This window comes from Bacillus rossius (genome assembly GCF_032445375.1).
Source record: "Bacillus rossius redtenbacheri isolate Brsri chromosome 4 unlocalized genomic scaffold, Brsri_v3 Brsri_v3_scf4_2, whole genome shotgun sequence".
In the NCBI taxonomy this organism is placed as follows: Eukaryota; Metazoa; Arthropoda; class Insecta; order Phasmatodea; family Bacillidae; genus Bacillus; species Bacillus rossius.
This window is the reverse complement of record NW_026962011.1, coordinates 37,001,268-37,289,625: the sequence shown is the minus strand read 5'-3', so window position 1 is coordinate 37,289,625 and position 288,358 is coordinate 37,001,268. Positions and strand designations below refer to the sequence as shown.

At 38.8% G+C, this 288,358-nt stretch overlaps 8 protein-coding genes across 13 annotated transcripts; 3 read left to right on the top strand and 5 right to left on the bottom strand.

Moving 5' to 3' along the window:
* Positions 1–62,294: 62,294 nt before the first annotated feature.
* LOC134542386 (protein NLRC3-like) lies at positions 62,295–81,855 on the bottom strand. 2 transcript variants are annotated; one of them, XM_063386580.1, is made up of 7 exons: positions 81,593–81,855; positions 80,415–80,547; positions 73,267–73,401; positions 69,799–70,020; positions 67,734–67,963; positions 64,715–64,880; positions 62,295–62,725 (listed from the first exon to the last, which is right to left on the bottom strand). In XM_063386580.1, the coding sequence occupies exons 1-7, from the start codon at positions 81,694–81,696 to the stop codon at positions 62,441–62,443; spliced, it is 1,275 nt and encodes a 424-aa protein (XP_063242650.1). In that variant the 5' UTR covers positions 81,697–81,855; the 3' UTR covers positions 62,295–62,440. The 2 variants fall into 2 exon arrangements, with proteins under 2 accessions (XP_063242650.1, XP_063242649.1); XM_063386579.1 differs by having other exon boundaries at positions 64,715–64,949; positions 81,593–81,821.
* Positions 81,856–86,783: 4,928 nt separating this feature from the next.
* On the bottom strand, positions 86,784–103,013 carry LOC134542273 (serine/threonine-protein kinase Pink1, mitochondrial). Its single transcript, XM_063386394.1, has 9 exons — positions 102,374–103,013; positions 101,159–101,312; positions 98,149–98,365; positions 96,944–97,123; positions 95,941–96,063; positions 93,762–93,936; positions 93,052–93,297; positions 89,014–89,112; positions 86,784–87,790 (listed from the first exon to the last, which is right to left on the bottom strand). Exons 1-9 carry the CDS (start codon positions 102,797–102,799, stop codon positions 87,608–87,610), a joined length of 1,803 nt encoding a protein of 600 aa, XP_063242464.1. The 5' UTR covers positions 102,800–103,013; the 3' UTR covers positions 86,784–87,607.
* Positions 103,014–104,119: 1,106 nt separating this feature from the next.
* LOC134542272 (ubiquitin-conjugating enzyme E2 J2-like) lies at positions 104,120–111,762 on the top strand. Its single transcript, XM_063386393.1, has 5 exons — positions 104,120–104,329; positions 106,257–106,403; positions 107,431–107,556; positions 108,695–108,932; positions 111,216–111,762. The coding sequence occupies exons 2-5, from the start codon at positions 106,270–106,272 to the stop codon at positions 111,438–111,440; spliced, it is 723 nt and encodes a 240-aa protein (XP_063242463.1). The 5' UTR covers positions 104,120–104,329; positions 106,257–106,269; the 3' UTR covers positions 111,441–111,762.
* A 3,822-nt stretch (positions 111,763–115,584) lies between these two features.
* On the bottom strand, positions 115,585–125,405 carry LOC134541929 (uncharacterized). The gene is made up of 3 exons (XM_063385681.1): positions 125,356–125,405; positions 121,796–121,918; positions 115,585–117,444 (listed from the first exon to the last, which is right to left on the bottom strand). Exons 1-3 carry the CDS (start codon positions 125,383–125,385, stop codon positions 117,307–117,309), a joined length of 291 nt encoding a protein of 96 aa, XP_063241751.1. The 5' UTR covers positions 125,386–125,405; the 3' UTR covers positions 115,585–117,306.
* Positions 125,406–148,558: 23,153 nt separating this feature from the next.
* Positions 148,559–164,994, top strand: LOC134541873 (synaptobrevin homolog YKT6). 3 transcript variants are annotated; one of them, XM_063385576.1, is made up of 6 exons: positions 148,681–148,858; positions 154,474–154,500; positions 154,782–154,993; positions 156,965–157,065; positions 163,144–163,314; positions 163,922–164,994. In XM_063385576.1, exons 3-6 carry the CDS (start codon positions 154,804–154,806, stop codon positions 164,057–164,059), a joined length of 600 nt encoding a protein of 199 aa, XP_063241646.1. In that variant the 5' UTR covers positions 148,681–148,858; positions 154,474–154,500; positions 154,782–154,803; the 3' UTR covers positions 164,060–164,994. The 3 variants fall into 3 exon arrangements, with proteins under 3 accessions (XP_063241647.1, XP_063241646.1, XP_063241644.1); XM_063385577.1 differs by lacking the exons at positions 148,681–148,858; positions 154,474–154,500 and adding an exon at positions 148,559–148,622; XM_063385574.1 differs by lacking the exon at positions 154,474–154,500 and having other exon boundaries at positions 148,683–148,858.
* A 2,866-nt stretch (positions 164,995–167,860) lies between these two features.
* Positions 167,861–192,864, bottom strand: LOC134541877 (protein shuttle craft). 2 transcript variants are annotated; one of them, XM_063385581.1, is made up of 15 exons: positions 192,674–192,864; positions 191,521–192,532; positions 188,565–188,738; positions 187,144–187,375; positions 186,253–186,413; positions 184,885–185,178; positions 183,494–183,657; positions 181,899–182,052; positions 180,678–180,877; positions 179,637–179,867; positions 178,581–178,765; positions 177,127–177,325; positions 173,957–174,109; positions 173,492–173,595; positions 167,861–168,550 (listed from the first exon to the last, which is right to left on the bottom strand). In XM_063385581.1, the coding sequence occupies exons 2-15, from the start codon at positions 192,506–192,508 to the stop codon at positions 168,487–168,489; spliced, it is 3,303 nt and encodes a 1,100-aa protein (XP_063241651.1). In that variant the 5' UTR covers positions 192,509–192,532; positions 192,674–192,864; the 3' UTR covers positions 167,861–168,486. The 2 variants fall into 2 exon arrangements, with proteins under 2 accessions (XP_063241651.1, XP_063241650.1); XM_063385580.1 differs by having other exon boundaries at positions 192,683–192,864.
* A 5,900-nt stretch (positions 192,865–198,764) lies between these two features.
* On the top strand, positions 198,765–225,798 carry LOC134541765 (male-specific lethal 1 homolog). 2 transcript variants are annotated; one of them, XM_063385428.1, is made up of 6 exons: positions 198,765–199,257; positions 201,361–201,808; positions 206,550–206,668; positions 209,497–209,621; positions 213,075–213,293; positions 214,913–225,798. In XM_063385428.1, exons 1-6 carry the CDS (start codon positions 198,901–198,903, stop codon positions 214,998–215,000), a joined length of 1,356 nt encoding a protein of 451 aa, XP_063241498.1. In that variant the 5' UTR covers positions 198,765–198,900; the 3' UTR covers positions 215,001–225,798. The 2 variants fall into 2 exon arrangements, with proteins under 2 accessions (XP_063241498.1, XP_063241497.1); XM_063385427.1 differs by having other exon boundaries at positions 209,482–209,621.
* A 611-nt stretch (positions 225,799–226,409) lies between these two features.
* LOC134541766 (tubulin polymerization-promoting protein homolog) lies at positions 226,410–240,523 on the bottom strand. The gene is made up of 4 exons (XM_063385429.1): positions 240,438–240,523; positions 237,968–238,173; positions 228,559–228,685; positions 226,410–226,742 (listed from the first exon to the last, which is right to left on the bottom strand). The coding sequence occupies exons 2-4, from the start codon at positions 238,156–238,158 to the stop codon at positions 226,569–226,571; spliced, it is 492 nt and encodes a 163-aa protein (XP_063241499.1). The 5' UTR covers positions 238,159–238,173; positions 240,438–240,523; the 3' UTR covers positions 226,410–226,568.
* Positions 240,524–288,358: the final 47,835 nt, after the last annotated feature.

Genomic DNA, 288,358 nt, shown 5'->3' with positions numbered 1-288,358 from the left:
AATGAAGGGAAAAAAACCTATTGGGAATGCCTATTTACATTATTTAGAACTCAAAAGTATAGTTTTTAAAAATTTTGTCTGTTTGCCTGTTTTTTCTTCAATCAATCGAAAACTACTAGAAGGATTTTGATGAACTTTTTTATTTGAAATGTATTTAGCTAACTTAAAAACTAGACTATTAAAGTTACAGAACTCTACACCTAAGGGGGCGACAAAGAGGTTATCATGGTTTTAAGATAATTAACTATATCTCTCAAACTAATCAAGTTAAAGAAAAGATATACGCTACCAATAATAAACCTACAAAACTATCCAACCAAAAAATTTAAATTTTGCAAAAAAAAAAAAACAACCCTTTAGGGGTGAAAAAGGGGAAATTATGTTTTAAAAAATTCTGTTAAAACCATTGATAATTATATCTCCGAATTTAATTAAGCGTTATAAATGATATTGGGTACCAATAATAAACATACGAGAAATATAAACCTATATTTTTATATTTTGCGAAATTCAACTCCTAATGGATGAAAAATGGGTAAGTATGTCTCTTAGAATAATTATACACATGTAGAAATATTATGAAGGGTGGGAAATGATTTTGGGTACCAATAAAAATAATACTAAAACTACCAACCACAATTTTTATATATTTTTGAAATTTATTCCCTAAGGGGTGGAAAAAAGGGGTAAGTATGTTTTAAAGAATAATTATATCTCCGAATTTATTTGAGCGTTAAAATAATATTGGGTACAATAATAAACATACGAAAACTAACAATAACAACTTTTATATTTCCGAAATTCTAACCCTAAGGGGTGAAAAACTGGTAAGTAAATTTTAAAATTAATAATTATATCCACGCATTAATGGTACTAAATTATATTGGCTACCAATATAATTTAAATTTTTCGAAATGCAACACCTAAGGCGTGAACAAGATAAATAAGGTTTTAAGATTATTAATTATATCCCCCAATAAAATTAAGCACGATAAATTTTTTTTGATACCAATAAACACAAGAAAACTATCAACCACAACTTTACTGTTTGGTGTAATTCAACTCCTAAGGGGTGAAAAGGGGTAAATATGGTCTGAAGATAATTAATTATAATTTCCTAAGCTAACCAAGCATAGCGAAAGATACAAAGGACCAATAATAAACACATTAAATCCACCAATCACAATTTTACCATTTTGCGAAATGAAACCTCTGTGGGGTGGAAACGGGTAGTAGGCTATGGTTTGATGGTAAATTTGTATACTGCAATAGACAGATAAATAGAACATATCGATATTTACAGGCCGATAGTTAATAGGTATCGATAAAATTCAAACAATGTATCGAAAGATCGATAAATCGATGCGCTGACAAGTTTAGCCATCCCTGGGTGAGGACGGAATGAACTCGGCGCGGACTCTCCCGGCTGGACAAAGGAAGCCTTCTTTTCACAGACGAGAGAGCCACACCAGAAGTTCCCCGAAGTTCACGCTCGCTTCCCCCCCCCCCCCCTTCCTACCGTTCTATCATTGTATAAACCGGCGTGCCATTAAATTTTGCGGTCGATTAGGATAGGTTAGCTACATTATAAATACTTTAAAACATTGTGGATGGTTGGTTATATTAGGTAAGTATAGCTACATTAAAAATAGTGTAAAATCATTTTTTTATGGTTGCTTAGCAAATAATCTTTTTAAAATGTAGCTATCCAGGGCTAGGAAAATCGTTTACATGATTTCGCAGTATCTTTCATGCAGCTATCCTAACCAAATCAACCGTCCACAATGTTTTAAAGTATCTATAATGTAGCTAACCTAACCTTTTACAATGAACAAAAAAAAAACAACCGAAGATGCACGATCGGGCGTTTGGCTCTCTCGTCTGTGAAAAGAAGACTTCTCGCTGGACCAGGGTTTGGGAGGGGGGAGGGGGTGGAAACACATGAGGGAGGGGGAGGGGGGGTGGGGAGGAAGGTGAGCGGCTATCGAGCAGAGGCGACGAAGGGTTTGTGCGGCGGATGCGACCCAGAGTTATGTTTCCTGTGCGCATCTCGCCGGATGTCGGCATCCCTGGTTGTCTTGGCTCACCACCTCTGGCTGGGGCCGTGCGGGGTGCACACTGTAAATTATTATTATTATTTTCTAATGAAAAAAAAAATATTCACGTGAAATTACAGATATTTGTAAATTCGTACATTTACACGAAAACAACTGTATCACTACTAAATATAGTGTTCGCAGTAATACTGGGTTCGGATTCTTACCCGGGCATTCATGATTTGTGTTGTCTCAGCACCTCCAGTAGGTAAAGTTATCTGCAAAACCGTTCTCTGAACAGCTTTCCAGTATTTAGAACGGTAAAACTAAATAATGTCAAATTGTTGAATAGGCGATTATCTTTTTCCGTGGTTTAAAATAATTATGCTCGAATGAAACATCAATTAAAGTATTAAACTATGCGCCAATTTTTCGTAAAAAATACTTAGTAGGTATTTATTATCTCATGTGTGGTACAAAGTTACAATATCTTTCTTGTAGTGTTACTATTTCTTGGCAATTGGTTTCCAAAGGAATCTTTTGTAAAAAGTACATAAAATTTGCGTCTGTGTAGTAGAAGTTTACACATTCCTCGAGCCATGGGCGCAGATCCTGATTTCGCCCGGGAGGGGGGGGGGGAGGAGAAGCACCCCTCCCCCTGGAACTAAACACCCCCTCGCTGTGAAGGCAATCGTAACTGTGAAACAGATATGATGATGATAATAGCAATAATAACGACATAACTATTTTCAAATCTTTTTTAAAAATATTATAATATTTTCCGCTTATTGCATAGTCCGCCTAGTGAGATGACGAATTGTGTTGGTTACTTCCACGAGCAAAACACTCGGCCGCAAATTCGTGTCATGCTTGTACTACAAAAAAAAAATATAGTTTGTGACCGCCACAAAATTATGTTTTTTCAATATAACGTTACAAACGTGAGCGGTAAGAGCGCGACAAGCGCCAAGTACCCGCGCGCCTGGCGGCTGTTTATTGCGTGCATATAATAGACCAAGAACATGGGCAGTATACAACATACAAGCACCCTACATATCCGTGGCTTGTGTCGGTTAAATCCACGCGCAAAACTTTCGCGCTCCACAACCCCCTCCCATTCCCATCCCCCCACCTCTTCCACCATCCAGTTAATTTCCGCGGGCCCCCTTCCGAATCTTACAGATTTGCGCCCCTGGTTGCAGCACAAAACCAGCAAGCCTACAGAGGCTCTACATGGTACCAGATTTCGATGTGGTCATTTACGTCACGGGAAAAGAGGTACAGGAGGTGGGGTAAACGTCTTGGATACTTTTTATTTCTTACCAGAAATACGAAACTTGACGTGGAATAAATTCCTGATGATACTGTTAGTTTATTTCAGCCTGAGGGAACACGGGGAATTCTGAAGTGCCGACTGTTTGAGGAGCGGAAGTCTCCTCTGGGCACAGACGCCCACTTGAGACGGTCTTGCGCGCGATGAGGCCTCACCTGGGGTCCAACCAGGTGCGCCGGGGGCGTGGCCTCGGCGTGTGATTGGCTCGGCGGGGCAGGCCGTGGGCGGGGCTCAGGACAGTGACCAACTCGGCACCTGGGTCTCCACTGCTGGTACCATCTTACTAATCTAGTAGGCTTTCCGTAAGTGAAGAAAACAACTGTAGGAGCGAAAATATTATTTCTTCTTCTTTCTTTTTTTAACGACGTTAGCCAAAGCAGCTACATATTTCACTGTTTCAGAAGATATTATAAATTTCGCAAGTTCTGAAAAAATAAAACTTTATCTACTTAGAAATTTGTGAAAGTGTAAATAAGTATAATATTAAATAAATCACATTTTAATTAATAACTATTTAAATACCATAAAGGTATTATTTTAAATACCTACTTAAATTTTACACTGTTGATCAATAAACGCGCCAAGTTTAAGAAATACAATTGTGACTTTTTTTCTTTTAATATTTGTTGTTAGTTTAGTAGATTTATATTTTGAATTTATTCATAAGAGTGTAGCAATATCGCAAAAAGTCTAAATAGTGTAAAACATTATATAAAATTACAATCTAGTAGTACTTTTCCTCAGATATTCTACTTTTTCCTTGCTTATGTTGGTACGAAGTGTTTTTGCATGTTGGAGACCCCGCTCCACCTGTCTGGTCGGAGCTGTGATGTTTAGCTTTCGTGCTTATCAGAACATTTTTGAAAACCGGCTTGATTAAACATCCCTGCCTAAAAAAAATATATATATCCCTTTTCACGCGCAGTGTTAGACATTTCCTTTTTCTCGTCACTACTCTTAATTAAGAGATTTTAATGTGTATTTATTCCATCGATCTCTTGAATTTATTGTTGTGTCATAAACCGCATCACCAGATATTTACTATAAATTATTTTCTAGCTGTAAACGACTGCGTCATCGATCAAAATTAATTATGAACATTTCTATTTAGTAGATGAACCGCTGGGAAAATTTGATACAGAAACATTAAATGTGAGAACTTTGAGGTGATAAATATGCAGGAAAAGCCTTGAAATAACAGTAATGACAAGAAAATGAAGGGGGAAAAAATGGCGTATGAGACCAAGTTTTGAAACATTTCGGCAGCGTGGAGGGCTTTGCACCCGGCGTTTAGCACTGGGGCTGTACTTAAGTGTACTAGTAGGTGAGTTGGAGTGTAGGACATTTGTACCTACACCCTTGGTAAGTGACGTCTCTTCGACAGCGAGGTACCGGATAGGCGAGAACCCACCACCACACAGAAAAGAGATGTTGGAGGCTTAAGCCACGGGGTGGTTCCTTAAGCTTAAAACGTGGTTTGTTGTCTCTCAATTTTCGGTCAAAGGGGAAAGAAAAAAAAAACGCGTTATTGAAATTCTTTAGCAGCGTTCCTATTAAAGGCACGAACAAGACTTTATTCTAAGATGGACGTACATAAAGTTTACCTACTTTCTAAAAGTGTTATAAGTAGAGTACCGGAAATTTCGCGGATTCCTCTGGCCTCAGGATAGAATTCAAAGTTATAAGTGTGCTCGACCCATGTTTACTTTCCCATCATTGGTTGATTTCTTAGCGAGAACATTTTTATCCTTGTTATTTGGCACTACCTGATTCGCTTACTTCTCTCCTAGCTGGACATCGTTGGCTCACGGTCGTAGAGGGGCGTGTCCAGATAACTGCGGTCCAATCATGAACACAGTGCGACAGTGTGAAGGTTTGCATTCTAGCTTGCGACTAAATGAATGCGCGAAAATTCCGTTTGCTCTAGTTATAAGAACACAAAAATTCGAATGAAAAAAAAAAAGAGTTAAATAATTTTCGTTCGCCGGAAATTTCAGAGTGGGTATAGCATGTATGTCTGTGGTTATTTCTTCTAAACTGTGTCCACAACGCACAGACTTGACCGTGAAGTAGGTACGTAACGCCAACCAGAGGACAAGGGTCGGTCACCTCGCGCCGGCCGAGTGACGCTAATGGCCCCAGCGCGCTCGGCCGCCGGGCTGCCCTTGGAGCGCCGCGGGCCGCTGTCCAAGGGCAATATTGACCGTGGCGAGACTCCGCCCCAGCCCAGCCGCCACGAGGCCGGCGCTCAGCGGTGCAGGGGGTTGTGAGGTGCCCCTCCAAACATGACGAATATAACAACAATACACACGGCATCCTTACTAAACATCATATTTATTTTAATATTGTGCTAATGAAAATAACGTCTTATATACATGAAATAACAATAAAACTACATTAAAATATATTAAGTGCATATGTGCTATTTACCGATAATTTTAACAGCAAGAAATTAGGTGACCACTAAAGACGAATATAATACAAAAATTATAACGGTAACTAACTACAAGAAAGCAAATCTGCTAAACAGGGCCGGTGCAAGGTAAATTGGCGCCCTAGGCGAAAAACCTTAATGCCCCCCCCCCCCCCGGACACCCCAAAAAAATTTTCCTTGCCTCAAAATACATCACGTAAGCCTAAGATTTTGTCAACAATCAAATGTGTAAGCAGGCTTGTGTTTTTTTTTACTTATTTACTTATTACAAATCATAAACAGGTCACCGTGGACTTTAAATAATTACTTATATCAATATAACCATTCCAAACTGTTACAAAAATCCATTTTCATCTAGTTTCAATAATCGTTAAACATGTTATATCAGCTGTTATGTGTCGTGCTGCGCCGCCCCCAGCTACTTGGCGCCCTAGGCGGTTGCCTAGTTCGCCTATATGGACGCGCCGGCCCTGCTGCTAAAATAAACATTCGGACATACAGTCATATATACACGAATAAAACAATAATACCAACTTTTTTTTAAAATAAAATTGTTGCGTTTGGTTTTCACTGCCCGCGCCGTAATCTTGAATTGTGATGATGTAGGCTATTGAAAGTTAGCCCCTGAACGTGACTCTACCGGCAGAACAGCGAGGCATCTCTGGTAGTCAAAAACATTGCCATCTTGGAGACATATTTAGCAAGTTGCATTTAGGCTCCAATAAGACTATTTGAGGTCACTTGTATTATTATTATTAAAGTATTTTAACTTTTTTCTCTTTAGTATTGTAATAAAAATTGTTTCACTGTCATTATAATGATAGGTCAAATAATTTGTTTTTCATTATAAAATAACTTTCGGTTAACTTCGACATTTCTTTGTTCATTGTTTGGGTTTGCGGAGTGCTCCCGGTAATCACGCGCTGCTGTACTTGTCTTCAAGAACACACAAGTGCTCGTTTGTAAAAAAATTCAATAAACTTTTCGTATGTTTCTCACAACACTGGTCAGTGTTTCGCTTTAAACTCTTGTTATCCTCTTTGGGGGGCAACAAAAATATAAACTGAAAAGATATAAGCATATTTAAAAAATAAAAACAAATATTTTCGAAAGGGCATAAATACAAAATTCAAAAAATCATCAAAAGAACCCAGTGACGCAATCTTAGATCTCTAAAAATGGAAACATTTCCACCGTTTGTCGTTTACAGCTAAACTTTCTGCGATATAAACATTTTAAAGTAATTAGGTACAAGCCTAAGGCGCCCATTAAAAAATAATGTAATTTTTTTTATCTTATACGAGTATCTATGGAGTAGGCTAATATTTGTGCTTCATGATACGCTAGGTGTACATAGGTATCTATTTGGCGTTACAGAGTCAGCGAGTCAGTGATGAGCGTAGCAATATTAGGGATTGTGTTAGGGTGGTTTTTCACGCAATGTGTTGGTAGTGTGTTGTGCATCGCTGCACTCTCTCCCACACACCTAGGATTGTTTTTCCCGCAAGACTCATTAGTAGAGACCTGCAAAATTCGCGGTTTCGATGGCCTTCAGGATAGACTGCACATACCCCTGTACACTCGGGCAAATAAAGCAAGTTCATTGGCTGCCGATTTGTAAGTCGTCTCAGCTGGTTTGTCTGTGATTCGATCCTTCTTTGGTTGAGGGTTTATAACTGGTTGAGATTCGTCCAGATGAACAGTAAGCCAATAGCAGAATTATCTAAGAGGTATATGTGTTTGAATTCTAGCCTATCACCGAATGAATCCGCGAATTTTGCAGGTCTCTACTAATTAGTAGAGGCAGGCATTTTTCGCGAATAAATATGAACGCCTATTAGACTGCAACAAGGTATACCCGCACCAGCGGTTTCTTCCTTGTGATTGGCGGCCGTCTGCAAGAGAAGTCGTTGCCTTTTTTTTTGACTGAGCCACTCAACACGCGTTTTCTTTCGCACTGAATTACTCTGATTGGTGTTGTATCAATCGACATGTACCTGAAAGAAATTCCCCCAATCACGGAATACAGACGGCGCTACGGTGATTTAACTATTTACTAGTCTCGGAATCTTTTCGCGAAATATGCATGGCCCTACTCATTAGTCAGCGTTGCGACCAACCGCAGCACAGGCTGGCCCGGTTAACTCCCCGTTCCTTCACAGTCATTGTAACAAACATGCCGCAGATAAACCTGTCTGTCTGACTCTTAGTGTTCGTTACTTCCCCGCCTGCCCCTTCTCCGCCGGGGGCTCTCATTCCCGATCTGACGTCACTGCTACTGCCTGCGGCCGGGAACTGCAGTACCACATCAGTTCAAGAGAATTTTTGCACATTTCGCACAGGCATGCCTACGTAAATCGCACCTGAAGACCCTATTTGTAAACCACATATCTCCAACATTTTGTATAGTTCTGAAGAAAAAAAAATAGAATTTTGTATAAACTGTTTCCAACGTAATTTCATGGTCTTTCCCTCACGCAACTATAGTTGTTTTTAACACTTGCGAAAAGAGTAGACATTTCCTTGTGTCATTAAAAAAATATATATTTTTCTTTATATATATATAATTAATGTTTTCTTCAGACATGCACCGTAAGAATTAGTCCGCAAAGGTCACCGAGATAAAGTACGGCGTAGTTAGAAATTACCATTGATATAGGGGGTTTTACTCAATAATCCATGGTCTCACTTATACTCTACATTTATCTCAGAATATCCACACAAATAGTTACATAAAATTAAATAAAGTTTGTTTTGATGTTAAAGCCCACTTCTTCAGGGGCCTGGTTGGGAGTGAAACTCAGCTGTCGGAGGCTAGCGCGCATGGGCGAACGGAAGCACCCACTTGCGAAGGGAAGTTATACCAGGGACAGAAATTTTGAAAATATACACTCTAAAAATATTTTTGTACTTTTACAAGGGAAATTCTTGGAAACCCTGTTGCCAAGGATATTTCTTGCAAAACTACAAGGCAGAGCCTTGCAAAATCGCACATGGTACAAAGCTCTGCCTTGTAGTTTTACAAGTAATATCCTTGGCAACAGGGTTTCTAAGGATTTTCCTTGTAAAATATACAAAAATTTCTTTCAGTGTAGCGAATAGGCGTGATTCATCCGTACACAGGTATATTGCTTTCGTAAACATCTTAGGAAATACACAGCCTATAGGCATTAAAAATATAATTTTATAATAGTTAAACTATCCTGTAATACTTTTTATCATCTATAGTCATACAAGAAATGATGGCTACGTAAAATATGCGTGAGAATGCTGGCATGCATAGTAAGATCATCCTTTAAATAACAACTAATGCAAAATATAGGGCAGCACTCATTAGTCTGCAGAGACTTAAGAAAATAATTCTTACAATTATTCGACACCACGTTGAATGAAAGAATGTCGCGATGACACTTTTAGTGTTAAATCTTAAATGTTGAATCAGCTCCAAGCTCAAATAAGATTGAGGTTTTTTTAAGCAAACATACACTTAGTTTCATAATATGTAAGAGTTATAAAATATTTTCAGGTTATTTTTTTTTTAGTAATGCAATATAAATATAATTTCTAACGCGTGTACATAAGTACATACACAATTTTTTTAAGATCTAGGTTAATGTATAAGCAGATTTAGGGTTGTATAGAGATATATTATCTTTGAAAGATTTGTGCAATGGGAGTGCATATTGAACCCATTGTGTTTGTTTCGCCTTTTCGTTTTGTCGTGTTTTTGTCTCGTTTCAACTGTTGTGCTGATTTTTTTTGGGTTCATTATTTTTGTGCTATCATCATTTGTGTTTTTTTTTTTTCGTTCTCTTAGTCCATTTTTCTTTGTTTTTCTTTGTTTGCTGTTATGGAATATTATGTGATGTTTTTATATCCTGTTGACAACAGCAATTTTTTGCCTAATTTGTGTTTTTGTCTTTTGGGTATTTTTTTAGTTTTCTTCTACAGACATGCATGTGCTTAGCAATGGCGTATGTCCAAAAGCTTACATCAAGTCATATAGAGAGATGTATAGAGGGAGATGTATAGAGATGGAGTGAGATAGAGAGATACCTTGCATATGTGTACCTTCTTCAAACAGATTAGAAAAGAAAAAATGAAAGATGCGTGCACCGACTGCGGGGCATCAGCTAGTCGACATGTTACCGCCGAGAGGAATGAGAGGACTGAAGGGCGAGGCGCGTGACGTGAGCCAGAGTCAGAGCTGTGAGCCGGGCCTGCTTCCTGTCCGCCGGCCGGGTCCGGGGTCTCCTCCCGGGGCCCGAGGTGAGCCCCCGGCACCAGCCCCTGTCAGGGCGGCGCGCACACAGGCGGCCAGTGTGCTGCCCCGGGCCCCGCCAGGCAACACAGGGACCGACTGACGTGGTTCCTGGAAGATACTCCCGATCCACCCCTGCATCCTCCTCGTCCCGACGTCATTCTCGCCTTACCACTCCTTCTCTCTCTCTCTCTCATTTCCTCACCATTGCGGCCCTTTAACACCTCTCCTGATTCGCTCTGTCACAACTATTTCAAACATGAAATTCATTTTCCGTAATATACTGAATGTATAAGGTCGCTCAGTAATTTTTTTTTTTTTTTTTTTAATTTTTTGTGAACAATGACTTTTCATTTTCGCCTTATTTTGAACGCAACGTGAGCAATATCTTATAAGTCATAACTAGGTACCGGAAAAATTCGCGGGTTCAATGACCTGCAGGAATAACTCCATAGTTCTACGTACACTCGGTCAAATGTCACCCACTCATTGGCTGCTGTGTTTTGAGACGTTCCAACGTAGCAGCCTGGTGATTCGATACAGCTTTGGCCGGGTGTTTCTAATTGGCCCAGAGTCATCCGGGTGAGTTGTGAGCCATAGCAGAGGCAGCACTGAGGTATAACTATTTGTATTTTAGCCTATCGCGAAATGATTTCGCGAATTTTTCCGGTCTCTAGTCATAACGTATGTCAAAGCTCTGTTTTAAGAAGGGGAAAGGGTGGATGGAGGTGGGTTTTTTTCGAGATATCATGTGGACATTGAGCTCTTTTGAAATGAATTCATGAAACGAAAGGTATGTTAAAAAAGAAATAGCTTGGCCAAGACTAATAACAAATAAGGTATTACGCGAAAAGCTAAATAAACCTCACACAAAAATGACTCTAAACAGACGACGCGCAAAGAGTAAGGAAAATAAAGCGCCTGAAAACTATCACTCGCGCGACTTTTTGCTGAAGATAGCTATTTGTGGCAGGACACAAATACAAGAGAGGTATCGTATTTAAATAACATTATTAGCTCTTAAGCATTACCTATTGATAATAAGAAAATGAAAACAACTAAACATTGCGTGGGAAACCCAGCCTTAATACACAAAAAATAAAATGGGTGCTTTTTCGCATTTTGACTCTGATGGGTCTCATCGTTCCAACTAGATTTTGAACTTTAATTAATTAATTCTTTCGTTTAGTGTGGGTGGGAGGTTGTTTATAAGAGAAATTGTGGCAAAAAGCTTAACTGCACCAGCCCTCTCGAGAACATAGCATGTTTGTTTCGTTGGTTTGATAGGGTTTAGCGACGCACGGTTGTGCGCATAGCCTCAGTCCTCTATGATACTCCGGTATTCTAATAAACACAAATAAGGGTTTAGGTGTTGAATACGCTACACCTGTACCCTAACCGTACTTCTAGTGCACGATAGGACATGGTCGGTCCCTTTTTTTTAGGGAACGGATTATGGTGTCCTATCCGTTGCCGTTATGTTGCCCAAATTCCGCGCATGCGCAAAGCTCACTTTCTCGTTGATTTCGTTGGGTCGTTACCACAACGCCGAAATACCATAACGCCGAATGTCAAAATTGACCACAACGCCGACAGCTAGAAAACTGCTGTGTACCACAACGCCGAAATAATAACTGAATGGATTTGCGTGTGTTTCTTAAATGTACCTTAACGCCGAAATACCACAATCAAACCTAACCTTACCTAACCTAACCTAACCTAGCCTATCCTAGCCTAGTCTAACCTAACCTAACCTAGTCTAACCTAGTCTAACCTAACCTAACCTTTGTGGCAGTCCTGCAATGACATTTTTCGGCGTTAGTGTATTTCGGCGTTATGGTAATTCGGCGTTGTGGTACACAGCAGTTTTCTAGCTGTCGGCGTTGTGGTCAATTTGGCATTTCGGCGTTGTGGTGCGTCCCCGATTTCGTCCAGTTGGCGGACCCGCGTCTGGCGACTAACTCGTAGGTACGCAGTCATTTTTGTGATCATCGGGGGGACGTGCGAAGCGTGTTGGTGGTGTCAAATGAAACTCATTGATAGCAAAAATATCCTGGAACAAGAATAATCACAACTTTAAAATACTTGAGAATATTAAATTTAAAAAAAAAAACGTTCTATTTTTGTGCGATGGTGTTGCTATCTCAATTATATATCAGCCTGTATTAATTACCTACATAGCTACCATAGCCATGACACGCGATACACACGCAAACCGCAATGCTATCTATCCCAGTGCACTCATCCAAATGTCTGTCGGGATCTTTTGCAACCGTGAGTAGCAGGCTCTGGTATAAATTAGACCAAGCGACAAGGCAAACAAAAAAATCTAGCTTCCTTTAAGTACAGGCTGAAAAAAAAATCTTTGTAACAACTGCTTACCATGACCACTTCGCCGCTACCCTACTGCTTGAATCTGTGTGTGAATGTGCGAGCGACTGGTTTTAATGTAGTAGCACCTATTATTTTTTATACTATTTGCTGTATGTTTAATCACTTTCCTTTTTATGAATGTCTATGCTTAATTTTTAATTACTTTAAATTAGTTATGGTTGAATCTTTTGTAATAGTTAATATTTGAACATTAAGTTAAAATTTTAATTTGTTCTCTAAATATTTAGTCAACATCTGCTTATATCATGCTTAATTTTTAATATTCCACTATTTGATGTAACTGTAGAAAAGTGGTTAAGTGTAAGAAAAGGCGTACCGTCTTAACTTCGCCACCAATAAAGACGATTAATTAATTAATTAATTAATATCTTTGCCGTAACAGCTGTTGTATCGATGGTTGCGAGATATCCGCTAGAATGCGTTGGAACCAGTTTCTAGCCTCGCGCAGGGCACCGTTTATTAAAACCGTTGCCGATCTGTTCCCTTTCTGGGATTCGGTTCGGGACACGTTCTGATGGAGTACGGCCGCCCGCGAATACCACAGTCCTCCAGAAATTATTCATTCATTCATTCATTCATTCATTCATTCATTCATTCAGGACCCACTTTGCCAGCCAGCAGCTGGCTAGAGCGCCTAGCCGAGGGACACGAACACGACACTTCACCTGAACACAGAGCCAGCGCGCGAGAAGAACAGGCGGAATATTCCGTAGCCCAAGACAATCTACATGAAAAAATAAATAAATAAAGACTCACGTAAAAAAACAAACAAAAAAAACAAGTTCGTCACAGCTATCGCGGTTGAAAATATCAGCTTTGAATATATATACTGTATAGAAGTCGCCAGCCCAGGTTAAAATTTCTAATACGGTTTTGAGGTAGTTGGTTAATTCACCGCCGCAATCGCCACCATCTCTAGGGCATCGACTTGTGGTGGTCCCTAGCGGACAAGTCTCGAACTCTTCAAACACCCCTTCCCCCTCCCGTTGAACGACGTTGAGCTGCAGTGAATGATGGATGAGGGGAGCGGGGAATGACAGCGGGCGACAGCGCTGCGCTCTAACGTGTAAATAACAACTAAGAAGATACAGGGCGTTACGGCAGCGCACTGCAGCGGTGAAGTTCCCAAGCTGCTCATCATAAGCTTCTGAAAAACGTAGAGTAAATCCTATCCACTCGCGACTTCTATACAGTATATATATTCAAAGATATCAGCAAAAGAACCCATTCACAACGAAATAAATGTACCTACTTTAATATAAACGAATTATAATGATTAAATGCATGATTTGTAAAGAAATAAATCAAAGGAAAGGACTGAAATTTGTGGTAATGTTTCCTAACTGTGCATTTTAATGTGAAATAATAACCAAAATAATCTGAAACGATACAAATGGAAATGAAATAAATCCCGTTAGGGATATTAAACCAGCATTTTGGCTTACGTTTTTTTGGAAAATAACATTTCGGTACTTGGGCATAGAGTAAAAAATAAATAAACCGCAACAAAAATCTATAAAAAATTTTTTTTATCAAGGCAGTGCCGACCCGAGCGTCTCTGAGCACCGGGACTCCGGCGGGGGTCGAACCCAGGGGGGGGGGGGGGGCGACAGCTGGGACGCGGTGTCGGCTGACGGGTAAAAATAGTCGCGCGCAGACACGGCCGTGACGCGGGGGCAGGTGCCCGTCGCACGTCGCCAGAGGGCGCGCCGCTCCCACAGGAGGGCCGGGTGTCATTGACTTGATGTAGGCTTTTGGACGACATACCCCAATTGCTATGCTCATGTATGTCTGTAGAAGAAAACTACAAAAAAAACAAATGACAAAAAACACAAATTAAGCAAAAAAATTGCTGCTGTCAGGCAGTGGCGTAGCCAGGATATGTGTATGGGGGGGTGTTAAGAAGCATGGCCCCCCGCCCCCCGTATTAGAGCGGGGGGTCCGGGGGTCCTCCCCCGGGAAAATTAGGATTTTAAGGTGTAAAATAGTGATATTTTAGCAGTTTTCGGTACTTAAATTTAAATATTGTAATGGTAAAAATTTTATTAATTTTAATATTAAATTTGTTTGAGTGATGAATAAGAAATTAATTAAAGATTTGGTGCTAAGGGGGGGAGGGGGGGGGTTTGAACCCCCAAAACCACCCCCTGGCTACGCCCCTGCTGTCAGGATATAAACACCACAAAATACTCCACAATAGGAATATGGTCAACAAACAAAGAAAATCAAAGAAAAATTAACTAACAAAACGAAAAAAAAGAAGAAAAAGAAAAGAAAAACCCACAAATTATCATTCCTCGGACCAACCCCAGGGCCGGACACACCGCGTTCATTAGCAGTGCATGTTCACGTCTCATTGTGTTCCGTACAGTGGCCATGGCCCCCGCAAGGGAGGGGCCTTTTCCTTCTGTATCAACGAATACGGGGGCGACTTCCCAATATCTATACACCCGCTTCGCAATTGCAAAGTCTTTCCTCTCTAATTTTTTCTCCTAGGGAGTAGGCGAGGCCAAACTTCCAAGGCTTTCACTAGCGAATAAATCGCGCTCTTAGAAACAACTCGCATGGTACATACATGGCGAGTGGATTTCATATATATGATCGGTGCCCATGTATCATAGAGGGCCTGGAGGGGGCCTAGGCCCAGACCTGTTCAATGTTTAACCATTGCATTTTTTTAAAAACCAGAAAATCATTTTGAATATCTTATAAATAAAGCTTGGTTTTGACTTATAAAATAGTAACCATAATTATACCCTGTATTTTCAGGTTAAATAACATTCTAAAAAGAGTGTAGGTAAGAAATAACCATGCAATTATAATGTAGCGCGTGAATGTAAAATTAGGTTCAGGTGGGGGGGGGGGGGGGTCGTCTCCGATCCTGGGTCCAGGGCCCGTAATCGAATGTGGGTTGGGGGGGGGGGGGGCGCGCTATGACAGTGGCTAGTAAACAAAATATGTGTCTTGTGATGAAGTAACGGGAAATATGTATTTAAAAAAAAAAAATTACCACGAAAATAAAACGCTTAAAATTATAAGATAAATTATTATTGAACAATATATATGTATGAATATAATTAATATTTTTGAGTATTTCTGTGGCTTTTGGATACCGGATGCTACCAACTGTAGTCTACTTGCATGCAAACACGATACGATAGCTGATATATACCAATTGTTATCAATTCCATCGTCATCTCTACCTTTGTTACGTTAAAATGCTTATTTTTTAACAGCTTATTCGATGATAGTTGAGTGCAGGAAAAGGCTTATTAATAGGGACACCTGTATTTCGCGATTTCATTTCATGTCAAGGTATTTCACAAAACACTGTAGCTTTTTCTAAGAGTCATGGCAAATTGTGAGGGTGCAGCAGTACGGTGACCACATTCTCATTGGCCCCGTCAAGAGCGGGACGACAACTCTCACCGACCTCAGCCAATAACCACAGGAGAAAAGCTACAGTATTTTGTGAAATACCTTGACACGAAATGTATTCGCGAAATACAGGTGTCTCTACTTATTAACTTACCTTCGCCGCCTACGAAGACGCGAAATAAATAGATCAACTGTTGCGTATTCGTCTGTCAGTACTGAACTAAGTTTTTTTTTTTTTATTGTGGTGTGGTGTGAAGGTTGATCGTGTTTCGCCCGCCAATCACGCGCAAGGACACGCGCGGTGTTGCCACAGCAGGCGCCAACAGCCTCGCGGTGTGCCAAGGTATTAATTCTGGTCACGGGACGCGGCCCACCCAGGCGGCCGCCGGTCGAAGGCTGTCGTAAACTGAGGCCGGCGCGATCGCGTTGTAAAAAGGTTCCTACGGATCCGCACGAGCCGTTTTGCGGGCGGTTTTTTTTTCCCGAAAAACCCTCCCCTACAACCCCCCACAATCCACCCGCCGCACCAAGACTGCCCTTTTATGACTAGCGCGGGGTCGTCCGGGGTGGTTTCCGCCACCCGCCGCCACCCTTTGGACTAGCCGCCCTTCTGATCGCAGGGTGTATACTTCACGTGTGTTGGTGAGGCGGGATGATGAGTGTGATTCTCGCTGGTGCCTCTCAACGCTAGTCTCTGGACTGGCGCGCGGTCTTCCCGACTGTAGCCCCGGGCCTATAGCTCAAACACCGGGGGTCTACAAAACACCTTCCACACTCCACTGTTACAGGAAAGCCAAAAAGTCAACGTCGCCCTTCCCTGTTGCGTGGGTGTAGGATCCAGTTACCATCAACAAGTAATAAGGTGGCATGGGAGACTATGGGGCGCAACATCTAACAAAAAAAAACGTGTTTAATAAAAATAACATTTACTTAAAAAAATATCACTTGCATACCTAATTTGCGTAAATACCTTGAGCACCTTTTCCGTTACGAGCTCTATCAATGAACAAGTATATCACCATCCTCATACTCCTATACATGCAACTAATAATAATATTATAATACATTTAAAAAATATATATAAAAAAAATAACAGTCCACTAATGAGTTCATCTGACTATGGTAACTTTACCGCAGCGCGCTACTTGATTATACTTATGGTACCATTTATTATCTTTCATCTGTCCCGCGAAAAAGTTTTTATTATTATCATCTTGAAGTTAATGAATAGTAAATGAAAGTTAATCAAAGACGTCAGTTTCTTCGCCGTGACTGAGTGCACACGAGTATCGTAGTACTAGGTCCGATTCAACTCTCAATATGCCTCGTAGCCGGGGAAACTCTCATGGTGGCGAATAATGCAGTTGTTTGCCTTACTTTGTGTTGCGCTGTGCTGTCATGCCGCTACCTCGGCGCTCGCCCGGGCCCGGGAACTCGCCGACGCTGCTCGCGTCGCGTGATGCCTCTCGCCATACTTCCACTAGCCCTGAAGACGATACTTGCTCGGCCGCAAATCTGCAAGGCCTAGCCGCTACTTCCCGAAGTGCCCACTTCGGCGTCCAGACCAGCACTGTCCCCAGTCGCGCAAGCCGCACACTGCTCGTCGGCTCCTCACTCGGCAATCCTCGACTCCACCGAAAAACCCCGAAGGTGTCAAGTCACACTGGTGCCAACTTCACAAACTGTCAGTACGTTAAATTACGTCCAGACCGCACCAACACGGGAAAGTTCGAAATAAAAAAAAATATATTACCTGCTACTAAAAATAAATAAATCTAAATTAATTAATCATAACAAATAAATACCGTTATAAAAACATAGGTAACCGGGTGACGCCGTTACCATCCCAGTGGTAACACGACGTGCATAGGGCAACTGTGAGATTTGGGCGGCCGGGGACTTGAAGATACAGGTATAATGCAAGTCCCGGAATTGTCATCCCTAAATTTTTATTTTTCCATCTCCACCCTTATAAAACAGAGTTTAAGAACGAAGTGCGGACACAGAACTACTCATCCGCCCTCAAGAGTATTCTTGAATGCTTTTCGTGAACAGACTCCACCCTGGAATATCTGGAGCAGTTATCAAATAGCGTGTTTTTTTTTCCTTCTTCTGAAGTTCTGCTCACAGTGTATGTGCCCGGGTAGGCGGAGCTTTAGCGCGACACCTCTACACACGATCGCGAAAGATTGACATGTGATACAAGATTGGGAAGATGTAATATTCGCGCCACAGGGTTGATTTGTAATAAGTTTTCTTTTGAAAAGAATGGAAACTTCACGCTATTTCAAAAATCAAAATTCAGGAAATTTCGCATTCAGTGAAGACATTGCAGTTTCGCAACCTAGCTCTGGTTTCGCAACACTATTGTTATTTTAAAAATAATTTATTCACGTACAAGAGGCGGATATTTGGAATTATACGCGCATGCAAAGTCTAAAATGACGTGAAATGCCATTTCTCTAAAGTCTAAAGACTTAAAAAACGAAAGAAGTAAATATTCGTATGAGTTTATTTTTTTATAGCATGAATTAACACCAATAATTTTGTGACTACGTGCTCTTTTTTATTCTGTATATTTTTCTTTCTCTGCAGCAATAATTTTCAAAGTCCATGTCTGAATAATTTATCTTTTTATTTGAGCCACGGCCGTTTATCTAAGCCAACTTCTATAAAAAGGACACACAGTGCTGTATATCACAACTTCCCAGAGAGAGAGCCAGAAGAAAAAAAACACACTTATCACGACTTTTTCCAGGCAGGAAACTTGTTTTGTAAACTCGAAGATAAATTCTCGTGAAATTAGCTGCTAATTCCTTATGTTAATTTATGGGTGGCTCCTTCTGCCAAAAGGCTGGGAGAGATGCAAGCGTCCAGCCGGCTTCATTAACATTCCAGCCGCGTCCCACCTCAGCGTGATGAACCACCTCCCCCTCCCAACCCCCTCCTAGATGGCGCCTGCACTACAAGGCGTCGCGTCGCCGCGATTCGGAACGGCGCGTCGCGGCGTCCGGAAATAAATGCGGACGCTCCCCGCTCGAGCAGACGCGCTCCGGCTCGTTGGCAGCCACTCGGGGCGCGCCAAGAGCCGCCGAGGCAACACCAGAGTGGCTGGCTCGGCCGAGCGTCGGAAGGCAACAACACGCCACTTTGGAGTCGAGTGCCCAGCTGTTGCTCCCTTCCCCCTTCACCCCCCGCGCGCGCGGTTCATTCACAAGTGCCTTCAGCGCGAGTCAGCTCTTTCTTTAAACATTCTGCGAACCACTGTGCAACAGTGGTACACTTCACAGGTCTTCCAGTATTGTTCCGAGTGGGCAAACAGACGCCTATTCTGTTTATTAACTACTATTTACACCATTAATTAAATTACAAAACTTAAAATGTCCGACCACAGCCCCAAAGCAAAAAAAAATCGAAGGTGAAACACGATACATACACGGGGAGAAACTGTTTCAAACGATAATTTCTAATCAAACATCAAAAATTAAAAAAAAAAGTGGAAGGCCTTTTTTAAAACTAGATGTAGTCGATTAATTAAAGCGCCGCAGCCTTTAGGCGGCATCTAGGCCGACCTCGACGACGGACGAAGAACCAATAGCATACGTCCTTTGGCCAGAGACGATTACCCCCGAGGTAGATGCTGGCTCAAGCGACCTCCAATGCTGTGTCCTGGTGAGGAAAACTCTCTCTGTCTCCTCTCCCCTGCCCCCCGCTCACAGGCGCACTACACGGGTTAGGTGGTCTGGAAGGCGGAGGCGAAGGGCAGTAAAAAGGAAGCCGGCGATGAGACTTTGTTCCCGTAAACATTCACACAGCCCGGGCTGGCGATAAACACTCCCCAGGATGCCGGGCTCCCGGTGCTCGATCCTGAGGGAGTGTCTCCGCCTCAGGCGCGCAGAGCGCTCAGCTGAGCCGCCTGCCCGCTCAGCTGAGCCGCCTGCCCGCTCAGCTGAGCCGCCTGCCCGCTCAGCTGAGCCGCAGAACAACCTGCACGTCCCCCCCCCCTCCCTCACGCTACCAGCGTGGTGTCTGTCTGTTTGTTTGTTTATCGTCTTCATTGGTGGCGAAGTTAAGGCGGTGCGGCCTTTTCTTACACTTGACCACTTTTCTGCAATTACATCAAATAGTGGAATATTAAAAATTAAGCATGATATAAGCAGATGTTGACTAAATATTAAGAAAACAAAATTAAAATTTTTAACTTAATGTTCAAATATTAACTATTACAAAAGATTCAACCGTAACTAATTTAAAGTAATTAAAAATTAAGCATGGACATACTTAAAAAGGAAAATAATTAAACATACAGCAAAAAGTATCAAAACCGGAAAAAAAAAAAAAAAAAAAAAAAAGGTGCTACAACATTAAAACCAGTTGCTCGCACATTCACACACAGATTCAAGCAGTAGGGTAGTGGCGAAGTGGTCATGGTAAGCAGTTGTTACAAAGATGTTTTTTTCAGCCTGTAGTCTACTTAAAGGAAGCTGCGGTAGGCATTTAAGAATACGCTTAGGGCGGGTTTCCGTATTTACTTTCTGAGCTGTATTTTTGCAGTGAAGCTGTTTTGGGCGGTACGAGAGCAACATGTCAAGGCCGAACTTTAAATGCAACGTTTTCGTTGAACATTGTTGTGAAACTTTCCTGTCGCGAAAAGGACAGAGAATAGGTACTTGGCAAAATAAATTATAAAGAGAGCCCTATGCTATATAAGTTGCTGGGCTCGTTTTCGTTCTCTTTTGTGCGATGATTCGTCCTCCACCCGAAAAAAAAACCGAGAGAGTTGAATGAACGAAAGAATAAGACAGAGAGTGTGCGCGTACGTTTGTTTTGTTTCAGAAAATATATATAGGTATTCTATACAGTAAGCTGTGAGTGCCTTGAATTTTATATTTGCTACCAGCGCGCTCCACCTCACTAACACAAACACGCTTCTGACTAGAATCCTGGCACGGCCATCCTGATGCACTTGTGGAAACTGCGCGCTGGTTCCTCATTATAAGGACATAGCAGTTCCTCCCCCAGTTTCCACGCGTGATGTTGGCGAAGTGAGGGCGTGTCCCTGGTTGGCGACCAGACTGCACTCAAAGAAAAAATATAGCAAACACTGCTTCGGGCAGTGCTGAAACACTTTTTTGAAATTTCAGTCAATTTACGGCCACGTTACGAAGTATTTAACTAAGATAAACGCAAAGTTCTGTCACCAGCTGGCCTCTACGTTCAAGACCAGGGCTGACAACCGTGCACACGCTCGCCAGAGAGGGCCAAATATAATTTTATATCAAAATAATTACCAACTTAACAAAATAAACCCTAACTAAAGCGAGAAAGTTACCGATTCGCGCCACGTTCGCGTGAAACGGTACCAGTTCTTAATAATTTAAAATTACTTAATATTCGTCGAAACTACTACGTATTTCGACTTCCAAGTTGTATGTTTCGTCCTTATCAAAGGTAAACACACACTTGAACTAAAGAAGTAACAAGAATATTTTTTAGGGTCCATGTCAAAAGTAAGTGAAATCACTGTCCGTAAATTTGCGAAGATCGCAGTAATAATTACGAATTTCCCTGGATAATTTTTAACTAGCGTTCTTAGAAAATTGAAGATGAAAAATTTTAACAGTGTACGTTCACGCAAAGAGATGCATAAATTAACCTTCTTTTTTGCTATCGAAATGTTGATGAAACGAATCCGTACCGTCAGAGACGAAATATTTTGGAATTAAGAATCGCGACTCTACAGTTCAACCAAAAATAGCTCACAATTTTCTAAAAGTTTATTTGCAAAAGCGTGTGCAAACATTTCTCTTCTCGTCGCGCCCACACGGGACACCGCCACTCGCGAACCTACTGACCGACATCACAAGAACCGAGGCCCGCCAATCAGACGATGGTCCAGTAAATAAATAACTGAAATGCTTTCAAGTCATGAAAACTGTAAAAGATTATACATGAATTGAAGCTATTTGTCGCTTGATGTTTTTCAGCTTTTTTTTAAAAAAATCGCTAATTTTTTTTAAAAACTTTTTAATGCATAGGTTACAAAAAGCTGGCGCCTTTTTTTTTTTTTTTTAGCTGCATTCCAAGAAAAATGTGTGCTAAAAATGAAATTGTAGTAGGTAGGCCTATCAATTTCACGAGCAATTACGTTGAAGATGTAGAACAAAAATTTTTATATATTTTTATATTGGTACTGATATATTAATTTAGTTTTTATTTGAATGTATTTGTGACAATTTTTGGTATTGATAGGCTATAATACTTATCAGGTTTATTTGGATGTATTTACCTAGTTAGTAAATATTTATGTGGTTAAGTACCTATGTGTAAGACAAGGCGGTACGTCATAACTTCGCCACTTAAAATAAGGCAATAAATAAATAAATAATTAATACGCTAGAGACTAATACCGGACAGCTCCAAGATTTTGCGTGAAAACTGGCAGTCAGTATGCTCGGTATGAACACTGTAGATGTTTAATACATATGGTACCAACGCTATGAAACGAAAATAACTTTCTTATCTCTCATAAAAACTTATTTAAAATGTATATAGATTTATGGAAAAAAGGGGGGGGGGAATTATGCCTCCATTGCTTCAAATTTCTTAAAAAGAAATTAATAGTTTGACACAAAAAAACAAAATATATAATTTAACGATTCATTTATAAAAATATTTTTTTTAGTCACACTTTTTGCCACTAGGTAATTTTTCAGACTATGTATTGTCTGTGCTGTTAGTATAGATCTGTACGGTGTTGTGGGTTTGCTCTCGCCGGTCACATAGAGGTGAAGATGCGTCTAGTGAGAGTTCACAGGTGGACCTTGTAGCCACCCTCCCCGGTTCCAAATCAGGCTCGACTGCTACTAACTATAGCGCACTACTGGGTATCTGAGCAATCTTAAATATATTATTTGCCATATATCTGCAATAAGATTTGTAGAACAGCCGTGTGTTAAAACACTTTAGCATTGTCCGTGTATCGTGGTTGGCTGGGTTTATTTAAACACATGTCTACTATCAGCACACCAATCACAGCCGTCCAGTGCGGAAGATAACGCGTACTGAATGTCCAGGCCAAACAGGGCAATGGCTTCTCTTACAGACGGCCGCCATTTACTAGATAACTATCTCTAGCGCCGGAGTACCTTTTGGCAGTCCAATGAGCGAACGGATTATTTCGCGAACAACATCCACCTGCATCTCAATCGATAAGTCGAGAAATAATGAAGTCACTTGTCCCAACAAAATGATGCTAAGTGCAGAAGCTGCATCCCGGATTAAGTTTTGAGAAATACTTCGACCAAATGTGGACAGAGATGGTTTACAGATATTGATTCCAAGTATTCAGGCCGCTGCTAATCAGATTAGGCGTGTAGTAATAATGTAGGAACGGGCGCTACCTGAATCGCGTCCCACCCCCAGGCAGGCGCGCGGGCTGGCTGCAGTCCCGGTAACACTAAGCAACTCTAAATTAAGCATAGTCATATAGTCATACACCTGGAATGTCTTTAACGGTTAACAGTTACTTATTGCCAATATAAGATTATGAGATGGTAACACATTAATACCAGCCGCACTCAAAACGTTTACACACAGAGTCATACAGCAGGTAAGACACAGAGTGATCATGCTGAGTAGGTGTTCCAGAGATGCTGATAGGTAGCTAGGTTATCAGACTGCCTCGACGCCTGGTCCAGTTCCTTCCAGAGCTGCTGCTTGTGGCTGATAAACACGTGAACGAATGTAGGGGGAAGGCTAGCATAGAGTTGCTTGTGGCTCGTGCTTCGTGGCTATGGTAACTGTGTGGGTAATTTAAACTGAGTGATGCCGGCTGCAGTGGATTATAAGTAAGAATCAGTGTGTGCACATTACGTCTTTGTGAGAGTTAGAACCATTTAAAATGTTTATATTGATTGTGGTGGATGGCCTCGTGATTTAAGTTCAAAAATAGATGTCACACAGCGATTTTGTTCAACTGTAAATATTGGAATGAGGCAGCCCCCAGCAGCTTATAGCTGCAGGTACTCGTCAGTTGACGGTGTACGTGCTGGGCAGTGTCGGTGCGCGCCGTCCCAAAGAGACGGCTTATCGGGCCGGCAGCCGGCTCATCCATCACGGCCCGTGGCCTGGGGTCACGCAGATACGCTCCCAGCTGACCGCCCGCCTCCCCCCTTCCGCCTTCACAGCCCGCGTGACCTCGTCTGGGCCCTCCCGGGATACAGGGGCCGGTCGACCAGTCACGGCTCACGCCATGTTGGTCTCAACAGTTCCTACGCCATAACGACTTTGTATTGGAAGTTTGCCTTCGTTAAGGCGGAGATCTAACGTTAAGCTATCATCAAAATGTAAGCATATTGTTACGAGTGGGAAAACAGGCTCGAAAAGCATTGCCCGATTGATTATTTACAGTTTTATTATTTAACTATTATCTGTACTATTAATTAAGTTTCAACACTTAAAATGTATGTCCACAAATTAATCACTCTTTCATTATTTCCCCCACTGGAGCTCTGCTCGACAGTGGCTCTCTCTACTGCTCGTATGTTACCTCGCACCTCTGTCCCGACACACTGCCTCGCACTGCTCACTGTCCACCGCACACAGCACAGTTCCTATGCACCAGTCTCCACACACGAGGCCCGTCGCTCGTCGCCCACTATCGCTCACCAAGGGGTCACTCTCCCTTCTCACTTCTCTGCCTTGGAGGCTGGCGTCGCTGATTTTAAACCCCTCAGCCCCCCTTATGGAGTGGTCTCGCACCCCTTTGAAGTGTCACGTAATCAGGATTTACTTAAAACCCGAAATTTCAATAATGATGGCGTCCTAGTTACGCCACTCCACGCAGGCGGAGCTCTGGAAACGTGCCGAACACCTCAGGACCGCAAGGAGTTCCCCCGTCTCAATGAGACAGCACTGGGGGAGAGGGTACCAAAGGGAAGGGTGGTGCGAGGTTTTGTTGCTAATCGAATTAGGCGTCTAGCGGTAATGGACCGCGCCCCATCCGCAGACAAGCGTGCGGGCTAGCTGGCGAGCTTCGCGTCACAGTCTCGTAAATATATTAACAATATTATTACGTGTAAAACCTTTTAAAGGACATATACAATTGCTGTATTTCACTGTATATAATCGAAAATAACAAGAATGGATGAGAAAAATGAATACACAAACACACAAAAAGTCCCAATCAGCCGATGTAATATGTTATTTAAATCAATAGACAGCACAGAGGATCCCGGGGAATTAATTAGTGGAAAAGAAATCACAGCACAGACGAACAGTGAGCTAACAACGGACAGACAATTGTCAAAAGAACAGAAAATACAAACAAACAACAACCTTGCACAACACAGACACATGCAGACGAACCCATCATTCTGGACACCAGAACGACGTCACAGACGTACACATATACATCTTGGACGACACAACGACGACACGACAACACAGGCGAACACAGAAGGCTTCCTTAGACAAAACAGCTGCGACGTTTCGGGAAGCGACATCTGCTCCCGTCGTCAGGCACAGACAGACAAGCGCGCAAGTCTTACAATTATCATCACTTGCACGACTCTTTACACCCATGAGTGAATATCTGTTGAAAATGTCCGTGGCATAACAACAAATGAAAGGGAGCTATGGAGTAAATTTTTTATAAATAGCCCTTAAAAAAGTAATGATGAAAAAAAAAACTAGAAAAAAAATAACGTTTCGTCACAATCAGAACCGATAAAATGTGATTGGGGTGAGGATGGAGCACCGAAGTAATGAATTGGCAGGGGAAACGGGAGTGCCCCGGGAAAACCCGTTCGCTTACAGCAACGTCCGTTTACCACTTGCGAAAAAACCTCGATTTGACTTGCCAACGCACACATTTCATTAAATTGCATTTTCTCGCAATAGAAAAAGTTACTGATTAGCCACAATAAAATATATTGTTCGGAAACTTACCATACATACTAAAGCATAGACGCTAAATTAAATTATTTGGTAAAGTTATTTCCCAGAATCAATTATAGGCCTATATCATGCGTTTTTTAAGGAAATCTGTTTTTTTTTTAATTCATATTAAATTTACCCTATCTGTAAGGTAATTTCCCATAAAATGCGTAGATTGGTAACTCCAAATACTTTTTATTTTATTTTAGCGACATTACCAAAAAAAAAAAAAATTCTGGAGAAAAGTGTAAGATGCCATTTTGGCGGGATTAGAGAACTGTTTATATTTATAAATAATAATATTGTGGCAGAAATTGTCAAAACATTATTAAAACGATCAGGTGTAATTTCTGCTTTAAAAAATTAATTAATGCTATTACTTATACATCACTAGCAAAAATTGTAGCTAAATAAAAAATGTGGTTAGAATGGTTATCTAAACATTTTATATAACCCTTATTAATTTATATTTTGAAAAACTCTGTTCACAAATTCCAGGTCAGGTGTCACGGTATAATTGTTTGGTAGTTAATATAGTTACTTACTAACACTGCCTACAGATGTCGGATACATCGCAAAATTTCATTGGCTGAAATTAACAGTAGATAATAATTGAATTGTGAACCGACCAGTGGCGTAGCCAGGATTTGTGTATGGGGGGTTGTTAAGAAGCATGCCCCCCACCCCCCACGCAGTATTAAAGCGGGGAGGGGGGGGGGGAGGTTCCGGTGGTCCTCCACCGGGAAAATTTGGATTCTAAAGTGTAAAATAGTGCTATTTTAGCAGATTTCGGTTCTTAAATTTAAATATTGTAATGGTAAATTTTTTTATTAATTTTAATATGAAATTTGTTTGAGTGATGAATAAGAAATTAATTAAAGATTAGGTGCTAAGGGGGGGGGGGGGGTTGAACCCCTGCCTACGCCCCTGGAACCGACTCGGCACAGGTGCTCGTGGCCTGCTATGCACTAGCTTTGAATATATATACTGTATAGAAGTCGCGAGCGGATAGGATTTACTCTACGTTTTACAGGAGCGTGTGATGAGCAGCTTGGGAACTTCACCGCTGCAGTGCGCTGCCGTAACGCCCTGCATCGTCTTAGGTTGTTATTTACACGTTAGAGCGCAGCACTGTCGCCCGCTGTCATTCCCCGCACCCCCCCCCACCTATCATTCACTGCAGCTCAAGGTCGTTCAGCGGGAGGGGGAAGGGGTGTCTGAAGAGTTCGACACTTGTCCGCTAGGGACCACCACAAGTCGATGGCCCTAGAGACGGTGGCGATCGCGGCGGTGAATTAACCAACTACCTCAAAACCGTATTAGAAAAATTTTTAACCTGGGCTGGCGACTTCTATACAGTATACATATATTCAAAGGCGCTAGTGAGCGACGGCTTACCTGCGCGTGGTCGCTAGACGTGGCCGCCGCCGCTCCAGTCGCCCTCCATCCGCCACACGCTGAAGGCGTAGCTGAGCCGCTCGTGCGCCATGTAGTGGCAGGACGAGGCGACGGCGAGGCGCGACCCGGGGCTGGCCGGGTCCGAGGGGTGGCTCCCCGACCCTGCGCCGTCACACACACACACACACGTCACGTGACATCACCGGGCGGCCGCGATCACGGCAAGCCTACAACTCACGTAGTTTCGGTTCCCTGCAACAATTTACGAACATTCCCGAAGTTTTTGCGTTTTGGTACTAACGCCACTTCAGCCGCTAAATCAGAAGTTTCCAATGAAAACAAGCATGTTGTGACTGACCTAACCTAACCTAACCTTTCGATTTTTTTTTATTTCAATTTTCGAGAGAAATCCGAAGTTTGCGCGAACGTGGTAGGGAACCGAAACTACGTGGGTTGTAGGCTTCCCCCACAATCACACCTTCAGCTCCCGCTCACCAGGTGACCCCAAGTCGCGGCAACCACAATCACACCGATTAATAGAGACCTGCAATATTCGCGGATTCATTGACCTCTAGGATGGACTCCACGGTCCTTTAAATACTCGCGGAAATGACACCTGTTCATTGGCTACAGACGCGTGAGGCGTCTCAACTAGGCTGTCCGTAATTAGGCACTTTCTGCTTGGTTTAGTTTTTCCCATTGGCCCACAGTTCCCCGGATAAAATGTGGGTGAATCGCAGAAGCGGTACGAAGGTATAGTTGTTTATATGCTAGCCTATCGCGAAATGAATCCGCGAATTTTGCATGTCTCTACCAATTACATAACAGGTGGCCGGCTGGCCACGCACGGAGCTGCGACCACCTTCAGGTGGCCGCGACACGTACACGCTTTCAGGTCGCCGCGACACGTGCACACTTTCAAGTCACCGCGACCTGGCCGCCCGGTGTGTCCGAGCTGCTAACACACACCATAGTGGGCACTGAAATCTTTTAGTTTGAGAAAATGTACAATTTTACAAAGATATACTGTAATTACCATAAGTTGAGACTTAAAACTATTTTTTTTTTAAATTTTAATATCAGGTGAAACGTGAGTGCTACACACTTATATTTAATTTTATTTGTGTATTTGCGTTGGTGAGGCGCGGTATGATAAGAGTGACGCTCGCTGGTGCTTATAGCGCGATATCGCCTCTAAGCGCAAGATTCTGAACTGGCGCGCAGTCTTCTCGTCGTGCATATCACAGCCATGATATTTTAACGTTGACCGTAACATTATATAGCAGAGAAATGAAGCTTTCAAGAATCTATACAGGTGGTTTTATGCATAAAAAAACTAATCTGAAAACACGCCTATTAACCATTTTAACACTTCTAAAGACACTGTTTAAAAAATTAATCCGGAATCAAAACTACTTATCGGCCCTCAACGAATTCTTAAATGCTTTTCGTGAACATACCCCACCCGGATATGTTGAGCAGTTTTCAACGCGATGTTTTTCTTGAAGCTCTGCACACCGTAAGTGCGTGTCCAGGTAAAAAAAATCAACATAGCGTGTGAACCCTAGCCTTAGACGTATTCTCCTCGTGTAAGGATGGCGGTGAGCGTGTGTGATAGTTCCGCTTCTGCAGCTGTGTCTGTTCTGTGCCGCGGCGGGGCACTGCGGCCGTGGTTGAGTGTTCGTGCTGGTTTTCGTCAGGCGAGAGAGCTGTCGAGTGTTGAGTGTCGAGTGCGGGGGTCAAGCCTTTTTTTAAGGGAAGTTTACTACCCCTTCCACTTTCCACATTTCCCCCCCCACCCCTGAATATTTCTAATATCTAGAGACCCGGAAATTTCGCGGATTCCTCTGGCCTCAGGATAGAATTCAAAGTTATAGGTGTGCTCGACCAATGTTTACTTTCCCATTGGTTGATTTCATAGCGAGAACATTTTTATCCTTGTTATTTGGCACTACCTGATTCGCTTACTTCTCTCCTAGCTGGACATCGTTAGCTCACGGTCGTAGAGGGGCGTGTCCAGATAAATGCGGTCCAATCATCAACACAGTGCGACAGTGTGGAGGTTTGCATTCTAGCTTGCGACTAAATGAATCCGCGAAATTTCCGGGTCTCTACTAATATCAATGCCACAGTTTTATGACTTGACAGGGCGAGCCTTCAGCCACTTGTTCAAGTCAACATCTTTGGTTGTGGCCTAGTTCTTGTTTCTTCGTGATTATTTTGCGAGTAGCGTAAACAATGACACATCTTTATAGCCACAGAAATTTGCGATGTGAAGATTAGTTTTTTTCAGACACGAATTATACCATTAACGACATTTGTGCAATAATCCTAAATTTAGGTAGCAAATTTTTATCCCTGGCATTTCGAAAGGTATAGTGGTTTCTAAAAATTTAAAAATACAAATACCTGTGTGAGCGAACCACGGTGCAGTTCAGTCAGAAGAAAGTGGCTTCTCTTTACCTATCGCCATTTCTATGAAAGAAAAAAAGTATCTCGACTGAAACTAATCAGGATCGCAGGGTCACGCGGCCATTGTCTAAAGTTGCTTGGCTTCCGGGTTGTAGCCGCCTCGAAAACTACAATTTCACAGACGTTTAGGTCGATATTGCAGTCACCATTGTCAGGGTAGCAGTTACTTATTAGCGATACATAGGGACCGGAAAAATTTGTGGGTTCAATGACCTGCAGGACGAACTCCATAGTTTTAAATACACTCGGTCAAATGCCACCCACCCATTGGCTGCTGTCTTGTGAGACGTTCCAACGTAGCAGCCTGTGATTCGATAAAGCTTTTGTTGGGTGTTTCTCATTGGCCCAGAGTCATCCAGGTGAGTTGTGAGCCAATGGCAGAGGCAGCACTGAGGTATATCTATTTGTATTTTAGCCTATCGCGAAATGAATTCGCGAATTTTTCCGGTCTCTAGCGATACAGGATGAGTTCCCTGACATAACACGTATAACTGTGACTGTTCCTTGTTTTGTTTTCTTCCAGCACTTGAAAATTGTTCTCAACCGCTGAAGTTGATAGTCGTGGCGGTAAGTCGCGAGTCAAAGGCCTCCTGCGCAGTTAGCGTGCGTGACCGCGGCGGCGTGGAGGCGCCGGCATAACTTAGAAACACACAACATAGAATTGTGTACGTTGTGCATGTCCTAAGTTACGTGATTCTAACTTGCAATAGTTCTAAGTTACGTGGTTCGGCCTGTGATTGTTTCTAAGTTACGTGTTTATAAGTTGCAACGTTTCTAAGTTGCGAGTTTCGGCGTGGCGTTTTTCTAAGTTAAGATAGTTCTAAGTTATGACGTTTATAAGTTATGGTTCGGTGTTGTGTTTCTACATTACGTGTTCCTAAATTATGACAGTTCTAATTTTTGCGTTTATAAGTTGAGATAGTTAAATGTTATGATCTTCAAAGTTACGTCGTTTCTAATTTGTGTGTTTTTCAGTTATGATTAGAGACCGGAAAAATTCGCGAGTTCAATGACCTCCAGGATAGACTCCACCATCCTCTACACACTCTGGCAAATGCCAACTGTTCATTGGCTGTTGACTTGCGAGCCGTCTCGACTGGGCGGCCTGTGATTCGACACTTCTATGAGTGAGGGTCTCTAATTGGCACTCAGCCCTCCAGATTAACAGTGAACCAATGACAGAAGCAGCATTAAGGTATGATCATTTGAATAATTGTAGCATGTCACGAAATGAATCCGCGAATTTTTCAGGTCTCTAGTTATGCTCGTGCTAACTTTGGGAAGTACCTACTAAGTTACAGGCATTATTATTCGATGTAATTGTCGGCAAGATAGTTCTAAGTTGTGACGTTTATAAGTTATGGTTCGGTGTCGTGTTTCTACGTTACGTGTTCCTAAATTATGACGGTTATAATTTTTGCGTTTCTAAGTTGAGATAGTTAAATGTTATGATCTTCAAAGTTACGTCGTTAATAATTTTGTTTTTCTAAATTACATGTTCCTAAATTATGACAGTTCTAACGTGTGCGATTCTAAGTTGTGATTATAGTTACATGTTATGAACTTCAAAGTTACGTCGTTTCTGATTTGTGTGTTTCTCAGTTATGATCGTGCTAACTTTGGGAAGTACTAAGTTACAGGCATTATTATTCGATGTAGTTGTCGGCAGTGTGTTGGTGCCGCAGCCGATTGCGGCCACCTGCCACACCCGGGGACAGATGCGCGCCGACAGGAAGCAGCGCGGCGGGGGACCGTGGCTCGTCAGTCACGCGGGACAGCTTCCCCAGACCTCGCGCGACGCGGAGGACCCCGCCGGCAGCGCAGCGCCGACCCTGACACGCGTCACACGGCTCAGACTTGTTGCTCGATCAGGCAATACCGCCGCAGGGTGAGCTGCAACTGTACTGCCATCACAGCCATTGCGGGCCTCGAGGTCCGGGCATCGAACCGCGGGCCCGCGTAGGAGTTCCAGGCCGCGGATTGCCCGCCCAACTGCCTCTAGTTCGGCGGAGTCGCTCGGCCTCCGGGTCGTAGCCGCGTCCGAGGCGGGAGTTGTCACCGACGAGACGTTTCGGTCGACCAGTCATCAGGCAGCACTTGCCCCACTTGAGGCTTCTTGCAAGTTATCCTGCCTTTTGATGCTCCCACCTCAGTAGGTTAACTGTTCCCTGATGATAGCTAGAGACCGGAAAAATTTGCGAATTCATTTCGCGATAGGCTAAAATACAAATAGTTATACCTCAGTGCCGCCTCTGCTATTGGCTCACAACTCACCTGGATGACTCTGGGCCAATGAGAAACACCCGACCAACGCTTTATCGAATCACCAGGCTGCTACGATGGGACTTCTCACAAGACAGTAGCCAATGAGTGGTTGGCATTTGACCGTGTGTACGTAGAACTATGGAGTTCATCCTGCAGGTCATAGAACCCGCGAATTTTTCCGGTCCCTAATGATAGCGACTGCCACGTCGACCGAAACGTCGGTGATATCTTCGCCCTTGACCCGGCTATACAACCCAGAAGCCAAGCAACTCCAGGCAATGGCCGTTAAAGCCTGCGATCTTTATTAATTTCTTTATGGTATTTAGTAGTTTATAACACCTGTTTTTTCACTTTTTAACTTATCTAATAAGTTAATTTTAGTACTGTCATAAGTACATGCAAAGTAAAATCCGTGCAGAAGGTCAAATGGTATGGTGTAAGAAAGCTGAAAGCCACTACTAACTTCTTGATAAATATGTAAATAAACTCACGCAAGTAGCCTACTGGAATTTTCATGTATTTTATAAAAATTAGTTAACAGCTTTGGGTACTTATGCAGTCTACAGTTGACACTTTAAAATATATTGTGGTGAGAACAATTTTTTTTAGTGGACATTAAAATGTATTATCAATCAAAAATTTGTCCATGTGCTATACAACGATTGTGACCTTAAATACGGGCAGGCATTTTTTCGCGAAATATTTTTGATGTTAGTTAGACTGAAACATGATATGCCAGCTCGAGTGGTTTCTGCATTGTGATTGGCGGCCGCCTCCAAGAGAACGAACGGGCCGGCCATTCAGGACACGCGCTTGCTTCCGAACTGAATTCTTGTGATTGATATGCTGACAGTGGTCATTCACCTGAAAGAAACTCGACCAATCACGAAACACAGACGTTGCTACAGTGTTTTAACTCTCAGCTAATCTCGAAATCTTTTTTGCATGGCCCCAACTATAAATTAGAAAATAAGTTTTTTTTTAAATTTATTATCTTGACGCAGATATGATGACCTGATTGTTTCACTGGTCAGGTCATTCGCCTCCCACCACGGCAATCACGAGTGGGAAACGTGGCAGACGTTTTCGTAATCCGGGGGTTTCCCGTATCCTCCTCCAACCGCTTCTAAAAGACCTCGATGACGACGAGATGGTAGAGCCAAGTGTGTCGTTACCACAACGCCGAAATACCACAACGCCGAACGTACAATAACGCCGAATACCATAATGCCGAATGTCAAAATTGACCACAACGCCGACAGCTAGAAAACTGCTGTGTACCACAACGCCGAATTACCACAACGCTGAATAATGATTTTGCGGGGAAGGGGGGCCACAGGAGCAAACTGAAAAACAACTGAATGAATTTGTGTGCTAACCTTACCTAACGTAACCTTTGTGGCAGTCCTGCAATGACATTTTTCGGCGTTAATGTATTTCGGCGTTGTGGTACACAGCAGTTTTCTAGCTGTCGGCGTTGTGGTCAATTTTGACATTCGGCGTTATGGTATTCGGCGTTATTGTACGTTCGGCGTTGTGGTATTTCGGCGTTGTGGTGCGTCCCCGAGCCAAGTTCACTCATCCGTCATCTCTGGTCGTCGAAGGCCTGGAAGTCTCTAAGCCGCGGCCTCGCCCTCGCGTCGCTGGAGGGGGGGGGGAGAAAAGGGGGAGGAAAGCTTCTGACCTCGTAACCAGCCAGCCGTCTTCGTCGACCCTCTCTCGCGAACGCCTCTCCGCGGGAGGCAAGACTGGTCGCAGCCCTGAATCCGGGTGTCTCCTAGCTGGCTTTTGTTTCCCACACGCCAAGAGGAGGGTCCCCTCCAGACCCTCTGCCACCATCCCTCCCCCCTGCGCATATCACACCCTCCAGTTGTCCCCCCACGGAGTCAGCTGTCCAGATGAACTCCCTATTCCTTACGGCGTTCTTCATCCCCGTGTAGCTACTTCCAAGCAGCTCTGAGAAAATCGCATTTGTTTAGCTAAATCTATACTTCAACAGTGCATAACATACATGATCATCAAACAAACATATTTTCCATTTTTGGTTCAAACCAATATACCAAACATAAAAATTTCAACGTGTTTTTGTTTTTTATTTTTAGATAAAGTTCGAAGGATTATCTAAACACATAAAAAGGCAAAAATAGTAAAGTGACAACAATTGGGTCCATAATGTTGGACACGAAATCCTAAAGCTACAGCAAACCCAATAATAACCTACCCCATCTTAAAAATTTATAAATACCTAAAAAAAAAAAAAAAAGTTTCGCCGGATGATTTGCAGAATTAAGATAATTTTCATAGCAATTCATTTTAGGAAAAATACTAAATTCATTGACTTGTTGGCCAAATTACTTAAATATGATCTTACTGCACAACTGACACGTTAAGCCAAGTAAACTTTTCTGCCACGTGGCGTTTAGACCAAATGGTCATTAGAACTATTAAGCCAAGTGTGACGTTTTGTTAAAGCAACTCTAGGTTAAGTGATAGACCCATATGCTAAGCAATTTTCTATGTTGAAAACATACAACATAAAAGTTAAGTTTTAATCAAATTATTCTGAGGTAAAATTGTTTAACTATTTTTTTTCCCATCGGTTATTACCACAACAGGGAAAAGTTAGATTCTGTTTCCGCCTAGGTTTTATTATAATCCACTAATCGGTCAATCGACTTTTAAGCGAAGAAGAGGGGTTGTGGGAAAGGAAGGGGGATAGAAAATTGCCCAGAATTTATAGCAGTTTTTGAGCTGCAGGTGTAATTTCCTCATTGTTTCTAGCCAGCTGGCTTTTACAAGCGATAACACGACAAAGATCGACATATTTATTTCCTAAATCTATTAATTGAAAAGAATTTATTTAGTTTTAGAATGGGCTGGAAGGGTCAACTAAGTGAGAAATCAATGTGTTATTGCGTACGCAAAATTATAATAAAAATTACGTCCTGCGATTGTAGAGCCTGAAATTCTCTAGAAAATAATCATAGATTGTAGGATTGCCTACTCAATGAATATACCTAATTATTCATAATCACACCGTACATACATTTTACCATTGGATTTTGTATTTTATTTGGCATTCGAAACACATTCCAGCGTATAGAACGTCTGAAATTTGACTAAAAAAATTATAGCTTAAGTATAAGTAAGCAGAAAAGAGTACTTAGTAGGCTAATATGTCTAAAAGTTTATTAGAAGTGTAATGATTGAATTGGTCATAACAAGTGCCCGGGAGAAATTTATAACAAGTAATTCTATTACTGGTACCAATTATCTAGCCTAAGCTAACTAAACAAATTTTACAATTTAGTTATTTTTTTGATGTGTAACATCTTAAGTCTCGGTATAAGGCATTTGGTAAGAGTAATTTTGCGAATGGAACAGAAGTCTCATGGAACGGATAAAGTTGCAACCACTGTGCTTGCATCTGTGGCGGAAAGCGGGAACTAAAGTTCAAAAAACCAAATAAAAACTTTGTAGTATTAACTGTTTAGTGAATTTTAATAAGATGGACAGTATTTTAATCAAATTCCTTGTCGAAATGCAGGTCAAAAGCCGAGGTAAAGTATTTTTTTTTTCAAGTCATTTTTCGCTTTTGTCGGAGCCGTTTCATTTAAATAGCTAAAGATTTCGCTCTGCAAATAGAATGATTTGATAGTCAACGTTGCTGCTCCAGCAACGATTTCTAGCGGCGGGTGCGGAAACTGATTCCCGTCAAGAAATATAGTTGAAAACACAGTTTGTATGTATAGGCATTATTTTAAAGAATACTACGCTAAATTTTGGTTATATATATTTTTTCTAAGTGTATTTCCAATATGAGAACACATGAATTTATTTTTTATCAAGGTTAGATTTTACACATCTTTGGTGATTACTGAAAAACTCGCTCACATTATTATTTTTTACTTGAAAGCTATCAATATATAAAGTAATGTAATCATTACATTCTGGTAAGAAGTTTCGCAATACCTGTGCTTGATGTGCAAGTCTCTCATGCCATATTTTTTCAACATAATGTAGCCTAAATGAGAAACTCCCACATACACATATCTAGCTAAGGTATTTTTTATGTGGGTTACATGTTTTGTTCCATGAGTGGAGTGTTTCATCTCGTGTACATCTAACTTGGCATTTTCACACCTAAAATCGGGGAAAAAATTTGTTCGGCAATTATGACAGCAAAGAGTAGGGAAAGGAACAGTAAAATGGCGCTATGGCAATAATTATTCATTTCGTTTTCGTACTGATATTATGAATTTCTTAAATAAGCTACTCTACTGATCAAAATACGACAGTATTATAAAAATTGTATTTCTAATCCATCACTTGCGAATCTCACGTGTCATGAATGCCCCATTTATAAAGAAATAAAATCACGGAATGAAAACTTTGGAAGTCCTTTGTGCTCATCAGTTAAAATACTAAATATTTAAAGTCACGTGTTTCAAGGTATCATATGATTAATTCCAGCAAACGCAGCTAGTTTGCAAAATAAAAATATTACCTAAATGTTTCGAAGTTCCTATCTGTATAGCTTCATGGTCTATACAATTGAAAAATATTTGTTATCTTTGATTTAAAATATTCTGTCCCGAAAAGGTATTAACTTTTTAAAACGTAAATTATGGTATATGAAAAATTTAATGCAAATTATTTGTACGGGCATTTCATATATTTAACTTGTAAAAATAAACAATTACATCTTGTTATAGCCGACAATGTTTTCAAAAATTATTAGATTTGCGAAATAATTGCAATGATAAGAACTTGAAAATATAACTATATATTATATTTCAATACCAATGAGCTGTACTTGAATCACTTGAAAAATGTCGACAGAACTAGTAACAAACAAGGGGAGGTCGGCTACTTATCCATCACTGATTCCGTACGGATCCACGGTAACTTATAGCCTATGTCTAGAATGTTTTATTCCTAAACGCTTGGCCATCTGGGCTCCTACTTGCGTCACATTCATTTTAATCATGCCCTTTTCGTCGTGGTTCTCAGAACGTTGCGCAGTTTGTAAATGCCGCGTGATTCCCAGGCTACGAGGAAGTTACTGTGAATCAGGACGAAATCGGTGATGATTAGACGACCTCCCCTTGTGTAAGTCCTTTTACAATTTTGCAGTCCTTTATTTTTAAGTAAAAATCATTGTTTTCAAGTTTTATTATCCACATCATTTATTATCTAACCTATTGCAATTTTTTTTCCGCGCTTGATAGTTTGGGTTGTACTTGTTTAAATAGCCTACTAATCATTACAATTTATTTGGTTGATTCAACTTTTGCCATTCCTTGACTTGACTTTATCGTCAGTTATTTTTAAAAGGCGCTCGGTATCTTGATTAGGAATCATCTAAGAGGAAATGTGGAGTTTCACTTAAAGTAGAGATAAAACATTGGGTAGCCTATATGACAGCTTTCTTTAATTTCGTGCTTCTTCGAACGCCATTTTATATTAGATTACGGTAAAAAATAATAACAACATGCATGAAGACATACGTAAAATATGTTTCTACTCGGGCTTATATTTTACAGTCATATACACCGTTAATTTATTTATTTTTAATAATATACTAAGCGGTAGGCCTACTAAATTCAAGCCATCATGAAAATCTTCATAAAAAATGTATAGGGTATCTACATTAGTATTAAATAGCGAACCTTCGATTTCACAGTTCATTTTACCAGAAGGCTATAGTGTTAACAAGCTATAGGCCAACGAGGGTGACTTCAGATGAGATACTTAAGTGGTTACATTAAACTAAGAAGAATGATTCAACAAGTGAATCTGCACTGCAAAGCTGTTGGTCGTATTTATATAAATATATGATGGTAGGGATTAATAGTCAAATAATGCGCCAAGTGGTGGTGTATCCCAGGGGCGCAACAACTAAATTTCCAAAAGGGGGGCAATATACCTTTTTATAAAGAATCATTGATCCCCCCTATTGAAGCGGGGGGTGGAAAAGGTGGAAAATGGTGCTATTTAAGCAGTTTTATTATCTAAAAATTGATTACACAGCACTTTCTTTGCCTCCGTTTGTCCCCACTTCAAGGTTTCAGAGGGAAGGGGGGCAAAATACCCATGGCCCCCCCCCTGTTGTTGCGCCCCTGGTGTATCCACAGATGTAAGATGATCGCTGACCCATCGCGCTGTAATGGGAGTTCCAGTAGCGGCCCTAAGACTTAGCGGGCCCCGCGGGCTTTTTACTTTTATGAAGGTCCTCCCCTGAAAAATTTGAAAAAATTTACTATTTCAATCAACATTTTTTTACCCAACCCGGAACTTCATTCTCGACGATGGTTTTGCTGATTCCTCTAAGGATATTTTGATAATTATTTCCTGATTAATTGTATTATCGGGTCAGTTTTATGAATGCTTACGATAATATATCGCGTCATTTATACGTGTCAATAAATAATGTCCATATGTTTTACAGCATACTGGACAAGTGTGGCGGGGCTACCTCGGCCTGCTCACACCCGGAGACACACTCGCTGCAGCAGACCTACCCGAGTCGGCGCCGTCGAGCTCCTCGGAGCTGCACTGCAGCACCTGGTACAGGAAGTCGATGTAGCGCGTGGCCAGCTTCAGCGTCTGTATCTTGGACAGCTTGTCCGAGGGCAGCGTGGGGATGATCTTGCGCAGCGACGCGAACGCCTCGTTCAGGCTCTGCGTGCGCTGGCGCTCGCGCACGTTGGCCATGACGCGCTGCGTCTGCAGCTCCTCGAAGGACTGCGAGCGCCGCCGCACCTTGTGCGCGCCGCCGCCGGAGGGGGCGCGCGAGCAGCGGCCTCCGTGCTTGCGCTTGCGCGGCGGCGGCGGCGCCTGGCCGGGGGCGGCGGCGGGGGCGGTGGGCGGCCCGTACCCCGGGTACTGCGGGTGGTAGCCCAGGTACTGCGAGCGGCTGCTCAGGTCGACGAGCGAGGCGGCGGTCTCGGGCAGCTGGTAGGCGGGGCCCGGGAACTCGCGCGCTGAGGGCGAGCACGGCTGCCTCAGCGCCAGCTGGTGGTGGCCGTCGTAGCCCCCCCCGGCCAGGTCGCAGTGCGCCGACGAGGAGGGTCCCATCAGCAGCGAGGGCAGCGGGCGCACGGAGATCTTGGACGCCGGCGACGGCTGCTCCAGGTCCGAGTCCGTCTTCAGGTGCATGGCTGGCGGTCAGCGAGGCACCGCGGCGGCACCCATACCTCACTCCCGAGCGGCCGCGAGTCTGCGAAGCCTCGCCGGAGTCTTCCCGCGCCTCCAGCGTGCCCGGGCGAGTGACGTTACCGCGCTCCCATTGGCCGCCCGCTCCCCGATACTGGCCCCCAGCGGCGCGAGGGGGCGGTCCTCCGCGGCGCGCATGCGCCATCTTCTCCTCCCCCTCCACCGGCGGGTGTTCCCGCCGACAAAGGCCGTCATTTATCTTCACTAGGCGGGCCGCCCCAGGGGCAGGGGAGGCGTCCCGCGGATCGGATATCGCTCCGATAAGTCGGAAACAGTTTCCCGCCTTGTGCAGTCCCGACCAACAGGACCACCAGTCGATCATGCGAGTTTCGCCGCGCTTTCGGATAGTGGCAGTGTGACGTCTGCAAGACTGTCGTCGCACCTTTCATTAGTTCCAGTATTGAATTAACAACATTTTTTATTACTAACTTCCTTGGCAGTCACTTAAAAAATATTTTCACGATGTGGACATTGGGATGAAAATGTATGGCCGTGGACTTGGTTCAGAGTGAGGAGCCGGCCGCCATTTTTTATTTTACATTACGACGGCCATATTGGATGACCTTCAACATTTGCCAAAACGCTAAAATTGACTCAAAATTCCCAAAAGGTTCCAGTTAGTAAGAAATATTTTTCAACAACAAATCGAAATTGATCAATAAAAGATGCTGAAGAAAAAAAAAAAGGATATATACCTATATCTACTTATCTCAATTCCGATTACAGTTTAAATATAATTTATTAAATATTAAAGAGTAGTTGAAATTGCATTTGCAAATTTTACTGCAAAGTAAGATAATTAAAACATTTATAGGCTTATTTATATATAAATACACATAATACTGTATGTGTTAAAAACGATCTTCCTGATTGAAAACTACTTAGTTTTTCAGAAACAATTTTTTTATGAATAAAATGCATGTGCCTATAAATATTTTTTTCGTCATAAACGTCTAAAATACTACATAACAGAGGTATTGGTCAGTAGTGTCTGACTAAAATTAAACTGTCAATAATACTTCAAGAAAATATATACCGTTAATTGGTTCAACACACAGCATCGGTATACAACTCACTGACTGATACACACTTATGTAATTCAAATTAGTATTGTAAAAAACCAAAATTTATTTTAATGCTTTAAATGTTTGTTTGAGCTTTATTTATAACATGTTGGAATGATAATGCTACAGTTACTAAAAAATAAAACGCTACAAAACTACAAAAAAATATTTTTGCAAAACTCTGTTCCCCCGGAGAAACCCCCGGAATGGCCACCGCATGGGGAGCCCAAGAAAAGAAACGGGCTCCCCATTTGGAAGCCACCTGGAAGGTTTTTTTCTGTTCCACCCACCGTTTCTTTGGTAGCCTGACTTGTTACAAGGGATTGTATTCCTACCAGAGAAAATGCCACCATTTTGTCTGGGCAATCCGCCTTGGAGGAGCCGGGGCGCGAACCCGGGTCCTACAAGTCACAAGGCAGGCGCTCTACCCCAGAACCAGAGTGGTAGAGCGTAAACTTGCAGTCTTCTTAACAATGACATGATGTTATTCCACGAGTTTACTGTAGTTTCGTGTGTTATTAACACGAGCAGTACGTGCAGTAACATCTAACCTCGGTAACGAACAAATTTATGTGTTCTTATGTTGTTCGTTCAGCATGAATTATGTAATATCATAACAGTGAAATATAATTTGTATAACTAGTCTGGCAATTTTTTAGTTGATTTTCTGCAAACAAACTTACAGTCCCACTGTAAAATAATTTATTAGAACTATAGACTAGAACTGTAAATAAATATGTAAAGAGCTTGTCGATGGTAAAGTTATTTTGAAATAAATGTTAGGTACGTATTAAAAGAGTGTGTTTAGCTGAAATATGTGAGCGAATACAAGGATAAAGTTATTGTACTTATAACATTTTATTTATTTGGTTTTAAAGCCACAAAAAAGTTTATCTTGTTATATCACGTTTGGCTTTTTTTTTTGTTTTACCGTGCTTAATATGCACAGCTGATACTGGAAAGCTATTCAAAAGACTGTATGCAAATAGGCATTTCCAAAATCTTAAATTAAATACTAAATCAATGATAGTGTTGGAGATGTCAAATTAAAAAATACTACATTTCATACTGACATCGCCGGAATTTTAGGTAATGATAGTACTGACCTTAAATCGATCAGTTTCTGAAGACTAAGAATTTATATGACACTAGTTTTGTTAGATTTGGTTACTTATTTAGAAATATTCACATTATTTGAATACAACTATATTTTATTGGAACTTACAGTACTCCTGAGTACAGTATTCATGGTAATAGCTTACATCAGGGTTAAGCAGGAGCATAAATGTTTTATTTCATACAATGAAAACCTCAAAAACTTAATTAAATCAACGGGAATATTAAACATGAAATTCTTTGAGTACACAACTCCAGACAGTTTTTAGTTAATATTTGTGCACATCGCAGTGACATCGCTATTAATTATTTGTAATTTTAATTGTAACAAAAATTGGATTTAGTGATTTTATTTTGTATGTGTAATATTTCTACGTGTAATAGTATTAAACATGTATTACATATGTTTTAACTGTTACAGTAGGTATCAAAAGTTCATTTAATGGTTGTGTATGTTTATTTTCGTCCAAAAAATATTTTGTACAAAAAAAATCCTACAAGAGATTTCACTTTTCTTATAATTTTGTTGTTTTAAATTATTATATTCGAACCTTTCCTTCAGTTCAACAACTTAAGTAGATATATTAATTAAATTCTCTATACATACTACACTTGATATTTTGAGATTATTACAAAATAACATATTTTTTTAAGTACATTATTTATCCAAACGTACGGGTTTAAATTCCAAATAAATGCTTTAATTGTTTTAATGGTTCTTGAAATAAGGGAGATTGATTATGCAATTTTATACTTCAATTGATGTGTACATTCGGCAATTTTTTTTTTAAACCATGGAAAAGATAATCGATCAAATATTCAAAAATTTTGCTTTCTTTTGTTTTACCGTGCTTAATATGCGCAGTTAATACTGGAAAGCTATCCAAACAAGAGTGTACAAATAACTTTTAAATATTGGAGGTACTGGGCCAACACAAAACATAAATGGTAACACTATTTTGTAGTGATACAGTTATTTTCATGTAAATGTACAAATTAACAAATATCTAAGTTTATATGAATATTTCTGTTCAATTTACGGTGCACAACGGTAAACAGAATAACGCACAGGTGAACCCAAGGATGTTACAAAACAGCGATGACAGCACAGATGAACACCGTAAGCCACAGTTGAGCGACAAAACAGATATTTTGAAAACCACAACGATGGTAGCACAGAATAACACAGTATGTTTTCCCCAAGACAACAGTTGCGACGTTTCGGGAGAGAGATCTATTACCTTATTAAGGCACAAACAGACTGAGGTTTCTCATGACATAAAGTTTAATGAGTAATAGTGTATGTCCGAAACTACATCCTGATTTAATTTACCTATTATTTAAAGTGTTGTTTGTCGGTTGAAATTTTATTCAATGAACTACACTGTTTTTGAAATTCACTTAGATACTGACTTTCTTTAAAAAGATTTTAATTTTGATTTGTTTTATGTGTATATTTGTTTACACTTCTATTAACAAGGCACATGTATAAGTGCAGAGAAGCTTACTCGAAAGAGGAACCTGTTTCTATAACAATAAGTGTCAAGAACGTAATAAAAAATAGGGGCGGGGGGTAGGTTGGCCAGATTTGTTTAGACAAGAAATATTTATTCTACAAAAATTACAATGGCAGGAGTGTCAAAAGCACTTAACGGATCGTCAAATAGCCTAAAAATGTATTTTCAAGCATTATCTTTGTAAAAGAGTTTCCGGAGGAGTGACTGGCTTCTGTCCTTCCACAAATACTGTTTACACCCATGGTAAATGTGTAAACAAAATCACATGTAGTTACACGCACTACAAGACGATATACTCAAAAGACGTGAATTAAAATTTTCGTGAATGTAATTTTTGATAGTTGTACTTATAATATTAGATGTCAATGCCTACATGGGGTACTATAGGCTGAAACTATGTATTTGTAATGTTATGCAATGATCGTACACTCACGCCTGTAGCATGAGGCATCACTACAATGTAATCTGAAGATGAGAAAATATACATTATCGAAGTTTATGGACCGAGTCGTAAGACACTAGATTAGTATCCCAGAGAACACTGGTTCAAATCCCGGCTGGCCATTGTCATATCGTTTTGACGTGAAGCGTCTTAAAAATCACAGCGAAACATATGGGTAATAGAACAGACGAAAAGGTCTGTATCATCTTTCTGTAACATTTTCCTAACTACATAGACTTCGGCCTGAGACGTATTTAAGAGTCTTTCCTACCTAGATCTCCCAAATAGGTACACTTAGTTTTAATTTAGGTGAGGAAAAAAATTCTTTTCAGTGTAGATCACGACTCAGATGTGATAGCGCGATGATTCGTGTGTTTGTGTATAGAGAACCGACAACACTGGGCAATGCAGATTGTACGTTCACCAAAAAACATTAATTTTGATATTATGCCTTCGGTATCTCATTTATCATATCACAGGCCAATGTTAAACATTTTCGTCGAATATTAATTGAAATGAAAAGTAAGCTACCATTTAGTGTCTGTTTTTAATTAAAATATTTAGTACGTAGACAATGTCTCGTTTTTATTATTTTAATTTTAAACTATTACTTACACTAAAAGCGACTCGCTGACATAAAAGTTTCACGTGAAACCAACGGCCGTGACTCTCGATACAGCCCCACCGTTTTTTTCTAGAAAATTGGTAGGATGATCCTTACTGTAGGTCGTGGCTAATTCCTTTCATATTGTCGCTCTACTGTGGCGTTGTGTTTTGTCGTCTGCATTGGCCTCCCTATTAATATGTTTACGGACGAGCAAACATTTCAGAATAAGAAGAAAAGTAATATCGGAAATAGGCTATTACCCTGGTAAACATAAATAAAAATGATTTAAAGGATTTCATAAATTAATATTCTGAAATGATTTAGTTGTCATTGACGCAGTTAAAATATAGGTCTAATGTCACAACTACTTAATCAATAAAACTTAAACAGAAAACATGAATCGCTCTCACTATTCCGTGTTCACATTTGTGATTGTTTTGATCTATTCTTAATGGCAATTTTTTTTCTGTACATCTATATGTTAAAATATTTTTCTGATGGTTTTCACAGCACATGCTAAAAACATAATGCTGGAATCACAATACCCTGTAACAGCCCCGAGATGAAAAAAAAAAAACCACCACAGCCATTAAGAAGTAAGGTCGTAGTGAAGTCAGCCCACGAAAAGTGAACCCCAACAGCCCATCAGAAACATAATGTGGGTATTTTTAAAGATGTAGTAACGTAAACTATTTTTTGTGAAATAATTCATGCTTAAGTTTAGTTTATCGTTCTTTTGATAGACATGACGTAAAATAAACTCATTTGAATTGCCACCTCAGTGCTATAGATGACTATACACCTTATGGTGATAATCTGTCGTGGAATTTCAAACATATGATATAAATCATGCAATATTTTACTTACTTAACCTTCGGTTGTCAAGTAATTGTGATTTTCGGTCACTAGATTGTATTTCATTTCAACTAGTGACATGGAGTTAAAACATCAATAGAATCACAAGACTTTGTATGCTACTTATTCATACAAATTATTTATAAGATAATAGACATAATTTAATCATGTCGTTAGAGTATTAGGACTGTATGGTCGCGTTTTAACTTATGATAGTTTTACATTATGACACTTTTCAGTCGCCCCCCGGCGGAATTCTTCCAGTATGGCAGTCTTCCAGTATGGCAGTCTTCCAGTATGGTAGTCCTCCAGTATGGTAGTCTTCCAGTATGGCAGTCTTCCAGTATGGTAGTCTTCCAGTATGGCAGACTTCCGTCGACCCCCGTCAAAACAGGAGGAAATTTTCCATAATGGAAAACTACCATATTTTTATTTTTACAGATCGTAGTTATAAGTATACAGTGCTTCTTCCTATGACCCATTTTTGGAAAAATTTGTTTCTATTAGTGCGCGATCTGTTGAGTTAATTTATGACTGGAACTACAGAAAGTCATCGTCAGAAGCGCTATCTGTAACTTTTTATGTTAACCTAAGAAACAACTAGGGGGTTAACAGCGCTACCTTGCGATGTATTCTTCACACTTCTTCGAGAGAAAAACAGCTGTACTCTTTCCATGAAGTGTATAGGAAAATATGGCAGAATTCCACCTCGTCCTTTGAAATTATGGCAGTTTTCAGTTATAGTTATTTTCAGCCTTTTTCGATGAGGCCAGGCGGAATACTGTCATTATAGTAGTTTTCCAGTGTGGTAGTCTTCCATCGCTCCCTATAAACTTGGTGTAACATGCACGAATGGGCGTTCTGCGACGGAAGGAAATACGGGAACGCGCTCCATTTTCCGGTTCCCCGAAACTTAAACTAAAAATAAATATCCGGCCTGCGCACCCAGCACCGCACTAAACGAACATGTCTCCGTCCGCAGTCCAAAATAATAGTGCAGTGCACTCAGGGCCGGATTTAGGGGAGGGCAACCGGGGCAAAAGCCCCGGGGCCTCCACAAACGGAGACTTCGGAAAAAAAAAAATCTTTCAAATTCCGACAAGTAAACACTAGTAAACATATTTTCCTTTGATATTCTTTTTTCGCTGTTTTACCTTTACCTACAGTACTTTGTACATACAAGATTATATTATTGTTAAATATTAACAGAAATATTCATTAACACTAATATTTAATTTCATATAATTCTTGTCTCTGATTATATTCATGTATGTTTTTAAATACTAAGAGAATCTACTTGATTTCACAATAAATTATTTATTGGAAAACTCGACTGAAAAAAATTGTTAATTTTATTTGTAAAATAATTTGGGGCCAGGGGGCTTCCGCTCCTTTGTTGCCCCGAGACCTCCAAACCTCTAAATCCGGCCCTGAGTGCACTTGTCGAATGACAGCTGACAAGTCACTGTCGTTAGAGTCCGCGCGAAACAAATAATTCACTTGAGCGTGATTGTGATGGATATAATCCTCTCTCATTAGAGCAATTATTTTTCCTTCGTTGTTAATACTTCATCGAGTACGGCATAGTTAAGACCTCACATTACGAAAATAAGCATAAACCTGTGTATGCATGTTATGCAAATTAATAATAAAGCATAATAAGACTTTTGCACATTTCTGCGGATCATAGTATTTAGCACTGAAGATAATAACGAGAGTTTAAGATGAATTAAAACAATAATTTTATACATAGCCTATATATATTTTTAATCGCAATAAATACCTATCGTTTCAATTAGCCAATGTACCTGTACCTACCCGTGAAAGTGTTCGTTGCAAGTAGCCAAGGTGTAATTGAATTGATGATGATGAATTATCTTTGTTCAGTTCTGAGCACGTTGACCACAGGAAGGTTGTAGTGATGAAGCTGACTTTACGCCTTCCAGTCCTGAACCCTAGGAGGAGAGTCATCGCGGGTGAAGAAACTTTGTCCAAGGGTCGTCGAGAGAAACCTTACCCGGGGGGCGAATTGGCCTAGCCCCATCCCCATTACTTCACGTGCTACTTTTCAAATAACACAGCTTGAAAAAAAAATCTAAAAACTCGTAAATTTTGTGTGGTCACAATATTGTAAATGTGATCTGCACGTGTCGCATAACTTGGATATTTTTCTTTGAATTATATTAACAACAGAATCGTAATTTTCGTACTACTATCAAGGTCAACCCAAGGTGCAACTGGGAGTCCTCACTCGACCCGATGGACGGATCCCAATGAGAGTGCTGTCAGGACTTAGAAACACACAAGATTTAATGTTCTAAATTGTGTATTTCGGCGTTGTATTTTTCTGAGTTACGTATTTCTAATCTGGCAGTTATAAGTTGCGATCGTTTTAAGATATGACATTCCTAAATCACGTGTTTCGGCGTTGTTAGTTTCTAAGTTATGACAGTTCTAATGGAGGTGTTTCTAAGTTGTTATCGTTCTAACTTGTTGACAGTTCTAAGTTATGTGGTTTTTTGACGTGACAACGTTTAATAAATCGATGAACACCGGCTGCACGCACGAAAAAGTGTCCCGTTACGCTCATTGTACGCTTGCGCCTCATCTATCTCTCTTCCACTTGATTGGCCTATGCGTCCGAGGAGAAGAAAGAAAGCGGCAGCACACAACTTACATACATCTACACGTGAACTGTTTCGTCGACTGTTTATAAAGTGAAGTGAAAAGTTAATGTGGTTTTCATTGCTTATTACAACAAAAATTTCGGCAATAAAGGTTAATTATTCTTGCATTTTAAAAATCTGATTCCAAGTATTTATTCTTTTACTATTAAAAAATGATTCAATTTTATTCATATAGGTATGCAATCATTTCATCAATGTTTTGTTATGACGTTGTCACGTTAAACTATCGTCCGTAAACCGACTTTACAGACAACCAATTTTTTTTTTCAAGAATGATATGTTATAACTGTTGTAAGTTGTAAGGGGATCCCGACTGCCAGTCCTCCCGCACAGCACAGCGGCCGAGCTGACGTCAGCCACTCCAGGAGGACATAGCGCTCGCTCGCCCACGGAGCTGACGTGGGTTCCGAACCCAGGGGCACACGGCCCGGAGGGTTCTCGCCTCGCTGCCCCTCCTAGACTCTGTTCTACCGGGGTGCTGTCATAACTTAGAAACACACAACTTAGAAACACATAACTTAGAATTTTATAAATTATGACAGTTCTAAGTTATGACGTTTCTAAGTTGTGTGTTTCTGCGTTGCGTGTTTCTAAGTTATGACAGTTCTAAGTTCTGTGTTTCTAAGTTGTGATAGTTCTAAGTTGTGACTTTCTACTTTATGACGTTTCAAAGTTGTGTGGTTCTGCGTTGCGTGTTTTTAAGTTACGTGTTTCTAAGTTATGACAGTTCTAAGTTGTGATAGTTCTAAGTTGTGACTTTCTACGTTATGACGTTTCTAAGTTGTGCGTTCTGCGATGCGTGTTTCTAAGTTACGTGTTTATAAGTTATGACAGTTCTAAGTTGTGTGTTTCTAACTTGTGATAGTTCTAAGTTGTGAATTTCTACGTTATGAAGTTTCTAAGTTGTGTGGTTCTGCGTCGTGTGTTTCTAAGTTATGTGTTTCTAAGTTACTTGGATTTTTCCATTTTTTTCTAAGTTATGACAGTTCTAAGTTGTGACTTTCTAAGTTATGTGTGGTTCCCTGTTCTACCTACTGTCTCCTTGCAGCTATGCACTGCTACCGTGCTGACGCAGCCGACTGTCGACGACACAACGGGGCGACAGTGACGTCAGCGCCACGGAGTTCGCGGGCTCGACAGACCTTCGCGAGCACACAAGGAATTTCATTTCTTATCCCCCACGCGTGGCGGGCGCGTCGTTACTGAAATGCGTGTCAGAATCTCGTTTTCGAATTATGGTTAGTGCATTGGTAACAGTACCTATCATTTGCTTATGTTTGAAGGTTCCTTTAACTAAATTTATCCGTGAAATTTTTGAAATTTGTTCACGCACAGGGGAAGCCTACTTTTCACAGACGAGAGAGCCAAACACCCGATCGTGCATCTTCGGTGTTTTTTTTGGTTCATTATAAATAATATTAAAAAATGTCCGTGAATGTTTATTTCGGACAACTCATGATAACTAATGGTCAATTAGGTTAGGTTAGCTACATTATAAATACTTTAAAACATTGTGGACGGTTGATTTGGTTAGGATAGCTACATTAAAGATACTGTGATATCATGTAAACGGTTTCCTAGCGCTGGATAGCTACATATTACAAAATTATTTGCTAAGCAACCATAAAATTATTTTACAGTATTTTTAATGTAGCTATACTTACCTAATATAACCAACCATCCACAGTGTTTTAAAGTATTTATAATGTAGCTAACCTACTGAATAATTCATACTTTTGCTAATTTTAAGAATGACATTTTATAAGTTAAACCCGCGCATTTGGAGAATAAATGCCCGCGAATTTTTTTTCACCCAAATAAATACACCTGTTGTGGTACGGAAAAAAAAAAAAGCGAGCATGAACTTCGGGGAACTTCGGGTGTGGCTCTCTCGTCTGTGAAATGAAGTCTTCCCACGCACAGTGATTTTTTTTTTTCCCTAATGTACTTTGAACTTGATTAAAACATGTCGAACTAAAAAACATTTCACATGTAATAGTTTTCTTTCGTTCGTCGTTCGGTTGTAAAACCTCATGTTCACATCGACGCGATATCTGAATGTCGCGTCGCACCCCCGCGGTTCGCGCTATTTTGATTCTAACATAAACCCCAAGATATCTATATTAGTAAACGAGAGCGTCTGTCTGGCTGTAGTTCGAGTAGCGTGAAGATTGGCGAGGCTTGAAACCGCGAGATTTTGGTACACGGATCCTTTAGATGGGGGTCCGTTTGCACCTTGAATTTTTTTTTCTTTCTCAAAATTCGTATTAGTTTTTTTTTAAGATTCTTTACCGTGGGAACGGTCGTTGAATTGTTGATGCCCCTTTCACTTTCGGATCATAATTCAGTCTTTCTGCACCGGTGACCATTATCTGTGCCATCATACTGACATGGTGTTGGAAACGGCTGAAACATATAATGGTAGCTTTGGTCTAAGCATATTTCTCCTGGGTTATCTTAGTTGTAACGTGTTTTTTTTTGTTCATAAATAAAATTATAAAATTTTTATTTGTTTTTTATTTATTTTTTATTCGAGGCGCGCCAGCAGGGAGAGAAATGTAGAAGGAGCAGTGCGAGAGTGTTTTGCCTGAAGACTGCCGTAGCGAAGCGCGGGCACATCAGCTTGTTTTATTATATAAAAAAACGATAAAAGCAATGATGGCGGCCGTGACTGTCGACAGTGCTGGGACGCGGGTGTGTCGCCTCCAGCTAGCTCGCCGACCCCTCGCGCGGGGAAGCAGATGTCTCCAGCAGGACTGGGAGGGTTGGGGGGGGGGGGGGCAGCGCCCAGGGCCGGAGATGCGCTCCTGCGCTCCGCTGCTAGTCGCCTGTCTCCTGTCTCCTGTCTCCTGTCTCACTGTCTCCAGACTCCCCGGCCGCGCCGAGCACACGAGGAGACAACTACCGTGCCTCAGAGACCCAGCCGCCATTCATGGCCGTGCAGATGAAGAAGGTTCTCTTTGTATTATTCACTTCTTCAACTCTTGCCGGCCACCTTTCCGAACGCAGCTTAAAAGTGTCATTTTACATTACATATGTATTGCCTTAGTTTTCAGTATACCTGTTCACAATATCGGGTTTATCCGGGAGGTTTCTTCAATATTAAGTGATCAAGTTTTATTTCCCAAATCATAGATAACATTGTACCTTTTCTGTCTTCAAATTCTTCAAAAAGAAATGAAATTTAACTCATAAACTCATGTTTTTTTATTCTGTTCCCCAATTGTATCCATATTGTGGTTCCGTTTCATTTCCGCTTGAAAATTCGAGAAAACGTATGATTTTATCATAGTCTTCTTATTTGCACGCCATATCACGTTATCGCTTTTTTTTATGCTTCTACTGTTAATTCAAATACTGCTTTACCTACATGTGTCCCAAAGAAATGAGCTTTTATCAACATTACAAACACTTTCTCTCAACGCTGCAACACCGTAGATAGGACACGTCCAAAATCAACTTAAAGGCCCACACAGCAATTACCTACACATCTACCATAGTCACGAAACACTGTCCACAAGCAACTCTATGCTAGAATTCCCCAAATGTTTATCAGGACGTGTTGCAGCCACAAGTAGCAGTTCTGGAAGGAATTGTACAATTGTACCAGGCGTCGAGGCAGTCTGATAACCTAGCAACCTTTCAGCATCTCTGGAACACCTACTCAGCATGATCACTGTGTGTGAGAATGTGTGTGTGAATGTCTGAGTGTATGGTATTAATGTACTATTGTCTCATATTACTCATATTATATTGGTAACAACATAATTTTAACCATTTATTATATTCCAGGTGTATTCCTACGTAGTAAAAAAACTGTGTAAATTTACAAAGTGTATTACTGTCTTTGGTGATCTCGCGCTCCTGACACAGGTTCAAGGTTGTGGTGTCGTGGTGTCAATCGCCATCTTGGATTCTGTCGTCACGGCAGCCATCTTAGACGATCTTGACCATGAACTTTGACCGGTTGGCTATTAGTAGGGTGATTGGGGGGAGGGGAGGGAGTCTACTGGTAGTATCCATGGAGGAAGGATCTATTGCCATTTTTTCCCTCACCGAGTTTGAACCGAGGACTCTAAGGTCCATGATGTAGGAGCGTTTTTATAACAAAATTTTATTAAAACTGTAATTCAATATTTTTGTCGAATTTTTGGGATAGTAATTTCTGATTTTCAATATGGTGGACCTAATTTCATAATTAAAAATGGCGTAATCCAAGATGACGGAAATTTATAGAAAACAAAATGGTGGAATGTTCTGGAAAACAAAGTGGTGAAATATTCCAGAATCCAATATTGCATAAAATTTTATAATACAAGATTTCGGAATCCCAAATGGCCACCGGGTAAAAGGTCAACCAAAATGGCGGTTGGGTCAAAGTCAAACATTATGACGTCATAATCCAATATGATCCCATTCATATACAACTTTTAACACATCATTTTAGCAACTGACAACAAACTGGGACAAAGTATTTTAGTAGCTCGACGCTTACAACAATGAAATAAATCGCTGGTCGAGCTGTCAAATCAGGAAGTCCGGGTTAAACTCCCACCGGGAATAAATAAGTCGTAAGCGAACAAACGTGACTGACGTTGCCGTGCAGCGACGGGTTTTCTCGGGTTGCTACTATTTCCCCCATCCGTTCATTCCGTCAATGCTCCGTCGGCTTATAGTCTCCGTCCATCGTCTCTAAAGACCTCCGTACAGACGAGATGTTAAGGGGGCTTGGCCTCGCCAGCTTGCAATATAGCTTCTAGCTAAATGTGTTGTGTTTTTTATAGCATAGGACTTAACATGGCACTGGCATTCATAAATTAATGTAGGTTTTATGAGTTGTAGTCACCCGCGTGAATTAATAATTTATTTCCTCTCGACGCTTACAGACTAGAGCTTGTCAGTAAATGTGTGGTTGTAACACGGTAAAGAAGGTCTGGGACAAATAGCTCAAAATCACAATTATAGCATAAATATGCAAAATCCAAGATGGTGGGGTCCAATCCCACTTAAGTAATAATAATTTATTTCCCATTTTTTTACACTTTGTTAACAATATTCACTTAATTAACCAGGAAATTTAGCACTCACGAAAGCAAGCTTGTATGTGAGTGCATCTAGTCACTTCAAATTACATGCGGTATTTTGGCGATTGTAAACTTGTAAATGTATAATAACTGAGAAATAAATATATAAAAAATAACATTAGAAACTTTACATTAGTTATATAAAGATGAAAGTTAAAAGAGCAATTTATTAAAATTCAATATTATGTATAAACAAAATACGTATAAATTATATAATTGTCACATGAATAAATGAAAATATAATTAAATAAAAATTAGTATTTAAGTAAAGTACAGGTACAAAGTTATAAGAATATATAAAACTTACTTAAATACTAAAGCCATCTCTTCATCACGTCCTTTTATTTCATCCCATTCCCTTATAAATGATTCGTGTTCTACACAGCATCCACGATGGGCGCACTGCTGGGGAAACGTTAATGCTACATCCGGCGGTTAGGCAGGCGTTCCGTAACCGAACCAAGAGAAGCGACGTGATCACTTACATCTCGCCGTGTATCAGCGCGCATGCGAGTCGCTTGCTGACATCAGGCGCAAACGTTTGGCGGGAACGATGAAAGTTGATATATTATATTGAACTGTAGATTTAATAATCGCAAGTGTGTTTTAGTTGATACGGAATGAACTGTTATGTGACTTGAGATAATCGTATCAACAACCCATAAAATAAATCAATAATTTGGTACTATAGCTAGGTTTATTTCTCAGTATGTTGGAGCCACATAGTTAATAATACCTGACTATAACCCTTCAAGCGAGGAAAAAATGTAAAATGATTTTAAAAACAAATCACAAGTATCTCTTTACGACGGTAATTGGTTTGAAATGACAAAAATAATTTTCACGTTAAAAAAGGGAAAAATGGATATCGCTTTAAAGAATCTCTGAAGCGCTGTAATATATATTTTTTATTTATATTTATATTTTAACAATTCAGTTGCAATCGTGTTGAAAATGCAATACACTAGAACTCCTGCACCGCGGTTAAGTCGATGTGGAAGTGCAAGTACACTATTAGGTGACCTACGAGATAATGCAAGATCGCCACGCAGTAACTATAGATACATAGTGAGTGTCCTCCATTTTGTTAACAAAGAAAACTCTAACAGAGAGCGTACCGAGCTTCAAAATCTAAGAGGAGCTGATGACCGGAGGATTTTGGATTGTATATATTGTTACGAACGTGAGCAAGGCCGCGACACGCGCAGGTGCAGAGCTGGCTGGGCTGACATCACATGCCGCTGCAACATGAGATGTGCCGCGCGCACCTGGGTCGCCGCTTCCCCTCCCTCCAGCCCTCCGCTCACCGCGCGGCGCTGATGGATAGACAACTGACACCTGACAGCTGCGGAGTTACGCGAGCCGCCGACACGTGTTTCGAGAGATTTCTGCCGTCGGGTGACGCGACAGGCCCCAGCCGCGCTCGTGCATTCTAGAAATGGCGTCTGTGATATATAAGACGAGGACGCCGGAGTCGTTCAGTCGGGAGTTCTCCCGCGGCGGAGTTTCCGGGGTGATAGTGCCGCGGGTGTGGCAGAGTGGCGAAGTCCTTGGACGAAGATTCCAGGGCGAAGAGTTCAGTTCCGGGCGATAGTGTCGCGGGCGCGGCGGAGTCCCGAGCGAAGTTCCGAGCGAGGCGTCGAGCGGATCCTCGGCGAAGGCAAGTGCGTCGGCGGCGGCGGAGTGCGGCGACGGAGTCCCGCGGCGGAGATCCACGAGGGGTGCTGCGGCGAGAGTTGCGCCAGAGGTGCGGCGCAGCGAGGTGTGTGGATTGTAAAAAACGAGTGACTGGGGAAGCAACATTTTTTAAAAGTGTAATTGATTATTTGGCATTTTAGAAGATTATTTGTAAGTGACATAAGTAGTGGCAATAAATAAAACTGTGTAGTGATAAAAACTTTAATTGGGCTATCCTTTTACGAGCCCGGTAAATCGTAACAATAATATCACCCATTTAAATTGGGGAGTCCAATTTTTTAAAAAATAAAATGCCCTTATGGAATTTTCTGATGTCTTGAAAAAACAAGGTAATGCGATGTGTGTAATCATTTAACGAATTTTCACGATTTTATTTGGTCCTTACCTTCTTTTACAAACTTCATATTTACTAAAACGATGGCATTAACTTAATTTTGGGGGGTTCAATAATAGGGTTACGACGGTTCTAAGTTACGACATTCGAAGTTATGATGTTTCTAAGTCATATATGTTTTTGGCGTTGTGTGTTTCTGAGTTACTCATTTCTAAGCTACGTGTTTCTGAGTTATGACCGTTCTAAGCAGGGGCGCAACAACTAAATTTCCAAAAGGGGGGGGGGGGGCAATATACTTTTTTTTTATAAAGAATCATCGATCCCCCCTATTGAAGCGGGGGGTCCAAAATTTGTATTTCAAGGTGGAAAATGGTGCTATTTAAGCAGTTTTATAATCTAAAAATTGATTACACAGCACTTTCTTTGCCCCCGTTTTCCCCCACTTCAAGGTTTCAGAAGGGGGGGGGGGCAAAATACCCTTGCCCCCCTTGTTGTTGCGCCCCTGGTTCTAAGCTGTGTGGGTATCCCGACGGCGCGCACGTACACGGAACACGCCCGGGGGAAACCCGCCCCGGGGTGGTGGTGAAGGGGGCGCGGGGAGGGGGACCCCCAGGGGCGAGGCGGGCCGCGTGCCGGACGGCTTTACCGCGGGCTTTACCGCGGGCTTTACCAGCCGCGACACCGTTACCAGCGCGTGCCCTGTCGCTCCTGGGGCGGCCTCCGGCCTGGCGAGGTCAGCGACCCCCGACCCCCGACCGGGCTTTCCTTCTCTTCACCGGGCTCAAGCCCATTTAGTAGTTAGTTTCCAACAAGTCTAGTCACATATATACATAATAAGTAGAGACCTGCAAAATTCGCGGATTCATTTCGTGATATTCTACAATTCAAGCGCTGCTTCTGCAATTGGTTCACTGTTAATCTGGAGGACTGAGGGCCAATTAGAGACCCTCACTCATAGAAGTGTCGAATCACAGGCCACCCAGTCGAGACGACTCACAAGTCAGCAGCCAATGAACAGGTGGCATTTGCCCGAGTGTGTAGAGTGTAGTAGAGTCTATCCTGGAGGTAATTGAATCCGCGAATTTTGCAGGTCTCTAATAATAAGATCAATTTATAATTCCATAAAATTTACAATAGCCAAGTAAATAATTTTTAATTTATTATTTATTGCACCACACTAATTTCTATCCTATGCTAGGCTCAAGAGAAAGCCCTTAAAGGAATGAAAAAACAGCAAAATATGTTCGCTAATTATACTTTCATAAAATTTGTAACATAAATACAAATGGTGCAAGAAAAAAAATTATTAGGTATAATATGCGTGAGTTTTCTCTTGTTAAATACACTTTTTATATCGCAGTTACGTACGCATTTGCGGCTAAAACAAGGTTTATTCTTAACATGAAAAAATTTCACAAACACCTGCGATATGTAAGGAATTTTTAAAATGTAATTTTCAGGACCCTAAAACGCCCGAATATCTCAACCGCGCCCTTAAGGCCCCCGCCTTCCCGGGCACACACCCGGTGCGCAGAGCTTCAGGGAAAACAACGCGATTTCAAAACTGCTCAAGATATCCGTGTGAGGTCTGTTTACGAAAAGCATTTAAGAATTCGCTGAGGGCCGATAAGTAATTTGTTTTTTTTCGGATTTGGTTTTTAAACTGTGTTTTTAAATAAGTTAAAATGGTTAAAAGGCGTGTTTTCAGAGTAATTTTTAAGCGTAAAACAACCGGTATAGATGATTGAAAACACCTAAGGGACTTGCATTACACCTTATAATGTTACGGTCACTGATCAAATTTCACAGTTGTCCTATGCACGACGACAAGACTTTTAGAGGCGATTTCTCGCTGGAAGCACCATTGAGCGTCGCTCTTATCCGCCTTACTCACTAATACAGACACTCCCCTGACGAGGCGGGCGCTTTAAAGTTTGTTCATCTATTTAAATAGTTAAATATTGTAGGATAGAAAACTTAGCATATTGTTTTTGTGATTTATAAATTTAGAACAACTTCCAATTTTATAACAGCATAAAGAAATGCGGGACGAGATTATTTTGGTTTAGTTGGCTCGCCACCGTGAGTCGCTGCGATCGTTGGCGAGTTTATAATTATGCGTCAGGCCAGACGCAATTATAATGGTTCTCGCTTTGGGGAAATCTGTTATTTGTTTTAAATCGTCTTTAAATGCTTGTGCTCTAAATTATCTTCTCACGGTTTTAGTTCTGATTTTATTTTATTATTCTGCTGGTAGTTTTGCCACATTTTCAATTTTTGGATTAAGAAATTATTATATTCGTAGGATATCGTGGTCAAGAATCGCATTTGTTGATGGCTGAGAGGGGCTACTTACAAACGAGGCAGCCATCACAGCGCGTCCAGCTGCGTCAACCAATCACAAAGAGTTGTTGCTCTTGACGTCTGATTGACCACGAGATCATTAGACACGGACGCAAGATGGATTGACCGAAATGTCACCCATGATGTCAGTCCGACGTTCTAACATTAGGCAATTATTTTTTTATAAGTTGCGTAAATACCCTTCTTTTAATTGTATATTTAGTTGTTTTATTATGCCCCACGTTATGGTGCCAGTTATGCAATTTATAAAAAATTTTAAATTAATATTGCAATCTCATTGGCTGCAACTGGTTACGTTTCCGCGGACCATGGCAGCAGCGGACGCGACAGTGCACTGTTTCTGGAGAGACGCGCGCGCCGGTTGCTGTAACTGCCGCATCTGCCGCCAGGGGCGCCACAGGCGAGAAGACGGATGCCTCGTCCCGCGCATTCGCCACACGTGTTCGCGGAAAAGCGGGGCGATTTGTGGGGTCTGGTCCCTCATGTTCCAGAGAGAGGGGGGGGGGGGGGCTGCAATCCGTGGCTGCCACGACACCGCCCACTTCCTGTCCCCTCCCCGCGGGGCCCGGCGAGCTAATTAAAACGACGTTAATGACTTGACCCCGTGAACAGTGTCGGCCTCATTAGGCGCGCCCCAGTGTTCGGCTGTCTGTCACCGAGGCCCCCCGGCCCTCAGCCAACCACTCCTCTTTCTTCCCGTCTCTCTCTTGTCTCAGGGATAGTCCTCGAGAGGGGTGAGGAGGGGGAACACTGTGAAGCGCGCTGATTCCTGACGTCTTCGATTTGCAAGCTCTTGTCCCCCAACATCTGCACGCACGCGAGAGTATGCTAGCGAGCGGGGAAATTTCTTTATAACACAAAACTTTTTAAAATTATTTACCATCGAAAAAAAAAAAAAAAAAAGATTCTTTCAGGTAGTTTCACGTGAGTGAGCGTGTTCATTATCCGGTATTCGCCCGATTAGACCAAATGACGTGTGTCCCGATTACGTGCAAAAAAAAAGCGTTCGTGAAATTTCGCAGATGAAAAAAAGCTAGAAGCGAAGCTTTACAGATTAGATACGAATGAACAAGTACGCGAGTGCGTGAACATGCGAGTGTGCTGTGATGGGAAGCCTAAGATGTACATCAAGTTCTGTCCCTGCCCGAACACGCCCGAATATTCACCTTCGGCCAACCTCGGGTTTATTTATATATATTTATATTTCTCTGTTTATTTTAATGTAGCTATTCTAACCTAACTAACCGTCCAATGTGTTTTAAAGTGTTTTAATGTAGCTAACCTAACCGACCACTTTTAATATTTGAATTCATTTTTCCTGCGCAAAAATAAAACAAATCCCGAGGTTGGCCGAAGGTGAATATTCGGGCGTGTTCGGGCAGGGACAGAACTTGATGTACATCTTAGGCTTCTCGTGCTGTGATACACGAACGTGCCATCGATCACCCCACTCCTAATCATCGCACTTTCCATAGCTCCTTGAGCTTTACACTTTTACCTTCGTTGCGCCGCCGTGATGACGTCATCGCCCCCAACTCATCCCACCTGCTGTAAGTAAGATTCACTTCAGTGAATAAGGATTTAAAGTAATCATTCGAAAATAACCGTTATACAAGCTCATACTGCTGAGGTTCGCCGCTCTCCGTGGCTGAAAGTGTTCCTCCTCCACTGCCAAGCCTCCCACATCATTATGTGGGCCCTGTTGGTAGAAGACATTATGCCGCCCCCCCCCCCCCATTTTTTTCCTAACAGAGATAAAAAAAATGTTTTTTCCCTTTATGTACATTGTTTTAGTTACATATATATATTTTTTTAACCTTTTCACAATTTTTTTTTTTTAAACACGCATTAAAACTAGTTTTAAGTCAGTGTTTCGATTGTCAACGTAAATTTATTTTGAATAATGGCAAATAAATGAGTGTAAGTGTGCTGCACTGTCAACATGGTGAAACGTCAATATTGGTGGTGGTTTTGTTACTCACAGTTGTAGATTCAGACACGTTCTGTACGCACAGCAGCATATTCCGAATAATATTACTCTGGTGTAATATTTCATCGGTAACCAAATTTAGGCCTTACTGTTTAATTGTTTTCTATGATTAGAGACCGGAAAAATTCGCGATTTCAATTACCTATAGGACGGACTCCATGTTTCTCTATGCACTCGGGCGAATTGCATCTGCTCATTGGCTACTGACTCGCAGCACCTGTTTAACTGAGATGCTCGTGATTCGCTACTTCTTTTGTTTACATTTTTTTTTCACTGGACCAAAGTTCTTCAGATATACTGCGGGCCCAATCAAAGAAGCAGCAAAAATTGCAAACTTTTTGGATTCTAGCCTATCGTGAAATGAATGCGTGAATTTTTCAGGTCTCTACGATTTATTTAAAAATTGTCTACTTTTTTTTTGTTTTATGTTTTTTTTTTCTCTTCGCAGGCCCCTCTAGACCCACGGGCCCCGTTGCCACAGCAACGGTAGCACCGGCCACGTGGGGGCCGCCCTGCACCGCTGCAACCTTGTGGCAGCGTGTAGCTTCAGCAGCCGCGGGGCGACGTAAACACCGGCTTCCAGGAAGAACCCGCTCGACGGCGGGCGGTAAATCATCGGCGCCTCCGAGCGCCGCGCCGTCGTGAACGTCTGTCTCCCCGGCGGACGGTTTACGACTCCCGCTGCCGACGGCGGGGGCTGCATTTGAACGGCGCCCGTTGTCCCAGGTGTGGAGCGACACGACACCCCGGGCACGCCTTGGGCCGGCGGCCAGTTTCTGGCACGCGGCAAGTGCTGCGTGGTTCAGGCCCGGCGCGTCCATATAGGCGAACCAGGCAACCGCCTAGGGTGCCAAGTAGCTGGGGGCGGCGCAGCACGACACATAACAGATCATATCATATGTTTAACCATTATTGAAACTAGATGAAAATGGATTTTTGTAACAGTTTGGAATGTTTATATTGGAATAAGTAATTATTTAAAGTCCACGGTGACCTGTTTATGATTTGTAATAAGTAAAAAAGTAAAAAAAAAAAAAAAACACAAGCCTGCTTAAATTTGATTGTTGACAAAATATTAGGCTTACGTGATGTATTTTGAGGCAAGTAAATTTTTTTTTGGGGTGTCCGGCGGGGGTAGGGGGGCATTAAGGTTTTTCGCCTAGGGCGCCAATTTACCTTGCACCGGCCCTGGCGTGGTTCTGTTCCTTCCTGGGACAGACACTGTTTTTATCTACTGTAAAATATTCCTCAGTACTTGTGTTACCGAAATAACCTCATTTTCATTGCCTCCTGATGCACTTACACAGCAAAATATCCAGTAATAGAAGAGACCTGTAAAATTCGCGATTTCTAATCCCTGAAGGATGGACTCCACGATCCTCTATATGCACTCGTGCAAATCACATCTATCTGCTCATCGGTTGTACCGACTCGTAACATCTGTTGACTGGAAAAGATCGTGATTCGCTAATTCTTCTGTTAAAGTTTTTTTTTTTATTGCGCCCAGAGTCCTTCAGATAAACTGTGGCCCAAATCGCTGAAGCAAAATAATGTCAAAAGTATTTGGACTCTTATCCTATCGCGAAATGAATCCGCGAATTTTACAGGTCTCTAGTAATAAGTATTGTGTTTGGAACTTGTGCCGTTTTTAATGCAAAACCGTTTATTAATGTAAGGCATGGAAGTTCCAACAGTATAATATTATTATTTTTTATTTAAAATCCATTTTTAGTGCAAAATTCACGCTAAGAAAATTTACATTCGGCGATTTGACCATGATAAAACATTGAGTTTTTGTCATTTGAGTTTTTTTTTTGCAAAAATTCTGATTTGTTTTACGTTCCTAGTTGATTTTAGGTGCTAAATTGTGTGTGTGTTAAATTGCATTCCGGTTTTGTATGATGCATTGACGTGTTTTTGCGGTGTTATTTCGGTGTTATCGAAATCCGCCATATAACCTTGTCCCTGGCAATAAGGCATGCCCGCTACAGCGATTGTTGTATTGTAATTGGCGGCCGTCTGTTTGTCCGAGTCATTTAAGGCGCGTTTCCTTCCGCGCTGGATGACTGTGATTGGTGTGCTGACAGTAGACATGTATCTGAAATAAACCCGGCCTTCCATGAAACAGATAATTATACAAAGTTTTAACACACAGAGCTGGTCTGGAAATATTTTCGCGCAAAATAAATTACTCTTCTGATAGCTTGTAATGCCTCAAATTATTTTGACAGGAAGAAATTTTTTTTTTTACATTGGTGACCCCCGACCCCCGCATGGTTGAAACTTTCTGCCCCTGACCATCTCTTCTTCCTGGACCATCCTTCTTTTCTCGTATTGAACCTGCCTGCTTAATGCTTGCACTATTTTACCCTGCATGAATGAGCCCAGGGTTTTCCTGTGTCTGTGCAGGTTTTACCGGGGCCCAATTCAACAAGTTATAGTCAAGAGTTGAAGATAGGGGAGCTACTCATTGCATCAATTCCTGCCTTGGTAGCTAACCCCCGAACAAAGTACACTATGGATGCTACAATTCCTGTATGGCTGAAACCCAGCGTTATTAGGCGTAATGGCTTCGACCTGACGTGCACTTAGAGTCTTCCCTAAACCAGGCCCCTCCTAAAAAATAATACACTTAGTTTTAGCTACGTTAGGAAAACAAAGTGATGGGCCTTTCCCGCAGTTATTGCAAATACTCAGTATGTTAATTCACAAGATACAACACCTGGAACTTCAAACTGCACAGGAGTTGACGCATTTAGAGAATTATAATGTGTATTTTAACATCCCAAAAGCCTTGTTGTTGAAGGAATTTTTTTTGAAATCTCAAAATCTAATTTTTTATAATTGTTTTTATTTTCAAATTACTCCACTACTCCGGCCTGAAAACATTCCTTTATGGCCATGAAGGCGGCGTCCGGCGGGCCTCCCAGTTGCAAGATGGCGATAGGCACACCGACACGGAACTTGCGCTGGTAAGAATCACCAATTAAACAGTCCAAATTTCCTTTCTTAATTTATTTTAGTTTCAGGTGCGGGGTCCAAATTTTGGCACCAAGGAATAGGGAAGGGAATTGGGCGTAAATCAGGACGTTGAAGAGGAGGGGGGAAAGGGGAGGCCACCCTGGAATTAAGAACCCCCTCACAGGCGGGAGACCATCATGCGCTTTAAAAAAATCGTAACTGCGAAACGGAAATGATAAAAGTATTTCAAGGCGCACATCCGCCGCGCTGGTAATCTCAAAAAATTTCCTTCCCTGCGCGTCGATGTTAGGGAGTAGAGTTGAAAAACCCGTTTGGGTCCAAGCTACCCTCGAGAACAGGCGGCCGGTACCCAATACTGAACCTTCGCAACGCCCGATCGACTGTCCATTAACCTCTGTTGTGTTTTCAAACATTCAACACTTTGTACACACTTGACACGTTACATATATATTTTCCAGATTTGAAACAAAGATCTTATATAAATGTGGGTATGTATATGAAATGTCTGTACATCGGGAGGACGACTGCTTCCAGTCGAAGAGAGGTTGACAAAGAAGCGCACGGATGCGGGGCTAGGCGCGACTGATGCACGGCGACAGCGGCGGGGTGTCTCCCAGGGAGGCGGGTCCTAGCCGCGCTGGCAGCAGCCCCTGCTCCTCCAGGTACACCACCCGGGTGGGCACCGCCTCCTTCAGCGCCGCCGCCGGGTCGCCCCGCGGGTCCGACACGCAGTAGTAGAGGACGCACGAGCGATCCACGTGGTTGTAGGCCGCCTGATCCACGCCGTCCACGCTGTAGATCCGCACGTCCAGGAAGTCCTGGTGCAGCACCTTGGAGCGCAGCATCCTCTTCATCACCTGCAAAAACCCATACCTGCTCTCCCAGCACTCCCAGCACTCCTTCACTCTTCACCAGGTCCATCAAGGAAGTCCTGCTGCAGCACCTTGGAGCGGAGCATCCTCTTCATCACCTGTAACACCCATACCTGCTCTCCTAGCACTCCCAGCACTCCTTCACTCTTCACCAGGTCCATCAAGGAAGTCCTGCTGCAGCACCTTGGAGCGGAGCATCCTCTTCATCACCTGCAACACCCATACCTGCTCTCCCAGCACTCCCAGCACTCCTTCACTCTTCACCAGGTCCATCAAGGAAGTCCTGCTGCAGCACCTTGGAGCGGAACATCCTCTTCATCACCTGCAACACCCATACCTGCTCTCCCAGCACTCCCAGCTCTCCTTCACTCTTCACCAGGTCCATCAAGGAAGTCCTGCTGCAGCACCTTGGAGCGCAGCATCCTCTTGATCACCTGCAACACCCATACCTGCCTCCCAGCACTCCCAGCACTCCTGCACTCATCACCAGGACCATCAAGGAAGTCCTGCTGCAGCACCTTGGAGCGCAGCATCCTCTTCATCACCTGCAACACCCTTCCCTGCTCTCCCAGCACTCCCAGCACTCCTTCACTCTTCACCAGGTCCATCAAGGAAGTCCTGCTGCAGCACCTTGGAGCGGAGCATCCTCTTCATCACCTGTAACACCCATACCTGCTCTCCCAGCACTCCCAGCACTCCTGCTCTCATCACCAGGACCATCAAGGAAGTCCTGCTGCAGCATCTTGGAGCACAGCATCCTCTTCATCACCTGCGACACCCTTCCCTGCTCTCCCAGCACTCCCAGCACTCCTGCTCTCCCAGCACTCCTGCACTCATCGCCAGTACCATCAAGCAGGGTTTCCTTTTCTCCGGTAACATGCGCACAAGTAGTTTTATTTTCGCAGCTCTTTTAAAGTAAAAGCATTTAAAGTGTTGGTTCTAGTCATTGTTTTCATTTGTTGAACTTTTTTGTAAGATTTATGTTCCATTAAAGCCTATAGATAATATTTTGAATATGCAGCACAACATAGAGTTTTCTAATGCTAGTGTTAAATTTTCTGAAAATCTTAAAGTGATGGTGTAAATGATGTATCAAAATATAATAACATAGAAAAAAAACCACACACATATCGATCAGGTAAGGGGTCCGGGCACCAAGAGTGTTTTAAGTTGTGCTTCAAAGTTTTTTTTTATCCTTGGGTTTACGCTGATAGGACTAAGATTACTAGTTCATAGCTATCCATCCCAGTAACATAATCTCCACAAAGTTTGTGCGTAAATTAACGGAATTCATATCAGTGTAAACACAATTTTTGAACTTTATCATGCTTTACAAGCAACACAGTCATACAGCTTTAAGCCACAAATTTCCTTTCGTTCTTCTTCATTTTTCTGCACAGATTACAGTCTATGATTTAAAAAAAAATATTTGTGGAGTATTAAAAGTTGTACAGTTAATAATGGAAAAGGGGTCTTGATGAAATTATAATTATTTGCCCCCGGGAGGCTAAGTTTCTATCGACGGCCCTGATAGGTGGTTGTATATTCGAAACCGCTCCCTCCCCTCCTCCGGAAGCTTGTTCAGTGTGCCACCACTACGTCTCATGGTAGCACGGGCTACGCCAAGATGTCACGGTGCCACACTGAGAAAAAGGTTTGTTTGAATCAAACAAATATTTGTTCATATATGGCGAAACAAATATTTTCTTGGTGGAACAAAATATTTTGTTAGCTTAACCAAACTCGGTAAGAAACAAAAATTATTTGTTACACCTAACCAAATATACATTTGAGTTGACAACATCATTTTGTTGGGTCGACAGAATCTTTCCTACTACAGTACTTATATTTGTTTGAATTAACAAAATATATTTATTTCGCCACATTCAAACACATGTTTTGTTGAGGCAAACAAGCCTTTCACTCAGTGCAGGCAACTCGCACTCGGACGCAGAGACGCAGAAGGGCGCCCACCTTGAGGGAGACGTGCGTGATGGAGTTGCCCCAGAGGTAGAGCGCGCGGCTGTAGAAGGCCTTCTTGAGCGTGTGCAGGATGCTGAGGACTCCGTCGTCCGTCAGCCTGTTGTGCGCCAGGTCCAGCAGCCACAGCTTGGAGTAGGGCACGCCGTGGCTCAGGTTCCTGCGGACCAGGGGCCCGTCGGGGCCCGTCGAGGCCCGTCGAGGCCCGCCGAGTCTCTCGCCGAGGGAACTACACGTGACTTAGAACTGTCATAACTAGAGACCCGGAAATTTCGCGGATTCATCTAGTCGCAAGCTAGAATGCAAACCTTCACACTCTCACACTGTGTTCATGATTGGCACGCAGTTATCTGGACACGCCCCTCTACGACCGTAAGCCGACGATGTCCAGCTAGGAGAGAAGTAAGCGAATCAGGTAGTGCCAAATAACAAGGATAAAAAAGTTCTCGCTAAGAAATCAACCAATGGGAAAGTAAACATGGGTCGAGCACACCTATAACTTTGAATTCTATCCTGAGGCCAGAAGAATCAGCGAAATTTCCGGGTCTCTAGTCATAACTTAGAAACCTCGAAAATAAATCCACGTAACTTAGAACTGTCATCAGTTAGAACGTTCTGAACTTAGAAACACACAACGAAGAATAACACATCTTAGAAACGTCGTAACGTAGAAAGTCATAACTTCGAACTGTCACAACTTATAAACACATAACTTAGAACTGCCATAACTTAGTAACACGTAACTTAGAATCACACAACGCCGAACTACATAACTTAGAACTGTCATAGCTTAGATATACACAACTTAGAACAGGCATGACTTAAAAGATTCTATCTTCTGTGTTTCTAAGTTGCGATAGCACCCCAGTCACCAACACACCACAGATAATTTTTATAAGTTACGACTGTTCTACGTTACGTGGTCCAATTCTTGTTGGATTACAAATTTACATATTTCTAAGTTACGGCAGTTCCAGGTAGATTCTAAGTTACGACGTTTCTAACGTATGATCGTTCTAACTCACGACAGTTCTGAGATATGTTGCTTTTTTTATCTCTCGAGAATTCTAAGTTAGGGCTGCTCTATGACCGCTCGTCAAGAGGCGTTGCGCAGTGAGCGGCGACACAGCTTACACAGGTCTCTGGGTGGCTGATGAACGGTTGTAACCCCAATAGAATTCGCAAACCGGTTTGGATCATGGTGCGACCACATTTTCTGTCACACTATTGCGTTTCGGAGCTCTGAACAAAGATCACTGCCAACTTCAACATGAACCGATAGTCCTGGGCCGTTCGCGACTTAAAAAAAATCTCGCATCGACATTGCGCGAACGGACATGTTAGGAGGAATTTTTACGAACTTCGTGCAAGTGATTATTTCAATAAAGCGTAAATATCACAGAATTATTTGCAAAATTTCATACCACATATAACACATTTATGAAAAATGCTTTTTTTTTTATTTATTACGACCACTTGCCTAACGAAATACTCCGTGAACCAACCGCATTAATGTCTTTCAAATGCTCGGTATTTTAGTTTAATACTCTAATACAGTCTTTTATCTTATATAAATTACTTTCCATACTAAATTGAGTTATTTTTGCAAGAAAGAAAAACTAATAATATTTCAGACTGCTTCGCTTTGTAATAACTTTCAAAACCCGTTTGTGAATTCAGTCAATTTTTAGACATTAATGGCCAGTCTACAAAATTGCAGTGTCCTAAGTTGACTATAAATTATAACATAACGTATTAAAGGATAGTTGTACTATTATGAAGCGATATGTTTTAATACCTATGCGCTGTGTAAATTCTGCGATGTTCACGGAAGTCGGTAATATATGCGGTAGAATCACGCGGGACCACCGGCAGATGGGGGCGACTGAATTGTTGCCCCTTGGATGGGCAGCCCTTCATGATTTTTCTGGCAATGGTTTGTTTGTACAGTGACTGGAAGGGCAGTCAATACAATTTCTGAAAACATGTTTCTTTAAGGGTTTAAATAATCCTGAAAACTTTCACCTTGGAAGGGCAGCCCATCAGGATTTTTCTGACAGTGGCGTTTTGAAAGGTTGTCTTAATTGTTGCACCTTGGAAGAGCAGCCCATCAGGATTTTTCTGACAGTGGTGTTTTTGAAAGCTTGTCTGAATTGTTGCCCCTTGGAAGGGCAGCCCATCAGGATTTTTCTGACAGTGGTGTTTTCGAAAAGTAGTCAGAATTGTTGCCCCTTGGAAGGGCAGCCCATCAGGATTTTTCTGACAGTGGTGTTTTTGAAAAGTTGTCAGAATTGTTGCCCCTTGGAAGGGCAGCCCATCAGGATTTTTCTGACAGTGGTGTTTTTGAAAGCTTGTCTGAATTGTTGCCCCTTGGAAGGGCAGCCCATCAGGATTTTTCTGACAGTGGTGTATTTGAAAGGTTGTCTGAATTGTTGCCCCTTGGAAGGGCAACCCATCAGAATTTTTCTGACAGTGGTGTTTTTGAAAGTTGTCTGAATTGTTGCCCCTTGGAAGGGCAGCCCATAAGGATTTTTTCTGACAGTGGTGTTTTTTGAAAGGTTGTCTGAATTGTTGCACCTTGGATGGGCAGCCCATCAGGATTTTTCTGACAGTGGTTAGTTTAGGTTAGGTTAGGTTAGGTTAGGTTAGATTAAGTTAGGTTAGGTAACTTTACAAAGTTAGGTTAGGTCACTTTGTAAAGTTAGGTTAGGTTAGTTCACTTTGTAAAGTTAGGTTAGGTTAGGTAACTTTACAAAGTTAGGTTAGGTCACTTTGTAAAGTTAGGTTAGGTTAGATAACTTTACAAAGTTAGGTTAGGTCACTTTGTAAAGTTAGGTTAGGTTAGGTCACTTTGTAAAGTGACCTAACCTAACCTAATCTAACCTAACATAAACTAAACTAACCACTGTCAGAAAAATCCTGAAGGGCTGACCATGCGAGGGGCAACAGTCCAGCTCCCCCCGGCAGATGGCAGCACCGTCGGGACGCGGCGGGTGGAGGGGGGGGGGTGCACCTGGCGCCGGCGTCAGACACGCGGTTGTGGGCGAGCAAGAGGCCCCGCAGCGGCGGCCCGCGGCGCAGCACGGAGGCCAGGTGCTCGGCTCCGTCGTCGGCCACCAGGTTGCAGCACAGGTCCAGCAGCAGCAGCGAGCCGTTGCGCGCCAGCCCCGCCGCCAGCAGCTGCACGTCGTGGCAGCCCAGGCGGCACTTCTGCACGTGCAGCTCGCGCAGGCTGGTGTTCACCTGCCGCACCCGCCAGGGCCGGCGTGTCCGTATAGGCTTTTAATATATATATATACTGTATAGAAGTCGCCAGCCCAGGTTAAAATTTCTAATACGGTTTTGAGGTAGTTGGTTAATTCACCGCCGCAATCGCCACCATCTCTAGGGCATCGACTTGTGGTGGTCCCTAGCGGACAAGTGTCGAACTCTTCAAACACCCCTTCCCCACCCTCCCGTTGAACGACCTTGAGCTGCAGTGAATGATAGGTGGGGGGGTGCGGGGAATGACAGCGGGCGACAGTGCTGCACTCTAACATGTAAATAACAACTAAGACGATACAGGGCGTTACGGCAGCGCACTGCAGCGGTGAAGTTCCCAAGCTGCTCATCATACGCTCCTGAAAAACGTAGAGTAAATCCTATCCACTCGCGACTTCTATACAGTATATATATTCAAAAATATAGGCGAACTAGGCAGCCGCCTAGGGCGCTAAGTGGCTGGGGGCGGCGTTTAACGATCATTGAAACTAGATGAAAATGGATTTTTGTAACCGTTTGGAATGTTTATATTGGTATAAGTAATTATTTAAAGTCCACGGTGACCTGTTTATGATTTGTAATAAGTAAAAAAAGTAAAAAAAAAAAACAACACAAGCCTGCTTACATTTGATTGTTGACCAGATCTTAGGCTTACGTGATGTATTTTGAGGCAAGGAAAATTTTATTGGGGTGTCCGGGGAGGGGGGGGGGAGGGGGATTAAGGTTTTTCGCCTAGGGCGCCAAATTTACCTTGCACCGGCCCTGCGCACCACGGACACTCGTGCTCCTTCCCTCAGTCAGTACTTCAGGTAGGCATGTTTGCGAAAGAAGGACAGGAGTACCTATCAATAGAGACCTGTAAATTTCGCGATTTCAAATCCCTAAAGTATAGACTCCATGATCCTCTATGCACTCGTGCAAATTACATCTGCTGGTTTGGTTACCGACTCGTGACACCTGTTGACTGGAATGATCGTGTTTCGCTAATTCTTCTGTTAAAGATTTTTTCATTGCGCCCAGAGTCCTTCAGATAAACTGTGGCCCAAATCACTGAAGCAAGATAATGTCGAAAGTATTTGGGCTCTATCCTATCGCGAAATGAATCCGCGAATTTAAACAGGTCTCTACCTATCAGGTGTCTAAATACCACTCTATCCTCACTTTGAAAAAAAAAATTTCTCCTTCAATTTTACTAACAACGCTGGTTTCAAATTTACGGACGCTGAGATCACGATCACTTTCGGTGTCCAAGAAACCAGAAACATTATTCTTGGTATGGCTTGTCTTCTTTTGTCCATTTATCAGTTTATCTTCGCTCGGACCGAAACATTCAACTCGGAGATCAAAAATACGGCGTAGTAAGTTAAGGAGAAGTTTCCCTTTACTCATTGGCGTAGCTGTGTTCATAAAGTTGGGTAGGGGACAAATAATGATTTTGATGTCATGTAAACCCATTCCCCTCTTACCAAGACGGGGGGAAAAATTTTGATTTTAAAAGTGCAAAAATAGCGCTTTTTTAAGCATTTTTTTTGTATCCGACCATCGGATACATCGATGTTAAAATTATTATTATTATTTCCTTAAGATAGAAATTTTATGAGTGAAGAAATTACAAAATAAAGTTAGGCAGAAAAATAATATTATAAAATAAAAAAAAATATCACTGGTCTAGAAAGTTAGGGGGGGGGGGGAGTCCCCTCCACCCAAAAAGGTTCAGGGGGACACGTTTACCCTGTCGCCTCCTCACCGGGTTCCTACGCCCCTGCGGCTTTACTTGAGTTTTGGTTGTCGGGTGGAAGGTCCGCGGGGCGGATCACCTGCAGCGCGCTGGCCAGCGAGTCGGCGAACTGGCGGGAGTCGAACACGTGGCCCGCGGGGCCCAGGGGCGCGCTGAGGTCCAGCAACCCCAGGCTGCAGTCCCCGCGGTGCAGGACGCTCGCCAGCAGCTCCAGGCTGCCCAGGGACTGGTCTGTCTCCGCCACGTCCAGGTGTTCCAGCGCCGGGCACTGCGTCGCCAGCCGCGCCAGGCCGCGCCCTCCCTGTCCGCCCATCGACAACAACCTCGAGCAACTCCAGCTAACGGTAGTCGGTGTCCATGGAAAACGGTCCAGGAGAGCGCACGTGGAATTTAATTTCCAGTTGGGAGGATAGTCACTGTAAAAAAAAAATTGTTATTTTTTGACCTGACAACGGTCTAATAAATCGTGAACGCCGGCTGCACGCACGAATAAGTGTCCCGTTACGCACGTTGTCCCGTTACGCTGTGTCCCGTTACGCTCATTGTACGCTATCGCCGCATCTATCTCTCTCTCTTCCACTCGATTGGAACAACCATCGATTTGACTTTTTCGAGGCAAATTAAACTTGGAAAAACTCCCTTAACATAATAACACAGATTGGAAGAAGTTAAATAGCAAACATGTATGAAAGTTATAGTTTAAAATAATCTCTTCGTTAAAGTAATAAACATATTTGAATTAATGAGTGCAAATAAAAGTAAATTTATCAATTAAATTGTAGATTTCATTTCACTCCTTCTTTGTATTCATACAAAATAGTGATAATTCAATAAAAATGATTCAAATTTTAGTCATAAAAGTATGCAATCATTTCATCAATGTTTTGTTCTGACGTTGTCACGTTAAACTATCGTCCGTAAACCGACTTTACATACAACCAATTTTTTTACAAGGAAAATCTTTGGACACTCAGTTGCCGACAATATTATTTGTTAAACTGCAAGGCAGAGCTTTCTGAAATTGCCAATGGTACAAAGCTCTACAAGTGGTAACGTTGGCAACTGTGTTTTCAAGGACTATCCTCGTAAAAGTACAAAAAAAAATTTTTTTACAGTCTATCTTCCTATCACCCCCCCACCCCCCTGAAAACTACGCATGAACCCAAAAACATTTTATCAGCAATGCGAGGGATTCTGGAATCCCGGCCAGGGTGTCTCTGTGACACTAGGTCAAGTTCAGTGTGCAAGTCATCCGTATTTGCTTATGGCATACAAGCGGGACCTTTATCAAGTCCAATCAAGTGAATATTTTAAATACTGGGTACATTTGGCTAGGTTTAGAAATATGAAACACTGTATGTGAAATTTACCACACAAATAACTTTTTTTGTTGTTTTTTTTATGTTTTAACACTTCTTACATCAATTATAGGAGAGACACCTTAGATTCATGGAAAATATTTTTTTTCTGTTCCTGATTAAGTATGACGCATTTCCAAGCAGTTTCTTGGAGTGTGCCCTAACAATAAGTTACATCACATAAGTATTTACAGTTACTTAAGTTAAATTTTTAATTCACAAAACCAGTGGAGAGAATTGAACTTGAAATGTTCTGTCCATAAAATAAATTTTACTTTTTTTTTATTTACCGGGTTGATAGTAATACAATGAGGTTTGGAGGATTGCGTGGGTAAAATTTAGTTTCTGCCCGGTCCTTATTGAAATGGAGATGGGTCTTACCCCCCCCCCCATCCCCAAATAACACTCCGCAACTAGAGAGATAACCAAGTAATCAAATGAAGGCCACACCCGACTTTTGAAATCGATTAAATATAATTGCAAAATAGTTTTTTTTTTTTTTAATTATACTGGCAATTTAACTTCTATTGACATGACTATACAAAGACAAGAGTGCGTTACCTAACAAGGTATTGAGTATAGCGCTCTGGCACCTAAGCAGATTACCGAGTCACTGTTTTGCACTATAAATAATATATCATATTTTAAGAAACCTAATTACATAGACAACCTCACGTGAGACTCACTCAATAGTGTCACAGGGAAAATTCATTCAGACACTACCAAGTTCAGGCTATGCATTTCCCGAATTATCTAGCGATGACAATATTCTGTGGTTAGCATTGTGGTAAAATAAAAATATACATTATTTTAATAATAGGTTGAATACTTAAAAAAAACTATTCTGGGGCAGCCACAAAACATATTTTCAGGATGGCTGCAACCCCTTCAGCGGTATGGCATAACCGCCGCGACAGCAAGGCGTTCAGTGGCACCTACCAGTTTCTTCAAACCCCCTCAACACCCCCCCCCCCCACCACCCCAATTCGTGCCTGAGTCCACCACTGTACTTGGAACGATCGCCACAGCAGTTCTACATAAAAGATAAAAAATTTAAAAAAAATCCTACAGGGTAGTTGCTTCTATCTTCATATAAAAGCAAATACTAATTTTCATCCTGCCTCAATTATACATTATTTACTTAAATATTTACACAGTAAAATTAGTTATCAGTTTAAGAACAGCGAATTCCTCAGTTTCCTGATATAATTTTATTATTCATTAAAATTGCCATTATATTATATAATTATTTAAATATGTTTTATATCTTGGATTTTTCGTTGCTTAACACCTGTAGAATATAGTTGTTTTTTTAAATTTCGTGGCATTTTTTTTTTTAAAAAATTAAATTTTGAGAACAGTTAGATTTTTACTTCGTTATAATTAGAGACCAGAAAAAATTCGCAAATTCATTCGGCGATAGGCTATAATTCAAATACATATACCTCTTAGATGATTTTTCTATTGGCTTACTGTTCATCTGTACGAATCTCAACCAGTTACAAACCCCTCAGCCAAAGAAGGATCGAATCACAGACAAACCAGATGAGAAGACTTACAAGTCGGCAGCCAATGAAACTTGCGTTATTTACCCGAGTGTACAGGGGAATGTGCAGTCTATCCTGAAGGCCATCGAAACCACGAATTTTTTCCGGCCCCTAGTTATAATTGCTCCGAAGCAGGTACGTCGGAACAGGGGGGGGGGGAAGCAGGGGCGAGTCACCCCCGTGCTGTTATGCATGGGGGGGGGGGGCGAGAGTAGCATTTCGCCCCCCTCCTTTTCCCAGAATAAATGTTTGGTCCTAGTAGTATTTTTCTCAACCAGTAGTTACAAACGTTTCATTGGTGATCACATTGATTAGAAAATCAAATTTATGATTGTCAATATACTGTAAAATGATTGCAAATTCCTATATGGCATTTTATTTAAATTGTACTACATCGACTGTCAGAGTAGTATTTAATACATACTATGTCATCAAATTCTTGGAATGGTATATTTAATATTTTGGTTCGGAAACTCATTAAATAGCACAATTTTGCATCTGAAGTTCCAAATTGGACTGAGGTAAGCGTGATACATCTTTTCGCTTCCCCCCCCCCCCCACCACCCCAACTCACGAAAACGTTCCTACGTCCCTGCTCCGAAGTTTAGCCTGTGTCTGGAGTGGCCGAGGAATGACTGTCACCTCCGGTCCTATCTGGTTGCCGTTGACCCGCAAGGACTGGAGGGGCATGTCGGCGCCCAGCTCCGCCAGCCTGAGCACTCCGCGACACGTGATCTTGTTGCACATCACGTTCAGGCTGCTCACGTGCCGGTGTTCCTGAAGCACGGGAAACAACCGTCCAGCACAGACTGCAGACAGGGGCCTAGCCAGGGGGGGTGTTTTTGGTGTCCAAACACCCCCCCCCCCCAAATATATATATATTAATATACAGGGGTGCAGCGACTAAATTTCCAAAAAGGGGGGGGGGGAATATACCTTTTTATAAAGAATCATCGATCCCCCCTATTGAAGCGGGGGGGGTCCGGGGGTCCTCCCCCGGGAAAATTTGTATTTCAAGGTGGAAAATGGTGCTATTTAAGCAGTTTTATTATCTAAAAATTGATTACACAGCACTTTATTTGCCCCCGTTTGCCCCCACTTCAAGGTTTCAGAGGGGGGGGGGTAAAATACCCTTGCCCCCCCCTGTTGTTGCGCCCCTGTATATATATATATATATATATATATATATATATATATATATAGGCTATATATATATATGAACTTATGACAAAATTTGCACTTGTCTAGCTGTTGCAAATGCACTTAGATGAAACTAAGAAAGAAACCTTTGAGCCGATAACCCTTAATATTCAGCAATGATTTTTCAACAGTGTCTCGTTAAAAATATCATAAAGTCGGGACACATTTTGGTTATTTAAATCCAATATTTTAATTACGAAAGTGCTTAAATAGCACCAAATTGCACATTAAAATCAAAAATTTTCCGGGGGAAGAGCCACCCGGACCCCCCCTCCCTAGTACGGCGGCAGGGTGTAAGTAAACACCCCCCCCCCCCCTCGAAAAGAAATCCTGGCTACGCCGCTGCTGCAGAGCGCAGTCGGTTCACACGGTTAGAAGCAGCTTGGCTTCTGGGTTGTTAACCGTGTCCTTGGCAAATAATCCACCGGCGTTTCGGTCGGTATTGCAGTTACCTACTAGGTAACTGCTTCCCTGATGATGGCGACTGCAAATAATTCGCTGACGTTTCGGTCGACATTGCAGTTACCTACTAGGTAACTGCTCCCTGATGATGGCGACTGCAATGCCGACCGAAACGTCGGTGAATTATTTGCCAAGGACACGGTTATCAAACCCAGAAAGCCAAGCTACATACTTCAGACAATGGCCGTGAAAGTCTGCGAACATCAACTGTTAGTTTCAGCCAACGAAATTCCTCGATGTATCCGACGTACATATGATATGTCGGTGGTGTCAGTAAATAATTATTATACGAACTAGCAAATTATCATACCACGACATCTGAAATGTAATTTTTTGTGAACACAGTTTTTCAACATGTAAGTTTTTAGTTTACCATTTTACACACGAAACAGCTCGTGGCAGCTTCAGGATATTGCTGATATAGGCCTATTGCACCACTGTCACACATTTTTGTAAATAATTCCAATACTTTTAACTAAAAAAAAAATCACACTGAATATTAGATTTCGTTCGAAACAAAACTATGTAAGGTTGAAATTTGTAATGTTGTAAAAAGTACCTCGAGAATCGACACACAGTGTCCCGTCTGAGGCAGGGTCTGCATGGATGGAATGGGGCTGACGCTCACAGGAGCCGGCTGCCCTAGACGAGGGAGAATGCATGATGGGAGGTGAGATGGGGTATGAATTGGTGGGGGAAACCGGAGTACCCCGAGGAACACCACCCCCTCTCCCCCCCCCCCCAGGTAGGCCAAGGCATCGTCCACCACATTTCCCACTTGCTATTTTTGCGAGTTCGACTTCACCGGGAATCGAACCCCGTTCGCCTCGGGGGAGGGGATGGTGAATGTTATATACACTCGACCATCGCGCCTCTTACTGTTGTCAAAAATAATATTGATTAATTTTAAATATAGTGTAAGTAGTACACCGATTTTATAACTCTCGTTTTAGTGTGTTCGGAGATGAAATCGAACTTATCTCTTCTTATTTTGTTTTCATTTTCTGAAATTTTTTTTAATATATAATTTTTTAATAAGTTTAAAATAAGAATCAAGTAATAAACAAAACAATTTTAATGAAAAAAGGCGTAAGGTGTTTGATATTAGTTGCATTAAATTTTCCATCACTATTGACTATTCTTTAGAACAGTCATTATGAAAATGACGCTTTTACCCACGCTTTTATTTTATTAAAAATAATTGATTGGTTTATTACTTGATTTTTAAAAAAATTCTTATACAGCGTAGTATATCATTCTATCGCTTTGGAACAAATTACTTAAAATTAAAGATTTTTTATTTTTTAGTTAATAAAACAATGAAAGCGTGTTTTTTTTTAGTTTTTAAAATACAACTTTATTTTATGAGTTCATATTAAATTAATTTTTTTATTTTATAAATTCCTCGAAATGCACCACAAAATCAATTTTCAATGTCACGAAAATTTGGGTGGTAATTGGGGCCAGTCTTTCAAAAATAAACTCTGCTGAAATTTAAGTATTTTTTATTACTAAATTAAAAATATATATATTACTATGCGTAGCATATTATTCTGCTTCTTTAAAACTGTCAGATCAAATTGAAATTCAGTTTTTCGTGCCTTACCGCACTTATAAACGAATTATGACACATACATAAAAAATAGGTACCATATAAGCATATAGAATAACAACAACACAATAACATTAAAACAAGACATACACTGATACATATCAATAACTTTACGCAAAACACGAAACAACACAGCATACAGATAAATAAAAATTGATAAAGTTCATATTATATAATTGGTTACTTTAGTTTTCAAAAAAACTAAAATGGAGTACACAAAATAAATAAGTAGATTATAAAATTTTAAATAACTTTTTGCTTAAGTATTTTACCAAATAATTGTTTCCAGATTACAAATTTTATAGTTACTAATGGTTTTAAAAGTGTCACTAATTCTATAATTGCAAAATGAAATTCTTAATCCAAACCGAGATATTATGTCTGAAGCATAAAAAATGGTAATAAAACGCATATAATAAAATGTGTATAACTAATTGAGTGATTGAACGTCTAGTAAATAAAACATGCAAATTAAATTTATATACGAATGTAGCATTTTTAAAAGGAATTTAAAATCCTGAAATTTTAAAATATAAATTTAAGAATTTTTTTATACTTTCAATTCTATTACAATCAAAATAAGTTATTTAATTCCAAATTACGACACAATATTCTACTTCCTAGCTAATCAAATTGAAGAACTTAGTATACAATCAGGTATTGATGCAGAGAAAGTTATAAATTTAATAAGACTAAACTCTTCAAGTGCAACTAATAGTATCTATTATCTACAAGTTAGTGAAAAATAAAAACTTGGCATCCAATATAACACGAAGGTATTAAAAGTGGACACCGCGTTTAATGTCATTTCTTACTATGTGATATTTGTAACTCATTTAATTAGTTACTTTTACTTAATGTTATATAATAAATGCTATCGTAATTCAGAGACGTTTGTTAACTTGAAAACCAGATCTGGACAGCTGAAATATCTTGCTGAATAGTTTCACAAACAAATTTACTTTTTTTTATCAGCATCTTTTCTTGATCAATTCTTATTACAGTTGGAATATCATTAAATAAATATTAAAGAAGAGTTGAGATAAACTACTACTTTGCGGAACACCTAATTCCATGAAATTGCATTTGCAAATTTGACTGCAAAGCGTATATTTGTAAGATAATTAAAACAAATATATACCACGCATTGCTTGACGAGGCCTAAAATTGATAATTTTTTAATAATGAGATGGGGTTGGAAAGTATCAAAGGCTTTGCTCATGTTGAAATAAATAATTTTATTTATATCTGGATGTTATACAGGCGCGCGCGCACACACACACATACAATATACACACATGCATAATACTGTATGTGTTAAAGACAATCTTCCTGATTGAAAACTACGTGGTTTTTTTTCAGAAATAATATTTTTAGGAATAAAATTCATGTGCCTATAAATACGTCAAAAACGTCTAAAATAACAAAGGTATTGGTAAATGTGTGTGACTAAAACTTAACTGCCAATAATACCGATAAATGGTTGAACACACAGCATCGGTATACAACTCACTGACTGATAGGTACACACTTAATTACAATATTTTTGTACAAAAACAAAATATTTTAATACTTTAAATGTTTGTTTGAGCCTTGTTTATAACATGTTGAAATTATAACTCTACAGTTACTAAAAACTAAAACGCTACAAAACTACAAAAAAATATTTTTGCAAAACTCCGTTCCCCCGGAGAAACCCCCGGAATGGCCACCGCATGGGGAGCCCAAGAAAAGAAACGGGCTCCCCATTTGGAAGCCACCTGGAAGGTTTTTTTCTGTTCCACCCACCGTTTCTTTGGTAGCCTGACTTGTTACAAGGGATTGTATTCCTACCAGAGAAAATGCCACCATTTTCTCTGGGCAATCCGCCTTGGAGGAGCCGGGGCGCGAACCCGGGTCCTACAAGTCACAAGGCAGGCGCTCTACCCCAGAGCCAGAGTGGTAGAGCGGATACTTGCAGTCTTCTTAACACTGAAATTATATTCCACGAGTTTACTGTAGTTTCGTGTGTCATTAACACGAGCAGTACGTGCAGTAACATCTAACCTCGGTAACGAACAAATTTATGTGTTCTTATGTTGTTCGTTCAGCATGAATTCTGTAATTTCATAACAGTGAAATATAATTTGTATAACTAATTTGGCAATGTCTTAGTTGATTTTCTGCAAACAAACTTACAGTCTCGCTGTACAATAATTAATTAGAACTATAGACTAGTAAATAAATATGTAAAGAGCTTGCCGATGGTAAAGTCATTTTGAAATAAATGTTAGGTATTAAAAGAGTGTGTTTAGTTGAAATATGTGTGTGCTAACAAGCATGAAGTTATTGTATAACATTTTATTTATTTGGTTTTAAAGCCACAGAAAAGTTAACCTTGTTATTTCACTTTTGGCTCTTTTTGTGTTTTTTTTACCGTGCTTAATATGCGCAGCTAATACTGGAAAGCTATTCAAACAACTGTTTGCAAATAGGCATTTTAAAAATCTTAAATTAAGTACAAAATCAATGTTAGTGTTGGATATGTCAAATTAAAAAAAATACATTTCATACTGACATCACCGGAATTTTAGGTAATGATAGTACTGACCTTAAATCGATCAGTTTTTGAAGACTAAGAATTTATATGACACTAGTTTTGTGAGATTTGCTTACTTATTTAGAAATATTCACATTATTTGAATACAACTACGTATATTTTATTGGAAGTTGCAGTACTCCTGAGTACAGAAAACTTGGTAATAGCTTACCTCAGAAATTTGATTAAATTATCGGGATTATTAAACATGAACTTCTTTGAGTTCACAAATACATAAAGCTTTTATTTAATATTTGTGTGCATTGCCGTGATAGGGCTTTTTTTATTTGTAATTTATTTGTAACAAAAATTTGAATTCGGTGTTTTTATTTTGTATGTGTAATATTTCTACGTGTAAAAGCATAAAACATGTATTATGTTTTAACTGTTACAGTATCAAAAGTTCTATTAATGATTGTGTATGTTTATTTTCGCCCAAAAAAAAATTTGTACAATAAAATATCCTACAGGAGATTTCACTTTTCTTATAATTTTTTTGTTTTAAATTATTATGTTCGAACCTTTCCTTAGTTCAACAACTTAAGTAGATATAATAATTAAATTTTCTATACATACTACACTTGATATTTTGAGATTATTACGAAATAATATATAATTTTATTTTAAATACATTATTTTTGCAAACGTACGGGTTTCAAATACCAAATAATTACTTTAATTTTTATTTTTTTATGGTTCTTGCAATTGGGAATATTGATTATAAATATAAAATTTAGGACATACATCATTGCTGATTATAATGTGTCATAAAAAAAACCTCAATAACAGACAAGAAAGATAAATGTGCAAACATACAGAAAACAAGGGAAACTCAGGGAACATAAAAACATAGACAGAAAATTACGTTGAAAGAATTGGTAAAAAAAAAAAAAAAAAAAAGGACGGACACAGTGGGCTAACAACGATGAAAAAATACTTTGGACAACTCACAGAATTGATTCTTTGCATTCAAGATGACTATGAGTAGGAGCGTGCATTTTTTTTCGCGAAAAGATTTCGAGACTATTTGAAATTCAAAACACTGTGGGTGGCTTTGTGAGACGGCCGCCAATCGGAAGGAAGAAACAGCTGCCGTGGGCAGAGTGCCTGCCCCTGGCTCTAAGTGAAGACAGATTATTCCGACCTTACGGCCGGCATTCTCACGTTCCCTTCCCACATAATAGGGTAGGGTGCGAGTAGCGTTCCAGTTCGCTTTTTTTTTATAACATTGCAGAGCTTTAAGAAAAACAGAACACTGTTAGGGATCGCTCTCTTTTGTTGATCGGGAGGGTATTAGGGCTTCGGCAATGACCAGCGGCTGGGGCCACCGACTCAGCATAGTTCACCGCCTCAGCCCGTTTACCGCACTCGGCCGACCAGACGGTTGGCTGTGTCCTGAGACCTGGCGCCGTCCCCGACCTCCCACATCTAAGTGAAGACCGCCTGGTCTTTGAATATATATACTGTATAGAAGTCGCGAGTGGATAGGATTTACTCTAAGTTTTTCAGGAGCGTATGATAACAAGCTTGGGAACTTCACCGCTGCAGGGCGCTGTCATAACGCCCTGTATCGTCTTAGGTTTTTATTTACACGTTAGAGCGCAGCACTGTCGCTCGCTGTCATTCCCCAGCACCCCCCACCCAACATTCAAAGCAGCTCAAGGTCGTTCAACGGGAGTTTGTGCGTCACAAAACTGTAGGGATGAGAGGTGGGGTAGAGGGTGGGTGGAGGACAACGCATGTTTGAGGGAGGTTGGGGAAGAGGTGTTGAAGAGTTGGACACTTGTCCGCTAGGGACCACCACAAGTCGATGCCCTAGAGATGGTGGCGATTGCGGCGGTGAATTAACCAACTACCTCAAACCATATTAGAAATTTTAACCTGGGCTGGCGACTTCTATACAGTATATATATTCAAAGGCCTGGTGGAGGCTCGCACCGCGAGGAAGAGCGCGATGGCGCCCAGGCCGTCGTCAGAGAGGCGGTTGTAGGCGAGGCTGAGGCCGCGGTAGTCGCGGCGGCGCCGCAGGAAGTCCAGCACCCAGGGCAGGTCGTCGTCAGCCACGCGCCGGCTGCAACCAGGGTGGCCACATTCGTACCAACTTAGGCGAGAAAACAAGCACTAGATTAAAAAAAAAAAAAGTACTAAATTATAATTTGTTACGGTTTTAACAATTTAGGAAGTTATTATGATATCACAATGCTCTAACTTAAATATCACACCACACACACACACACACACACACACACATAAATTCCATAGTTTTTAAAAATAATTACGCTTAATAATAAAACATATTGGAGTTACTGTAATATTATTATATTAAAGAAAAAAGTACTATATCTGAGCGTAAATGTACTAGGCCACTAAAAAAACTTATAAAAGTACTAGATCTAGTACTAAAGTACTATCTGTGGACACCCTGGCTGCAACAGGCGGCCCTCACTGTGACTAACGAACGCTCTTATTTTCTTTGAACGGTGCGGCGTTCGTCGCCAACCTGACAGCATTAATACCGTTAACTTTTCGAAAGAAAATGTTGGCTACATTTATTTATTTATTTTTCGTTATTAGTATTTCGTTGCTGGGAATGTTCACCAAAAATGTTTCTGATCATCTATTCTCCGTTACGGAACAACCAAAACACTATGCATAGCCGCCAAGTACGAGTGTTGAAAATCCTAACTTCAGTTTCAATAATACTAAAAAAAGGGCTCATATTTCAACAGTGTCAAAAAAATTTCCGAAGTATAACATTATGCAATACGTTTTTTTATGTTGGCATTTTTCAACCGCACAGTTTGTTTTTAGTGACCATTTTCCGCCTATTCGCCATTTTCTTTCAACTCACGTTATGTAGGTAGCATTCGGGCTCTATCTGAATGTTTTGAAGTTAAAATAACTGACAAACTAATAAACAAAATCAAAACTTAAAGTGATGTCTGGTTTTCCACTGATGTCATCACAATTGTATAGGGGTTAAGGAGGTCCATATAAAACTAGTAAGGGTTGTCTTACGTCGTATATTAGAGAAGAAACTAATTTTCCAATATTAATAGGACCTTATATCACAAACAAATAAAAATTAAATAACAACTAATTTTTTTTTTACTTACCCATACTTACGATATAAAATATTTCCATGCAGAACTAATGTTTTGCTGTCATTCTTCAAGACAATTGACTGCTTTAAAAAGAATGAATCACTCAAGTCCATCATATGACCAAATAGGAACTTCAATATTACTTTCCACGTTTAAACTTCACTTTATATCGTATAAATTTACTTGGTTTTGCAAGACGAGGTGTTGTTATTAGGTCTACTACTCATAGGGCCTAACCAATAAATAATTCTCACATTAAAAAAAAGGAAAGATATGTGTATTTCTGACAATGCGATTCATTATTAGAAACCTGTAAATTAGTTCGTTTCCAATGTGTTTTAATGGCACAAATTAAAAAAAAATTTGTTAATTTTCTGTTGTAACATTTAATTATTCTTTGTCACGCGTGTTTCATATCTGTCTAGTTCTATGGCCGCTGTGTACCTATATGTATGTATGTATATATATATATATATATATATATATATATATATATATGAAGGAAGAATAATAAACCCACACTTGTTCTATTAGAAGATTTATTTTAAAAATAGACACATGGCCATTGCTAATCAGCAGTAGCATGCGCGTGAAGGCATGAGATATAGGCGAGACGATAGACGAAGTAGGTAATCGGGAAATGAACACGAATCAGAGGGGTTAATATATTTTTACCTTGTATATCCAAAAGTTACGAATTGTCAGGAGCACGGCCGAATAGTACGGTATCTGTCCGCTTAGTAAAACTCGCGGTGACTAGCGAACTACTGGCGCTAGTAGTAGCTTAGTCCTTCCTGACTTTTCATAGGGTATTATAATGCAGTGGCGTAGCCAGGATTAGTGTATGGGGGGTGTTAAGAAGCATGGCCCCCCCCCCCCACCCATATTAAAGCGGGGGGTCCGGGTATCCTCCCCCGGGAAAATTTGGATTTTAAGGCGTAAAATAGTGCTATTTTGCAGTTTTCAGTACTTAAATTTAAATATTGTAATGGTAAAATTTTTATTAATTTTAATATGAAATTTGTTTGAGTGATGAATAATAAATTAATTAAAGATTTGGTGCTAAAGGAGGGGGGGGGGTTGATCCCCTAACCCCCCTCCCCCCTCCTGGCTACGCCCCTGGTATAATGAGAATTTCGTATATATTTAAACCTTATTCGTAATTCTGTCACGTTTTTAAAACGTCATTTACAGTTTATGATTTTCCTTTTATTTAGGAGCGGGAAATATTTATCTTTAAACTGCTGTGGTTCGTAGCCTACCGTAATCTTGAAAGTCCGTTATTATGCAAATATTCATGAGCTGTGCTGTGTGTCATGTGACATTTTTTGTACAGAAATTCATGAAGACAACTAATGAAAAGCTATATAATAAGTATAAAGTACACGAATGAAAGGGATACAGCCGTGTGTAACCAACCTCCTTTCGTGTTATGTGCTCCTAATAGTGTTGCCGCTACATTTCGAGCAGGCCGCGTTCTATGCGACTTCCATTGGTTTTCTTTCTTCAAATACATTGATTGATTGGACGGGACCTTTAATGAAGCCGTACTTATTTGAATTGTAAAAACACCCAGTTATTTTAGGGGAAGCCTACAACTCACGTAGTTTCGGTTCCCTACCACGTTCGTGCAACTTCGGATTTCTCTCAAAAATTGAAATTAAAAAAAATCGAAGGGTTAGAGGTTAGGTTAGTCACAACATGCTTGTTTTCATTGGAAACTTCTGATTAAGCGGCTGAAGTGGCGTTAATACCAAAACGCAAAACTTCGGAAATCTTCAGAAATTCTTGCAGGGAACCGAAACTACGTGAGTAGGCTTCCCTTATTTTAGACGCTTCTTCGCAGTTGGAACGCTCACGGCGCGCGCGACTGCCGCGCCGCTAACTCGCCTACAAGTACCAGGAGAACATCAGCGCCGAGGAGGTATTAGCTTCTCCCACGCGCGCATGCGCACATCGCCCGGGCAGACTCACCCGCGCATGCGCACATCGCCCGGGCAGTCTCACCCGCGCCACCAGACCTTTCTGGCTATCAGGAGAACATGAACATACCTCGCTCCACGTCTTGGACTGCTTTACTGATCGTATCCAGTTTATATCAAACCTTCAAAGCGGTGTAATGCATATCTTCAACAAACAAGAATCTTTTGGTAATTGTACAGTTTCAAATCACTAACACTTTAAACCGCTTACTTTTATGGTAAAATATGTATGAAATAAGCAGGGGTGCCCACAAGGGGGGGGTAACGACGCAGACTGCGTCATTAAAATTTCAGGGGGTCGGGGGGGGGGGGGGGGTGGTTAAAAGACGAGAAAAATGTATATATTATTTACATAATTATAGCTTCTAATGTGAAAATACGTTTCTGGTGCTTTGATAATTGAAAGGGATCTTGTAAATCAAATTGGCAACCCCACACTTTCCTCAACAAAAGCAGTTTGGCATCTGTCGGTTCAGGATGGAAATATTACCTGATGTGACCAAAATTTTTATTATTATTAGAAAATCAGTTTTAATTAATGCAAAATGTGATAAAATATAATACTAAAAAAGTATATTATAAAATAATTGAGTAAATCATTGAGAAAATGGCATAAAAATTCAGTGGGGAGGGCATCATTAGGTTGGGAGGGGGGGGGGTGAGTCATAGTGTTTGGGGGGGGAGGGGGGGTGGGCACCTCTGAAATAAGGAACTGTTAACCAAAAAAAATTATGTAGCAATGCTAAACATATTTAAAAAAAAAAAATCATCTTGAAGCATGAGAAGAAATTGAGAAGAAACAGCTAAACTTATGGCTTATGTTATATTATGGCAATGGGATACCTGCACAAAGATTTTATTGGAACTTGAATGAGTTATTTTGTTTAATTTAAACTATGACTGGAAAATCTTGTACTGAATCAAATAACATTTAAAAATAATAATTTTTTTTTCTTGAAAGATTCTATTTGCTGTTGATACTACAAAATTTAAAATCATTGTTTCTCTAAATTTTATTACAAAAATTACGGTACATTTGCAAATGCTATACAATGAACAGTTAATCACATCTGTATTAATACTACCTATTTTGTAGAAAGTATATGGGTAAAAATAATACTATAAATTTACATGGGAACTTTACAGTTTGACAATATACTATTGTGATATTGGCAATGCTTTTTTAAAGAGTATTTTTAACCAAATTGGGTACTTTTTTTACTCTGTACTGTATGTGCCTTTTGAGTGCACAATCACTAGCTTTGTTTCTTGTTATATAAGAGACTACTTCATAGAGGTGTTTATTGTTAGTATTGTACAATGCCAATCAAAATTATATTTTTTCTGAGGCAATTCATTGTACTGTATAAAAATAAAAAAAATAATTTTTTTATTAAAAAACATACATCCCCCCACCAATAGACTTCAAACTCACAAGCCATGTAACTTTCTCAAACTGTGGTTTCATCCACATTACTACTTACCTACTGCTCATAGGTGAACACTAATTAGTGCTCTGCTGGAGCCAACTTTTTATATGTGGGTGGGGTTGAATCCACATTTTCTGCAAGTGGGAAATGTTGTTGGATGTTGAAGTGGGCCAGGAAGTTCTCTCACACTCACCCATTTATTCTATCCGTGCTCATTCTCGTTATCAACCCTCGTCATCTCTAATAGGCTCCATGTCTACGTAGTTTTTAAATTCATTGATTCATGACACATCCCTCAGATCGTCTAGTTGAGTGCAACACTAAAGCTCAGATACTGGTGTGGTCTTTGAGTCGAATGTGTTTGATTTAATGTAAAAAATGCATCCTAGTTTGAAACCTCAATCACAATTCCAGGAATTTGCTGGATCCACGATCACCTACCTGAACAGCAGCCGACTGAGACATCATCACAGATCCCAGCTCTGATAAGTGAAAATAATAGTGTCCTCTTTCCTAACTTACTCCAATGCAAAAACAGCTGACAAATACTTGCAATACTACTGACAAACTGTGTTCAGAAAAAAAAAAACTTTGTGTGTCTTTTCTTTGTTTTGTGTATATGTAATTCCAGACATTAGCCATTGAAAGAAAAAAAAAACCCACAGAATATCAGTAGTAGTATATGATGATGGGAAGAATGGGCACTATCTCAACACAAGTCTGTAAAATGTACCCTCGCACACTTTCAGTAACATAAGCCCCTTAGTGATTGATAGTTACTGGCCTTTGTAACGTGTCATATAGCAAGTAACTTTAAGATACTTCTCAGTTCAAACATACATATTTGTTCGAGATGACTGGAAACTTAATAGAATAGCGAGCTCCGAATAATTGTATGCCACAGATATGCATAATTAAAATTGAGTCCCTTCTTCTCCAACCTCTGCTCAACATGAGAGACACCATGTGACACAGTAACAGCTTCCTGCTGTATGTATCCACAAAGCAACAGATGCTGAGAAAAGAAGATATATATATATATATAAAACATAAATAATGGTTTAATATTTCAGATAAAATTAGCAGAAGTTGTGTTCATAATATTGAATAAAATAAAAATAAAATAATAACTTGACAGCATTAACGAGCTCTCATGAATAATTAGGGTTTAAATATGTAAATATGAGCCATTTTATTTTGGGAGTACAGCATTTAAAAAATATATATTCCCTTATTTGTGAAATGGACTGCATTGGATTTCATGGTCTTTTGCAGTTAGTGAGAATTTTCTGGATCAATATGTAGAGTAGCAGGTTCAGGAAAATAAGGCAAATAGGAACTGAAATTAAAGGTTGGTTAGTTTCGTTATGTTGAGATAAGTTAGCTGCATAATTCAGAACACAATATTTTATTTTATAATTTAAATATTTGAACAAACATTTTCCATATAGTTATTGTAGCTGCCTTAAGCAACCTTTCTACCAGTATTATTTGTCTAATTTTACAGAATTTGGTACATCTGGAAAACACAAATTTTTAGTGGGATACTATAATTTTTGCTATTCGAATTTGATATTCATATTTAATTCAAACTAAAAATCTTATATTCAAACATGCCTACTTAAAATAGATACGGTATTTATAGACAATGTTAAAATGTAGAGTAGCCTCACATTCAAGGCAATCACATTTATCAATTCTGTGTGCTTTGTATTGTTATATGGGTGTATTTCCATTTCTTAAGTAAATTTTATATTTAAGGCTTACAATAAAAAGAGATATACTCCATTATTTTCTCAAGCTCTTTAATGATTTTTTCAATAACTAACTACAAAATTATTACAGTATCACACTTCATACATTACACATAAGTTATATTTTTTACATTTATATAGACATTGACTCAAAACACAATATTGCACACCATCACTGTTTATAGGTATAGTACAGAGTGACAGATGGCAGAGGTTCAGACTCTTACAAGGCATGCAGCCAATGTCTCTGAAACCCAGAGATAGGCCAATGATATTTGTATTTACATTAAAGAAATTTAAAACCAACTGTGGACAGTGGAAAGAATTTTTGTACCCTTTCACAATCTCTGACTTTTAATCAACAAAATTAACTACTGTAATTGTAACATGCCCCTGCCTTATTAAATAATTTTGAAAAAATGCTGTTTTTTCCACCTCTTTTAATACATACTTTCAAGTCAACATACTGTACTATACACGTTGAGTGATAAAATAAACTAATAATCTAAAGGACAGAAATAAGTAACTATTTTTAATTAAATGAAATCACTCATGATGTTCAAAAAGAATGAAACAAAGTAAAACCACTATCACAAGATGTACCGTGTTTAACTGAATCAAGGTTATGTCCCAAATGCAATTTTGATTTCAAATACGAATTCTCCGATTTAAGTTTTTGTTTCAAAAGATATGGATCTTGTGTGACTGTATGAACTAAACCTCGTCCGAGTGAGACAGACGTGCGTGACAACAACCACTGTGTTTTCGTGGTTCATGGACAATATTTAGAATAATAGAGATGTTTGGTGTCGACCACAGAGGGAAAAGAAGGTCAGGTAAACACGGGGCGTCCCTACGACGCTACAGAGCAAGCAGGTGGATCCACTTGAGGGCCTGCTTGACGCTCCTGAGGCTGACGCGGCTCAGGAAGGTGGCTATGAGCTGGTACTCGGGCAGCGTCCGCCGCCCGCCCCCGCCTCCCGGGGGCAAGCCCCTGCCCTCGCACAGCACCTTCGTCGTCAGGCACAGCAGCCACTGCAGGATCTGCAGCACAATGCCGAGTGTCCAAACATCGTAACATCACTTTGTAACAACCCGCGTACAAAATTAATAAGCATGTTTATGAGCACCAGAGACGTGCTAGTCTTTATTAAAGTATGTAGATGTATCTTATTTGAATTATAAAATGATGTAAAAGCTGGGGTTCACAGCACTGTCCTGCTCATACACACACACTAAGGCAGTAGACAAAAATTGTACATTTTATTTTATTTTTTGGACATACGCCATTGCAGTTTTGCACTGTTTGTCACGGAAAAATCCTGAAATATAAACATGAAGATAAATTCACATAAAACAAGACTGAACCAGCTGATGTCGGACAAATGGAACCAACATTGAAACCAAAAAGTATTACGGATAACACAACAAATACAGCACGGACAAGAAATGTCCAACATATAAATATCACACAGCACAAGAACTCCGTTGAAAGGAACTTAGTCATGGAACAAATAATATAACAACACAGAAAACACAATGGGCTAACGAGACAGATTAAATGCAGGCAGACAACAAACCTGGACAATGCAGCAAACATTTATAAACACAGCGATGAAGATAAACAAATACTCTGGACAACAGAATGAAGATAGCACTGATGAACACATTAGAAATTTTCCATTAAACTACTTGGATTTTTTAAAAGGCAAAAAAAAAAAAACCAGTGATTTTTCTATTACACTGCAAAAGCAACAGAACCACCTTGTTATTATGGGCTTGTACTGATCAGATTACCATTTCCTAATTTGTTAAGAGTTAAAAATGATTTTTATGAAGATCCAGCATCTAAACTGAAGAAGAGCCACTGCCGAGTTGGCACAGCACTACCTGATGAGTGTGGATGCAACTCATTTGTGCCCCGATTACAGAAATATCTCAGCCATCCACAAGATGATATCATGCTTAAAGCATGTAAGAAAAAAAACCATCTCACGAGCACTGAACATCTACGACTTAAAAGATGCAGTATATATATATTTAGTCTTGCCCAACATGCGATAACGATTTGTAATTCCCAACAACAATTTTACTCAGTTAGATTAAAAACAAATACCTAATCATTCTTTAGAGTTACTTTTTTGAAGACAGTGAAAATTTTCTTGGGAAGGCACCCACTGACGACAGCTGACACAGCCTCCTGACAATGCAGTGTTGTTGACAATAATACATACAATAATCCGGGAACATCTCTGAAAACGACTTACCTCATTTGTTGCAGGCATTCTTCCACTCGACCGAAGCCAGGAGCTTGGCCCCCACAGGTGCAACTGAAGGATCGTCGCTGCCATCTCTGCACTCAGGCGCTTAATCACAACCACACTGACATCAGTTAACAGTGAACACGAACACGGCCACACACAATTTATCACATTTCACCCTTAAACTTTCAGCAGGTAAGAACAACTAATTTTCCTGGTCTTTCAACAAAACTGTTAAATTCCTCAAAATTGATGCATATTTCAAATTTTTTGGCAAATAAAAATTTAGCAAACCTCTGGTCAGTAGCAAACATTTTCCTCAGGAAATGACCAACTTGCTGTAAACTCTAAAACCCATAAATTGCACAAATACTCATTAAAGATACATTTTGGGTGATCGCTAAATCATATATTTAATAGGGATGGGGCGACCGAATCCAATATCCGCCGAATCCGCCGAATCCTAGGGATTCGAAGATTCGGGGGGTCTGATATAGGATTCGTCAAAGGATTCGGTTTTTTACTATTTACGGAAAAAAAAATACAGTAAAACTCGCTTATGAGGTCCCGCATGGTAGGTTTTGTCATATAAAGCGTTTAAATTGCCCGAGGTCTCATCATTTACGCCATTAAATGTGTGATATAATGTCCGTTAAAATTTTTTCTGAAACTTCCTGTCTCAAATAATGGCGCACATAAATATGAAGAAAAGACAAATGAACAACAACATACGAAGAAATATGGATTATGTACCATAACTACAGTACAAACCCAATAGTTATTTTAAGATAATTACCATAAAAAGAACAAGATTCTTTGTAGAATACCATAATTACTACAGAAGCATGATAGCTACCATATTTGCACTATAGTTACCGTAACAACCGAGATGTATATTTACAGTGATAGTAATGTATTATTTATTTATGACATATTAAATTAAAGAACATTGTTGAAAAAAAAAAGGATGTTAAACTTTGATATGTACAGTTGGCACATGTTGCTAAGAAATAATGCGATGTGAAAGAGTGCAGTACAACTACGAAAAGTGAAAATGGTACTCGTGGATTTTTAGGTTATGGCAGTCTCTTTCATTTTTCAATATCGGCCGAAAATTAACAAGCGTACTGTATCGGAAGTCTGCAGAAATGCCGATTCAACTAAATATTGGCAAAATCGGCTTCTTCAATACAGCTCTACATTTAATGACATGAGTAAACATATTTCAGACTTCAGGATATTGAAAAAGACTTTAATTTCCATGTAGGTTTATGTGTGTTATGTTTTTTTTTTGCAAGTGTAAATTGAATGAAGTAAAATGCTTTTTTTTTTATTACTTTCAATTGATTAAACTTTAATGACCAGTTACAGATATTTATGTTACTAATTTTGAGGTTAAGCAAATTTACTAAAGCATTCCAGCCAAGCAGGTTGCCAGCGAGAGACGCTTCTCTTTTGCTGGAAACACTATCTCCAATCGTAGAGCTAATTTAACTCCTGAACGTGCAGAAAAAATTATTGTTCTGCGTGATAGATTAAAGAACAGAATTTAATACTCTGTGACAATCTCTCTCAGAATTATTGTGCTGAAAAGTGGAAATGTTGAAACAATGTGAATGTACTTTTCAAACAACATGATTTTTGGTGCTAAGTTTGTTGAAGCTCAGTAAGGACTCCAGAAAAATTGACAAGGATGAAATTTTCCCAAAGATATGTTACATTTACACAAACATATACTTGGTTATATTAGTTGGATGATATCAGTTACTAATGAACCAATGGAAACAGGTAAGATTCAATGGAAAAAAATGTTATTTTTTTCTAGCAGTGCAAAATGTAAACACACACTGTAAATAGTTACCCAAAATTAATAAGCCCACTTCATTGTAATACTTTATTCAAACATTATACTAAGTTTAAGATAAAAATAATTTCCCAAAAGTGTAACTGTACCACAAAAGCTCGAGCTCGGCTCGAAGTAAAATTCTTAGGCTCGCAGACCTCTAGCTTATTTATAGAAAAAATCCTAACCGCTAATCTGTACTAAAACTGAAATTTCTCAAGAAAATTTTTTTGTCTTTATATACACTTAGGCTATACCAGAAATGTACCAAACTACATGTGATAAAGTCAAGGGACTTTTAGTGCAAGCAGAATACATCTCACATTAGATATGTGGACATCATCTGTTAAAAGATTCGGGTTTGGGTTTGAGATTCGGCAATTAAAGTCGAGGATTTGAGTTAGGATTCGGCTTCGAGGAAATCAGGATTCGCCCCATCCCTAATATTTAAGGCTATTAATGCCAAAACTTAAACTTCAAACTGACAAATAATTTTGACCTCTATGACACTATGACATAACATGCTTACTAGTTTTGATTTGTGTTTGTCTGAATTAAACTAGTTCACAAATAATTGCAAAAGTAAGTTCAATCAACTTTATTTGTTAACATATCACTGAAAGGGTAACAGTTTGTCACCCATGACCAACCGGCTAGCAAATGGATTGGCCTAGGAGTAGACATACATGTTTCATGAACACTTGAAGAACTGACTTATACGATAAAAAAATTCTAAGTTTCAAACTGACTTACTGTAGATGATTGGTTGCTGAAATAATGTGTTGTCGGACATAAACTGATATTTTAGTATTTTTATTAATAGGTACTCAAATTAAAATTCAGTCACCATGGCAACCATCTTTCAACCACTAAGTACATGTAGAGTATACAAACTTTTGCACATAACCTCTCACCGAATGTAAAACAAAAATGTTGACTGTTCACAGGTACCGGAGGATGAAGATTAAAATACTGCTAGCAATTATGTCCCATGGTACAAACCGAAGGAATATATCATTCAGAACAAAGGATAAATTCACTGTATTCTTGTTGGCTGTGGTCAAAAAAATTCTATTTGAAAGTACGAAACAATTAAAAAGGTTGATTATACATGGTAACCACCCGGACCACAGCTACAAAATTGACTATTTGATTCACGTAAATCTATTTTTGTGAGCCACAGCACAATATAAAACCTATTGGTACCTTGTTCAGACACAAACGAACGAACGAGGCTACACAACCGTATCTGACCTAAGGAAGTGGCATATGCATGACCTTTTCAACCAATCACAGCACAGCCCTCAAAAAACCATACTACTATACAAATTTTCTACACCTTGCGACAAAGTTTTTATCACAGATTACCACAAAAAAAATCATGAAGTCGTGTGACTTCACTTTTAATCAATCACAAAATTAAATTAAAAATTACCAGCCAATCTTGGCACATGGCAACAGCACTTTGACTAACTTCCCAGAATCAAACTGGTTATTACCTATATTTCTAGCACATTAAGAGGTGATAATTTTCATTTTGACTCATGAAGGTGAAGATCACACAACTAGCAAGATACACACTGTTCAAAATGAGGTGAAATTTTTTATGACATGTGCTGCAACAGCAAAGTACATTTAGACTTTGGCCGCCAAATATTGAGACATGATCAGCGAAACAAACACAGAATCGTGTAGCACTGGAATAACTAAACATGTATCAGTAATTATTTTATATAAATATTAAGAGCTTGAATATGCCTTGCAGCACCTGTCAAAAAAGTCTCATAATATAGTGGACAGAGTGTAAATACATAAATTAAGCAGAGCTTTCAAAATTGTTGATCACAACAAACCAACAACTACTGTGTTTTATCGCATAATGGTCGCGCGCGCGTAATCGTCTCAACCATATTTTAGGCTGTCAAAATTGGGATAAAAAAACTTCTCGTGTAAACGTCGCATGATGTTTTTAGTCCCGCTAGTAGATGCCATGCGCTTTGTGTAGGTATCTTTTCCGTATAAAACGATGTATTTTAAAGTAGAAATCTAATATTTATTCGGTCATTACCACTTAATAAATTAACGGAAAAATATGAAGTTGTTTGACGTGTAAATTTTCTTATAAAGATGTTTTTGAACGTTATTTCCTTTATACGAGAAAACACGGTATACTATAATGCAAAGACTAGTTATTTTGCCACCTGGGAAGGGTTCCTCTTCAACAGGCCCATCACGACGCTCGCAACCAGCGGTGGCACGGAGTCGGGTACTTGCGGAAGCTCGTCTTCCCGGTAGCGGTAGTTGTACAGCTGCGGCTTGCCCGTGTCCCTGCTCGCGTAGAAAGGGTTCATCATGCCGAACATCTCGTACGCAATCGCGCCGGCCGCCCACACGTCCGCTTTGCTGTAGTTGATGCTCTTGAAAGCTCCCGGGGTTGCACATACCACCTGCCACAGGAACCAGTAAGCAGTTTCTTGTGGAGTTCTATGACTGGTGTAGAGAAGAAGGAGTGTATCTCAACGTGGACTATCAGCACATATTATTCACCCCAACTGCTATGTAATTATGTTTTTTAAAATGCATATCCTCTCTTTACACTGCATTAACTTCTAGCCATAAATGATTCCACCCAGGTTACAGAAAGAAACATGTTTGCATGGACATGACATTTTGCCGGTTTATCCAGCTTACTAAAAGACTATGGCAAACCAAATTAGTAGTAAATCTAGCAGTCCAATAATAATCTAAGATTTTCCCTTGCCCAAGGAGAGTGAAAAAAAAAAAAAAAATTCATGCATCGCTAAACTGGTTGCTTAAGTTGTCCATTAACCTTTAAATCTTCTGACAATATGATGTTTAGCACAAATTACTTAATTAAAAGTTTGAGCAAGAGAGCTTGCAAGGCACTGACCTCTGGCGCCATGAGCGCAGTGTTGCCACCGCGGTCCATGTCGGGGGAGTGGTACGGCATCACAAGCCCGTGATCTTTGTTGGCCAGACTGCAGCCGAAGTCAGTGATGGTTAGCAGAGGACACACGTCGTCCCCTTCCGATACATCCAAGAGAATGTTATCACTCTTGAGATCTCTGCGCACAACAGAAGAAATCATCACGTTTGAGATCACAGATCCAATATTTAATAACCACTGACCCATATACATATTAATATACATTTCAGAATTGAGATTACTATCACACTCATTAATAAACATGAATTATAATAAGATCAGGTAGCACAGTCAGCTAAGTAAAAAACAAAATCAAATAAGAGTATTATTTTCTTTTGTCTAATGCACAAGTAAAGCCAGCCTCATATCTGTACCTAAGGTCATATAATTTTGAGTACATCTCATAACATGATTTTTTTAGGTAATCTATTTAATCAATTCAAATGACCTAATTTCATATATTTTGAACCCTACATGTGAATATAGCATAAATAATAATCATTCCACCTAATAGGTTGTAGGAAAGTCAAATAGACAAGTTTCCTGTTTAAAAACATTCATTTTATAATATTTAATTGTATTGTGTAAAATATTAACCAACTATGCAGTTATTGCCACTGAACAATTCATAAATGTTCTATGAAGCGGCTTGAAATTCTGTGCCCGAAAACAAGATTTAAATCAAACTAGTAAAAATGCAGATCACAGCTCCATCTCAAGTATAACTACAGCACAAATAAAAAAAATTCACATTTTTGATAAAATTTTTTAGTATTTTTATTTTAATGCAAATAAACATTAACTTCAGGTTTCTAAAAATTATGCAAAAAAAATTTATGTATTTTCATTAAATTACAAGTTGTGGTGACAGTATTATTTTAATGCAAACATATTCTACCAGTTTGCTGGAACATGCACCTGCCATCATGAATTTATTTCATGTTACAGCGGAACCTCATTAGTAGAGACAACATTTTATGGTTTTATTTTCAGGCCAACTTAATTTAGAAAACTTGAGATTTCAGTAACATTGTTTTTATTTTTTAATAAATATGTTTATTAAAAAGATAGCACATTACTGAACAAATATGATACTTAAATGTTCCATGATACTAACGTCTCCAAAACAGTGTAATGTTGACTGATACTTTTCGTAAGAAATAAAATAAATCTACTAAGTAATTCTGTGTTGGAAAAATATTTTAAGGTCAACGTAAAAATTAGTAACTAATAACAGTTGCAAATTAAAATAAAATTTCTTATATTTCTTTATTAAATGTGGTATACACATCATGCTAAATAAATTACCTACTTTAATTGAATTTAATATTTAAAAGATTACATATTTGTAATTAAGAGTTAAGATTTGATTGAAAATGCTAATAGGTTTCATGATTCTAATTGCATTACAGGTCTTTGTGGCGTAGTAACTAGAAATTAGGTGTTATATGGTGCGGTGACATGATTTTCGGCGTTACTTTGGTTTTATCGCAACCAACCAACACAAAATTGTCCCTACTCATTAGTCGTCATTTAACCTGGCTTTGAAGTATTTCCTTTGCAATCCCTACAATTTATTTTTCTTCACGTTAAGTAACAATTTAGCGTATAGTGTATTTTAATTGTAGGACAGAACCACAAAAAAGTAGGGGTGGTGGGGTGTTAATCAGGTAAGCGATAGCTTTGAATATATATATTGTATAGAAGTCACGAGTGGATAGGATTTACTCTACGTTTTTCAGGAGCGTATGATGAGCAGCTTGGGAACTTCACCGCTGCAGGGGCGCTGCCGTAACGCCCTGTATCGTCTTAGGTTGTTATTTGCACGTTAGAGCGCAGCACTGTCGCCCGCTGTCATTTGCCCCGCACCCCGCACCCATCGTTCACTACAGCTCAAAATCGTTCAACAGGAGGGGGAAGGGGTCTTTGAAGAGTTCGACACTTGTCCGCTAGGGACCACCACAAGTCGATGCTCTAGAGATGGTGGCGATTGCGGCGGTGAATTAACCAACTACCTCAAACCGTATTAGAAATTTTAACCTGGGCTGGCGACTTCTATACAGTATATATATTCAAAGGCGATAGTGAGAGATCAGCGTCGGGTCCGAGGAGGAGCTCCGGAGTGAGGACGGAGGCGCGGCACCTGTGGGCGACGCCGTGCATGTTGATGTGCAGCACGCCCTCCAGCAGCTGTGCCAGCAACAGCACGGCGGTCCGGGGAGCCGCGCCCTGGTCGTGCAGGTATTGCTTCAGGCTGCAGTCGTACCTGCGACACACCCCACCCGGCAGCTCAGGAGACACTGCGGGCTTCTCCGCGGCTCCCACGCCAGCACGGCCGTGCGTCGGTGGACAGAATCCAACAGGGTGGCCACAAAATCACCATTTAGAATTTCAAGGACCAGAATGGTGTTTTTTGAGGTTCGATTAACTACAGAAAAATTGATGAAAAACCATTAACGTTGTTCACTAGGAGTACGTGCCATGCATGATGATATACGTGTGATGATTCACGTAACCTCCCATGAAATATTTTATGAAAATGATGAACCATACTTCTGTCACTGGCATTAAAAAAAAATCTGTAATACTAGATGCAGCATATTCATTTACCACTGCAGTTTTGTAAGATTTTGCACCGGTAAGTGACTTTAAAGCTTATGTCCCCATACTTGCAACAGGAAATATTTTGTTGCGCAGTTCAAATTTTGCAATGGAACTTTCTGTTTCTACTAGCATTACCCAACTTGAAAATGTTGCACTCTTTACCATATCCAGGGGCGCAACACCAGGAGGGGGGGGGGGGGGGGGGGAGAGGGGTATTTGCCCCCCCCCCCCCCCTGAAACCTTGAAGTGGGGGCAAACGGAGGCAAAGAAAGTGCGATGTAATCAATTTTTAGATAATAAAACTGCTTAAATAGCACCACGTTCCACGTTGAAATACAAATTTTCCCGGGGGAGGACCCCTGGACCCCCCGCTTCAATAGGGGGGATCAATGGTTCTTTATAAAAAGGTATATTGCCCCCCCCCCCCCCCCTTTTGGAAATTTAGTTGTTGCACCCCTGACCATACCTGTGCAAAAAAATCTACTTATGACTTTCTTTTACTTAACCACTACAATTTTTTTTTCTTTCGATTGCAGCGTTACCTCTTCATGACGAGGAACAGGCTCATGTTCCTGCCGAAGCCCTCGGGGTTGATGCGGGCGGGCAGGGCGTGGGGGTACAGGCTCAGGGAGTCCGGGAGGGAGGGCACGCGGTCCGTGAACACGCAGTACATCTTCACAACGTTCGGGTGAGGCGGGAGCGCCACCTTGCTTCCTGCCAACCTGCAACAGCATGGCAGTTCCGTGAAACTAAAAACAACGGACGATCAAGTTAGTTCTCAAGCGTAAATACCAGGTAGTGTTTAGTTTAAAGGAAATTAATTTAATCTAAAATTTGATACAAATGTTCTTAGTTAACATTCACTCCCACACATGATTTTTTAATAAGAATCCATCAAATCCTGAAAAAAATACTACAAAGCTTGCTAAAATGCAACATTTTCAATATTCTTCAGTTGTTCAGTTAACAGTTTTGTAAATTTGGATTCAATTCCTGGTACCAGAAAGTACCCTCACGATGACCATTATCATCCTGTTAAGTAGTGCAATGGGTACATTTTGTCGTAACACACAGCTGAGGCTTTCCACGAGATTCAGTCCACACAGAGCCAGAGGCCAAACATACATACTTGGTTACATATACTCTCTCTCTGCTCCTTGGGGGCTCCCCCAACCCCACTTCCCCTATTTAGGTTACACCCCTTAGTGGGGGCATCACCCAAACTTCCAAATGACTGACTGCTTTTCCCCCCAAACTCCCACTTATTGGGAGCAGGAGCTTTGAAAATGCTATAGGCAAGCCAAGTTTCAAATAATGTAACTTTACATTAAGTGTAAAAAAAATGGTTTTTAAGTTATATTCAATATTAGGTATTAAATAAAACTATATTTAAATACTGTAAATAAACTATCCTTTTCAAAACCTGTTATCCCATTTATAACAATATGAAAAACAAAAGCCCTTGTCTATAGTGGTCCAAGAATGTTAAAGTAATATGGAATACCAAAATGAGTACCCAAACATTTAAACAGCCAATGTATTTAAAAAAAAAAAAAAAAAAAACATATGAAAAGCTTTGAATTTTAAGTCAAGAAAATATAACAGTTGTTCACAAAAAAAAAGTAATTAAAAAGGTTAGCAAAACACAAACAATGGTAAAATTCAAAAAATTGCAACTGATCATAATGGTCTACAACCCAAATCACAAGTTACAGAGAGTGTGTGACCTCGTGCTGCAAGAAGTTACCTGCTCTCCATGCTGCTGAACTCCTCGTCCACAAACTGCACCCGGGCAGGGACAGTCTCCCGGTACATGGCCCGCAGGATCGCTCCCGCATTCGACTCTGCATCGTAGTTGAACATCATCTTGATGGCGAGGGGGTGCTGCGATGGCTCTCCGTGACTTTCCTCCCTCGCTGGGGCTGGCTGTGCCTCCGCGGCTGCTTCCATCGTAGACTCGCTCTCTATGCACGGTATTGTGTTGAGGCTGTTACACAGCTTATAAATTATTTTCAACATTTTGTTGTATGTGCGGTTTACATAATTGCTTGCTAGCTAGTATTTGTGTAAATTAGATGTGATCACATTATCAACTTTATGTCTAAAATTATGTAAGCAAACTGGAGTTAATCCTTAAGCTAATGAGGTCATTGCATAGTAACTTTTATTGTTTTCTAATGCTGTAATATTTGGCAATATATTTTATTGGTGCTCCTTTATTAAAAATTTTTTTTTACTACATGTCTTGTTTTATTTCTACCTTGGTAGAAACTCATGTGCCAACAAGAAACACTCATGTTGTGTGCAGTTGGTCTAGGCAGAAGGGCACACATGTTCCCAATCTCTCGACTACTGATGTCATGATGCATCCAGATTTGGCCAGTACCTGGTCCTTAAAGGCACACCTGGGTAACTGACAGTTCAATGCTATGCTCAGTCGTATTTCTTTTTGAGGTAAATCAAGCGAGTTGAATGTATTGAGCTTGTGGTCTTTTGCTTGTGAGTTGAGGAGAGACAACATCTGAAGATGTGATTCTACTAGAGAAAAAAATTTTATTTCCTAAAATATTCTTAATTTTTATTGTAAGAAGTCATGAAAAATAATCTTTGTGAACAAAAAAATAGAAGTTTTCAAGATAACTACATATAAAATATTCCAGTCTATGGTAAAATTTTATTCTGAATACACATAGCTAACAAAATTATTTTTGTTTTAATAGTTATACATATTATTTTTGAGTAATTTGAAAGTTTATTCACGTGTATATTTGAGTTGAAAAGTATTTGAGTTAGCACTGGTTTTCCTATAGGGCCCATGAAGTCTAAAGGAAGACATGAGAACTGTTTCAATGTTGAAGTCAAGGAAATAAAATAAAAATTTTCCTGACCTTACACATAATTTGAGTTTATCACCACATTCAAGCTATGGTCCTCCCTAGTATGTGATTTCCTATAAAAGGGTTTAATAAACATAAGAAAAAAATAACTGTCTGGCAATTGGCTAGATTTAGTAAATTTAACAGCGAGACTTGCACCCAAGATGAAGCTGAAACAGTGTAGTAAGAGCTCAACTGTAAAATTATATGATCTCATTAGAGAAAGACCAAAAAACAATAGTCCTTCCTCATAGAGCTTTCTACTACAAAACAAATTAGCAATGTTTTCCTGCTAAGGAACCATTGTAAAATACTCAAAAATAGAGTCTAAATTAAAACAATGTTTTGTGGTTGCACAAACACAACAGTCTTCTTACTGTGCCCTGTATTTATATTTACAAAGTATTATTTTTTATTTATAAAAACAAATTAATTTATATAAAAAATACTAATATTCATGAGCATTTCACGCGAATTAATGCAGATTTTCATCTGCAAAGGGTTCATAAGAAAAAACTTTACAGTCAGTTAGAAATGTTGGTATTAGATTATTTAATAAATTACCATCAGCTCTAAAAAATATGGAGCAATATAATTTATTTAAAAAGGAATTATTTCTTTATTTATCAAATAAGACTTTTTATAATATAGATGATTATGAACAGGAGGTAGCTTCGTAACATTTTTTTTTGTGAGTTTTATATATTATGATTATGATGCACTGTCCTATGTGATATAGGTTAGATTGTGTTCTAATGTTGATAATTTTGTTTACTGTAATTATGTATTACTTTTCTTTTATATATAATATTATCTAAATACATAGGTGCTAATTCATGGAAGTGCAGCTGTTATGTTATATTATTTTAATTTTGTAATGATTTTAATACTGTTCTTGTAGCTGTTTATGTGTTTGTATTTATGTTTATTTGTATTTTTTTTGACATATTCTATACCATTATGTATGGTCTATGGAATGCAATAAAAAATCAAATCAAACCAAACCAAACCATAATGAAAGTTTGAGATCCAAATAGCCATTATTACACTTTTAACTGCTCATCAAATGGAATAAAAATATTAATAGGACACATACAAGTGTTGTGAAATTACAGTACATAGAAACCAACAATGTAGTTTCAGCAACATGTATTTTTGTGGTAGGTACGTCTTCACTGCATGAAAGTTACCTGGTTACACCATTTGTGTGTGTGATCAAACAACTGTACAAGCTAATGTTGAGTACAAAATGCAGCTTGAATAATATTCCTCGCAGAAATAAATTCAAGTAATATTGTACAGAAATATTTGTGGTAAAGATAAGTACTGATTAATATCATATTAAATTTTTAAAATTAAGTTTACAACAAAAAAGGGCAAGCTTTAAACTGAGCATAATTACGAGGTTCTTAACTTACATGATAGTAAAGCTACATGATTTTTTTCTTACCAAATTTTAGAATACCAAATATTAAATAAACATAATTATTATTTACATTTTTGATGAAGATAAAAAGTTAAAAACTTCTAAATAAGTTTGTATATAGTTTAGCCACATAAAATGGATATATTTTCTAGAATACTCAATTTAAACAATAATACTAAGCCCACTTACAATCAAAATAGTTTGCTAGTTGGTAGTATAGATGTATGGTAAGGTATTGGTGTGCAGTCCTTGGCAATTTTCTTTTTCTTTTTTCTTTATTTAAACTTACTCAGAATTGTTTCAGGAAATTGGATCACTTATCACTATGTTTGTGATGCTAAAAACTGATTGCCAAAACCAATTAATTATTTTTCTTATTTTAACAATGTTTAATTTTTTTTTAACCAAATACATTGAACATTTAGACTATGGTATGGGTACAGTAGCTTTATCACCTCTCCTTTTGCGAGCAGAATAAACAACAGCATTGCAGCCCTTTGCAATCACTGATCCCCATTCAAAGGCGTTCAATCCAACTGGCACATCCTCGTAGAAAGTTTCATCCTCGGTAGCTGACAGTGTACTCCACTGAATCTTCGCAACAGCTTCCTGCGACAAAATTAGTCTCTAGTCACCGCACAAGCATTAAGATTTATTTAAGTCAGCACTGACCACATACTCCACAAGTCTTCTCACAAGAATAAAACCACAACACCAAAGAGGATGTGTCTTTCTCCCCTCCTGCATGCCAACTCATTGACTCAGGGTGTCGTTAATCCTGCAGTGCCACGACTTCATAAAAAAAAAAAAATCCCGGGGAAGGACCCCCGGACCCCCCGCTTTTTTTTCCAGGGGATGGATATTCCTCAAACAACTAAATCAATTGAAGTCCCCCCCAAAAAATATATCCTTGCAACACCCATGACTGTAGCCAACTATGGAGAATTAAGAATACGTTCATTTTTCCATTTCATATATTGAAGTTTATCCCTGGATCATGCAGCCTTGATTCTATTGGCATGATCCTGTTGGCTTGACCCTGTGGTACATGATACTTGCTGTTTTAGTTCAGTACATCAGAATATCCTGAACACAACAAAAAAAGTTGTCATATTAAAGACTGATTTTCATCTAAGTCGAATAAAAGTTTTTTTCAACCTACAATCCTAATTATTTATTTCACCATTTCTTTCATGTGCAGGATCTTCTGATGTACTGAACTACAACTGCAAGTATCATGTACCACAGGGTGTTCCAATGTAAAGATATAAAAATTTAATTTTTCTTTTACAAAATAGTAGCAATTACGAAACCATCCCTTCTGAGTAAATTTAGGGACGTATGTAATGTGTGAAAATCATGTTTTCTGATTTTTTTTCTTTCTGTTCTAGAAAGTCGCGATGTCCGATAATTACCAAGGTTAAAATGGGATACCTACACAACTTCTTTGTTTATTACATGTAAATAAAAGTGATAAATGTTTGGTAATAATTAATTGTTAGAAACAGGGAGGAGGGGAGGAGGAGATGGGTTAAAACTAAATATTCCACAAGCATTTTGAAATGTTGTGTCAAACAAGTATACTAGATGAAATGATGGATGAATATGACAACTCAGTAAATGTGCACAAGAGAAAACCTTGAAAGGGAAATAAAATACATAATATTTACCCTGATTTCCCAGCATATCCCCTCCAGTTCTTCATCCTTGGTAAGAATACCTGTTCCTGAAGCCAAACTCACACCAACTAAAGCAAAAAAGGGTGCAGAATCGCCAAAAAGAATTCGTTTGGCTGTTCTCTTTCGCAAATCCGCAGTAAGAGAATTGGTAACTCTTCTAAGAACATTATCTACAAAAATTCGTCGTGCATGAAGCTGAAATTGCGAAGCAACAGATTGAACTGTTGACACTCTAGTAGGTGTTGCATATGAACTACGCCCTACTCGCGTTTCCTGGTGAAGAATATTGAGTTTTGGTTTACACAAGACGACTTTGTTATTCGGTAATAATTCATTGAAGTGCTTGAAACCTCGTACGAAAACCTGACCATTTTGTGCCAAACGGCTTACTAACGCACGAATTGACATTTCGAACATTTGTGCTAGAGAGCGTCCGGGGGGACGCACTAAGTAAAGAAACACACCCTATAAAATAGATGTTATTACCTCTACTTTTACACAAATTATGAAAATAAGAAACGAATCACCCTACTACCTTGCCGTGCCCAGCACTAATACTAATACGTTATCTCTGGCTGCTAATACGCAACACGTAAAACAATAGTAACATCGTTGCCAAATTTCAAATTAAAACTCCACAAATTTTCCGATAAGGATCAAGAGCTGACAGTTAGGTTGGCGAAGAGAACAGCTACCAAACAATTTTTACCAAGCACCTGAACGTAAATTGTAGAAACTTTTCTGCCCAGCCCAACTCTTCTTTCAGAGTATCCTTTTAGGTCCTCCCCTCATGATGGGCCTAGGGTTTTCTCTCTGTCTATAGAGGTTTTATCTTTATCCTTTTCCCTTTCCAGCAGTGGTTTGTTCGAGACCCGGGGTGTGTCTAGTGTAGGCAGGCTTTGCTCTGGGAGGGCGCCAGACTAGCTCTTGCAGCTAACCGATGATGTCTTGTGGGTCGTCGGCCCTAGCGTGGCCTACTAGCTTGGAGGCTGAGGTTTTATAAGAAGCCCATTATACATTAAACACTCACGTCACAGGTTAAGCTGAAAAGGGTCTATAAATGATAAAAGCGTTTGAAAAAAAAAAGTGTTTTATTCACACGTGGCTTGGTTTACAGATTTACAGTTTGTGCGGGCAAACTACAATACAATAGTGTTCGCAGGCTTTCACGGCCATTGTCTGAAGTAACTTTTGGGTTGTCGTCGCATCCTTGGTGAATAATTCACCCACGTTTTGGTCGACATTGCAGAAGCCAAGCTACTTCAAATTTTCAAACTACAATACACTTGAAGAAACGAAACAGGGAACACAACTTATTAATAGTTGCACACAATGCTCAGTCTTCGTGTCCATGGCTTCCCGTACCACATTCCTTTCTAACCAGGGGATGATCATGTCTGCATAATTACATGATAATTGCATGAAGCCATTTTTTTTCTTCCTTCAATTAATTGTTGTGCCACATTGGCTGATCACCCAAAACATTGGCTGAAGTGTAGTGTTTTCAGTGTGGAAACAGTTTTAATTGAATTTTTTTTATGAAAGAGAATGTTTTTAATGACGGAGATTTTAATTTGTACTTAGTAACCATCATGAGATGTGTAAAGCACATTATGTTTTGGGTGATTCCAATATGGCGATGGTGAGGTTAAAAAGTGACTTCACTTCCATCACAACTTACAATCTCCTGGAAATTCCTAACACCATATTTATAACACTATCTACTATTTTCCAATCGTGTTTATGATCAGCCAAACTCCCCCCCCCCTTTTTTTTTCTTTCCCATCACAATTTCTAACTCAATGGTGTTTACATTCTCGTCATTATCTGTGGTTGGTTGTCGTAGATCGTAGATGAGTTGAAGGTTGAAAGTGTAAATTTGTAGGTTTTGTTTCATAATATTTTTACTTTGAGTATACGTTGTCAATTATGTTATTGTTTTCTAAGGTAATTATTTGTATTTTAATCTGTTACTTATTCCATGCTTGAAGAATGATTTAATTTTCTTATGTGTTCGTCAACTATGATTATTTAATAATGTGCATTTCAAGGTTTCGTTATATATATCATAGTTTGGTTAAGCTATTGGTATTAATTAAGCTGTGTACTTTAACTGTCGCATGATTTCATGTTCTTAGATTTTAATGTATGACATACCGTACCTGACACGACTATGGATAGATTTTTGCATTTAGTCAATAACTAAGTTGTAAGCAACGTGAAAACAATTTTTATACTTGGACCTATTTACATTGTATATATGTGTTAACAATGATAAGGAGATCTAAATAATGTTGAGGACTAGTTTACTTCGCGATACCAAAATACTGTTAATGATGTCATCAATATGGCGGCGCTGACGTGATTACTACCACCCTGTCATATGGGGGTTTTGGGTGGGGAACATTCACACGCTTGTTTTGCACGAAATACATTAATTTTTGAAACTAACTTTATTATATTTTGTACTACAGCCCTACGTATTCTCATATAGAAATGATACCATTCATATACCTAGTACCTGTGTTATTGTATTCTGTACAATCTCACTAGGTTTTAATATATTTTGCGATACCACATTTATAAGATTAGGTTATTTTTTACTATGGTTTAATTTTCTTGGGTATCTTAAATTATACTTCAGTCATACTTATTCTAGCATAAACACGATACTGGAGATATTTTCCATACCATAATGTAATTTGCAAAGAAACATGTGAATCTTTCCTGTCTGAAACGCCTTGAAAGAATGTATAGATCATAATTACGTAAGCACTGCTGACAAATTATTCAGGAGAAATACTTTATTCATAATTCAGTTTTAAATATACAATATTGTTGTTTATTTCAATGTAAAATTTTGTGCTATTAAGGTCTAAACATTTGACGAAAAACTTTGAAAAACCAGGAATTCAATGCTGACAGGAGAGTGACCATTCTGATATTGTTTGGTAATCTTAATTGTTTACGTCTAAAATTTCTTTTTTTGTTGTTTTTATAATGAAAGGGAGAACTTGTAACTTAGCCTAGATTTAAAAAAAAAGACTGTACTTAAAATGTCAAAAGTTTTCAGGATAAAATTTTATGTCATGTTTTATTGTAAATTATTAAAGTATATATCATGTTGGAGTAGATTTCACAGAATTCTACAAAAGAATTAAGCACATAATTTTTTAAAGAAATGTAAGTTTTATTTGAGTTGTATTTTCCAACTAAGTTTCCAGCCTTAGTGTGCGTCAACGCAGCACTATCATACATCCAGCTTTGCCATATACGGTTTTGATTAGGAGCTGAACAGATGTGAACTGTACGTCTTGAAAACTTCATCTTTGTTTTTTATTTCACACAATTAAGCACCACTCAGTGGCCATTGTGTTCAGGCTAATTGACATGTACAGCAGTGTTTTGTTGCTCACCTGGGTTGTTGAGGGAGCGTGCGTCCCTGAAAGTGTCATTAAACGTATCTGATGGAGACATTCGAAACTAAGAAATAATATTTTGCAGGTGTTTACTTGTAGTATACTTTGATTGTTTGTATTCTCTTGTGTGGGCCTGCTTAACATTTCTTCTTTTTTTTTTTTTTTAAATCCAAATATGTATTAGTTTGGTTGAAGTTTTTTTTTTTAACAATTGCCTTTTAAGCCATGCACACAAACACACATGTTCATGCAGTCAGGTGTGTATAAGTGTTTTTTTTCCCCTACTTTTGTAGATGGTTACTTGGAGTCTTGCAATTTTTTTTTTTGACCTTTCAGTTCTGGTACTCTGTTTTACACGTAGGCTACTTAACACTTGTTTTAACAATAATTTTAAGTATTAAAATACGTATTTGCGTTTGGGTGATGTAACTTTTTTTTCCCCTTCCGATCTGCAGTGATGGAAAGTTGATGAACAGAACCACCATGTCTGGACGTAGAACCAACACGGCCACTGCTCGCCTGAAGCAGGACTACTTGCGCCTGAAGAGAGACCCAGTGCCGTACATCGTCGCGGAGCCCTTGCCGTCCAACATGCTGGAGTGGTGAGTGTGTGTGCGTGCGACTTCAGTCCGAGAGTCCGGCGCCTTTCTTTGGGCTCTCTCCCTCTTTGGTGCTGGCCGTCGTGATCTTCAGGCCTTGCACGTGTGCGTGTGCAAAACCTTAGTTACATGTCTACTGGTGACACAGTTCAACATGGCTGACCGGACATTCGTTGTCATGTTGCCAACATAACATCCCAAACAAGGTTAAACATGTTTCATCATTTAAGTGTTACATTTTTTATTTATCTAAGCTAATAATAAACCTGTTAGAACTAAAAAAAAAATTACTTTGGACAAAATATTGAATAAACGCTATTGGGAATGGCCATTTACATTATTTAGAACTCAAAAATAGAGTTTAAAACTAATTAATGGATTTTAATTTTTTTTTTATATTAGTTAGGTCTTTGGCTAACTTACATTTAGGCTCAATATAATTGTGGAAATTCACTCCTAAGGGGTGAAAAAGGGGCAAATTTGGTTTGAAAGTAATTAATTAAATCTTAAAAACTGATAAAGTTTTAGAATTTTTTTTTTTTTTTTGGTTTCAATAACAAACTACGTACTACAATTTTACTGTATTGTAAATTAAACCGTAAGGGGAATGAATTATTACTATTGTATACATCACTTTGGAATAGTATCTTAATGTACAGTCTTTACTTAATAAATAACTAAATTATTGTAAATTTTATATGTGAATAAATTTTTTATTCTTTATATTTATGATATGGACTTGATTGTGATTCTGAAACATAAGTATGACCCTTTTTCTCACTTAAGCACTGCACTATTATCTACTTGTATAACAATTTTTTAAGAATTCTACATTTATAGTCCTAATTGTTTTGAATTGTACAACATGTGATTTAAGCTGAATAAATGTGGGTTTGTGAAAATGTCACTGATTTAATATTTTATTTTAATGTGGGTGGCATTTGTTTAAATCCTTAATTTAAAAAGTTTTGTTTTGTCAGTTTATGTTTTGTATTGTTCAATGTTTTTCATAATGCTGTTGTTTCCACAGGCATTACGTTGTGATAGGCCCACAAGAGACACCTTATGAAGGGGGCATGTACCATGGCAAGCTTGTTTTCCCTGGGGAGTTTCCTTTCAAGCCTCCAAGTATTTACATGACAACACCAAATGGAAGGTTGGTTCGGTTGTCAGTCTTGCCAATCTCTTGAAGTATTTGTTGAACTGGTGCAAGCTATAATTGTTAGGTACTATGTTGGTGAATGATCTGTGCTTTTTTATTATTATTAAAGTTTGAAATGAATTTAAATACTAAAATATTCTCAAATACAAATATCAACTTCAAGAAGCAAGAGTAGGATTTTTTTATGGCAGTTTAGAAGTCGTGTATACACACACACACACATACACACATACATACACACATCACATGCATTTGTGCAACTGGAATAGATATTTAACATTAATGGTTATAAATACTAATAAAAAAGCTATAAAAGAAGTAGCTTGGCTTCTGGGTTGTAGCCGTGTCCTTGGCAAATAATTAGGTAGGTAACTGCTCCCTGATGATGGCGACTGCTATGTCGACCGAAACGTCGGTGAATTATTCGCCAAGGACACAGCTACAACCCAGAAGCCAAGCTACTTCTTTGATAATGGATGTCAATATTTCTGGTAAATTACTTTAAACTATTTAGCAACAATAATAACATGGTTCTAGTTAAATTTACATCAGTATTCTAACTAATATACTGTAGTTCTTGAATACCACAAATAACTTAAAGATAAGAAAACTGTAATAGTTAGCAGTTAAAACACTACACTAGCTAAGAATTATAACACAGTAGCAGCATCTGTTTTTCGTGATAGTATGAGTTCCTTTCAAGTACATCTACTGTTACGACACCAGTCATGATAATTCAGCACGGAAGCAAATGTGCCCTGAAGTAGCTCGGTCGTGTCAGGCAATGGCTTCTCTTGCATACTGCTGCCAATTGCGAGGAAGAAAACCGTTGACGGCAGTAATACCACATTGTAGTCCTGCGGGTGCTCAGATTATTTCGCTAAAAATGCCTGCATGGCTTCTCTTGCATACTGCTGCCAATTGCGAGGAAGAAAACCGTTGACGGCAGTAATACCACATTGTAGTCCTGCGGGTGCTCAGGTTATTTCGCTAAAAATGCCTGCCCCTATGCACAAGGCTTTAGTTTTCTTCTCAAGAGAGTTGAAGTATGTATGCAGAAGTATTTGACTCCCCTCCCAACAGCCCAGCGATCCATGACCCAGTGAGGGGTGTTGGGGACGGAATGTTGCAGGTTCAAGACCAACACGCGACTGTGCTTGTCCATAAGTGACTTCCACCCGGACACATGGAACCCTGCCTGGAGCGTGTCCACCATCCTCACGGGGCTGCTCAGCTTCATGATCGAGAAGAGCCCCACGTACGGCAGCACCGAGTCCTCGGAGTACGAGAAGCGGCAGCTGGCGGCCCAGAGCTTGCAGTTCAACCTGCGGGACAAAACTTTCTGCGAACTGTTTCCGGATCTTGTTTCGGTGAGCTCTCACCTGCTCGAGCCTCCGGCGTGTGATCTTCAGTTTCACCACAATCTTTTACGCTAATGATGTTAGAAATATTTCAAACAGAGGCAAAAAAAAGTCTCCTTCATGATTACGGATGCCGAAAGCATGAATAGATGTACAGTACATTGTTTTTGTATTCACATAAGGATTGCAAGGCATAAGTAAAATGAGATTGGTACACAGAGAAGCTAGTTTGCCATGTCAGAGGCACTAATCTGACCTGACATTCTTGCCAGTGGAAAGAGAGAATATGATGAAGTGAAGTTTGAAAATATGTGACACAATTCTTGGTCCCATCTCTGTAAGCTCTGGAATGGAACTAGTTACTTGGTAAGAAAAGCGATAGACTAGTAAATATTCAACTTATAGTCGTATCTTTTAGAAATTATTTTGTGTGTGCATTTACCCAAGAATTTGTACAGTCTGTGAAAACTAAAAAAAGGAAAGTTAGTGTTTCACGTCTAATGGTAATGAACAGAGGCGAGACCTACAAGAGTACAGTGGATTCCATACATGTTGGGACAGACTCAGTTCTCAAAACTGTAAGTCGCGGCAAGGTGCTGGGATTGAACCCACGATTCTTGTCATGTGAGCCATTGAATATTCTGAGTGTTGTGAAGTTGTACCAAGTTAAATCTAAGGGCTTGATTCCCACCAAGAACATTGTTTCGCAGTTTGGTTTTTGAGGGTTTTTCCACATAGCTCTACAAATTCCTGGCGCCAAGTTACCAGGACACCTAACTTTTCCTTGCTGGCAACTAACTTTTACCAAAATATAACTGCAGTAAGACACTGTTGTTACGACCCCATTTATTATGACCACCTCTCTATTATGATCCCTTTTTGAGGAACCGTAAAAAAATTTGTGTTGAACAGTCAAAACTGTGAAAGAAATCAGCTGAAAATTTGTTGGAAGCACAGTTTGGCTGCTTTTTTCTAGACGAGCACTGTGCTGAACGTGGGGCAGTAGACACCCCCTACCCCTGTTTGATCCTCTCACAGATAAAGGTTCACTGACGCCAGTATGTCTGTGCACTGGCCAGCACCTGTCAGCCAACCTTGTGATATCGCTCGCTCTTGGACACGCTGCCCTCACTGTTCACTTCTGTTATTACTGGACACCTGAAAATTTTGTGTCAGCGATAAACTCAAAAAAAAAATGTAATGTGTAGGGGTTAGAAGTTCAAATGTGATTTTTTTCTCCATTTTTAATACAAATTCCTGCAAATTATATAGGTACTTTAATTTTCTGAATTATGTTTTTGTGACTTGATTTGTGGAGAAAAAAATTGTGTAGAATAAAACTTGTTAAAATTAATTATGTATGAACAAATTAAAGTCTCTATACTATTATTTTCGTAAATTTAACAGTTTTCAATTTATTGGCAAATCTCCACATGCCCTGCTGTGCGGCTGTTTCATACTTCTTCCGCTGTAATTCCAAGCCTTTCCAACTGCTGTCAGCCATGGGAGCAGTTTAGTTATAAAAAAAAACTACTCTTGCTCTGCCTCTAGACTTCGTTACTTATGCCACTTTTGATTGCCTCCTGAACCATGGGCGTAACAGATGAGACAGGTTTTGGAATGCGTAAGGGAAATGGAGAGAGAGACGACCACATCCATCTGCAACCAAGATCGTGCAAGCGATAACAAAGAAAGCTTTGTCACTCAGCTTGACATTCTTAATTTATCTGACGTGGTATATAGTTATGGCCCATGTCTAATCAATTTTCACTTAATGAAAAATCAGTGTAAAAATTACTTTAGATTTAGAGCTTATTAAAAGATACAGTTGTGCTGCACGTTTTGCCGTGTTTATGCTAATTCTGCTGACAGCAGATGGTTGAGTATGCTTTTCTTGGCTATCTTGTTATTTTTTGGAACATGTATGTTAAAATTAACCTATATATAGTTTTTAAAACTCCTTAATTTCTTGCCATAAATGTCTGAACATAGATTTGGTATGAAAAATGACATATTTTTACGGGAGGTTGATGGATGTTAATCGTTCTTAATTGTTTATTACAAACTTCTTCTTGGCAACAGTGAAAGGTTGTAACAACTGGGTTTTACTGTACAATGGTTACTGATATTGTACCAAGTTGCTATGTAGGAACTGCTTCGTACATACTTTAATGTTGAAATGAAATTAAAAGTAAAGCTGCTCTCAAAAGTATTATTTTTTTATTGCTGACTTAGACTTTTAGATTTTTGTAGAGGCCTGGTTTGCTAATAATGAGTTGAAAACCGGTGCAGGCGATCAAGACTGAGTTAGAGAGGAGGGCGGAAGCAGAGCGTTCGGCACGCAACACATCCCAGTCTGTGTCGTCCAGCGACATGCAGACGCTCTTCAGGAACCAGTTCGGCCACAACGAGCAGTCTCCTCTGCACAGCGCCATCACCAACATCTGCGTGATCATCGGGGTGGCAGCATTCGCCTACACCGTCAAGTACGTCCTGCGGAGCATAGCGACGGATTGAGGCGGTTCCCCCTGGTCGGCGTGGAACACAGACTTTGTGAATCATGCTGTAGTGCAGTATTCTCCAACTTATCATGAAATATTTTTGTTGCATAAAAAGTAATATATTTATACATGTTTTTTGAGTGACTCGTCCAAGGACCATATTTTCTTTGTGGATTATTGATATAATCTTTAGATAAAACTGAATACATTTTTGTACAAGTCACACGTACTAATCATACGATACTTGAGCTTGGCGCTGTTTAATGTATTTTACAATATTCAGATAATCTAAATATACTTGAATATATTGTAGTATAATAAAAGTTGTAAAAATATTCTCATAGTTGTTGGTTATTCATTGAAAGTTCATAAATCACAACCTACAAACCTTCCTTTTGGTAGAGGTTTGCAACAGTTAAATGATGATGAAAAGACTATTGTATAAATAGTTTTTAGAATATGCTTGTTACATTCCAGGTTGGCCCAGCCAGACAACCTGGTCTATAAATGATTCATAATAAGTTGCCTGTTTGCTTGTGGTAGACAAAAGTTGAAAGATTTACTTGATAAATTAAATACTCTGGTAGTCCAAAATATGGAGCACATTTTAACATTTTTTTTAGTTCACCTCATGATAATTTTCTGACTGATTTTTGAAGATAAAAAATATTCGTTCTGAAAAATTCCTTTACTACATTGTAGCGGATACAAACGAGGCCACGCAAATATTTCTGGATCAAAAATTTCTGCAAAAAGGATTTGCGACCACAGTGGGTCTTAGAGCTGATGCTCTTTGTTAAAATATATATATTTTTTTTTTGTTATATGCTTTAAAAGGTTTAGTTGTGGCCCCATCTGAACCAATGCGTGTTAAAATTGTCTGGCCTGAAATCACTTAATTGTTTGTTTGCGAGTTGCTGTGAGACACGACCGGTCTGGGCAGCGTCTAGCAGCAGCTGGGTGGTGAGCGGCTCACCAGAGGCTTCTCTGGTGCAGCTGGGCCTCACGAAGACCCTGGCATGGGCGTGGTGGTATCCTGCGGTTTACGTGCCAGGGCGCCCCTCTTGGCTAGCTTGCTGCTTCACTCTCCCCTATCGCGGTAGGGCTGGAGGCCGGGCGGGGTGGGAGCAAGGAAGAAGGGTTAGACAAGGTAGCCGGTTGGCTGCTGATGCCTGGCGGACCAGGTTCGTAGTGGGAGTGGTGTGCAGTTGGGACGTTTCTGACCAACACCTCGTACTCTACGGAGACAGTTTACCCGGAAGGCCAGTTTTGCGGCTGTAAAAATTAGCATCTTGCTCTAGATGGTATTTTTTTTGATAATTTAGACTTTAAATTTTAATTTTTACTAATTTGCAACTGACATGGAAAGGAAAAAGGGAGGGGAGGGGGGTTGCAGATACAAACTAATCATTGGTCATTTCCCATAAGCTGATTTACCACAGTTATAAAATATGAATTCATTATCTCAAACAGAAAAAAAAAATACTTATTTAAGTTGCAGGGTGAGGTCTTGCAATGTCACAATCTTTTATAGAGCCAAAATAAATTATAAGTACTATATTTTATTTAAGATGAAGACTTTAGTAAAAATAATTCATATATGTACTATCAATATCTATGGTGCGATAAAGTTATTTTCTTCCTTTTGCAAAGGTAAACAATGAAAGTTTTTCAAAATAAAAGCATTAAAACGTAGTTTATCAGGAGGAATATAACAAAAAAATTTGTGAATTTTAGGACTGTTCCGCTTCGTAAAAACGTATGAAACGGGAAATTAATGTTTTTATAAGTGTATGTTCCGGGAAAGTAAACCATTGTAAGTATAGTACTTTCGGCGGGACCAAAATTAATCGGCGTATGTCACGGGAAAATATATGAAACGGGAACGTATCATCGAGGTTCTACTGTACACGTTTTGCCTCATATTAACACCGTTGGATTTGCACAATTTAAAAGTAATGAGGCCAAAAAATTACGGCATGTTTTAAGCTAGCGTGGTCATTGATTTAAAGTATCTAGCATTCTTTGCAACTAATTAAAAATATATATTAAATCATAAAACCATAGCTAGTCACTTTCTTCAGTGCCTATTTATTGAACCCGATTAAGATGGTAGTTTGTTTTATATTGCGCAGAAATATTTCTAACACCCATGTACATTAAGCCAATGTTTATTGTACCCCATCTCGAATATCAGCAGCAGTTCTGGTGAGAAGGTTAAAAAAAATTAGGGTTACTTTAGCTCATGCCTACCAGCATATGATAGTAATGAGTCATGTCATCAGCGATTCATGTGGTGTCCTGAATTTAATAAACAATAGAATTAAAGTCAGAAATTACATTTACAGGTTATATAATTTTCTTTGTTATTAGAAAAAATTACATTTATGCGTATTTAATCATATTAAACATTCAACAGAGCTTCTTTATTAATAACAGAATTATTTTTACATTGGAATTTTATTTTATTATGAGTCAGTTTTTTTTAATGTGTGATGTTATAGATAATAGGATCTTTAAATTTTCACCAAAAAAATTAGGAAATTATTTTTAAAATTACCAAAAAATATTTTTAGTAAAGCATATCAATTATGTCCTCGGTTATACAATTGAGTCAAATTCAAACACTCCTTCCCCCATGATGACTACCAGTGAACTAATACATACATACGTATGTACATACATACATACGTATTACGTACATACATACATATATTCCTACATACCTACATACTTAACGTACTAACCAACGTACTTACATACTACTACTACTTCTACTACTACCTCTACTACTATGCACATCTAGAGTCAGACTGAAGTAATGCGAAAGCGGTTTCCAGTCTGTCCCCCTTCCCCTGGCAGCAAGAGAGAGGTTATTTTTTAGTGGGTAAAAATCCCACACTACCAACATCTTCGTGGGTGTCTTTTTGAAGATTTTTCAACCTCTATAATAAGAAATAAATCAAATACTACTGCTTAGAACAAATATTACTTTAAAACCAATGTGATGTCATGGCAGCCACTTTTTATCTTCCTTATTAGATTCTATTATTGTCAGCTAGTGTGTGCTGTTACCATATTTGTTTATTTTTTACGCGTGTGCAGTATTACAATAGTGTCAATCGTCAGCTGTATCATCCACCGTGTTGTCGGCCATCAAAAGCTGCCATGTTGAAAATCTTTAAAAAAATTACCTATTAATTTATTGACTCAATCGATTCCTATCCTTGGTTCAGTTCTTGTCTAGTTATAAATGGTAACTTTAGCCTATAAATACTAATTTCATGAAATATTGCCACACTTTATATATATTTAATGTTTTATCATAAAAGGCAGTAGTCCTTGGATCAATCATATGTGAGATTATAATAAACTAAACAAACCTTTTACAAATATTATTTATTATGTATGTAAATTCTATTTTACTTACAGAGCACTTGCAGAAGTTAGCAATCCAGTATGCATTTAATTCTGGTATTGGCTTAAACTGACTAATCCTCAGCTACCAGCCGAATCCTTTTCCCCTATTTAGTAGTTTTATTCCAGGCAGAGTTTCTTGATACTGTTTAACTTCGTTGGAACCTTACCTCTTCCTAAATAAATTTTGGCATATGGCCAGAATTTAGGTTCTAAAATTAGGGCTCATCTGTAATTTTGAAAATTGTTTTAATCTAATTCTTCCTGTTTCTTCTATATTTTAAATTCATCAAAAAATTTGATGATTGTCATTTGAGGTAAGTGTACTTGAAGTGAGTGTTTATATCAGACTCGGACAGGCGCAAGATTTGCGTGAAGGAACAAAATGCGCAAGGATGCATGAAACGCAGACATGGACAGAGTTTTTGTGGAGTTGTAAGTGCATCTCCTTTAAAGTGCAACACGTCCTCTTCTCGTATGAATACACCAGTTTATGGCTAGGGAAAACGCTTGGCCTTTGACCAAGGAGGAGGTGGGAAGGATAGTTGGAGTGCAGGAAAGCAGGGAAGACTGGAATAGAATGAAGAATGAGTAATGGTGGAATGACAGAGAAAGATTAAGGCTGACCTGTCTGCCGGATGGAAGCAGATGATGATGATGATGATTACTACTCTTGAAATAACGTTCATCCAAGTCTGAAAATAAGGGATTAAAGGGTAGTGGTTTCAAAAATCAAACTGTTCGTTTTTGCTATGCAAATTTTAATCTCCAATTTCTTGTACATATAGTAAAACTATAAAATTGTAAAAACATTTTTATCACAGCCCTTGGTAAAAGAAAATAGTTTGTGTTTGCTTTTCATATATAATTATTGTTAAATGTCTTGCATAAATATTGTAATTAAGTATATGAGGAAATTTTTTCACAGCCCGTGGGAAAAGAAAGTAGTGCTCATGCATTGCATTACTTAAAAATAATTCCACTTTACATATGTTTATTGTGGTAACTTTTTTTGAAAAATAAGAGTAAAATATTTATAAATAAAATATCATAAAATTTGCAATACAAATATTGATTGTGCTCTTTGGTTAAAGAATCTCTTAAATGATTTGCACATTTTTAGCAGAGGCACATTTGACTGACTGGTTGTATTGCAGGGGCTATCTTACAGAACCCTGAAAGTAAACAACAATTCAAAGAATTTTTACAGTGTCATGAGCTTATAATCATTTTCATGTACCTAATTTTCAATAATGAATGTTATATTGTGTTTTCCCAAAGTATTTTTGATTCAGTTCTCTGCTTATTTAACTTCTATGTTGAGGCAAGTTTGCAACCTTTAATTTCCTGTTGTAGTCGGTCAGGTAAGGCTTTCTAGTTCTATATATAACGTTGTATAGAACAATTGTCACATGATTCAAGGACTGGCAGACCCAGACTCAACAAAGAATTGTAACATGAATATGAAAATGGCAAACCTGGTCATCTTAGAAGTTCAAAGTGGTAAAAGAATATCAGTGCATAATGTCGCAGAATGGAGCGTGTGTACAGTTTAAAAAATTTGCTTGCATTTTAGTGACTAAATTTTTGCATAAATCATATGTTTAGTGGTTTGAATGGTTGTAGATACACTTTTGAAAATTAAGTACAACTAACAAATAAAATTTTGAACTAACATCTGATATGCTTACTATTTGGCTTATGCAATAAACAATAATTTTCAAATAACTATATATTAATATATTATTTTTGAAATGAATATATATTAAGACAAACTATTTTTAAATGAAAAAAAAATATTTAGCTATAGTAAAGCAACTTTTAGACTTCATGCTGAGCACTACTTACTTAATTTACTATACAGAGATAAATATCACCACCACATAAATAAGTATCACTATACATAATTTTACCTTAGTTAAATAGGTACATTCTTTATATATATACTATATATATATTTTAAATTACTTCTATTTTGGTATAAAGCTTTTGATCAAAAATAAGAAACATATATTGGTAAAGATTATCACATGTTAAAACACAGTCTAAATATATTAAACAATTAAATTAAAATAAGACTGAATTTAAAAAAAAAGGCTAATAGCATAAATTAATTTTTTCCTGAAAATATAATCTTTAGGAAATAATTTTGGCAACAGTGTTCAATATTTTTTCTCATTCATAAAATAATTTTTTATAAAGGAGAGAAAATTTATGATAAAATTCTTCTTTGTGAAATACAAGTACTCATAGCACCATTAGTGTTTCCCTGAAGAAATTTAATTGAGATTCCTGAGTGAAATAATGCGCGTGCTGTGCCAGCAGATCAGTAGTGAAGGCACTGGTCGCGAGAGGCCCTGCTGTGGTCTCGCAGCCGAAGTATTGGTGCGCGAACTGTAGAGCAGGGGGAGTGTGTCCTGAAGGTTTCGCGGATGTGACGTCTGCGGGCAGCGCGGAGGGGCCCCCTACCGGCCCTGGATGCCGTAGTTGATGTATCTTTCGCACCAATCCAGCACCTGCTCCTCGTTGCTGCAGCACATCGGAATCACCAGTTTCGACTGTGTCATCTTGGCGCACCGCTGGCACACCACATTGATCTCGTCCTGCAACCAGAAAAAAAAAAACACTATGTTGAATTTGCGCTGTAAGCCAGTGTGCAGTTTACATTGATTAGTACTACTCAGGTACTGGAAATATGTTTAGAAAATGTGATTTGCAATGGCATTGTCAAGTTTGTTATATATTTTTAGTAACATTTTTGTATTTCAAACACTTTTTGGGAGGATAACTTTTATCAGTTAACATTTATTGCAGCTACAGTGCAATATTACACTTAGTATTTTAGTGTTATATTTGTATTAAAGAGATTTTGATAAAATATTTTCAAAAAATGTTCTGGTTCCGGACCCCAGAACCACCTGGTTGGAGACTATCAAATTCAAAGTCCTAAGTAAGGGGGGAGGGGAGGAAGGGGGGCGATTGTTTAAGGGGATCGAGGGACTGCACCGTAGTCATTGGGGTATGGGTTCCCTGATGCCACTGGCGGGCGCCTAGGGGAGCTGGAAAGGGGGGGGGGGGGAGCTCGTCATGTTCGGACCGCGTGCGGGCGCCGGGTCGGGCGAAGTCCGCGCTCGAGTTACCAGACCTCGCGACGAGGCAGTTCTCCGCCCGGCGACACTTGATCCCGCCCCGGGGCCTCGCCCTCTCGCCTCGCCCCCTCGCGCGTCATCCGCCCACGAGGCGGGCCGACAAACACGCCTCGGACACGCCGTCTTGCGTGCGTGCGTCGTTTCCTTGTCGCAACTGTCCTGTTGCTGTAGCTGTCCGTGTACACGGCATTTGGTGGGAGTGATTTCCGAGAACGGTACGGAAGTCAAGGAACGGGGATGTGTTAACAACCACCGTGGTGCCAACTGTGACGGATGACGCGAACAAAAGTTCACAAAGACAAAGGGCAACACTATATAGCATTATCTGTTTAGTGAATTTTAACCAGATGGGCAGTATTTTAATAAAACTCCTTTTCGAAAATCAGGTTCAAATCTGTTTTTTTTTTTATCGGAGTCGTTTACGTTTAGGGTTCAGGCAGAGAATTCTAGCGGCGGCGCAGAAAGTGTGTGTGTGATATACATCAAATAATTTTGGTATTTGAAAACTGAATGTTTTATTTATGTAGTTTATTTATCACGCTTGGCATTATTTTCAATGATTCTACGTTAAATTACGTGTTCGATTTTCGTGTTATAAGTTTATTTGCAACATGAACAACTTGAAAGCACGTGAGTTTGCTTGTTACCGAAATTAGATGATTTCACATCACTCGGCGAGTTCTGAAGGACTAGCTCACGTTTTCTTTATTGTATGACGACTTGTACCCTCCAACCCCTTCCTAACCGTTTTAAACTATATACGCTCTTGCTCATGGATGTGTGTGAGTAAATATGAATATGAATACACACACAGACTCATAGGTGAGCAAGATGTCCCTGTCCATAGGTCAGCGAGTGTCGATTACACAGGACGAGAGAATCTCGTTTATTCTCGTTCAAGAGGCTCCCTCCCCACGAGGTTATATTTTTATTGTTGAATAACGTCGCTCTAAACATTTCGTGATTCAGTTGTTGAGATCTCAACGACCAAGCAAAGCACAAGTAATGGAAAGTAATAATTAGGAAAGTGATGTAGGGACGGCTCGCACACGCCACTGGCTCTACAGTACCTACACGGACAAGCGTTTGTTGTTCGCCAACACGACTCTACATCGGTTCAATTAACCGATGTCCTCCCCCACCGATTCAGCTGTTACCACGTGCACACCAAGCGTACACGAACCTCGTGGACCAAATGTATCCCACAGGGGAATGCACTTCGCCCGTTGATGCAAGTCGTGCTTCTAGCATACGTGGTGCTTTTAAAATAACGTGCACAGAGGTTTTTTTTTTTTTTTAGGTGATTAGTGGCCTACAGCCCATAGGGTAACGTGTCCTTATTCGAAGCGTTCCTTATCATTATTATCAATCAGATCTCTGTATGAAAGTTAACACCCATGCCTCACCCGGGACTCGAACCCAGAACCCCTCGCACCGCAAGCTGGTGTGCATCCGACTGCGCTACGGAGGTCGGCGTGCACAGAGTGAGTAGTAGAAACTCCTGATTCTGGTATCATATACCATGGAAATATGTCAGTAAAAAATGTAAATTTTCGTTCCTTACAAATCTTGAATCTCCGAAAGTCCTCACCGATTGCTTTGAAATTTTGAACACAACGTTGCACTCGAATACGCGCGTGTTTTTATGTACCTATGTGACAGGTAAAAATATATGAATTTTTTTCTTCTCGTCTTCTGTTTTGTAAAGATAAAGATATAAATAGGAAGATACAGACACAGAGATACATATAGATAGAGAGGAAAATAAAGAGATATATAGAAAGATTAAGCGAGGGGTATAAAGAGAGATGAAGAGATAGATAGATAGGGATATAGGTTGAGATATCTGGGACATGCCTTTAAAGAAATACCCAGAAAGTTAATAAAAAAAAAAGTTTCGAAATCTTAATGATATTGATGAACAAAGAATCGGATTATCTTCTGTTTTTACAGCATTTATTTCGCTGTATCAACACCACACAAAAAAATGCACTTGCTTCCTCCAAAATCCATTTTTCAACCAGCGATTGCGAGTGTGGCGGAGTGGCGCGCCACTCTCCCGTGCTGTGGCTCATTTTGAGTGGTGCGGGGTGAACTTGGAGTATTTACATATTCTTCCGTCTCATATACTGTTATTTAACAGTTTCAAACAACTTTTGGCGAAAGAAAGGTTACCACTTGAATTATAGTACTTAATTTAACATACACCACAAAATAAAATTTAAAAAAAATGTTGTCTGTAAAGTCGGTTTACGGACGATAGTTTAACGTGACAACGTCATAACAAAACATTGATGAAATGATTGCATACTTTTATGAACAAAATTGAATAATTTAATTTTTTAGTCAATTGTAGCATAACCAATTATTACTGCACTCGCCGACAGCGTAACGGAACACAGCGTAACGAAACAATGAGCGTAACGGAACTATGAGAGTAACGGAAAAATGTGCGTAACGGGACACTTTTTCGTGCGTGCAGCCGGCGTTCATCGATTTATTAGACGTCACGTCAAAAATGAAATTTGGGCTCCGAAGGACTATCCCTCTCTACCGGAACCGCGCAAGACAAATGTCGTGTAGTCTTCAAAGTAGCGCTGTACTGTGTCTCGTGAAGTACAGGCATCCGCGGCAGATGATAAAAAGGCGACCAGATTCAGTTTATAGAACCGCGGTTACGAAAATGGCGGCACATTGCGACGTCATGTCTCATAGCAAGTGTACTTTGGACTGTATATTTTAAACACTGATATTAAATGAAAACAAGTATCTAGGTTCTTGTATCAACTCGTGTCGCCGGAGATAAAGGTCAGAAAAAAAATATATCAATAATTTCGGTGTAATTTGTAGCTACATGGTATAAGCTTGTGTCTGAATGATGGCTTTAAATTAATGTCATATTTGTTTATTTAAAGTTGACATTTTGGTTATTACTTCAGACTCGTTACTCGACTTATATACTCCATACACACGCGTGTTCAGGAGCATAATGCAGAATTTAATTTCGCAGGGGAAGGAGGGTTAGATAGAACCATTTTGTCCGCTGTTTGCTTTCAAATTTTTTTCAATGGGCGTATTGGATTTTGGTAGTTTTTTTTTTTTTTTTTTTTAAAGGATTTTGGAGGGGAGGGGATATATCAGTCTACCAGACGTTATACCCCATTCCATTCATTCATTCCGTTTCTTTTATCGATAAGAAATAGTTTTGGCATCGCATAATTGATGACTTCGGGTGAAAATAATGGCAACATGCTGAGGAATGTGTACACAATGCAGTTAAATGTTTGGGAAAATCAGCAACAACTGTGGAGTGTAAGTTGATCTGGTCGAGTTCGGACTCGATCTGACATTGCACATGGGCGTCGCAAGGATATATTTTTTTTTGGGGGGACTGCAGTTGATTTAGTTGTTTGAGGAATATCCATCCCCTGGAAAAAAAAAGCGGGGGGTCCGGGGGTCCTCCCCCGGGAAAATTTGGAGTTTGAAGGTGAAAAAAGGTGGTTTTTAGGCGTTTTTCTTTCCTAAATATTCTAATTATAGTTGGTTGCAATATATAATTTATTTTTTATAAAAAATATTTTCAGAGAATAAATTTGTAAAAACGCAGTTAACATATCTGCTGGTGCTATATCCACACAAAATCATTAATTTAAACATCAGGAGAAACTACGAAACTACGAAACTAAATATATAATTGGAGGGGACGAAATTGATGACTTTTATTATTAGGGGGGGGACGTGTCCCCCCCGACTCCCCCTGGTTTGACGCCCATGCATTGCGGGCAGCTTGTCGAAGTGGACTCACGTTCATCTTGCAGTAGTCGATGTCGTCGGGCGGGAACTCTGCCTGGTAGCTGGGCCGACCGCTCGTCTGCTGGGCCAGCAGCAGAAGCAGCAGCATCGCGAGCAGCATGCAGCACTTCTCCACCTGCGACAACCCCCGCGTGATCGCCTTCCGACAGCCACTCCTGCCGACTCCCCGCACTCACACCTCTAGCGCGTTCACGTTAACCGGAGCTCACCATACCTACACGCGACGATATCTATGGTCCGTCTCACGCTCAAGGGGAGGTAGCCTAAGGCTGGGTTCACAATTGAAAAAATAACAGTAACAGTAACAGTAGGTCATGTGCATAGGATATGAACGCCATGTTTCCTAACCTAACGATTCACAATAGCAGAAAGTTGGTCGTGTGCATGGGAGCGAGGTCGTGCGCAAATCTTGAATAATGATAGGAAATTAAATCTTAAATTGTTACCACTACTTGCATTACTCATTAGAAGATTTGGGTTTCTAGGTTAGCAGGTGCAAAAATGGGGAAAAGTTATGAAACAAACTGCAATAATTTTCGAATCAAGTATAGCCCTACGCTTACGTAAACTTCAGTTTTAAAAAATGCAACATTAAATAACTTTCAAATTCGATCTGCCCCTTTAATCCAAAATAATTAATTAAAAAACGTAACAGTCGTATACTTGTTTTCGCGCTACTTATACTGCATTCGCTTGGAATATTTTAAGCTACTTGAAATGAGAATAAAAGTTTTGATGGTCTTAAATTAACGCCTGAAATTTATAATTACATGTTTACAAGTGTAAGCGGCTTATAACAGACTCAAAGATTTGTTTGTTAATATCTGTCTATAATTGACCTTTAAGCAAATATATATTGGTTATCAACCAGAGAGCTTGAATAATGATAGGAATTTTTAATTTTAAATTGTTACCAACTGTTAGTTTCTTTTTAAGATGACTTTCTTCAATTATACTTCAACAATTAACGTAAATAGAACACTTTTAATGGTAATTTTATTAGATTAACTGTGGGTAGGTACATGACCAAATGTTAACATAAACATTTTAGCGTTGTTGAACAGAAATTTGTATTGATTCTTCCATCTTCTTTGAAAGTAAACTTTACTTTGTTATATAAGAAAACCTATTCGTGCAACTATATTTGTGACAATTTTAACTGTACGTGTGATGAAATTCGTGAAATTTTGCGAATTGAATATTAGATACAATGTTCTTTTCTTGTTAGCAGTTGTGATTCCAGATACAGTGTTGGTGATAACTGGAAGATTGTGCATAATAACAACAGAACATATACAATTTCAAACATTTATTGTAAGGTTGTGTTTGATCCAATTGTTAATAAAATTGACTCAACCAGCACAATTTCGTTCGGTTGGAAAAAAAATAAAACTATCTCGTTGTCCCTCTTGGGGGCAACAAAGGACATATGTCATTTTTATTTTTATATTGCCTTTTTTTATCCTGTGAAAAGTTTATTGCATGGTGCGCGTGCATCGTAAAAATTCACTATTATCATTTTTTTTAATAATGCGTCTAAAAAATGTATAGCTTCAAAAACACCACCATTCTTTTTTTCTCGCACCCCTAAAACAATTTTTTGTACTTTTTAACAAAATTAAGCACACATTGCGTTTAAATTAAGGAGGAAATTTTGTATTTCTCGATGAAAATTTGCACGCATAGCATTCAAAAACAAGAAGAGAAATACCGTTAAACAAACAATTTAGGAAAACGTGTAAGGTCACTGCCTACATGAGATTTTGGAAAACAACTCCATCCCCCTTTTTCATCCCTTAAAGCAGAATGTTGGTACAAATAAATAAAATTAAGCAATATTAGTGTTAAAAACAAGAGAAATTTTACTGCTTTATCTGATTTCAAATAGCCAGCCCCTCTTCCTGTCCACACGAGGTTACGAAAACCACCCCGTCCCCCTTGCCCATTTAATCAGAATATTTGTATTTTTTATGAAATTTTGTACACTTGGCGCTAAAAAAAAGAATATGTGCAATTAAAAATAAATTCTTCTATCCCTTTGTTTAATGAGTTTTAGAAAAACCACTCCTCATTCCCCTTACTTACCCTAAAGCAATATTATGGTACTTCTTGAAGAATTTGTGGAAAATCGGCGTTCAAGTTAAGAGAAAAATTATCTGTGTGTTTTCATTAAAATTTATCCTCATAAAATTATCCATATGAGATTTCAAAGACCACCACCTTCTGCCTTTCCCAACTCTTAAAGTACAATATTGGTACAACTTGGTAACATCATGCATCATGCACACTTGACGGCCATAAGAGGAGTAAAATTACTATTTATATCTGATTTTCATAAAAAAAAAAGATTGAATGAATACATTACATTTCCAAAAACTACCTATATACTTTTCCCACTCCTTTATGGAAAATTTTTCATTCCTTGATGAAATTTTCCTCACTTTATGATAAAAAAATAATATTACTGTTAACCCTTCTTCCTGGTTATATGAAATTTAAAAATAACTACCATCACACCCCTTTACTACCCCGTAAAGCAGATTTTTAGTTGTCCTTGATGAAATTTTGAACAGTTCACGTAAAAACGGGGGAATTTATCGTCAACATCCAACTTAAGAAAACGAATTTCACTGATAAAATGAGATTCCAAAAAAATAACCTTTCACTTTATTACACTTTTAAGAAGTATTTTGGCCCTCCTAGAAGAAATTTTGCACATTTGACTTTAAAAAAGAGAAGAATATCACAATCTACATCTGATTTTAACAAAAAAAAATTAATTGAATACATGAGAGTTTGAAACACTACTTTACTTCCACTCCCACCTCCTCCCTTCCACGCTACTCTTTTCTACCACTTAAATCCGAATTTGGGCAACTCGTGATGCAATTTGGCACACTGGACGTTCAAATTACAAAGAAATTTATTATCTACATCCGATTTCGGAAAGAAAAAAAAAATCCCCCTTCATACGCCGCGTCCAAAACTACGTAAAAGTGAGTGATGGATAATGTCGCGACCACGAGATGGTGAAGAAAACGGGGTGCATACCGTCGAAAACAGAGCGAGAATGAGCTACAAAAAATTAAATGAACTGTCGCGGTGGACGAGTCATTACTAGAGACCTGCAAAATTCGCGGTTTCGATGGCCTTCTGGATAGACTGCACATACCCTAGTACACTCGGGCAAATAACGCAAGTTCATTGGCTGCCGACTTGTAAGTCGTCTCAGCTGGTTTGTCTTTGATTCGATCCTTCTTTGGCTGAGGGTTTATAAATGGTTGAGATTCGTCCAGATGAACAATAAGCCAATAGCAGAATCATCTAAGAGGTATATGTGTTTGAATTCTAGCCTATCACCTAATGAATCCGCGAATTTTGCAGGTCTCTAGTCATGAGTTTCCAGCTGAGTGTCTGTGCGGATACGAACGTACTTCATGGGGTAAATGTGACTTTTCCCAGTGGGGCTTGGAGAGATGTCGCGAGCTGTTTTGAAAGGCTTGTTTCTGGTTCCGAGGACTAGACTCCGGGTGCTGGTGAAGCGAGGAGTACCTTGCAGACGGAAGAGCGCGGAGCCTCCATGTCTGTGCGGCTGGCTGGCGTGGCGGGCGACTGGGGCAGTCTCGCGACCCGGCGGGCTTATGTACCAGCGAGTGGTGTTGCGCAAGACGGCGCGTGGCCGGCCCCGTGGTCCCATCGCCTTCAAGACGTCATGAGAACAGAACAAACATCACCAAGAATATTAAAAAAAAAAAAAAAATAGAGTAGTTGAACTTATGCACGCGCGTTAGAAGTGATGCTTACTTGGCGTGATAAAAAAATAAACTTACTTTAAGTTTGCATGCAGATAATCAACAGAAAAAAAATTCAAATTCAAATAAATACATATATAATGTGCTAGCGACCCGCCCCGACTTCGTACGGGTGCAATGCTGATACTAAATATACCACAGAATGTCTTTATATACAACGTTCACAGCTTTTTTTGTCATTAGACAATACAAAAATGTTTTCTTTAGAGGTTATATTTGAAAGAGCGACACATGATTGGCCATGTGAAAAACACTCAACGCTCAAATCTAAGCCCGCAACGTTGAAAGTTTGACCTTTTTAAGGTACTGTAGAACATTATTTTGATCTATCTTGTAGGGTTCAGCCAGCGTTGGCAATGTAAGCGCAAAACATGTGTTTATTTACGACATCACATTAGAAACCTCTAAAATTATCAGTGTTTCTCGCCTATATTATGCATAACTACATAGTATAAAACAAAGTCGCTTCCCGTTATCTGTCTGTCCCTATGTATGCTTAGATTTTTAAAAATACGCAACGGATTTTGATGCGGTTTTTTTAAAATAGATAGAGTGATTCAATTATCAGTATATTATGCATGTATTATACATATACACCTTCCTCTTGAAGCATTCTATCTATTATAAAAATACCGCATCAAAATCCGTTGCGTAGTTTTAAAGATCTAAGCATACATAGGGACAGACAGACAGCGGGAAGTGACTTTGTTTTATACTAGGTATAATGTATATAATAAAAGAGCAAACATCCTGTAGCTAGATTACATCCTCTACGAGAAGAGCCACCGAGAAACTCACGAGGGAAACCCATAGAGGTTGTATTCGAGCTACCGGATGTTTGCTCGCCAAGGAAGTCAGTGCGCCGAGGGAAGGGTGGAGTGAGGGGTATGCAAGAAGCGGGACGAGTGGCCAAATCCGCCACGTTCGTCTCTTGCGCGAAGAACGAAAAAAAAAAATAATCTTCTTGTAGTTGTTATTTGGCAGTTTATTTCGATTCGTCATTGCGATAGGACTTCATCCTAGCCGCGACCTTCAGTCTTACGTCTCGCCGGTCTATAGTTCACCGTCCATTCCGAAGACTTGACAGCGCAGTTCTCCACAATTCCTGTCTCTCCTAGCCCTCACTTGCTGTCTGCGGGTGAGAGACGTGTAGCAAAGTGAGGCATGTATCGATAAAACTATTTTTTCATAGCCATCGGTCAGGTAAAAGACTTAATGAATACGTTAGGCATATTCATAAAGAAATGCTCGTTTGGTAATTAGAATCAGCTAAGGTTTTTATTGACATTTTTGACGTGACAACGTCTAATAAATCGATGAACGCCGGCTGCACACACGAAAAAGTGTCCCGTTACGCACATTGTTCCGTTACGCTGTGTCCCGTTACGCAGTGTCCCGTTACGCAGTGTCCCGTTGCGCTCATTGTACGCTTGCGCCGCATCTATCTCTTTTCCACTCGATTGGCCTACGCGTCCGAGGAGAAGAAAGACAGCGGCAGCACACAACTTACATCTACACGTGAACTGTTTCGTCGACTGTTTATAAAGTGAAGTGAACAGTTAATGTGGTTTTCATTGCTTATTACAACAACAATTTAGGCAATAAAGGTTAATTATTCTTGCATTTTTGAAACCTGATTACTAATATAATTTCAAGTATTTATTCTTTTATTATTAAAATATAAATGATTCAATTTTATTCATAAAAGTATGCAATCATTTCATCAATGTTTTGTCATGATGTTTTCACGTTAAACTATCGTCCGTAAACCGACTTTACAGACAACCAACTTTTTAGTTTACCACATATCTACGTCACTTTTCCACAAAATCTCCATTCAGTTCTAAGCTCATTTCGTGACACTGTACCAGTTTATTTTACCCCTCTGCATGGAAGTTCGCCGCCTGTTGACAACGGCAGTCTTAAGTTCCTCGTCGTTTTCAAACCGTGGTCCACCGGTGCAAGGTCGGGTACATTTGGAGGTTGGTCCGAAAATTCCCAACGGAAATCTTGGATCTCCTTTTTGGCACGGCAGCGGTATGAGGACGTGCGTTGTCGTGAAGGAGGATCACGTGTGTGTGTGTGTGTGTGTGTGTAGGTGTGTGTGTGTGTGTGTGTGTGCGCGCGCGCCGGTGTCCTAGGTTTAGTTGATAGATTGTGATTTACTATAGAATTAGCCAGTTTCCTCCTCTGCAGTGAGTGGAGTAACCACTTTGTGTGAGAGCTTGCGGCTTTTTTTTTATGTAAGAGCCAGTATTTCAAAGATGCAGGCACGTTTCATTATTTAACCAGGAAATAATGCTTTTTGAAAACACAGATTCTTTAAATGCGTATTATACACGTACATGCAACCCGCATAACACAGCGGTCCTGCGGCCAGGACATCTACGGACCACGCCTCCGGCTGTTCCGCCCAGCCAATGACATCTCCGGACAGCCTCCTCCGACGTCTGCAGCGGGATTTATATTGGCCCTGACACGAGCATGTGCCTAAGGCTCGGTCATGTTGGTCATTTCGCATTAGTGGCGTTATTATCACACAAGGGCCACCGAGGCTGCAGCCAGGATTTTGTGAAGGAGGGCAATTAACCAATATATAATTATTTTATGAGACTTTTAGAGCTCAAGCATTTAGCTACACATTGAAATTTATGAAATTATTTTGCTTGAGGAAAGAAAATTGTACATTTATATTTAATTGATTTTTAATATTTTGATACTAATAATCAGCAATGAAGCGAGCGAGCCATGAACTGCATGAAAGACCACCAAATCTTACAATTTTTTTCTTGTATTTAAAAAAGCAAACACCGTTAAAATTAAAATATCTAACATGAAAGTACACAATATTTCCTGATATCATAATTATTATACCTAATTATTATACCTAAAACTTAGAAAAGTATCTATGATTTTCAAAATATCTATGTAGTGTAATTTTTTACAACTCAGCCATATAAAAACAGTCAAAAGAGAATAGTAATCACTTAACTTAAAAATTTACACATTTATTTGCATTGATGTATAATACATGAGACTTGAGAAATATTTTGGGTTTGGTTTGGCAAAAGTGTGTGTGTGTGTGTGTGTATATATATATATATATATATATATATATATATATATATATATATATATTACAGTTTAGTACAGAATTCCAGTCTATTGCTCCGGAAAATATATCCAAAAAAGAGTAAGTTTTTGCATCCTTCGACTAAATAATATTATTAATTAATTTAAACACGTTTAGTTTTATTAGTTATGAACCCCGTGTTTGACTGAAAATAAAAACAATTTAGGTGCAGAATATTTGATAGTAATTAGACGAGGGTTTTTTTTGTGATGAATTTTGTGATACTTAAACATTTATTTATAGTTATTAATAAATATTAAAACATTTTATATGAATTGATAGTCAACTTTCTTTTCTTTGACGGGGTTTTGCATTTTTGGCAGACGTCGTACGAAGCTCCGACACGTGAGAATGACAGTTCCATTAGGGCAGGGGTCGACTCTTTCCTACCCTTCGCGGCTCTACAACTCACCGTGCGGAAAAACCAAACGCCTGAAATAGAGTAAATCATATTTGATACTTGGAATAGGCTTCCTGAAACCTAATACGGAACAAAAAAAAACTAGTATTTGCTATTCTAATAATCTTTGGCTCTACCTATTCACGCGAATAAACATTCTCTTCAATGAATCAAATAAAAAAATACACTAAGAAGTAAGTCACAACAAAAAAGAAAGTAAAATAAAATTAAGAATTAAAATTATGAATTAAACTTGCAATCATGCCTAAAAATTGAAAATAAGCAGTTACTTTGCCAGTCATAGCTAAGCTTCCGAAAGCGATACAAGGTCACCGTTGCAACTAATACATTTTTCAAAGCCCAGATGCTTTTTAGGTAAATTAGAAGAAATACTCGTTATTGTAGTCATTACCATGGTGCGACTACCGGAAAATGTTTATATAGTGTTTTTTTTTTCATGGTCCATATACCTCCAAAACCATCGTCAACTCAAAAGTTTATATAAACATAATTATGTATATCAGATTTTTTATGCACACGATAACTGCCGTAATTTTTCACAAATCACACCCAAACTGATACTTAAAATATAGGAATGGAAAATCTCGGTCGAGTTCGTTAATGGGCAATATCCGACCAAAGGGGTAGAAATAGGAAAACAGAAAAATTGCTACAACTCCTATAATATACGAATATCACATCCGATTGTATTTTTTTATAACTCGTAGGAGTAATATAAAGAAAAACTTTTGTTTAATTTAATTTTTGATGTGACCAACCATAATTGCAAGGGGTTTTAAAAAAAGTTTGTAGAACAAAAAATAATAATTCCTTTCATAGGCACCCCATCGAATCTGTTTAAACTGTTTGTAAATCTTATAATTTTTATATGAAACTTTTGTCTGAAACAATTTTTGATATGATGAGCCATCGATGCAGGGGGTTGAAAAAAAAGGGCAAGAATTAAAAAAATATCATAATTTCCATATCATGTACCTGCATTATTAAATTCGTTCAGATTTATTGTAAAACCACAAATTATTTTCTACAACTTTGATCTGAAATATTTTTTATACGACCTACCATTAATGTGAGAGGTGGAATAAACATGGGTTGAATGACAAAATGCATAACTCCCTTAGTAGGTACATTATCAAATAATTTGAAATTGTTTATAAACCCTACAAATACTATTTAAAACTTTTGTCTGAAACTACAACAAACCACTGCAAAGGGTGGATAAAGAGAAGTTAAAATACAAAAAATAAATTCATAGCCCCTCAGTAGTCACACCATCAAATCCATGCAAATTGTTTTTATATCCTATAATTTGTATCTAAAACGTTTGTCTAACTCAATTGTTGATAATACAAACTATTATTGCAAGGGGTTGAACAACTCTGGGGTTGGAATAAGTAAATAAATAAAACTTCCCTACCATGTACACTATCGAATCCATTATTTTTTTTAACTTTCTTAATATTGACTAAAACTATTGTTAAAATAATTTTTATCTAATCAACCATTACTGCAAAGGATAGAATTAACAAGGTTTGAGAGTAAAAAAAAAATCATGACTTTTTTTTTAAAGAGATATACTATAAGCCGTTAGAATTTATAAAGCCTAAACTTCATATAAAACTTTGACTGAAACAATTTTTGACTAAACGAAATATAACCGTAAAAAAAGGGGTTGAAATAAAAAAAAAATTCCTTAGGATCAAATTCGTTTGATTTTTTTTTTTTCAAACCATCCTAATAATTTTTTAAACCTTGGTGGAAAGCAAATTGCTATGATCACAAATTTTTATTAGTGCAGGGGATGAAAAATAATGTTAGCAGGTCAAAAAAATTTAATAACTATCTTAGCTGACATAATAAGAAAATCGTAGTAAGTTATTCAATGCTGGATGGATTAAGTAAAAAACATTCATAATATTTTCGCTGCACGGAAAAAGAGAAATTGTTTAATCGATCATTTCTTAATATTAGAGAACATAAATATGTTTTGGCATTATGTAAAGAAAATGTTCCAGAAATTTATAGAATTTTCCAAAATATTTCCAGATGAAATAGGTACTTCAAAATCTTCCTACGCATGTAGACTGTGCCTAAAGGAAATTTTTTATTTTCAATATTTTAAATTATATCTTTTTCTTTTTAACAGTCCTAAAATTCCATATCGATACAGAGGAAATAAATGTTGTAACCGTCTTAAAAATAAGAAAACCTGTTTTCTTAATATTTGGCTGATGTGTCTGATCCCCGCCTTAGGGCAGCGCACGGACTGTTGCTAGCCCGCTACACGCCTCGCCCCCAGCAACAAGGGCCAGAGAGTTCAGCAACTCCCCCGCCGAGCTCTTGGGTTATCGCCGAGTCGATTAGCAAGCCTTCGAGTGGGTGTTTTTTACTGGGAACTCTCTGCAACACTTGTTTCCCCTGGCTAATGCTGGGAACTCTCGGCAGACACTTATTTCTCCTGGCCGATGTTGGGAACAATCGGCAGACACTTGTTTCTCCTGGCCAATGCTGGGAACAATCGGCAGACGCACTTGTTTCTCCTGGCCAATGCTGGGAACAATTGGCAGACACTTGTTTCTCCTGGCCAATGCTGGGAACTCTCGTTAGACACTTGTTTCTCCTGGCCAATGCTGGGAACTCTCGTTAGACACTTGTTTCTCCTGGCCATTTTTTTTTTGCTTGTGCAGGAACTCGGAAACCTAAAATAAATCGCTAACCAGATATATCCAACTCGACATTGTCCAATTTTGCAGGAGAGCGGATTATATACTAATATTCAGATGCTACCAAATAACTTCCTAGGATTTACGTATTTTAAACTATTACAATTGTTACATTTGTATTGGTATACTTGCTCAATGTGCACTTGTGCTCTATACTATTTTAACAATGGAATTTTTGTACTTCTACGGACAACGAGACCTAATAATTTTGTTTAGTCTCTTGACAATATCTTTTCCTTTATAAGGAGCAAAAGAAGAGAACATTTTTTACTGTCGAATAGGCTTTAAATGACTAAAAAATGTTTACATGAAATTGCATGTATTACCCGCTTTTTTTGTACACTTAAATTAATTGTTTTCACAGGTCTGAGTTTTTGATTTCAAGTCCCATTACAATTTTTTACATAGTTACTGAAGCTCCTGATTGTAAAAGAAAAAAATTCTATGCCTAAATATTTATTTTATAGGATCCAAAATGATTAATACAATGTGTGCTAATCATGGTTTGAAACTACTAGAAAATTACTTAATTCCAGTATGACTTAGTCCGCAAAACTTACCTGGAAATATACGATTATAATATGGAAAAAGAAGACTAATTCGTTTTCGTGGATTTTTCTTTGTAATTATTTAAATCTTTAAAACTTCGTTTGTTTAAATATTTATTTTAGTCACTTATACTTAGATAACTTTCATTAGTACACGAAGACGTAGATGTGTAGTTGTCAAAAAAATCGTCTCCCAAACTGAAGTTCGGGTGGAAATTCCAACAGGGTCAATATGAATGTGTTCACATATGTAGTGAGTGGTTGAGGCTGATGATATCTTCCAGGGTTTTCTGGGAGTGCTCCTGTTAGCTTTGTCTACTTATTGCGTTCCAAACCATCTTGAGGCTCGGTCTCCCTCCCATGTTGGTTATCTAAATTTCTTGTTATTAGTATTTATTAAAGTTCTTTTTCTGTAAATTCATACCAATATCTTGTTGCGGATTATGTTTCGTCTAGGATTTTCTCAGCAGATGTTTACTAAATATTATCTAATAGCGGTAGAAATGCATACTAGTGTTCATAATTGTGATCATTTACGTGACCTTTTACAGATAGAAAATAACGTTTTTTGAATGTCTGGTGAGTTTATTTGTGACCCTACAGTAAAAGCAAGAGATCCATCGGAATAACTGCACAGGAAAATCCCACAATTAATAGTAGTTATAAGAGAATGAAATCAACTCGACATGTGACAGCGAACCTTAAAATATGTCAAGTGCTTACTGTTACTTCAGTGGGCGTTAATGCCAGTTGTAGATGTGCTTTTCTATTAAGAGAGTTCAATAAAAAGATTGAGCTAAAAGAAACATATTATAGCGTTGTGTTAAAAAACACACTAGTTAAATATTCTAAATGTTAAACATATCTTGTACAGAATACGTTTGAATTAGACCAACATTTCCTTTCTAAATTTCAGATAAGTGAGTGAAACACATTTGTCACCAATGTTTTAAGATCATATAATAATATTTGGTTCTAAAGTTCTAGTAGAAATTACTACTTAAACGTAATAAATTTTTAATACTACTATTTTTTGCCTTTTGACGCATATTTAGAAAATTTTATAAAAAAACAAATTTGAGTAATAACAAATTTTTCTCTGGAATGCTTATGGTTAGTTTTAAAATAAATTACAACGATTTTGCAAGAGGTATTTTTTACTAGATACATGTTTGTTTGAAAATACAAATAAATATCAAAACTCCATTTACTAAAAAATACCGCCTTCGTAGCAAATATTTCAATAGGAATCTGAATTTTGTCTTGTTAAAGAATTATTGGGAACAGTTACTTGATTATTTAATTACGGATTAATTGATAATTTTAGAGTAATTAAAATTAATAAGTAATTCCTACCTAAAGTTTATAACGAAAAATTTTTAATCTTAAGTCTACTGATGATGTTTAACCTTTGGTTCTTATACTTTTGGTGGGTTCCGTACAAATAAATATTTCCAAAATGAAATCTGGGAGCGTGAAACAATATAATAGTTTTGGATTGTGGTTTATCAACATCATGATTCCAGCTGTCTAACCACGTTAGTGATATAGCTTACAGCACGTGGTATTTAATGGTATTATCAAAAAAGGATGAATCTATTATTTTGAAACTAATTAAATCCCGAAAAAAAAATTTGGTCGACATTTGCTGTTAAATGTGATTTAAAAGGAACAATTATGAATAACGTCTCCGGCCATGCACAATAATGTGGCTAATCGCCGAACTTTGAACACTTCATCTTCATGTTGTAGATATAATATTTCATATCTCGATTGTATTTTTATGAGTCCATGTGATCAAACGCTGACCGAGTGCTAGGAATATTACACGGACGACGGAATGGCTGTTGTTAAAAATGGTTAAGGTAGGACACAGCAGTAATGCGTTCTAATATTGACTTCAATTCCAGCCACTCATACGTACGTCCGAGCGCTCGGTCGTATAATCAGTGGCGTATTCAGTATTCATGGTTTAGATGACATAGACACATGCAGATAAACATTTTGTTCAGCATACACGCATACACATCCACACTCATACTTACACAAACTCAAAAAGATAAGTTATTAAGTATAATTCCCTGAATTATATTTTAAAAAATTAATTTATAGTACCACTTGTCCTGGACTGATTCTATTAGCCTAGGTCCTATGCTATGCAGAATTGTTAAAAAGAAAACACTAGTTAAAAAGAACGCTGATACGAAGACATCTGAATTTATGGTGTTATTATTTCCTCCCCCCAAAAATAATTGTTAAAAAATTTGTAAAAAAAAATGAATATTAATTAATTCGATCTATTTGAGTCATGGAGATATACCAATTTCTATCTGTGAATTTAAAAGTGACGATTTTATGTGGCATAGCTACGAACTTCGGGATGAGATTGGGCTCCGAACTACGTGGAGGTATGCATAAGTGATGCTCGTAAGCTGAGTTGCGTCTGCGCTACTTGAGCGGGCGTGACCACTGAGGTTCTTCCTTCTACCTCACCTCATTCCACACGCAGTCAGCTCCAGTCGCCTTCGCTTTGGCTCCAGCGCGCCACGCACAGGAGGCTTTCAGCCAATAGCACGAGGTGTCCCGTTTCGCAGGGGAAGCCTTCTTTTCACAGATGAGAGAGCCAAACTCCCGATCGTGCATCTTCGGTTTTTTTTTTTTGTTCATTGTAAATAAATATGGCGGTGTTGATAAAAGTATACTAATGGTCAATTAGGTAAGGTTAGCTACATTATAAATACTTTAAAACATTGTGGACGGTTGATTTGGTTAAGATAGCTACATTAAAGATACGGAAAAAAAAAAGCGAGCCTGAACTTCGGGTGTGGCTCTCTCGTCTGTGAAATGAAACCTTCCCGAAGTTTCACAGTGGTACCAGTCTTGTTGGCAACAACTGTAAGAAATAAGCACTTGAAATCACAAGTAGTTTCGAACACGCGTTCCACATAGATCCTATAAAACCGCCGCTAACAAGTAGAAGTTTTGGGTGTGCGTGACAAGTGTAGTAGTTGGCACGCTTGTAACTAACAACATTTGGCAACATAACCACATTTAATTAATTACATTTTAACATATATTAGTATTTAGGTGCAGCGTAAATTTGTTAATAATTCAAATTAATATTTAGCTATTTTTGATTTTAAAACAGTAGAGGAAGAACTAGACCTCAACATCGTTCTAGGAAAATTATTAGTAAACTTGTAATTGCAACCTAATTACCTTTTGAGGAAGGTAGAAAATTAGTAGTAAGCAACATGTCAGCCACATGTTTGTAAGATACAGTTGTCATAAACCCACGGTTGTTTGGTAGCCTACGAATAAATCACTTGTAAAAATTCACTTGCCATTACACGTTTACAAGAGTGCTTTTGTGAATCACCTATAACTGGATATTTTAACAAACTTGAAATCATTTACTTGTTAGTTACAAACTTGCACGTTTCTGAAATGGACCCCTGGTGTAATTTCTCATAGGCATGCTGCAGTGTACTATGTTGTATGTTGGCTCGTTTAAATGATCATACATGATCCAGTAAAAGTGTGTAAGATGCACACGTACAGAAACGATGGAATTACCTGAGACGAAAAAAAAAAAAAAAAGTATGTCATGATACGAGTAACTAAGTTAATAAAATATTTAGACATTATACTTTAGAAATATGTAGTTCATCAATTCAAAGGTTTTTTCAAGGCCAGTTATAGCCCCTAACACGGCATTTTATAATTATTTGTGCCATTGAAACTCTTAGGAATAAGACATATCTGTAGAAAATGTTCAGCATAATTTGAGCTCTTTTAAATAAGGGCATATTCGTACCCACGTGTGAGTTTTGTGTTTCTATTTTGTGCGTGTATGCGTGCTCAGCTGTGCGTCCGTGCCATTAAAAAAAAAGTTTTTTTTTTGCTTAACTGGTATCAATACTATTTTACATTTGAAGGTTTAGCTATATTTGTAGAAATTTATTTTAGGTCAATTTAATTTTAAAAAATCTTACTTACTAATTTGGTACTTAAAACACAGAACTAATTACTTTAAAATAAATCATGCCACCACATTTTTAGTCAGAAATATTTACTCTACATCTCAGCAATAATGTATGTATATATAACTTTTGGTTCTTCCTCACCATCAAACTATTATTTTTAAAAAAATTTTCGAAGAAAAATTTAATAATACAATCATACATTCATGTATATAATACAAACATACTGATAAAAATTGTAACAGTAACGTGTATGACCTTTGACCATCCAGTAGCGAACGACAAAAAAGTGGAAGTACTATGGAGGAATTGAGTTTTTTTTGGATGGCTTCCCCTGTGTGAAAAAGGAAGGGGGGGGGGGAGGTGTCGAACGAAACGCATGACAACAGGAGGCTGGCAACTTGCCATGCGAGCAGAGATGAATTTGTTAATCGTGGTAATTAACAGAGAGTTATCAGCGGCCGCAGTAATCTGACACTCGCTAATTAAAAACAGCCATACTTATATGATTTTTTTTTTTTGATTTTTCCTTGGATCGCCCAGAATGTTCCAGCTGCACTGTCTCTGGCAGTTTATCTTTGTCGCGACGTGTTCCACGAAGCTAGCCTTTGTCCCTTCGAAAGCGAGATAGCCTATGTCTTACATACAACAGCAACAGCGTAAGTATCCAGCTAAGGACAGAAAAAAAAGGAGGGGAATTTTTTTGTAATTCAACTTCTTTCACGGGGGACGAGGGTCCGTGGTGACATGCAATAATAAACAGTTATAAAAAGAAAGAACAAAATTTAAAAAATAAAAAAAAACACTTTTTTTTAACGATAGTTGGTGAGGATTGGTTACAAATTTTCTTTGACTACAACACCTTGCTCCTTGCTCTTTGTTTAGTTTATTTTACACATCGGAAAAGGGTGGGGGGGGGGGGAAAGGGGGGGGCAGTTGCCTCCCTTGAGGCCTCCCTCCCCTGGATACGTCCTTGCACGGTTGTACGCGGAGGACTCGGCCACAGCAACGCAACGCAATGGGCAAGTTTTAATTTAATACAACTGCTTGGGCATGCGCCATTGCAGTTATGCACTGTTTGTCATGAAAAAAAAATTCAAGAACGCAAATTAAGATCAATCCAAAATCAGCCGATGTCAAACAGATAAACCCAACAATGAACCTAAACAGGCATTAAGGACAACACAGATACGACAGCCCAAACGAACACATTCAAACTTAAAAATCAGACAGCACAAGAATTCCGTGGAAGAAATTTAGTCATGAAAAAAAAAACAGCACATACGAACACAGTACGATGAGACAGTTTCAACAATTACAGTAAATGCAGGTAGACAAAAAAAACTGGACAACGCAGCAAATATACGAACACAACGATGCAGATAAACAGATATTGTGGACAAAACAACGACGACAATACCAAAGAACACGGCAGGTTTCCTATGACAAAACAGTTGCATGAATCATTTAAAGAACGTACCAGTCCATTGTTTACACTCGGTTACCTACGGTGAACTGCAGATTCTGTGTTTTGTTGCAATGTGGAAATGCTGTATTTATTTATTTTTAATTTTATTTTTTTTACAGTTTGAAACTTTCTTACAGAAATACATGGAAAAAAAAGTGCTCATATGTGATTTCAAAGGCGAAATAAAACTCAAACGTCTTTGCCTCGCCGGTGTGACCAACATTAAAGAAGATGATCGAGTTAAAAAATTTAGTAATTACGATGGAAGTTAATTGCTCGGCACAAGATAAGCAAGCTGTTCCCAAAAGGTGTTCCTCGGAACCCCGGGGTTCCGTGGCGGGGTCACAGGGGTTCCGTGAGTCAGGACGAATGTCATATAAAGCAGGCACAATTATTGTCAAATAACTTTCTTTGAAGGAGCTGGAGTTCCGCCAAAATAAAAGTCGATCATAGGGTTCCCTGGCCAAAAAAAAAAATTGGGAACCAGTGTTCTGAGCGTCGATTGTACCATTGGGTCAGAAATGAAGAATCCGTCTCAACTCATCATCCAACCACCCTTAAGAATAATAAAAAAAAATTAAATATTCTAGTTTTATGACTATATACATGATTGTATTAGAATAACTTTCTTTCATAAAATAATGTTCGATTTTATAATAAACTAGCTGCAGTACCCGGCGTTGCAAGGGCTAAACACAGAGTGATATATTGTCCGCGAGTTAAAGCAAAATGGATAGTGCTATATGACAGTGTGGTGGACATAAAGAAATGACACAGTTAGTTACTGTTTGTGTGTCTAAGACCCATGATTTTCTGTTTACCAAGATCGTTTGAACGGTTTACAAGTTGATGCGCTGCGGCGCCATGTAGCGGCGATTTACAAAAAAAAAATTGATATAAAAACACTTCGATGTGCCAACTTTCATGACGATCGGTAAAACGGTGTCTGAATTTATCAACGTCACAAATACATATCAACATCTTATTTTATATACGTATGTAGATTACTCCTGCACTTAAAGACAACAAGCTTCTGCTAGGCACATTGTAAGTCACAGAAAATATAGAATTTTAAATAAGAACATCCTAGCAGACTAAAGAGATAAAATTCGTTGTTTGTTATACCCATGACATCATTTCAAAGCGAGGAAAAAAAATATAGAGTTGTTCTTTTATTTCCAAGAGGAACTAATAATAACATTGTTACATGGGCTTAAAAAATAATTCTAGGTCAAGGTTAACAAGATGACCAGTTACTTGTTAAATAAGACTTGCAGTTATCAGATGATTATTTTTTTTCCTCAAGAACACATTTTAACGTGACTTTCTTACATTAACTAGCTTACATCCAACTGAAGACATACCGAAGAGTATCTAATTGCTCTCAGGAATTTAGAATCTTAAACCGGAGTTTCGGTTGAACTACACTCATATCAAACATATCGTTATCTCCGGACGAATATTTTACATTCCAGGTTTCAATATAAACATTAACGTTTTATATTGTTGTTCTGAATATCAATAAACATAATGTGAAGTACCAGTAGTTAAGCTTAATATGTGGCCCGTTTTCTCGAAGTAGGTTGATGCTGTTCTAGAGACCCGCATTTACAAGAGAACAGAATGATGGTGTATGGTGCTTCACCCCTTTTTATATTTTGTCAGAAGAGATTTATCATTGAATAAAAAAGTAAACTCTTGGTTGCTACTATTTTTTATCAGACTAACATCCCTTCCTGTTTCCTTCCCATTCCATCAGCTCAACTCACAAGGAAAATAATAAAATTATTCGTACACATACATCCATTCCCGCCACCCTATTTGGTATTTGTGTTCTGATGTAATTAAGTGAAAATGTCTTTAATGTGACACAGCAGCTGACTAAATCATAAGGGAAAACATCATATAGGATCTTCTGAATTTTACGTCGATGAAAGTGATTATTAGTCTTCAATTTCAACTTAAAATAAACATAGGTTACACTTTTTTTTATTTGGCAAGCGAGGGCACTAAAATCGGAAACACATGAACAACCCTGGGAAAGTGCAGGTTCATGGGGCTATCGTGGGAGATTATTCCAGCATTTTTCCTGGAGTTTTTTTTTTTTGTTGGTTAAAATAAAGGAAAACGAAATCAAAATGGCTGCGCCGAGATTGGGACGCGCGTAATGTACCACTATTCATACATTGTTACGCACGTGATTAACCGTATTTTGACAAGGACCACATGAATTACACTAGGTTATTATCTTGAAAATATTTGTGGCAGAAAAACAAATGCAAGCGATATCGTGTTGCAATTTTAGAAATAACCGTTAATTGATAGTAATGACGAGGAAATGAAAACATCGAGATGGCGCGTGAGACTGAGCCTTGAATAGTTGCACATGAAACTAAAACTGTCGTCGGGGTGAACGAGGTTATTGCGCGTCAGCGAAAGGGGAGCGCCCCGTGGCCCGCCCCAACAGTGGTAACCGGGTCAGCGCGCCTCTTGTTTTGACGGCGACGGCGGCCTGGAAGCGCCGCGTAGTTGAGGACCCGCAGCCGGGTCACGTGATCGCCCCGGCGCTGCCCGCTTGCTGCCATGACCTTGCAGCACAAGCACCTGCTAGGGAAAATGCTTTTGAACTGGGGCGACTGAAATGCTGCCCTTCTAAGGGGCAACAATTCAGACAACCTTTCAAAAACACCACTGTTAAAGATATCCTGATGGGCTGCCCTTCCAAGGGGCAACAATTCAGGATTATAAAATTACGAAAGTACACAAATTTTAAGATACTGGAAGGGCTGCCCTTCCAGTCGCTTTACAAACCAATCACTGTCAGAAAAATCCTGAAGGGCTGCACATCCAAGGGGCAACAATCCAGACAATCTTTCAAAAACACTAGTGTCAGAAAAATCCTGATGGGCTGCCCTTCCAAGGGGCAAGTTTTCAGGATTATTTAAACACTTAAAGAAACATGTTTTCAGAAATTGGATGGGCTGCCCTTCCAGTCGCTGTACAAACAAACCATTGCCAGAAAAATCCTGAAGGGTTGCCCTTCCAAGGGGCAACAATTCAGCTCCCCATTTGAACCTACGCTTTTTGAAGTGGCATTGCCACCCATTAAATTTATGCGCCGCAATTTGCAAATCGCCTGTATAAAATAACCCTATGATGAAAAAAATGTTTTTAAAAAGTCGTTAAAATGTCCTGAAATTTGTATATGATGTATCTGTAAACAATCCTTTACCCGGGCTGACATCCTGGATGATCTTAACCCTGGCCACCTTCTTCGGGGTGAGGTGCCTGGTGCCTGGTGCCTGGTGCCTGGTGCCATCTTGGTGACCTTAACCCCGTTCACCATCTTGGATGACCTTGACCCGGCGCCATATTAGATGACGTCATTTCCGCCTTCTTGGATTCTATAAAGGATCTATAGGATTCAAGAACTGCTTCCATCTTGAATTCCACTATTTTGTTTTCATTTGCAGCCATTAACCATCTTGTTTTCATCTGCTGGTTGCCGTAATCTTTATTTTACGGTTTGTTCCTAGAGTTTGCATGTGTCGCTCTGTCTCGTGCACATAATGTCAGTGTTGTTATAGCATTTATAGACATATTGTATTTAATTTTTCATACAAAATACATCGGAAGCGAGATTATTTAAACCATGGCAGGTAGGACATTTAGCATAGTAAAGTGATGACCTTTGACCACACGGCGATCGAGACATGGGCCTATACGAGACTAAACATAAAATAAGGTATATGTATGAAATAACACACATACGGACTTGTAATTTTTTATATGGAGGCCACTATGTTTTAATTTAAACTCCTGATAATTCCGTGCTGACCCATCACCAGCACGGCTCCACCGACCTTCCACTGACTCTGACTACCTACTTGAACCCCAGACCAACAAGTAGCTAGACGGCTAGACCCACGAGGACCTTTGACGTCGGAGGGGTCTGGACGCCATATCTTTCCATATGTCGCCCGGTTGGCCTTAGCGCCCATGTTCAGTGTAGGTATTGTGTGCTTCTGTATGTGTCTATGTAATTAAAGAGGGCTGTTTGATGGTGCACCCACAAGAGTACCCCGCCTTAAAAAGAAAAGGAAAACTAGGTCTGTTAGTGTCGCACATTGTCACAATGTATGCTAGAGAGTGCTACCGCCATATTTGTTTTCAATGCTTGTTACTAGGAGCGAAAGTGTCGCATATTGCACACATCAATGGTTAGAGTGTGCTACCACCATATTGTTTTATTTATTAGAGTGCAGTAATGTCAATCACCAGATCGTCAGCTATCGTATCGCCCGCCTTCTTACAGCCATCATTTCGTCTTTTTAAAATCTTTAAAAAGTATCCAAAACATTTTATATCCAATTTAGTAAACATCTCAACATATTATAAGGTTTGCCTAATAATAAAACGATTGATTTGATCGATTACCATCCTTAGTTAGATCCTTACTCGATGCAAAAAAAAATTGTAATTTACACTCAAAAAAATGCCTAAAAATTTATTTAATTAAATATGATGAAATTTTCCCAAAGCTGATTTAAGATATTATCAGCCACCAGTAAGCCACCGATGTTATATGGCTTACACAACCATCTTGAAAATCTGTAATTATCAACAAAAAAAAAAATAGGTACTTATTAATACATTGATTTATTCAATTGGTTAATGTCCTTTATTCAGCCCTTGGTCGTTGCGAAAAAGTAAGTAAATCAAAATAAATTTAATTTTTTCCATCACCTTCCAGCAGACATAATGGCTTTTAGATGTTTTAAAGTAGTTGTTAGAGGTTCCAACTGGCTTTAAATTGACTTTTAGAGGCTTTAAAGTGGCTCTTAGAGGCTCTGGAAAGTGATTAGAGGCTTTAAGTGTTATAAAAGAAACCTTATAGCTTTAAAACGTTCTAGAGTGTCTCTTAGTTTACCTAGAATTTCTCTTACAGGCTCTACAGAGTATCTTAGTGTGCCTAGAATTTTTCTTACAGACTCTAGATAGCCTTAAGAAATTCTAGAGTGGCTCTTAGAAACTTATGTGGCTCTTTAGAGGCTCGAGGGTGGCATTTAAAGGCAATTAGAGGGCCTGGAATGACTCATGGAGGAGCTTAGAGGCCTTAGAGTTTCTCTTGAAGTCTCTTGGAAGCTCTAAAATGGGTCTTAAAAGATCATAGTGGCATTTAGACTCTCCTAGATGCTCTATATCGGCTTTTACATACCTACTCAATAGTTGCCTTCAGAATAACTTAGAAGCTCTAGAATAACTATCAGGGGATCTTAGAGGCTTTAGAGTGGCTCTCAGATGGTCTAGGGTGCTCTTAGTGTCTCTTAGAAACCCACTTGTGGCTCACTAGATGATCTAGAGAGGCTACTTAGAGGCTGGTAGATGCGCTCTAGATTAACTTTTTAAAACCCTTTAATATCTCTTAGAAACCATAGAAACCTTTTAGTGGTTCTAGAGGCTCATAGAAGCTCTATAATAGCTCTTAGAGGCTCTGGTGTAGCTTTTAGCAGCTTTAGAGTTGTTCGTTGAGCATATCTTTATATTGGCTATAGAGGCTCTAAAATTGTACTCAAAGGCTCTACAATGGTTCTCAGATGCCCTAGAGTTATTCCTAAGTGATCTGAGGCCCTTCGAAGTTCTAGAAGGGCACCTACATAATCTTAGTGGCTTTAGCGCTCAAATAAGCTCTATAATATGTCATGTAGGCTCAAAAGTGGCTCTTAAAGGATATATAGCAGCATTTTATATGCTCTAGAGTGTTTTTTAGAGGATATTTTAGGCTATAAAATTGTCTAGATTGCATCCTAGAGGCTCTCAAGTAGTATTAGAGTTACTCTTAAGAGTTCTTAGAAGTTATTAGAGTCTTTAGAGTGGCTTTAGAGGCTATAGAAGCATCAAAATGCTCAAGAGTGGGCCTTAGAGGTTCTAAGATGGCTCTTTAACGTTCTATAGTGGCTCTTAGAGGATATAAAGTAGCTATTAGAGGCTCTAGAGTTACTCTTGTGACTCTAAAGTGGCCCCTAATGATTCGGAGTGTCTCTTAAAGACTCTAAAGTTGCTTTTAAATGCTCTAAGTGTCTCTTAGATGCAAGCATTTATTTTGTAGGCTCTTAGAATCTCTAAAATGGCTCTTATAGTGTCAAGGATGGCTCATATAGGCACTTATAGGCTCTCAGAGGCTCCAGCTTGATTAGAAGTGGCTCTAGCTTGATTATTAGTGACTCTAGTGTGTTTTATTGGGGATCTGGAGGGTATAGATGGGCGAATGTGTACGAAATTGAGGTTAAGATTTCACTCCGAAGCTGATGTCACAGGGGAAGATGGGCGGGAGACTGAGCGCCTTAGGAGGAAAGCCATACTTCACAAGCCAGACCCAAAAAGTTCCTTTTCCCATCATCCCTAGTGCCAGGCGCTCAGTTTGAGATGCAGCCAAAGCCTCGGCTAATCACAGGGCTCCATCCAGGAAATCAAAGAAAACGAGAGTTGACGATCTCAAAATTATAAATAAATAATTATTTAAACAAACTGTTACAGGCAATGTCTTTAAATATGCATTAAATAGTGTTTAACCTGACGTCGTCCGGCCAAAGGTACACCAAAGCTCGACCTGCAACCGCCAGTATCCGACCTCGCTAACAGAACACACCCCTTAGCAATGGCCCACCAGAGTCAAGCGAGCCCCTGAGGACCAGGTAGAATCAAGGGCCATGTCTAAATTAATCAGCCACCTCGACCCCAGTTCATTGGAAATCAGATACAATTTAATAGTAACGCCACTTTTTATTAAAAACCCCGCCCAAGGAAAGTGTTACATAGGAGTGCCCAGTTCACTCACATGTGAAATTATATTAATACATTTGTGAGTGTCTCCCTTGCGGCCTTCAGCCTAAATTAATTAGAGTATTGTGTAATGTAATTATGACCTCCCTGTTTTTTGTGTATAACTCGCCACTGGAGCAGTCAAAAAGTTACGAACAGTCTCTGGTGTGACTCGTATTATTTAAACTTAATTTATGTAAACTTGTTAAATCTAATTCTTAGAGAGTATCTGCAAATTAGGTTAATCTTTGTTATTTAATGTACGAATTTAGAGCCACTTTTCAATCTCTTGTTATTGAAATAATTTCCGAATAACAGAACTTTAGAAACTTTGGCGCGAGAGAATGCTGAGGCCTCCCTTCACGCCAAGGGCAAACACCAGTACCGAGAGACTCGCGGACCGGGGCGGACGTGCGTTCCACTCAGTGGCGTAGCCAGGATTTGTGTACGGGGGGTGTTTAGAAGCATGGTTCTCCCCGAATTAAAGGGGGGGGGGGGAGTCCGGGGGTCCTCCCCTGGGAAAATTAGGATTTTAAGGTGTAAAATAGTGCTATTTTAGCAGTTTTCGGTACTTAAATTTAAATACTTTAATGGTAAAATTTTTATTAATTTTTAATATGAAATTTGTTTGAGTGATGAATAAGAAATTTAAATAAATATTTGGTGCTAAGGGGGTTTTGCACCCCTAAAACCCCCCCTCTGGCTGCGCCCCTGGTTCCACGGGAGTCATCACCCTTTGTCTCCACTGAAATTCACTACTGGTAACTATAGTCATTAATTCAAATCCTTTTCGTTATTTAAACTGCCCGTGCGTACCCAGTCCTTTTTACGGTGTAGGGCCTAACCCAACCGCTTACGTATAAACTCCCCGCACTAAACTTTACGCGGGGCAGTTCAGCATACGGCATGGGCCGACTCCTGCCACCAATGACTTTTTGATAATCATCGAGTGCACAGGCACCGGCAACGACGACGCATAGGACTTGAAACAAATTTAACTGCGAGCCGCGATCTACACAGGTGGACCCGGGTACTGCCGCTTTAGCAATTTTCGGGATTGGCCACCTCCAATCGACCTCCCCCTTAACCTCGACTGGCGTGAGGGTTTAAGATTAGTGACGGCGCATCAGAGCACCCAGTGTTAATTTAATGTAATTTAGTAGGGTAATTAAATGTGCATCGTGTAAGTGTAAACTGTAATTGTAACTGTTCGAACCAATTAAACATCCACTCCGCACACTCCGTGTGCGACGTGTCACCGACAGTACAAAACCGAATTCGTGTGTATTATTGTGTGAAACTCCCTAATTCAGCCAGGAATCAGCGTGTTATGCTGTGCATGGCCGGTAACATGTTAACAGCCAGGGACCCCTCCAACCGCAACCACCGCCGACGGTCCTAGCGGGTCATGCAGGGGCATTTGTACCCACCGACTCAACTTTTGGTTAGACACAGAGCTAGCCTGGCGCCCTCCCGGACACATTTTCAGTAAGAGCCAGTCTTCCCCGCTAGGATCCACGCCCGGTCTCGAACACGAGAACCCGGACGACTGCAAACCTCAAAACAGTTTAGTAAATATTTTTTTTTTTTATTACTGTAAACCAAAACAAATACAGTAGTTACCGGTACTTCAGGAATCTTAGAAATGACATTCAAAAGATAAACAAAAGTTTAAATATATAGTTGCAGTGCTCTGTACTAATGTTATAATACACCAAAACATAATGCATACAAACACTGACATAAGTCTGAACCATTGTACTGACGCCGACCGCCAATGCTCCTCTGGCGCATAGACCACTATGCCTCATCAACGTCTCGCAAAAGCGTGTTCACTGAACGCGCCCGTGCGCGCAGCAAAGGGTAGTGCGTGCGACGAGGCGAACGCCATGCAACGAGTGCTGCGCCGGCGGAAGGATCCGGCCGGGTGTGGCATATCCTTCCGCCGCACTACAACAAATTATTTTAATTGGATTTTTCCACAGGGTTTTATTAAACATTATTTTTCATTAATTAATAATTCAGTCCTGTCAAAATTATGTCTCACTGTGCGTTTTGTCCCGAACCTGGCCGGTTCAGTTTCCCGCGAAATTCACACGTTTCTGCTGGAGGGCTGGCGGGGTAGGGGAGTCGCGCGCGGTGACACAGGCAGTGTCCTTCGAGAGCTCAACCAGGCCGGCAGCCTGCGCGCAACGCGTAACCTTCAACCTTTGCTTTCACCGACATGTAGTTTTCAATAGTGTAATATCTTTTCAATCTTTTACGTACAGTTCCGCGGTCGGCCTCAATTTACCATGAGGTATTTAACTTAATTAAATCAGTGCTCCAAGATGAGTGTTCTACGTCATACGTAAGTGTTGTGGGGAGTTTACATGAATTTACGTCGGCGCTTCACGCCCTAACTTAGCCTACTGGCTACTTACTTTTGGCCCGCACGGGGCAGCCAGCAGGCGACGCGTGCCGTCGAACATAATAACGATTCAGTCCCTGGGACACATCTAGACATCACGTAGAGTCGCTGGAGACACGGGCCTACGTGCCGCTAGCCCAGTTTATTAAGTGTTATGTATTAGTGAAATAGTTGCTCGTCAAAGTGTTTTATCTGTCACGTTAGGGTTTATGTATCACCGTTGTACGGCATTGTGCCGCCAAACATAATAACGATTCAGTCCCTGGGACACATCTAGGTATCACGTAGAGTCGCCGGAGACTCGGACCTACGTGCCACTAGCCCAGTTTATTAAGTGTTAGGTAATAGTGAAGTGTATTGTTCGTCAAGATATCGTGCGCCATGTCAGAGTGTATTTTTGTAACTATCGCATCACGTGTACAAGTCCGCTCCTCACGCGCATTAAAATCGTGAGCCGCCACTGAGGAAGTGAGCTGCGCGTGTGACTAGTCGCGTCGGGCAAACCGTTACGGCCAGAACGGGCAGCACCATGTATTGGGCCGTGCTGTATTAAATTCACCAACTATCTTTCAGAAACTTTGTGTTATTCTTCAGGCGTCCCGAGTGGCCATAACAGCTCGGGGGGCCCTACTGCGTTAACCCCTACCTCTAGCCACAAGGCCGAACCTTCCCTGAGATCACGAACCCAAGCAAAAATCACGTCTAAATAGTCAGAGGTAGCGGGGACGGCGTCAGTACATAAGAAAACTAATGTAAGTCCGGAACATAATACATAAATGCTGACATAATTCTGGACTGTAATTAGGTTGTACAAAACAATTACAGTTACAAGTTACACAAATAAAGTACTGGGAATTGAATGTCCGGCGTCTTGCCAAAATAAGTTCAAGACCGCCGCAGGCATACTGCCCGGGTGGAGGGCCCATGTAACCTGCCGATCATGTGGGTGTGGGACATGGCCCACCACAAAGTCCTGGGTTAATTTTTCATAGTTAAGTTCGGTTACATGTTTAGTGGATTGTGTCAGGTGGATTCCATGATGGATGATGGTTTACTTACTGGATGGTGATGATGACCCGAAGTGACACAATTTGTCAATGGATGAGATGTTACAGCCAAGGCACCCCCAAAGTGTAAAGGGAACAATGGTTGATTAAAGGGCATGCTTGGAAACTTAGTCACACATTGAATAATTTTTATTAATTTATCAATAAATAAAAATAAACAGGGGATGATTTATAATAGGTCCGTTCTTATTTTTGCATTTGACAATACTCATAATCCTAATCGATTGTCACGTGGGGCGACTATCATCACATAAATTGCGATCAAGGTCTAATGACCTTGAATTGCGATGCTTATTATCAATACTGCACTTTCTTACACCTTAACACTTGTTTGTATCGCGCACTTTCAAAGAAGCCTCACAAGGAACGGCAATGGGATATAACGGTCTGTGCGAGCAGAGGAAGCACCGTTGTTTGTCGTCAATTTCATTTGTAACTATTTCTTATAGATGCAATATTTTGTAGAAAATATTTCTGTTTTGTTGGCTATCAATCAATTTACAGACGTTGGCTAACATGAAGAAAAATGTCGCTGTGAATTAAATGTCAACTAACAAGGTTTACGTATTGAATCAATTAAAAAATAGATAATTACTCATTCTTTCTGTTGGAAGTTAAAGTAACATTTTTTGAAAAGCATAAGATACGTTAATTGTGTGATATTCATTGTAAGTATTAGTGTACTAATAGACCGTAGGTTTTTTTTAATCGATGGACTATTGCAATGTACTGTGCTGCAAATGTATTGCAAAGCGTAATGTCACGAGAAAAATATAACTGCATTTGTTTTTTTTTTCGCTGGTATGATTTGAAAATATTTCGCTGTTTTATTATACAATTTTAACGTAATTTTGAAAGACTTGAAAAAAAAAAAGTTCATGAAAGTGACCTCAATAAGGAATGCAGGTGTCTCTGGGATTGGCTTGTTATTACAATAATATAATTTAGTACTTTTAATAGGGTGATTTCAAAATCAGGTAAATATTTACTTGGGCGGTATTTCCGAAAAAAATGTTAAAAATCCGAAAATACCTTTATTTTATGCTCTTCAACTTCCTCTTTTCATTAAAAGTGGCGGAGGTAAGAAATTCCAAATACTTTAGGAGATATCGAATTTTTAAATTTCATCATAACGATGGTGTTATGCAGTAAGGGCCTTATCAACCAAATTTTCGATTTTGACATTTTGGTATCGTTTTTCAGGATTTTCCAAGCTGAATAGATTGACAGTAAGGGCGTTATCGTAGCCTCAATAACGTAAGAGATATAGAAAATTTAAAGGGCACTATCAACACAGTTTTATTTTGTCTATCGTGCAGTAAAGGCCTTATCACCTTTGTTGAGGGCACTGTCAAAGTTTGTTTAGGAGGTATATTCCGTTTTATAAATAAAGATTCATTATTTATATTAGTTCTGTAGAAGTTGTTTAACACAGCCCATTTCTTTATCTTATTCTATGACTTTGAATGGCTTGTATACATAATATTGTTTGCTGTCATTTGCTGTAAATGAGATTGTGTTGTTGCAGAAATGTCCGACTTTAGTAGAGGTCGCTTATTAGTTAATCTTGTGTTAAATCAAGAAGATGAAAATAATTCGATAAGTAACACAGGTAATATTGTACAGTCAGTGTGTGATGATACCTCCAAGCCTGGTTTAGAGGTTAAGAAACGTCTTGCAAATGTGCCAATTAGCAATAGTGTTTTTGAAGGTGAGGGTTCTGTTTTAAATAGAGACAACCGAAATGTTGACGTTAATGTGGTACAATCTTCAGTGGTACTTACCAGCAACGATATAGATAATGCCGAGATAATATTTGATGGGTTTGTGACAGTAACGGACAGAAAAGATGAATATCATGATACTAATGTTTATAGTGTGTCCGAAAATACAAATGCCACAGCCGAAAATTATTTTGCAAGTAACATGCCAAGTGACAATATCACTGGAAAAGTATGTAATAGTGAATTGGTATTGAACGAACGTGTCGATGAAATGTGTACGTTTGGTAGTGAGCGTGGTGACACTGTGGTTGCAAATGAGAATGGAACATTAGATAACGAAGGCAACATCAGTGATTCTATAGGCGCACAAAATGGAGACAACGCATCAGATTCTGATGGAAATGCTAGTAATCACAATGACATGGAAAGTGAAATAGCTATTGGCAGAAAAAGGCAAAGTAAAGAAGAAAGGGGACGTGAGAGACGAAAAAGGCAACGAAACAGTGGTGAGCCCTATGCGAATGACAAAGGATTGTTTGTGAGTGGAAAAAACATGCAACCCAATCCCTGTTCTAAAGGAAAATGTCCCAATAAATGTTCAGAAAGCTTTACCGAAGATGAGAGACAACAGTTATTTCAACAGTATTGGAGTCTTCGCGACAGGAGTAAGCAAAGGGATTGGATACTGTCTTGTGCAGCTCAGGTACAAAATAAAAGGAGGTGGACTTCTGACAAATCAAAGCAAAGGGAAACAAGGTGTTATTCTTTCCCATCTAAGGGAAAACGAATAAATGTTTGTTTGAAATTTTTCGTGAAAACATTGAACATCTCTGCAAAAACTTTGCGCTATGCATGGGAAAACAAGACTGGCATAAACAGAGCTAAACCAGATGAACGGGGCAAGAAAGAACCTGCAAACAAAACACCTACTACTATTACAAAAGACATACACACATTCATTCAGAAATTGCCAGCAGTGCCATCACACTACTGTCGTAGTTCTTCCACAAAAACCTACATACCAATTGAGTACAAGAGCCTAGAAAATGTGTATAGGCTTTATAAGAAAGACTGTCAGGAAAAAATGATCCCATTTGCTAAAGCTAGGGTGTTTAAGAATGTTTGGAAGGAATTCTACAACATTGGAATACACATTCCGAAAAAGGACAAATGTGTTGTATGTTTGGCAGAAGAACAAGGACGTTTGGAACACGGTGGTATTTCTACTGAAAAGTTTGAAGACCACATTAAAGAAAAAGAGGCAACAAAAGTGCATTTTACGAACGATCAGAAATTAAGTGGCACTGAAGGATTTTTATGTGCTAGTTTTGACTTGCAAAAGTTGTTAAACACACCACATGGTGACAATATGTTGCTATATTACAGTAGAAAGTATTCTGTATACAACTTTACTGTGTATGAAAACCATACCAGAAAGGTTTATTGCTATGTGTGGGGGGAAAGCGATGGCAACCGAGGTTGCAAATGAAATAGCATCTATGCTCCACATGTACATAAACAAAGTCTACTTGGAAAAAAGTGTGAACACACTGTCACTCTACTGTGACAGTTGTCCGGGGCAAAACAAGAATCATGTTATATTGAGTATGATAGCTTATACTTTGCAAAATGCACCTACACTCACAAGCATAACAATAAATTACCTTCTCCCAGGACACACATATATGCCTGTAGATTCAGTTCACGGTGTAATAGAACGCAGCCTAAAACACAAAGTGGTATGGGCTCCATCCGAATGGCCTACATGGATAGAAAATGCTAGAACATCACATGGACCATACACTGTGTATGTCATGAAGTACTCAGACTTCAAAGATTGGAAACCAATTGAAAAGAAGTTTTTCCCTTACACAAAGGAAAGAACATACATCAGGAGACAAGATAAAGTTTCAGGAGATACGTCAAGTGAAATTTATGAAGACGTTTGAAACAGTTGACATCAAATATTCATTCCAAGAAGGCAGCGAATCTCAAACTGTGTTCATAATAATTGTATGTTTCTTGAGTGATTCAATATTGTAAAACAGATGATAGTTTAATTATGCAAATGTGAATGTTTTTAATCTATTTAATTAAAAGAACATTGTTTCATTGATAAAGGAATGTTGATGTAAATTTAAGTGCCTGTTCTTAAAATTTCCAATATTCGAAATGTTATTGTTCTTAATTTTTTAGAAAATACAGTGGGGTAATTCATAAACTTTTAACAAAGTTAAAAAAACCTTTCGTGCAGAAAGGGCCATGTAAAAAAATATTTTGGTCACTATCAACTATTCAAGGTAATCTTGCAAGCAGTAAGGGCTTTATCGACATTATATAGTTTGTTTCTATTATTTTTTTGACATTAGAAATTGTGTGTGGAATATGTCATGTCTTATAAAAATACAATAAAATTAAATTTCATAATGAAATATTTTGAGATTTTTATCATGAAATTGTGATTTTTGAGGAAGTTTTTCTGTTCTCCTGAATAAATTACATTTTGTTGATAGGGCCCTTACTGCATAACACCATCGATATGTAGTTGAGCGGTATTTGCAAAAAAAATGTTAAAAATCCGAAAATACCTTTATCATATGCTCTTCAACTTCCTCTTTTCATTAAAAGCGGCGGAGATAAGAAATTCCAAATACTTTAGGAGATATCGAATTTTTTATTTTTGCAATACAAGACCTGTGGAAACATTCGAGCGGCGCCATTTTTGTTATTTTTCCGTGTTCGTGAATACGTGAATCGTGAATGCGTAATTAATAAAATGGTTGATTAGGTCAGGTCAGTTACATTATTAATACTTTCAAACAAAGCCGACATTAAAAATTATTTTGTGAATTAATTTTAATGGCTGTTTAGTTTTAAAATATTTATAATGTAACTGACCTGACCAAACAAACCCGGACAGAGTGTGAACAGTAAACTAAAATGGTCGATTAGGTCAGGTCAGTTACATTATAAATACTTTCAAACTAAGGTGATATTAAAAATAATGTGAATTAATTTTAATTATTCTTTAGTTTTAATTATTTATAATGTAACTGACCTTACCTAACAAACCCGTAACAAAGGATGTACAGTAACAACTGACGTAAATTTTTTTGTTACTTATTACTTGCGCAACAATATCAAAATAACAAATAAGACTTTAAAATTAGAAACGTTAAAAACTCACCTAAGTTGGAGGCGGTAATTAAACACCGTTTTAAACAATAATTGAACTAAATAATCACGTATTAGTTCATTTGAATTCTGGCCTATCACGAACAATCACGTGACATCATTATCCAATAAAAAAAAACAGATACTCGTAATCATTATCCAATAAAAAAAAACAGATACTCGTACTCGTACGTAAACAAGAAACAATGGTGCACCCACGCCACAGGAATGCGCTGGTTTTGTGCTGAAATTTAAAAATTCGATATCTCCTAAAGTATTTGGAATTTCTAATCTCCGCCGCTTTTAATGAAAAGAGAAAGTTGAAGAGCATATAATAAAGGTATTTTCGGATTTTTAACATTTTTTTTCGCAAATACCGCTCAACTACATATGAAGAAATTTAAAAATTCGTTATCTCCTAAAGTATTTCGAATTTCTAATCTCCGCCGCTTTTAATGAAAAGAGGAAGTTGAAGAGCATAAAATAAAGGTATTTTCGGATTTTTAACATTTTTTTTCGGAAATACCGCCCAAGTAAATAAATACCCAAAATTGTGTACTCCTCTGGAATAATAAAAATACAATTCTGTAAATGGTATTTTTGAGTTCTCATAATTTATGATGATCCTGTAAATCAGACTTGTGATATTTCAAGTAGTCTACTGTTTTGAACAGTTGTTTAGGTTATGTTAGTGACATTTTAAATACTAGCTGCATCCGAATACTAGCCTAATTGATCCTTTAGCTTAGGGATCCAGTAGAAGTGCATCGTAGTGGACGTTACCATCTTTTTGTTGCTACCTAATTCTCATTAGGGATGCATCGGCATCCCTACATGGTTCCACTAAAATCCAGGTTTCCAGGGATGCGACTCCCATCCACTAATGTGTTCCTACATCCACTAGCTTCGGAAATGTGTTTTATTTTGTTTTTATGTAATATTACTTTAGATTTTTGGAATAAGATAGGTTTAAGAAATTATAAGCATAAGGGATAACTCATAGAGACACACAAAAACCTTAATAAAATTTACTGAAAAGTAAACTTTAACTTACAGGGGTATTTAATTCTCATTATAAGTATTTTTAATAATTGAGGCTCATAACAAAACTTTTATATTCATTGCTGACATCTATAACTGTAATACTATTTTTAAGTATTTTAATGTTGCCATTATTAATTAAATTTTGCTGAATATTCGTAGATATCACGACTTGAGGTGGCTATTGCACATAGTACGACCAACTATCACTAGGTGGTGCTAGCAGTAAAAGTATTTGGATACCAATCATTCCTTATAAATGGATCCTATACATTGTGATTGCATTTTCTAAGGGGTGTAGGGATGTGTGTGCTATGGATGCATCCCTATGTGTTCTGTTACAGCTGCTGTTAAATTGAATGGTTGATAAGGTTAGTATTTTTTAAATATGTGCTGTAAAATGGTGTGAATGATTGGTCAGGTTAGGTTAGTGACATTTGAAATACTTACTGCATTTTTCTGGACAAGTATTAAGTACACAAAAATACTTCTTTAGATTTTTTACATTAAAAAGTCTCTTCTGTAGGAAATTACACAACAGACCATAAATGAAAAAAAAAAAAATTCATGCACATTGTGTTCTGCAATATATAATATTTCTACTTTTTTATAGTGTTGTTGATACTGTTTTGTTAATGTTGTTTTGTTCCAGATTTTTAAAATCTTACTTAGAGATGGTGAAGATATTTGCTCTGAATGTTTTATATAAGGGGCCAAACAGTGCTGTTTGGTTGAAGACAGCTTATGACCTAACATCATTTAATTTTTTTCAAAGAAGCAGTATTCAGGAGTTTATGGCATTTGTCAGCAAAACCATAGTCGAGAGAACACAGACTGCTGCTCGACAGTCTGTCAAAGAAGGAGGTATGACCTAAGTGTTAAAGTCTTGTCTAAATTAATGCTACTGTAGTTAAAAATAATGCAAATTTGAGATTTGTTAGCTCAGATACACACCTGGGGACTATTCACTAACTTTCACCAGTTAACAACACTAGTCTCAACTTCATCTTCTTTGAACATCACTATCCATAACTTGGAATTCTTTGAGCATTGTTGTTAACAAAATAAAAGTTAAGTTCAGAGGACTTGGCAACAAATTGATCATGTGATAAAATATAAAATAACAGTGCACGAAAATAATAATATGATAAAAAATTTAATCACCGCAATAATATTATCATGAGATCCCACTCAATTAAATGTTTTATTTAAATTTCATCCTCTACTGTCACTCTTGAAGAAGGTGTTAGTAACCTTTGCTTATTATTTTATATTTTACGCCACATTTAACCTCAGTTTCATCCTTTTTATTTCATAAGTCTGCTATTTTATCTCGATAGACAAGGTCAGTAGTGAGTTACAACACCTTCGAGTCAGCCATTAAGTTGAGGACAGTAGGATGGGCGATAAAGGACATCAATTAACAACAGTAGGGTGGCTACTGACCTTAACTTTGAGAAGGTCACCTTAAAAAGTCAGTGAATAGACACCTTGTAGTCTTTGTCTGGTCTCCTTATCTATTTGTATTTTTGTATGATGTTTTACAGTAGTTTTTGTCAACTTGGAAATATTTTTTCTCTCTTCTGCATCATGTGACATTAGCATTGTTCCAAGGCCTCTTTGTAATAGAAAAAAGACTACATGTGTTGAGTATTGTTACAAGAAAGAAAACAGGTTCGAAAAGGATATCCCAATTAATGAAATACAGTTTTATTTATTAACTACTATTTACACTATTAATTAAATTACAGCACTTAAAACATCTGTCCACTCTCTTTTTCATTCAATTCACAGTGCACTCTCCCCGCTGGAACTCTCCCTACCGTTCGTCTCTTACCGCACGCCTCTGTTCCGACACACTGCTTCATACCACTCACTCTTCTGTCGCACACAGCACAGTCCTGAATTACCAGTCTGTGCACATGGGTTCCGTCGCTTGTAGTTTGCGTTCGCTCGCCAAGAGGTCATTTTTCCTCTTCACTTCACTTTGCCTCAGAGGCTGGTATCGCCATTTTTATATGCCTCATCTCCCTTCTTTTGGAATGGTCTCGCACCCCTTTGACATGTCGTGTCATATCAGGGTCAATTTGACACCTGAAGCTCCCAGAACATTGGTTACGCCACTCCTCGCAGCGGCCTCTGGGAGCCGACAGAATTCTCCAGCGGGACTGAGGGATCAATGACAAAGCACTGAAGAAAGTTGAAAAGGTTCGGGGGGGGTTGTAGCGCGAGGATCCCACTAATCCAAAAAGGAATGCGCTGCGTCAGTGGTTCGGGATCCGTCTCCATCTGGCTGCCAATGGGCCAGCTGTCCGCTAGCAGGTCCACTGGCCTGCCTTTTTGCCCTTCCTCCAGTATGCTCATAGTATTAACTACAAAATAACAGCACCTATGTATAGTTTTCTTTAGGGGTTGCTAGAGGACGTCATTTTTTATTGTTAATTACAGCGCCCTGAACCTCAACATCCAAGTTCATCTTAGTAAATTTTTAGATGCTCAATTTTCATGCGCAGATTTCATTTCAGATGACTTGGATTTTTGCAGGAGACAGGGTGGTGAACACTGTCATTAGGTTACATGTCTTTCAGATTGGCATCCATTGTACCTTTGCATGTCCTAACGTCTACTTGGACTGAACCTAACTTCTAATACTTGGGCTTGAACCTTAGTCTTTTATTTAAAAATTATATACAGACAGATAAGAACGTTTCTTGAAGTAATTGTAATACTTCTTTTGTAAGTAATGGTTTTTTTTCTAGCACTGTACAATACATTATGTAACGTGACTTTGGGTAAAGTACCGGCATTAGATAATAATGTTGCAATATGTTACAGAATACATGTGCCATGTTTACGTCCGTGAAGACAACTTGGCAGGTGTCCTCATAAGTGACCATGATTACCCGCACAGAGTATCACACACGTTAATAACTAAGGTACGCTATTATATCCAGTAACTTTTTAAAACTTGTTCACACTCACTTAGTTGGTTATTTCATTTTCTCCATTGCTATTATTTCAGGGCCTATACCTCTCGTGCATTTGATGTTCAGAAAAAGCTTTGCATCAAACTTTTATTTATTGTGGAATTATGTAATTATTCAAAATTATGAATTACCTCTCTTACATTTTATGTAAAACTGTACCATTCTTGGTTCTGCAGTTATTTTTTTGCAGCATTCTTTAATCTTGCCTAAAGAGTATTACTAAATTTATAAATATTTTCAGTACTGGCATCCATTGTACCTGTACAATTCAGTAAAATTCTTTGTGTCATAAATATATGCATCTAACTATAGCGGGTGGTAAAACTTTTTGCACTGCTCACAATTACACTAAATTAACATAGTTTATGGCGACTCATCACTCAAGACAAAAAATTGTGTTTCATGTCAATAGGATGGTGAAATTATTCCAAATATTATGTATTTGTATTTCTTTATCAACGAAAATGTAACACGGTTGCTTCTGAACATACTGTACTACCAAGGAAACATGATGTTCTAGGGACGATGCAAAAGTTCACTATTGGCTCCTGCCGACCACTGTGGTCAGTGAAATTTTGAAATAAATATTCCGAAAGAGTTTTTTTCTTGGTACAGCTCATCAATCGTTAAAATCATTTCAAACTCACATGGAAAAATATTCATCAGCGGCCAAACTCACATTGCAATATCAGAGCGATGACTAGCCTAACAAAGCACAGTACAAAACACACACAAGAGTATAAAACACACACACAAGAGGACAAAATGGGGACCTCCCTGTAAAAGCTGATTTTCTATTGGCTATAAATATTTTTCTTACAATAACTACTACGGTACTTACGGCTGTATCTAACACAGGATGCAATGATATTGTCTATCGTTTCAGTGCCACAATGTCACCCACCTGCCTTTCTTTTACTGAAAAAACTTTCCCATGTTCTAGAAGCAATGTTTACTGATACTAAACACAGTATTTGCCATATTTACATGTTATTCATGTAAAATAAACACAGTTTGTTTCGTTAGTATTTAGAATGCAGCATGTTGCTACTGATTTTTTGCTTATATTCATGCTTTATTATAAAAGAAACTCTTAGACATGAAACATTGTTGTTTGTTCTTTTCTCACAGCTGAACTTACTTACTGTGTCTTGTGTGCGCTTCATTTACAGTTCCATAGTTCATTATGTACCGTACTTAGAATCATAAAGTTTAAAAGAAGCTATAAATTAAAACTTATTTTAATATCTATAACGTTTTGAAGAGAAAAAAAAATGTTTTGGTTTATTACTGATTAAATTTAAAATGCCCAAAAAGTTTGGTTAGGTTAGAGAAATGCTGAAAAGGAATTTCAGTGTAAGATTGTTTTATCTGTTATTATTAGAGTGATTTGATATTCAGAAGGGATAGAATATCATGTCACCAAACATCCCTTGATACAAAAATAACTTTTCTTTTGCAGAAAGCAGAGTTAAAACTTAATTTTTTTTGGTAGCATCCAGAAATCAAAAATATTGCAATGCTGTTTGGTCATTGCATAAGCAGCTGTGATGTGATACATTTAATTTAAAGGTATACCAAAAATATACCATGTGCAAAATTTAAGTTTTTTAAATTTTTTACACCCTTACAAAGTCTTAAGAAGTAAACATTTATCATCGTAAGGAATTTTTTAAAGTCATTTTTAAAATCTTTTCTTATATCATTCAAGGTAACAAAAATATTTCAAAAATGTTTCGTAACCTTACTTAAATATTACAAATGTGTTTCTGAAACTCAGGTGCTATGTAGTATATAGTATCTGCCAACAGCGCATGCTGAAACAAGGGCAGCAATAACGGCAGAGACTGTCCATTGTGAAGAGAGATTAGATATCCATTGAAGTGCTAAGTAACGATAAGTGTGACACACCATTAACTTTAAACATTAGTTGATTGTCGCGGAACAAGCACGCTACTTGTCATGCCTTTACACAGCATTTGTTAATTTACATTTGTTGAGAATAATGTAAAACAACAAAAATCAGTGTGTCTGGTTTACACCTGTTGAAAAGGTTATTATTATTTTATTTTTTTTAAATTCTGTTAGTCAATCAAAGCAAAACTATTAGACCCGTTCCACAATGACACGGAAACGGAGATGGAACACGGAAATGAAGACGGATCTCACGGAACAGAGCTTCTACAATAGCACGCAAACGGAGACGGACCCGTACGGACCTGCTCATCAGTGCTGAAGTCTTCCGTTTACGTTACTCCGTTAGACCAATAGGAGCACGTTATTTATTCACTGTAGTTGTCAAGCTACAGTTGCACGTTCATGTTAATTAAGATATTAGTTTTGACTAATGTTGGTTTCCGTATTTCTCGACTACTTTTTTTTATGCGTGAACAACAAAACAAGATTTGCTTTGAAATTTTAATTGTGCACGTGGGTTTCATCATGACGAATTTTGATAAACTTTTAATTTTCATGGTTACAGATATACCTGCTATATATGACTAGACGGAGAAGGACTACTTACCACCGCCACAACGCAAAAAAAAAATAACAAATCGACTTACTATAGCCCGGCAAGATACTTGTGAACCTGCGCAGACCCCAATTCGTGGCGTGACGCACACTACCGTCACGTGATAGCCGCCAGGGGAAGTGGAGGGGATCAGTTCCGCGCTTGACTCGGCTGCGTAAGGATTGCGTCAGCGCGTCATGACGGGACCTGGGTTACACGGTACAACTAGCGAGCCTATCCCATCAACCTCTGGAATTAAGTCGAACCTTATTCCAGGACGACCCTTGCGAGGACAGGCGCGTGCAATCGTATACAACGTTGCGACGCATCTGAAAGAAAAGTTGCTGTATGGTTTAAAATACAATTACCACGTTTCCATGTCTGGTTTAAAACGTTTCGGGTATCCAATTTAGTTTGTGTATGATACCCATTTCCATGCAATAATTCGATCCAATTAAAAACGACTTTGATTCGATCGATATATTTGCTTGTTATAAGGGTGGCGTAATTGAAATTTATGTTGGCTCACACGAAATAAATAAAGACGTAAGTAAATAAACACAAACAGGTGATTTGTCATTCTGCTACGTACGTCCGAAATGCATGTACTAACATATATTTCCGCATTTTTGTACCTCCTCCCGCCAAACAGGTTTATTATTTCTCGTTCCCTTACAATTTCCAACAAAACTAACACTTCTTCTGTTGTCCACACATTCCTACTAACACTCGTCATTTTTGAACAACCACCAACAACACACTTTAAGTGTTATAAACAACTGCCGTTGGTAACAAATGCTGTGTGTATTTACTTTCTATCCGTTTCCAATACGATAACCGTTTCCATGCCATTTTCCCTCTGCTCAATCCCATTCCATCCCACAATTTTGGTGTATCGACCTTGAAACTCATAACGTTTTGGAACCCGTTTCCATGGACGTTTTCGAATCGGTAAGTGTTCTTAAAACGTTTTAAACCCGACATGGAAACGTGGTAAATGCTACTGAAGCGACAAGTGCTGCGACAGGTGTGTCTAAATCAACGGTAAAAAGGATTTTGGCTGAGGAGAAAGTAAAAAGTAAAATTGGTCTGAACTTTTCAACACCTACTGGCAAAAAAAAAGAACGCAAAAAACAGTTAGAAGTCAACGATTTTACGTGTGGTGCTGTGAGGAGAAAAGTGCATGAATTTTACACTGTCAGGAAAACTGTTCCAACTTTAAATAAATTAAAGACGGCTTTGCGAGATGATGGTGTTTTGGACTGCAGTAAAGAATTTTTGAGAAAACTGTTAAAGAGACTGGGATTCCGTTGGAGGAAGTGTCAGTCGAGGAGAAGGATTTTGATTTAGAAGCCTGATATAGCAGCATGGAAAGGGCGTTTCCTACAAGAAATGCGCAAGTTTCAAAACGATGGTCGTTCAATCGTTTATGTAGATGAAACGTACATCCATGCTACCTACCCACAGCGTTAGTTCTTGTTGGCGATCGGACAATGAGCTGGGTGTTACAGAGCCAATCGGGAAAGGCCAGCGTTTAATAATTGTGAATTCAGGAGGAGAGGAGGGATTTGTACAGAATGCATCGTTATTACGGTCAAAACAAACAACGGGAGATTATCATAATGACATGAATTCCGAAAACTTTTCGAAATGGGTTACACATAAATTGCTTCCAAATTTGCCTGAAAACTCCGTCATTGTTCTCGACAATGCAAGTTATCACAATGTACAGACAAATAAGAAGCCGACTTCCGCTAACACCAAACAAGTGATTCAAGAGTGGCTAAAAATAAACTATGTAACTTTCTCCTCTGACCTAACAAAAGCCAACCTACTATTACTTGCGAAACAAGTGCCCACTTCGAAAACTTACAAAATTGATGAAATCATTAAAATGAACTCCCACAAAGTAATCAGGCTTCCACCCTATCATCCTGACCTCAATCCGATTGAGTTAGTGTGGGGATATATTAAAGGAAAAGTGTGTGAAGAAATATCATCCTCACTCGAAGACATTATGTGAACAGCTGTTTAGTAGATACTCTAAAGAGCAATGGAAAGAATGCTGCCGGCATGTGGAAAAAATTGAGAATGAATACTGGAACAGTGATAGGTTATTAGATACTGAAATAGATAAGATTATTGTTAATCTTGAAGAATCTACAGACGAAGATTCCTCTAGTGAAACGGAAAATGCCAGCTTCACATCAGACTCAGATTAGGTAAATAACATAATATAATAACTATCTAACTATTAAAATATTACGTTGGCATCTTAAAATTATGTATCTATAATCAACACGCGTTTTTGAGTCGAACATTAGTGACGAAAAAGTAGTGACAAAACGCAAATGTTATGTATTTTACCTTTAAGAAAATGATATTTTTACAGAACCCTTAACCAAATGATAATTTGATAACCAAGCCTTCAAAGAAAAAGTTATTTTAACACATGCAGAATTTTTGTTTATGATAATATAGTTTCTTCTCAGAGAGGTTTTTTATGACTGCAAACAAATAGCGTGATTATTAGCATGCTGATATTCTGTTAACTTGATTTATTTTTGTAAATATGTATGTGTTTGAATGATCTGGACATGGGTTAACGATGTAGTGTATTTTCCAGTAGTGATTACATCATGCAGTTCATGTGTTATAACCCTTGTGTCGCGTTCGTGTAAGACGGGCTGACACTCCATCGCCTTGATTTGGAGGGGTCGCCACGCCTTCCCCCCCAGACACTGTCATTGCGCTAGGGGCGGTAAAGGGGAAGGCAGCCCATGCGCACAGCGATAACAGACGGTTCAGATTTAACTTTTCCCCCTATACATTACCAAGTTAACAACCATACATTTTGATTTAACAGGTAGTTTACTTGATACTCGTAGTTTTCAGTTACGTCACGCTCGCTCTTTCTTATTGGCCAAGATTTCTTACGGGTCCGTGTATTGTAGAACGAGAAAAATACGGACGGAACGGAACAATACTCCGTTTTCGTCTCCGTTTCCGTCTGTTCCGTTTCCGTGTCATTGTGGAACAGGCCTTATTGAAAACAAAAAGTCAGAAGGTTTTTGAAACAGTCAGAATAATAAATCCTGAGTTTTATGTTCGCTTGTTAGAAGTTATACTTATTTGATTTAATACTATGAATAATAATTACAAAATTTTATAATATTTATCAAAATTTGTGAACATATTTTTTGTCACCAAAATATTTCTAATGGCATAGTAGGATGTAGAGTAATTATTTTTTATACATACTACAGGATGTTCAGGAACAAAGGGTAATAAAATTAATTGGTGGTAGGGAATGTTAAGGAATTAATTCTCATGTTTCATATTCACATGATTCTCTCATATCATTTTCATTTCGTTAAAGAATAGTAATTTTGGCACTACCCTTTTTTCAAGTGCTATCTTAATCAGTGATGGTTTTCAGTGTCATTGATCTTGCAGGGGAATTGGTAAGCAGTGAGAATTGTTAGTTGAACTAATTATGTGGAACTTGTGTGTAGGTTCTTGATGACTTTGCTGCTCGCATTCCTCCGTCGTCATGGTCGACGGGATCCGAAGAAAGCATTGTATTTCCTCAGTTGAATGCCTACCTGGCCAAATATCAGAATCCTAGAGAAGCTGATGCAATGACCAAGATACAGGAAGAACTAGATGAAACAAAAATAATTTTAGTGAGTTTCATTAATGATGATTGTAATTTGCATCACCTATCATATTAGTATGAAATCTTGAAGAGTCAAGAATATTCCATGAGAATTTTGTCCTGGTGGTCAATATTTCACGAATTAACAGAAAATATTTATACAACAGTAAAAATAAAAATTACCACCTCCACATAAACATAAGCACAGTTCTAGAAACTGTTTGTTTATTTAATATATTTATGGATTCCATGAAGTCTTTTGTTAAGGTAGAAACTGTAAGTTATTGAACAACTGGCACTACAGTAGATTAACAAAGCTATAGAAAACTGGTGTTTACTAACTTAGAGCTGCCAGAATTTCTTTGGTAATTTAAAGTTTCATTTTAACTAAAAGTTGACATATTCTTTCCAATATTAAACAGAGGAACTCCTAATACAGTGTTTGTTCTTAAATGATGAATAATTGTAGGTGTAATTTAGAGGTGTTTTTTTTTTTTTAACTTTTATTTCAGTGTTTTATTGTGTGTTGTGTTGAGAAATTATCTGCCACCAGATTTTTTCATGATATTTTAGTGCATATGCAATATTTATGTTTTTTATATTTTTGCAGTAACACATAATTATTTACTTTACAGCATAACACCATAGAAGCAGTATTGCAGCGAGGTGAAAAGTTGGACGACCTGGTAGCAAAATCAGAAGGGCTAAGCATGCAGTCGAAGGCGTTCTACAAGACTGCGAGAAAGACCAATTCTTGTTGCAGCATGGTTTAATCGAATTTGGTCTGTCAGAACCATTGTCGTTTGTTGTACCGCTGGAGTTAATGTGTGACGGGAGGCTGGAAGCATCCTGGGGTGAACACATTCCACATGTTATAAAAATGTTCTCGATTGACAGCAGAAGGTTTATCAAATGTTCAGAATTCATTGTTTTGACGCTGCTACTATGTAATCGCTTGGTGTACCGCATATCGAGGGATGTTAAATGTTTCATGTCTGAGTATTCACAGTTATTCACTAGCCGTGTTCACATTTTGTTTGAATACTTTTGATTTTTTGTGTGACAGTAAAAGGTCAGTGTTTAATTTTCTAAAATTGATCAATTCAGGGCCTTGATAAATTGTTTTTCGGATAATGAAGACCATCACATCAGCAGGAAATAAGCGACAAATGAATTTTAAATGAATTTCGTTACCCTTAAGTCAGTTTTGATTGAACAGTCTAAATAATACAAAGACGTACCAAACAGCTTGTTTCAGAAGATCATTTAATCATACCTTTCAGTATAGGAAATTATTCAGAGCAGATTAGGACATTTTATGATTTGATTTTTTACGGTTGTATATAATTTGATAAATAACTTCCAGTTTTTAATACAATTTTCATTGTGTGTGTGTGTGTTTAAATTGTATAATATGTGGTTGATAATGGCATTGGACTGGTTTATGAAGACAACTAACTGGTAACCCATGAAGGTAATGTGATAACGTGCAGTTTTCGCACAGTGATGAGAGCGAGTGCCCGAGACAGTGACTGGCTCATCTAACACCCTTGGGCACAGACACAGAAATGATTTTAAGTGTTCAACTGTTGTTGCCTGTTCCATGCATGACGTATGTTGTGTATATAGTAGTGTATATTTGTGCCAACCAAATATTTTGTTTAGTGTAACTGGAAAAAAATATATATAAAAAAATTATTTATATTTATTACAAGTTGGTCATTATTTCAGAAGAATAGAAGACAACAACCTCTTTAAGAGCAATGCTGCTAAAGCCATTACCAAGGATTTTCCCTTAGTTAGATTTTACACACCAGTTTTGTTAAATTATAAAATAAAAGTTGTATTTTTATCCAAACTTTTGAAACTTGTGTTAAATATGTACTACAGATTTTATTAAAATAATCCATATTATAACCTGCAGCATGACTCATCCTTAGTCTGCAGAAAGTATATTTTTTTTTATTAATTCGGGTAGTATCAACCTGATAACAGTAAATGCAGGGTGGCCACTCACCGGGAAAACCGGGAAAACCGGGATTTATCAGGGAAATCACGTTGATCGGGAATTATCAGGGAAATGTCAGGGAATTTTTTTAATAACCGGGAATTTTTTGTGTCATGTATATTTCCGCAGAGCTGCCAACCATTACGGATTTTCCGTAATTATTACGGATTTAACACAATATTACGGAATTACGGAACATCGCTGGTTTATTACGGAAACGAGGCTTTGTGCTGCTGGGTAACGGAAAAAAATTCAGTTTCTGGTGTGCGTGTTTCGTGAACGCAGTTCGAATACATCACAAGGTTGCGCAGATAACGGAACTGATAAATGTGCGCATGTACTGTCGAAATAAGTAGATTAATTGTTGTGTTTTGTCCGTTGTACGATACAACTAGTACATATTCTTGGTCTTTTCGTTTGTTAGCTACTTACATCACGATAATTTTTGTACGGTACTTTGGCTAACCTGTCTTGTGTTATTTACTTTCTTGAAAGCCATTTTTTTCATCAAAGTGTTTTTGTCGTGTGTACAGACGTGAAACCTTTTTATGTTGTTCGATAGTGTTGTGTTCTTCAGTGCCGGTTGTAGAAATGAAGCGTGTGACAGAACAATGTGTATCTGGGGCAAAAAATAAAAGAACGTTATTCTTCAGATCTTTCGACCAAACTATATAAAAGAATGGCCATGCTTGTCATCTTCAAATGTTTTGGAACGCCACGCTTTTTGTAATGTATGCACGTGTGACTTTTCGATTGTGCATGGTGGAAGGGATGACTGAGGACGGCATATTGAATCAAAGAAACATGCAGAACATTTTAAAGCCGTGACGAGCAATAAATCTATATCGTCGTTTTTCGTTACATCTGAAGAAACGAAAGTAACAAACGCAGAGTTATTGTTTACAAGTTTTTTGGTAGAACACAATTTACCGATAGCAGTAGCCGATCATTCGGGTAATTTGTATAGAGCTATGTTTCCGGACTCAAAAATTGCACAGAAATACAGCTGTGCGAGAGCAAAAACATCTGCCTTAGTGGAGTATATGGCTGGTGAAACTAAATTGAAACTGTTGAATCTTTAGTAAGTGGACCATTTGCTTTAGCTACAGATGGGAGTACTGATTGTAATGCAGTGAATATTTATCCATTAGTTGTTTCATTTTTAAATCAAACACAAGGTAAAATTTGCACTGTACTGTTATCCCTTGTTGAGAGTACTAAGACTAAGAACATTTCACAACTAGAAATGTTACACTTCAAAAATGAATTAAAGAACAGTTATCAAAAGTTGTGTGAAAAAATGTTTGAGCGCTCGCCACTGAAATACCCCATTACATAAAACAAAACACAGACTGCAGGTCATTGAACGGGACGCTATAATGTAAAGTGACATATTTAAAATGTATTTGTTATTTAACTAACTTCCGTATGTATATAATGAAGAAAATACAGCAGCGTGCTAAAATATGAGTAATCTCTTTCTATAATATTATATTTTTTCATCAAAAGTATGTTTTTTGTAATTGTAAATATCAGGGAAATTTTGAATTTTTAATCAGGGAAATCAGGGAAAAATCAAGGAATATTTTTGGTGACTGTGAGTGGCCACCATGAAATGCCATTTAGACTAAGAGAAGCTGTAAAACTACATATATTTCAGGTAGTAATAGAATAATTTAAGATGATAATTTTATAAGAATGTTTTTTTTACATAGAACAATAGTAGTAGTTTATCATTTAATGACAACATGTTATAATCTCTCACCTCTTTCCACCCACAGTAAAAAATTTTCAAATTGTGTTTGAATTATAATTGTGTGTGTGTGACTAATTATGCACAAATTTTCTATTGCAGATTTATTTAATATGGGCAGGAAAGGGGGTGTGCAATACCACTTTTTCAGTAATGAAATCTTGTAAATAAATTTGTATCTTCACATAAGACTTAAGTTTTGCTCATGCTTAGTTAAGGATCTAGGGCCTAGGCCTAAAAGGCCATGCTCAGGAGAAGGGTGAAGGCGAGTCAATTAATTCATCCAAGCAGGATGTTCCCTGGAACTTGTTGATCCAACAGTTTTATGAAGCAGAAATGAGGGGGAGCGGAGGAGTGTTTATTTTATTCCCATGTGAGAGAATATTCAGGACTGAGTTGGTTTAAGCTCAGCACATTATGTACTTTCAACTCGATTAGAAATTACTAGTATTTTCCCACTGACTCCTAATTATAGAAATAGATCTTCACCAGACTGTAGAATAATAACATAAGATGACCTATAACTTTACTATCTTAAAAATGATGTAAAATTTTTTGTCTTTTACACCAGTAACTATGGTATATTGGTAATTTAATGTATAACTGAATAAAAATTAATCCTTTTCATTTCAATATATCTTAAGTTAGTTTATATTCAGTGAGGAGGGGGGGGGGGAAATCATATATACAAATGTAAATCATTGTGAGCACATTTAAACAATATCACAATAACTTGAAAGTAGAAACACTGCCTTGAACTGTAATTTGGTATAATGTCTTGTTTTATAATTGGGAAGAATTAGTAAAACAATATTTTCTTCTGAAACCTTGAAAGCAATACTTTATTCATGATCAGTACCGTACATCACAGACCGAACAAAACCCTGTAATATATGCAACTGGGTCATCAAAATGCCCATTTCAGATTTTAAACTAACCATTGTAAAATGGTATACAGATGTTAATCTTTTGTGAGGCACATTCCATAGCAATAATATTATTCATTACAACTTTGGCAGTCATTTTATTACAAACAATGCCTCTTCCAAACAAAATTATATCTATTGCAGTACACAGAGAAAAACAATGTAAATTTAATGCATGTAACAAAACTTAAACTAACTAACAAATGACAAAAAATTTAATTATCAAATAAAAATGTTTCACAAAATTATACCAAAAATAACTTCCTTCACTTGATAAAGAAATGATTTCTGGCACACTTGATCAACAAACTGAACAAAACCAAGGGTAATTAATGCATAATTTTATTGGTGGGAGCCAGGTACCGCAGGTGAGTATTTCTTTCTTTCATAATCTTTAATCATATTACATGCAGTATCAAACTATCCAAGATCATAGTGGATGCTTTCAGAATACGTATACAAAGGCTACAGCACCATTAAAAATACTATCACCTAGCCGTATTTTCTCATCCGTTACTTCTTGTACAAGGATGAAGCTTGTGCCTGCGAATACTTCATGGGCAGGACATCCATTGCTCTGAAAAACAACACGCCCATGCAAAAACTCTATGCTGAAATGTCACTCATTGTGTGAAACAACACTTATTTAAGGTGGCCTATGTAACACAGTTTAGCTTAATGTTTTTCCAGAGCAAAAAAAAATACAAGAGAAAAAGGGTCATATTTTTCTTGTTATGCTTTGGTGTTCAAGGGCCAAAGAATTGATCTAAAAAATTATGTGAATAATTCTGTCATAGAACTATTCATGGTACCAATTTAATATTGTTTAGAACGTGAGCAAGGCCGGGACACATGCATGTGCAGAGCTGGCTGGCGGCTGCCACAACATGAGACGCGCCGCACGCGCCTGGAAGATGACAAGGAATGTCACTTTCCCCCCTCCTTCCCAACACTCCCAGCGCGGCGCCCTGCCTTTGACACGTAACTGACACAGGACAGCTGTGGAGTTACGCGATCCGCCGACACGTGTTTCGAGAGATTTCTGCCGTCGGGTCGGCGCGGAATGACGTGACTGGCCCCGGCCGCGCTCGCGAGTACTGGAAATTGCGGCCGATAGATAAAACGAGGACGGCTGCCTCCAGAGTCAGTGGAGTTCAGGCGGGAGCTTTCCCGCGGCGGAGTTTCCGGGGCGATAGTGCCGCGGGTTCCAGGGCAGATAGTTCAGTTCCGGGTTATAGTGTCGCAGGCGTGGCGGAGTTCCAAGTCAAGTTCCGAGCGAGGCGTCGAGTGGGATCTCTGAAGGCAAGTGCGTCGGCGGCGGCGGCGGCGGAGTCCTGCGACGGAGGACCACGAGGGGTGCTGCGGCGAGAGTTGCGCCAGAGGTGCGGCCCAACGAGGTGTGTGGATTGTAAGAAATGAGTGACTGGTGAAGCAACATTTTTAAGTGCAATTGATTATTTGGAAATTTTATAAGATTAATTGTGACATAAGTAATGAATGGCCATCAATAAAACTGTGTAGTGTGTAGTAAAATCTATTAATTGGGCTATCCTTTACGAACCCGCGGTAAATCATAACAATATGTTTATTTTATCTTTGAAGCATTTTATTATGTTCACTTGCTACAGAAATAGTGTTTTGTTCTCTAAGCTTACCTAACTTTTGCTTGGTATATCTTATATTCAGGTATACTCTTTGCTTATTAAGAATTTGTTGTTACACTACAAGACCAATAGAATGCTCATTTCCGTTGAACATAAATTCAGAAAAGAAGATTCATTATTTTTGGTCGTGAACCAATAGTCCCATTTTGATTATAGAATATGTTAATGCTGTTAAGACACGTAAAAATTACATCATTTGTGTTTTGTAATGCAATAAGATAGTTGATGCTATTAAGTAAGAGTTGTGATTGGTTGGCAGATATACATTGATATACATTGGCAGATAGGCGACTAAATTCTGATTTCAATGAGGAGTTTGCGATTAGTCTTCAGAGAGCGATTACAAGAATTTCTTACAGATCCATAATGGTGATTCGAAATATTTATGAAAGAATGGTTCATTAGAAGAAAATTTAAATTATAGAAATGGCACTTGGGATACCAAATTGCAATAATTGAAGAAGCCGAAGTGGATATGACGAAGGATACGAATCACATGACGGAAATTGATGTTAAAATAGGTGGAGCAATATTTTCATACCAGCATGCTGACAGAAATGATTGAAGTTCCACATCACGGGAAACTACGAAATGTCACAGAAGAAAGACTATTGGCAGCAGCCAGCAGATATCGCTGAGGGTCGAGACTGAGGTTCTCGCGCAGTCCTGAGAGCCAGCATCACCCCGCTTCGGTCCAAGGACCCATATTCTACGTTATAGCGTATGGTCATGGCAGCTTCCTTTGCCATTGTAAGCCAACTTTTTTTTTTCTCTACGTGCCATGCCTCGAACCAAATCTTTGGTGATGTGAACGTAAAAATTAAGTTCAGTTTTACATCTTTCCCATTTAGACTATCATGAATTATGCACGAAAAGAGTTGTAAATGTGATTTGCAAAAATAAACAGTGCAGTACTGGGCTCAAATTCCTGGAAATTCATGCATGTTTAGCAATGCTTGTTTTACCATATTAGAAATATTTTGGAAAGGCAGTTCGCAGCACATGAGTTTCCAAATACAGTCAAACCTCTATCTATCGTTTTTCAGGGGACCAACAAAAAAATTCAGTAGATGCCGACATTCAATAGATGTGGACTTCACTTTTAGATTTTGAAAAAAAAATATTACAACCTCAAAATTAGTGTCAGAAATATATCAGTTACTTGTCATTAAAGATTAATCGGTTGAAAAAAAATACAATTTGAAGCATTTTACTTAATTCAATTTACACTTGCAAAAAAAAAAACATATGCACAATAAACCTACATGGAAATTAGTCTTTGTCAATATCCTGAAGTCTGAAATATGTTTACTCATGTCATCAAATGTAGAGCTGTACTGAAGAAGCCGATTTTGCCAATATTTAGTTGAATCGGCATTTCTGCCAACTTCCGATACGCTTGTTAATTTTCGGCCGATATTACAGAAAAACGAAACAAACTGCCATAACCTAAAAATCCACGAGTACCATTTTCACTTTTCGTAGTAGTACTGCATTCTTTCAGATCACATTATTTCTTAGCAACATGTGCCAACCGTACATATCAAAATTTAACATCCTTTTTTTTCTTTCAATAATATTCTTTAATTTTAATGTCATAAATAAATACATTACCATCACGGTAAATAAAAAACATCATCTCGGTTGTTACGGTAACTATAGTGCAAATGTGGTAGCTATCGTGCTTCTGTAGTATTATGGTATCTACAAAGAATCTTTAGTTCTTTTCACGGTAATTATCGTAAGATAACAATTGGGTTTGTACTGTAGTTATGGTACATCATCCATATTTCTTCTTAAGTTGTTGTTCATTTGTCTTTTCTTCATGTTTACGTGCTCCATTACTTGGCTGCAGATTTAAGGTGATTTTTACTACTTCTGTATACAATCGTTACTGATTTTATGACGTTTTCTGTCTAATATATGGTTATTTCTGCAAAATCTTTATGGTTAAACGATCATCTATTATAATTTATAGTGACGGGACCACATATTTTGTACGATCAATGCGGACAAAACGATAATTCGAACATCGGTACAAGCGGACTTTTTTAACCTTAGTTGTATGCCAATTTTGCCGGGACCGTAGAAAGTATATGATAAACACGGACAATTGATACATATGAGTTCGATAGATAGAGGTTTGACTGTACTGATATGTTCCTCCACCATTTACAATATTTTATTTACAAACAACAAAGTACAGTCAAACCTCTATCTATCGAACTCGCATGTATCGATTGTCCGTGTTTATCGTATACTTTCTACGGTCCCGGCAAAATTGACATACAACTAAGGTTAAAAAAGTCCGCTTGTGCCGATGTTAGAATTACCGTTTTGTCCGCATTGATCGTACAAAATATGTGGTCCCGTCACTATAAATTATAATAGATGATCGTTTAACCATAAAGATTTTGCAGAAATAACCATTTCTTAGAAAGAAACCGTCATAAAAACAGTAACGATAGTATACAGAAGTAAAAATCACCTTAAATCTGCAGCCAAGTAATGGAGCACGTAAATATGAAAAGAAAAATGAACAACAACTTACGAAGAAAAATGGATGATGTACCATAACTACAGTACAAACCCAATTGTTATCCTTAGATACAATTAGATAAAAAGAACTAAAGATTCTTTGTCGATACCATAATTACTACAGAAGCACGATAGCTACCACATTTGCACTACAGTTACCGTAACAACCGAGATGTATATTTACCGTGACGGTAATGTATTTATTTATGACATTAAAATTAAAGAACTTTATTGAAAAAAAAGGATGTTAAATTTTTATATGTACGTTTGGCACATGTTGCGAAGAAATAATGCGATCTGAAAGAATGCAGTACTACTACGAAAAGTGAAAAGGGTACTCGTGGATTTTTAGGTTATGGCAGTATCTCTCGTTTTTCAGTAGTTTCGGCCGAAAATTAACAAACGTATCGGAAGTCGACAGAAATGCCGATTCAACTAAATATTGGTAAAATCGGCTTCTTCAGTACAGCTCTACATTTGATGACATGAGTAAACATATTTCAGACTTCAGGATATTGAAAAAGTCTTTAATTTCCATGTAGATTTATTGTGCGTATGTTTTTTTTTTTTTTTGCAAGTGTAAATTGAATTAAGTAAAATACTTCCATTTTTATTTATTTTTCAACTGATTTAACTTTAATGACAAGTAACTGATATATTTCTGACACTAATTTTGGGTTGAAATATTATTTTTTAAAAATTCTTAGAGTGAAGTCCACATCTATTGAATGTCCGCATCTACTGAATTTTTTTGTTGGTCCCCTGAAAAACGATAGATAGAGGTTTGACTGTATGTGCAGATGTTATGGAAATTACATTTGAAAAAAAAATCCATTATAATTGGGTAAAATCCGAGAAACCTATTCAAATCTGTGGAAATGGCACGCCTGGTACATAGGTACTTGGATCAAAGACGATGGTTTCGTCTAAAAGTGTACATCTCTATTTTGCATACATATTACAATTTTTATTGCCATGTATTTAGTCATGTTGAACTTGCAACAATTGTGAATTAATACAACATTGGATGGATAACTGTTTTCACTATTTGATATAATGAAATTCTAGTTAATACATAAAAACGTAAGCATCTTTGACATTTTATTTACTGTGGTGTACATTTGCTTATTGTTTCCATCATAGTGAGAGTAAAAATGTTTTTAAACATTTCCCTCTTTAAGTTTTCCCAGTTTTTACATATTTTTTCCCGATCCCTTGAAATATTTAAAAACAAGGTTCTACTGTATTTACATTCAAGGATGTCTCAGATCCAGGTAGATATAAGTCACTAACACATTTCAACCTTGATAGGTTACCTGTGAGATGGTGTCCTGTTGGCACCAATCACTGGCTTCGGGATCTTTCGCTGGCCACTCTCCCTTTGCAGGAACTCCAGCAAACTCATGCTCGGCAGCCACGACTGCCAACACAACAGACTTGGTGCTTCAAGCACTGCCACGGTTAAATTTCCGTATTTTCATCCGTTATATACCCACATGTCTAAATGTATTTACTGTCAGCTATTAGTTGGTTGCAAAATGATGAAAAGATTGCTTTTAGAGTAACCGATTTCACCTTTAAAAATTTAAGTTAGAAATGATGACAGTGAGCTCACCAAGAAGTATCGTAAACAAAAAACTATGGAATGACAAAGAGGAGGAATATTGGCTGAGTAGATGAATGGAAACAAAACACACGGACGATACACCTTTTTTACTGAAGGCTAGGCACCCTGGTAAGCAAGAAAGAAAGCAGCAAATGTACATGTAACCACAACCTACCTTATCTTTCACTGCAGTGGCAACGATGTTCCTTTTTGGTTCCTGGTCATACGCAACAGACTCGCAACCAAAGTGTTCGCAGTACTCGTGGATAAAGTGGCGCTTGTCTCTATTCATTGGCTGGAACGAGTAGCTCCGACTTTTCTGCTTAGACTGAAAATATCAGACAAACCAAAATACATTAAAACCTCGCTCATACGGCCCCCGGTTTGTACGTTCACCTCGGTCGTACGTACAGATTTTCAGAAACCGTGAAAAATGAGGCAAAAAATAAAAAAAATATATATGAAAAGTGTAAGAAATACGTTAAAGTTTATTAAAATACAGTTGCAACCTGCAGCGTTTATAAAAAATAAGGGCTACATACACATTGCGTCACAGCAAAAAATTTAAAAATAAAAAAATTGGTTGTCTGTAAAGTCGATTTACGGACAATAGTTTAACGTGACAAGGTCATAACAAAACATTGATTAAATGATTGATCCAGACGAAAAGTAAATATCAACTGAGCCGTAATAGGTTTTAGCAACCAAACCATTTAGGCATTAAAAATATTATATTCTTTGAGGAAGAATTTTTTTTTTAAATTTTTTCTATCTTTTGTATGATAAAATATACCTCTGCATACTTTTATGAATAAAATTGAATCATTTTTATTGAATTATTTCTATTTTGTATGGATACAAAGGAGTGAAATGAAATGTACAATTTAATTAATAAATTTACTTTTATTTGCATTCATTATTCAAATATAGTATTTATTACTTTTGAAATGTTACGTTCGCCGTATTTATTTTTACAAGTACAAAAAAAATTCGAACCTGCCGGGATTCGAACCGACATCCTTACAATTAGAAGATAGCGCCGCTGATCGCTCACCCACGAGGCCAAATTCGGTAATTAATAGTTTCAGATGTTATATATACATTTATAAAAATTTTGTTCACGGTAGGGGAATAATATTATTTCGTTTTTATAACTCGATTTTATAACAAATACGCTTACCAAATACACCAAACTTATTTATAATGTGTTACAATATTTTTTAAAACATTTTGCAAAAGATCCTGGTTGTAATTTGAATTATTATGTGTAACTGTAAAACACCATTGTTGGTTCAAAACGTATTTGAATATTAAACATTACTTTTAAATAACTGTACCGATTGTGCTGAAAATCGGTGGACAATCGTTAAATTACATAATATTAATAATTCAAACGACGAAAATATGATTGAAAAGTCAAATCGATGGTCGTTCCAATCGAGTGGAAGAGAGATGCCACGCATGCGTAGGCCCTACAATGAGCATGAAGAGAGATGCCACGTATGCGTACAATGAGCAAATAGGACACATCCGTAGTGGGACATCCGTAGTGGGACACTTTTTTGTGCGTTCAGCCGGCGTTCATCAATTTATTAGACGTCAAAAAAAAAAAGGCCGCAAACTGATGGAAATTTACCGTCCATAATAGCGCACCGTACGCGGAGAAAGGTCATTGTATTCGGTCAGCTGTTGTTATTGCGCGGCGTAGCCGCTGGCTGGCTCTCTTTGTTCGCTGAGCTGCGTATGCGCAGTATAACACACTCCATGCTCCACCCAGAATCATGACCTTCCATCAGCAGTCAGCCAATAGATGCGAGCTTATCGTAAAAAAATATAAGCTCCACCTCCCGTGTACCAGTTTTGTCCAGTTCTAATACCAGTTTATTTGTATTCGCACCAGTTTTCTCGCTGCCGTAACATGTTCAAGTTTACGTTCATCTTGATGTCATGATACCAATAATTAATTATTTACGATCCCCAGAAACAAATGGTTAGTTTAAAAAATATGTGTTAACTGTACAATACTTCCCAAATTATAAAATACGTATAAAAGTTACCAAGACTCCGCTCATTTTATCTTGTGAAGTTTATGTCTCATACCAGTATTTCGGCTAAGTTGTGACATAAATACAGTATCAGAACTTACAAGCAGCCATGTAATATTCCCGACATTCCAGTTACGTTTATACATTCGTGAGTTTACGTTTTTCCCTCGTGCATTTTAGATTGTCTCCTGCTATAATTACTCAGACTTTTACACGTCTAGGCTTAATTATTACATGTTTAGAAATAAAAGCAACTTTTCATGTTATAAAATATGTATATTTTGTGATTTAAAATGTTCATTGCCGACTATAAACGTTACTTTTTCACAATGTTTTTAGGTCTACTATCTAATCTTACCTACACTTAAAGTACCCATAGTATTTTTTTATTTGAGCAAATATATTGTGTGTTAATTATTATTTTATTGATATAAAATATAAAAAATGTAAACACTGAGCTTACGACACTGCCTTCAGTGTCGAGTTTTTTTATTTTTACGTTTGATTAACTAAGAGTTGTTTCTGCACGAATAGGATATAATTTTGATCGAAAATACATCGGCATAATATATAGACACAGCAGGTCATTTCCCGTGGCAGCAGGACATGGCAACGGCAATTCATTTCCTGCGGCAGCGGTGGGGAAAAAAAAAGGGGGGGGGGGGTGAGCCAAAAAATGGACGTAATTTGGCTTGCTGGTTCTGGTTCGTACGTACAACTCGGTCGTAAGAACAAATTTTGGAGAACCGAGAACCGTGAGTATACGTAGAATCGAGGTTTCACTGGGAAAGAAAGAAAGAAAAAATGTATAAGCTATAATTTTTTAGTAAGGTTCTACAAGCATAAAATATTAAGGCTCAATTCAATTTTGTATACCATCACACACGGACACTTAATAAAATCTTAGAAATCTACTCAAGGTACCATTATTTAGGCACATTTTTTTATTAATTAAATAAAAAAAATAAGTTTTCATATTTACGGAATTTTAAGGACTCTTATTCAATTAAAGACATGAAGGACAATTAAGCATGTTAAGGAGGCGTACGAACCCTGGAACACTATTAACATTACTAAGTTTTCAGATTCAAGGATTTTTAAGGGCTCTTATTCAATTAAAGACAAATGAAGGACAATTAAGGATGTTAAGGAGGCGTACGAACCCTGGAACACTATTAACATTACTAAGTTTTCAGATTTAAGGATTTTTTAAGGGCTCTTATTCAATTAAAGACAAATAGGACTTTTTAAGGATGTTAAGGAGAACACTAGTAACATTAGAGTGATAGTCGCTAGGCACCTGCTTGGCCAGCTGCACCAGCTCCGTCAGCTTGTCGTGGACCGTGCTGCAGAACTGCGGGTCCTTCTTCCCCCACTGGCGCAGGAAGTCCGAGTAGCGCGGCGTCAGCTTGGCGCTCAGGTCCGGGTTCTGGATCTGCAGCCCGATGGCCATGCGCCTGTTGCGCTCTATCAGCTTGCACTCGTCGCTGCACTCCAGCCTGCGGGAGCGTCTCTCGTCACGTGTTGCAGGGTGATCACGCGCAGGGAGGATCTCAGTTATTACTAGCAACACCCCATCGGGAAGTTTCGGAATGGACTTTAAAATTTAGAATTATTAATAAAGAACACACACAAATTATGGTATACGGATGCCAAAGTCAACTCTCTCAATTCTAAGTGTGGCCTGTATCGAGAATCAAGGAGTCTAGATGCCAGTTATTTTTATATACCCACCTGCGAACAGAAATTACAATTATAATTTTATTAAAATGATGCCAACTTAACCATTAGTATGATCACGTTATCACAGAATTTTTACTACTAAACCTTCCCCGAAGAACTTATTGTCGACTTCCAGGTAAACACAGTTGTCAGAGAACATAAATTACCTCCACGTGGGTGACATGCCTTCCGGGAAATTAATAAATACTTAAAAATTGCCGGGCAGTGTGCAGTCTTACACTTTTCTTTCTCTACCCCCTTGCAGTATGGGGATTTGCCAATAAAGGTGATGAAAACTTAAAATTTGTAACAAGAGTGCCTATTTGGGTAAAGATATTACAGAATTTCAAAATTGTATTTCAAATTCAAAGAATTACAAATTGCATTGAGTTCATTATGACTGAAAATTATTCAGGTGTCTACTCATTAGTTGTATGTAACTGCACGTATTATTTTTAGGGATGGACCAGTCAAATCCTCGAACCCTAGAAAGAAGGAACCACTGAATTTACAATATTTTAAAGATTTGAGATTTAAGGAAAATGATCAGAAAAAAACCATTGGACGAAATGTACTACCTAAATTAAAAACTTCAACACTGACAACTCTCTATTTGTTTTTTTCTTTGTACCCATTCTATTATCGTTCCCCAAGATGTTGAACTTTAAATACGTTATTTTGTAAATAAAACTCAAATATGTGTGTATGTATTACAATATGTATATGTATTAATTCAGAAAGCTTATTATATGTATTGAATCAGGAAACTGAGTTCATGAAACTAATGTTTGAATGTTGCAGTTGCAACACTATAGTTAGTTTTTTTTTTAGTTCTTGTATATTATTTTATTTTTGAACCTTAAACAATGAATCAGATTTGGAGGGTGGATCAATCTACGCTTTGTGATTTCAATTTGAGAAATTTGGGCTTTGACCCACCATTAAAAATAACAATAATAATAATGGTATCATTACTGATGCACCAGTAATCCAATTCCAAATGTTTTAAAGTTTAAGAGAACTTAAGCATACGTCTTGAGCGCCATCTTCTGGGTGTTGGGATTGCCCAGGATGTCCCCAATATCCACCGACAGCCCCAGCTGCATGTCAGCCATCTTGGAAGCCAGCATGGCCGTCGCTATTCGCTGGTACTCCTTCACATTGTCGGAACACGCCCGGCCAGTAGAGCGATGTCCGCACTCGCAGGTCACCTTCACCTGCAGGGAATACGAACACAGTGTTTTATGCATAATCGCATCGCACATTTCACACTCAAATCAAGTTTGAAAAGTAGGAGTGCAACTTTTATGACAGGAAAGTATTTTTATTGAGGTTATGACGTGACAACGTCTAATAAATCGATTAACGCCGGCTGCACGTACGAAAAAGTGTCCCGTTATGCACATTGTCCCGTTATGCTCATTGTACGCTTGCACCGCATCTATCTCTCTTCCACTCGATTGAACAAACATCGATTTGACTTTTTCAAGGCACATTAAACTTGAAACACACCCATTCGTTTCCTACTTTTCCTATCATCGTCCTATCCTTAACAGAATAACACAGATTGGAAGAAGTTAAATAGCAAACATGTATAAAAGTTATAGTTAAAATAATCTCTTCGTTAAAGTAATAAACATATTTTAATTAATGAGTGCAAAAAAAAAAAAATTTATCAATTAAATTGTAGATTTCATTTCACTCCTTTTTTGTATCCATACAAAATAATGATAATTCAATAAAAATGAATCAATTTTATTCATAAAAGTATGCAATCATTTCATCAATGTTTTGTTATTGTTATGACGTCACGTTAAACTATCGTCCGTAAACCGACTTTAAAGACAACCAATTTTTTTCATAAAAACAAAACATGTTGCATTGAAAGTACGTTTAATTAAAAAGCAGAGTAAACAATAGTACGCCAAACAATTTGCATACAAAAACCTATTTCGTTAAACTTAAAATTACAAAAACTAAAAACGTGATCCGAAACTAATGAACTATTCATTCACCAATATTGTCTTAGTACCCACTAACCACGAAAGCGTGTGTTATACAGCCCAGTACGAAGGGCCAGACAGTTACCATCTCCTTGCAGGGGGTGGAGGGGCAGGGCCCCTCGTGGCAGGGGGCGGAGCAGGGGTGCCCACACAGGGTGCGGGGCGCGGTGCACGGCTGGGTGCACTTCTGGCCCTCGCGCAGGCAAGGCCCCGCGTGGCACGGCAGCACGCAGCGGTGGCGGCCGCACGGCAGGGCTGCGTTGCACGGCAGGCCGCACGAGAACTCTCCTTGGTGGCACGGGATGGTCTTGCGAAGCTGCACGCGCGCACACACACCGGACACGCTGTGAGGCCCGCGGTCACCGCATTCACCGTGCATAGCACCATCCTTTTTTTTTTCAACGCACCAAGACTACAGGAAATGCTAAAAATTGACCGTATGCATTACACGCTTGTCAAGAAAAGACTGTATCTTCAAGTTAGAGTGCATTTTTGAATCACTTCAAAAAATGTGAATAATAATGAGATGGAAATCACCACATTTTCACTGGTAAATATTAAAATTCCACTGATTAATTTTGATTATAAGTTATTTTTTTTTTAATTATTTGCTACAACATAAGAATAACCTTGTTCATCTTGCTATTGTAATCTAATCTACAACCAGTTAAAGGTGTGTGTGTATTATAAACCTTAAAATGAAATTTTTCCAAAATATATGTTCAACAAAACAAATACTGCAGATATCACTTCTTTATTTTCTTTTATTTTTGTTGATTGTTGATGTATTATATTTATAAATGTTTGATACTCGCCTTGAGAATAATAGAATTTTATTTCACCAATTTTGACTACATATGAGGGACTTTGGACCATAGTGGCACAGTCAACAAAATTTTACAGTTTTGAGTTAACTAAATAGTTCACACCTGAAACGTTAAAATTATCATTTGGTAGTGGAAACTCGGATCTAAAAAAAATTCTTGTAGAGCCCCTCAGTTACACTTTACAGCAATAAATCCAAATCGCAACTGAAAAAAATAGTTCAAATGCGTGGTCAGCTTTCTAAACTAACTGAACGCGCAGTGCCACGGATCGCGACCAGTCTGGGGGCAGTGGCAGTTACCTCGTGCTTGCCGTAGCAGTGCTTGTGGGTCAGCACGGTGCACGGGGGGCAGGCCTGCTGGCTGTGGCAGGTGTGGAGGGGCGGGTGTCCGCAGGGGTGGTCCCGGGGACAGGGGCGGTCGCAGGCGGGCGGCCTGGTGCCGCAGGGCACCGGCGGGTACAGCACGCTGGCCCCGCACTCGCAGTACAGCTCCTCGAAGCCTGCCCGACACACGCGCACACACTTCCACCCTATCTCCCTTCCACGTTCATCTACCTGAGTCAAAACCACAATCCCTTAGGTTTGGAAAGTAGCTCTCTCATTAAACATTTACAATTTATGGTTCAGTACATTCTGTAATCTGGCAAATGATCATAGGCTTCAGAAAAGATAACACACTAAAAACATTTTGGAAATGTTAAAGAACTTGATACAGACGGATATACACGGTCCAAAAAATTTGTAGAGCATTTCAGGACCAATGATTCAATGTTTGATGATTCAGAATAACTACCAAGGGCCAGCTAAAATTTGTCAGCAAGTGGATGGAGTGCTGGCGTTTATCGCCACTCTTTACTCTATGGGTACGGCAGATGGTGTCGCACGCATTACCACTTTCTTTGTGTTGTAAACATCATCTTGTAAATGTTTCAGAATAATTCAACATATAGTTTTCGCAATAAAAAAAATTATTTTCACTCAAATATCATGATTTTGTCATATTTTGTGAAAAATTACGGATTTTGCACATCATAACAAATGCAGTAGTTTAACTTCTAATCACTACCAATATAGTTATTTGTATTACACATCATATGCAAGTGATTTTTTTTTTAATTTTTTAATTTCATGATTTTACCATTTACGACATTTGAAAACCTCTTAATACATACTGTAGGTCTACAAAAGAAAAAAAAATTATAAATTTGTTTGGTCAAACTTTAAAAACTATACACTTATTGTAATCATCAGGTGAAAGATATATTTAATTGTTCTTCAAGTTAATACACAGTAGTTTGTAGGTCCATCCTTCAAGTGTGATTAATGTTAGTGATACAGATTAACGGCACACATATTTTTTTATTAGAAATATAGGCTTTATGACTTCAGGATACTACATACTATGAAAAATTATTAATACTGATTTGTAAATATGATATTGTCTAATTTCCCTGCATTCTCCAGGTTCTGAGAAGAAAGGTGTCCCCTGTAGTCGAGTCACGACCGGCACGGGGCACTCACTGGAGCGCCAGCACGGCTTGCAGTGGCCTCGGTGGCACGGCTCCTCGCAGCGGTGCTGGCCGCAGCTCAGCAGGTGGTTGCACACCAGGGGGCAGACGTGGTCCAGGTCGATGCAGCACAGCTGGTTGCACCGGTGCTTGCCGCACGCCCGCTTCTGCACACGTCCCGTCATCACCGCACCACCACCGTCCCCGCTCCGCCTCTCTCTCTCTCTCTCTCTCTCTCTCTCTCTCTCTCTCTCTCTCTCTCTCTCTCTCTCTCTCTCTCTCTCTCTCTCTCTCTCTCTCTATATATATATATATATATATATATATATATATATATATATATATATATATATATATATATATATATATATATATATATATATATATATATATATATATATCACACACAAACTCTCACACACACACTCACACACACACTGCCACTTTTAACTTGTACGATCGCTGAAAGGTCCTTAGTCCGGCATTCTGCGGTTCAGCACATTACACTATGTAATCCAGCATCAATACTCTCTCACGCTCAGGTTTTTAATTTTTTTTTTTTTTGAATGGCGTATCTTGGCTGTCGATCGCTAGGTTGCATTTCTGAGTTGCCCTCGTATTTGGTTCGCTCAAGAGTTTATCTTTACAGTCAGTTTCAATTTTGCTACAGAATTTCACTGTTTTCCAGCAGCTTTAATTGTAATGACTTTTTGAAGAAGAGATCTGAATCTCGAAAGAAGCATGGTATTACAGTTTTTTTAAAGAGTAATTGCTCACCCCTATTTTTTTAAATTTTAATACAGCAGCTTATTACAACTTGACTGGTATTTCTGTCAAACTATAATGACATTCAATAATCCGGCAAACCACTAATCCGGCAGGGTCATGTCCTGAATTTGCCATATTAAAGACCCTTTCTTGTTTTATTTAAAACTTAAAATATACTTATGATTATAGACACCTGAAAATGCTTTGAACAAGCTAAACAATAAAAATAATGCAATTTGTGATGTCTATAAGTTGCAACCTGATCTAATTTTATTTCATATTTTACACAAATTCCTAAGGACTAATTTACTAATGTTACCTTTTAGTGACTTTCATTTCAAGAACGTTGCATAGTAAAAAACAAAACATGGAATAAAAATTATTCAATATCTTTAGTGTTATTTGCAATAAAATAAGACATTTACAAAAATATAATTTCTGAGAAGTTATTTATAAGCGTAAAGTTATATATGTAGTTTGATTTTTTTTCCAATTCTAGACCGCAAAACAAACGCGCACCTAAAATGACATTGCATTTGTTGCAAATTTTGTAACATACACGCCCGATAGCACACACACGCACACACGTTCACACACACACATAAACTCAAACATAAAAACACACATATAAAAACACACACAAAACAAACACACAAAACACAAAAAAAACACACACACAGACCACTAAATTAACTCCCCCACCAATAACTATCAAAAATTAAAATACAAAATTCCAACTCATAGGCCTTTTCCCCGTTGCTAAAAAATCCCCCTAACTTTGGCACATATTCCCTGCTGGCAGCCAACGTGGTCGGTGCACCGCAGCTCGCAGGGACGTACCTTGGTGCACTTCTTCTCGCAGCGCGCGTCGTCGGCACGGCTCACCAGCTCCACGCAGGGTATCTCCCGGTCCATGTTGCCGCAGCGACACCGCACCAGCGTGGTGCCCGGGCACGGAGGACACGCCCCGCTGTGGCACTGCTCCTCGCACCTGTGGGGGCTGTCTGCGACACACACCGGCACCCCGCTCACCCCGGGCCCCCCTACTCCCTTACTTAACAGGATATTTGACTACAATATTATTCTGAACACAAAATTAGCATTCAATGGAAATTATCCAGTTATTATATGTTTGGAAATTTAATGCTAAAGTTAGATAAATACGGTTAAGTATACACAGTTTGTATTTACAGATACTATCCTTAATTGAAAACTATGAATATGAATGTTCGTAATTTTTTTTTAAGAAATTGAAGGTTTTTTTATGCTATCCAAATGCTCACAGATGGCCCTAAACAATTCAATGTCTTCATGTTACGTTCTTTTTTGCATTATTATCAAAACCTTTTACAGTTTCATAATATCTTCTTGATTATTTAAAAATCATATAATTTTAAGGTCTTCTGCTCCCCTACTCCTGCTGCAGCATGTATTGGAACAAGGGTTATAAGTTATAATACACAGAGGCATAACATAACACATCAAACAATGGTAACAAGTGGACTCCAAAACCACCTAGTTAGCGACTCAGTACTTAAAAAACTATTCATGCCAAAGGGTGGGCTTCAATGATCAATAGAATTGTCTGCTATGATCAGTCCATGTTTAAACTACCAAAATTCAGGAAACTGAAATCATATCATTGTGCATTTTTTAATCTCTTGTGGACATTCGTATTGATGAGTAGCTAATGGCATACTCGAAAATGTGATTAAAAACAAAGATGAATGGCTATACTGTACTGTTACACTCATACGAGTATTTTACGTTAATTGTTTTGTTTAATGAGCATCAAAATTGTAATTACGTTTTTTGCATAAAATTAGTACTGTGATGTGTAGAAACAAATTTTGCTCTATGGCACCTGATATATCTTTGATAAAAAAAGAAAAGAAAACAGTTGTTATTACGTGTAATGGAGAGGAGAATAAACAGAAGAAAATAAAAGTGTGTTCATTTGGAATTGTGGTGATTATTTTATAAAAGATATATAAATTGTTATAAATTTGGTGTTCCAGACTATATCAATAAGGACCTTTACTACTCACTCAGTGGTCTGAAAGTAAGTGGTCTTATGCTCGTTACGTAAGTAGCTAAGCCGGCTCAGAATTTTTTTAAATATTCATCAAACCAATACAACCAGTACAACACTGAATATTATTCATCTGTATGAAACTGAAACTCGCAGGGTATTCGAGGACACAGAGACAGAGGCAAACCGGGCCACTCACTGGGCTGCCCGCAGGCGAGCTTCTTGCCGCAGGCCAGCTGGCAGACGGGCACGGGGTCCAGGCAGCTGGCCCGGGCCCGGCCCCCGCCCAGCGGGGTCTTGCCGCAGGGGCAGTGCGTCACCGCGCCCGGGGCCAGCATGCAGGGCCGGCACGGCCCCGGGTGGCACGGCGCCTCGCACCGGTGGTTCCCGCACTCCAGCTGCCCGCCGCAGGCCTGGCCGCAGCTGTACCGCTGGACCCCCACCGAGGCCGGGCAGCACGTCACCTCCTGCTGCTCCTTCCCGCAGTGGCACTCTGCGCAGCACGCACCGGCACAACCTCACCGTCCGACACAACACTACTGAGCAGACATGGCTTCTTTCGGTTGCAACGCGTACGCGTACTGAATCTTCGAGTCCTCGAGAACCATAAAACCCTCAGTATTCTTAGTCAACGTTTCAGGATAAAGATTCAAAGAAAAAATATTAAGAGGAAATGAAGTAAATTAAAAAATTTCAACACTGATAACCTCTCAAGTTTACCAGGTGATTCTTCTTCTTAATTCCTACTCTGTCATCATTTCCTAAAAGGTATTGTACATTTTAATTTTTATCATGTAAATAAAATTACAATATGTATTGATTCTGGACACCTAGTTCGCGAATGAAACATTCAAAGAGTTGAATGTTTCAACAACGTAGTTCATATAAGACTTTCACTGGCCCAGTCTCCATGAGAGATGAGAAAGATTGTTTCGTAACCAATATAGGAAGAGAGCAATCAACTTCATGATGTACATAGTACCATATATTAGGAGGGAGTCTAGGACAGAGAAAGATGAATGAACAATTGAATAATGGTGGGAGAAGAAATTACTGAGTAAGTTTACTAGGTAATGGATAATAAATACAAAAAAGTTAATTTTAACTTATATCCGCCCAATTGTTTCTATTAACATTCAATATAAAATTTTTACGTATGAAAAACAGCTCAACTTCCAAATTAAAATTTGCAGTTCTCTGTTGCACTTTGAAAAACTTTCAGAAGATTAAATATTTTACATTTGATACAGAGTAGAGAATAAAAAATTAAACTATTTAGGGAACCAAATTCTACTAAAAAAAAAAAAACAAGGTCTTACAAACAAACAACAGTGGATCCAGAATTGTCTTCTGGTAAGGAAGGGAATGGAGAGGGTGCGGGGGGGGGGGGGGGACACGTAGTTTGAACCTAGTTAAATACCGGTTTATTAATTCATAAGTCATATTACCCAGTGCATATTTTACCCTTCCGGGAAGGAAGGCAAATCCCCTCCCCCCACCCGGGAATCAGCCCCCGCAAATGAGCAAAACCAAACAAACTACACAAATTTATTTCCCTAATATTTACCTTGCTTGATTGTCTGGTCACAATTCCCACACTCTCCGACATGACATGTCTTCTCGCACTTGTGAACGCCACAGTTCAGCACCTTCTCACAGACTGCATCGCAAAGAAGCGGTTTGTCGCCACACTTCACCACTCTAGAGATTTTGCCGCATCCACAGTTTCTGGAAGAGATTTTATAGAGTACATACTAATTACATAAAATCAAATCAACAACCAATTATAATGTGTCTGCAGGTTTGGAATTCTTCAGTACTGTGATCTTAATTTAAATTCAATATTTCAGCACTCTCTGGGCTGTAGGTTTTGACCTCCTGGTCAGTTTCACAGGCTTGGTTCTATTTTAATTCAACAAATTTTAAAAAAAACTCATTATGTTAACACACTGCCTTTATAATGTGTTTGAAGGCAAAGTGAATTACAAGAATCACACCTATCACATTAGCTCAATAATTGTTTAACTGCTAAGAGTTTGAATACTGCAAGGCAAGCATGCATGCAGTAAATTTAAACTGGGATATTCAACAATAATTGGACGTAGTTATGCAAAACGGAACCAACAAACAATTTTTTTATATTTTATTTGAAAATAAATTAAAATAGTACTACAATGTTGATCGTACCGTCGTTGCTATTATTATATCAGTATTTATACTAGCCCATTAAAATTATACCCACATTTAATACGAGAATTACAATTTATAATTACCTAACTTTAACTTCAAAATACTCAGAATAGGTTTAATGTGGGTTGGTTCCTTTTTGCATAACTACGTCCAATTTTTTTTTTTAAATCTACCATTATTAGAATAATTTACTCTCGATAGGATGCCGTTGTGATTGTAGAGGGACCGCAAGGTGTGCCAAGAACAACAAATAAAGGAATCTACAAACCTGTTGACCTGGGCGAGGCACGGGGGGCAGGGCCCCGGGTGACACAGCAGCGTGCAGCGGTGGGCGCAGTCGGGGCGCTTGTCGGCCCGCGACTTGCCGCACATCTCCCCGCATGAGTGGGGGGTGTCCTGGCGGTTCCACTTGGGCTCCTGCACCTTGCCGCAGAAGCAGTAGTACTCGCTGGGCACCCTCTCCGTCACGTTCTGGCACGCCGGGCACCGCCAGCCGCAGTCTGGAAGCATTCCGCATTCCCTTTCTTGCCAGATCAAAGTGGCACTGTGCACAATACAGCAAGGTGCGCAGTGGTAGGACACTGGACTCAGGTCGGGACATTCTGTAGTGTCCTGAGATGCCTCCAAACATATATATAATAATAATAATAATAATAATAATAATAATTATAATAATAATAATAATAATAATAATAATAATAATAATAATAATAATTTATTTCCCTTTTTTTACACTTTGTTAACAATATTCACTTAATTAACCAGGAAATTTAGCACTCACGAAAGCAAGCTTGTATGTGAGTGCATCTAGTCACTTCAAATTACATGCGGCATTTTGACAATTGTAAACATTTGTAAATGTATAATAGCTGAGAAATAAATATATAAAATATAACCTAAGAAACTTTACATTAGTTATATAAAGATGAAAGTTAAAAAAAGCTAATTATTAAAATTCAATATTATGTATAAACATGGCTCCTATCAACAGGCCATGGTTAATTTTCCCAGCTCCAGGATTGAAAATGTGAAACTTGAAATGCAGCCCTCTACGAAACAAGCAAAGCTGTACTGAAATGAAAACAGACAGTATTAATGATAAACACAAGAGGGAATTAAAAAAAAAAAAAAAAAAAAACCGGCAGCCAAGGTAAACAGAAAAAAAAATTACGTAAGATACTTTTTTTGGTGCTGGTTTGAAGAACGTGTCGAACCGCAGAACGCGGGATTAAGAGGCCCACCTAGTCAGGGATGGAATTTGTGTTGGTGAAACAGAATGATACGATCAACACACGCTGGTTGGTGCTTCTAGCGTGGTATCTCCTCGTGGACTAGCTAGCAGTCAGTCATCTCTTTCTTGTGTAGAGCAACTATGCGATCTGAACAATAACCATTACATCATGTGGCAGAGAAATGAAGCTACAACGCAAGTGCTCCGAGTACGTTCAAGGGTCTGTACCGGATATTTTCATGCCTAAAAATTAGTGCTTTTAAACATTTTCACTCTTCTGAAACTATAGGTAGTTCAAGAACGAAATACGAAAACAGAACTACCTAATCTGCCTTCACGGTATTCTTAAAATGATTTTCGTAAAAACCCCATTCGGATATCTCGAGCAGTTTTTTTTTTTGAAAAGCCTCTGCACTCCGCATGTGCGCCCGGGCAGGCATTGCGCTGTGCACGCTCACCTATCTTGGAGGATCTGGCCCACTTGGTGGTGCACCTGAGGTGCAGCACGTGGAAGCAGTTGGAGCAGCTCCACACCGAGTCGTGTTGGCGCACACGGTCGCAGCACACCAGGCACTCCAGCACCCCCTTCATCAGCTGGTCCTTGAGGCGGTCAGCCTGGCTCGCCACGTCGTCTGGGACACACGCGCGCACGCCGTCACGGTCGCCGCCAGACAGTCACAGGTTGTCCACAAGGAAAAAAAAATATTTTGTACCAACTTAGGTGACAAAAAAGTACTAGATTAGAAAAAAAAAGTACTAAATTATAATTTGTTATGGTTTTTTTAACAATTTAGGAAGTTATTATGACTTTGCAATGCTCGAGCTTAAATATATCACACCACACACACATACATTCCATAGTTTTTTTAAAAATAATTACGCTTAATAATAAAACATATTGGAGTTAAAATAATATTATTATATTAAAGAAAAATATACTAGATCTGTACTAAACCACTAAAAAAGTTATAAAAGTACTAGATCTAGTACGAAAGTACTAACTGTGGAAACCCTGGGCAGTCAGGGTGTTCACACAAATATATAAAAAAAAATAACAATTCTTGACTTTTTCATGACCAAAATTACAAAATAAAGCCGCTATCTTCTCTTGTCACCAGCGCGTGGAGCTGACGACAAGAGAAGAAGTTACTATGTCCGCCGCTAGATGTCGTGTGTGGTCCACACTTGCACATATTTCTTCTATGGCAAATCGTCCTTGAAATCGGCCAACGCTTGGCGGGGTTCACGGCAGGACAATGGTCCTGGACTAAATTCTTAGAACCGGAGGGAGCTGGGAGGGGTGGGGGGGGGGGGCTGCAACGAGGCTGGGAACGAGCATCCCAACGTGACTTTCGAGGAGAGAACCTAAGAGGTATGCGTGATGGTAAACGCAATGGTAAGCTCGTCTCTTGAGAAATGGTAACAACTCGTCCAGAGCTGCTGTATGTAGTTTTGGTCATGCAGGGAAATAATGTTACAGGCCGGAAATGTGACTGTAAGCGGGAGAAATGTCAAACGGGCTGCCAACGATGTCTTTAAGACTTGCAAAAGCTCAGAGAGGTCCCCGAGAAAAGGTGCTTCAGGCTACCAGCACAAAGTTTAACTATGTAGAGTACACCAGCCTAACAAAGTGTAAAGCACCCTTTTGTAATCAAATTATAAAGAAAAATAAAATTTCCAAAAATAATTTAAAATTATAATTAAAATTTAAAAAAAAACCAGCCAAAATCCTTAATTTCCAACACTATAGCTGTACTAGTTCAAACAGAACCTTCTGTACACCATTTTACAGTGTGTAGACTATACACTAAAACACAACCTGGGGGGAAAAAAAAATTGTGCTCAAAGTCTGGTAGATGGCATACCCCCTCAGATTACTATCATTGAAAGAATTACCGTGAATTTTTTTTTCGGGTTTTCAAGTAAATTCCTCAACTTTACTGACCTTCCAGAATGTGAACACCTTGACTATACTGCTATTTTCCTGCATCGAAGGCTTCTAATTTGATCCGGACCCCGCTCGTCCGGACCCATTCCCATCTAGTTAAGACTACCGTCTACTTTATTACCCAATTGCTTGATAAAACTGCAAAAGAGTATTTTTAAATTTCCACTGGATCCTAAAAAAGGCCTTGTGAATCGCGAAATTAAACTCCAACAAATTATAAAGATTTTTTTTTAAAAAACTTAAAAATATAAATGCATAAACCTAAATACTGAAATAAAAATTTAATTACAGCAATTTTATTAATTTTCAACTAATAATTATTAATTTTTGATATGTACATCCACAAAATTACCTTTGATGTCAAAGCCCTTCTCAAACTAGCGAGTTTTCCACAATTCAATGGTAATAAAAAAAAAACAATCTTTCTGAGAATTTGAATGCTAAAATTGCAAAGAACCTACAAAAAAAAAAAAACTAGCCTTAAAATTACAACCCGGTCATCGCAAAGAAACCATAAACCAACAGCAATGTAAAAAAAAATAACAAAATAATATACACTTCAGGGTTCCTAAGAATCATTTGTGAGACTCATGCACACAAAGTTTGTCTGAAAAAAAATGTAACTAACCATGTGATAAGTGAAATATTTCAATAATAAATGCAGCCACTGGCCAGTGACAACACTAAAATCAGCAACCCTCCCAACAGTCATCAAACTGACTTAGTGCTGGAACTTATAGCCATTATAAACTAACAATTGTAACAGAGCTCAAAATCCTCACATAAATTAATTGTTTGAGAAATTTTACACAAATTCATGTTGTGATTACTTTGTGAACTCAATATAAAACTTACTAATGTAAATTCCTCAATCACTTTACAGAATTAATATTTCAGCACAATCAGTCTAGAGCTGCTAAATTCTAAATGTGTACCATAAAAAAATAAGCTCTGAAGCATTATATTCATATTATAGCCAGAATGAGATGTTCCTTTAATTCCACATTTTCTGAAACCACAAATTTGCACGAATGTACTTTAGAAATTATTGGGATATATGCAAAAGGTGGTGTTGAATATTAAACTTCACATTCTATCAATGACATCATTATTCTGGGAATGGTACATTAACAAACAGTTAAGCGGAAAATAAAGTTAGATGATCACAACTCAAAAACTGTTAGTAATATTGCAATACCCTGAAGAGTAACAAATAACTGTTCATAGCATAAGGGTCTATTTCTTGTACTGAACATATGTCATATGAAGGGTCAAAGAGTATGAAAGCCACTAGTAGATTAGCTAATGCAACATAAGAATGGTTCCTTTTTTTTTCCCCCACTACTTTTATTGTACAATTAAAGTGTAAAAAAATGAAAAATATTCATTAAAAAAGAAAGTGCTCACTAGGTACTAATATAAATTGTGTTTCAGACACAGAATTTTATAACAACTCAGACACTCACCTGCATGATTAACTGTACACTTCTGCATACGACCACTCTTCATATCTTTCGTATTTACCGATGATCTGTTATCCACATAGTTTAAAGTATTTTTGACGTAATCAATATTTCCTTCATCCTTAGGAATGAACCTTTCTTTTCCACTCCGTGGGTGATTATACTTATCACTATTTGGCCATCTTGAATTTGAATACACACGAGACTGCTGCGAAGGCTTTTGATTGCAATCACTCCGATACTTGTTCTGATGTGGAGACCAGCATCTTTCATCCGAATTTTGTGCCGAAGAGTAGCTCTCCCGAGAACTGTTGCCAGGTGCGTAAGAACTGGCACCTGCAAAGCCATTGCACGTCACTTCATCACGACGATCTCCCCTAGGGCATCCATTTTCACCCATTTCTTCTTGTCGTTTGACATTCTTATGCTGAGAACTTACAGGAGCACTCCAATTCGATCTATTAGCACGCCAAGATCCATTCCTTCCTGAATGGCTGTTCTGGAATGAGTTCCCAAATGTTTCATTTGATCGCTGCCTACCTGAATTGGAATAAAATTGATCTCCATTCGACTGGCCTGATGGTTTCCAAGCCCCACGTTCGTTCCTTCCCGGACGGGTCTTTGTTTCAGGGCGTTGATCATAATTTGAATAATAAGATGTCCCAGATCTAGGAACGAATTCTCTTGCTGTTGGTGGCAAGCATGATGCTGCAGCTACAGCTAGACTTCTTTCAGTTGGGGCGACTTCGTATACAGGATCATACAATGGATAAGGTGCTGGTATAGGTGCTGGTATAGGTGCATAGCTTACATCAGGCACTGCCGTGGTGTACGCACCTTGAGACACGTAATAATCGTTTGAATAAGGATAACTCCAAATTCCTGAAGATCCATTGTACGAATGAACATTACCTCTTCCATTGTTGGGAAAATAGTTGAAGTTGGGAGGGTACCTGCTGTCTTCAGGCTGATAACTATTCCAATCTGCCATCACCAGAAACGTGCATTCTAGCACCTGAAAAGAAACACAAACACATTATGATAACCTGCTTACCACATGTTTCAACGTATCACGGAACAGAAAAAAATTCAATGAATTTAACAGAATCAAGTAATTTTGTAATTTAAAAAAAGTCATCCAACAAACAATGCTTACTTAACCTACTTCATTCCTCTGTGCTCTGTCATCCAACCGACGTCAGGTTATGTTTCACAACTACTGACAAAACCGTGAAATACAGTACAGCCACTAGCCAACACAAAAAACAGCTGTTCAGTTTCAAATCAACCGTACTGACATCCCAGAATCGAGTAAATAAAATACTGGTATGATCGTACTGCCACAAGCAGTAGACGAAACTAAACTCTGATTCCGTTCGCAGCGCGTCACAGTTCCGGAATGCAACCCTATATTCCGTGTAGGTGGATAATCCTTGATTTAGACTGCCGAAACCATGGTTAATAGCCACATTGATCGTAAATTAGTTAGTTGTGTTTAAAACCGTAAAAACGGTAGAAGGAAAGAGATCATCATTAAGTGTATAATGTATGTATGGGTGTGTTTTTTGACGTGACGTCTAATAAATCGATGAACGCTGGCTGCACGCACGAAAAATTGTCCCACTACGGTTGTCCCACTAGGGATGTCCCACTTACGCATGCGTGGCATCTCTCTGGTATGTTGCAGACGGTACAGAGAACTCGGCCGGCACGTAGCTGCAAACCGAGGTTATTGTTGTACACCGCGCCACGGGAGTATATTCGCAAGGAAATGGCGTTCTTACAAGTAGTACATATTATTTTAATTACTAGTGTAAATCAGTATATTTAAACAGTTTTGTATGAGTATTGTTTTAGCTGTGTAACTAAATATTTATTGCTGGTGTGATACTTTTCACGCTTTAGTTTGACATTGGTAATTATTTGTCATATGTTATTATTTGATCAACTAAATCACACACCGTATTATAGTTATGAGCCCACGAGCGTGTAAATATTTCGAGTCCAACAGAGAATATGCCAGCTAAAAGAAATTCAAACAAATATCAGGCGTGGAATATTATTAATTTATACCATCTGAAACAATTTTCTCAATATGGCATCATGGCCGTGAGGTTAGAATGGCTGACTTCCAATCCAAACATTGTCGGTTCGAATCCAGACAGCTGCGAGTTTTTTTTTGTACTTGTAAAAATAAATACGGCGCACGCAAAATTTCAAAAGTAATAAATATATTTGATTTAATGAATGCAAATAACAGTAAATTTATTAATTAAATTATACATTTCATTTCACTCCTTTGTATCCATACAAAATAGTGATAATACAATAAAAAAAGATTCCATTTTATTCATAAAAGTATGCAGAGGTAGATTTTATCTTACAAAAGATAGAAAAATTTAAAAAAAAATTCTTCCTCAAAGAATATAATATTTTTAATGCCTAAATGGTTTGGTTGCAAAAACCTATTACGGCTCAGTCTCAGGCCGAATATGATATTTCCTTTTCTTCTGGATCAATAATTTCATTAATGTTTTGTTATGACGTTGTCACATTAAACTATCGTCCATAAACCGACTTTACAGACAATCAATTTTTCTCTCTCTCAGCATTTAGAGACAGAGATGAGTCAGATCATTTGGATTTAGATATTTTCATGACTTCAGTTCCGCTCCTTGCTAGCAGAAGCGGCATTCCAGAGTCCTTGCAGGCCACTATCAAGGGCTGATGCTATCACACATAGAACTCCAGCACCTTTTGTTTCTTTAGTGATTTTGATTGCCATAGATTAATTCACAACAAAACCTATTTCTTTCCTGAACTCTCTGTGTACCTCAGCAGGTTTTCCTTTAAGTAGGGAAACTAAACCCCCAACCCTTCATATTGTTTTCGCCTTGCACCATCTGTCACCTGTACTTGCAGTCTTTTATGGGACAGGCCGATTCTGTAGTGTTTTTTTTTTTTTTTTGTATCTACTACTCTGACACAGGCATGAAGCGATGTTGATTTATTACAGAAGAAGTTGGTAACACTTTACATGGTGCTAGCACAGCACTCAGCCGTATCGTGTCGGTGCCAGAGCTCGTCTCTACGTACTTATGTTATGAAAGCATTATGGTTATGGCGAGAGTGGGGTTGCGACAGTGAACACGGTTATGCCACGGGAAGGTTTGCAGGTGTATATGGAAATCTTGATTTTATTGCAACTTGGGTACTCAAAAATCTTTCATAAGCAACCTTTACAGTAAGGAACACCACGTCCGTGACGTTGAACACAGCAAACACTATGTGCACAAAAGGATACGAACTTGTTTAAGAACTAAACAAATAAGTTAACAATACACTCACATTTTGTAAAGAGGCTGAACTAAGAGCTATTAACCAAATTCCTGAAAACATACAATGTTTAACCATCGCCTTATTTACAGTTACATAAGTTATGCAGATGTTGAATATTGGTGAAGGTTGATGATGCACTTACATGATGAAGGAGCGATGAGAGGCACACTGAACGAGATGCCTCTGGCTGCCGCGGGTCAAGAGGTGACTGATGTGGCCCCTGCAGCCCGGGGTTACCCAGGGCCATGTTTCCCGCTCTAAGTACGCTTAGCGTGGGAGCGACTCGGGCTGAGATTTGCGGCATAGTCGCACAGTGAACAATATTCTTTTAAGTGAGAAATATTAGTGAGGAAGTTACCTTAATTAACAATTAGAGATTAAATAATTTAAATAATAATTTTTGGGATCTATGTTCAGTGGACGATTTCATTCACTACTCAAGCAGATGATTACATCAACTATCCTCGATAACCGCACAAGCGACTATTGGTCCATCGACCTCGGAGTCATTCCCTTTGCTATACTAACTTACACCATCGATGTGTTCCTTGTATGTACACACTAAATGGAGCAGCTGTCATTGTGGCATAACAGTCTGTGCGACAGAGGAGCACCTACGGATGATGTGCATTTCAGTCAAGAATGGCTCTTTTCTTAAATAGATCTGAAATGAATTTACAGGTGGCTGCTAAAAACACCAACTTGGAATAAAGATTACTTTAAGAAGCCAAATTAACTCAATATGACAGGGCCACAGTCTGTCGCTGAATTCAAACATACTATTGTTCTCGAAAGTATGCATTATGTTTCGCCGATCGCTCCCTTGCAGAACTTACAAGTTGCTGTCACCCGACCTATGTGAAAGGCCCGGGGGGTACCTGACGGGCGCTACGGGCGTCGCGGTGCTCTTGTTGTCCGGAGGGGCGCCAGGCTAGCGGACTGCTAGGCCGTTGATGTTGGGTCGTGGGTACTCTGCCCCCGCGTGTCCCGCCAGGTACACGGCTTGAATATACCCTGAATGGTTCTCTCTTGACTGTGAAGGCCGCTCGGCCGTGTGGAGGACGGGAGACTCCGGAAAATTAGTATACACGAGTTGGTGAGAATTACCTTTAATCTAGTCCCGCTACAAAACACTCTCACCAACACTTGGCGACGTCTAGCCGTTACACGATTAACACAGAAAAAACATAACGCTACGCGACATTAATGGTTACCGCGGCAGTCTCGCGGGACGCGGGTCGATGCTCGCTGGAGACGGCCAGCGCCGAACATTAACGGGTGCAGGGGGTGCTCTATGAGCGGGCTCCTAAATTCGGCGAAACACTTACGTTGGTGCAGCCGGCAGGCATATGCACGGCGTCCTTAAGTAAACACACTTTCGCTGGAGTCGGCCAGTACCGTACGTTTTGTGCTACGATACGTATCGCGGTATCACACTGAAGACGGTCGGGATAGGCCCGGCTCCGCAAAATACGCGCCGAGTCGACGTGGGCAGCGGTGAATTAACAAAAGGTTTTAAATTTAAAGATTTACTACAGAATAAAAAGTAATAAAATGAAAGAAACTTGGATGCTGCCCACGGACACACGTCTGTTCCCGGCGCGGAGTGGTTCGAGACTGCCGGACATGGCCGCCTCGCAAGGAAGAGAAACTTTCTCTTCTTTGTGAGTCGGCGTCAAAAAACTTATATTTAATTTAATTTACTATATTACCAGTTAAAACATGTTCCAGGTGCCCAATTAAAATGTAGCACCTGGTAATTGGGTGCTTAAGGCTTAACAATAGTTTTAATGTATTTAATTATTTAAAATGTGACATCAAGTTGGCGACTGTAAATTTACTACCATGTTGTCCCACTGTGAATTGTTTTAGAGGGACTTCTCCTATTCCGACATTCACGGGCATTTTAATTAAGGCCAGTGGCCGCGGTGACTGTTAATTTGGTTTGTTGTCTATTGGGGTCACGCCCGAGGCGCTCGCCTGACTCAATCCGGCTGGGCAAGGGGCGCGCTCCGAAAACGGGATACGGTACTGGCGGTGCGGAGCACGGGCTTAAAGGCCATGGTCGGTACGACGTCAAAGTAACGTCTGAATAAGCTCTACATTATTATGGTACTCAGTAATTAAGGAAAAGAACCTCGCCCAGTCTATTATAAGCGAATAATAAGAATGAGACATGGTCGCTAAGAGCTTACGCTGACCTGCTACGCACATGAACCAAAACCTGGAGGAAGGGATCAAACTTAGTGTAGGAGTGGGATTATGACTAATCTAAGAAGTTGAGTGGGTGACCAGGTGGGTGCGTATCGCCCATGTCACTGCATATTCAAAATTGCAACACCGAGTCCATTGCATTATAAAGAAATGAGTATTATTATTGTGTGATTAATTTTTGAAACATAGCCTATGTTATCTCATCCTCTCTGCGAACTTTGCGTGCGAAACACGGCCTGGCATCGCGATGCCTCCCAGGTGTGGCAGTCGTTGTTCACACCTCATCGAGACAGGATGTGTCTGCGCACTATGGAGATATCATCATCTTAGCTTCTTTGAGTTAGCTGAAATAGTGTAAATTTTATTTAATTTGTTAACAGCTTTCTCTGTGGCTGGCTTATATCGGCCTGGTATGAAACTAACGGCCGCTTAATTTAACTGTCAAAGTTCCTTCAGGATGTGTTTTCATTCTACGTATTTCTTTTTGAGTTCAGACATGCCATTGTGTGTGGATGTGCCTGTATGTAAAGTGAACCAGCTACCAGGCTTTCTAGTTTCGTCTTTATGGGGTTGCCCATGGGCTATTAGTGTGAACAAATTTAATAATGCATCTTTTACCTGTAACTATGCGAGGGACAGTGTAGTGACTACAGCAGGCACTTGCCTACAGGTATCCTCTGCCCAGGCTTCAGTAAGGAAACCATGTTTTTCGCCATTCTAACTATAAACTGGACATTCTGTGCTCTGCATTACCATACAGACTATGTACTAGTAAGTGTGATCTGTCTTCGAGCCCCCTCCCCATAAGTCGTGACCGAGTGATGTGGAACAGAAAGATTTAATTTAGTGTTTGTGTAACTGCATGGACCTTAGTTTCAGGAACTGCAAACTGTGTCGACCTAAAACACTCTAAGTACTTTCTTGTTTAAACGATTCGTATTTCGCCTTGTGTGAACTTTATCGCGGTGCACTATACCATTCATATTATCGTATGTTTTTAGTCCTGCTCACACAAGGGACACTTTAAATGGTTCGGCACATTCTGTGTGTTGACAGGATTTGGTTCCCGGGACAAGCCTTCTGCTTCCATGCGATACGGACTAAGTATAAGGACAGCACCATGTAAAGAGTTCTTTTAACTTTTAATAAACCTAAAACATACCAAACCATTATTTACTCAGTTAAGTTAGGTGCTCTGAGAGATCTACAGCTTCAGGGAGCTCCTGCTGTGAACAATCTACTTTCTCTACCCACCTGTCAAAAACCCATCCCTGAGTACTCTCGTACATTAGCGCACGGAAAACGCGCTAGTTGGCACTCCAGGTACAAATCAGTATCTGATCGAGGGAGACAGCTTGACCCACTTAAAATTTTTGGTAGAGAGGTATGGGTTGTTATAATTTATTACCATGTTGTAGAATGTATGATTATCACCGGATTGATGCCTAATTTTAAGATCTTTAAAAATTAAAGTTTTAAACTGAATATGGTTTCAAGTTGCATGAATTCAAGCCAAGGATAGTTTAAAATTTATAATGCTTAAAAATTGACTCTCTAAGGAATTATTAATAGATCCTAAGAAATATTTCCTAATTGAGAATTGTTTTCAGTGTTTCTAAGCAATATCGGAAACACTTTGGTTGTTTTCAATTGTCTAAATCGTGCTGCTATCTTTACATTCGCATTTAAACTAATTCAAGTTGTGGATTGCTTGTAGTGGTGTTATAGAGTTTGTGATCTAAATGGTTTTGATTTTATGTTTTACAGAACGCAGCATATTGTTAATTTCTTCAATAAGTGGCCTATATTTTAAAGTGTTTAAAGAAAAAGATGTCAAAAACTTCTCCGGTTTTGAACGGTGAAAACACAAGTGAAGTTACAGAATTCCCGACAGACGCGGCCGTCAACATGGTAGCTGCAAATTACGATGATATTTCTTGTACTAAACCGGTAACTGTCGATACTTTTGTTTCTGAAGATGTAAAGCAAGCTGGGATGACCTACTCGTGTGAATTTGATCACATGTATGCCAGTTTGAGCGAAGCTACCAGTGAACAAAAAGAATCAACCGAAGTGAAACACCTTAAAGAACTGTCGTTACTGCATTTAGATCTCATACAACAACAGTCAGAACGTATTGTAACGCTGGAAAAAGAAAACGCCGCTCTTCGTCATGCATTGGAAACGGTAACAAAACACGTCATGTTTAAATATCTACATAAACAATTTATAATTAAAAAATCATGCTATGTCGGGGAATTTTAGGGCATGTTATATTTAATTAACTTATTATTGAAAAAAAATGGCTTAACGAACCTAATTTTTAGAATAAATTTTGGTTATTTGGGATTTCGTAACATGGTTTTACCGAATTTAAATACTTATGTTGACAATGTAGTTGTTTACATTATGGCCGGCCAGTGTGGTCTGGTATGTTTCTGTTTATGTTTAAAAATGTCAGTTGTAGTTAATTTCTAAAAGTCATACATATGAAAAAAATATTTGGTTGTTTATAATTATTGTTATAATGAAATTTTCTGCAGCATTTTTCTTGCGTAGTATTGGTATTTTTTAATTTAAGTTTTGTTTAGTAGTAAAAATAATTACATTGTTTTTCCTTGCTGAAAAATCTTTGAACCTAATGCTGAATTTAATAAGATTGAAGTTAGTTTTGTAGCTCAGCCGTTACTGGTGTTTTGTGTTTAAATTTTTTTTTGTTAATTTAATATCACAACTGGTCAGTAATTTTAATTAATTTACATTCACAAAAATCAAACCATTAAAAATAAAAAGTGTATAACTTTCAAATGTTGGTTAATGGATACCAAAGATAACTATCACAGCTGCCAATGTATTAAGTAATAAATTGTACCTCAGAGTTAATAATGGTTTATTTTGTACTACAATAAGTGATTGTGTAATTGGAAGATTTTTGAAAAGTAGTAAATGAACTGATGATGTTTTTTTACATGTAGAATTAGTAATTTGTTTTGATTTCATGTAGATTAAAAACGAGAACACCAAATCCTCAAATAACTCTGTAGCATATTCGACTGGTCATTTTTTGATTAATATCTTAGACCTATGTTGAGGCCAAATGTTTTAAATTATGTCTAAAATGAATATTAAAGAATATACTTGTTATTACGCTGTTAACAGGCATGAATTGAAACATTTTATTTTCATGTATTGCTACAGTTACTCAAACAATATTCCTACAGTTTTCATATTTATCACATATAGTACATAGTTAATAGATTTATAGTATTTTAAATAATTTATTTTTGACCTAACCTAACCAACCCATTATGTTAGGCTCTTTGAAATATTTATATTAAAACAGCATGTATTTCGTGAAAAATTCACCATAATTAACCAATGGCAATGTAAAATAATACACAAAAAACACCATACAAATTCTCTCTTGTTCCGCATTCACTGTATATGGCTAGCTCAGACATTAACATTCATTGAGAAAAATATGCTATATGAAGTACAATGAGTTCATTAAAAATTATTTATACAAATTCTTACAATAACTGCTTTGTGAATGCAGTTTTGCATTAAAGATGCCATTTGCCATTCCTAAAAAATGGGGTCTTGATTAAAAATATGTATTAATAATTGTTAATTACTTTGATGAGAAATCAAAATTTGAAAAATATTTATTCCATTATGCAACAATGTTAACATTTTACTCTCAAGGCTTTGTGATAATTGCTGTGGACCAAGTTTTTTTTTTGGTAATTGTACAACTGCTCTTCTCTCATTCAAAACAGTTCTGTGCTATCAACACTGGGAAGTGTACAACAAAAATCTAGTGACAAATATTTTAAGATTATTATTTAAATAATGTATATTATTATTTGGTGACAAACATTTTTCACTTATTTCAGAAATTTGAAGCAATGAAGACTTATTTTTTGCAACAAATTTGTATTAAAATGAAAAAAGTGGTTTGCTAAGAGAGATTTTTTTTTATTTTTTTTTTTAGTTTCTGGTTTGGTATCATAATTTTTAATAAAATAGGATGTAAATACTACACACACACCTTCTGCTATCTGTATGACTGGCGCGACACCACCACCAAATTTTTCACTTGAAATCTTTGATACTGTAGAATGGATCAAAGTAGTTTTAGTGTTCTTGTTTTGTACAAAGTCAGGGTGGCTTACTCACGACTGCAAGCTGGCTTGAGATGTACGGAGAGAAGTCAGTCGACGGCGTCGTGACGTTGAGGTATCCTGAGCATGTTTGTGGCGTGCTGGAGGGGCCCGTGTGTTGTCGCAGTCGAACCAGAGGCTGGAGCGCATGGAGCGCCGGGTGACGCTGCAGAAGCACCGGGAGGGCTCGGACGGGTACGCCCAGTCGCCGGTGAGCTGCGCCAGCCCTCGCGCCGTCTCGCCGCCGGCCGCCGCGGCGGGGCCCGGGGCCTCGCCGAGCCCGGCGGGGGGCGACGCCCCGCCGGCGGACCGGGCCTCCCCGAGCGCGGACGACGCCGCGCCGGCGAGCCAGCGCGCCTGGCCGGGTGACAAGAAGCGCAAGAAGGACGCGGAGGTGTCGAGCGTGGGCAGCGGCAGCGCGAGGAGGAAGAGGTTCTCCTCGTGGACGTCGTCGATGAACAGCGACGGCGCGACCGCGGACGCCAAGAACTGCGCGCCCAAAGAGACTTCCTATCCCGCCCACGCGAGAGTAAGCTCACATTCCACTCGGATGCAAAGGAAAGCAAGGATTAAAGGTTATTTTTTTTCTGCTTATTTATACGTAGATGTTTAATGGTCATTTCTGCTCTTAATTGTTAAATATTGCCAGCATGCAGGGTATCATGTGCCCTACATGTATACATTTAGTTAATTTAAGAACTATCTTTTTAAGTCCTCTGTTTTGATACATTTTGTGTTTCAAGTATATTTAATTGATTGATTGTGTGATTGCTGGACAGTAAACCAGGGTGTCCACTGTACGGGAAAGTACGGGAAAAGTACGGGATATGTTTTAAATACGGGAATGTACGGGAAAGTCATTGTTTTGTACTGGAATTTCAAACAAAGATAAGTTTATGAGGGAAGGTAAAATGATCAAGAAAAGTTGGTGCATTTGCAACTCAAATTAAAGGTAATACGAATTTGCGCGGAACATGAGTTACGCCCGCTGCGAACCGAGATTCAATGAACGATAACGTCAAAAACTGTTGGCTTGCCTTGCCAGAGTGCGTTGTGAGCATGGCCGTGGCGTGGCTAGATTGCAAGTCCGTGTTCGCTCGGATACACTCAGTTCTCGGCTAACGTGGGACAATACGTGCGATAATTCTTGTACGCCTTCACGGCCGGGCTGTTGTGTGCGTGGTGTAGGAAGGATTAATTTAATATATCACATATGGGACATTAGTGTTTTCAATGATGTACATGAATTTGAATTTAACCGACAAACGCTTTTACGAATACATTCTCAGGAACCGTCAAAAAAATAGGAAATTTTGACAAAAAAATAATGAGAAAAGAATTGAATAAATCACAATGAAAGCTTATGTAAATGTTATTTTTTAACACGCATTATATATTTTGTGCAGGCTTTAATATCCTTCATACTAATGGTCCTATAAGATAAGAAAAAAAAAAAAACATCGGACATTCTGTTTAAGAATGCGGCGGCAGTAGCTTCTGCGACGTAAGTAGGCATGCGCTTCTACTCGTCCAGCCCGGCTAGCGGCAGCATGACATCATATGGCTTACCTCTCCCTCCCCAGCTGCACATTCTTCAAGACTCATCCCTCCCAGAAACACAGACCATCCTGTCACCCCTCCTCTCTCCCAATATCATTCCAGCATTTCCTCCCTTCGTGCAACCTTTTGCGTGAGAAACTGTCAACACCCTCCTCCCTCTCTTCTTGTTTCCACAACCGCGTGACCAAAGCTAGGTTGTATAGTCCATTCCCGCTAAAACGAATATTTTAAGGCCCACGCGACAGCCATTTACTGTTAGTAGATACTGTATAACGTATAAGTTATTATGATACAATTTGTTTACTAGTCACACAGCAGTATTTCGATGAGAAATCACTGAAACTTTGAGATTTCTTGAATGAAAAATTTAGCAGGGCCGAAAAAATATTTATTTTACCGCACATGAACTATACTCATCCTTCCCTCCGTCCAACATTTCCTGGCGTAACGCATAGCAACCGCAATCGTGTGCAGTGCACAGCTACAACACGTGTCACATCCTCACCCAAAAGCCCCTTATTTTATTCTGAAAAGCGTCACTTAGTCTTTGTACGGTGTTTGTGAGTTCAGATATATTTTACGATAGCGTTTTTGATTTTCAAGTTTGGTTTACATTTGGTAAACATTTTTAAAGACGAGCTGATATGGGAAGCACGTATAAAAATGAAATGATGGAAATTCTTCCAGCTTATCAACCAGACCCCGGGCACGGGCACGTCTTGACGAAGTAGCTTATGTTGCTGTTTTCGCCCCTCCTTTATCACTCCCGTAAAGATTATATACTGACGTGTCTTTGGGCTGAATATTAAAAGTGGGAAGAAGAAAAGAGTCAGTGGTGACAAAAGAAGTGAGCAGGTGGTTCACTTGTTAATTTTACATGAGAGATGTCTACAGTGTGTAGGTGTATATTCTTGTATTTAGGATTTGTTATAGATGGAATTGCTTCTAAAGAAGGTAGAATTTGGGACAAAATAATTTTATTTCAACATATTTTCAAGTCTTGGTACTAGGTATTTTAATCTCAAGAATGATAAACTTGGAAAATAGTTGTGGCACTTGTTATTATGTGACTTTTAATTGTGATGCGAAGAGATGAAATGCAGTGCCCACATACTATTCAACTACCTACTTGGTAAGTTAGCTAATTGTAATACATTCTTGTATATTGTTAATTTGTTATACTTGCCTCTTATTGAGACGGATTCATGTTTGTGTAGTTCCCAAGAAATTTTTGTAGAAATATGCTGAGAAATGACGGAAATTTTTTTTTGGCTGGTGGAAAATGTACTTGAAATGTTTTTCATGTACTGGAAATTTTTTTGAGTTTATAAGTGGACACCCTGGTAAACAGTACCCCAAGTTGCAAGGTAAAAATTCTGGGTTTCAGTGTTAGGGTTATGTTAAAGGCAATACGTATGTAAACAGTTTTTAACTCCCTTACCTGGTCACTGCCCAGTGCAACGCGTTGCGGGGATGAACGAAACACTTGCTGAAACAGCTGAGGATTGTTGCCGAAGAGTCAGCCCTCTTTTAAATGACTGTTTTCTTTATCCATTTTTTTATAACATTTAATTACTGTGATGTTTCACAAGTTATGGTAGGGATCTTTGGCTGCACAACCTGGAAGAAAGTCATTATTTTTACACCGCATGGACTACATATTAAGATAATTGAAAACTGCTGCTCTTTTTTCCATTGGCCAGCAGTATATCCCTTTCTGTTACTGTCAACAATGTGGTATTGGAGCTGCGTTCGTTTAAGATATTTTGTAAACTGTCCAGAAAAATATGAGCGTGTAAGGAATATTATTTGCAAAATGTTCATTTTTTGATTATGATGCTTTTCAAAATACTATATCTTAAAGTTTCTTACTGACATATTACGGATTATCATGAATCAGGTATTTAATTAAAAAACAATGAGAGTTTGGAGTTTGAGTTACTGACATTAAAATAAGTTGGCCACAGTAGCCTTAAACACGACGTTTGTACAAAAACCCGAAAATTTCAAGTTTTTTCAAGGTTTACCAATGTGCTGAGAAAGTTTTGTGACTGGCTTGATGTCACGAGGTGACTTTCTCATGGTGGGCATTGGGCTTCTCGTACCATGTCAAAGTGGTATAGTATAACAATGCTTACTGTGATTTTTGGTTACATTGATGACTTAATGTTTGTTTCTCTTGCGATGACAACCTATCAAGAAAAGGGGGTAGAGTGCTGTCTCGCTGGCGACATCGCAGCTTCACCATGTTGAATTGAAGTGCTTTGATGAAAATTTCAAACGAATGTTTTTGTTGTAAAACATAATGTGTTGGCAAGTGTAAGAATTTTAAATTAAGTGATAATTATTACAAAGAATGCTAGTAGCATATAATTAGACTATAAAATTAAATGCCATGTTCAATATTACATTGCTTGCTAACACTGTTAAAAACTGTAGAATTTTATGCAAAAAAAGCTTTAACTGTTGTTGCTTTGGCACATATATATGTTTGTCTGTTTAAATATTTATTTATTTTATAATGGCATTCAGTGTGCCATCGCCTACTATATGACAGCATGATCACATTTTATACTATCTTTGGTGAAGTGTGTGCGTTAGCAAACAATTCATAACAATACAGGACCACCAATCAGTGTTGTCAAAGAGAACTAACAACTGATAGATTATTAAAGGCTAGCAAATCTCACAATTTTCTGATGGATTACAAATGTGGTATTTACACAGACACCACCTTGACTAACAGCAGGTTACGAAAACAAAAGCATTTACCGAACAGAGCACAGTGATAGATTCTTGTGTTTATGTGGTATACCAAACAGCAATTAATTATTATTAAAAAAATATATATGTTTTAGCCATAAATATGGTTTAAAGAATTTGAATATAATTTCCCAATGTCAGTTTTAAAATTTTGAATTCTTGATTGTGACATTTGCTAACCTTGAACTAGCTTACCATATATTCTCCTGAAACACAGTCAGTATTTTAAATATTGTTATCTTCTTGAAGTATTTTGTGAGATTACAAATGGTTTTACACCTCTTGATTTTGGTGAAGGTGATGAAATAAAGGAGTATTTAAAAACTCCTTAATTTTTGATTGCACAAATGGGTACGAACAATTCTTTATACTCATCTTGTTTTTTATTACAATTTGCATCAGGCATTTAAAATTTCAATTTATTAACAATGATAAATGCATCTAATTTATTTATACAGGATGTGTACATGTCTCGAAAGTCACGAAAAATAACAAAACTGATATAATGGTCATGAAAAAGTCACAAAATAAACAGTAGCCTTATGATGCTGGAAGCCATGAGACTTTAATTCCAGCAGTCTTTGGCCAACTTGCAGTTTCTTGACAGCTCATTTCAGTTTGTTGTTGCACATAACATATATATAGTTTGTGGCTGTCCTTAAATCGTGTGGAATTATACTCTTAAATTTTTTTTTAGCTTTCTAACATTAAAAAGGTACGTTCATGTGAATACGTAGGAGATTTATTTTTATTTTTAGTTTTGCATATTTTTGTAAATAATGATGATGTGCTTCATAAAAAAAAATGTGAAAAAGAAATTATTTACAGGCCTTGCAAAATTCCTGAAATTGGTTCACCAGTTATAAGTGGACAGCCTGTTACAAATTTTAATTATTGGCATTATTATATTCTGCTGAAAAATAGTTGCTGTTGATTTTTCTCATGCTGGATTTGAGTCGAGTGTTTCATCTGACTGGCAACTTGTTCTGCCAGGAGGCAAGAAAGAAGAGATACTGACCACGGATGTGCCGTACTACACGACCGTTGGTGATCCGCACTTCCCGTGGGGCATGGAGGATCTGGATCCAGATGGGAGGTTATGTGAAGTGGAGGTAGGTCACGTGCCAGCATAACAGTTGTTCACCACTCCACTTTTTGTGATACACTCATAAGTACACTTGTGATTACAAAATGGAAATCTGTGATTGGGAGGAAAGGCTTGAACCACATTAACTACCATTAATGTAGTCGTAGACATTGTAACCCTTCTCTACCTATTACCCTTACAGCAGGGAGAACCTGGCCTAACAATTGGCCCAAGGATACTAAATCAAAGGCAAAGAAAAGGTTACGTTAAACAAAACAAAGAGCAGAACTCAGTGGTATAAATATATTTTAATTATTTTGCAAACAACTTAGTATATGCGCATCTCAACAGCGCTCAAAAGCAAAAAATTGCTTTACTACAACAATCAGAATAGCTTTAAAATCTCAAAATTCAGGTACAAGACAAAAAAACTTTAATAGAGGTGGGTATATTTTTCTTTTTGGTTGCGTGGGTTCTGGGTTCACAGGCTTCACCACAAATTCACCACAAGTTCATGTTCATGAACTCTTAGTCCATTTTCATACACCAAATACAAAAAAACAAATTACCTAACAAAAATTTTAAAATATTATATTTCGTTTATCCCACCCCGAGAGCTCTCCTATAGCAAATCCCGACATTAAAAAAAAAAAAAATTTAAATATAGAAATGTACCCACAGTATGCCTATATAGTTCTATAAAATTTAATATAAAACAGAACCAACAATATAAATATATAGTTAAATAAAAAAAAATTATAAAAAAATGTATATAATACGTTTAACATTCACTAAAACATCTATAGTAATAATTTATATTTCACGAAAATTTATCTGCACTTACAACTCATAAAGCTTCATACCACTCAAAGTATCAACAATATTCATGTATAGTTCTATGAAAAATTTATATATAATATCACTAATCACGCATGGCAGGTTTTTCTCCAACCTACGGTGGCGGGCTGCATGCAAATAATAAAATGCCTAAAATATTTCCCGCAAAACTTAAATCACCAAAAAAAGGTCTAGAACATATTTAAGGAATTATGTACGATTTATATCACAAAGTCACGCGGTTTCCCCTTTTTCACAACCCTTAGGCATAAATCCTTTTTAATATCTCAAAACTTCTTTTTGGCTCTTCACCAACCACAGGAACTCAAAAAAAAAAAGTTTTCCAAGACTCACCCCTTCAGTTGCCATCGGGAACAGGACGACGCACAACATAAATAATTTAAAAAGGCCATTTAAAAGAAAAGATCACTACACCACCATTAACTGGACAGCTGGGACGCCGACTGCAACCATCGACTCTCGAACCAGCTGCATTCCATACGACGAACCATTTAAACTTCGTGGAATTTCCCTCGCTCAGCTACTGACGAAACTTCATTTCTTCCCAAATTTCAATTCCAAAAAAAATTAATCCGTCGAGACGATCTATTCTTTTCCTCCGCAATAAACAGGAAAAATTAAATCGTAGACCAAATTTAAGTTCATAAAATGTTGTCCTCCTGTGCCAACTGCTCAAGTCGACTCGGTAAACTAGTCTCACACCTTCTCGCTCATTCCACAACCCTCCATGTCGTGTCGAACTCCAAAAAAAAGAATTACATAAAAAAATTTCAACTTCTTAAAATAATAATTTTCTCGCACGCGCCGATGCTTACTCGTATTTAGAAAAGAAAATACCACAATTATCTTGTTACAAAAATTTTTAACCACAGCTCATTCGTAGCTTCTTTTCTTCTCCTCGTAACTAGCCTGGGTCTATACTGATATTTTCCTCGGCGATCGAGGCCTCAACTGGGGGTTAACTCCATTCCATTTCCCCGTACGAGCCTCGCGTTGTGTTCTCCAGCATAACAGCGCCGCAATCTCTCTTCTCCCGTCGTCCACGATTGACACGTAAATCAAGTAAAGTGAAAATCATTTCTTGAAGCCGTGAAGTGCATTATTCACCGGAGATACCTATCATAGACCCACTCTGACCGTCTGCTTCCACAGCCAACTCACTAGTAACATCTGTCCAGCGCAGAGCTCGACTCGTCACTTACCGCGCATGCGCGGTAGCTAGTTCCAACCGTCGACCGCCCGCAGCGCTGTATGTATTCGCCCGTCTGCTCACGTACAACTCTCGGGCAAACCAATTTATAGATGGCGCGAAGTCACAACTTTCGACAACGCGCGGACACAAACAAAAATAAATTTGTGACGCTGTCACAAGCGTCACAACATAGTTTGAATAATCCGGTGAATTTTAGCAAATACTTACATTAGAAACAAATACTGGAAAATTCAATGCTATTGACACAGGCAAACGTGTGAAAAATAACCTGGCGTCACTACGATAATTTTTTTTTTGTTATTATGTACCTGCTACAACTCTCACGATTTGTTTGTAAGGCTCAGTATTTTTTGCTACCCCTCGTTTCCTCATGACTTAAGGTAATTTGCATTTTTGTTTAGTGATTCAAAAATTTTACTTTGTATTCTTTACGTGATTGTTTTGTACACACCAAAAATTGATTGAATATGAAGACGTTTCTCCTAACGCTCCCTTGGGTCAACAGCAGGAATCCACTCGATAAAATCTGAATGTGAGCGGCTTGGTGCCAGATTACAGAATTTTCCAAGCCCTAGGATGTTGGATCCAAGATATCTTTCATTGAATGAGAAAACGTAATTTTTTTTTGCCAGTTTCTTACGTCTTCATTGTGTTTGGAAGCGTTCAAGCTGCGTCGTGTCGTGGTGCGTCGTCTCCAACCCCGGGTTCTGGGGCGTCGTGCCCGCGAGGAGGGCCCGGGGCGGCGTGCAGCCTGACCGTGCGTGAAGTCGTGTGTTGTGCAGGTGCCGAGCTACCGGCTGAGGCCCACCACCAGCTGCTACTCCATGGAGGGCACGGAGAACCTGGACGACGAGGTGTTCAGCAAGAGGCACCAGAGACACGAGCTGGACGAGCGTCGCAGGAAGAGGTGCGTTCCGTCGTCACGGGAGCGAGGTCCAGATCCTGCCGATTTCCTGAAAGCTCCCCAGGCAAAAATTTGGGGATGGTTCCTCTTTGTAGGCCGTCGTCAAATTGTTCCCCAATTACTGTGACCTGTGCCGTAGTATGCTACAAGCATTAATGCCCCAGCGGTTGTTTAGATGTTATCTCAACTAAAATTAAAAAAAAAAAATTTAATTATGTTAAATCTTATTCTTAATATTCTGACCTACATAAATACAATAAATACAGTAGAACCCCGATTTTGCGAACACGGATTTAACGAAAACAGCGATTTAACGTAAAGGTTTTCAGGAACCATCAAAAAAACACCAATTTATTAAAATAATAATATAGATTTCCAAAAAATGAAAGTAAATAGTAATGGAATCTTATTAAAAAATACACTCTGTGGTGTCAGTAATAGAATGGAGGTACTATATATTAATATGTGCTTTTGCATCATCTGTCCAAATACGAAAAAATTAAAAAAATTGTTCAAATTGCTTAAAAACTCCGGGCGCTATAACTGAATTGCGTAGGTGCGTGCCATTGCGCGCGCCTGGATAGATAGACTGTCCGCGACACATGATGTCATGAAGGGTTTCTTTGTCCGCATCCCCCTCCCCCTCTCTTATTATTGGCTTGACTCACCACGTTATCTTCCAATCACGCCCGCATAGTAACAGTGCTAGCCAATAATCACACGTTTCCAAATATTCCCTTTCCCATCCTCCAGGTTTTTTCAACTTGTGACCACGTCACACCAATACGCCATTATCATTATTCTATAGAGGTGTAAAAGTAACGAAAAAAAGCGTACCCGTATGTATTCGTTACTATAACAATTAGTACTCGTTACTATTGTATCACGTTACATTACTTGTTACTTCTGATACCGCATAACATGCTATGTTATGTTGCAGCAACGAATCGAGTTGTATTGTGTACGTGCACAGTATGACGTCGCGTAAATAATAATAATAAATAGAAAATATACAATTAACAATATTAGATAATTAACAGTTTTTGTTAACCAAGAAACAATTAAATCTCATTAGAGCAGCTTTTTTATAATATCTCTTTTAAGATAAGAAGAAAAACGTGAAAATACGCGATAATAAAAAACAAAAACATACATATTTCTAATTTGTAAACAATACTTTCTTACGTTGTTTCTGTTCTAATCTCAAACTTTGTCTACACACCTAATACCTTTAATAAACAGTAAAAAACTTTGACGACGAATTTCCAAATTATACTTTACTTAATAAACAAACATCGTTCTTTGTAACGCAAATTCATCGAATATGCGCACGCATGCATAAAACATACGAAAAATGCGAGTAACAACATCCAGCCGTGTGTAACGTTTCGTTACTCGTTACTAGATGGCACACCCGTTACTCAGTACCGAATACATACGGTTTGCTACAGCTCTATAATTCTCAGTAAGAGCTTTGTGCGCGGTGTTTAGTTTTTGGAATGCGTTTTTTATAAGTGCTGCGTAGCTCAGCGAACAAAGAGTCAGTCGGCGGCTACGCCGCGCCGTAACAGCAGCTGACTGAGTACAATGACCTTTCTCCGCGTACGGCGCGCTATTGACGGTAATTTTTTTTTTTAAATTTTTTATTGTGACGCAATGTGTATGTAGCTCGTATTTTTTTATAAACGCTGCAGGTTGCGACTGTATTTTAATAAACTTTAACGTATTTCTTACACTTTACATATTTTTAAACTTTTTTTTTATTTTATGCCTCATTTTTCACGGTTTCTGAAAGTTTGTGTGTACGACCGAGGTGTACGTACGAACCGGGGGCCGTACGAGCGAGATCAAAAACGTTGACGATGGAAAGTTGACGAAGTCTGAGATAGCACGGCAGCACAAGATATCAGCGTCGACCCTGTCTAAGATATGGAAACGTAGGGACGCGATTATGAGTGCGGGGGTCATTGAAAATCGGTAAATCGGATTTAACAAAACATCGATTTAGAGTAAACATTTTCGGTAACCATAGCACTTCCTTAAATCGGGGTTCTACTGTACCAATTTTAAAAGCACCACGTCATTAAGTCAAGGAAATATTTTTCTTGATATGTCGCCAACAAAACTGAGTGTGTACCAGAGCGTTGAACACATTCTTTCAGTCTCAGTTTACAAGAAGTGATTTATTTTTTTTCTGTAGTATATTCAATAATTTCACGTCTTCAGATAGACCTGACTGGACTGTACAGTGACCAGTGTTCGCCATGGACTATTGACTTGTTGTCGTCTAGATACGTAGCATGACAGACACCGCTGTTTTTTCTTGACGTAACCATTGCTTCCTTTGCCGCTGACCCTGCTTGAGTCGAAAACTTAGATATTTTTCTCAACAATGTGTTCGTCATTTTACATGTGGCTAGTGTGTTATAAATGTATTCGTATTAATACAAATCATGAAAGTAAAAAAAAAATTTGTTAGGAATTTTTCTAAGCTTATATTATACCAGCATGCGTACATAATTTATCTACAAAATTTCTATAATTTAATTTTTTTATATATAAAATTTTATTAAAGAAAAATGCTTATAACTAGCATAATTACCATAATTCAAATAATTTTGGTTTGTGGTTATTTATATATTATCCCTTAAAAGGGGGGGGGGGGGGAAATTCTATTGTCCAATGCATAACTACAAAATCCCAAACTCTACCATAGCCTCATATGCAAGGTCCAGTCTTACTTATAGCTAGTAGTCAGTAAAATAATTGAGTGAATTTTTTCATTCTGAAAATGCTTTTATCGAGAATCTTGGTTCCAAAAAATGTGCGAACTGGCAAAGTATTCTAGTTTTTAAGGTTTTTAAACTCAAAACCCAGGACTAAAATCATTTTGTGATGATCACGATCTTAAATAATGGCTAGAAGCAGTGAAAGTGTTGGTGGACCAGACAACTCGAATTTCAATGGTATTGACTTTAGAGAGTGCGTACCCAAATGTTTACACTTGGTGTAACGTGGAAGATTTGTTTTTGCTGGTGGGGTTTCTTCAGGGTCTCCCTCGTGCAGGGTGTCCACAGTTAGTACTTTCGTACTAGATCTAGTACTATTATAACTTTTTTAGCTGTCTAGTACAGATCTAGTACATTTTTCTTTAATATAATAATATTATAGTAACTCCAATATGTTTTATTATTAAGCGTAATTATTTTTAAAAACTATGGAATGTATGTGTGTGTGGTGTGATATTTAAGTTCGAGCATTGCATTGTCATAATAACTTCCGAAATTGTTAAAAAACCATAACAAATTAAAATTTAGTACTTCTTTTTTCAAATCTAGTACTTCTTTCTCGCCTAAGTTGGTACGAAATATTTTTTCCTTGTGGACACCCTGCTCTCGTGTTGATGGTCTCGCCGTTCGTCCCGGACCGTGACCCGAGCCGGCGGGAGTGTCGCAGGTGGGACGTGCAGAGAATACGGGAGCAGCGGCAGATAGAGAAGCTGAAGCAGCGGGAGCAGGCGGCGTCGCGACGCAGCAGTGCGGGCGGCCGGTGCCGGGAGGCGGAGGAGCCCCTCGTGTCGCTGTGGCCGCAGCCCGACGACGCCAAGTACCTGGAGGTGGTGGAGCGGGTGCCCGTGGGCGCCTTCGGCCAGCCGGTGCCCTCGTTCCTTCCCAGGTGCGCGCCGTAACGTGCAGGTCACTAGTGCCTTCGAATACATATATACTGTATAGAAGTCGCGAGCGGATAGGATTTACTGTACGTTTTTTCAGGAGCGCGTGATGAGCAGCTTTGGGAACTTCACTGCTGCAGTGCGCTGCCGTAACGCCCTGTATCGTCTTAGTTGTTATTTGCACGTTAGAGCGCAGCACTGTCGCCCGCTGTCATTTCCCCCCCCCCCCCCCCCCCAACCCATCATTCACTGCAGCTCAGGGTCGTTCAACAGGAGGGGGAAGGGGTGTTTGAAGAGTTCGACACTTGTCCCACTAGGGACCACCACAAGTCGATGCCCTAGAGATGGTGGCGATTGCGGCGGTGAATTAACCAACTACCTCAAAACCGTATTAGAAATTTTAACCTGGGCTGGCGACTTCTATACAGTATATATATTCAAAGCTAGTACCAGCAGCTTTTTGCATGTGGACATTAATTTTTTTTAAATGTTTAAGAAAATCGGTACGTTCCTTCAAATGTAGGCCTGTGCGGTTCCTGTTTTTTTTGGTTTCTTTAAAATACCCGATCCAAAACGGACTTTAGAAATGTTTGGTTTCGGTTCCGGGTTTTTTTTTCTTTTACGTTACTATAACTTCTCACTTTGCTATCTGTAATGTTGATGAAACGTTTATCATGCATGGAAGGCAAGTGAACATATGAATTGTTTTTTAAATAATTAAATAATGCCTGGCAAACCTCGTTTATTTATATTTAGTGTAGCACCCTTGTTAAAACACAGGATGTTTAATTGGGATGTGTACAGCTGGCACATGTAGCTAAGAAATGACGTGAGTTCAAAGTATGTAGGTAGTAGTATGAAATGTTAAAAGGGTACTCGTGGAATTTTAGGTTATGGCAGACACACTTATTTTTCAGTTATATTGGTCAAAAATAAACAAGCGTATTGTGATAGGCAGGAATGCTGATTTAAAATCCTTATTGGCACAGCTCCAGCTTGGTTCTCATCCCTTTACCCCTCGCCATCTTTTATTACCTTGATGTTGAGACGTTAATCTCTAATCCATTCATTTTTTTCTACTCTTACAATGCATAGCTGAGTCCTCACCAATTTTTAACTTACCGTTTCTAATCATGCACTAAGTATTTGAGCATTGTTTTCTGACAGCTTGACCTGTTGTAGTGGTTTTCTATGTTGGGTGTTGTGTTTTGGTGAACTCCTAAACAACCTGCTGCACTGATAAAGGAACCACTTCACAGCATATACACGGTCACATGACTCACTTAAGGTAGTGTTAATAGCATGTATTTATTATGAGGATAGGTAGTTTACAAGCATTGTGGTTCGTACCTAGGAAGCTGTCCACCACCATGACCACCATAACATCAACACTGGTGGTTACTGGCAATATTTAAGTTTACATTCTGCTATCTTTAAAAGAAATGAAGAAAGCTTCAAATGAGGCTGATTTAGAAGTTGACTGAATCACAGTTGTATGTAATGCATGCTTTATTTTTTTACTAGATCACAAACCTTTCAAACTAACAGATAAAATGCATAGCTTATGAAGGATCTGGACATAATTTGTAGCACTACAACTTGCTACTTTTTTTTTTTGTTGCAGTGAGTTCTCTTTGCCTTGGATTACTTCTTCTCGTTACAAGTCAAACTGCTCCTATGCAACGAGAAGGAGAAATGACCAAAAAAGATAGGTGGTGATTGGTTGTCAGCAGTCACCATTCATAAATTTATTTAAAACAGACTGTGTTTGCAAAATTCAAGGTAATGTTTTTTTAATGTTATGTATAAATTTGATGACTGTACATAGAGATACCTTTAATGAAGAAAAGGAAAGTCAAGATTGTCTTGTTTGTAAATAGTTTCAATGAAATTTAAATTCTAAAATAATTTTTTTGTTGGAATGTTTGAATTTATTTGTGTATAAGGAATGCGATTGGCCTACCCTTTAAAGTATGGTGAAAGTTACTGAAATGTTAAGTTAATACTTTTAAGCTTCAGTGGTAAAATATTATTAATACAGTAAGACTTGTAATTTGACCTGGCAGAATTTTTTTGTAGGAATATTATAAAAAAACATTTTTTTCATGAATCATCAGTGCTGCAAATACTTGTATTTTGAGTTTAGCTTTTGCTAGGATACATGGAAACTGTTCTATTGATAAATACGTGGTGTCATGTAATTGGTGGATACAGACACCTTAAGTCAAAGAAATTCTGGTCATTACTTGTCTAATTTTGTAAAGTTTTGATGCAGGTGACCTAAACGTCTGGTTACGGAATATTGTTGTACTAGTTCTGTTCACCTCTGGCATACTTTGGCACCTCTGCATACTTCGTGGCAAAATCCACGTAATTTGATAAGCTTAAATTTATTAGCAATCTGAATAATTGTACTTAAGAAATTCATGATACCGTACAATTTTTACAGTTAAAGTAAAAAAAAAGAATTATTTTAAGTTGGTGGTCAGTCAACACCACTCACATTTGTGTCCCTAGTCTTGCAGGTTGAATGAACATTTCATTGTTTGGGTAGCGACACACTTTAAATAGTGCAGATACTGTATGTTCCAGCTTTAGGGCATTAAATCAATTATTTATATAAAATACAAATAGCAGCTGTATGCAGTTAGTGCTATCAGATCTGTTGTCATTTACTTATTTAGCACTCATCATAATTACACCTAATTCCAGTTTTAAAGTTCTATCCCTCATTAAGGGGCCCACCTAGTCAGGAGTGTATTTGGGTTAGCGAGGCGAGATTACAAGTGCGATACTCTCGTGTGCTTCTGTCACGGTATTGCCTCATTTAAGCGCAAGGCTGTGAACTGGGCGCAGTCTTCTCATTATGCATAGGACAACTATGATTTTGAGTAGTAACTACAACATTATATGGTAGAGAAATGAAGATGAAGGTGTAATGCAAGTCCCTTGAGTGCGTTTAAGAATCTGTAGGATGTATCTATCATGTCTAAAAATAATTCTGAAAACACACATTTTAGATATTTTCACTCTTCTAAAAGTATAGTTTAAAAACGAAATACGGAAATAACTCGTCAGCTGTCAGCGTATTCTTAAATGCTTTAGATACACAGACATCTCTTGGATATCTTGAGTAGTTTTCTTATCGCGTAGTTTCTTCTGAAGCTCTGCACACTGTATTGTGTGCCCCGGTAGGTGGGGCCTTGAGGTGCCTAGATTTTAATTGCTGTAGACCAAACTGAATATTGTAAATTTACTGCTATTGGTGGTCAAGTTAGACTGCCATACGCTATCACAAATGAAAGTGCATCAGTACCAAGTTGAATTTATCGTGAATGACATATTATGTACTAAGTATGTACATATTTTCATGCAATCTCCGTTGGTTAAATTTTTCTATTCGGTGGTACAATATTTTAATGAACGTACCTAGTTCCCATAGGTATAAGTAGGGACAAGGTTTCATTGTAAGCTGCAATTTAATCAAAATACATAAATGTGAGTGAGATAAACGAAACTCTCGCAAATTTATTTAGTACCGAGTTATAATGCAAACCTCCACACTCTCGCACTGTGTTCAAGATTGGACCCCAGTGTATGAACACGCACCTCTACGACCTTTTAGCTAGCGATGACCAGCTAGGAGAGAAGTAAGCGAATCAGGTAGCATCTATTAACAAAGGTTAAAAATGTTCAAGGTTATTATTGATGATGTGTGGCGAAGTAGAGAGCTCTTTAAGCGACACACATGCGGGCCGTGGAAGGCGATGCACCGTCAGCAAGTCCTCGGGGCAGTGGTCGCAGCTCTTCCGGGCAATACCTCCGTCGTGCTGCCGAGGGAAACGACCGCGGGATGGTTGACTCCGGGCGAGGGCCGAGGTACTGAAGCAGTGAATGCAGGGAAGGTTGTGCGGTGACGAACGAGGCATTGCTGGAGGTTAGCCGCAACGTCCACAACCGCTCTGCCGAGGGTCCACCGCGTCTTGGAACCCAGGCCACGAGGCGAGAAGCCAGCACGTGAAGGTTTTGCAGGAGCGATAAGCCAAATACATCTCTTGTTTCAGTTTAAATTATAGGCCGAATAGCTATTTTATAAAATGGGTGTAAAAGCGCGTATTGATCATTGATTGTAAGGAAATGTTATATGTTATAAGAACCAAGTAAGCTTATTCTAATTCCCTTGTAATTCTGAGATCAAAGGAAGAGCTGTTTTCATAACAATACGAAGATAATGTTTTCTCAGATCAGTGGAATTTTATTCTTTAATGTACAACATTCAATGCATGTCATAAGGCACCACAAATTGATGCTTCTTGCCCCATGCCTGTTCGTCCAGCACTTTTCGTTGTGTAGTTTTCATTCTTTTCCCTCCACCCTTACATATAATCTCATTTCAGATTGTAATTTTCTTCTAATAAACATACGTTTCTAATACTGAAAAGTTCACGTCTACAATGTCATTTTTGACTGTCGCTGGAACTGTGTTTAAGCCTTGCGTTTATTGAGGTAACAGTATCAGTACTTTCCTGTGAATCATTTGTTTACTCGTTTGCTGCAGAATTTTGAACAGTCTTAGTAAAAAAAATTTGCATGTTAATTTAAAATTTTTGGAATTTTCTGTCATCTAACAAATGTTTTTCTGTTCTCTCGTGTCATAAGTTTTTTTTTTACATGCTTCATCAAGAAAATATTCTTATAATCCCATATGTAGTCAGTCTGCTGACTAGAATTTATATTGGTTTAATTTATTGAAGGAATGTTGAGGCATCTGAATTTCAAATTCGGTTATAATTCAGAGTTTGAGGTAAGTCATATTTAAATGGAAATCTTCACATCACCAGTGGTCAGTTGAGTTACGTGGTTTATGTTGAACTATATAATGGCTTGCTTAACAGTGTTATTGCTAGTGAAGTTCAGTTTATACTTGCTAGGTTCACTAAGAACTGTTAGCAGGGTTTGGCTGCAGTTTGTTAGATTGTCAGTTGGTTTTGCAAATTGTGAGAAGGGACAGAGTTTTCAGCACATAAAAAAAAAAAAGTTTAATGACATCCAACATAAAAAAAAGATAAAGTATATATTAAATAGTGAATTTGGGAGAGAAATGACCCACCATATGAATAAATATGTTTAATCTGTAATGTTTTGTATTTTAAAACTGTGATAATATGTAGTGAAAGTGAAATAGTATTTACATCTTGAAAGTGTCAGAAAAACTACAATATGTTTGCTCCTAGACATAAATTGCTTTTATTGTAGTTACAATTGCTGCATTAGGATTATCAGTGTAATTTTGCCAATACTTAAGTTTTAGTGATGGCATATTTTGTACATTTTTGTTTTTAAGAATCTTCCTTTGATGTAAAGTTGGTTTGTTAGTTATTTAGTAATTACATTATTTTTCTGCTTATCCTATCGGCATGGTTTATGCCATTAATCTACTTGCCACAGCCGTGCTTCTTGAGCCACTGTTACATTAACAGTAGATATCTAGAGAATTATGAGACTGCTTTCAGTAATCTGGCAAGAAGTAGAGTAGCTTGCACGCTCATCCAGTTGAACGTGTGCAAGGAGCTGTGCTCAGATGCAGTTGTGCCTGTTGTGTCCTTGTCCTTGTTCAGAATATTTGTTGTAGAGAAGTTTAGTAGACACACTGATAGGCAGACCCCAAGTTTTTTTTTAGCTTAAATTTTCATTCTTTGGGGATATATGTTTCAAAAATTTTTTCTACTAAGACATTTAACTTTCTTTGCCAGCACATGTATGGGAAAGTTATTTTAACAGTTAATTTTTGTAAATTCAAAAAATAACTAAACTAAATCAAGAGCGAGAACAAGAAAAATTACATTTTAGACATTTGCTGAACGGAAAACTTAAAAAATGTTTATGTTGTCTTTTTTACAGTCAGTAAGATGTAAAAATCTCAAAATGTGTACCACTACCAGCCTAACCACTTAAAATATCCTAATACATAAGTCGTCGGCTGTGCTTGTTGTCAGACTGGCTGAAATGTAGTGTAGTTTGTAGGCAACCTGGATTGTCAGAGGTTGATGCCATCTGTTGAGGTTTTCTAGAACATACTTGAGCTGTAGCCAGACACTCTGAACTGTTCCCAGCCTCCGCATTGTCACTATCACTACCTGCTCTTGCTGTCGCAGTGCGACGCTATGACTCTTGATAATCCAGGCAACTGGCATTCTTCATTCTGGTTTTATGCTCGACCCTCCCGGGCATCACCTGAATGTGTGCTGTGTGTCTCAACGATTTAGTCATTCTGTGAAAAGGAAAAGTCTTCTGTAACTGTAGCAATGGATCTGTTCATTGTGCATGTGCTGATAAAAGGGGGTTCTCAAACACAAACCTAAAGGAAACATAACATGGGGCGGTCCACTAATGCACAGGACAACCCATCAGGTCTGACAGGTTGGTTTATTTGTTCCAAATTGTTTATTTAAAATCATTTTATTGAAAAAGTGCATAATTTATCAGTCAAAATGACACATTTTAGGAGAAATAAGTACAGTATCACGGAACATTGACGTATCATATTTGTTCACTAATATGCTATATTTTTTAGTAAACATATTTCTTAAAAAAAAGAAGAAAAAACACCAAAATCTCCTGTTTTAAAAATGAAATTGCCTAAAAATAAAACCATAAAATCTCATCTCTCTTATCAGTATTCAGTCAGGAAAGAAAGCAGCTGGAAATGGACACACAGTAGTGTTTCCATAACCAAGTGATTGTGCACCGCGGGAACCTTTGATGATTGGATTGATTGGATAACACTGTTAGAATAAGTTAACCTCCGTGGTTTTCAGTAGGCCTGGTGGTATCATTTTTCAGGGTGATGTTTTTTCCAATTCTTCAATGTAGATTCTTTCACATCATTCCATGATTCGCCTAGCCAATAAATAACATCTTTGAGGTTAATTTTAATTTTAGGCTTTGAACAACAGTTGGATTATTTTCTAGGTTCTCAAGAAAATGTTTACACAGAGTTTGCCGGTAATGGTGTTTTAGGTCAGCTTGAATGAGGAACCTGTGTTAATTGAAACTTAGTTAATTGAGAGGCTATTGTATATGGATGCGTATTTTTAATTTAATATATCCAGGTATTGGTTCGTGGTCCTGGGAATAGAACCACGCATAACCATAACTCTAGCCGTGCCTATGATTGTCACTTTATCTGTGTGAAATGTGAATGATTTTACTTCAAAAATGTCATACGCAAGCAACTCATGTGCTGTGTGCAACAAAAGTTTTAAAAGGTAAACATTTTTTGTGTGCATTTTTACTTAATTTCACAGGACTATTTAAATGTGTTTTGTAGTACAAAGGGGTGTGTTAACTAAGTTTCGCTGGCTATGTCTCTATGGCAGTCTGACAAGGTTGAATTAAACTTGATATCTGTGCTTTGGACAGAAGCCACTATAAATGTCTGTTAGTTTAGAAAGTTTTTTTCTAAAAGAGAGTAAGTGTTAATACAAAATTTATAAGATATATTAAAAAAATATATTGATAATTTATACAGTATAATTTATTTTTTAAGCATTGATATATTAGGCTTAATATTAAATTTTAAACATACACATGTATCTACAAATAAGCTGCTACTGAACTACGAAAGGTAATTCCTTAAAACAGATGAAGAACCAGTTTCCATTTTCTTTTCATCATTTTATACATTACTTCTTGTTTAGAATATGGTACTGGAATTTGTGATTTCATTCTGCTGTGAATGTCGAAACAGGTCTGAATGCCTTGCATATTCATTCAATCCCCAACAGAACAGTGTTTTGTGGAAAGATGTCTCTGTCGCTGGTCCAGTGTGGTTTCATAGTGAAGTGTTTTGCAGCATCTGGAAATGTGCCCTTTGGGTGTCGTCCTGTCACCATTGTGTCCATCTGCAGAGACGTCCGGGCGGACGGCACTCTGTTCTTCTCAATAACCTCTTTGACAGTTTGGTTCTCATTCACTAGTCTGCGATATCACACGTTTGGCTAAAATGTAAATGTTGTGATTACAAAACCTCACATTTTTACCTCCCATGGTTTTGAAAAAAAAAATTTCAGACATCAAATTGGAGGTTCTTTCTGCAAATGGTTTCAGATTAGTGTTTATTTTCATCATTAATAAAAATAATTTTCCAGGATGTAAAATATTTTTTACATAAAATACATGATAAAATAGTAATTCTAATATACATGTAATTAAATAAGCAAGTGTCAGATCTTTTCAGTTCGTGCCCGATCTTATTAGCAGTGGTCTTTGAAAATTATGAATGATGACAAGAGATGATTAGAGTATGCTCACTATTTTTTTAAATCAACATTTTATTAGCGAAGTCATTTTTCAACAATGTACTGCCATATGTTTGGTTATTTCTCTGTGATGGTCTTTGTTTTCATTTGGCTCTTCTTCAGCAAAATTTTAGATGTAGTGCTTGTTAATGTTACCCATGCAAACAATAATTTGAACTGCACTTTTATTATAGAATAAATTAGCTCGTACATAACGTAAAAAAAATCTGTGAAATCCTTAAAATTGTATTGTTTCTGAGAATTATTATGCAATGTAGGCTACTCCAATTTAATCCAAGTTCTGTCCAGGAACATCTCATTGAAACAGTTGTAATTGTCAGTGTATATATTACACTAAAAAAAAAAAAGTTTCAGAGTCTTGTTTTCATTTAGATTTTTCTGTATTTTCACACTGAAAGTGTAAATTTTGTTACTTGGATCAATTTCAGAAGTCATCTGGTATAGGCAATTTTTGTGAATGTTACTCATTGGCATCAGATCCATGGCACACAGTTGAAGCTTGCTTTTATAGGTATTTTAGCTTACAACGTAAAATTAAGAAGAGGCATTTAATTTGAAAGATACGGAAAACATACAAAGGCTGAAAACAGGCCATTAGTACTGACTGAATGAATGAATTCTGAATAGATTGGCCAAATACTAGTGACTAGACACTGTCAGACTAGATTATTTTTATATTTACTTGATTTGTTAACATAAATTGTGTCATTAAATTTAAAAAAAGTAAATATTTGGCTTATGTAATCTTCAATTTGTCTGTCAGTGCAGTTTATTTGGACATACGCCATTGCAGTTTTGCACTGTTTGTCATGGAAATATTCTGAAAGTAAAAAAATAAATAAAAAATATGAAAACAAATTCACAGAAAACACTGAATCAGCTAATATCGGACAAACGGAACCAACGATGAAACTAAACAAGTATTATGATCAACACAATGACGACAGCACGGACAAAAAATATTCAATCTCTAAATATCAGGCAGCACAAGTATTCAGTTGAAGAAACTTAGTCATGAAAAATAATACAACACAGACGAACACAATGGGCTAACAACAACGAGACAGATTAAATGCAGGCAGACAACAAACCTGGACAATGCAGCAAATATAACACAACAATGAAGATAAACAAATACTATGGACAACACGATGATAGCACTGACGAACACAGAAGGTTTTCAGTGACAACAGTTGCAACGTTTTGGGATCTGACATGTGGTTACAATGTTTCACTGGAATTCTATGGTTCGGCACCTATTGAGTTGCCAGAGTTAAAATTTTTTAGGATGGATTCTGGCTGTTGACATGGGCCTCAAGGTTGCATTAAGCCTGTGGCACACGATGCATGGTTTCACACAGGATGTTATAAAATATTTTATGACACTTTAACTGCAGGCTGCAGCAGACATTTCTGTGGAAGAAGCTATCTCATGTAGAATGTGACTGGTGTAGGCCTAGCTAATCGTGTGCGAGGCGAGGTTATTAACAAAATCTAAAATAGGTATCCTACTTGACAGAAATTACTTTCAAGTGCGGCAGCAATAATTATCACAGAAGAAGAAGAGGTAAAACTGCAGGAAAAAGACTGTAATGAGTTTTGAAGCAACTTCAAAAACTGTGGTTCCCAAATGCACTTCACGCACATATTTTGCTATATCTGCCAAAGAACTATTTTGAATGGTTTTACTGTGGTAGTTTGCCGCTTTTGTGCTAAAGAAACACTGATACTCTCCATATTTATCGCATAACGTCGTAACAGCTTCAGAAGTTCACATTTTCACCACTTTAATTAAACATCACTTGCTAAAACTTGCACAACAGTTCAAATATATCCTTGCACCAAAATGTCCGTGGAATATTCCATCATGTGACAAGGCCTTTACTCAATACAGTGTTTCCTATTTTCTAGCGGGTTACATTCCACACATTTGGTATTCCTGTTAAAACTATATCGCAAAATCGCTAACCCGGTTTGTCTACAGTCGTCAAAATGCCGGATTAAAGACCTTTCGCTATAGTTCCTGTCATTTTTAATCTTACCGCAGCCTTATAAAGTTGAATTAGCCAGTGAAGTGTTGCAGCATCCATGGTTGTATTTGCATTTGCAAATACGTACGAATTCACATGCACTTATCTTTTCTTTTTAATACTTATACTATATATGACCAATTATAAAAAATTTTGTAAAAATTGGATTATATGTTGTAGGTATTTCAAAAATTTTAAACATACTCATTATTATTTAAAAAAAAAAATTATTCTTTCAGTGTGTGTTTAGTTTTAAAGTACATTGTATTGTGTATTCAGCACTGTCCAGTATTTTGCCACACTTGTTTTAAACCACTTTTTTCTATCTGGAGGAGTATTGGGGTTGTACTAATATGTACTGAACTTTTTTTTTTAACACGACCAAAACTAAACAATTTTTAGAGAATTTTAATGCCAAGTGTTTTATTTTTGAAATAAAAAAAATATATTTTCAGAACTGTGAAAACAATAGTTTCTTCTGGAATATAAAATATAAAAAATTGAATTGTGGTAATTTAATTTTTCTTAAATATTGTATATTCAATTGTACTGTTTGATAAACTGATATAAAACTTGTAGGAACACATTTGACATAAAATTGCAAAGTAAAAGCATTGTTTTTTGTGAAGAAAGGTTTCCAGATCAAAAATATTAAAATTACTTCAAGTCTCACTTGCAGCTTATTTCAAAGTATTTTTGATTTATGAGTTGTTTTTTAATTTAGTATTTAGTTTTATCTTTAATCCCCCAATTGAAGTCACTGTATATCCAAGTGTGTTTAACATTAAAAGTCTTTTATAAATGATATTGAGCTCTCCATTTTATTACAGGTTTGAGTAACGTTTGTGGTTTCAATATGTTGAAGACCTTACAATTGAGGCAGTATTTTAATTGAGGACATCTTACAATCCAAATCATGTTATGTTCATGATCTTGTGTTTGAGTTGTATTATATTTATTGCTACCATATAAAATTCCATTATTTTTTTTTTATGGCATCTTATATCCGAGATCATCTTTTACATTGATATGAATCTTAACATCAATTTTTTTTTAAATTTATAGTATTTAATTCATTAGAGAAGAAAATAATGTGTTCAAACTAGTAAAATAATTTAATATAAACTAAATGAACATTTTTTAGCTCTCAAATTTGTACTAAACTAAAAACTTTTGTTTTATTAACATTCATTAAGAGAATTTCTTACTGAAATCAAAAATGAATGTTCTGAACTTTTCAATATCAATTGCACTATTAGCACAACCCTACAAGTTAGTTTTGGGTGTGTATTTCGACTGTAAGTATTTATACTTATATCTTTGTGCTTCTACATTTCACAGCAGAGTGAAAAACATTTCTGTATTTTTTTTTTGTGATAGAATAATACATATTGTAATATTTTTTGCTGTATTTCATCATAATATGTAGTTTTCTGGTGGAAGTTAAGGAACATGTCTTTGTTGGGATTTATCAGTATTTGTTAACCATCACATTTATAAAATAATCTTAGCTGAGGCCATTATAACCATGCACAGTCTACACGTGGCTGCTAAGTAAAAACAAATACATACTCAGTGTGGTTTTTTTTTTGTGCTGTCTTTACATTCTTGTGGTATTAAGTTCCATTTATAGTTTAATGCTTGGTTTGTAATGAAACTGTTTTATTTGTTCAATTGTAATGTATAAATATTGAATTTTGGGAAATTTTCAATTCATTTTAAATGTTTTGATAAAAAAAATCATTAAAAAGTAGTATGATTGCAATATTAAATTTTGCCAGTCAACTGCAGAAGAACCCTGTCATAACATTTTTTAAGAGTAAGATATGGATGTAATTATTTTTATTCAATGCAAAATGTTAAATACATTTCAAGTTTTCTCTTTCCAGTCTTGTTTACCATGAATTTTTGTGCAACAATTCAAAATTAACACCCAAATCTCTAGTCAACATGTATAATGTGTATGTTGTGATTTCAAACTTATCTCCAAAATCATATTTTGTATGGAAATAGATTTTGATATATTTCTGGGGCAGTCCTTTTAGAATATTCTCATTTTCTATTAATGTGTATATGTGTATGTTGAAAATGTTTACCTTAGTTGTTTTTTTATTTGTAGGAAGTCATAAAATATGTCAGTAAGATAAGGTTTTTTGTAAATATTGTATATAGTGATGTTGCAATATTGGAACAAACCAAATACAGTGTTTCAATTGAGTTAACTAAGTTCCAGTGTGTTATAGTTTCATTCAATTAGATTTATTATTTGCAAATATCAAGTTTTTATCATTGTAGACATAGTATGATTGACCTCTCTTGTGTGCATCAGGTGGTAAAAAAAAAAAAAGAATTAAACTATTATTGTATAAAGTGTTTATGCTTTCTTGTGTGCACACCTCCTGTTCCAAGTATGAATGAGGGCTCTAGGGTTGAATTTCGGAGGATACAGTGGTTTTTCCCTCAGTGCATCATGAAGAAACACTTTTAGGTTTGTTTGCACAAAGAATTACTTTAACAGGACAAGCACAGCTCCAGAAAGGCGGGGGAGAGGCTGTTAGGGACGATAGCTCTTGCCAAGTTGAAATTTTATTTTATTTGTATTGTTTTGGAGGGTATGTTGTTGTATATTCAAATATATGCTTGTACGGAAGTACAGCAGTATTTGAGACCACACGACCACACATTTGTAAATATCCCAAGGCCGAGCTCCCGAGAAGTCTTCCTGGAGCCGCACCTGACAAATGAGTGGAGAGGGAAAAAAATAAGTACAGACAGTGTTACTGTGTAATTTTACTTGTAATGTTCCTCCAACCGGAAGAACTCCAAAGATTTACAAACCTTGAATGTAACAGTATTTCTTGTGATAACTGCGTTGAGCCGCCAGGAGTCGAGGCAGCGGCACTGTGCGCACGGTGTCGAGCGCCGCCCGTCACCGCTTCTTGCCGGGGCCCTTGTAGCCGCTGACGTAGCCCGTGTTGTCGGCGATGTCTGCGCGCCCCTCTATGCCGCGCCCGCGCCCCTCTTCGTCGAAGCGCGACTTGTGGGCGCCGGTGTACTGCGACGTGTCCGTGAGCCGGTCCGTGACGGACGACTCCGCGAGCGCCTGCCGGACAGCTTCCGATCGTGGGCTGCCTCCCAGTCCAGAACGTCGAACAACAATAGCTAGGGACCGGAAAAATTCGCGGATTCGTTTCGTGATAGGCTGAAATTCAAACAAGTGTACAATTTTGCTGGTTCTGCTATTGGCTCGCAGTTAAACTGGAGCTCTCTGGGCCAATGAGAGACTATCGACCAAAGAAGCGTCGAATCACAAGCTACCCAGTGGAGACGCCTCGCAATTTAGTACCCAATGAACACGCGTGTTTACTTGAGATGTGCAGAGGATAATGGAGGCTATCCTAGAGGTCATTGAATTCGCGAATTTTTCCGGTCCCTAACAATTGCCCCTTGAAATGCTGTTTTAACACGTTTATAACGTTGAAGAGTCATTATCAAAATTATGATTCTGTATGATTTTTGTCAGTATTAAAGTTAAAAAAAAAATTTCCACACAGTAAAGTAGCACTAAAGATAATATTTAATTTTTACAGTTACTGTTTTTAAGTTTAGGGGTGTTTGAGAGCCCCCCCTATAGGACCGTTACTGGCACGGCCATAAAACTGAACAGCTTTGTTATTTCCTTTTTAAAGGATTTCTGAAAAGTGCATATTAAAAGGATGTCGGCTATTTTTGTTGAGCTTCGGAATAGTTGTAAGGATCCTTACAGCATCGACGATGCAGCCTTTCACGAAAGGACGAGTCGCTCTTGTTCTTAATTGCTTTCTTGGGGCATTCCAGGGGCAACAAAAAACATACTTGGTTAAAGGACATAGAATAGCCATTATTTACAACAGCTGAATTTGACAATTCTGTTCGACAATAGAATCGGTGTGTGGTCGTCGTGAGTGCGAGTTCGAAAGCAGCATTTTCAACATCAGTACCAAGTTAGAGCATTATATGATTAAGGTATTTGAGGTATGAAATTACGAGTGTGGTTCAGTCTTCCTTCTTACGTACATCCTGAATTTGTGTGCTGTTGTGTGAGTTCAGTTTCAAACCTACTTTTATTTGTATATGACCTTTGCAGCAATATTTTAGTAAAAATTTAAGGATAATCTGTTTATTGAACAGCTATTTATCAATAACTGTCAAATTAATAACTTGAGCACATGAGAGTTAAAAATTGGGTGTGTATCATTGGTAAAAGCATACAATTGACTGACAAAAATTATTTTTAGTAATATATCTGATTGTCTTCTGGGCAATAGATGGATATTCTTTAAGGGCTCCGCCTACCCGGCCGCACATATGGTGTGTAGAGCGTCAAAAAACAATGCAATTTCAAAACTACTCAAGATATCCTGAGTGGGGTTTGTTTACGAAAAATTATTTAAGAGTTCTCTGAGGGCTGAAAAATACTTTTGATTTCGGATTCCGTTTGTAAGCTGTATTTTTATGAGTTAAAATGGCTAAAACATGTTTTCAGAGTAATTTTTAGGTGTAAAACAACCAATACAGATTCTTGAACGCACTTAAGGGCCACTTAAGGGCCTTTCTCTGCCATATAATGTTACGGCCACCGCTCAAATTTCACAGTTATCTTCTGACAACGAGAAGACCGCGCGCCAGTTCAGAGCTTGCGCTTAGAGGCGACACTGTGCTAGAAATACTAGTGAGCGTCGCACTTATTCATCCCGCCTCACTAACAGACGTACATACGGGCCCCTTAACGGCTAGTTTCTCACTGAACGCAACCACCTTGAAGTTAAAATGATCGTTCTAAGGCTGCATCCTTAATATTTGGAAACAACGCAGGCCTAAGTACTAAATCCAATATTTAGGAACACAGCCTCTGAGTTTGCTCTCTGGTAGTGCCTTACCGTGGTCCCTTTGAGGCTCGGCATGCTCTTTGCCAGCTTGCTCTTCAGCTCCTGAGGGTTGACGCCCTTGCTTTTGGCCAGGTCCTCGATGAAGTCCAAGTACTGGTCGAATGTGAGGGTTTTTGACCTGCCAAGTCAACATCTTGTAATGTAACGTTGCAGCAAAATGTAAATTATAATCTCTGGTTAAACTGTATAACTTAGGGTGGAACACTAAATTTCATAAATGCTTGGATAGAAATTTTTTCCCTCTATTTTTAATAAAACCATTGTAAAAATATTAAAATTTTGAAGAAAAAAAAAATATATTAGAAGAAACCACATATCATTCAATCAGAAGATTCAAAGTTATTGTTTGTTGCAATAAACTAAATGAAAAGCCAATGAAAAAATCTGTGCATACTAACATAGAGAGTTGTAATATAATATTTAAGACTAACTATAGAAACACTTACATACTAACTGCTTTGAAATTTTAAAACCTCTTAAATTATTAAACAGCTAGGACGGATCTAGGCTTTCCGTCATCCGGAGCAGACATTTTGTCAGCATTACGCCCCCAACTCACCCGAATGTCTTTTCACAACAGCAATAAACGTACCAAGCATTATAATAATTAGCCATCAGATGTGAAGCTGTTTTTTTTTGAAGTTATTGAAGTTATACTTCTTTAGGCGCGTTATGAAAAAATGATGAGAGTGAAATTTTAAGATGTGCGCGCATCACTGTAACACAAAATTAACAGGTTGAAGCTGCGCGCACCATGTGACAACATTTTCACAGGAAGATGGCGGACCCATGTGTATGAACATAAACCCACATTAGGGGACATACCAAACATATTGGTGTGCCAAATGAAACTTTATGATAGTGAAATTACCATGGAATTTATTTTGGTAAACTAAAATAGTCATACTAAAGAGTAAATTCCAAGGTTTAAAAACAACCACATTATTTTGGTATTACATCAAATATAATACACATTTTCCTCGTAACCTTCTGTCAGAGCAGTGGTTATGCAGTGCGGTCAATATGCTGAAGGGCCGTGGTTCAAAACTATGCGGTAGGTATATATTTTTTTACTTTTTTTTGCAGTTATAATTTTTTAGGCACGTTATGAAAAAATGATGAGAGCGAAATTTTAAGATGCACGCGCATCACTGTAACACAAAATTAACAGGTTGAAGCTGCCCGCTAAATCGCTCATTAAGTCTCGAAAAAAAGCTACCAACAAAATAGAAATAGAACCTCTATTAGTCACGCATGTTGGCACGCTCGTCGCCTCTGATCACTGTTTTCATATTTATAATATTTATCCACATGTTTCTAGTTTCTACATTCACAACACATGTTTTAGTTTCATACAAGTGCGAATTATATATGTGCTAATAAATTATATTCAGTAGTGATTTAAATTGAATATTTTGATTAATATTATTTACTATTCGTAAATATTAGTAAAAAAAATTGTGCTTATATACTTTTTAACCTCCTCAGTGGGAATGTACACTATACTGTACATTCAAATCTGGTACGCTTTAATGCCAAGAAAGCACTTGTAAAAAATAAATTGTCAGATAGTGGTTTTATGACTAACTAGTAATTTTGGAAGAGGTTCCAGCAAAGAAACCTTAAATATTCTTATTATTATAATAATTATAGCATGTACAGTATATCGTCGGTCTAATTAGCAAACCTCGTAACTCCCTGAAGACAAATTTTACAAGAGAAGCAAAAAACTGAATAACTTTTTTGTTTGTACTAAATACGTGTTTAATTCATCAAATAAAAGTTAAAACACCCAATGACGTTTGTCAACAAACTCTGTGTAAGTTTTTAATTATTAAACCTTTTTTTAATGGAGTTACGAGGTTTTACAATCATAAATTCAAACTTAACATGGAGATACGAGGTTTGATAAGATATAAATCTTCTTATTGGCGTAAACTTAATATTGATGTTAGAACAATTTTGAGATGAATAGTTATAGCACCAAATTTATTCGTGTATTATAAAAAAGTATCTCTAACAATACAAGGGTTATTTCCGATATTGAACAGTATGGACAGTATACAATATGCAACAGCAATATTGTATAGTACATGAAATCAACATTGACTATGAATTCGTTTGAAAGAACATCAAGATAAAACTAGCTTTTAAATACTGATAACTGAGGCAATAAATATTGCTCTAACAAATTGTAAAAAAAAATTACCCCTCAGAAAATCAATGCTTCAGTTTTGAAAAGGAAGGCTATCATAAAATAAGTGATAGTCTGACTCCATAGTTGTTTTCAGGGACTGCAAATGGTCGTATTTAGTTTTCTTTATCGTCAGCCTCTCAGTGTACAGTGCTGGCAAATGATTAAATGGCTTATCAGTAATGTTCTTTTTGAGAATAGGCAAGTTCTTCCACTCTTCTGTGAAACCCAACTTGTAGGAAATAACCCCATCTGGAGTGTACTTCAAGGCTCTGATGTCAGTAACACATGGATCCCCAGTTATTCTGCCTGGTCTGATAGAGCTATACACTTGAGCATGATCAAATTTAAAAAAAAAACTGTGAGTCAAATAATGAACTTCATATGGACGTGGATTTCTGTGTTCTTCCCTGCAAGTTGCAATGTAGTTAGCTGGAACATTAATCTTCTTGTTTTTCAGCTTTTTTTTTTTCTTCGAGTGCATGGAGTCTGCCTCCATTTGTGTGTGTCCGACCTCCAGAAACTTTTTCTTTATCGTTACACACTTTGTCACCAATATCTGTAAGAGTGCATTGGCGAGAGTCACATTTCTGTTCTGATAGCAGCAACCATCACTATATAGTATCAATTTGTCGGCATCGTTCCTCAAAGGTAGTTGCGACAAGATGAAGTTGCAAATTATTGTAGCAAACTCATTTGAACCAAGGCCCCTCTCAGTCTCGTTCCACAGATAACAGAAACCATCTTTGGCTTTCAAATCGAAAACAGTAAAAGAAAACAATGAACGTGGCAATATCGTAAAGAATGTATGATGTTCTACAAGGAATACTCATGAGATCCATGCCGAAATCATTCTTGGCTCTTGACATTCTGAAATGAAGAATGGATAGCTAAATTGTATAAAATAGTTTAGACATTACCTCCAAAAACATTTGATATTATGGCCTGTATTACAAAAGTTTGAAATGTATAATTTATTGCAATAAGTGTTTTGTATGCATAAATAACCGATGGACAATAGTTAAAGTGTGAGCTAATAATAAAATGTACCTGCTCCATACGTACAAACAATATCGAAACAATTAGAATAGTATTTTAAAAACAATTAATAGACAGTCCAACAATAACACTGTGTTTGTTAACTAACAAAATGGAGTTACGAGGTATGCTAATATGCAGAAAATCGACAGCTGGAGATAAGAGGTTTTCTGAAAATAGGATTGTAGCCCATAGGGATTGTTTATTGTTATGATCTTTGGAATGGTAATAGAGTATATAATAGTACCAAAAACCAATTTTTGACAAAAAGTGGAGTTACGAGGTTTGCTAATTAGACCGACGATATTGAACATTTTCTCAGAGTACAAAAATATTTTTCTGATAAATTGGTACTGAGGAGGTTCCAATATAATTGGACGGCTTTTATATAAAAAGAACCAAGCGCCATATTTTACATTTTTGAGATATCCTCATAACTGAATGCATGAAACACGCTAAATTCTTTTAAAAAATAGACCCAAGTAATATCTAGTCTGTGCTGCTATCTGTGAGCACTTGAACCAACAACCATTTTGCTTAGAGGTTTTCTACTTTTATTTAAACTGAACCAAGTGACATTTGGCGGTTGGTTCTGTTTAAAGAAAATTTAATGTGTATTTTCTTTCTTGATTTAAAAAGAACCAAGTGATATTATAGTGATTGTACAGTAATAATATTGTGAAATCAAACAGCTGTTGGAATGTAATAAGTAGGTAATAGATGTGTTGTACACTTTAACGATGTCTGGATTGTTGAAAAGAGGGCGATACATGGTAGAATTGGCATGTGGTACAGAAATAAACAATGAAGAGAGAAAAAAGAAGCAGAATGTTCTTCAAATACCATCAAAGTTATTAGAAACCAAAAAGCCAGTAGATTTAGAGGTTAGTTTGGTATTACTAATTTGACTTACTGTATGGTTGTATTTTTACTTATAAATGCTCTAGTGACATGTGAAAAAAGCTATATTTTTACAGGTACATAATGAAGGTGAAGCTACTTCTGCAACAACCAACAATGAAAATGAGAGTGCCAGTATGACAATACAGGATGTTCTTGAGGTACCATGGGGAGTATTAGAAAACTGGGAGACAGCTCACTTCGTAGAGGTTAGTATGAGAAAACTCAGCAGGCTTATATTGCATTAATGTAATACCTACATTAAAATAACACAGTATGCATCCTATCAAATCTGTGTTATTACAGGTAACTACACATGATGCACAACTTGACGAAGCTGCTTCTGCAACCACCAACAATGATAATGGCTGTGCTAATATGGGTCGGCCTCTTATTGGCAGTGTTCCTGAACATAATAATAAAAATAGTTACAACAATGAGGTATGAATGCATTTATGTGGCTTGTTTGATGCTGCTTTGATATTTATCATTTTCAAATTTTTAATATGCATATACATACATCATGTCAAGCTCTACACTATGTTTTGTATTGCTTTTGTGTGCATAAATATATTTTTGACACTAATATCTTAGAGGAATGGGGTTCAATTTGTTTTTAATTCAACATAGATTTTGAAATACTTGAGGGTACAAAATTCTATAAGTTAATATTAGATTTGTTATTGTGTGTTTTTTTACAGAGTAGAATCCCTCAAGATCATGATGCATATTGTCAAAAGGATCATACATATGATGATGAAGACTGGGATGATAGTGTTCAAGATCCAGACTACACTCCACATTTAGATTCAGGCAATGAAGGTGAACATAGAGAGACCAAAGACATAGAGGAAGAGAATGAAGATAATAGTAATGTACCTGAAAAGTTAGATGGACAAACGACTCAATATAAGAAAGGAGGTAGACCTAAAAAGGGGAGAAAACGAAAGCATGTAAGTCAAACATGTCAGTCACGGAAAAAACTAAAAGACAGCAACAAACCTCATTTCGTAGTTAAAGGTACTTACTGTAGTCCCAAGAAATTCAATGATTTTAATTGCAACTGCCCCAAACGATGTAAAGACAATGTTAATATTGATTCCAGAAAAAAAATGTTTGAGAAATTTTGGGATTTAGGATCTTATGATTGCCAGACTGCTTTCATTGCTGCACATATTCAAGAGGTAAATGTTAAAAGAAAGAGGTCATCATCTAACAAACGACAATACACTAGAAAATACGAACTGGATAAAGTGAATGTCTGCAGAGAAATGTTTACTCATACCTTGGGAGTATCAACAAAACGAGTCAACACATCACTAAACAAAATTCGCTCCGATTGTGTAACTGACAAGAGAGGAACTCACGGAAAAGGTGTGCCTCGAATTCCTCCAGTTGAAATTCAAAAAATTAAGGATCACATCAACAAGTTTCCTAGGTATAAATCACACTACTGTCGGCGAGTGAGTGGTGATACAGAATACCTATCTACAGAACTTACAGAATCAAAAATGTATGAATTATACAAAGAGGAAAATGAAGGAAATGGAGCAGTAAGTTTTAGTTACTACAGAATGATACTTCACAGAGATTTTAATATCAAACGGAAAAAGCTGAAAAAAGATACCTGCAATGCATGTGACAGATTTCATGCAGCAATGCAAAACTGCAACAACATTGAAAAGGAAACAATTATGAATGATTTAAATGTGCATCAGTCAGAAGCTGAAGAAGCAAGAGATGCAATGAATCATGATCTTAAGACTGCAAAGGAATGTGAAAATGTGGAAACATTATGTTATGACATGGAGAAAACATTGCCTCTGCCTAGAATCCCAACAAATATAATTTATTACAAGAGGCAAATATGGGTTTATAATACTGGGATACACTCTGGGAAAGAATCCAAAAGTTTCTTTTATGTTTGGGTAGAAGGCACTGCCGGAAGAGGTGCCCAAGAAGTGGGTTCCAGCTTGCGAAAGCATATTGTTACTCATGTCGGAAGGAATGTCACAGACATAATTTTGTGGTCTGACTCGTGTGGGGGCCAGAATAGGAATATCAAAATGGTACTAATGATGAGCACATTGTTTGATGAACTAAACTCACTGAATTCTGTAACACTTAAGTATTTAGTTTCAGGTCACACTTATCTCCCGAATGATTCTGATTTTGGCGATGTGGAATCTGCCCTAAAACAACAACAGCGACTATATACTTTGGAGGACTACATAAAGGTAATGGAAGGATGCCGTAAAAAGAGAAAATTTGTTGTGACACAAATGCAGAATGACGACTTTAAAGGGACCAGTGAAATAGAAAAAGAGATCACCAACAGGAAGATTGACACAGAAGGAAATAAAATTAACTGGCTCACAGTTCGTCAAATCAAATTGGAGAGATGTAAACCACAAGTTCTTCAGATGAAGACCAGCCATTCTCAAGAAACTTTCATTGATGTTAACATTAACAAAAACAAGCGACGAGGGAGACCCTCAGATGGATTTCAATCATCTAAATTAATTTCCCTGTGGCCTGAAGGAAAGCCTATAAGTAAGGAAAAGCTTAAGGATATTAAATCTATTCGTCATCTTATACCTCAAGGAGTCTGGCATTTTTATCAGAAATTTCAGTCAAGTACAGAGGTTGAAGATGACATAGATGGCTTTGGGAATAACGCAGACTTCACAATGGAAGATGAATAATGAATTGGTTATGTGTTTTATGCTGAAATGTGTATGTAATAGTTTCTCATAACCAACAGACTTTTAAGAACATTTTTGTGATTTATTTGACATCTCATATGGTATAAGTTATGCTTTCAGGGTATCTGGCATTTTTAACACAAAGCTTATATCCGACAGGTGAAGAACACTTGCCAGATTGTTTTAAGACTGATTATGTAGATTTGCAATGGACAATTACTGAACGATGGGTATTAAGGTAATTAAAATGGTGTATTATTTGTTGGACAACATGACCATGGCATTCATGTTCCATTATACTTGGTTCTTTTTAAAGAAACTGTACTTTGTTTTATTCAAAGAGAACCAACAGCCATTTTTACTGATTAAACTATGATAGGAAGAGAATTCACAATGTTATGCATAATAATAAAGCAGCTTATTATACATGTTAAAATATTTTACAGTGATTTTTTTATGTAGATGTTTCATTATTTTTTTGACATATGAAAACTTTAAACAGTCTTTTCTCAGTTATGACTGAATGGCGCTTGGTTCCATTTATATAAAAGCCGTCCAATTGAGGTTAACTATCCATATGTATTATTTATTGATATAAATTAAAATATTATTTAATATAATTACTACTAAATATTATTAAATTATTAATGTTAAATATTTATTGTTGGTTATTTAATATTTACAAAATGAAGAAATAAATTAAATAAAACATTTAATAATAAATTTGTGATAAAAATTAAAATCGAACATCAAATTAAAATATTAATTTTTAATATTTATTATTAAACTGAATAAATAATAAAATTTATAAAAATAAATGAAAAATTTAATGAAAACTTTTTGATAAAAATGAAAAGTGAATATTAAATTAAGAAGATAATAAATATTTAAAAAAATAATATACTTAAATTAAGTTTTTGAATGTATTATTAAATGTATTTATTTTCTTTAAAAAAAAACAAATAATCAATAATAAATATTAAAAATTAAGAATCTTATAATATTTAGTACAAATTATGTCATATATTTATTATTTTCTAAATTTTATTTATTTTATTTTTCAAATTTAAACTGAACTTTATTGACTGCGTTGACTATCTTTTTCCAGCCCTTTTATTATTTTATTGTAATTAATTATTTGCATGCAATTAAAAACTATTTTTTAATGATGCCAAAGAAGTATAACTTCTCACGTGCGTACATAAGTACACGCACCCATTTTAATTTTTTTAATTTTTCTGATTTTCACATACCAATATGGTGGATGTTGGTTTATAATTGTATCAGCTGTTCTAGAATGCTTTTATTAAGGGGCCCCGAATAGTCTAGTTGTGTGTGTATTAGTAAGGCGGTATGATAAGCGCGACGCTCGCTGGTGCTTTTATTGAGGTGTCGCCTCTAAGCACAAGGCTCGGAACTGGCGCGCAGTCTTCTCGTCGTCACAGGATAACTGTGAAATTTAAGCGGTTACCGTAACGTTATATAGCATAGAAATGAAGGTAAAGTTGTAATGTAAGTCCCTTAAGTGCTTTCAAGAATCTGTTCCGGTTGTTTTATGCCTAAAAATTACTCCGAAAACACGCCTTTTACCCATTTTAACTGTTAGAAAAATACAGTTTAAAAACTTAATCTGAAATCGGCCCGCAGTGAATTTTTAAAATGCTTTTCGTAAATAGACCCCACTCCGATAAGTTTTGAAATAGCGCTGTGTTTCCTGAAGATCTGCACATTTAGAAATGGTAGTTAAGCTGTTCGGAAGAAAATTAGATCAAAATATTACTGGTTAATAAGTTTATATATGTTAAAAGGCCAAAACGAATCTTAATAATACAAATGCAATCTTATAAGTTGACATTTTTCTTCAATTTAACCTCCAATACAGGTACAGCTGATAAATGTGTAAAAATAAAATAAAGGGTGGGGGGGGGGGGGTTGTCTGTAAAGTCGGTTTACGTACGACAGTTTTACGTGATAACGTCCTTTATAAACAGTTGACAAAACAGTTCACGTGTAGGTTGTGTGCTGCCGCTTTCTCTCTTCTACTCGGACGCATCGGCCGATGGAGTGGAAGAGAGACAGATGCGTCACAAGCCGATCGTGCCTCTCTATCGCTTGTTCCGCGCTCTCGCTTGCTCGCTCGGCTCAGGCGGAACGTGACGATGAGTCATGCTTTTTCGTGCGTGCAGCCGGTGTTCATCGATTTATAAGACGTTATAACGTAAAAAAAAATAGAATACCGTCGTATTGGTACGTGTAGTATACTGAAAAACCCCTCTCCCCTTTTGACATCACAAACACACCCCCGCCGCTATTAGCATACCGAATTGGACACGTATTTTACTGTTTTTGTTCGTGACTATTATGCTGGAGATGGGCGTGGTTTAGTGTTTCATGTGTTTTTTTTTCCTACGTTCATTTCAATATTGCTATGGATACTTTTATGCTAAAACAGTGAATGTTTTTGCACCAAACTGATAGTTGTGCGCGCTCCCGCTTGGAGTGCTGAACACAGTTTCAGGCTTAAACACGGAAGCTGCAGCTCACGTGCTGCGGGAATGTTTACTTGAACTTCTGGAAGGCGATGGCGGTGTCGGTGGCGGTGAGCTTGCGGTCGATGACCTTGGCCTCCTTCATCCACTTGTCGCTCTGCGACAGCGTCATGGTGCTGCCGTCTGACCGCGTGTTGCCGAACTGCGAGAAGGCGGTGAAGGTCGCTTTCAGCGCCTCGTCGACCGCGCTGTCCTTGGCGGCCATCTTGGTGATCAGGCGCTGCGTGGCACAGCGTACAACGAGCCTGTGTACTCTGTGGCCATCTCACAGACTTCACCCTGGCTTTATTTTCTTTACAAATAGGACACTTCACACGATGACATTTGGGTTTCATTATCTTTTTTTTGACACGAATCTCCGACAGGAATATGAACGTCTATCTATAATCTCGGGCAGGGGCGCAACAACAGGGGGGGGGGGGGCAAGGGTATTTTGCCCCCCCCCCCCTTCTGAACCTTGAAGTGGGGGCAAACGGGGGCAAAGAAAGTGCTGTGTAATCAATTTTTAGATAATAAAACTGCTTAAATAGCACCATTTTCCACCTTGAAATACAAATTTTCCCGGGGGAGGACCCCGGACCCCCCGCTTCAATAGGGGGGATCGATGATTCTTTATAAAAAGGTATATTTCCCCCCCTTTGGAAATTTAGTTGTTGCGTCCCTGATCTCGGGTTGGATGTCACTTCGGCTGAGGATTCGACACCGCTTAAAAACTCGCAAACTATGAAAGCTAAAGATTTCAAGTAAATATATCTTAGTAGAACATAATTTTTTTTCGTGGTCGTTACGTATGCATCACCCGGTTAACATTTGCAGTGATGACGTAATGAGCGTTGGTGGGGAGCGTCGAATTGAATACAGTGAGAGCTCTAACTCCAAAAGTAATCGACCGATTAGCGTGATATAACTTTAATTTGTTCGTGTGTGAGCACTGAGTGGTGCTAGTTGAGTGGTACCTATCACTATTAAGGTATTAACTTTGGTTTTTTGAGCAGAAGCAATTCAAAATGCAGATAAGTGTTCTAGGTATCGAATAACACAAAATGTGGCTGAGAGAAATGAGCCAGTTGGGCACTTAAGTGCCTTCACAACAACTGCATGCATTCCGAAAACAATCTGATATTTTTTTAAAAGTTATATTTGGCAAAATATAAAATAAATGTTAAATCGAATTATGTATTAATAAAAAAAGAAACTTCTCATGTTGAGAAAAAAGGTTTTTCTGATCAGTAAAGTGAAATAAACAACTGTAACACAAAATTAACAGGTTGAAGCTGCCGGCTAAATAGCTTATTAGGTCTCGAAAAAAGGCTACCAACAAAATAGAAATAGAACCTCTATTAGTCGCGCATGTTGGGACGCTCGTCGCCTCTGATCACTGTTTTGATATTTAAAATATTTATCCACATGTTTCTAGTTTCTACATTAACAACACGTGTTTTAGTTTCATACAAGTGCGAATTATATATGTGCTAATAAATTATATTCAGTAGTGATTTAAATGGAATATTTTGATTAATATTATTTACTATTCGTAAATATTAGTAAAAAAAAATTGTGCCTTTATACTTTTTCAAGTGATCCAATATAATTAAGGTTAACTATCCGTATGTTTTATTTATTGATATAAATTAAAATATTATTCAATATTATTAATACTAAATATTATTAAATTATTAATGTTAAATAGGCATTTATTATTGGTTACTTAATATTTACAAAATAAATAAATAAATTTAATAAAACATTTAATAAAAAATGTGTGATAAAAATTAAAATATTAATTTTTAATATTTATTATTAAATTGAATAAATAATAAATATTTACAAAAATAAATGAACAAATGTAATGAAAACTTTTTGATAAAAATGAAAAGTGAATATTAAACTAAGAAAATAATAAATATTTAAAAATTAATAAACTTAGATTAAATTTTGAATTTATTATTAAAATTATTTTTTTTCTTTTAAAATATTAAATAATCAATAATAACTATTAAAAATTAAGAATCTTATAATATTTAGTACAAATTATGTCCTATATATTTATTATTCTCTAAATTTTATTTATTTAATTTTTCAAATTTAAACAGAACTTTATTGACTGTGTTGACTATCTTTTTCCAGCCCTTTTATTATTTTATTGTAATTAATTATTTGTATGCAATTAAGAACTATATTTAATGATGCGTACTTAAGTACACGCACCCATTTTTTAAATACTAACTTTTACCAGTTTACAACAAAAAAGGTCATGAATAAAAAAATTTCAAAAGCAAACAAAAAGCTAATTTTGAGCTTTTGCCACAACAAAAAAATTTTTGCTGATGTGATTCGAGGTTAAGTCTTGGTCTTTTTAGCCTATTGCCAGGAAGTTTATTTAATTCAATACTTATATTAGCTACCTGTTTGTATGGTTATTTCGAAAACAATGTTGTTTTTTGGGAATATTTAAAGAATCGCACCTGCAGAGCGCAGACTTACCGTAACTTGAAATTTGAGAATTTAAATTGGAAACTGTGATGAAGTCCTGTTATTTCACGGGAAGCCTAAGATGCACATAAAATTTTACCATTCCCGATTACACCCGAACAATTCACCTTCGGCCAACATCGTGTTTATTTATTTATATATATATTTATATTTCTCTGTTTATTTTAATGTAGCTATACTAACCTAACTAACCGTCCATAGTGTTTTAAAGTGTTTTAATGTAGCTAACCTAACCGATCACTTTTAATATTTGAATTCATTTTTCCTGAGCAAAAATAAAATAGTACTTGTTTATTTTAGAGGAGGTAGAATATATTTTGTTACGCTACCAGCGCTGTACGTGAAGATAGTTTTTTCATATTTTAATCTGAATTCCATCTCTTTCTAGGTCTGCAGTTTTCATAGAAAAAAGCACTGAGTTCCATGACCTTCGACCTAAAGTAAGAAATTACAGCGCAACTGCACGTTCGAATTTCAATAAAGATTTTCGAGAATCCTGTTGCCGCAGAAAACAATTTCAAACCAGTGATTCATACAAGAGCGAGTCAACGCAGAAATGCTACGCCACACTCGAATATTTGTGTTTGAAATTCTTACGTTTCCTAGTGATTTTTTTTTTCCGACCATGCTTGATTGTGCGCACTGCGGCGATTTTGACGTATATAAGAAAATCAGTACAGTACCGTTCTACAATGCCCCGGAAACGGAGACGGATCACGTATACGTAGGGCCATGTATTTTTCGCGAAAACATTCCGAGAGTAGCTGGAACTTGAAACACTGTAACGCTGTCTGTGTTTCGCGATTGAGTGAGTCTCAGGTGTATATCCACTGTCAGAACACCAGTCACGGTAATTCTGTGCGGAAACAAACGCGTTCCGAGTGGCTCGGTCAAACAAAGCAACGACTTCTCTCGCAGACGGCCGCCAATCATAAGGAAGGTACAGCTGGTGCGTGTATGGCTAGTTGCAGTCCAACTGGAGTTCAGATCTTTTCGTGAAAAATGCCTGCCTCTACGTATACGGAGACGGCTCTCCCGAACATTTCACTATCGCTTCTGCTGCTTCCACATCGCACATAACGTAACAAACAATAACCAGTGATATTTCATTTCAAGGTTACGAAATATTATATATATACACATATATATAGATTATAGCACGGGCAGAATTTACATATATATATAATAAAAAGAAATCACAAAGTAATAATAGAACACTAGATATTGATTACTTTAAACAATTTCTAACGTATTTAGAAACTAAACAAACGTGGCTACCACCGAAGTACAGTGCTCGGCTTCTATTGGTCGGACGGAGCAACGTGAACGCAAGAGCTCAGCATTGGCCGAGCTAATCCGTACGGGTCCGTCTCCGTCTGCGTGCTGCTGTGGAAACTCTGTTCCGTAAGTTCAGTCTCCGTTTCCGTGTCATTTCAGAACGGGCCTAAAGACGGAGTAACACGAAAACAATCCAAGAGAACAGAGGGGACTAGTAGCATTTGCAGCACAGGCCTCGGGTTATTTTTGAGAAACCATAGAGAACCGAAATAAAGATGGCTGTGCTGGGATTAAAACACACGTGCTTTCGCATGCCAGGCCAATGTTTTGACACTGCCGCACCTTGGTTTGTCGGCACAACACATGTAGCTATAAATCAATACTAGGCTTAAGGCTCCTCGGTGTTAACTAAAATAACGTATCGAAGTTTGCCTTAGTCACGATTAAATGCGATCGGCTCCGAGACATTTTCACTGTCTGAACCTTTAGTGTTTATTTGATTTCACAGCGAATTTCGATTTTAATATCCCTGAATCTACACGCATTAGAGATTCTGTCTCGAAAGACGTTCAATATGCTCTTGGATTTTACGGTATGTTGAGAGAGCGAACGATACAGTCAAACCTCAATAATACTTACAAACCAAAGCAATGACATCAGTATTACTTTAGTTTAAATCTCATTGTTTCTTTATTTTATTAACTATACTTAATATAATTTTTTACCCTTGAAACAACCATGTATTACGTAATAACCATACTTTTGTATTACACAAATTACTTAGCACTATAACACCTATGTAATTTATAGGGTCTATGAAAACTCTTTGTATTACTGAGAGTTTTGTATTAATTTGTTTTTTATTAATAAAATTTCACTGTATTTAGCACCTGTTTGCAAATAATTCAAAATGGCGAAACATTGTATAAATTTCTGGTGTACACAATGTAACGTTTTCACATAAAAAATTTGTCATACAAATAAACTTCGTAAGTAATAAATAATTGCAAGGCAACATTAAGAAAAACTAACCCTCTCAATGTTACTGTACATAGAGTTGAAAACTATTGCTTTGATCACCACATCACCGAACACCAAATTCACTTCATTAAAGAGAAGTGAGGTTCTCAAGGTAGTGTGTGAGGACTGAGACTGCCCAAGGACACACACACATCCCAACGAAATCACAGTTTCCCAGGCTCAGACAATTTTTAATTAACTCACAGTTTATTCTACACAAATTTAATTTTAGTTCTGGGGCAAATACATATTGGCGTTGCTTCAGCGCTGACATCAATAAATACTTACAATGCCGCCAAATCAGTTTTGTTTCATTTGGGATGTTGCGTGCCGGTTGGCCGTACTGTCAAATAACTTTCATGAAACGTAATTGTTAGGGACCGGAAAAAATTCGCGGGTTCCAATGACCTCCAGGATGAACTCCATAGTTCTACGTACACTCGGTCGAATGCCACCCACTCATTGGCCGCTGTCTTGTGAGACGTCTCAACGTAGCAGCCTGTGATTCGATAAGAGCTTTGGTCGGGTGTTCCTCATTGGCCCAGAGTCATCCAGGTGAGTTGTGAGCCAACAACAGAGGCAGCACTGAGGTATAACTATTTGTATTTTAGCCTATCGCGAAATGAATCCGCGAATTTTACAGGTCTCCAGCTAATTGTCCACTGGATTCCGGAACAGGCTCTGCTCGGGGAACACGAGGCATGTCACGCGTGACGTGTAGCGACCCCGCCTCCCCGCCGAGGTCATCGACCCCCGGCCCACGAGGCTGGTCGGCGCAGAGCAGGGCCTCGTGGGGTAACGAACCGCGCACCGCGACACGGCAGCCCTCGTCGAGCTGATTGGAGGACCCGCGCGTGCGACCTGTTCATCAGCTTCACTTCCTTACTTCCTGCCGCTTTCCTGTCTGTTGGCTGCTTAGCGAGCCACGCACAATGCACAAAGCAGAAATTACGTATATACTGTATATAGGGCCATGCATATTTCGCGGAAAGATTCAGAGACTATTTATAAGTAGAGACAGGAAAAATTCGCGAATTCATTTCACGATAGGCTAAAATACAAATCGTTATACCTCTGTGCTGCCTCTGTTATTGGCTCACAACTCACCTGGATGAATATGGGCCAATGAGAAACACCCAACCGAAGCTTTATCGAATCACAGGCTGCTGCGTTAAGACGTCTCGCAAGACAGCAGCCAATGGGTGGGTGGCATTTGACCGAGTGTACGTAGAACTATGGAGATCATCCTGCAGGTCATTGAACCCGCGAATTTTTCCGGTCCCTATTTTTAAGTAGGAGCAGGCATTTTTCGCGAAAAGATCTGAACACTTATTAGACTGCAACAAGGTACAACCGCACCTTTGGTTTCTTCCTTGTGATTGGCGGCCGTATGCGAGAGAAGTCGTTGCCTTATTTGACCGAGCCACTCAGGACGCGTTTGCTTCCGCACTGAATCACTATGATTGGTGTTGTTACAATCGATATGTACCTGGGAGAAACTCGCCCAATCACGAAACACAGACGATGATACAGTGTTTTATTTTTCATCTAGTCTCGATATCTTTTCGCGAAATATGCATGCCCCTATTTATAAGTTACAACACTGTAGCACCGTCTGTGTTTCGTGGTTGGGTGAATTTATTTCAGGTACATGTCGATTGATACAGCACCAATCAGAGTAATTCAGTGTGAAAGAAAACGCGTCCTGAGTGGCTCAGTCGAAAAAGACAACGACTTCTCTCGCTAGACGGTCGCCAATCGCAAGGAAGAAAACTATGGTGCGGGTATACCTTGTTGAAGTCTAATAGGCGTTCATATTTATTTGCGAAAAATGCCTGCCCCTACGTATATACCATGCTTGTACTAAAAAAAAAATGTCTTGTGAACACGTATCGCAAATCATTTTCGTGCACGCTGTGTTCGATCCCTTAAAAATCGATCAGTAACTATTTAAAAAAAAAGTAAATGGAAATAGTACACTGACAAATTATAAGGCGTAAATTTTTAATTTTTAATTACTGTGTGATGAATGTTACAATTTTTTTTCCTCACAATTGTAGCAACTACATCTTGCCACCAGGTGCACTGGCGAATCCAGAAGGTAACGTTTCCCTCACTGTTATTTCAAGAAAATGTAATTTTATTCTGTGTAATTTGCGATCAGAAGAGCAGGGTACCCCCGCTTTAAGTCACTGAAGGACTTCATTACCCCCCCTCCCTTTCCCGCAAATGCGTCAGGGTTCTTTGGATTTGCCACTGATCAAACGTACAGTCTATACATTTTTAACTTTGTGGCCTCCTCCCTTTAGTGAATACTTGAGTAGAGAAAAGTGCGGGAATTCTTTGACTAACTCTTTGAAATCAAAGACTTTCTGAAAGGACAAACAAGATAACAAAAAAAAAAAAAAGAGCGTTACCGACTTGACAGTAGTTCCTGTTAGTCATCTCGCACATTCCAGAGTTCGCCTGGCCTGTCAGAAGTGTGTACATAGAGAGTCTTCACGCTAGTGTTTGCAGCACGCATTTCAATGGGCGTTTGCTCTCTCTTTCCTCTGCACAATAACTGCTTTTGGCGCTGTCCTTGTTTCGGCATGCTCTGTTGCCAGATGTACATAAAGAACACAACAGTTTTAGACACAACTGTATAATGTAATGAATATTTTAAATATAAAATATTTTAACTCTGTTTGACCATGTGGCATACTAAACGAAACGCCTTGTTATTAATAGGGACCGGAAAAATTCGCGGATTCAATGACCTCTAGGATAGCCTCCATTATCCTATGCATTTCTCAAGTAAACACGCGTGTTCATTGGGTACTAAATCGTGAGGCGTCTCCACTGGGTAGCTTGCGATTCGACGCTTCTTTGATCGATAGTCTCTCATTGGCCCAGAGAGCTCCAGTTAAACTGCGAGCCAATAGCAGAACCAGCAGAATTGTACACATGTTTGAATTTCAGCCTATCACGAAATGAATCCGCGAATTTTTCCGGTCTCTAGTTATTAATAGTGACCAACCGCTAGTTTCTCCGGTGAAATGTTATCTGAATGTTATCAAGTCGGGTAGTTTTAATCTGGCAACATAGCGTATCATTTGCCCTGCACTGAACAATAAGCATCAAGGAGGAATTACAATAGCCCGCCGCCTCCGTATGACTGTCATCCGTCTGTCGTCGGCCATGTGACCTGAGCCAATCGGCTGGCCCTGAATTTCGTATCCATCCGTCTAACCTTTGACGGACGGATATACGGGTTGCATCTATGGTTTCGGCCGCGGCAGTCAGTTGTTACCGGGATAAAGGCCTATGATGTTTGTGCAGGTAGTTCAGATGTTTAGCATAATAACATTGCGGGTCTTGAAACTCAGGTTCAAACAAGTTTATCACGACTCTGAATTTTTCCGCGGAGGAAATGCTAATCCATACGTACATAAAATTGACATAAATATATATCAACATCTACATAAATTTCCAAGAGTAAAAAAAAAAGGATTGTTCGCAGCACTTATTTTTAGGGCCATGCATATTTCGCGAAAAGATTCTGAGACTAGTTATACGTCACAACACTGTAGCCACCGTCTGTGTTTCGTGATTGGGTGAATTTCTTTCAGGTACATGTCGATTGATTTAAACACCACTCAGAGTAATTCAGTGCGAAAGCAAACGCGTCCTGAGTGGCTCGGTCAAAAAAAGACAACGACTTCTCTCTCGCTAGACGGTCGCCAATCGCAAGGAAGAAACCGCTGGTGCGCGGGTATACCTTGTCGCAGTCTAATAGGCGTTCATATTTATTTGCGAAAAAATGCCTGCCCCTACTTATTTGGTAAGATGTTCCGGCGGACGGATGAGTGAAGTTGCAAATCACTCGGCCAGATAGCGTGGCGTTGACGGACGGAGGCGGCTGACGGTAGAATCGGGCCGCGCCAGGCTGCAGTCGGCCTGCACCAGGTGTGCTCGGAGCGACCCCCGGGGCCCACCTGGGCCCACCTGGGCCCACCTGGGCCGTCGAGGGCTGGACAGGAGGACCCTTGGCACTGTCGGGACGCTGCGCTGGTTCAAGTCAGTATCAGCTTTGAATATATATACACTGTATAGAAGGCGCGAGTGGATAGGATTTACTCTACGTTTTTTCAGAAGCGCATGATGAGCAGCTTGGGAACTTCACCGCTTCAGTGCGCTGCCGTAACGCCCTGTATCTTCTTAGTTGTTATTTACACGTTAGAGCGCAGCGCTGTCGCCCGCTGTCATTCCCCGCTCCCCTCATCCATCATTCACTGCAGCTCAACGTCGTTCAACGGGAGGGGGAAGGGGTGTTTGAAGAGTTCGACACTTGTCCGCCAGGGACCACCACAAGTCGATGCCCTAGAGATGGTGGCGATTGCGGCGGTGAATTAACCAACTACCTCAAAACCGTATTGGAAATTTTAACCTGGGCTGGCGACTTCTATACAGTATATATATTCAAAGCTTCTATACAGTATATATATTCAAAGCTTCTATACAGTATATATATTCAAAGCTTCTATACAGTATATATATTCAAAGGCATCAGTTAGCGCCTTGTATAGAGTGGCTCGAGTTCCCCCGTCTCGCGGACCCGGCATCCCCCGGCGGGAACCACGGAGGTGGTCAGAGACGCCCGTGTCGCGTCGCGAGCGAGGCGAACACCCCGCCAAGATGGCGCTGCAGCCTCGCTCGCACGTCGCATCGTCCGCCAGCACGCGACCCTCTGGTTTTATTTTCATGTGAAATTTCAGATGATTGTAAACTTAGAAATTTTTACACGGAAACACACTCAAAATAGTGTTCGCAGTAATACTGGGCTCGGATTCTTACCGGGGCATTCATGCTTTGTGTTGTCCCAGCAGCCTACAGTTATTCGTAAACCGTTCCCAGGATTTCTTAACTGCGCATATTATAAGCATGTTATTACAAAAATAAAAGACCAATGATCTCAGGGTGTGGGAACCCTGGTCTTGCAGCCATGCAGGAGTTCACGTCTGTATGCGGCAAACTGATCTGAAACACGCAGGAAACTATGGCAGTGGTCTCAGGTTTGAATGACTGTTTCACTTCCGATGACGTGTTTATGAAACTGCACTAGCCTTGCGGGATTCGACACCAACTTGAAAGGGAAGCGCAGGCCATGTTGTAGCCAACTTGAATACCAGCAGAAGAACAGGGGGATTTTTTTTTCCTTTCGAAGGTTGGTTTCGAGAGCATCCAGACTCCGCTCCGGCGCCCTGTCCTTGCGACTCGCGCTTGTTAGGCGCTAAGTTCCCGGATTGCAGGTTTTCCAGACGTTTCTTCTCTTTTCGCCCGCCGTTCGCGCCGAAGTTGCTCCTTTGCGCTGCGTTTGTAACTTGTGAACTCGCCGAGTGGTTGTTGGGAAGAAGGGGGGGGGGGGAGAAGTGAAAGCACACTCTGTTTTGCATGCAGTCGGGTAAAAAAAAAACTTGGGAAGGGGACAAGAAGCGAGAAAAAGGAAGAGCCCGGAAAAGGATTTGGTTGTGGGGGAGGGGGGTAGGGAGTTAGGCGGAAGAAAGAAAACTTTCTCAAAGAAATATTTAATGCAAATCCACCAAACACAAGGAGAATACCGGCGACTTAAAAAAAAAAGTTCTCGTATTTTCTTTGCTGTGTTCCAGACGGAGAAAAGATGTCGCGGAAATGGTCTAATCCGCGAGTTTATGGCGCGAAGTTAGCGCCTGCTATTTCCTGGTTTTCTCACTTTTTTTTTAATAACACATCTGGAGTTTCTCTCTTTGCAAAGTACGCGACGACACAGGACTTCATCTGATGCTTCGTTATTTCGTGACCTTGTATTTATTTTTATTTAAGAACTTGAAGACTCGTCTCGTTTTCAGTAAAGTTAAGTACCTACTTGTTTCAGCTTACAACAAATATTTTCTACCATCATTTCTCTTAAACAAGGTACTTGTTTTCTAGCAGAGTATTTTTGTTTTAGATTTTTTATAATATTATAAAGAAAGAAAAAAGCAAATCGTCTTTGACTCAGATTTATGTTAACTCAGCTTTAAATTAACTTAAGCTAACACATGACCTGAAGTTTACACGAGAATATCTCTTAAGTATGGATCACTTAATCAGAACTTTTACATTCGATGGATTTTTGGATGTGTATATTCCTCTACATGTGTGTGTATCATGGGTTACCCTTTAAAACAAATGTTTTAAAACTTTATTCCTCTCAAAGGTAAAATAATTGACTGAAAACTGGGCTGGTTTACACATAATCAAGAAACCAAGGAAAAAAAAAAATTCCATGCATGGGACGTGTGTGATGGATCCATGAACAGGTAAAAGACTGGTTCAAGGATGCGACAGGAACAACAGGTGGAACATTTTTACAGTTGGTCCGCATTTCACTTCACTTGGAGGCATCTTTCCGACTCATTTAAAAATGATTACTGACTTTGGATAGTGCCTGATTATACGTGATTTCCTGCATCTTACAATGTGTGGCGTCCACGTAAAAAGAAGCCACATGATAAAACTACTCGCGTCTCCTGGAATATCCCTTCTAAACAGGTTTTCCAGGTTTGAGTGCCACCCCTCCCCCCATCCCCAAGTGAAGGATATAATTCTACTCTCCTGAAAGACTTGTTTTTTTTTTAAATAAATACCATAATACATTAAAAATGTATTAAAAGGACCGGGAAGTAGTTGCAATGACATCCACGGGCTAATCATGGGTTTTCTCCTGAAAATAATTCGTGCTCACTCGTTCAACCACAGAGGTTCAAGCAATAATGTGAAATATTGTGTCTGTCTGGTCCATTGCGAACCCCATGTCTACATGGAACACGTGCGGTCCGCCATAAGGACAGGAAGAGTGCCGGAGGTCAATAATGTTACCGAGGAGTGAAAACATTCACGTGTGACTTAGTTACATCTCAGCTGTATCTTTGGCACTTGGGGACCACTGTAGGTTGGAAACATATGATAAATTAAAATAGGTATTCCTGCCAACAGCTGCTAAGCTGGAGTCGCAAAGCCACGACCAGCACGACACGACAAATTAGATCAGGCGTCGTACATCGCTCCAACATGACAAAGTTAACAGCGTAGGGTCACAATACCACGGCAACATCTACACGACGAAATCTTAGTATGGCTGACGGTAAATCATTCAAAACCAAATGTGTCCATAAAATGTAGTATATAATACGCCAAAACAGTGTAGGTCTTAGGAATATTTTATTTCCTGACGATAGCTGAAGTTCATAATCATATAACATGTACAAAGTGAGGTTAAGTTTATTTGATATAAAAGGAACCACACTATAGACGTTTTAGTATACGGGGAAGAAAATAATTCCGCTGTTAGCTGTGCAAAACTAAAAAATATACGCAATTAACTGTTGAAGCCACACTACGAATGTGAAACTGTACTCAAACGTAAAACGAGATTTCAGCATAAAAATTTACCAATTAGATAAATATTTTTGAAGTTTAATTCTGTACGGTTTCCGTTTTGCTTTCCGTCGTGAGGCATGACACGACGAAACTAGAAACAGAATTTACATCTTGACACAGATGATGGGGGGGAGGGGGGGGGGGGTTATTTTGTCTGACGTCACGGCGACCTTGTATTTCATTGGCTACTGAGTGCGTCGGACCTGTCGTGTCGTGACGTGTTTGTCGTGACACTGTGGCTCCAGCTTTGTAATTACTTAGGTCATACATTGATGTACTTGGTAATAAACTAGAGGGCGTGAGTAGTACTCAACACTTACTGAACTGTAGAAGAAAACATTCAATTTATTTTAATTCAGTCGTGCCAAATTAATGACATAAATACAATATGTTGTACAGTTAGGTTTGGTAGTAGTATTGGTTGGTCACACTGTTTCTTACAACCTTTCAACAAACCAAGTGATATGGACACAGATCACATAAATCTATATATCTTGAATGAAGATATACCGCTGAAAAATTCACACTTAATAATTAGGAATGCGTTCCTTAACGTTTTAAGGCCCAAACTCACCACCCAGGAGAAGAGTTTTTAAAATGGCTAACCACACGCACTGGTTAAGGTATCAGGCGAGCGAGGAATAAACACTTAAGCACATTTCTTTTAAATAAAGTAATAAACTATAATGGAAACTGAAATTTTTTTTACTTGTTCACACATTAAAACTTCATGGAATATCTACAATTTTTTTTTAATGAACCAACGAGTGAATTCAACATTCTATTCCAAAAAAATAATGCGTTTTAAAATTTACTGGAGATTTTACAATAATTGTGATACAACGGGTACATAATAAACACTTAAAATAATTTGTCCGTTAAACAATTTTCATGTTAGACGACTTAAAATCATTAAAATGTTTTTCGTACAGTACAATTTCAAGGTCTAAACCTTGAAAGTTAATTAAATTTAATCCTCTAGGTTTTATAAGTATTGATAATATTAAAAATACTTGATTATCTGTAATGATTGATTCGAAAGCAGGCAAATGATTGATGCAAGTACAAATTACTTGCAATTATGAACTCAAGAGCTTTTTTCAAGAGTAAGTAAGGCCTGCATCAGATCGTCAACTGGAAGTGTATATCACTTAGCTAACAAAGATTCAGCTGTAAAATCCATGTATGCACTGTAAGATATAATACGAAAATTGTTATAATTTGTCAATAACTCTTCAGATTTGAGGTATTTTATAAAACAAATTTAAGGGGTTTGATTTTATAAATAACACATGCATGTTTATGGCGTTGTATAATTACACGAGGATTATTTATATATCGTTCGTATGAATATTTGTTTGTTTGTAGAAACGTATTTATTGAATTTATAATTCATAAATGAACATTATGAAAGATTTTAATGAAACTTAGCATTTCTGTTTCCGGAGTCAAGAGATGAAACTGTTTATGTTCGTATAAAAAAATACTTTTAATTTAAAAAAAAACAACAAAAAAAACAGTTTTTCCCCAATAATAATAAGTAATCAAATATTTAAGTTTTTATAACCTGAGACCTAACCGTCATATTAAGAAAGCAATAAGTGGATTTTAATGCATACAATACAGTGCATACACAATAACGTTGTAGTCATTGGCCCTTTCTTGCTGTGAGAAGATATATTAAACAGCTGAATCAATGTTAACAGAACCACCTTCCAGTAGGTGGTTTTACAATTATTGTGATACAACGGGAAAATATCTAAATCTTTTTGTGAAAGATTTTAATTCCTGTGCATGTTCTTCGTAGTATATCAGTATTAAAACTTAAATAAGAATCTTCAATCAGAGGCATATTCTTTTTTCAGTTTCGTTAAGGGCATTTGAATGCCAATTAAAAGTTCATACCCTCATTTAGCTATGCAAACCTCTCTCTAAAAAAAATCAATCATTGTCATTTAAGGAAAATAAGTAAAAAATTAGATGTCACTAGCCTTAAACTAGATTCTTAGTTAAGAAATCAACATAAACCTTGATTAGCATGTTGACTTATACATGCTTTGAAAGAAATGTCAGAAACATTTCTTAAGTACAACATTAAGGCATGAAAAAACTAAAAAAGTCATATTAAGCACAAAGTAACAAACAAGGCCTTAAATCAAATGAGGGCCACTGTAAATTTTTTAAATATATATATATTTCAAACTGTTTAATTATGATTTCAAATTTTTTAATTTTTTTGATCAACAGCTATGAAATAAAATTTAAACCTTATTAAGTATCTTGTAAATTCAAACATATTGAAAAAAGTCAATACTTTTTAAGGGGCGGTTGTAGAGGATTCAGCACTCAGAAAGGTCGGTCAATTCAAGACGTAGATTTCAACAAGAAACGAAGTCCTGATTTTTATCAGTCAAGATATGGAAACCAATTAAAAACCAGCTGATCTAAAACAAGTGTGGCAGAATTCCATCATCTTCAAGTCTTCACTTAAGTTATAAAAAACTGCCATTGGTTATTCTTTTATTTACATCATACCTACATGCTGCTTAGCATTCAGTTGGTAAGATTTTTCTTCACAGTATTTGCTGTCACAGAAAATTCATCTCCAAGTGAAAATACAGTCAGTAAATAGTTCGCTGCCAATATATATTATCAGAACACACCTCACTATTGCCCCATGCGGTGGAGCGCATCTCCTACTGAAGCCACACCTCGCCGTCACTCCACACGGTTGAGCGCATCTCCTCCGGCTAACGTCACACCTCCCTATTGATCCATGCGGTGGAGCGCATCTCCTCCTACTGACGTCACACCTCGATATTGCTCCATGTGGTGGAGCGCATCTCCTTCGGCTGAAGTCACACCTCGCTATTGCCCCATGCGGTGGAGCGCATCTCTTACAACTGACGTCACACCTCACTATTGCTCCACGCGATGTAGTGCACATCTCTTCCTACTGACGTCACACCTCGCCGTCGCTCCAGGAGCAGGAGCACTCGGGCTACTGGACAGGCCGCTGCCGTCATACCTCGCTGTTGCTCCAGGCGGCGGAGCGCGCCTCCTCGAAGCTGTCCCTGGTGCTGAAGGTGCTGACGCCGAGGCCTGTGCGGGCGCGGCGCGGCTGCAGCGTGGAGAAGCGCGGGGGCTCGGAGGCGACCCCCAGCACGCCCTGGTGCACGAGCGTGCCGAGCTGCTGCGCGAACAGGAAGGGCGTGGGCGTGGGCGTGGGCGCGGGCGCGGGCTGGGGCCGCACGAGCGTGATGGGCACGGTCACGCCCGCCATGGAGCCCTCGTGCTCCGCGCTCACCACCGCCACGCCCTCCTCGCCCAGGTCGCTCCTGGGGTTGGCGCTGCAGATGTCGGGCGCCGCGTTGTTGAGCAGCGGGCCCTCGGCGCCCTCCAGGTCCGCGGCGGCGAGCGCGCGAGGCTTGGCGGCGGAGAAGACGCGCGGCGGCGGGTGCTGGCGGCGGTTGCGGCGCGCCGGGCGCTGCGGGGGCTCGCCGCCGCCGCCGCCGGGGGCCGGGCCGCCGCCCCCGCCGCCCCCGCCGCCGCCGAGACCCTCGCTCCGGCGCAGGGCGCGCTCCGCCCCGGGCACCAATGCTCGCACCATCTCCTCCGCGGAGGGGAAGCGCCGCAGGTAGGCCGTCACGCAGAGCAGCGCCGCCGCCTCGGCCAGGATGACGGCCGCCCCCGCCGCGAAGAAGGACCAGCCGTACCGGCAGTCGAACAGCTCGCCCGGGGGCGGCTGCAAGGCGGGGGCGGCGCCCAGGAAGGCGGTGGGTCGCCGCGGCCGCTCCAGCGAGGCGTCGCTCAAGACGCACGCGAAGATCACCAGGCCGCTGCCCAGGGACAGACCTGCGGGCATGCGCGACACACCCTCACTGAGTACGGGCAGGCAACCAGAGTATTTCAGAACACGGTGTTGCAGTTCATAGAGAAAGGTACCAGTTACCCAGAAAAAAAATTGTACTTTTACAAGGGAAATTCTTGCAAACCCTGTTGCCATGGATATTTCTTGCAAAACTACAAGGCAGAGCCTTGCAAAATCGCACATGGTACAAAGCTCTGCCTTGTAGTTTTACAAGTAGGTAATATCCTTGGCAACAGGGTTTCCAAGGATTTTCCTTGTAAAGTATACGAAAATTTCTTTCAGTTGTAACTCGCGGGCTAAAATACTAAAATCAACGGCTCATTCTTTCACTTCAGTGTTACTGCACTAAAGCATATTTGATGCACCCTGCTGGACTTTGTGCATGCCTTAAGACCGCTATAAAATACACGTGGAATCAGGTGCAGTCAGTTTAAAATTTAAAGCAGTACTACTTCAAGATGATGAAAGCCACTACAGAAAATTGACTTTTTCTCGGTTTATAAGAGACATTTCTTTATAACGATATTGACAGCTGTTCGAAAACCATTTATCCGATATGGCGTCCGGGGTCAAGGTCAGAGGTGAAATTTATTAAAGATGGTGGTCGTGACTTTACAATCAAAGATGGCGGTCGACACTTCGACTCCTCACCAGGAACCTAGCCGCAGGGCCGACATTTATATACTCTACTGATGTATTTTATATTTTTGAGATGAATATTTAACTGTAGAAGTTTTATTTGTATTGGTGGATACAGATGCCTTTACAGAAACATCAATTTAAAAATATAAATTTGAAATTGTTATAGTGAATACTGCCTCATGTCCCATGAAATAGTAGAGTGTGATTCAAAATATGCACCTGCACGCCGTGTAGAGAACCCTAACAATCCAATCTGACGGAGAAACAAATCCACATAAACACGTCCAGTTCTACCTACAGAAGGTGCCGTCGGAGATGTTAGCTTGAAGTGCCATTAAAAGTTCATTTGGGAGCGCAGCTTTCAAGAAAGAAAAAAGTAAAAGCGCGAATAAATTTTTTTTTTACCGTAGGAAGTGGAAATCACAAATGTTAAAAAAAAAGAAGCCAGAATAATTGCTCTGGTTGTGCTGAAGTGCTCAACCTTTTGAGCAAGGAGTGGACTAAATGCAAAAAAATGGCAACCTATATGTAAAATTCAAATCATACGAAGGATTTTTTAAAAAATATGAAATCAAGTAAGTCACAGGTTCGTCAGAACGTTAGAATTTACCCATACCGCGTGGTATTTAGCATGGTCTTATAGATAGTTGGGATATTTTCATATCTTTATTAGAACATAAAAATTACCGTTTTTCTTAAGGATCCGTGAAGTTTTGCAATAAACATCATAAGATAATGAAACGCCACAAAATCATGTTACCCACCAGTTAATTAGCACGAATCACCTATCAACTCACAGTGTTTGCCTACCCTTCTGCAGACGGGATCATGGGGGTATACCATTCCACTGCAGGCAAACGGTTAAGTAAACACTTCCGGAAGACCTTAATCGTTAATTCCATTCCACTGTGCGTCCTTCCGATACACAGTCAGATACAGGTACATTGTAAAAAATACTCGTAAAATTACATATACAAAGGTATATGTAGTTGTTTTAATTGTTTCTAACTAATACACTTTATAAAAAATTTCTAGAAAACCAAATTGTGCTACAGGTTTTGGTAAAAAATACACGAATGTTCATATTTTAGTAAAATAACTATCGTGTTAAATTTATCATGTGAATCTATTTATAAAATAACTCATTCAACAAGTGTTAAATTAATCAGGGTTCTGTTTTTGTTGTCAGTACACTATACTTGTAAATAAACACACACGTCATTGTAAAAGTACAAAGTGTATGTTAAAGTAAATTTACAACTAAAAAGGAACTACAAAATAAAAACTTATTTTGTGATTTTTAGCTTACTGAAAATACACCATCTAATTTACATTGGTTACGAAAGCGGTATTCCCATTACTTTAGAATTTAATATGGTCAAGATTAACAACTTAAAAATCGTGAGTTAAATACTTCTCTAAGTTAATCAAGTTGTTATGTTTTTACTTGAAATATGAAAGGTGATAAAATTAAATTACTTTTGGAAGTAGTAAAAAATTAACCTGTCCATTGTTAATATTAATTTACTCAATGATGCAGAAATATTAACTGACAGATGTGGTAAAATATATATGCATGCGTGTGTAAATTTATATAACACAGAGTACTATAATGCACCAACATAAATACCAACAATACAACACCTATAGGTGTAAAATTACACTATTTATTTTTGCAGTGTAGTAAACAGTAGCTAGAACTGTAGACCAATACATTTTAGCTGCATAAGGCTATCATTGCATTACGAGGTGCCAACACAACTTTACAATTCAACTGAGGTAAACAAAGCCATTTGCGTTTGTTTACAAGTGGCACTCCAAGAGACACACGTCTTTGCCTTAGTTATTGAACGTAAAGTAGTTATATGATGCAGAACCTAATTAAACGCATAAATAATGTGATAAACTGCAATAAAACTCGGACGTACAAACGGCAGAGGTTTTTTTTTACAAGCTTTTATTTAACTCCACATGTTTGCAAGTTATAAATCTAACCCCTTCCGCTGGAACTAGAGAGCTGAAATTTCACACGCTTGCTCAGTTCTGATGAAAATAAATTTATTTGGAACACAAGAGATTCCGCCATTTTGAATTTTTGGCCACCATCTTGAAAATCCGTCATTATTACCAAAAATCGCGAATAATTAAAAAATTATAAAAAATATATATTATATAATTTAAAAAATAAAACTCTTATAAAAACTTATTACGCCATCTTTAAATTCAGTAATTATCATCGGAAAAAAATTTAAAAAAAATATTTGTAAAAATTTATTTTTAACCTCAAGCACATCTGCCAAGACATAGGTACTTGTTTGACAGTTCTTTCGGCGAAAAATGTCTTTGCTGTCCATAGCCACTGTTAGTCCATGGCTGGAGTTGTGAGAAGCGGGCGATGACGTCCGGAGTGCATGCTGGTTTCGAGAAGACGTGAATGGTCGGCGTCGACCCGGCCTGCAGACTGACGACGACAGCCACTTCGGAACCCGCCGAGGCAGGCCCGTTCCTCGGTGCGTGATCGGGAACCCGGCTTGGCGGAGTCCCGAGAGAGGGGGGGAGGGTAACCCGCGCGCAAACAACCCCGCTTCACCGGGGGATGCCACCCCCGCCAGCCCGACTGCCCCGTGTTTGCCGGGCGTGACGACCTCGAGGGAGGCCCCCCCCCTCCCCCCCGGGGAAATGGAGAGTTGATTGCATCAGCCGCGTGTCGGCCGCGCGACAGTGGTGCCAACTAATCCCCTGCAAATTGCCAGCGTCCCACACTCCGACTTGGAGAGCTGCTACGCCGCGGGTGATGTACAAATCGGGTGAGTGAATTTCTGCGCGGCTCACTTAAGATATCCTCTCCACCCCACCCCCCTCCTCCCCCATCCACACCGATGACTGATTGATAGAGACCTGCAACATTCGCGGATTCATTCGGGTGATAGGCTAGAATTCAAACACATATAGGTACCTCTTAGATAATTTTGCTGTTGGCTTACTGTTCATCTGGACGAATCTCAACCAGTTATAAACCTTCGACCAAAGAAGGATCGAATCACAGGCAAACCAGCTGAGACGACTTACAAGTCGGCAGCCAATGAAGTTGCGTTATTTGCCCGAGTGTACAGGGGTATGTGAAGTCTACCCTGAAGGCCATCGAAACCGCGAATTTTGCAGGTCTCTACTGATTGACTGTTTTCTAGATTGCGGCCAGGATCACCAAATACTCGGCTTCTGGACTGAGGTGTGCCCATTGGCGTGATTCCGGGGTGGCAAGGGGTGGCAGTTGCAGAATTGTCAAACCAAGTCTTTAGCAACCCCAATTTAAAGTAAAAATATCAATAATTTAAAAACAATTGTTAAATAAAATTTTACAATTATATAATCAAACATTATCTAACGCAGAAAAATGAAATATTTTTTGTATCTTGTATTAATGAAAGTAATAAACAATGAACATTTAAGGGTAAATTGAGAATGTTAGGAATAATTTTGTGATTTGTAGTGAAAATAGTCCTAAACGGTAAAAAAAATTTAATGCTATATATATATATTTTTAAATTTCCTGGGGGAGGACCCCCAAACCCTCCGATACGTAGGGGCATTTCACACCCCGCAGACCCCCGGTACGCCTTGCCACCCCAGTTGAAAAGCTGAAATTACGCCTGTGAGTGTGCCGGACGTTTCGGCCATCATCAAGGGCGGGTTGCCACTTGTCAGGCACACCATAAGTTATACAGACATGATTTTAAACATCAGTTTTGGAACGACGCCATTGATAGTATACGCCGTGTGTCAAAGAGCAAACCCGAAGAACGGACAAACAAAAGAGGCGAATACACAAACACACACACACAGACAACCGAACTCAAAACAAATCGATGTCAAATGCTAAATTCTCAGAAAGCACAGAGAATTATGTGGAAGGAATAAGACAATATTACAGCACAGGAGAACACACTTTTGTTTTTAGAAGTCTATTTTGTTATTCTGTGTTGTCTTCGCTGTGTTGCCAGAAAATTGGTTAATCGCTCTGGGTTCGCATGTGCGCCCCTTTATTGTCGTCTGTGTGAATCATCTTGTGTTCCTCTGTTGGTCGTATGTGTTGTCCAATGTTGTTGTTTGTCTGTATTTAATGTCATTGTCGCAACTGTCTCATCGTTGTAAAACCCTTTGAGATCATTATTTGTGCTGTGATATTGTTCAGACTGATTCCTTCCACCGAATTATCTGTACTGCCAATGTATTCAACATTTGACATCGGCTGACTTATTTTGGCATAGTTTTCTGTGTGTGTATTGTTTGTGCTTCAAGTTCCTCTGACACACAGTGCCCATTAGCAATACCGTATGTACAATATAATGTTTAAAATAAATATTACCCGTTGCGCGAATCATTTGTAAAACGTGTACAGACGTGAGCAAGGACTTGATGTAAGTTTTCGGACGTACGCCATTGCTAAGCACTTTTTTCTGTAGAAGAAAACTAAAAAAATACAAATAAATAAATAAAAATACCCAAAAGACAAAAAAAACACAAATTAAGAAAAAAAAATTTAATTGCTTAACGCTTAATTTGTGTTTTTTTTGTCTTTTGGATATTTTTTTTTAATTTTTTTTTTTTTTTAGTTTTCTTCTACAGAAAAAAGTGCTTAGCATTGGCGTACGTACAAAAACTTACATCAAGTCATGCACTCCCATTGCACAAATCTTTCAAAGATAGTGAGCAAGGAGTAGCCAGGTCACTGCGGCTGTCAGGTAGGCAGTCAAGGGACGGGAACCAGAGGCAGGAGGAATGGACCTCCGCCGGCTTCACGGCGAAGCACGGCGCGCCAGCCCCAACACGACTGCCTCCCCCGGGGTCGGAACCGAGGCCGGCCACTTCATCATCATCATCATCATCAGCAGCAGCGGCGGGGCGATCGCGCCGCGGCGACATGATGCGGCGCGGGAGCGCGCTAATGGAGGTAATGGATCGCGAAGCGCGTCTCGGGGCGCGATTAGCGGCGGGATTACACCGGGCTCCATCAAGGCGGGGTCGAGGCACGCGGACACGCCCCTGTTATGGTTTATGGCCGCGTGCCGGAGGGTCACCTCCACTCATCCCCCCCCCCCCGCGAGACCCTCGGCGCGGGGCGGTTGGACGGGCGGTTCGCGCGATGTCTCCAGTGTCACTCCTTCCCGAGTTACAGCAAAGTTTGTGATAGCGACAATGAAGCATGTGCTTACCTTCGCCGTCGGCATGGGCCAGCATTCCTTCCCTCTTCCCCTCCTTTATAACGAATTTGTTAAAAGTTTTATATTTACGAGCAACGTGCTCTCAATTTAATTACCTATTGTAAGTTCTGATCTAAATGAGTTTGATGTACGAGGCTCTTATGCCACGCGTTATAAATCCTTATTGTGTCTTTGTTAATGAACTCTACGCAAATAAAAGAAATTTAAAGAATTTAAATTTGAATCTGCGTTTACCTCTCTTGTCTCCATAATATTGACGCATATATTTATTTAAATTTTTTTCTTATTCCTGGGGTTAACTGGTGTTCATCCGCCAGATTTGCAGTTTGGTAGAACACGAGTGTTCGCCCACGCTGCAACAATATGGAAAACTGGTAAGAAATACACAAGGCAAGTGATGTTAGTGAACCTGGTGGCATGGAGTGTACCCGCACGTATTTACGTGCTTGAAACTATTACAGTAGTGGCGTCTAGCGGCGCATAGTGTAGAATAGCTTGAAAGCATTGCAGTAAAGTGTCCTCGCGCTTCGTTAATGATAAGTGGCCAATTTTTTCCCCATATTGTCGTATTACGGTTTTCTCGGGGTATCTCCCACTGGGCTCATACTCTATACCTCGAGCTAAACCCCCCATTTTGCACCTTGTCTTGAGTGGGCGTTCGTGGTTGTTTACGCAAAGGTTTGCATAATCAACTGCGTTCTGTTTTGCTGATTTGGTGTGAATGGGAGCATTGAATTGGAATTGGAATTGAAATTTTCTTGGAGAGAGGTTAAAGGGTATCGGGCACTGCCCCACCTCAAAGTTGGTCCGTGGGTGGCAACGACTGTTGGCTATCAGTCAGCCGGGTTTTTTTCTGTGTGCTGCTATAAGACCAACAGCGGCTAAGAGGGCAGCTGGCTTGGGGTGATAGCCTCCTGCTTTAACGCATGCCAGACAGTCAATAGTACTGATTAGACAGTGTGAGCCCGCTGGTTCTACGATGGATCGAAAGCATTGGCATGAAGATTTGCAAGAGGCAGTTAAACATCCAATAGAAGGAGACTGGTCCGAAAGGAAAACCCTTTTGACGGATTACACTAAGGACAGAGGATTGGACTTGAAGAGAGTGACCATACTGGTTGACAAATTGCTGGATAAGAAAGTAAACTGGGCTAAGGAACCAGTACCAAATTTAACTGAAAGAAAATGGCTGCTATCTGTTGGTCCCATAATATGTGAACAAGACCCTACTATAGTTAAAATGATGATAAGGGAAATCTTCAGGAAAGACAAAACTACGGCTGAGAAGGAAGAATCGACTGAAGAGTTTGTGATAAACCCTAAATGGGATGAACAGGAGGTGCTTTCATGTGCTGAAAAATTAATAATTGAGCTAACCACCTACACGACCACAGAGATATCTAAGGTTAACAAAGCATCTACAAACTATATTCTGCCCAGAGTAACACAGCTAAAAGGCCTATTAGATAAGGTTCTGATAGACAATTCCCGGCTTAACGGAGTGATAAAGGGGATAGAATTAAGTAAAGGCCCTGTGATAAGGAAGACGTATGCGGAAGTAACAAGTGCAGCTGAAATTGGAGGGACTACTCGTCAACAGATCATACCTAAACAGAAGAAGGAGTTGCTGATTGTCCTGCCAAGTGACGAAACTCAAACAAGTGACACCACCAAAAGAGAGATCTTAAAGAACATTGATCCAATTAAGAATGGGCTGAAATTCAAAGGAATAAGGAAAATTTCGAAAGGAGGAATTATAATCGAAGCACAAGACTCCAGCACGATTGAAAAACTGCAAAAAGATGAGAAAATATCTAAACTAGGACTACGTACTGAGCGCCCTACAAAGCAGGGCCCGAAAGTTATTATGTACGACGTGCCTAGGGAGTTCGATAACCCTGATATAGCTGGCACAATATTTGCTCAGAATCTGAGCGCAGATGAAGTCTCACTGGAGGAGTTCAGAGCTGGTTTCATGGTGCGAACAAGACGCGGCAGAAAGGATAATAAAGAAACAGTGCACCTTGTCATTGAATGCACACCTAAAATAAGGAATATCTTGCTAAGCAGAACACATATGTATATTGGTTTTTCTGCATGTAAAATTAGGGATTTTGTGTCAATAACTAGATGTTTCAACTGTCAGAATTACGGACACCCCGCACATAAATGTAAAAGCAAAACTATCTGCTCTATATGTGGACTTGATGGGCATAAGTATACAGAATGTAGTAAGAAAAATGAAGGAAATAAGTGTGCAAATTGCAGACGAGAGAATAAACCACACGAGCATAGGGTAGATAGCACTGATTGCCCTGCCTATAAGAGAGCTTACGAAAGAGAAATAGAAAGAACTAATTATGGTGAAATATGAAAATAACATAAAAATAGGGCAACTAAACGCACAACGTTCAGCTGTTGTCAGTGCTGAATTAAATAAGATTGCAGAAAAAATGAAGCTTGATGTGATCTTATTACAAGAACCCTATGTATTACGTGGGCAAGTTGCAGGAATCCATGGTTTAATATATGCAATAGGAGATAATCCGAAATCGGCAATTTGGATTAGAAATGAAACTCTAACTACGATGTTACTCTCCGGCATTTCTAATGAACATCATGTTTGCATGATCATGCAGATGAGGATGATGAAAATATACGTTATCTCATCCTATTTTCAATTCTCAGATCCTATTGAAGTACATATTGATAAGCTTAATTCAATATTGGATACAATTGGACATGAAAATATAATAATTGGTGCAGACACAAATGCAAAATCTTCTTTTTGGAATTCACCAGTGAATGACGAAAAAGGTGAGATCATGAACGATTTTATCATGGAAAGAGATCTATATGTTATTAATGATGATCCATTAACAGGAACATATCTATCACCAGCAACTAATACTGAGACTTTCATTGATGTGACATTGACTGATAACAACATGAAAGAAAGAGTCAATGAATGGAAGATTCATCTGGACAGTTCAAGTGACCACAGATTGATGACTTATGAAATCCAATTGCAAAGAACTGAGATGCCTCCCATAATAATAAGTCCACGGTACATACATAAGAACGCGGATTGGAAGAAGTTTGATGAATTAATAACAAGCAAAATAAATGAATTATCACATGAAGAAGATGTATATAACTCCGCAGAAGCACTCGCCATGAGATTAACAATTATATTACAGAATATCTGTGAGAAATGCTTTAGGAAACAAACGAAAATTATTCCTGGAAATCCCTGGTGGGATGTTGAATTAGAAGAAACTAGAAGAGATCTGGAAAGACTAAGAAGAATCATGAAGAGAGCGGCAAATGGATTTTATAAACTTTTAATTTTACAACAGTACAGAATAAGGAGAAAGAAATATAAGAAAGATATTTTATTAAAGAAGAAGGTATACTGGGAAAAACTTGTCCTTAACAAGGGGAATATGGACCCTTGGGGATATGTGTACAAGGTGATGGCTGGCAAAGTACGAAGTTCTTTTGAAATCCCTGGGATGATGATGGCAAATAGACAAATTACTGACATTACAGAAAATTTGGAAACTATTCTACATGATTTACTACCTAATGACAACCCAGATGAAGATACGAATATTCAAAAGATGAAGAGAGAAGCGATGAAAGAACTGCCTGATACAGAAGACACAGTTTCTTTCACCATCCAAGAGCTTGACAAGATCATTAAAGAGTTAAAACCACGAAAAGCACCAGGTAAAGATAATATAACAACTGAGTTAATTTGGCGAGCTTACCCTCGAATTAAGGAAGTACTGTTACATCTGTATAATTTATGCTTATCTTCAGGAACATTTCCAAAAATATGGAAGGAAGGAGTTCTCAAAATCATATACAAGGGAAATGCTAAGGACCCGAAATTAACTAAGTCATACCGGCCTTTAACTATGCTGCCTAACATGGGAAAAATTTATGAGCGGCTCATTAATGCAAGACTAACAGCTTATTTGGAAGTAATACAGGGAATAGATAAACAGCAGTATGGCTTCAGAAGAGGGTATAGTACAGAAAAAGCGCTATACGATGTAAATCAATATATTAAAAACCTACAAGAAAAATATGTGCTTGGAGTGACGATAGATATAGCAGGAGCATTCGACCACGCTTGGTGGCCTCAAGTATTATGGCGCTTAAAGAATCTTAACACACCTAAGAACCTGTATGCCGCCATAAGGGGCTTTCTGCAAGATAGAAAGTGTGAATGTCGATTGGGCCACATAGTTGTGGAAAAGAAGCTCTCCATGGGCTGTCCTCAGGGTTCAGTCCTTGGTCCGCTACTATGGAATATAATATTTGATGAGCTTCTGAAAATTGAGTTACCAGTAAATAACATTATATATGGCTATGCAGATGATGGCTTGCTCATTATACCCGCTACTTCACGCTACGAATTAGAGCAGACAGCAGAAATTATTCTACGCTCTATCAACACCTGGGCAAGCAGTGTCCGACTTCTTATATCATCTGAAAAAACTGAAGGCGTATTACTAAAGGGAAAATTACATAAAGACAGACCACCTTTAATAAGATTTCAAGAACGAATAGTGAAGATAAAACAAAAAGTTAAGTATCTAGGGGTACAAATCACAACGGGAACAGGATACCAAGAACACATACAAGAAGCATCACAAAAGGCCCTACTGTTAATGCAAAAAATAAGGAGTCATAAACCTACAAATGTAGGATTGAGCACTAATACTATGACAACACTGTACAATGGAGTATACCTGGGCATACTTACCTATGCTTGCTCAGTCTGGTATGAACTACTACGCAATTCACATGTAAGAAGAAGGTTAAACTCATCCCAACGAACAGCTCTAATTGCTGTAACAAAAAGCTACAGAACTACGTCTTTAGAAGCACTGCAGGTTATCGCTGGAGCCTTACCTATAGACCTACTAATACAAGAAAGAGCAAAAGTTGTGATATTAAAGATGAACAAGGAATACACTGCTTCAAAATATCGCAGAATTCACATAGAAAATATTGAAATCTGGCAAGAAAGGTGGCGAAACTCTGACAAGGGAAGGCATACACACAATATATTCCCTTCAATAGAAGAACGGATGAAATTTTCATGGATAAGTACTGACCACTACACTTCACAATTCCTAACAGGTCACGGGAATTTTAAACACAAATTAAACTCTTTTAACTTAGTGGAAAGCCCTATGTGCCCTGTGTGCATGGAAGAAGACACAGTAGAGCATGTTCTAAATGATTGCGTTAAAATAGAAGACATACGAAACAAGTACACAAGGAAGATGGCTATGGAGGATGTTGATATTAAGGATATTAATCAAATTGTGAGAGATAAGAAGACTTATGACATATGGAGAAATTACACCTTTGAAGTATCCAAGAGACTGGAGCGTTTCGATAGTTGGATGCACGAACAATCTCTGATGGAAGATCTGCTTTCCGATACGGAATAACTTACTACAGAAAAATAAAATAACTCTTTGAATCTCCTACACAAGTTTCTTTGGCTGTTCTTCTTGTGTATAGTGTAATCGAACAGCCGGAATATTATATCAAATTAGATAAATGAACTGAAAAGAATTAATTAAGAATAAGAGAATTAAAAATATACACCAGATCTCTCTTTGAAAATAAGAATAAGAATTATGACAGAATAACGCCCTGGAAACCTGTATAAGCAAGCTAAAAGGATATGAATTATTATATAATATAAACTGTATTATATTATATAATATATATATATGTGTGTGTTAAAAATATAATCATGTGTGCAATAAATATAAATAAACTACTCTTGCAAACCTTATAAAAAGGATTATATCCAGAGTAGTTTTTAAGTAAACATACATAATCTATAATATGATTATTTTCTATAAAGCTACAAGATAATCTGTCGTATTACGGTTTTTGATTACACTGATACACATACTTCATAGCATCATAGCATCTCGTGATTTTTGTTTACAAACACTGTTCTCAGAACGACAGTGGCGGAAGAATAAGTGTATCGTTGGGACTACTTTCGAGAAGTGTCAAACTTTTAGCTGGTGTTACAACACAGACGTTTAGGGTGCGGTCACACGGGACTAAACTGCTTCAGGTGTTCAACTTTTGCGTGCGGTTACACACAGTCTGAACATGTTTCGTTCGAGGCCTTTTGTCATTCGACCTAAACAGGTCAGCAGAGAAGTTCAGAACGACAGCTCCTCTGATTGCTGTTGATTTTTGAGAGTATAATCTGTCCTTTGCGAAAAACGAAAAAAAAAAAACGCAAGATGGAGAATGTTCCTGGTACAAGTTCGAGTAATAGATTACAGACTACAACAAAAAGGCGAACATGTAAATATTTTATTGTTTTTAAACCGATGATGACGGTAATTCTCTAACAGAGGTACACTTCCTCAAATAAATAGAATCTATAACACATTCATTCCATGTCAGTAGAAAATCGGTTTTGGAGTTGAACACACTTTATGCCAACTGTGGTGTGGCCGTATACCCGTATGCTATCGCGTTGGTAAACCTGTTCGCCTGAAGTGGTTCGACGGTCCGTGCAGTCAGCCCGAATAGTCGCAGATTCAGGAGGGACTGTCAGGGACTAACGCAACCCGCTTCTCGCAGCGCTTGTGCGGGGATGTGTGGCGGCAAGGGGCGAGAGTAAACACACTCGGCACTTTCACAGCCTTGGTTCGCAGTGTGCCGGGTGCAGTGTGATGGACGTTCGCTCTCTCCTTCCAACACACTAGCGCTGTCCTTGCTTCGGGCGCACTGTTGCCTGGTACAGCCCACAGAGCACAAACGTTCCAAACACAACTTGGTAATGCTTCAGAAAAATTACGTTTTTGTAAGGTCATAAAAAAAGGCATGATGATAAAGTAAAATTTAAATGACAGTTTAGTAAATTTTGCATCTTCTTGTTGTATTGTGTCTAAAACATAATTTAACTTTTACTTCTGAGGAGACAGAACCGAAAGTTGCAATCTTGGTTTCAAAAACCTTTGTCAACATCCTTTTATTTTTCGAAAATTAACAATAAAATTTTGGTTTTGTTCGAGAATAGCACATGATTTAATGGAATGCCTGAAATTAGTAGTGACAGGATGCTACATATAGTTAATCATGTGAAATAATTGGCATTTAGAATTGAATTAATGTTTCCTAAATGAATGCAAATGTAATTATACTGTCAATAGACACTATTTTATTAGTTTTAAAAAGATAAAAAATATAAAAATTTAAATCTTTTTATAATGAAAGCACACATAAAATTTTCTTTGTGCCAATAAACCACGTGGTTAATTTGTGAAGCGCGACTGGCGCATGTGGCTACTCTGTACTGAAAACTGAGTGAGACGGTCTGAAATTTCCAAGAACTTATGAAAAAAAATTGGTTGTCTGTAAAGTCGGTTTACGGACGATAGTTTAACGTGACAACGTCATAGCAAAACATTGATGAAATGATTGCATACTTTTATGAATAAAATTGAATAATTTTTATTGAATTATCACTATTTGTGTATGGATACAAAGGAGTGAAATTAAATCTACAATTTAATTGATAAATTTACTTTTATTTGCACTCATTAATTCAAATATGTTTATTACTTTAACGAACATATTATTTTAACTATAACTTTTATACATACTCGCTATTTAACTTCTTCCAATCTCTGTTATTCTGTTAACGATAGGACGACGATAGGAAAAGTAGGAAACGAATGGGAGTGTTTCAAGTTTAATGTGCCTCGAAACAGTCAAATCGATGGTTGTTCCAATCGAGTGGATGAGTGATGGATGCGGCGCAAGCGTACAATGAGCGTAACGGGGCACAGCGTAACGGGTCAATGTGCGTTACGGGACACTTTTTCGTGCGTGTAGCCGGCGTTCATCGATTTATTAGACGTTGTCACGTTAAAATTTTTTTAGAATATCGACAGTCCAGGATAAACTAGGCACGCGCAATTTTTTTTAAAAATTAATTATTATGCTGTCCGTGAAGAATACGTTCAGCCCCTGCAGAAGGTCTTACGTGATTTAGTGTACATAACTTGCTGGTAAACCTCATCGTGCCTGCGACGAGATCCAGGAACCGGGGGTCGCGGACCGAATGTTGCTAATTAAAACCAACGCCCGCCGGAAGCACTGTAGTACTGCCACGCGCACCGCGCCGAGTCGGATAGGCCAGGGGCGGTGCCGACGAACTGCTAATGAACTTCCCTTCACGAGGAAATATTATAAAACCCCGCCGTCCGTTGCGAAAGGCACAAAAGCGAAGGAAGGTAGCTGGCGTCCATGGTTTTCGTGAAATTAGAAAGAATAACACTTAAGTCTCGCTTCCTCGTAAACACGAAGAGTCACAGCCGGTCTTTGAAAGAGTCGCACAGTCAAGTATTTGAAAGAGCCGCACAGTCTGACTTTGAAAGTAATTCAATGATCACACGCTCGTAATGTAAAAATATATCCGAGTCACAGGCTTTAAAGTAATTAGGATTTATTTTTGCTGAAAATTTTATGTAATTTTCCAAATGACACAATAAAATATTTATTTTTATTTACTTTCTCCACCTTGAAAGTTATTTAAGTGTTTCGCTTGGTCCAAAGGAGAGCACATATCTTTTGTTTTAATTATCATTTGAGACCTCATAAGATATAATGATTTATTTAAACCGTTTCCTCAACCAAATCTGTTTTTATTATCGCGTTAAAAATGTTTGTCATAGTAAGTCACAGTATTTATGTGACGCTTAATTTTGTTTACTCTCTAAATTGAAATATTTGCAGTAACGTAATTTTATGAAATTAGGATGGTTTGTTGCTTGATCGGTTTTCAAGTCAGCGCGTTTTAATTTTGGGTTCGAGTTTCGAAAGAAAAATACCCTATCCTTTATCTCGTTATAAATTACGAAACTGCTTTTACTTAAGAAGTTGAGAGCATGATTATTTTCTGTGCTTCAGTTACGCTTTTTTTTTTGTTCCGAGAGGAAAAGCACGGGTCGCGATGCTTCCCAAAACAAGTTTTTAAAAAATCGTAATATTGTCTTTGGGCGACTTTGGGATATCTTTATTTATTTATTTATTTTTGTACCGAGCAGCAGCTCCGGAATAGCTCGAGCTCTGAATATGATCTACGAGTGTTTCATCTCCGCGGAGAGAGCGCACAGTGGAAGTTTCTGCCGCGAGGGCGAGGCGCGGGGAAGTCGGCCTGAAGTTGGCCCGCGGAAGACTGCGGCCTGTCCAAGTTTAATGAGACAGAGGAAGCTGTCCGGACCGAACGTCGAGTTGGGAAGGGGGGGGGGGGGGGAGATCAGGAGAGAGTGGGAAGAGCGCGGAACGAAAGGAGAAGACAAAAGAGTAAACACAACTAGGCCGCGACTAGAGAGTGAAAAGGGGGGAGGGGGGCGGCATCCCCGGTGGACATGAAGTGACTGCGCGTGTCCGCCGGCTTGCGGTCGAAAAACCAAAACAAATAAATGCTTTTTTTTTTTATTTCATCTCGTCAGACCTTTCCCTTTCCAAAGCCATTCCGGCAACTGACTTTCCCGCGTTTTCAACCCGCATTACAAGTTTAATCCTCACGGGCGAAAAATTAAAAAAAATAAATAAATAAATAGAGTGAATCTTTCAGTGTTCGCCAGAGATGTGTTAACATCTAACCTCGGTAATGAGCGAATTCTTGTTTACTCATGTCGCATACACACTCGACGAAATTTAACGTAGAATTCTTTAAAAAATTATGCCAAGCGTGATAAATATACGCAAATTATGTTTTCAACCACATTTATTAAGTGAATCACACGACGTTTTCGCTCCCGCCGCTAGAATTCGCTGCCGGAGCAGCTACGTCGTATATTGAATAATTTTATTTGCAGACAGGAATTTTAAATTATATAAAATGAAACGACTTGGAAAAATACGAAACCCCGGCTTAGGACCTAATTTTCGACAATGAATTTTATTAAAACACTGCCCTTGTCAAAATTCACTAAACAGTTTAAAGTTTCATTTTGGCTTTGCGAACTTTAATTCATGCCATCCGTCACAGATGGCAGCACCGTGGTTACACATTTCCGTTCCATGCGACTTCCGTCGCAATTAACGTAATTACTCCTACCAAATGCCGTATGCCGAGAGCTAAGATGTTACACATGAAAAAAAAAATATTGCAGTGTCTTTACACGCCTTGCTAAGGCAGAACTCGATCACTTTAACAAATCTAGGTCTTAGGGCTTTGGAGGTCTGAGTGACTCAGTTGGCTTCTAGATTGCAGACTTCCTCGTGGAAACGATCTACTTGTTAATGTACACATTATGTTGTTATGAAACCTCTTTCTTATTAGTGTAATCTCTATGCTTTTGTTTTTACAAAAAAAACAATAGTAATGTTTTTTTTCATACTTCTTTCAAAATAATATGTTGTAGTTAATATAAAATTAACTAAATAAATGCCTTCTTAAAAAAAATGGTTTTATATATTTTAAGAACCAACTTTAACACTACTGACCTTCATTCCCGCCTGCCTCTTGCCACGCCATCTTCATTCCAGGGCGATGACTACTGGAGGCCCGACGTCCCGGCGCAGTAGTCATGCAGGGCTATTCAATGCGCAGTCATGGGTTCGACCACGATTGGCGGAAGGCCTGAAGCGTGTCTTGGTTGGCCAGACCGGCTGTGGGCGCGGCTAGCGGGGAACCTAACCACCGCAGAGACGGGGAGGTACGCACACGAGCTGTAACACTAGTGTGCGCTGGGTCCGAATACTTTTACTGCCAGCACCACCTGTCGGCAGTTGGTCGTACTGACGTGCGAGTAGCCATCTCGAGTCGTGATTACCTACGAAGATTCAGCGAAACGTAAATAACAAGACCAACTTAAAAAAAAAAAAGCGTAGCGCGTGGATGTTATAAATGTTAGCGATCAAAATATAAAAAAAAAAGTTAGACATGAATTTCAAAATATTTAAAATATTTTAAATGAAGATCAAATACCCAGTGTTCTTAACGTTAATCCATTTAAGTTATCACTTACGCTTGTAACGTTTAAAAAATTATTTTGCAAAAAAAAACCGGAGTAATATTATGTACAAACCAAATAAAACATAATTCCGAAGATGACGGACGTAGGGACGCATCAGCGGATGCGAGCGTCGCATCTCGAGTTAGTGGACGCATGTAGGGATGCCGACGCATCCCTCGGGAGAACTCGGAAGCAATGCACTTAGCCGAGGGATCCATTAGGCTGGTATTCGGATGATAATACTCTTGCAGATGAAGGGACGGCAGATCGCGCGCGGAGTCGCTAGCCCCGCCGGGCGCGGACGCAGCGGTCTCAGCCCTCAGAGGGCGTCGTCGCCGCACGATGTCGGCCGAGGCGGTGTCTGGGGTACCCCCGGAGAACTAGGGCTGTGTGTTCCGCCCCTCCGCGCCATTCACATGCGGCTCACACGCGGCTCGCACGAGGAGTGGGGGGGAAGAAATGATGAAGTATGGTCGGATGTGCAGGGGAGGAAAGGAAGGGGGAGGGAGGAAGGAAGTGAAGATGTGTTTTGCTTAACCCGGCTAGGCGCGAGCTCCGGGCACAAAAGGGCCCCGCCAGAATGCTTATCAGAAAGTTCGCGGGTGAAAGGGGCAACTGGGATGGTTGTTGGGGATGGAGAAGGGAAAGGGGGGGTGTCTGCTCCCCTTTTCGTGTTGCCCCCTCGTGATTAATGTGTGTCGGGGAGGTTTGTGACTGACGCTGACAGGCGAGGTCACGAGGAGAGAAAATGCAGTTCTCTCGGGGCAAGGGTCTGGGTGGTGGGGAGAGAGAGGTTGCCAGACCTCCGACGTGGTACGGATCGCAGGGACTTGTGGGAGCGAAGGTGGCGCTCTTGTTCCGAGTGACGCGATCAAGAGATGACGAGGCTGTCTCCCGCCCCTCCCGCCCCTAACCCTCCCTCGGCTCATGAAAGGAATGCGCGGAAGCCGCTGGGATCAAGGAAGGGTATTTTTTTTTTTTTTCCCCCGCCGCAGGGCGGAATTCTTTACCGCGCGGAGCACCCGCGATAAATTTCGGAATTCTTCTGCGGCCCTGCGCGGTCGTTACCACCGATCTATTTCCCCTCTCCCCCTTCGCAGCTCGCGACGTAGTTTCCACGCTCGCCACTAGATGCCACCGCTGCGAGCACCAGCCATCGGCATTATCTGTGGTTGGACCTGATACTGCGCGCAAGCTGTGCTGAATAATAATAAAAATAATACTCTTTGGTCTAAAGGAGAAGACATTCTTTGCGATCGGAACTGACGAAACGTGTATTGACATATGTCGCTGCTCCACTTTTTTGAAACTGTATCAGAGTCCCTTGATTAGTTGACCCAGACACAATCAATTTAAGCATTTACCCATGGACACACACACACACACACACAAAGAAGACAGAGGTCTGGCTACAAACGGGCATGTTTACCTTGATTGTTCAAGCCTTAAATAAATTAATGCTGCTGTAGTTGGTAATGTGTAATCATAAGGGATAAAATAGTATATTACGAAGTAAAATCCACAATAGCACAGGAATTACGATTTAAATGCATTGCGCCGTAACGTTTTTAGAGCAACTCCATGATGTGAACATACTAAACAAAATAAAATTATATTCGGCACTATCTTTAGTCAACACAGGTTATTTTTTATCTTGAATAAATTTATAACATATTTTAAAATACAAATTTGTAATGTAATAAATATTGTTAAAAAGTAACAAAACACTTGAAGCATTTGCGAGGTTCTGATGCATAAATTTTATCTTTATTTGTATGTTGGAATTTAAACGAAAATTTCAGTTTAATGTAAGGAGTGACTCATAAACACACAGCACTATCAAAGCATCTAAATTTATTAACAAACAATTCCCAGAACTCCTGAAAGCTAATTTGCACTTTACCACTTCTACTATTTATTCGTAGTTGAAATGTGATATAAATGGCATGAGTAATCCTACAAAGCACATTTTTATTTTTACGAGAAAAATTTAGACTTAAGTACATAATTGTACGTTGTTTCATGACAATAAAAATTATGAATAAAGGGGGAAAAAATTACACCAAAACCCGAAACAAAAGTAAACACATGTAATGTTAGGTACAATAAAAACATTCTCCGTCGGTTAAAACGACGTCAAAAGAAGATGTTTGTATGTAAATCATGAGCGTACGCAGGAAAAAAAGGGGGAGGGGGAGATAGTAGGTATATCCCCACTTCCCCGAAGTCCCAAAAAAATTATTGTTCGCAACAAAAGGAAACATTTTGAAAGGAAACAGCGGGCAAAATGTTTCTGTTCTCCATCCCCTCCCCACAAATTAAATTCTACGCACGCTCTTTATGTAAATGTAGGTTAAATTCAATACATTTAGACATTTAAATGCGTCCACATTAACAAAAATAATGGTAAAATACCTAACCCGTAATTTCTGCACACGGTTCCTATAAAGGATTTTGCTTTAAAAAGCCACATACAACGTGATGCTGCACAAAATTTTAAAAGTTTTTTTTTGGCCCACGTTTAACAGCATCTTAATTCAGAACATTCACCATAACAAGGACACGCTTGTTGCAAGTTTGTGACGTCATGTAGAGTATACGTCACTACCGGGATGGTTCCTTATTGCAGGCGGTGGTTGGTCCCTTCCTGTGACCTAGAACTGCGATGCTGAGTGTATCCGCCTCTGACATGCCATCTCTGCCGAGCAGAAACTAACCGTATAAACCTGCATGTAATTCGGAGCGTTCATTAACCGCCAACCATCTTCATCCGTATCCACGCAGGAATTTTTTTTTCTCTACTTTTACAAAAGATTCCTTTGTAAACCATTTTTAACTTTGTACAACACATGGCTAGGTTTATTTGTGCAAACATGCGATAAGTTTTTCGAGATAATGCTGAGAATTTCTTACTAAAATTGACGCATAATTTCATTTTAAAATTGATGTTTCAATCAAGAATACTTTTTTTTTGAAACCATAGAAAGGAATATCGAATATTCAATAATTGGAATTACGTTTTTTTTAAAATTTAATTTTGCGAATTAAGGTGCGCAGTTCACTTCAACTATTGGAGGTGGGAATCCGAACCCAGTATTACTCGAACACTACTTTGTACCGATACAGCTGCTTTCATGGTAAAGGAACAAATTTAATTTACAAAAAAAAATTGGTTGTCTGTAAAGTCAGTTTACGGACGATAGTTAACGTGACAACGTCATAACAAGTTTCAGAAGTTGTATATATATTTATAAAAATTTTGTTTTGTGACTTGGAAGTTTTAAAAACGTATGTAGTCCGCCATGTTTATTTGTTATAGTGGTAGGCGGGCAATTTAAAATATATTGTCAGCTGCTAGTCGGCCGCCATGTTTATACTAACTTCAAGATCGTCGAGAATGTTTTACGCTTTTTCGCAATTACACATTTAACGGCCAAGTTTGTTCGTCGTGAAATTCAACGTAGAATTTAATAAAAATGCCCTTGCAGTTAATAAATTAAGTATTAGTAAGTTTAAGAAAGAATCTCGGCTTTAATCTCCAACCCAGACGCTCGTGGTGCGCTGGGGCCGAGATTAAAATTCTTGGAGAAAATATTTACGTTATTATGTCTTCCAGTGCTCAAAATGATATGCAATTGTGGCCCCGGGCACGAGATTTTATTTATAATTCATTAAATAATAACGCCCCTCGCGATAAACAAAGGGAAATATGTATTAACGAGTGCCTGGTTTCCGCGGAAGACAATGAGCGTAACGGGACACATCGTAGTGGGACAATGTGCGTAACGGGACGGACTCTTTTTCGTGCGTGCAGCCGGCGTTCATCGATTTATCAGACGTTGTCACGTCAAAAAAAAAAATCTGTAATGTTACATGAATATTTCTGTTCCGTTACAAAAAATAAAAAAATACGTAGAGCGCAGAGGGCGAAGTGGCTCACTGCTGCGGGAACTCGGCAGAGACGCTCCACGGCGCCTTCCCGGTCCAAGTAAACGAGAACCGCGATCCTCCAGGCATGCCAACAGCTCCCCCGCCTCCCCCCCCCCACCACGCCTGCCACTCACCGCCGCAACACGCGATAATTAGTTTGTGCCCGCGGCGGGGTGAGTCGGCGGCCCTTAACTCGATTTCCGTAATAAATTCCAACAAATCATCTCTCGACGAGCTGCCGAAGTGTAGCGCGTGCGAGTGTCTAATTACGGAGGCCGGGGAAAGTGTTGATGAGGGAGGGGGCAGGGGGTGGAGGGACGGACAATCCTCCCCGGCAACGGGACGTCAGCGCGCAGTGATTTAGAAGTTGCCGAGTCGAACGACAAATGAGAACTACGTCACACGCACAACCCCCCCCCCCCTCCCCGCACCATCATCCCTCCAGCCGTCCGACGGACTGGAAGGAGAAGGGGGAAGGAGAAACTTCCCGACGAGAATTAGTTTGCAAAGACGCGGCCGGGAAGAGCAAAGAAGCTTGCGCAACTTGGTAGCTCTGCGCCGGAGTCGCTTCAGATGTTAAAAAAGAAGAAGAATTACAAGGTTTCTTTCTTTTCCCCCCTCCCCCTCCTTCCTCCTCCAATTTTGGGTCTTAACGAGTTTCTGGGCACTTAGTGAGGGGGAAAAAAAAATTGGTCAGAACGATACTTATCAGCATGCGAACAAAAATAAAGCTTAATAATTATTATAATAAAAAATAACGTGTTTTGGAAATCCTGAAAGCCACTTTTTTCAAAGCTTCTTAACAATACGTACTTTGAAGGAGTATTGAAGCACGTTTTATAATGAGAAGTTGTGTTGGAAACCGAGGACGAGGGCCTAATTAGGAAAATGATTTCCATTCCACAATTATCTCCATAAGAAACTCATACTAAAACTAACTAAACTAATTAAACAAACATTGTATAGAAACGAAAAAAAAACCACTAGGTTTTTATGTTCGTAGTTATACTAAAACACTAAAGTGAATACCTGACAATTCAAACAAACTTACGAGAAAACATGGCATTGCTGTTACCTCTGAACACATGTATGGCAGAACACATGTGTATAATTAAAACTGTGCTTATTTGAACCTCAACTCTTTTGAAGCTTCACCCCTTAGCTTCCACTCGTTGGGGGTTTCATTCATTACCTCCACACGTAGGGGACTTCGCCTTCAATGTTACACTTGTTAGAAGCCTTTAAACGCCTCCAAAACCCATTGGGGACATACCCATAAACTCCCGCTTGCGGTTTTATGTAAGTAAATATATGTACATAAATAAACAAAAATAATTAATATCCACATAGGCCTATTTATAGAGCAGCTAAAATAATCTAATTTTTCAAGAACATTTGGACATACATCTGCTGTAATAATGTCAAATGTGAAGATTCTAGTCGATCAAAAGTATAAAAAAATGATTTTATTTACAGACTTATTTTATGACAGCAGGCAGTTATGGGTCGGCTTACGAACTTTTACTAACACACATCTATCAATACATGATTTGATTTTTTCACGCTCCAAATTCCTGACACGACAGTTGACTTGAGCTGCGCCGTAGACTAGAAGCCCTTAGCAACGCGAGCGGCGCGTGTCTTGCATTGTCACGTATCTAGGATACAAAACCGTGTTCGCCATTCAGAAAAACGGAATATGTACCTACATTGAAAGTTGTTATCAAGAATATTACGGCAGCACAGAGGTGGGCCCAATTAAAGGTGCGTTACAGTTTTAAGAATTAATGCTCTATTAAACTAATTAAGGCTGATGATCGAGTTGATAATAGCAGTTAAGAGACTTTTATGTATGTTTAACACTTAGTAAACGAGGTGTAAAACGGGAGTGCGTAGTTCTCAGCAATTCGTGTTAAGAATAAACATACTGACGTCTTCAAAAGCATGATTATAAAAGATTAATGTTTTTACTTTAACTTGTTATTAATTGTAACATAATTGCGATAAAATAATGCGTGTAGTACTTAATAATTTTCGGTAATACTGGAGTGCCAATTTTCTGAAAAATTATAGTTAAAAATCAAAACGTTTTATTTAAAATTCCTAACATGGTTTTCAATAATTTTCTAACATGATATTGTGGTACTTCAAGTATTTCACCAGTATTTTATTGTATTAACGAGGGGTTAGGTTAGGTTTATATATTACAACAGTGATATCGTGAGATTGGTTGGTTGGTTGAGGTTAGCTAAATTTAAAATATTGTAAAATCTTTTAAAATTTTTGTTAGAAAGACGTAATAAATGTAATATTAGTTTACGTAAAAAGGCCTACCTAGTATGAAATATCTAATCCAATGGACTAAAAATGTATTTAAAAATAATATTATAGAAATACGATTAACTAAATAAAATGTATTTATATATATTTCTTAAAGGACGATTTGTTATAACCACTGCGCTACGAAGCCAGGCAGAAGAGTACAAGGAAAATATGTATTATTTGTTGTAATACCAGAATCCTTAGGTTTGTTAAAACTTGAAATTACATTTTACTTAGAACTATTTTAGTTTACCAAATATATTCCAGAGTAGTTCCACTATCATAAAGTTTCGTTTGGATTACCAATACGTTTAGTATGTTCCCTAAATCTCACGAAAGTGACAATATACGGGTTTATATTAATACACATGGGTCCGCCATCTTCATGTGAAAATTTCTTTGCATGGTGCGCGCGCATCGTAAAAATTCTCTCTAATTATTTTTTTCCATAACGCACCTAAAGAAGTACCTATAACTTAAAATATATTTTTACAATAAACTTAAAAGTGCCAGGCAGGGGCGCAACAACAGGGGGGGGGGGGCAAGGGTATTTCCCCCCCCCTCTGAAACCTTGAAGTGGGGGCAAACGAGGGCAAAGAAAGTGCTGTGTAATCAATTTTTAGATAATAAAACTGCTTAAATAGCACCATTTTCCACCTTGAAATACAAATTTTCCCGGGGGAGGACCCCCCCCCCACCCCCCGCTTCAATAGGGGGGATCGATGATTCTTTATAAAAAAGGTATTTTGCCCCCCCCCCCCCCTTTTGGAAATTCAGTTGTTGCGCCCCTGGTGCCAGGTTATGGACTGTACTTTGAATTTACTGGGTGGCATTTTCCAAACAAGCTACTCTGATGCGACAAAATTAACGGAAAAAGTTTTTAGGAAGAGCTTAATTATATTCCAGTAGCCAAGGTACGCACGACCCCCCTAATGTCGTGTCGCAAGAGCCAGTGACAGTCAGGGCTATAAACCCAGGACAGCTCGCGACGAAACTCAAAGTCACCGCAGGCAAGCGAGAACCCTCGCAGGACTTCGAAACCAGAGTAGAGGGATTCAGGAGGAGGAATTCGGTCTTCAGTGTTCCGTGTCTCGCCTTCCATCCAGCGAACAAAGGCGCTACATCGGATCTCGCAGTCCAACCGTTCACTGGTAGCTGTCACCGCGCGCAAGACGTCCGCCGGACATCGAACTCTGGACGGGAACTTGTAGCCACTGCAGAGCGGGCGTGCTTTGTCCCAGGAGAACCCCGAGCTGTCCAGTCACGGCAGAGCGCGCTCTGCCAGTGTTCCAGTGTTGCCAACTGGCGCGTGTTGCCTCAACCTCTAGCTGTCCAGTCACGGCAGAGCGCGCTCTACCAGTGTTCCAGTGTTGCCAACTGGCGCGTGTTGCCTCAACCTCTAGCTGTCCAGTCACGGCAGAGCGCGCTCTACCAGTGTTCCAGTGTTGCCAACTGGCGCGTGTTGCCTCAACCTCTAGCTGTCCAGTCACGGCAGAGCGCGCTCTACCAGTGTTCCAGTGTTGCCAACTGGCGCGTGTTGCCTCAACCTATAGCTGTACAGTCACGGCAGAGCGCGCTCTACCAGTGTTCCAGTGTTGCCAACTGGCGCGTGTTGCCTCAACCTCTAGCTGTACAGTCACGGCAGAGCGCGCTCTACCAGTGTTCCAGTGTTGCCAACTGGCGCGTGTTGCCTCAACTTCTAGCTGTCCAGTCACGGCAGAGCGCGCTCTACCAGTGTTCCAGTGTTGCCAACTGGCGCGTGTTGCCTCTCCGCCAGCAGGAAACCCGCGATTAAAAAAAAAAATTACAAGATTCCCTACAATTTAACGATTTTAGACAATTTTGAATGTCACCCAAACCTAACCAACCTTTGATTGAATTTTCGATCCCCTAGACGAGTAAAGATGAGGGGGAGGGGGGGGGGAATAAAACTAAGAAACTGGTAATTTGCACTCATTTAGGCGCCCTGAGAAATCACGCGAAAGAGAATGACAATTTATTTCATCGTTTTCACGTCTCCATAAGCAGAAAACCTGCAATTGCATTTGAGCCTGGAATCACTCAACAACATTAAACTCAATACTCGGAATCCGTTGATTAAAATTCAGAGCGTATCAATGAAGACAAAAAAAAACAAAGTTTTCTTTTTTCTTTTCTTTTTCGATCTAGTTTCTCCTCTGGTGGAGGCTTCCAGTGTTGGTTGTCTTGAGAAATGAGATTCGTTCGACGATCCAACAGGAGGGGGAGATTGGCTAGGGTGTGGGGGGATTGTGGGGGATAGGGGGAGGGGGTGTGAAATCCCAGTGATCCAGACTCGGCGCTCCTTGTGTTCTCTCCCGGGGGCACCTTGGTTAAGGGATGACGTGGTGAGGGAGATGGGGGGGGGGGGAGGTGGGTAGGGAGAGGACGCCGCAGGCATCCACGTCAGCCCCTGGGGAGCAGTTCATTCATTGTGCATGCTCGCCTCGTCGGCGCTGCTGGGAGGAGGGGGGAGGGGGGGGGCGCGGACTTGCCTAGCCACTTGAGCACGTATTCCCTCGGCGGCACTTACCCCCGCCCCCGCCCCCACGCCTCCCAGCGGCGGGCGGATCTCCATGGCGGAGGAGGCCGGTGGTCCCGCCTAGAAGCCGCCGAGCCTACAAGTGACCGACGGAGACTCTCCTCCTCCCCTCCACCCGGGCGTGATGCATTAGGAATGGCTCTCCCCTCCTGTCCGATGCTCGACTCCTTGCCGCCGTTGTGAATGTTTCACCGCGCTGCCGAGGAACTCTCTCCGCCTCCCGGCGGCCTGCCACCCCGTGGCCGTCACGAATCTCCCGTTCGAACGTCATCAGTTATCTTTGAAAGATTTGTGCAATGGGAAAGCATGACTTGATGTAAGCTTTTGGACATACGCCATTGCTAAGCACATGTATGTCTGTAGAAGAAAACTACAAAAAAAAAAACCAAAAGACAAAAACACAAATTAAGAGAAAAAAGAAAACAAAGAAAATGGATTAAGAGAACGAAAAAACTCCCACAAATGATAACACAAAAATATTGAACCCAACAAAAAAATTCAGCACAACAGTTGAAACGAACCAAAAACACGACAAAACGAAAAGACGAAACAAACACAATAGTTTTCCAAAACAGAAACAAGCGACGTTTCGGGAACTGCTCCCGTCCTCAGGCAGAGACACGTATGATACGAAAACACAGGTGCTTGTCATCATTTGTGGTTTTTTTTTCGTTCCCTTAGTCAATTTTCTTTGTTTTTCTTTTTTTGCTTAATTTGTGTTTTTGTCTTCTTTTTTTTTTTTTGTAGTTTTCTTCTACAGACATACATGTGCTTAGCAATGGCGTATGTCCAAAAGCTTACATAAAGTCATCAGTTGCTGCGTCAACTATCTGCGACTGGCGGCAACACAAGATCTCCTTCATGCGGAAATCTTTCACGACGAGTTGCGTACCAGAACACCGCAGCTCTTGCCAGGCTCTTGCGAGCTTGCGCGCCTACCCGGCGCGCAGAGCTCCACAAGAAACCAGAAACTGAAACTGCTCAAGGTATCAAGAGTTGTGTCTGTCTACGGAAAGCATTTAAGAACACATCGCGGGCGATCAGCGGCTAAGTTTCCGTATTTAGTTTTTGAACTGTATTTTTATAAGGGTGAAAATGTCTATAACGCGTGTTTTCGGAATAAGTTTCACCCGGCACAGGTTCTTGAAAGCACTCAAGGAACTTGAATTATGCCTTTATCTTCATTTCTCCACCACATAATGTCATGGTCACCGCTCAAATATCACAGTGGTCCTGTACACGACGAGAAGACTGCGCGTTAGTTACAGAGCCTTGGGCTTAGAGGCGATACCGCGCTAGAAGCACCAGCGAGCGTCGAACTTATCACTACGCCTCACTAACAGTAATGTACTAACTAGGTGGGTCCCTTAAGGTGGTTTAATCCATGCCAATACTATCTACACTAAAGATCGGATTATCACACCCACTGACTAAACATCAAAAGAGTTTAAGTCAATAAAAGTTCCCATTGATTAAAATTGCAAAAAAAAAGTTCGCTAATAATAATATAATTAATTCTGCTTTAAAAAAATACAGTTTTGACTTTTCACGGAAGTCTACAACTGAAGCAACCTTACCAAAGAAAAGGAAATAATTTTGACTGTCTAACTTAATAATCCTTCGCTGTCTTACTTCGTGATTGGAAAGTACGTATAAAATGTTTACAGCAAAAAAAAAAATGTAATTGAATTCTTCGTGTTGCTTTATTATACACAATTTTTTTTTCTCTCACTGCCGAAGGAACGAGACTGACGCACATGGGGAGAAGTGTAAATGCGAACATCAAAAGAGAAGGGAAATCGGAAGGAGACGGAAAATGTTTGCTAGAAATGAGCAAGCGAGCGGAGAGTTAAAAAAGAAAATCAAGATAAAGATGAACCTTCAGAATAGAAGGAAAACAAGAAAGGGAATGGAATTAAGATTGTGCGCATTCTAATTTGGGGAGTTACGCGACACGATGAAGGAGAGGGGAGGGGAGGAAATTGTATTAACTCCCGGGATGGGATCAAAGTCTTGGAGGTAAAAGAATAAAAAATCTGCATTGAGATGAGTGATTTCTGCGCCGATGCTTGGGAGTGATAGCGAGTGAAGCTCTTTGCCGCAGGAAACAAGTCCGAGTGCCTCGCCTGATCTTGACAAGATGGCGCCCTTCAGAAACAAACACAACTCATGCTCGGCGAACATCCTTCAAAACTTACAGTCTTCTCATTTCAGATAAGGTGAAAGAGGGAAAAATATATTAATTTTATACTTAGATTGTTTTGGCCAGCTACTAGAAGCTCGCATAGAAAACGTATTTCTTACCGAATACATTAGGCTTAACAGTATAGCAATTCTCGTACTAAAAAAAATACTGCATACTAAAAAAATAAATACTTTAAATTTAATAGTTTATAGTTAGTGTAGCAAAGTCAGAGAAAAATTCAATGCAATTTCGATTATAAGTGAATTTCAGTATGAACTTCCCTGCTTTGGCAACCACGTTGAAAAAAAAAAAAAAAAAAAGATGGCTGGCGCACAGTTTTTCTAAGATTATTTTCCTATTTTGTTCGAAAACCATGCATCGCAGTGACAAATGATTATGAAAAATAAATAAAAATTTTCAGTCTCTAATCAAGATTTGATTGTTTTTGATTTTGGTTTGTACACTGACTGCTTGAGGCTGAAAAAAAATTCAGTATTGATTACATACTTTGAATGGTACTTGCAACGGAGAAAATTGATTTGAGACGTGGTTTTGGAAATACGTCAGTGCTGATTACACTGTACGTCATGATAAACCTTAATAAGAGACAAAAAAGAATAAATATGCAAACATACAGTAAACAAGCCTAAATAAGCTGATGCCAAAAAAAATTAAAACCACAGAAAAATCCGTGGATCTATTTAGAAAATTATTGCATCACAGACGGACGCAGTGGGCTAGCAACGAGGAGACAACAGCAACAGGAACAGTAAACAAAGACAGAAAAACTAGCTTGGACAAAGCAACGACAAACAGGAGAACCCTGCGATAATAGGAAACGGATAAAATGGACATCACAACGACAGCAGGCTTCCTAAAACAACAGTTGTGACTTTTCGGGAACTGTTGTTGTCTTAGGAAGCCTATTGTGTTCGGGAACTGTTGTTGTCTTAGGAAGCCTATTGTGTTCGGGAACTGTTGTTGTCTTAGGAAGCCTATTGTGTTCGGGAACTGTTGTTGTCTTAGGAAGCCTATTGTGTTCGGGAATTGTTGTTGTCTTAGGAAGCCTATTGTGTTCGGGAACTGTTGTTGTCTTAGGAAGCCTATTGTGTTCGGGAACTGTTGTTGTCTTAGGAAGCCTATTGTGTTCGGGAACTGTTGTTGTCTTAGGAAGCCTATTGTGTTCGGGAACTGTTGTTGTCTTAGGAAGCCTATTGTGTTCGGGAACTGTTGTTGTCTTAGGAAGCCTATTGTGTTCGGGAACTGTTGTTGTCTTGTGTTCGTCTGTGCTGTCGTTGTGATGTCCAGAATATTTTGGCCAGCGTCCAGCCACGATATATTTTTAACTTTTATAAGATTAAAGTTTAAAATTGAAAAATTATGTATTTTTGATTTATTGTTTTAGGTAGCCAAGTTGTTGAAAGAAATGTAATATTTGTATTGTTATTTAATTTAAAAAAAGGCAGGTCTTATCTCTTTTAAATCATTTGGTTTATTGAATGTAGTTTAAGTTAAAAAACTTATATAAATATTAAATATTCTATTTATAAAATATATATAACAGGCAGCTTAAGAAACGACATATTTTCCAATACTTGGAAAACCCACTGTCATGACAGAACTGAGCCTTTGGACTTCAAGAGCAATTTAACGCAATATATTTTAATAATTGCCGTAGGAGTTTGGAATTAAACCTATTCGGTTTATACGTCCAACAACGTCAAGCATTTATGAACTAATGTTCAAACTTATTTAGACGTGGACTTTTTCTGTGGTGGATTTTGCCATAGACTAAGTATACGTATTAGCTATTGCAATTCAATAGAGCTACGAACTGGGAAAAACACGGTGACGTCAATGACTATTCCTGTCCGTATTCAACTTCTGATTGGCTGAGCGTCATGAAACCGACTGCCCTTTGTAAACAACATTACGTAAATTATGTAAATACATAATTGCTGTGCCTTGATAGAAAGATTATCAAGCGGCACAGGACTGATACGTTTTCTCAAGAATCATTTTTTTAGTAATATTTTGTGATTTTTAAAAGTTTTAGAAAATATTAATTGTATGCAATATCTGTTTTGTCCCATTGCTGGGTTTGCCTGAGCATGTCTGTATTGTCGTTGTGATGTCCAGTCCATTTGTTTATTACGATCATTGGGTTCTTCTATTTGTGGTGTTTTTCAAGGTCGGGTTTTTGTCTTTATTTACTGCTCTTGCTGCTATTGTCTTGTATTTGTTAGGCTACCGTGACCGTCTCTGATGCAGTAATTGTTTGACTAATTCCTTCCAGAGATTATTTTTTTTGCTTTCTATGTTTTTAATTTTCTGTCATCGACTGATTTAGGCTTGTGTTCTGTGTGTTTGCAGAGTTATCTTTTTTGGAGTAATCAAAAATGGCGTATGTTCAAAACAACAATACAAATTGATTAAATGTCTCACAATATATATTTTTGGGTTATTTTTGTGTTTGAACCATGGTCCTGAAGCACTCTTGAGTGAGATACACACTAACACAGACAGATTCAGTGTAACAGACTTAAAACAACTCACAAAGGCAGTTGCCGCGAGCGATATCAGCACACGACCGCACCGCTGGCGCTGCAACAGCGTTGCGGTTGACACACGCCTTCAGAATCATTAAAAAACTATCCGCGATCCAGTTGAAACCACTCCTCTGCCTGAAATCAGTGAAATCTCACAGATAGATTGAGTGACTGGACCTTTCGCTGAATTTACTTCCAAATTCCGAAGAGCCACATTCAAATGCCGTGTTACTGGCAATCATTACAAACACATTCCAATTACGTCCTCAGTCGGTAGCAGCTTGATGATTGCATGTTCACTCAGGATTCTCTTAATCCATTTTTCTTTGTTTTTCTTTGTTTGTTGACCATATTCCTGTTATGGAATATTATGTGGTGTTTATATCCTGTTGACTACAACAATTTTTGGCTTAATTTGTGTTTTTGTCTATTGGGTTTTTGTTTAGTTTTATTCTACAGAAAAAGTGCTTAGCAATGGCGTGTGTCCAAAAGCTTACATCAACTCATTCAGGATTGGTTACTCTATTCCAAACTCGCGGATTCAAATTTTGAAGTTTGATGTCTGTATTGAAAGTAACCGAGTCTGCAGTTTGGTTTTCAGCCCCGACATAGGTATTCCACGTAGTGGAATTTGATGATTTCCAGCACGCAACTCGAGGGTCAGCTGTTCTCGACAGGCGCTTCGGAACAGCATCGGGCCCGGGCTGTTGGCCTGTCGCAGGTTGGCGAGCCGTTCTGCCTGTTCGTGGCTCCCCCCACCCCGCCCCCCAACGTGACCCTGGTGCTGCATTCGTTGCACGTTTGTTTCCGGTCCAGGGCGCTTCAGGGCGAGCTCCGATACGTCCGCGGCCAGCCGGCGAGCTTTGAAGTCGCGCCTGTCAGACCTAGTCGGCGAGATGCGCCCTCTGCCAGTGACAGCGCGACATGGAGTGCGTTTATCGGCGCGCTCATCCGTGACTGCAGCTTTTGAAAAAAATTACTCTTCGGCGTGGCTAAATACCACCTGGCTTACAAAACATTCAATTTTGTTTTCTGTACCATCACGGCAGTGATTTAAATCACGGAACTGGAAAGCTCGGTAACCACGGACAAACAATAATTATTGGTTTAAAAAAAAAAATGATTTTGCATCACGTACGCCACTGTAGTTTACACTGCATGTCACGGAGAAAAACTGAATGACTCCTTGGAAGGAATTAGAATTCTACGCGCTGTCTATACATTTAACATTTGTCATCATCTGATTTTGGCTTGTCTGTGTGTTTGGGTATTATTCTTTCTTGGTCCAATTATAATGTTTCCTCTATGACACACAGTGCAAATTAGCAATGACTATAGACCTGAAAAATTCGTGGATTCATTCGGTGATATGCTAGAATTCAAACACGTATACCTCTTAGATAATTTTGCTATTGGCTTACTGTTCATCTGGACGAATCTCAACCAGTTATAAACCCTCAACCAAAGAAGGATCGAATCACAGACAAACCAGCTGGGACGACTTACAAGTCGGCAGCCAATGAACTTGCGTTATTTTCCCGAGTGTACAGGGGGTATGTGCAGTCTATCCTGAAGGCCATCTAAACCGCGAATTTTTCAGGTCTCTAGCAATGACTTATGCCCAGAATCGTGACTTAAATCAACTTCCCGATTAAAAAAATAATTAAAATGACGTACATAATTATTATTCCTGCGAATTTATAAATCTGTCGAAAAAATAAACCTTTGTAATCGTTGCTGGCAAGCAATATTTAGAGTAAGTGTATTTTCAGTCACGAACCATTTCTAAATATTTGCTTTCACCTCTAAGATGTTGTGAGTAAAACAGTTTGTGAACACGGTCTCTGCAGCGATTTAATTACTTTTATAAACGTACGTACACACGCGATAAGATGACTAGTAAATATTTTAATGGAAATGTAACAGCCTCACAAACAACGCACTTCAGAAACAGTTTTTACCTTATATTTTCCAATGCCGGCATCAGCTAGACACCTCGGTCGCTAGACGAGTATCAGACTGCAGGTATGGCATTGCACTTTTATCCTTCCGTTTTAGGGACCTGATGTGAAAGTTAGTGTTACACACGCTGATGCTTGAATTGGTAATTTGTAGGGGCAGGCAATTTTCGCGAATAAATCTGAACGCCTATTAGATTGAAACAAGGTATACCCGCACCAGAGGTTTCTTCCTTGTAATTGGTGGCCCGTCTGCGAGAGAAGTCGTTTCTTTTTTTGACCGAGCCACTCAGGATGCGTTTGCTTCCGCACTGAAATACTGTGATTGGTGTTGTAACAATCGACATGCGCCTGAAAGAAATTCACCCAAACAGCGAAACACAGGCGATGCTACAGTGTTTTAACTTATAACTAATCTCGGATCCTTTTCGCGAAATCTGCATGGCCCTAGTAATTTGTTATCAAAATGAGAACGTGTCTTAAATGTGAAATGACGGAGCTACCCTGGGGACCGAACACCCTTATGGCTCAGATACAATGCAGGGCTTTGTTGGCTCAGAAACAGGCCGCTCCCAATAGGCCGTGTTTCATGCTAACATTTATAATTAGACGAACCTCACATGCTGTGGTTTGCAGTATCTACAAACAAACACACATTGTATACCTATAATTTTTTTTTCGAAAAATAAAAATCATTTGCATTTATTTGCTTAGCCATCAGTAAAATTAAAAATAAACCTGCACGACCATTGAAAACCACTAAATTGACAGAAAATAAACCACATTTAATATTTATTTTAATTAGAAACGTTTTCTAATAAAATTACTAACTTAACTAGTTTAGTACCTCCCTTACTACCAAATTAATAGTAGTTCCAATTTTAAGAATGACGTAGGTAAGTAAAATAAATTATGTATGAGAGACCAATATTGTACAATTTTGTTGAGAAAAATAAATCTCTGATACAGAACGAAAAAAAAACAACATATTAATAAAACGTACCTGTAACGTTCTGTTTGACTGAATAATGCAGATAATTGTTGTTCAAAGTAGCCATATGAAACAGAAACAAACAACTGACAACAGTGTTTGCCAGAGCAGCCGGTAGAAACACACCGCAGCGCACAGCAGCGGAGTGACAAATGACCGAAGCAGGAGTGAGGAATATTTCACATCCAAGTCCACGCGGGTGGTTGTGCGAAGAGCGGCGTGGGAGGAGGGGAAGGGGAAAGGTCGCAAAGGCACGGGGAGAGGGGGGGGGGGGTGGGGTGGAAAGACGACCTCTCGTTTTTTATCTGCTTGAATAAGAGCTTGGGGAAAAAAAAATACATATAATTTAAGGAGCATCTGGCGCGAGAGAGAGACGGAGAGAACTGCGATGTTCCACCGCTGCCAAATGACGCCGTGCTTCGCGGAGAGGGGGGGGAATTGGCGGGAAAGGGGGGGGAGACAGCATTGTCCTCTGATTATTCTACCGTCTGGTGGACGAAACTTTTAATTAACTTAATGATATCTGCTGAGTGGGCGCAAGGACGAGGAAAGTGACTCAGGGACCGATGGAGAATGGAAAAATGAAAAAAAAAAAATGGACCCATTTACTTAAAAACAGTGTGTGTGTGTGTGTGTGTGTGTGTGTGTGTGTGTGTGTGTGCGCGTGCAGTAAGTCAAGCGGATTAAATACGTGCGCGGGTTGGGTGGAAATAGTTATTATTATTTCAAATATGTCTACGTCGGGAGTTCCAACTCTGGGCGGAAACAAAGAAGATACGGGGATTGAGAACTTACAGGAGGGGCAGAGGGTCGGTTATAAACACAGGGGCCACACGCCAGAGCTATCATCTGTTCGGAACGTGCTCAGAAGGCATAAGCAGGGAACCAGCGGGAATGTTTAGATACTGGGA

Coding starts and splice junctions, on each gene's coding strand:
- LOC134542386 (XM_063386579.1), bottom strand. CDS start 81,696: ATGATGGACTTGAGTGATTCATTCTTTTTAAAGCAGTCAATTGTCTTG. Junction 67,964..69,798: donor CGCTGGCCAGCGCGCTGCAG/GTGATCCGCCCC, acceptor CGGGTGCGGCAG/GTGAACACCAGCCTGCGCGA. Junction 64,950..67,733: donor GTGTCTGACGCCGGCGCCAG/GTGCACCCCCCC, acceptor AGTCACGTGTAG/TTCCCTCGGCGAGAGACTCG.
- LOC134542273 (XM_063386394.1), bottom strand. CDS start 102,799: ATGTTCGAAATGTCAATTCGTGCGTTAGTAAGCCGTTTGGCACAAAAT. Junction 97,124..98,148: donor TTCAGCAGCATGGAGAGCAG/GTAACTTCTTGC, acceptor ATGCTGTTGCAG/GTTGGCAGGAAGCAAGGTGG. Junction 93,937..95,940: donor ATGCACGGCGTCGCCCACAG/GTGCCGCGCCTC, acceptor TGTTGTGCGCAG/AGATCTCAAGAGTGATAACA.
- LOC134542272 (XM_063386393.1), top strand. CDS start 106,270: ATGAACAGAACCACCATGTCTGGACGTAGAACCAACACGGCCACTGCT. Junction 106,404..107,430: donor CCGTCCAACATGCTGGAGTG/GTGAGTGTGTGT, acceptor TTGTTTCCACAG/GCATTACGTTGTGATAGGCC. Junction 107,557..108,694: donor ATGACAACACCAAATGGAAG/GTTGGTTCGGTT, acceptor GGAATGTTGCAG/GTTCAAGACCAACACGCGAC.
- LOC134541929 (XM_063385681.1), bottom strand. CDS start 125,385: ATGGAGGCTCCGCGCTCTTCCGTCTGCAAG. Junction 121,919..125,355: donor CGCGCTCTTCCGTCTGCAAG/GTACTCCTCGCT, acceptor GGGTTGTCGCAG/GTGGAGAAGTGCTGCATGCT. Junction 117,445..121,795: donor TCGACTACTGCAAGATGAAC/GTGAGTCCACTT, acceptor TTCTGGTTGCAG/GACGAGATCAATGTGGTGTG.
- LOC134541873 (XM_063385577.1), top strand. CDS start 154,804: ATGGTGAAGATATTTGCTCTGAATGTTTTATATAAGGGGCCAAACAGT. Junction 154,994..156,964: donor ACAGTCTGTCAAAGAAGGAG/GTATGACCTAAG, acceptor AATATGTTACAG/AATACATGTGCCATGTTTAC. Junction 157,066..163,143: donor CACACACGTTAATAACTAAG/GTACGCTATTAT, acceptor ACTTGTGTGTAG/GTTCTTGATGACTTTGCTGC.
- LOC134541877 (XM_063385581.1), bottom strand. CDS start 192,508: ATGGCAGATTGGAATAGTTATCAGCCTGAAGACAGCAGGTACCCTCCC. Junction 179,868..180,677: donor ACTGCTACGGCAAGCACGAG/GTAACTGCCACT, acceptor GCGCGCGTGCAG/CTTCGCAAGACCATCCCGTG. Junction 174,110..177,126: donor TGGTGCAGCTGGCCAAGCAG/GTGCCTAGCGAC, acceptor TGATATTTTCAG/TCTAAGCAGAAAAGTCGGAG.
- LOC134541765 (XM_063385427.1), top strand. CDS start 198,901: ATGTCAAAAACTTCTCCGGTTTTGAACGGTGAAAACACAAGTGAAGTT. Junction 206,669..209,481: donor GGAGGTTATGTGAAGTGGAG/GTAGGTCACGTG, acceptor CCGTGCGTGAAG/TCGTGTGTTGTGCAGGTGCC. Junction 213,294..214,912: donor GTGCCCTCGTTCCTTCCCAG/GTGCGCGCCGTA, acceptor TTTTTGTTGCAG/TGAGTTCTCTTTGCCTTGGA.
- LOC134541766 (XM_063385429.1), bottom strand. CDS start 238,158: ATGGCCGCCAAGGACAGCGCGGTCGACGAGGCGCTGAAAGCGACCTTC. Junction 228,686..237,967: donor ATCGCCTTCCAGAAGTTCAA/GTAAACATTCCC, acceptor TTGACTTGGCAG/GTCAAAAACCCTCACATTCG. Junction 226,743..228,558: donor CGAGCCTCAAAGGGACCACG/GTAAGGCACTAC, acceptor GCTGTCCGGCAG/GCGCTCGCGGAGTCGTCCGT.